Source organism: Elephas maximus, chromosome 6 (genome assembly GCF_024166365.1).
Source record: "Elephas maximus indicus isolate mEleMax1 chromosome 6, mEleMax1 primary haplotype, whole genome shotgun sequence".
NCBI lineage: Eukaryota > Metazoa > Chordata > Mammalia > Proboscidea > Elephantidae > Elephas > Elephas maximus.
Genome location: NC_064824.1, coordinates 143,418,682 through 143,700,502, shown reverse-complemented (window position 1 = coordinate 143,700,502; position 281,821 = coordinate 143,418,682). Strand labels below are relative to the sequence as shown.

At 52.0% G+C, this 281,821-nt stretch overlaps 11 protein-coding genes and 1 long non-coding RNA gene across 28 annotated transcripts in view; 4 read left to right on the top strand and 8 right to left on the bottom strand.

Annotated features, from left to right (window-relative positions):
* FAM240C (family with sequence similarity 240 member C) overlaps positions 1-526 on the top strand; it is a 2,671-nt gene extending 2,145 nt beyond the window's left edge. The window contains exon 2 of the mRNA XM_049888878.1: positions 397-526. Within this exon, the coding sequence (XP_049744835.1) occupies positions 397-526 (130 nt within the window). The remainder of the gene's footprint in view (positions 1-396) is intronic.
* Positions 527-18,435: 17,909 nt separating this feature from the next.
* RTP5 (receptor transporter protein 5 (putative)) lies at positions 18,436-23,423 on the bottom strand. Its single transcript, XM_049888877.1, has 2 exons — positions 23,260-23,423; positions 18,436-20,682 (listed from the first exon to the last, which is right to left on the bottom strand). The coding sequence occupies exons 1-2, from the start codon at positions 23,415-23,417 to the stop codon at positions 18,690-18,692; spliced, it is 2,151 nt and encodes a 716-aa protein (XP_049744834.1). The 5' UTR covers positions 23,418-23,423; the 3' UTR covers positions 18,436-18,689.
* An 11,675-nt stretch (positions 23,424-35,098) lies between these two features.
* Positions 35,099-45,856, top strand: PDCD1 (programmed cell death 1). Of its 3 annotated transcripts, none has more exons than XM_049888752.1 (5): positions 35,099-35,265; positions 41,173-41,532; positions 41,751-41,912; positions 43,620-43,654; positions 44,823-45,856. In XM_049888752.1, exons 1-5 carry the CDS (start codon positions 35,190-35,192, stop codon positions 45,054-45,056), a joined length of 867 nt encoding a protein of 288 aa, XP_049744709.1. In that variant the 5' UTR covers positions 35,099-35,189; the 3' UTR covers positions 45,057-45,856. The 3 variants fall into 3 exon arrangements, with proteins under 3 accessions (XP_049744709.1, XP_049744708.1, XP_049744710.1); XM_049888751.1 differs by having other exon boundaries at positions 43,608-43,654; XM_049888753.1 differs by lacking the exon at positions 43,620-43,654.
* A 16,190-nt stretch (positions 45,857-62,046) lies between these two features.
* Positions 62,047-65,101, bottom strand: NEU4 (neuraminidase 4). The gene is made up of 3 exons (XM_049888876.1): positions 64,901-65,101; positions 63,941-64,196; positions 62,047-62,969 (listed from the first exon to the last, which is right to left on the bottom strand). Exons 1-3 carry the CDS (start codon positions 65,099-65,101, stop codon positions 62,047-62,049), a joined length of 1,380 nt encoding a protein of 459 aa, XP_049744833.1.
* Positions 65,102-73,509: 8,408 nt separating this feature from the next.
* Positions 73,510-89,270, bottom strand: GAL3ST2 (galactose-3-O-sulfotransferase 2). Its single transcript, XM_049888875.1, has 4 exons — positions 89,180-89,270; positions 76,056-76,142; positions 74,493-74,760; positions 73,510-74,328 (listed from the first exon to the last, which is right to left on the bottom strand). The coding sequence occupies exons 1-4, from the start codon at positions 89,203-89,205 to the stop codon at positions 73,510-73,512; spliced, it is 1,200 nt and encodes a 399-aa protein (XP_049744832.1). The 5' UTR covers positions 89,206-89,270.
* A 12,719-nt stretch (positions 89,271-101,989) lies between these two features.
* On the bottom strand, positions 101,990-155,735 carry D2HGDH (D-2-hydroxyglutarate dehydrogenase). Of its 10 annotated transcripts, none has more exons than XM_049888731.1 (11): positions 155,655-155,735; positions 154,749-155,199; positions 153,470-153,851; positions 150,778-150,835; positions 147,400-147,539; positions 146,395-146,588; positions 144,317-144,485; positions 122,200-122,343; positions 119,100-119,242; positions 111,945-112,110; positions 101,990-103,841 (listed from the first exon to the last, which is right to left on the bottom strand). In XM_049888731.1, the coding sequence occupies exons 3-11, from the start codon at positions 153,840-153,842 to the stop codon at positions 103,582-103,584; spliced, it is 1,647 nt and encodes a 548-aa protein (XP_049744688.1). In that variant the 5' UTR covers positions 153,843-153,851; positions 154,749-155,199; positions 155,655-155,735; the 3' UTR covers positions 101,990-103,581. The 10 variants fall into 10 exon arrangements, with proteins under 10 accessions (XP_049744688.1, XP_049744695.1, XP_049744691.1 ...); XM_049888738.1 differs by having other exon boundaries at positions 155,101-155,199; XM_049888734.1 differs by having other exon boundaries at positions 155,651-155,727.
* LOC126078391 (basic proline-rich protein-like) lies at positions 153,876-156,150 on the bottom strand. The gene is made up of 2 exons (XM_049888874.1): positions 155,095-156,150; positions 153,876-154,904 (listed from the first exon to the last, which is right to left on the bottom strand). The coding sequence occupies exons 1-2, from the start codon at positions 156,148-156,150 to the stop codon at positions 153,876-153,878; spliced, it is 2,085 nt and encodes a 694-aa protein (XP_049744831.1).
* Positions 156,151-160,694: 4,544 nt separating this feature from the next.
* ING5 (inhibitor of growth family member 5) lies at positions 160,695-181,180 on the bottom strand. 2 transcript variants are annotated; one of them, XM_049888745.1, is made up of 8 exons: positions 181,112-181,180; positions 177,769-177,840; positions 170,416-170,582; positions 167,660-167,771; positions 167,400-167,493; positions 165,572-165,707; positions 165,373-165,434; positions 160,695-164,654 (listed from the first exon to the last, which is right to left on the bottom strand). In XM_049888745.1, exons 1-8 carry the CDS (start codon positions 181,146-181,148, stop codon positions 164,612-164,614), a joined length of 723 nt encoding a protein of 240 aa, XP_049744702.1. In that variant the 5' UTR covers positions 181,149-181,180; the 3' UTR covers positions 160,695-164,611. The 2 variants fall into 2 exon arrangements, with proteins under 2 accessions (XP_049744702.1, XP_049744703.1); XM_049888746.1 differs by lacking the exons at positions 177,769-177,840; positions 181,112-181,180 and adding an exon at positions 175,240-175,697.
* A 9,772-nt stretch (positions 181,181-190,952) lies between these two features.
* On the top strand, positions 190,953-195,909 carry DTYMK (deoxythymidylate kinase). Its single transcript, XM_049888747.1, has 5 exons — positions 190,953-191,135; positions 192,014-192,122; positions 192,825-192,915; positions 194,293-194,490; positions 195,558-195,909. Exons 1-5 carry the CDS (start codon positions 191,006-191,008, stop codon positions 195,666-195,668), a joined length of 639 nt encoding a protein of 212 aa, XP_049744704.1. The 5' UTR covers positions 190,953-191,005; the 3' UTR covers positions 195,669-195,909.
* A 1,386-nt stretch (positions 195,910-197,295) lies between these two features.
* On the bottom strand, positions 197,296-227,279 carry ATG4B (autophagy related 4B cysteine peptidase). 4 transcript variants are annotated; one of them, XR_007518020.1, is made up of 14 exons: positions 227,171-227,279; positions 213,334-213,435; positions 212,763-212,834; positions 212,147-212,245; positions 211,697-211,798; positions 210,969-211,041; positions 209,700-209,779; positions 203,141-203,334; positions 202,306-202,384; positions 201,833-201,978; positions 201,057-201,113; positions 200,608-200,701; positions 199,394-199,896; positions 197,296-198,090 (listed from the first exon to the last, which is right to left on the bottom strand). XR_007518020.1 is itself a non-coding variant. In XM_049888742.1 (13 exons), the coding sequence occupies exons 1-13, from the start codon at positions 227,178-227,180 to the stop codon at positions 199,823-199,825; spliced, it is 1,182 nt and encodes a 393-aa protein (XP_049744699.1). In that variant the 5' UTR covers positions 227,181-227,279; the 3' UTR covers positions 198,259-199,822. The 4 variants fall into 4 exon arrangements, 3 of the variants coding, with proteins under 3 accessions (XP_049744699.1, XP_049744701.1, XP_049744698.1); XM_049888742.1 differs by lacking the exon at positions 197,296-198,090 and having other exon boundaries at positions 198,259-199,896; XM_049888744.1 differs by lacking the exons at positions 197,296-198,090; positions 199,394-199,896; positions 200,608-200,701; positions 201,057-201,113 and adding an exon at positions 201,120-201,440.
* Positions 227,280-227,383: 104 nt separating this feature from the next.
* Positions 227,384-281,422, top strand: THAP4 (THAP domain containing 4). Of its 2 annotated transcripts, XM_049888739.1 has the most exons (6): positions 227,384-228,010; positions 230,474-231,630; positions 256,861-257,020; positions 262,311-262,420; positions 263,370-263,473; positions 281,068-281,422. In XM_049888739.1, the coding sequence occupies exons 1-6, from the start codon at positions 227,934-227,936 to the stop codon at positions 281,185-281,187; spliced, it is 1,728 nt and encodes a 575-aa protein (XP_049744696.1). In that variant the 5' UTR covers positions 227,384-227,933; the 3' UTR covers positions 281,188-281,422. The 2 variants fall into 2 exon arrangements, with proteins under 2 accessions (XP_049744696.1, XP_049744697.1); XM_049888740.1 differs by lacking the exons at positions 227,384-228,010; positions 230,474-231,630 and adding an exon at positions 249,161-249,628 and having other exon boundaries at positions 281,068-281,419.
* On the bottom strand, positions 252,445-256,457 carry LOC126078303 (uncharacterized). The gene is made up of 3 exons (XR_007518021.1): positions 256,406-256,457; positions 253,333-253,483; positions 252,445-252,575 (listed from the first exon to the last, which is right to left on the bottom strand). It is a non-coding gene; the product is annotated as an uncharacterized LOC126078303 (long non-coding RNA).
* Positions 281,423-281,821: the final 399 nt, after the last annotated feature.

The following is a 281,821-nucleotide window of genomic DNA, read 5'->3' as shown; positions in this document are numbered from 1 at the left end:
CAGTGCTCCCCACCCAAGGTTGTCCACAAGGTGGGCGGGCAGGAGGCTGTGTTCTTCCTGTGAGCCAATGTGAAGGTGGCTTCTGCTCCATCTCCCCAGGCGGGGCTTGGCAGGGGCTTGGAAGTTTCCAGAAACACGGCCAGGCTGCTTCCTGGGGCGATGTGCCGTCTCCTCTCCACCGAGGAGTGAGACTAGAGTGGCCTGGCCACCTCCAGGGCCCAGGATTTTTAGGACCGGACAAGATCCCAGGGCTAGGCAGGGACACAGAGCCACCAATGAAGGTCAGCATGTGGGAGGGGGCTGACCCCGCCATGTGCCGAGGTGCTGAGAGATGCAGCTGGGCTGCCACCCAGGCCCAAGGAGCTGACACATAGTGCCGAATTGCTGCCCTCCCAGGCTCCGCGACGAATGGGCCCGGAAGCTGGAGGGCAGAAACAAGATGCTGCAGGGCCCCCCAGGGGTGCCCAAGACGAGCTCCCTGCTGCCCATCGAGTCCTTTCACCCAGAAGACAAGACGGCCGCCTGAGGCACCCAAAGGTGCTGAGGCACAGCTTCCAGTGGGCCCGCAAGAAAGAAAAACATCTGTGTGTCTGACGACATCTCCACAGGGTGCTGAACACCCATGGCATGCAGGACCACAGGCCGGTGGCGACCACAGCCCACGGACACCATGCCGTGGTGTCCCATATGGTATTGCTTTTCCAGCACGCAGCAGTGCCAATAAAATCTAAGTAAACACGAGGGACTGCTTTGTGCTGCCTTTTCTTCTCATCTGTCCAATTTGCACATTGTTGTTGGTGGTGGTATACTTAGCTGCCATCAAGTTGGCTCTGACTCATGGCGACCTTACGTACAACAGAGCAAAACATTGCCCAATCACTATATTGGACAGTGTTCTACTATGACCCATAGGGTTTTCCCTGGCTGATTTTTAGAAGTAGATGGTCAGACCTTTCTTCCTAGTCTGTCTTAGTCTAAAAGCTCCATTGAAAGCCATCCACTGTGGGTGACCCTGCTGGTATTTGAAATACCAGTGGCATAACTTCTAGCATCACAGCAACACGCCAGCCACCACAGTGCTACACACTGACAGACAGGCCCATAGAGCAAGGATCAGAAGCTTCGTGCTCAGTGATGTCCCTCCCAGGGCCTCACGGTGGACTGTGAGTGCCCTGAGGGGTGGGGAGGGTAAGCCAAGGGCCTACCCCCACAGACTGCCTGTCTCAGGTACAGATGAGGAAACAGAGCCGGGGTCCATGGGCACCTGAGCTCCTGCCCAAGGGAGACCTGACTGACACTGATGTGAACTCCAGCTGATGCCTGTGCGCTACCATCTGCCAATATCTGTGCCAGAATCTACCATCTTGTGTCATCACTAATGTATGCCCTTCCCATGGCCACTGGGCTCCATCCCAGTGACCCCGCCTGTCGGTTAAGGTTGTGTGTCTACTCAGCTGGGCCACGATTCTTGGTGGCATGAGCAGTGTCTTAGTCATCTAGTGCTGCTATAACAGAAATACCACAAGGGGATGGCTTTAACAAAGAGAAATTTATTTCCTCACAGTCTAGAAGGCTAGAAGTCCAAATTCAGGGGGTCAGCTCCAGAAGAGGGCTTTCTCTCTCTGTCAGCTCTGGAGGAAGGACCTTCTCATCAATCTTCCCCTGGACTAGGAGCTTCCCTGAGCAGGAAACCTGGGTCCAAAGGACATGCTCTGCTCCTGGTGCTTCTTTCTTGGTGGTATTAGGTCCCTAACTCTCTGCTTGCCTCCCTTTCCTTTTATCTCTTGTAAGATAAAAGGTGGTGCAGGCCACACCCTAGGGAAACTCCTTTTACCTTGGATCAGGGATGTGACCTGGGTAAGGGTGTTACAACCCCACCCTAGTCCTCTTTAACATAAAAATTACAATCACAAAATGGAGGACAACCACACGAAACTGGGAATCGTGGCCTAACCAAGTTGACACATATTTTTGGGGGGCACAATTCCATCCATGACAAGCAGCCAATCCGTTAAAAGGGAGTTTCCTTGGGGATGTGGCCTGCCTCCAGTATAGAAAGACGCCCCAGCAAGGCTCTCACTTGTCATCATCTGACCTCTGGTTCTGAGGACTTGAGCCAGAAGCTTACCTGCCAATCTTGGGATTCATCAGCCTTCACAGTCCATGAGCCAGCAGCCTGCCATCTGATCTGCTGATCTTAGGTTTGCCAGCCTCCACAGCTATAAATCAGGAGAAGCCTCCAGCCTGACACCTGACCCACAGGCTTGGGACTCGCCGGCCTTTACAGCCACGTGAGCCATTTCCTTGACATAAATCTCTGGTTTTGCTCCTCTAGAGAACCTAGCCTAAGACACCCCAAAACTCCTGGTCTACTGGGGCTGGGGGCTGGGGGATCATCCTGGTTGGTGTCACTGTCACCTCTTCCACCATAACTGCTGGTTAATTTTTTGTTCTGTTTCGCTTTGAGGCTCCGATCCAACCCGGCAAAGGGAAGGAAAGAAGACACCACTGCTCCAGTCCCTGGTAACCCACCCAAGACTTAAGTCATGAAAAATATGGAAGCCAATAGCCAATAGTGTCATATATGGAGAGTCCACGTAAGAGCAAGGCTGCTGTGTCCCGCATTTCCAGAGCTGAACCCAATGTACTCGATAGAATCTGGACTTTCTGTTCTGGGTGCCCTGGGTGGTGCAAATGGGTGCTCAGCTGCTAACCGAAAGGTTGGAGGTTCAAGTCCACCCACAGGTGTCTCGGAAGAAAGGCCTGATGGCCTACTTCTGAAAGATCAACCATTGAAAACCCTGTGGAGCACAGCTCTGCCCTGACACACGAGAGGTCGCCACAAGTCAGAGTTGACTCGTCAGTAGCTGGTTCTACTAGTTCTTTCTGTAAGAGCCCTAAAAATAATGCAGGAATAGAAGTCACTCGCTAACACTGCAAGAGCACCCCCCCCAGCCAAAAGGTAATTCTGTCTGACAGCATGCTCGGAACTCAATTATAGCCACACTGTCACAGACTGGGAGGCAGGCTGCGCTTCGGGGGTAGCGGGGTGTAGCGCTCCTTGTTATAATTAGGCTGCGCAGAACACCTAATTCCAAACACCCTTCTTGCTGTCTGTCACGATCACTTGAACCTTCCGGGACCCAATCACTTTTGGGGGGGCAGGACCTGGGGGTAGGTTCTCAGGGGGCAGCACCTCAGGGGCAGGAGCTGGGGGACAGGAACTTGGGGTGCAGGAGCTGGGGGACAGGACCTGGGGGGCAGGACCTAGGGGACAGGACCTGGGGGTGCGGGGGTTGGCAGGCTCAAGCAAGAGTACAGTGTGGAAAGACAGCCCCCATGGGGGGTGGTCTGAGCAGGGGCCGCCTTTGGAGAGGGTGCAGGACTGGCATGGTGGGAGGAGCTGCTGGGTCCCTGAGTGACCAAGTGGAGCCGAGCCCCCCAAGTCCCGCATCGCTCCTGGACGAGAGTCTTTACCTACCAACACATCTGCCAGGTGCCCGGGTGCAGACGGCACCTAGAGAGACCAAGGAGCCACAGATTGGGGCTGTGATGTGAACAGAGCATTGCTTCTGAAAAGTCAGTGGTGGACGCATGGAGGATGGCTCCCTGGGGGACCGTCTGTGGCGCGGAGGAGAACAGAAAGAATGTTGTAACTGTCCAGGCCATTCTAAGTGCCAAGACCCACCCACAGCACTGCTGGGGATGCTGAGGGCACACCTATCCTTGGAAGATGCTCTGCACCAGTGCCTGGCTCCATGAGACCCGTCTGTGACACACAAGCTGCCCTAGCTCATAATTCAGGGGCAATAGACCAAGCAGCACATTTCAGAAAATCCACAGACAGAAGAAGGGAGGGGCACATCCGAGTCCTTCACACCTCTCGGCAGAAGCCTCCAAGAGCCAAGCCCAGCCTCTGTACTCACCTCTCAGGTTAAGCCCAACTCCTGGGCAGGTTACCCAATAGGTAAGGTAAGCACGGTGCCTACCTTGCTTACCGGATCATCTGTAGTGAACAATTTCACATTTTTTCACCACATCAAAGACTCTGCTTCTGGGGATGGCTGGCATCTGTCTCTCTCCCAACCCCACAGCACCTTCCTACAAAATCAAAGCCTCTTTTTAAATTTACAGTCCATGACAGGGATGGATGACCCTGTCAGCAAGGTAAGCACAGGTTTACTTGTGCTTACTTATAACCAATAATGAACAATTTCATACCCATGTGAACGTGTTCACTACAGATTAGTAAGTAAGCACCACTAAGCTCATGCTTACCTTGCTTTTCGGATAATCTGTCCCTGCCCAACTCCCTCCATCAACACGATCACTGCAAAATTCTGTTTTTTCCTTACAAACATAACCCAATTTTCCTTTTTCGACCTGAAAAGAAAGCCCCCAGCTGAGTTTGCTCTGAGCTCCCTAGATTCCCTCATCGCCCCCTCCGTGTTGGCCCTTCCTCTCCTTTCTCAAGTGCTGCTGGCCCCAGACCGGCCATCTCCACCCCAGCTCCACCCCTCCCCCCCCCATCAAAGCCTGGCTCTGGAGAGATCAGGCACGTGGACGACACAAGGATGTGGAAGCAGGTTAAGCTGAAGCTCACACTTGGTCAGCACGCACAGCCGGCAGCAAAGGGAAGAGTTTACAATGAGGGCTTCAGGGTCCAGAGAGATAGACATGGAGAAACCTCTGTGAGACACAGGGCACCTTCCTGGATGAGAACCACAGAGCAGAGCTCTGCCTCACCTCCAGGCTCTTTCTCAGGTTACCTCAGATTCAGCGGGGGATCTGACTTCCAGCTCACAGGGCTGTCGTGAGGGTCACATGAGAACAAATAAAGGCATCACAGGCATTAGCACCCTCCCCTCACCGCAACCAGGCTTGTAAAAGGAGAAATTGGAGCGTGCTATGTGGCTGGCATGGCGGTGCCCAGACGTCTGAAGCCAGGACCCTCCTGGAACATCTGGGGTGGTGTCACTGTGCTGAGAGCTGCCGTTTGTGATGCAACCGTGAAGCGTGGTTCCTGCCATCTGCCTCACGCACAGGTTTACCTCACTTCTCTGTGGTCTGTTCCTTAGAGATCTGCCTGCTGTAAACACTGAAGCTTCTTTCATCCCATCAGCAGATCCCCCTCCAGTCCTGGGACAGCGGCCTCGGTTGCCAAGCTCCCGATGCAGCCTGAGCACCTGAAATCTCCTGAGCTTCATCTGCAGGGTGATCTGCTGGATGCCAAGCTGTGCCGCTCACCAACGACGGCAACTTTGACTGACCCGCTCAAAATTATCGCCACAGAGCGCAGTGCACTGAATAACACCCGCCACCTGAGGAGCAGCCCAGCCCAGCGGTGGCTCCCACCCTCCCCTGGGGAGCCTTCTAAATAGCTCGAAGCTCCCAAGCTGAGAAGTCTGCCCACACCAGGGAAGAGCTGGTTGGTTGACTTATTCCTAGGCCTCCAGCCAGGTTCCAAGGAGCTTCTGGCTGACCTGTGGCTGGTGCAGCCTCTCTCTGTGGGGTCCACCTACTGTCCCCTCAAAGGAGCTGGCGCCCCCCACACACACCTGCTGGGCTCCTGGGCCTCCCTCCACTCCAGCCCAGGGCCCAGACCATCAGAAGCTGCCAGAGGCGCAGTCTCTGCTCTGCGGAGAACCTGGGGGACCGCTGGCTGGCCAAGTGCACAGCGTTGCCGGCGGTGGCTCTGGCTCGTTACTAAACAGCTGTGCTTCACAAGCAGCTGAGAAAGGAAAATAAAAACTGCTGCTCTTGGTGAGCTACTGTCAAGTCTTGTCTGGCCCAGGCTGCCTCCAAAACTAAGTAAAAATTAGCAGAAATGACAGTCACACCTCTAGAGCCGGCCTCTGCGGGCTTCCTGGTTGGCGAGGGGGCGGGGGTGGGGAAAGAGACGGATGGTGCAAGTCAAAGTCAAGGGCGCTGTGGGGAGCCGACCCGAGCTCTGACCTGCAGCCCCCAGTCGCAGACCAGTGCCCCCCATGGTCATCAGATCCTAAGGTACGCCCAGAGGGGGCCGGAGCCGTCGGGGCATCCTAGACCCTCACCCTGCGTCCGTCCTGGGTGCGAGGGGCTTCCTGGGCCCAGAAGGGACCAAGGCTCACGTGACTAAGGGGTGAAATCCATTTCTCTGAGGTCAGGTAGCCTGGGAGAGGACAGCAGGGACCAGCATCTCCTTCCTGCCCCGGAGGGACTGGGTCAGCTGGGTAAGTGAGGGAGCGAGAGGAGAGGGGAGGAGCTGGAAGGGAAGGGAAGGGAAGAGGCTGGGCGGGGAGTCATTCCAGGCTGAAGAAGTCCCCTGGGACGCGATGGGGTTTCCTGCCCAGACCCCTATGAAGCTGGACCGGTCCTCAGGTTACTCGGCGAACAGCGCCACCTAGAGCCCCGTGAGCCCACCCTGCGCAGCCCGGCCTTCCATCGAATCCGTGGGACGCAGGACACCGCGGGGACTCACATCCGTCTCTCTGACCCTTTGGACCAACTCCGCCAAATCTGCCCCCTGGGAGCTCACACCCACTTTGTGAGTGGTCGCAGCAGTCCTGCACTGGGGGGCGGGATGGGATGCGGGGGTGGGTGCGTCACCCACGTCGCCAGTCCACTAGAGCCCACACGTCCCAAGGTCGTCCCAACAGTGTGGGCCACCGGGACAGGAGCCAGGACAGCCCCGAAGTTCACAGGGACATCACTTAGCAGGATTCGGGCATCTCAGAGAGCCCAGGGATGGGACAGCCTGGGCCCGGGAGGGAGCTGAGACCAGGGGCCCTGCTTCCCGTTTCGCCTCTCTCCTCCCCCTCCCCCTCCTCCTCCTCTTTCTCCCCTCTTCCCCCTCCTCCTCCCCTCCTCCTCCCCCTCTCCCTCCTCCTCCCCCTCCTCCTCCCCTCTCCTTCCTTCTCCCCTTTTTCCCCTCCTCCTCCCCTCTCTCCTTCCTTCTCCCCTTTTTCCCCTCCTCCCCCTCCCCTCCCCTCTCTCCCCCTCCCTCCTCCTCCCCTCTCTCCTTCCTTCTCCCCTTTCTTCCCCTCCTCCACCTCCCCTCCCCTCTCTCCCCACTCCACCTCCCCTCTCTCCCCACTCCACCTCCCCCTCCCCTCCCCTCCCCTTCCCCCTTCCCCCTCCTTCTCCCTCTCTGTCTTCCCGTTTCCTCCTCGCTCCTCCCCCTGCTTCCCGTTTCCTCCTCGCTCCTCCCCCTCCCCCTCCTCTTTCTCCCCTCTTCCCCCTCCTCTTTCTCCCCTCTTCCCCCTCCTCTTTCTCCCCTCCCCCTCCCCTTCCCCTCCCCCTCCCCCTCCCCCTCCCCCTCCCCTCCCCTCTGTCCCCACTCCACCTCTCCCTCCCCTCCCCTCCCCTTCCCCCTTCCCCCTCCTTCTCCCTCTTGGTCTTCCTCTGTCCCTGTCTCTCTCATCCCAGGGGCAGGAGCATCTCAGGGACAGGAGCACCCCAGGGGCAGAAGCATCCCAGCGGGAGGAGTTTCCTAGAGGGATCCCTGCCCTGTCTGCTGTACCCTAGCCACTGGGCATCAGTCTGCCCTGCCCCCCCCCCGTTGCCCCTGCCCTGAATCCTGTCTCTGCCTCAGTTTTCTCGTCTGTAAAACAGGGATGACGGATACAGCACTCAGGATAGCTAAGACCCTGTGCGTGAATATGTGCGCTTATTGTGGTAGCTTTTTGGTAACGACATTTAATCATCAGTGGAACCTAGTGTTAGGATGCTCTTGACGGGCGGCAGTTTGCTAGGTGTTAATGAAATCTGATTAAACAGAAGCGGTTCCTTGGCGGCGGTCACTAGGGGGACGGACCCAGCGACCTCCTGAGCCGGGGCTGCGGTGGTTGCGCGTCCCACCTGCGGCCACAAGGGGGCGCCGCCGGGCAGCGCGGAGCTGCCCAAGGGGCTTCGACGTGGGGGGGCTCGTAGGAGGAGCCCGGGGAGGGGCCCGAGGAGGGGCGGGGGGAACGAGGAGGCCGGGGGCCGGGGATGGGGGGGACGGGCCGGGGGCCCGGGATGTGAGGGGGACTGGCCGGGGGCCCAGGACGGGGGCGGTATGGGCTGGGGGCCCGGGACAGGGGGGCCCGGGACAGGGGGGCCCGGGATGTGGGGGGGACGGGGCGGGGGTCCGGGATGGGGGGGGACGGGCCGGGGGCCCGGGACGGGGGGGGGGACGGGCCGGGGGCCAGAGGGCCGAGGACGCGCGGGGCCTGAGCCTCCTGGGCTCACTGCGGCCGCGGGAGCCGGGGGACCCCCACCTTCCCCCACCTGGACCCCAGAGCTTCCCAGTAAGGGGCGGAGGTCAGAGGTGCCGAGGCGGGACCTTGGGGGACTGACTGGCTTGGGTCCCGGCCAATCAGAACAGACGCCAGGCTGGCGTGTCCCCTTCCCGCTCCTCCAGGTATTAACTCTTGGAAGGTCGGGTGTGGGGCCTAGAGGGGCGCAGGATGCCCGGAGAGCGGCTGTTCTAGAATATCGGGGATCCAGATTGGCCGCGCGCAGGTGTCACCCCGCGTCCCCGGGACCCCACCGAGAGGAGGACGGGTCCCACTGGGGGCCTTGAACCGGCGCCAGCGTCCCTCTCTGGATCAGGATTGCGGCCCTGCGCGCCCCCTGGGATGGAAGGGAGCCTCCCACCGCCTCCCACTACGGAGGGGCCCACGGAGGACTCTGACCAGCCTGGAAGGAGCGCTCCCCGTCCCTGAACGGCCTTTCAGGGCGCGCCGGGACCCACCGGGATTGAGACTGGACCGGCGGTCCGGTGCCCTGTGGTCCTATCGTGGGACCTGCACAGCCTGGCCAGAGTGGGACTTCTGGGCCTAGGGCCCGGATACACTTGGCAAAGTTCAGCGGAGGTGCTGGAGGTGGACATGGGACAGGCAGGGGACAGGTGTGCCACAGGGAGGCAGCAGCGCCCAGTTTAGCACTGTCGTTATTTTTGGGTGTCTTCGATTTTAACTCATAGCGACGCCATGTGGCAGAAAAGAACTGCCACATAGCGTTTTCCTGGCTGTAATCTTTACTGGAGCAGATCACTAGTGGTCGTTCTCCACTGGAGCCTCTGGATGGGTTCCAGCCGCGAAGCTTTAGGTTAACACCCAGTGCTTAACCTTCGCCACGAGGGCTCCTTCCTCTGGTATAATTGGGCAGACTTCCCTCTCCTCCCACTTCCTTACTTGAAGACCGCTGGTGGGGTGTGCATTAAAGGCTCTGGCTTCAGGTGGGTGTTGACCCAGTCATCCTCACCTGCCAGGATGGCCCTCCATGTGTCTCCAAAGGAGGACCATAGCTTTTCACTGGAACCAAGGGGCAGAGACTGGAAGGGCCACAAATGACTAATTTCTTTTATAAGGGTCATCACAATGTTGATTCCTATGAGGCAGGGATTAAAGGTGTCCCAACGTCCAACTTCCCAAGCTGCTGTCCTCCTCCATCATCTCTGATATCAGCTATGCCCCCTCCCCTCAGCACTCTCCCTCCCGTCTTTGGGTTCTGCAGTTCACTACATCTCGGAGCTCAAGAACCACACTTACAGTTAAGTGGTTTAATTGGAAGGTAACAGGGTACAACTTGGGATCAGGATCAACGTGGAAGTAACGGGAACAACAGCTCAGGAAGCTGTTCCTTGATCAGGACAGCTTTCTCTTACCCTCTGCCACTGAAACCTGGCTCCACCATCCTTGCAAACTGCAGCTTCTAACCGAGGTTTGTTCCGTGTGGTAGATCTTTGTGAATGTGAGAACCAAGATCTAGGCGCACGCGCAGACCAAGGGGCTTTCTCCTTACCTGACCCCAGACCTGAGCACCACCACAAGGGAAGCTATTCTCCAGCCCTCCGTCCCACGGAGCCCCTTTGGAAAGTGAGAAGTCCCTCACCTTGAACTTCTTATGCAGAATGACTCAGAATGACTCAGCATCTGTATCTCCAAATTGGGGCATGGGAGTGCTCAGGGTGTAGGGTTCAGACGCCAATCCTTGCCTCCTCTCTCTGATCCCCGCCCCCCCCACTCAGAGTCTGTGGTCTTTCGGCCACTAGGCCCCATGTTGCTCCTTGTCTGCACGGACAGTAAATTTGCCACTTTCTTTTTCCCTTGCAGTTGGAGTGTGTCTTATTTCAATCAGCTAATAGGACAGGACAAAAGCCCGAGAGACATTCGATTATACCACCAGGTTCTGCTGGGCCTTCTGCCACCAGGCCCTGTTGGGGGCCTTCTAGGGCAAGTGTTACACTTCTGCAAGAGTCTGCAAGCCCCACCGCAGCCACCTGTCTCCTCAGTCTCCTGATTCCTGCCGTCTCACACTGCCGTCCCTCACTGTCTTCGTTTTTACAGCTCCTCTCTCTCTCTCTCTCCCTCTCTCTCTCTCTCCCTCTCTCTCTCTCTCTCCCTCTCTCTCTCTCTCCCTCTCTCTCTCTCTCCCTCTCTCTCTCTCTCTCCCTCTCTCTCTCTCCCTCTCTCTCTTTCCATGTCTCCCTTTAAGCCTAGTGGGTTGGCAAAACTGACCAATACCCTCATTAGGATTCCATGCACCTTATTTACATTATTAGCAAGCTATCCAATCCCCAATCCCAGTCAGAACAAGGCTGGGGCAGACTGTAGAACGGACCATCAATTGCTCACACACAAGTTCAAGTTGAACTTGAAGAAAATCAGAGCAAGTCCACCAGAGCCAAAATATGACCTTGAGTATATCCCACCTGAATTTAGAGACCATCTCAAGAACAGATTTGACCCACTGAACACTAATGACCGAAGACTACATGAGCTGTGGAATGATATAAAGGACATTACACAGGAAGAAAGTGAAAGGTCATTAAAAAGACAGAAAAGAAAGAAAAGTCCAAAATGAATGTCAGAAGAGACTGAAACTTGTTCTTGAATGTAACAGCTAAAGTGAAAGAAAGAAATGATGAAGTAAAAGAGCCAAACAGAAGGTTTCAAAGGGCGGCTTGAGAAGATAAAGTAAGGTATTATAATGAAATGTGCAAAGACCTGGAATTAGAAAACCAAAAGGGAAGAACACGCTCAGTGTTTCTCAAACTGAAAGAACTGAAGACAAATTCAAGCCTCGAGCTGCAATAGTGAAGGATTTTACTGGGAAAATATTGCATGAAGCAGGAAACATCAAAAGAAGATGGCAGGAATATACAGAATCACTGTACCAAAAACAATTGGTTGACATTCGACCATTTCAGGAGGTAGCGTATGATCAGGAACCGATGGTACTGAAGGAAGAGGTCCAAGCTGCTCTGAAGGCGTTGGCGAACAACAAGGCTCCAGGAATTGATGGAATATCAACTGAGATGTTTCAGCAAACAGATGCAGCCCTGGAGGTGCTCACTCGTCTATGCCAAGATTTGGAAAATAGCTACCTGGCCAACTGACTGGAAGAGATCCATATCTGTGCCCATTCCAAAGAAAGAGGATCCAATAGAATGTGGAAATTATCAAACTATATCGTTAATATGGCACACAAGTAAAATTTTGCTGAAGATCATTCAAAAGCAGCTGCTGCAGTACATCGACAGGGAACCGCCAGAAACTCAGGCCAAATTCAGAAGATGACGTGGAACGAAGGGCATCATTGCTGATGTCAGATGGATCCTGGCTGAAAGCAGAGAATACCAGAAGGATGTTTACCTGTGTTTTATTGACTATGCAAAGGCATTGGGCTGGATCATAACAAATTATGAATAACATTCTGAAGAATGGGAATTCCACATCACTTCCCTGTGTTCATGAGGAACCTGTACATAGACCAAGAAGCAGTCATTCAAACAGAACAAGGGGATAAAGGGGATACTGTGTAGTTTAAAGTCAAGAAAAATGTGTGTCAGGGTTGTATCCTTTTACCATATTTATTCAATCAGTGTGCTGAACAATAATCTGAGAAGCTGGACTACATGAAGAACGGGGCATCAGGATTGGAGGAACATTCATTAACAACTTGCCTAATACAGATGACACAACTTTACTTGCTGAAAGTTAAGAGGACTTGAAGCACTTGCTGATGAAGATCAAAGACCACAGCCTTTAGTATGGATTGCATGCACTTCAACATAAAGAAAACAAAAATCCTCACAACTGGACAAATAACATCATTATAAATGGAGAAAAGATTGAAGTTGTTAGGGATTTCACCTCACTTGGCTGCACAATCAATGCCCATGGAAGCGGCAGTCAAGAAATTAGATGATGTATTTCTTTGAGCAAATCTGCAGCAAAAGATCTCTTTAAAGTGTTGAAAAGTAAAGATGTCACTTTGAGGACTAAAGTGTGCCTTACCCTATTTTCTAACACAGACTTTCTGGAGTCAACTTAGCAAATGATTTTCTACATATTTACCTATACTTTCTTCCTGGACAAGCATCCTCCTGGGGCCATTCTGACAAACATTTCTTCCCAGACTGTATTTTTGCCCCTTCCATTGTTTGTTAAGGGTGGTAAAAGTTTCACAAGAAACCACATGTTACAATTCCTATTCTTAAGAAGGCAGAAAGGAGGACTTAAGGTAGGGCTCAAGTTTAATCAAAAATGGATATTTAATTCAGATCTAGGCCAGTCATTTTAAATTATGCCAACGCACCTCAGTTTTAGAGGGCACTCACACAATTCCCACAGCTCTTTGGCAGAAATGAAAAAGCCAATCCCCAAATTCACATGGAAATGCTAGGGTCATCAAATAGCCAAAACAATCTTGAAAAGAAGAGCAAAGTAGGAGGACTCACATTCCAGATTTCAAAACATGCTATAAAGCTACAGTAATCAAAACAGTCTGGTACTGGTGTAAGGACAGACATATAGACCAATGGAACAGAATTGAGAGTCCCAAAATAAACCTATACATCTCTGGTCAATAGATTTTGATTTTCAACAAAGGTGCCAAATTCATTCAACATGGAAAGAATAGTCTCTTCAATAAATGGTGCTGGGACAACTGGATTTCCATGTGCAAAAGAATAAAGGTAGACCCATACCTTATATGAAAATTATTGAAAATGGATCAGCAGCCTAAATATATGAACCAAAACCTTAAAACTCCTAGAAGAAAACAAGAGTAAGCTTTGAGACTTAGTTCTGGACAATGGATTCTTAGATATGATACCAAAGCACGAGCAACAAAAGACAAAACAGATAAAATGGACTTCATCAAAATTAAAAATTTTCGTGCATCCAAGAACTTTACCAAAAACGTGAAGGACAACTCACAAAACAGGAGAAAATATTTAGCAATCATGGATCAGATAATGGTTTAATATCCAGAATACATATATCACTCTTACAACTCGATAACAAAGAGACAAACAACCCAATTTTAAAAACAGGCAAAGGGCTTGAATAGGCATTTGCCCAAAGAAGGTATACAAATAGTGATAAACACATTCAACACCATTAGTCATTAGGGAAATGCAGATCAAAACCACAACGAGATACCACTTCACACCTGCTAGGATGGCTATTATCAGAAAATAACAAGTGTTGGTAAAGATGTAAAAGAGCCCCGGTGGCACAATGGTTAAGCCCTCGGCTGTTAACCAAAAGGTCAATGGTTGGAAAACACCAGCCACTCAGCAGGAGAAAGATGTGGCAGTTTGCTTCCGTAAAGATTTATAGCCTTGGAAACGCTGTGGGGCAGTTTTACTCTGTCCTATAGGGTCACCATGAGTCAGAATCTGCTTGACAGCAGCGGAGTTGCATAAGGAAGTGAAGAAATTGGAACCCTCTTGTATTGCTGGTGGGTTTGTAAAATGGTACAGCTGCTGTGGAAAACAGTATGGTGGTTCCTCAAAAGGTTAAAAATAGAATTACCACCAAAAAAAACCCAGTGCCGTGAAGTTGATTCCGACTCATAGCGACCCTATAGGACAGAATAGAACTGTCTCATAGAGTTTCCAAGGAGCGCCTGGTGGATTCGAACTGCTGACCATTTGGTTAGCAGCCGTAGCATTTAACCACTGCGCCACCAGGGTTTCCAGAATTACCACATGACCCAGCAATTCCCCTCTCAGGTATACACCCAACAGATTTGAAAGGAGGGACTCCAACAGAGATTTGTCCATCAGTGTTCACTGCAGCATTGTTCACAATAGCCAAAAGGTGGAAACAACCCAGGTGCCCCTTCACAGATGGGGGGTAAGGTATGGTCTATCCACACAGTGGAGCATCATTCAGCCACAAAGAGAATGAAGTCCTGATGCATGCTACAACGTGGACGAGCCTTGACACTGTGCTGAGTGAGATAAGAGGATACTTACTGAAATGTCCAGATCAGGGAAATGCACAAACGCTTGTGCGTGGTCACCAGGAGCTGGGGCGGGGTGGGGAGGTATGGCTGAAGCAGTGCTGAGCATCGGGTTGGGATGATGAAAGCGTTTCGAGATGGATAGAGGTGATAGTTCCACAACACGGTGAGTGTAATTTCGCTGAATAGTAATGGCAGATGTTTCGTTATATATATTTTACCACAATGAATTTTTTTTTAAAAGAAGAAAGGGTGGTTTTGTCAGCTATCTGAGTCTCTCAAGTTTTCCAGGATGTTTTCTCTAGTCAGTTCTTGAAATGTCTACTAAAAACTGTGCAATCTCTTCCTTTTTTGTTCTTAAGCTCCTTGGGACCCAGCCAGTGGATCTCTTGGTGGCCCCACAGTTTGGACGGGGGTCACCATAGGGACTTGGGCACTGAGCAGTCCCCCCTCCTGCCCCATCCCACGAGCACAGGACCCTGCCTTCCTCACACCCCCTCTCCCTACCCCATTGAGAGAGTGGGTGTGGACTCCTCAACACCTCAGTGCTGGGCTGGGTCCTAGTTCCTGCTGTCCCTCAGGGGCCACTTACAGGCACTTGCTGTTTCCTGTAAGCCCCCCCACAAAAGCACCTGAGGCTCCTACCCCCCAAAGGCAGCCGCTCCGGCCTTTCCCTTCAGGCCTGGCAGAGAGAAACGGCACGGCCATTCTACAATGGAGCCACACACGCTGGTCACTCACTGGACTGCCATGGAGGCTTCAGAAGCATCTGCAGTGTGTCGCTCTCAGCACATAAATAAAGAGGAAAACACGAACAAAGCACGTGGTCGGGGGCTTCTAAGGCTTCTTTCCCTATCAGCGCCCGAGCTTCCTGCGGGTGCAGAAGAAACACCCTGCCTGGCTGGGAGCCTCATCGGCACCACATATTAACACTCTGGGTCCTCACCCGGGCCCCAGGAGGCAGATGCTGCGGGCGTCCTGGTTTACAGAAGGTAAACTGAGGCCAGAGAGGCGAGGGACAGACCCAGGTCACAGCCCTGCTCACAGATCCTGTCCGTTCTACACGGAGCCCCCTCACCGCAGGACCCCTCCCACGGCCACAGCTGGCTTCGTGTCTGTGCCCCTTCGCTTCTCCAGCGCTCACACACGTTGGGTACTTCCTGTCCTCCCTGAACCTCAGTTTCCTCTTTGGAATCTGGGCCCAAAGTGGGGGAGCAAGTGGGGGTACTTAGAGAAGATTTACTTGTGGCCTGTGCTGGGGGCGGCATATTTTCATGACAAACGTGAGCAGCTTCATAAAGGGTCAGGACAAACCCGGGGTTGCTGCGTGTCCTTTGTAGTCTGTTCTAGAGTCCTCTTGACACCGCAGCTGGGTGAACCAGCCACCTGCCCCCCACCCGCTGCTCAGCCCCCCGCCATCTGACTTGCACAGGCTTGGCTCCACAGACACTGCAGACGAGGGCCACCCCGACCTGCCCTCCCACCTCACCTGGTCCCTCCAGAACAGGAAACGTCCACCTGGCATGGCAGTGCCAGCCCCTCTGGTCTCTTCCAGGAGCCTTCCAGCCTCCTTCCCTGCCCTTCCACCCCTGCGGATTTGGGCTGAAGAAGAAAGTGTGAGAACTGTCAGTGTGAGTGTGTGAGAGAGTGTCTGAGAGTTGTGCTTTGTGAAATTGGTGTCTGTGAATGCTGGGTGAGTTGTGATGTGGGTGAATAAATGTGTGCTGGATGAGGGTGTCAGAGTGTGTGTGAGTGTCTGAAGGCTGGGTGTGTGTGAGTGTCTGAGGGCTGGGTGTGTGTGTGACTGAGGGCTGGGTGTGTGTGTGACTGAGGGCTGGGTGTGTGTGACTGAGGGCTGTGTGTGTGTGACTGAGGGCTGTGTGTGTGTGAGTGAGGGCTGCGTGTGTGTGAGTGACGGCTGGGTGTGTGTGAGTGAGGGGTGGGTGTGGGTGTGAATGTCTGAGGATTGGGTGTGTATGTGAGTGTCTAAGGGTTGGGTGTGTATGTGAGTGTCTGAAGGTTGGGTGTGTATGTGAGTGTCTGAGGGTTGGGTGTGTATGTGAGTGTATGAGGGTTGAGTGCGTGTGAGTGCCTAAGGGTTGGGTGTATGTGTGAGTGTCTGAGGGTTGGGTGTGTATGTGAGTGTATGAGGGTTGAGTGTGTGTGAGTGCCTAAGGGTTGGGTGTATGTGTGAGTGTCTGAGGGTTGGGTGTGTATGTGAGTGTATGAAGGTTGAGTGTGTGTGAGTGCCTAAGGGTTGGGTGTGTGTGTGAGTGTCTGAGGGTTGGGCGTGTGTGTGTCTGAGGGTTGTGTGTGCGTGTGAGTGTCTGAGGGTTGGGTGTGTATGTGAGTGTATGAGGGTTGGGTATGAAAATGGGTGTGTTAGTGGTGGGTGAGTATGCAAGGATGGGTGGGTGTGAGTGGGTGGCAGGGAGTGATAGTGTGTGTGGGGGTGTATGTGTAGGTGAGTAGATGTGTGTTGGGTGTGTGTGTGAGCATGGGGGTCAGTGTGTAAGGATTAAGTTGTGTGAGTGTGGTACATGTAAGTGGGTATCAGTGTGTGTAAGAGAGTGCATGTAAGTGTGGGAGTGAGTGGCGTGGGGTGTGAACGTGTGTGTGGATGAGTGTGAATGTGGGAGAGGACTGGGCCCTTTGGAGTGAGCCCAGGAGGAGGAAGGACATGCTGTGGCTCTCTGGGCTTTGCTGCTGGGTGGCAGCTGGTTCCTGAGGCCCCTGCCCCAGTGCTGAGAGGACCTTGGACAGTGGACAGAGAGACCCAGGGCCGGCAGCACTCCATGACAGAAACCTGGAAGGAAACCCAGGGATCAATATGGGGCAGGTCAGTCCTGCTTGAGAGAGAGGTGTCTTACCCAGTGTAGCCGGAACACTGAGGGTGGGAGGGCCCATTCTGCCTTGAGAGAGAGGTGTCTTACTCAGTGTAGATGAGACCCCGAGGGTGGGAAGGGCCAGTTCCTTGCTGGGATCCCACAGCCTGTGCCATTGGAGGCCTCCTCTCACTCTCACCTCAGGTCCAACCTGTGCTGTCCAGTGCATCTCAGCCCCATGGGTGGTCTGGAAACTCTCACCGAAGGTGCCCCATGAGCTGGGCCAGTGCTCGGATGTCAGTGTCCTGTGTTCTGAGCCTCTGTGTCTCCCCCACCACCCCCTCCATCCCTGCCCTGAACCTGCCTCCACCATTACCCCCACCCCCCACGCAGGGAGAGACCAGGTCAGGCCTGGACTACAGATCTTGGAGAGACAGGAACCTTGGGCCGAACTTCCCAAATGTTCGCCCTTTCCCACAGGGCCAGGCCCTCCACGCCCCTCTCAGCTCACCCTGAGATCACCAAATCCTAATCCCAGACATCTAGCCAATTACCAATCTCCACAGAGCCCACTGCCCACCATTCCCAGCCTGGAAGACGGGACAACATGGTGGTCCCACACTGCTGCAGCCACTGTCAGGCACCACCTCGCCAGGCAACCCCTGACATTCCCCAGCCAAACCCCCTGCCCTTACCACTGAAGGCCTTCCTCCCTCAGAATGGAAATCAGAGCACAGCTACAGGGTCATCAAACAGTCTCTGACTTCCAGAATTTGATGATATTCCTTAACCCAAACACTGTGCTGTTGGAAGAAAAAAAAGGGGCGGGGTGTCTGTGCACATATTCTGACAAATTGTGGGGTGTGTCTCCATCCCACCTCCCGGGCTCCCTCTCCCCTCTGGGTGAGCAGTGCCCCCTGTTCTGGCTACACAGAACTGCTTGGAGTGGCCTTGAGTGGACAGCATTCTGGCAAACAAAAGTCAGGCAGGAGGAGAGGCTTACAAAGCCCTCTCAAGCTGGGGGCTTTCATCTTTCCCCAAGCAGGGTGGGGAGCGTGGCAAGTTATTTTGTTCCAGAATACTCAGTCAGTCTACACTGGCATGCCATTGATTCATCTGACAGCAGTGTGCTGAAAAGGCTCAGGTTGGCCTGAGTTCTCTCGGTCAGGGAATACACACAGGCCAGGCTCTCAGTCCTTGATAGGAAGGAAGTGCTGTGCATGAGGGGTGGTCCCAGCAAGGGCCAGGGAAATGATGAACCAAGGGGAAAGGGGGAAGGAAACGCCCACCACCACCATGCCTCCTCCAGCTCCCAACCCTCTCTTGTGTGGTCCTTGCGGGCTCTTTGTTTTAGTTTGTGTTTTATTGGAGGATAACACACACACAGAAAAGCATCTGGAGCACACAGGTACAGATCAGTGGACACTCACACAATGAACACCCACAAAACCACTGCTCAGGTCAGTAGAGAAGGCACAGGGTCCCGCCGCGTGAGGAGAGGGCCTGGGGTGGCTTGGCACTCGCAAGGGCTGGGGGCACTGGGGGACTTGGATGGAGTGAGAGAATCACAGCAGGCTGGCTTTCACTTTTGCATGGACTGGCCCACTGGAGGGGGCAGTGGGGACACCGAGGGGACACGCGTCACACTTGCTGCTGGAAGAGGCCGGGGCTCAGCCTGCACACACACATCAGCCAGAGGACGCAGACGGTCATGGCGACCCAGATCCAGACGTCGTCGTGAGGCTCAGCACGAGGCCCATGACAGGGGCTAGAGGAGCCGAAGTCTTCGTCCCTCCGGGGCCCACAGCTGGATTTGCCAAACCGGAACCTCAGCCGCTTCTTCTTCTTGGAGTACCCATGGGGGAGGAAGCCATCATTCTGGGGGCCATTGGCACTAGCGCTGGGCCCCTTGCGTTTGATGATATTGAAGACTGAGAAGGGGATGGTGATGGAGCCCTCACTAAAGGTGACGGAGCCAGCAGCATTGGTCTTCAGAAGGAAGCCATGACCAGGGGTGGCAGGGTCGTTGCCTCCATTTTCCTTCTCTTTGCCTTCAGTGGAGTCAGTGGGAGAGTCCTTGTCTTGGACATTGTCAGTAGAGGAGGTGCTGGCACCCTCCTCATTGGTTATGAGACCACTGGCGTTGAACTCTGAAAGGGGGTTATGACCCATGGTGAGAGAGCTATTGCCGCCATTTTCTTCGCCTTCATTTTTGGTGGTGTCAGTAGAAGAGTCCTTGCCTTTGAAGTTGTCAGTAGGGGAGGCAATGGCACCCTCATTGTTGGTGATGGAAGCACCAGCTTTGGTCTCTGGAGGGTCATCACCAGTGCTGGCAGGACCATTGCTGCCATCTTCCTTCCCTTTGCCTTTGGTAATGGCAGTATGAGAGTCCTTGCCTTTGATGCCATCAGTAAAGATGAACGGGAAGGTGATGGCACCTTCATCATTGGTGGTAGAGCCACTGGCATTGGTCTCCAGAAGTGTATCACCATCTGTGATGGCAGAGCCATTACTGCAACCTTCCTTACCTTTGCCTTCAGTGATGTTGGTGAAGGAGTCCTTGCCTTTGATGATGTTGGTAAATGACAAAGGGAAGGTGATGGAACCCTCGCCGTTGGCCATGAGTCCAATGATATAAGACACTGGCACTGGGGTCTTTCCAGCAGCAGTGGCGCCATCGCTGTTGTAGACGAGGCCCTGGACTTTGGCAACGTCAATAGGGTCGGATATGGACCCTTTGCCTTTGAAGATGAAGCCCTTGAGCTCGAAGCCCTTGCTCTCAATGTTGCTGATCAGGAGACCCTTGCCATGGAAGATGGGATCTTTGATGTTCACCGGGATGCCCTTGCCTTTCGGTATGGCCATGGAATTTGAAGAGAGACAGAGGGAGCCCTTGCCAATGGTGACAGGCCCACCGGTGCCGGTGGCTGGAAGGGAGCCATCCTTGGTGGGGACACAGCTGCTGCTGTGGGCAATGGGACCCTTGTCTTTGCTGTCATCCGCGAGGGAGAAAGGGATGGTGATAATGCCTTCACCCTTGCTGAAGAAGTGGCTGCTATCTGTGAGCGGGTTCTTGATGAAGTCAGACACTGAGAGCGGGATGGTGAAGCAGCCCCTGTTCACGGCGCAGGGTTCACTGCCCCTGGGCCGTCTGACCGTGGGCCAGCTGCCAAGGGTCAGCAGCTGCGTGCTACGAGGGACTTTGCCCTCACCGCCAGAGACAGTGATGGTGAGACCCACACTGCTGTACATGATGTAGGTGCCCCGGATAGCATCGGGGTCAGGGGCAAGGCCCGGCCCCTTCTGGAGGAAGCAGACACCCAGGATGCAGGCCTCGCAAGGCCTTGGAGCATCGCCAGGGGCCTTGTAGTAAAGCCCGGGCCACTGGTCAGGGCCGGGGCTCTCGCCATAGCACTTGCGAAGGACATGCAGGGCTAGCTTGTTGAGGAAGGGGCGCACGCTCAAGGGGCTCACCTGGCAGTTGCCAGGAGTGCCCAGGGGGCACAGCCTGCACTGCTGGCCCCAGACACGCATCTTCACCAGCCCCTTGCGGCTCTCCTCATCCCACCACAGGTGGAACAGGACCTGCACGTGGGCCGAGCCCCAGCCCCAAGGGCAGTGGCCACACTGGAGCCTGCAGGGAGAAGAGGGCAAGTGAGTGGGCAGGTGGATGGCAGAGAGCAGAGAGGACCACAGATGAGGTGAGTGGGCTGGTAGACAATGGGGAGCAGAGAGAGGACAACAAGGAGAGAAGGCCACAGGTGAGCAGGCAGGTGGACAGCAGGGAGAAGAGGGCAGGTGAGTGGGCAGGTGGACAACAAGGAGGAGAGAAGGCCACAGGTGAGCAGGCAGGTGGATAGCAGGGAGAAGAGGGCAGCTGAGTGGCAGGTGAGTGAGAGGGCTAGACGGTGGGGAGCAGAGAGAGACACAGGAGAGTGGACTGGTGGGCAGTGGCATGGCTCCCACCATCCCCCAAGCCCAGGTCTACACAACCCAGCCAGATGGGCTCCCCTGCCACCGCCCACAAGTTCCTCTGCCTGTGCACCTATACGTTGGTCCCAGGGCCCCTTGGAGCCCCTCGTCTGAAAACAGGTAAAACTCAGGTGCACAGCTTTTTGTCCACAGCCTATAATCAGGAAAGCAGAAACACAAAGTTTGTTTCATAAATTTGGCTCCAAAGCCCACTTGGTGGCACCACCTGGCCTGCCATGCTGGGAGGATGGGCTGGGCCTTGGCTCCTCTGCTCGCTGCTGGGGTTGTCTCTCCTTTCTGTGGGTTTGTGACTTTGAGTAGGGCCCCTGGTGGCACAAACGGCTTGCACTCAGCTACTAACCTAAAGTTGGTGGTTCAAACTCGCCTAGTGGCACCACAGGGGAAAGGCCTGAAAATCTCCTTTCATAAAGGTTACAGCCAAGGAAACCCTACTGAGCAGTTCTACTCTGTGATACACGGGGTCACCACGAGCCGGAATTGACGCTACGGCAACAGATTTAGGGCTTTGGGTTTTTTTTTTTTTTTTTTTTTGGTGACTGAGGCATGTCAGCAATTGTTAGAGACGGCAGGTCAGAGTGAGACGGAGGAGAGCAGCACCTGTCGTCTCCCATGACTCGCCAGCGAGCTCACTGCAGAAAGTGCCCCCCTCCCCCACAAGGAGAGGGTAAATCAAGTCAGAGTCGGCTGGCAGTGTCAGACAGCTGTTGGAATGTGCTGGAGATGGAGAGAGCAGCGTAGTCAGGCTGGCCATGACCACAGTGACATCCAGAGGTGACGAGTGCACACATGGGACACCCCTGGATTTGGACAGGGTGCACTATCTGTGCACAATGGGGGAGGGACCAGCTAATGGCAGTGCCAGGTAGAGGAGCCTGTGGAGAGGCTGCCTCCTCCCCAGGCCACTCCTGGCTACCCTACCAGCAGCGTGTGACGGCCACATGGACAGATGGTGCTCTCTGGCCCTCAGGGAGCCAGACAAGTGGCCAGTAGCAGAGGCATGCACACATGCAGGATTTTACTGGGCCTGTTCTGGAAAGCCCTCCTGAGAAGTCCTCCAGAGCGTGCCATGTGATGGAGTCATCGTAGATGGGGTATTGAGTCGGCAGCCGCCAGGCCAGGAGGCCACGGGGCACAGGAAATGCAGCCTGAGACTGGGGACCAAGCTTCTAGTTTTACTCAAACTGGATTAGTTTACAGGAGCTTGTGTGAGACAGAGCCTCCCCACCAACACTGCGAGCAGTCCTTATCCACCCATTTAGCGTTCTTGGGTCTGACTGTGGAAATATCACTGCCTGTTACAGGTATGCCTCAGACCCACCAAGAGTTTTATTCTCCTCAAACCTGAGCATTCAGGACTACACCCACACCTGCCCCAGGGGTTTCGGGAGTAGGGCCAGGGGCTGTGGTGTCTGTGTCAAAGGGGAGGCCCTCTCTTGCCCCTCCGCATCCCTCAGTCACCCTGAGTGGGGTCCCCACACAATGGTCCACCAGTAAGCAGGCTGTAGGGCCTCCCACCTGCCCCTCTGGACAGCACCTACTCAGAAAATCCCTTCCTCCCACCCCAGCCCAGCCTCCTGCACTAACCCCACTGTGGCTGTGGAGACCACCAGCAAAGCACACATTAGTGACCTTGGCTGCCTCAGGCACCAGCCTGATCCCACAACCACCAACAGCCCAGTCTGCTAACAGCACCCCCTCTCCTTGGTGGAGTGCTCCCCTCCCCGATGTCCCGGGCTTTCATCCTTGGCCCCCTCAGCTGCCACCTATCAGCACCGACTGCTGTGCTGCCATGGAGACGCCATGGCAACCAGAGCCCAGTCAGGCACAGGGGGTCAGGCTGACCAGAGGAGACACACCACCTCCACAAGTGGGCCCTGCCACGTCACCGTCTGGGGGCTGGCTGACAGCTTCTCCCCTCTCTCAGCTCCAGGCCCGCCGCTGTTCCAGCAGGGCATGGAAGTTCCAAGCAGGGTTCTGAGCAGGAGCTGCTCCCCAAACACCCCCATGTTGTGGAAGGAAGGACCCCAGCCCCACCCCTCTGGGAGATTTAGGATTAGATGCTCCGAAGAGCCACATGCTGGGGCCACACGCACCTGCTCCTGGGCACATCCAGCCTGGCTACCAGGATCAGGCCAGTGGGACGGTAGACAAGAACCCTCTTCCTTCCCCCTCCCAGGTGTTCACTGAGAACCCCACAGGAGCACCCTCCCTGGCTCACCCTGCGAGCCCCTTCAGCCGGTACTGGAAGCAGCCGTGGTCCGGGCGGCCAGCCACCAGGCTGTCCTCGGGCAGCAGCACCCAGGTGTCCCGTGGCTTCCTCTCGGCCATCATCTGGTGGAAGGTGGCAGCCCACACGTTGGCTCCAGGTCGGTCCATGCTGGCGCTGGGCTCCGCAGTGCGGTCTGATGGCAGCACCAGCCTGGGGGCTACAAGAAGCCTCTCACATCACCAGCATCCCGGCACCGGCCAATGGGCTGCCTGGACCGCAGCAGCGTCTCCATGGCAACCAGGTTTGTCTCTGGGAAACGGGAACAGAAAGTCTTTCTTTTCTCCTTATAATTTCAAATATTTTTAATGACACGAGCAATTCATTTTCGTTGTTGAAAAAACAGAAACAGATAAATAACAAAAAATATTTATTTAGGATGAAATCACTCCTCATACCCCCACCCCCAGAAACCGTGGATCACCCAAAGCATTGGGATATGTGGACTTCCAGGCATTTTTCCATGTATTTATACACATAAATATTCATAATTGTTTTTCACAATAGAACACCACACGAAATACCTTGTCTGATAACCTGCTCTTTTCTCTCAGCAAAGTGTCAGGAACAGTGTTCCATGCTAAATACCATAATCATCCTTTTTAAATATCCGATCTTTTACAGTTGATAGTTACACTGTATTTTCGTTGTTGTTGTTGGTTCCTGTCAAGTCATCTCTGACTCATAATAGCCCCAGATGCAATGGAACGAAACACTGCCGGGTCCTGCGCCATCTTCATGATCATCGATGTTCTCAAGTCCATGGTTGTGACCACTGTGTATTTTGAGTGCCTTTTCCAACCTAGGGGGCTCATCTTCTGCACTCTACTAGACAACGTTCTGTTGGGATCCATGGGGTTTTCACTGGCTAATTTTTGGAAATAGAACACCTGGCCTTTCTTCCTAGTCCATCTTATGCTGGAGGCTCTGCCAAACCTGCCCACCATGGTGACCCTGCTGGGATATGAAATAGCTTCCATAGGTTCCAGCATCACAGCAACACGCAAGACACCACAGTAGGACACACTGACAGACAGGTGGGGGGCGATTTATTTACCCTGCCTCCATTGCTTAGTGGGGCCCCTGCGTGGTGCAAACGGCTTTCGCCCAACTGCTAATCTAAAAGCTGGTGGTTCGAACCCAGCCTGCAGCACTGTGGAAGACACACCTGGCAATCTGCCTCCACAAAGATTGCAGCCAAGAAACCCTACGGAGCAGTCCTACTCTTTAATTCCTAGGGTCGTCTTCAGTCAGAATGGACTCAACTACAAAGGGCTCAGTTTGATTTATTGCTGAACAGCAAGGTGTTAATTCTTCGCTGTTACAAAACAAAGCTATGAAGAGCTTTCTTGAACATGCACCATTGAAAACATTTCCGTGGTTTTTAGTAGTATTCAAAATTTTATTTGTGAGAAACATACTTACATACAAACGTCTAGGTCACAAATTGCAGCTTAACAAATGTTATAAAATAGTAGGCAACTACCACCTAGAAGAACTAGAACCTCACCAGGCCCCAAAGCTCTCCCCATGCCCCTCTTCGATGTCAACGTACTCCTGACCCCAACAGCAGTGCCACCCTCACTGATGGGCACTTCCACGCTTCTCTTCATAGCTTTTCTCCCTAAACACTGGTTTCTTCTTGCCAGTTTTTAGCTCTATGTAAATGAATTTTGCATTCTGCAGGTTGTGCGTGTACGTCTGGTTTCTTCCATTTTCTCAGTTTTGTGTTTGTGAGACTCAGCCAGTTGTAGGCAACAGGAGTTTGTCAGGGCACAATGAGAAACAACGAACTGAGAAGAGAATTGGCTGACGTTCAAGCAGGGTTCAAAGGGGCTTGAGAAAGGACATGCAGCCCAGGGTTTGCAGGGTCAGAAGGTACAGCCAATCCTCAACCTCAAATGGAAACACCAAAGAAGGCTGTGAGTGGCCATGCTGATTAAAGCCTTCTTGGAATGAGGCCCTGGAGGGTACAGCCATCACATTCATTAGACCTCTTCATTGCAGAAGGCGGGGCCCCATTCAGGGCAGGGGCGTGAGCAAGGTAAAGTGCAGGACCCAGCAGGTGAGAGGAAGCCGGTTCTCAGTCTGGCCGCTGATGTGCAGTGAACAGAATCAAGGCAACAAAACGACATCAGATCTCCGGAGAGAGCTGTACTCAGCTACAGAAGCTGGTTCAGGGGACAGCAAGGACACTTCAGCCAGCTGTGTCCTAATGGCTGAGGAGGGGGTGGGAAGGGACATCTTTCCCAAGGGCAATTTGGTGGGCTCTCTCCCAGGAGGGAAAAGCAGCAAACCAGTTGCCAGGTGGTACAGTGAACACAGATGGCTGCTAACTAAAAGGTTGAGGTTTGAGTCCACCCAGAGGCAACTCGGAAGAAAGTCCTGGCAGTCTGCACATAATTACATCAGATCACAAGATGGACGACAACCACACAACAGTGGGAATCATGCCCTAGCCAAGTGGACACAAACTTGGGGGGAGACAAAATTAAATCTGTGACATGCACGTACACACATATGCATGCATAAACTCATACATAAATTCATACACACATACATATGCATGTGTATATACGTACACAAAAAGATACATACACATACCCACATGTACACACATACCCACATACACCTAGATACACCTACACACATGTACATATGTACATGCGTGTACAAACATGCACACATACACCTCGTTATGGATTGAATTGTGTCCCCCAAAATTGTGTCAACTTGGCCAGACCACGGTTCCCAGTATTGCGTGATTGTCCACGGTTTTCTTATCTGATGTGATTTTCCTATGTGTTGTAAATCCTACCTCTATGATGTTAATGAGGCAGGACTAGAGGCAGTTAACGTTAATAAGGCAGAACTCAATCTACAAGATTAGGTTGTATCTTGAGTCAATCTCTTTTGAGATAAAAAAGAGAGAAGTGAACAGAGATACGGGGGACCTTATCACCACAAAGCAAGAAGAGCCAGGAGCGTGCACTGTTTTAACCCAGGGTCCCTGTGTTGAGAAGCTCCTAGACCAGGGGAAGATCGATGACAAGGACCTTCCCCCAGAGCCAACAGAGAAAGCCTTTCCCTGGAGCCAGCACCCTGAATTTGGACATCTAGCCTTCTAAACTGTGAGAGAATAAATTTCTCTTTGTTAAAGCCAACCACTTGTGGTATTTCTTTTATAGCAGCACTAGATAACCAAGACAGAATTTGATACCAGGAATGGGATGCTGCTCTAACAGATACCCAAAATGTGGAAGCAGTTTTGAAACTGTGAGTGGGTAGAGGCTGAAAGAGTTTTAAGATTGCCTTGAAAAGACTGTTGGTGGACTTATAGACATCAAAGACAATTCTGGTGAGGACTCAGAAGACAGTGAGGGGAGCTATAACACTGGAGATGGTACAGACAGCCCAAAGCAGCAGGAGAGAAAAGACAGCAGCAGAACCAGCAGGCCTATGTGAGGCAGCGCTGGAGCCTACCCATGGATCGAGAGAGCTGAGTGCCTCTGGGCAGGAAGCTTCCTGGTGGAATAGGGTACCTCTGAGCACTTATCAGTGGAACTAGGCTTACCAACCCACAGAGCAAGAGAGCTGAGTGCCTTCTGGCCAAAATTTACTGACAGAGTAGGGTGCCTCCAGGCACTTATCAGTAGAGCTAAAGAGCTTTGGAACACTTGCCCGAGCAGGGCAGATATTGGTCAGCCCAAAGGCCAGAGGGGCCAAGAAGCCAAGGAACCAGGAAGCAGAAGCTGAAGAGACAAGGAACACAGGAAGCAAAATTGTCTCAGTCTCAAAGGGTAGTACCATTACCTCTGGGGTCTCAAAAGGTGGAACCATGGCTTCTGGGGCTTCAAAGGGTGAGGTCACAGCCTCCTGGGTTTCAAAGAGGCAAAACTTCACCAACTCGGTTCTGGAGTGTGGGGCTGCCATTCACAAGATGGGGCCAGATCCGCTGTCCAAAGCTGAGGGGGTGAAGCTGCTATGCCTAAGGGGTGGAAGAATGGGACCTGGCAGGGCCCAGGACGTTGGCCGCCACTGAGATGGACTAGGAGAATGGGGCCGCCCAAAGCCAAGGGCTGCCCAAAGCCAAGGGATCAGAGTTCCAGAGGCCCTGGAAGTTGGAGTTGAAGCCCAGGGCCAAGGGACTCAGAATCTGGAGAGTGTGGCCAACACCCAGAGTCTGGAGGGCAGGGCCATTGCCTAAATGGTCTCAGAGAACAGAGGATTATTTTCAAGTCTTGAGAGCTAATGTAAGATGTTCTGCTGACTTGCTTGGCACCTATTATCCCTTCTTTCCCTCCAATTTCTCCCATTTGTAATGGAAATGTCTAGCTTGTGCCTATTCCACCGCTGTACTTTATAAACCAATAACTTGTATTCTAGATTTCACAGATGAAGAGGAATTTTTGAATTTTGGACTTGGAGTTGAATTAAGACTTTTGCTATGATATGATGGGATGATTTTGTTTTACATGTGGCAAGGACATGAATTTGGAGGGGGGGCAAAGGGTGGAATGTTATGGATTGAATTGTGTCCCCCAAAAATATGTGTCAACTTGGCTAGACCATGACTTCCAGCGTTATGTGCTTGTCCACCATTTTCTTATCTGATGTGGTTTTCCTGTGTCTTGTATATATGTTACTGGGGCAGGATTAGAGGCAGTTACGTTAATGAGGCAGGACATAATCTACAGGATTAGTTTGTGTCTTAAGTCAATCTCTTTTGAGATAAAAAAGAGAAAAGCAAACGGAGAGACAGGGGGAACTCCTTACCCGAAAGCAAGAAGAGCCAGGGGCACGCATCCTTTGAAACCGGGGCCCCTGTGTTGAGAAGCTTCTAGATAGGGGAAGATTGATGATGAGGACCTTCTCTCAGAACCAACAGAGAGAAAGCCTTCCCCTGGAGCTGGCACCCTGAATTTGGGCTTCTAGCCTACTAAACAAAGAAAGAATAAATTTCTCTTTGTTAAAGCCATCAACTTGTGGCATTTTTGTTATAGTAGCACTAGTTAACTAAGACACTCCTATATACACATATGTGCATGTACACACATACATATACCTATATGTACATACACACATACACCTATATACCCATACAACAAAACACACACACATTTGTGAATATATATTCCCATTTAAACTACTAACAACCTTCTGGCAAGTTTAGATATGGTGGTAGAAGGTAGAAATCACCTATGACCCCACCACCCTAAGAAACAAACATAAAACTCAATTCTCTTTATTCTTGTTTATAATAAATTGTGGAGGTATTTCCCTTTTTTTTCTTTAATTTAGTTCTTAAATTGAACAAACAAACTAAGTGCTCTTTTTAACTTCTGGGAAGTGTTTCAAAAACAAGATATGAACAGAAAGTTTTTATTTGCAAACACTATTAACCATTTCCTGTTCCAACCTCAGAAATAGCTGTGAACAAGGCTCTCACTTCTCCCTGCTGCCTGGCCGGCATTATTCGAGACACAACGCTTCACCCTGAGCTCGAGTCTGACTTACTGGCACCCGCTCTCCCGCAGAAGGCATTCACATGACTCTATGCTTCCTGACCTCGGGACATGTCCGCTGAACTGAAACTCCCCTTCCTGGCTGCACCTGCAGCCCTGGGCGAGTACGGGGCACCCCCTCTCCCCCACTTTCCAGCTGCCTCCTGGCGTGTTCCGTTCCAGCTCCACCACAGCTCCACTGGCTGCTTCGTGCGTAGCTACCCCCAGGACAAGCACCCCAGCAAAGAGAGAACTCCTCCAGAGCCCTGCACTGGGAAGTCTGCGAGCCCCGGGACCTCAGCGAGCCTCAGGGTGCCCTGTCCTGGAAAGAAAATGTCTGGGCCCCCTCTGCCTCCTTCCCTCACAGATATAGTCCCACAGGAAGCAGATGCCTGCTCAGTGGGACTGCCAGTTGAGTAAATAAAATTGCAGGAGGTGCCAACCTGTGTGTGCCCAGCACTGCCCCAACTGGCTCATCTCAGAGAAACAAAGCTTAAAGTCACCCCAAATCCTGCACACGAGCACGCACGGCAGATTTATTCATGACCTGGAACCAGCCCTGATGCCCTCCAAGGCATCCACACTGCAATAAAAGGACCGGGATCATAGATACAGGATCAACCAGAGGACCTCTAGGGCCCAGTGCTGGGAGAGAAAGTCAGCCCCTAAAGGCTATGCCGCACGGGTCCATGTACAGGACATTTCTGAAACGACGAAGTTTTAGAATTGGGGGACAGATTCACGGTTGTCGGGGCTGGGAGCAGGGTGGAAGGGAGGGGGGTCTCCTAGGGACATCATGGCAGATCACCGGGAACTGAGGGACTTATAAGAACAGAAACGCACTGACTCACAGTCTGGAGGTTGAGAGTCTGAGATCAGGGTGTCGGCCGTGTTGGTTCCTTCTGGGGCTCTGAGGGAGAATCGGCTCCAGGCTCTTCCAGCTCCTGGTGATGGCGGCCATCCTTGGTGTTCTTTGGCTGACAGCTTTGCCTCCTACAATCTCTGACTACAGGATCACATGGCCATCTTTGCCCTCTGTGTCTCTAGTCTTCTTTCATGAGAACACCACTCATGTTAGCCTAACTGACAGCATCCTCAAAGACCCTATTTCCAAACAGAGTCACAGTCACAGGTACAGGAATTAGGACTTCACCATCTCTTTTGGAGGTCACAATTCCATTTGTAACAAAGGTGCCTCGAGGGATCCTTGTGGAGTTGGGGTGTGCCTATCTGACTGTGGTGGTGTACACATGAACACGCACGGGGTATAAACTGTGTTGAGCCTGGTACGCAAACACATAAAAGTGAGTGCAAGTAAACCAGCAAGTCTGAGTAAGATCAGAGCGCATCAATGTCTTGACTTTGATGTTACACTGTAGTTTTGCAAAATATTACCGTTGTGGGGACCTGGGCAAAGCAAAACCAGGACCTCACTATTATTCCTTACTACAGCATGGGACTCAATTAAAAAGCACATTAATCACAGCAGAGATTCAAACAGAGACTGTACACCGACGTTCACTGCAGCACTATTCACAGTAGCCAAAATGTGGAAACAACCCCAATGCCCATCAGCAGGTGAATGGATAAACAAAATGTGGTCCATACACACAATGGAATACTCCTCACCCAGTGGGAGAAATGAGTCTTGACACACGCTACAGTGTGCGTGGAGCTTGAAGACCTTATGCTGAGTGAAGTAAGCCTCACTTACCCAAAAAGACAAGAAAAAACAAATGAATGGAGACCAAAGTTTATTAGTGGTTACCGGGGTGGGAGGGAGGGGGAAAAGGGGGGTTAACGGTGATGGAAAAATCACGCTGATTAAGGTAGGGTTGCACATACGGTTGTCGTGACTGCTGTCAGTAAGTTGCACACCTGTAGAAAGCTGAACTAGCAAACGTTGTGCTGCTTATGTACAACCAGATACCTCATGGGATTTGGTTCCATAGTTTGGAGGTTTAGGGTCATAGTTACATGGGACATCCCAGTTAATTGGCCTAAGAACGTGTTTCGTGCTCCTGATTCTACCTTTTAGTTCTTTTCAGAGTGCCTAGGGCCTTAAAAGCTTGCAAGCAGCCATCCAAAACCCAGCAATTAGTCTCTAGTCACCTGGAGCAACAGAGGAAGAAAGAAAGTCAGGAATAAAAAGGAGGAGTATATAACATGTGGCTAATCGCCTCCATGAACAACTGGCCCCTCTGCCACGAGACCAGAAGAGCTGGATGTTGCCTGGCTATAACGACTGAACATTTTGATTAAATAGTCCATAGAAGAATCCTGATCAAAAGGGGGAAAATGCTAAACAGAATTTTAAATTGTCATCAATTCTAGACCTTCTGGAGCCATGGAAGTTGGATGAACCCCTGAAACCATTGCCCTAAGATAACCTTTAAACCTTAAACCAGAAATATTCTCTGAAGTCTTCTTAAAATGAAACAATGGTTTAGCTTGTAGTAAAAAAGTTCTGCATTCAGCATTGTGCTCTTTCAAGAACTATCTATATGAGATCAAATTGACAACAGCAGCTCGAAAGGTTAGATAGGAATCTCAGGGGGGATTAGTGACTTTATGTTAATGAGGGAGGAACAACTCAGAAAAGGAGGGTAGAAATGGTTTCACAACACAGAATGTAATCAATGTCACTGAATTGTACCTGTACAAACTGTCGGATTAGTGTTTGCATTGCTGAGTATATTCTCAACAACAGAATAAAGTTTAGAGAAAAAACACAATACTCAATTTAAAAATACAGTATTTGTTGTTCATCTGAAGTTCGAATTTAACAGGGCAGTCTGTATTTTATCCAACAACCCCACATTACAGGTTTAATGACCAGCCATTGCCGAGGTGGGGCCAGATGCAGGTAACAGAACAGACTTCCCTCAGCCTGAAGGTGTTCTGGAAGGAGCGCACACCCAGGGAGGGATCCAGGGGTACCCTGACCTCACCTCCATCCCGGGAGCCTGTCCTGTCCATGCAGCCCAGCACCGTTGCCCTCCTCCCAGTTGTGTTCCCCAGCCCTTCATCTCCTTGTCTGTGACTGGAGGGAGGATGTAGACACCCCCCCCCCGCCCCCGTGTCTGTGGTAGGGGTAGAGGTGCTGATAAGGGGTCAGGAGGGCTGCTGCTAGGCTGAAGCTCCAGGAGACTGCGTCCCTGGCCCCCAGACCCACCTGTCCCTTCCACCAGCCCCGGTCCCAGCCCCTTCCCAGACTCAGTCCCAGGAATCAGGTTTGTCCCACCCACCCTCGCGGGAGAGGCTTCTGTGTTCTGTCCCCCGACACCCGCCCTGCACCCGGCGTCGGCTCAGGGCGGGTCCCAGGACGCGCTTCCCCAGCCCCGCCTCTGGGCTCTCCGGGGGCCTCTGCCCACTGGCCCTGCCCCCGCGCCCTAACGGCGCGCCCCTTTTTCCAGCAGGCGGCGGGCCCTGGAGGCCTCACAGCGCCGGCCCCAGCCTCAGCAGAGCCCCTCCCGACTCGGTGCCCATCTCTCCCCCGAGCCCCGGTTTCTGATTAGGAGAAATGGGGAAGGGGGGAGGATGGAGGGAGGAAGAGAGGAGAGTGGGGGCGAGTAGACAGGAAAGAAGGAGCTGGGAGGGCAATCCGAATCCTGGAATTTTTCCCTGGGGCCCCCATGGCCACTCTTCCCTCCCAGCTGGCAGTGACACAGGGGGTCCCCGCGCCGGGGCCCCAGGCCCGCCAGGGAATGCCGGCAGTTGAGCGGGAGGACAGAGTAGACATTAACCACAGAGGAAGGAAATGATGTTCTAAAGCGCTGAGGGGTGTAAGGGCGGGGGCAGGTTCTGTCCAGACGGACCCCTTTCAGTGCCAGGCCTGAGGGCCTCTGAAGGGGTGGTCGAATGCCAGCCTGACCTCTGGACAGGGGTGGACCGTCCCCACCCTCACCCTGACTCATCCCCAGCCCAGGGGCCCCCTGACACCCCCAGAGCTCTGGCCCTATGAGGGGAGGGGACACCAGGGTGGGGGTGCCAGGAGACATGTGTCCACATGGGCTGTCCCCTTGGGTCTGCGTGTCCTCACCCTCCAGGCCAGCCCTGCTCACCCTAACCATCTGGCTAGGTGGCAACCTGCGGGTCCCTGGAGGCCTCAAGCCGGACAGAGCCTCCCCAGCCCCAGTGAGCCCTCTGGCCCGGGGCTCCCCCTCCACACCTCCCACATGGTCTGATCAGAGTGGCCCTTTGTTCATAAATTAACGATCCCCCGCTTCCTCCCAGGCGCCTGCTGTAGACTTGTCTTTGATGAACTTTTTCCACCGTTTCTGAGTGTGCTTTCATGCTTTTCCTGCTCAGCCGCGCCCGAGCGCCTTCGAGCCGTGAGGTCTGAGCCCAGAGACCCACGCAAGCACCTCGTCACTAATATCAGCAGTTTCATGCCTTCAGCTTTCCATTGCAGATGACAAAATATTCGAGCAAAATGCAGCGATATAATCAAATCAACTCACACATGGCAACCCAGCCGCTGGGCCCAGAGAGGGCCGGTGGTGTCACTGTGTGCCTCAGACAGCCAGGCGTGGGAGTCGGACTGTGCTGCAGGCCCAGCCCCCACCCCAAGTGCCCCGCACCCCTGCCTCTTCACGGATCCAAACACCCAGCACCTGGCCACCCACAGGCCCACCGTGGGGGAGGCTGTCAGGAGACCTCAGGGAATGGTCAGACCTGGAACAGTGGCTGCCCCAGGAGCCTGTGTGGGACCCAGTGAAAGCCCACCCTGGAGGCCCTGAGGCTGGAAGCGAAGCGTGCTATTATGGGTTAAATTGAGTCCTCCAGAAACGTGTCAGTTTGGCTAGGCCGTGACTCCCACTAATGTGTGGTTGTCCACCATTTTGTCATCTGATGTGATTTTCCTACGTGTTGTAAATCCTACCTCTTTGATGTTAATGAGGTGGGATTAGAGGCAGTTATGTTAATGAGCAGGACCCAATCGACAAGATTAAGTTGTATTTTGAATCCATCTCTTTTGAGATATAAAAGAGAGAAGCTAGCAGAGAGACGGGGGACCTCATACCACCAAGAAACAAGAGCCAGGAGAATAGCGCTTCCTTTGGTCCAAGCTCTGAGAAACTCCTCAACAGGGGAAGATCGATGACAAGGACCTTCCCCCAGAGCACCAGACAACTAAGACAGGTGCCCAGGCCCAGGAATGTTCAGCAGGAGCCAGGAGGGCTAGGGCAAATGCCTGATCTCTGGGACCACCAAACAGCTCAGATGTCCCCTGAGGGGGGTGGCCCAATGCTGTGGGCGGGTCAGCCCATGCCCCCGTACTGCCCTCTGCCTGCCCAGCTGGGGTCTCAGTGGCCAAGAGGGAGGAAAGAGCAGCCAGCGGAGTCAAATCCTGAGACCACAGGAGAGCCCAGAGGGGGTCAGGGCTCATCACCTGGACGATGCGGCCCAGGCACATGTGGGGCAGAGCAGGGGTGAAGGTGCACAGTGTTGGGAGCCACCTGCCTGCTGCCCCCCCTCCCACTGCCACTGCCCTGCTGCCCCCACTGGCCCCACTGCCCTCCCCCACTGCCCAGTCCCCACTGCCCTCCCCCCACTGCCCGCCCCCACTGCCCCTCCCCCCACTGCCCAGTCCCCACTGCCCCTCCCCCCACGGCCTTCCCCCACTGCCCTCCCCCACTGCCCCTCCCCCCACTGCCCAGTCCCCACTGCCCCTCCCCCCCACTGCCCTCCCCCACTGCCCCTCCCTGCCCTGCCCCTGCTCTGCCCCCCTCACTGCAGCCTTCCAGGAACCTGGGCCCAAAGAGGGTGACCCTCTTCCTCAGGCTTCAGGGGCTGGAGACCTGGGCACCCTGGGCCTGGAGCTTGGGGGGCAGAAGGTTCTGCACCCCCACCCGCCAGCCTCAGGTACTCTGAGGAGGCAGTGCAGGTGGGAAGTGGAAAGAGGTGACAACAAATAAGCAAAGAGACAAAAACTGCTCGTGGGGCCCAGATTCACCCGCCAAGGTGGAGAGCGGGGTGGTTGGGCGATCACCTCTGTCCTCCTTCTTGTCTCTCTGTCTCTCTCCCTCTTTTTCCCAGCCTTTTTTTTTTCCATCCTCACTTCCTTCTTCCCTCCCTCCCTCTCTCTCCCTGTTTCTCTCTCTTTCTGTCTCTCTCTCTCTGCATGTACGTATTCCTGTTTCTGTCTCTGTGTCTGTCTGTGTCTCTCTGCTCCCCACCCCACCCTGCCCCCCCAACCCTAACTCTGACCCCACCCACATGAAGGCGGAGGAAGAGGGGGCGGGGGCACAGGCAAGTTCCCTCCCAGCGACCTGACCTGGGACAGTTTCCTTTCCGCTGCCACCCGCCTGGGCCCCAGGCACCCTGAGCAGCCCTGGAGGAGCAGCGCCGGGGACGGCGTGGGGCCACTTGGGCATGCGGGTCGTGTGGACGCCCTGGCAGCTCATCTGGATGGTACTGCAGCTGGGCTGGCGGCTGGGACAGCTCCAAGGTACAGGGTCAGGGATGGGGGGGCAGCGGGCACAGGGAGAGGGTTGGGGTCGGGCACAGTGGACAGGTGCAGGGATGGCCTTGGTCCTGCAAAGCCTGTCCTTGCTGTGGGTGGCCAGGCTCACAGCCCAGCACTGCCCATCCCTGTGATGCATGGCTCCAGGCGGCCAAATGCCCTCTCTGGGCTCTGCCCCTCCTTACCTCCCACCTCACCTGTCCGCCTCACTTGGCAGCATCCTTCTCTTCATCCCAGCTTCCCTCAGTGTCCGTGGGTCAGGGCCGCCCATGCTGGTCTCCTACCCCTCCTCTCTGTGGGTGACAGGCCTGCTGGCCAGAGTCCTACCGGCCAGAGTCCCGCTGGCCGCTCTCTCAGCTGTGTTTCCCTGTGGTGTCCCCTCCTGGCGCAGGGCTGGCTTTGGCCACAGGAGTCACAGGTTGGACGGCCTGGTGATGTTGCTCTATCTCATTGAAAACGTGAGGTGCCGTCGGGGTGTACCGGTCCTGAGCATGGTTCAGAGCATCCTTGGAAGGGCTAGCCCTGGGGTACAGTGGCCATGGCCCCCAGGCCCCTGGTGCAGACCACCCACTGAGGGGTCCTAAGGCCCTGGGTCCCTGGAGAAGGGGCTCTTCCTCCTGGGCTCCCCTCACCCTCAGCCTTCAGGCTCTGAGCTGGCAGGCATTGTACAGACACAGGGACGGAGGCCAGAGGTCTAGAGGTGATTTTCCAGTCTCCAGGCCCTGGGCTGCTCTGGCCTTGCTGGGCATGGCGGTGTCACAGCCATGACATGGGGGACCGGGTGGCAGAGCCATGACACCCCATTTGGGGCTACTATCCCTGAATCCCTAAGCCCAAAGACCCCAGCCACCACCCAGACCCTCTCTGCTCCTGCAGAAGGGGCTGCCCGCCGTGGCCCCCACTTCCTCACTCTGGCCGCTCTGTCCCAGGAAGACCCAAGGCTGCTGGAGACCCATTAGAGGCGCACAGTCAGAGGAGGAACCCAAGGCCCCATGGCCAAAAGCCTGCCCACTGGGCCTTGTCGGGCTCTGGGGAGACGGCAGGGAGGGCAGCATCACAGGAGGAAGAATGGGACCCAACGGGGAGCCATGACTCGGGTCAGCCAACACCAGGGTGTGTCCCTGACCCCACTTAACACCAGGGCTTCCCCTAGGTGGGGTATCAGAGCACCATTCCTACTGCCCACTTCCAGTTCCCAATGCCACCCTCCCACTCGTGCGCCGGCCAGACTCTCACATGCAGTGTGCCTCCATTTCCCCGCTCGTCCCAGTGATCATGTTGTGAGGACCCCTTTGCTATCAGTGCCACTGTGCCAGCCACCTGCTATGCTCCTCCTCCAGCTCTGGCCCTTTTTTTCCCCGACACTTTTTTTTTTTTTAAGTTCATTCATTTGATTATTTCCATCTTGCAATTTCGAAAATTGTCAAACATACAGAAAAGTGACAGATACAGAACAGGAGCACCCTCACCCAGAGCCGCCTGCTGGGGAAGTTTGCTCACTTGCTGTCCCGCTCTACGCACAGGGCTGGGTCCCACTGAAGCGTGGGAGCAAGGGCAGCAGCTCCCAGGGGCACCTTACCCCCAAACACTCCGGTGTGCTTCTTCCAGGGACGAAGCTGTCTCTTGTGCACCTATAAGCTGTACCATTGTCAAATAGGCATCTGCATGTGGGCATCCCAAGAGCCCCATCAAGTCTTTGGGCACTGGGTTTTATTTTCCCTGCAAATGGTTACACTCTTGGCTGATAACAGAAAGGTTCGAGGTTCGAGTCCACCCAGAGGAGCCTCGGAAGTAAGGCCAGGCTCCCTGCTTCCAAAAAACCAGCCATTGAAAACCCTGTTGAGTGCAGCTCTGCTCTGACACACGTGAGGTTGCCATGAGTCGGGGTCTCCATGATGACACTGGTTTGGTAAACATACTATTGCTAACATTTTTAGGTGAAATTTCCTAGAATTTCCCAAGAATGGGTTTTTAACTTCTGGCAGTATTTATAAATATAAACGTCCCCTTTTACTGTGACCTTGAACTTTATACATTATGCATAACTGATCGCCTGAAGTGTGTTACTTCTACCCATTCAGCATGTTTTCCATTTGAAGGAGCATAATCAATCCGACACTTCAAATTAGTTCGCAATTTGTAACTTCTGATTTTAGTACATTTAGGAGTTTGGGTTTGGTTTTTAGGATTTAAATACAGTAACGGTGTTTCTTTTAGTTAGCATCATCTTCTATAACGCCTTTGGGGCTGGGTTTTATTTCTCCCGCAAACAGCTAAATGCTCAGCTGACAACCGAAAGGCTGGAGGTTCAGGTCCACACAGACGTGCCTCAGAAGAAAGGCCTGGCGATCTGCTTCTGGAAAATCAGCCCCTGAAAACCCTCCGGAGCGCAGTTCTGCTCTGACACACACGGGGTTGCCGTGACCAAAGCCAACTCAACGGCAACAGTTTGGCTGATTTATTCTCCCGTGGTCTGGAAGCAGGCCAGGGTCACTGCCCCAAGGAGACGTTCCATTTTCTTAGCCTCCTTTCCTCTCAGTCTTCCCATGTGGTTTCCTGAAGACTCAAGGCAGGGGGCGGGGGAGCACCCTCTGGGTTGATCTTGGGTTTCTTTGAGGGGAGTTTACATCAGAGACGAGCTGTGGGTCCTTCTCGGGGACCCAGCAGGGACCCATGGTGTGGCGTGTCAGTGGCGGGGCAAGGTGCAGCAGGTTGCAGCCAGAAAAAGGACATGAGGCCCACCTGTCCCTGTATCAATTTCTGTAGAAAAGTAGGCAATATTTAGAACTTCATTTCACAGATGATATGGTTAGTTTCACGAAGGTTCATGCCACAGGGATGAAGGAAATCCTCGCCCACAGTCCCAAAGTTCAGCCCTCCGTCAGCACCCTTGCCAGAAAACATTATCTGCTCGTCAGTTGCCATTGAGTCGATTCCAACTCATAGAAACCCTATATGACAGAGTAGAATTGCCCCATAAGTTTTCCAAGGCTGTAATCTTTATGGAGGAAACCCTGGTGGCGTAGCGGTTAAGTGCTCAGCTGTTAATCAAAAGGTCAGCAGTTCGAATCCGCCAGGCACTCCTTGGAAACTCTATGGGGCAGTTCTACTCTGTCCTATAGGGTCACTATGAGTTGAAATTGACTCGACAGCAGTGGGTTTGGTTTCTGGTTTTTTTTTTAATCTTTACGGAAGCCGACAGCCACATCTTTTTCCCGAGGAGCGGCGGGTGGGTTCGAACCACTGATCATTCCATTAGCAGCTGAGCACTTAACCACTGCATCACCATCTGCTACAGGCATTTGCAGCTCCTTCTGGTGTTTCACCCACGTGGTATCCTTGTGCTCAGACTCTCCTCTCCAGCAGCGGGGACCCCAGTATGGCCCCCATAGGCCCAGGGGGCACTGGCTGCTTTAGATGTTCGCAACGTGTGGCTGTCTGCGATGCTCTGTTTTGCCCAGCACTGGCCGAGAGCTGGCTGCTTCCTCTGCTCCCTCCAAGGCACCATCTGGCACCAATGTCACCACCCCCGGTGGGGCCCAGCACCGCCCTGCTCCACGGGTCATTAGGGCTCAGTTAGGGCTCAGACAGCTGGCCTGCCACCCCTCCCGGCCTAGGCTGTGGCCACTACAGACAGCCTGCCAGGCTCCGTGGACACCCCTTCCCCCACAGAACTGCCAGGGCAGGCCCACTAACCCCTCCACGGGGCCCCAGCCTGAAGATGGCCTCGAGGCCTGCCTCACAGGGTCATGACCACACTCAAGCCCAGTGTAATGCTCAGACGGGACCAGTAGATACAATAGGGCCGAACTGACCACCATGGTCTGGGCACTGTCCACTGTCAGAGGCCAGAGAAGCTGCAGGGTGGGAAAGTGGTGGGGGCCCAGGCTGGCTTCCTAGTTTGCAGGGGGTGACAGTGCTAGCCCTGCCTGCCCTGCGGAGGTGGGATAGTCCTGCATTTGTCCCTGAGCACTGCTGTGACAACGCAGGACCACAGAAGCACACTGGCCCAGCCACCTCAAGGCCAACGGGCCCTTTAAAATCTGTGATGTCTTAAGCAAATGGGGGTCATTCTGAATACCTCCTTCGGCCCCTCAGTGATGGGAGAGGTCATCCTGGTCACAGGAGCCCTGGAGTGGCTGTCCTTCCTTCTGAGCCCTCGCCGGGTGGGCTTCTGACTGCACCAGGAAAGGCACTGAGCACAGGCATGGTCCCCCCTCAGAGCCTGGCATCATGCCGCAAACAGGTCATTGTGACCCACCAGAGGCCAGCCTGTCCCTAGGAGCAGAGGAACCCGTAGCCATGGCAACCCAGGCTGTGCATCTGTGAGGACAAGGCGTCCACTGCAACAAGCACGTTCATTAAGGTCCCTCCAAGGCCTGTTTGTGTCACTGCTTGGAGGTGGGTGGGCACCTAGAAACTAGACACTCACCTGGGGTGGCAAAGACAGCTCAGGCAGAGCCAGAGGGACGTGGTTTGAGGGGCACTTGCCCTGGGACCCCCATCACTGAGTCTGTCTGGCACCAACGTGGGAGTCAGTGGGGTACATGTGGGGGTGGGGCGAGGGACCCACCTTCCAATAACCTTTGGGCTCTGAGCTATGTTCCCAAGGTTGTCGTGTCGTTTAACACTGGCCATCAAGATGACCTCAGCGCAGGGTGCCAGGAGCCTCCCACTGTGTGTTACATGGGTCTCGCCGGGGGGGTCGGGGGGCTCCCTCCACCAGCGCCAGCAAGCCTAATGTGTGTGTGCACGTGTGTGTGCACATGTGTGCATGTGGCTGTGAGTGTGTGTGTGTACACATGTGTGTGCTGTGCATGGACGTGGCTGTGTGTGTGTGCATGTGTGTGTGTGTGGCTGTGTGTGTGTGTGCATGTGGCTGTGTGTACCTATGTGTGCGTGTGGCTGTGTGTGTACATATATGTGCGTGTGCATGAATGTGGCTGTGTGAGTGTGTGTGAGTGCATGTGCATGTGTGTGCATCTGTGAGTGTGACTGTGCATGGGTGTGTGGGACTGTGAGTATGTGTGCATACACAGGTGTATATGAGCTGCGGGCCAGTGAGGAAGGTCCTTGGCAGGAAGAGGCCTGGAGCCCAGTGATGACCAAGAGCCCGTGGCCTCAGTGCGCCTGACAGGACCAGGGCTCTTGCAGTAAAATGGTCTGGCGAGTCCTTGTTGGGGGGCTGGCCAGATGTAACTTGGGGTGGATAGACACAGGATGGTCAGGCCTGTTTCCTGGTCCATATAGGGGAAGGTGGGCCATGGTCTCCAAGGCCTCCTTGCTCTCATTGTGAGCCTGGTCTTGACAGTGTATGTGGGTGGTGGAGCTGGCCAGTGATGCCTATACACGGTGACCCCAATAGGCCTTGGCTGGTCCCAGTTCTGACCCGTCAGAGACGGTAGCAAAGGCCAAACCCTTAGTCTGCTGAGGGCCAAGCTCAGCCCAAGGCTAGGGATCTCCATGGGAACCCAACCCCCGCCCAGCCCAACCTTAGAGCCCCCTGCTCCACTGAGGTGTTTCAAGGCTGGCTGGCCAGTGGACACGGAACCAGGACGCCCAGGAGTGGGCAGAGCTCTGGAGTCACAGGGGGCAGTGAAGGCCCTTATGATCTCCCTTGGGAGACAAATGGGGGACCCAGGGTCAGAGCCAGAGCAGTGGACAGAAGCCCCCAGTGTCAGATCTCAGTAAAGTCAAAGGGAAAAGTCCCATCACGAGAGCTGCCAAAGTGAGGGGCCACCTGGCAGGAGTGAGTGCCGCATCGCTGGGGCATGCAAGAAGAAGCTGAAAGGCCCCTTGACAGACATACTGCATGGGGTGGGTTGCAGAAGTCTCAGAGGGTCTCACAGACTGCCTGGGCCCCTCCCTCATGGCTGGCCCTTCTCTCCCCAGTCTGCCCCGAAAGGCCCGGGAGCCCCCTCACTTTCTTGCCAGCCCAGCTGACAGTGCCTGAGGGCGGGGAAGCCACCTTCTTCTGCAGCTACCCCAACATGACAGCGCCCACCATGCTGAACTGGTACCGGAGCAGCCCCAGCAACCAGTCGGTCAAGCTGGCCGCCTTCCCCAAGGACCACGGCGAGCCAGCCCGGGACCAGCGCTTCAGCATCACGCAGCTGGCGGGCAAGCAGGCCTTCCGTCTGCACATCAGCACCGTCCTGCGCAACGACAGCAACACCTACTACTGCGGGGCCATCAACCTGCCCCCTGAGACGCAGATCACTGAGAGCCCCTGTGCGGAGCTAACAGTGACAGGTGAGGCCTCAGGCCAGGCAGGGGGCAGAGGGGCACCCAGGGGCGTCGGGGGCAGCCGGGGCAGGGGGTCTATGCAGCCCCAGGCCAGACAGGTCACTCATCTGGGGGGGTCTGCGGGGAGGTGGGGCCTCTCCCAAAGGGGGCCTCTGCCCCAGCCCCCATCAGGCCTTGGTCAGCTTCGAGGCCTGAGGTCCCATCCATCTGTGTCTTCCCTCCAGACAGAGTCTCAGAATCACCCACCACACACCCCAGCCCTGCACCTGGGCCCAAGGGCCAGTTCCAGGCCCTGGTCATCAGCATCACGAGTGTCCTAGTGGGTGTCCTGGTGCTGCTGTTGCTGGCCTGGGTCCTGGCCACTGTCCTTCCCAGGGGCACTCAAGGTAATGCCCGCCTGCAGCCCCATGTGGCTTCCCTCCCCAAACACCTCCCTCCATGACCCCTCCCCACCCTCCCTCATCCCCCACCCACCTTCCACCCCTCCATCTTCCTCCCTCCCACACCCTCCTTCCTCTCTATACTTCCATCCATCCCTCCTCCCTCCTCACCCCTCTTGTATACCTCTCTTCCTTCCTCCATTCCTCTGCACCCCCACCCCTCCACCTCCCCTCGACCCCCACCCTGCTGCTTAAAGAGCTGGACCGGAGGGCCCCCCCACCTCATCGTGTCTCTCAAAGACCCTGGTCACTTCCTTCCAGGGCACTTTCTCTGGGGAGAGAGGTGAGGCCTTTCTCAAGGTCACACAGAAAGGCCACCTCCGAGACGCTCCCCACCTTCTGCCTGGGCAGCCCCTTTTCACGCCCCCCAACTCAGGCTGCACCTCATAGGCCTTGGGTCGGGGACTTTGTGAAAGTGCTTGTAAGCAGCAATGTGTGAGGCCTGTGGTCAGGGCTGCTCAGCCACAGAGCTGAGGGAGGTGTTTCCTGACGCCTCTGCCCCCTCACACCCTGACCACCCGTGAGGGGCCCTGCTGTGGATGCCTGCCCTCAACCCCCTCAAACACCCTGACCATGTGAGGGGTCCACTACGGACACCTCTGTCTCCCCCCGACACCACACACACCCCGACCATGTGAGGGGACCACTGCAGACACCTCTGTCCCCCCCCGACACCACACACACCCCGACCATGTGAGGGGACCACTACGGACACCTCTGTCTCCCCCCACACCACACATACCCTGACCATGTGAGGGGACCACTGCAGACACCCCTGTCTCCCCCCACACCACACACACCCCGACCATGTGAGGGGACCACTGCAGACACCCCTGTCTCCCCCCACACCACACACACCCTGACCACATGGGAGCGGGCTCTGTGGCCCCCCCCCACACACCTGACTGTGTGCTTCTTGACCTTGCCAGAGGACACTGAGGTGCAGACACGCAGGCGCCTGCCCTCAACCCCCTCAAACACCCTGACCATGTGAGGGGTCCACTACGGACACCTCTGTCTCCCCCCGACACCACACACACCCCGACCATGTGAGGGGACCACTGCAGACACCTCTGTCTCCCCCCACACCACACACACTCCGACCATGTGAGGGGACCACTGCAGACACCCCGTCTCCCCCCACACCACACACACCCCGACCATGTGAGGGGACCACTGCAGACACCCCTGTCTCCCCCCACACCACACACACCCCGACCATGTGAGGGGACCACTGCAGACACCCCTGTCTCCCCCCACACCACACACACCCTGACCACATGGGAGCGGGCTCTGTGGCCGCCCCACCCCCCACACACACACCTGACTGTGTGCTTCTTGACCTTGCCAGAGGACACTGAGGTGCAGACACGCAGGCCCCTTGCCCAGAAGCGTGAAACCAGGCCGTAGATGCAGTTGCACACCTGATAACTCATAGTCCAAACAGACACTCTGAGTGAATGCGGGTGGGAGGCTCCTATTCACTACACAGCTGCAGGGGGTGGGGGCAGGTTAACCAGACAGTCAGGAAGTGGGGCAGTGCTCGCCCACCTAGCACACAGAGCCCCCAGGAGAGGCGGGTGGAGCCCTCGGGGCGGCGGCCCTGAAGGACACCTTAGCACTTCTGCACCTGATGCCCAGGTCGCTCTGCAGGAGCCAGCGGAGCACGGAGCGACGGCCAGCCTGCGGTGAGCCCCCTTCCCCTCCTGCCACCGCTCCCTGTGTGCCTGGCTCTGCGGGGGGGCAGGTGGAGGGGCTGGCACAGGGTGGGCGACCCGAAGGGCTGCAGCCTGGGACCCAGACTCCAAGCAGCATTGCCTCCATCCCTCATCCTGACGTCCCCAGGGCACTCCCGTTGTTTCCCAGGACGGTGGACCCACACTGTCAGCAGAGAGTGCATGTGTGTACGTGTGTGCACGTAAAGGCTGTGTGTTGTGTGCACGTGTACATGCGCGTCTGCGGACAGCTGCTGGGCACCGTCATTGCTTTTCCTGTGCTGGGGGAGGGAAGAGATGCTGACCAGAGGAGATGAGCCGCTTCCCCCACCCCCTCAGACAAGCCCCCACCCCCCACCCCACCCCAACCCCGTCACCTAGCAGTGCTGGGCAGAGTTGGAACAGTCATTAGCCTCTGGGACCAGAAGTAAAAGGCCGTAGGCACAGCCCCAGCCCTGTCAGCTCAGAGGCCTTGCGTCACCACCCATGTCCCCGTGTTTGGGAGATGGGGATGCTGGACCCCAGGAAGGAGTGAGCCCTATCTGCAGTGGCAGAGGGAGTGAGGCCCCACTCACAGCCCCTCCATCCAGGATTTCCCCGGCCTGGGCCCCTGGGCAGGCCTCTGTGCCTCATTCCTGTTGCCCCCACAGAGCTCGATTCCTCCAGCTGTGGTGTTGACCCCGTGGCTCACCCAGCAGCGTGGTGCTGGGGGAAGGGACCTCACCCCAGCTTCCACCCAGGCCACCTACGGTAGCCGCCACCCTCCCCATGACCCACTGTGAGTGTGTATGTCAGCATGTGTGCACATGTGTGAGTGTGTGTGCGTAGGTGTGAGCACATTGTGTGAAAGTGTGGGCATGCATGTGTTGGCATGTGAGCATGCTTGCACGTGTGCATGTTGATTGAGCACCTGTGTGCACCCTTGTATGAGTGTGTGGTGAATACATGCACACACACGCGTGGACACGTGTGAATGTGTGTGTTCTGTGGCTCCACACCTAGGGACAGCCCCTCTATAAATAAGAACCCGCACACTCAGTCGCAGTCAGGAACCGGGTGGGTGTCTGGGTCCCCGCAGCAGCACAGCTGCATCGGTCACTCAGAGAAGCAGCTGACCTCCCCCTCTTTCTTCTCCTGGAAGAAGGAGGACCCTTCGGCCACACCTGTGTTCACTGTGGACTACGGCGAGCTGGACTTCCAGCGACGGGAGAAGACCCCAGAGCCCCCCGATGCCTGCTTACCCGAGCAGACAGAGTACGCCACCATTGTTTTCCCAGATGGCGTGTCCCACATGGGCCGCAGGGGCTCAGCCGATGGCCTGTGGGGACCCCGGCCTCTGAGACCGGAGGACACTCACTGCTCCTGGCCCCTCTGACCACTGGCCTCAGTCCCCCATGGCCTTGAGGCCCCCGCTGAGAGCTAAGGCCAGCTCCTTCACTCTGGAGAGCATGCAGGTCAGGGAACAGTGGGGCCACTTGAGGGGTGAGCCCTGTCCCCACAGGACTGCCCTGCTCCTGCCCTGCATGGTGGCTGAAGTCACACTGGACTCTCCAGTGCTCACAGCAAGCCTGGGCAGCAGGTAGTACCTCTGTCGCCCCAGGCTGAGGAAGACAGGACTCAGGAGGATGGGACAGCCCCAGCCACAGGCCTTGTGTGGGCAGAGCTGGCCCCTGTAATCACAGCTGCGGCACAGCTGGGCTCCTCGCACCTCCAACACCCACCCACCAGGGCCCGCCAGCTCCTCCCCACAGGCAAGGCCTGGGCTGTGGCAGAAGCTGCATGGAAGGGGCCCCGGGGGTGCCCCATAATGGAGGAGACAGGCACACCCAACAGGGTCAGGGCCGCCCTGAGGGGCTGCAGCCTCACTGCTCATCCCAGCGTTGTGTAACCATCTCTGCCGCCCACCTGTGGGGAGCAGAGGACAGAGCCCCTTCTGGGGGCAGGTGCCCTTCTGCTGGGTGCCAATGGCGAGACTGGCAGCTCGTCTTTCCGTCCGTGCACGGCTGTCTGCTGTCCATAGAGCAGGGTGGCTGGAGTCCCTGTGGCCAGTGGCCACCAGGTGGTTGGGGCCCAGGAGCAAGTGCCCCCATCCTAGGTACAGCACTCACAGGCTGGGCAACCCCTCCCTACTAGGGTTTATTATATTATATATTATAATTAAATAATAATGGAATCTCTGCAAAAGGGCCTGAGACTGTCCGTTAGGGTGGTTGAAGGGATGGGTGGGAGGGAGAAGAGAGCCAGCCTCCGCTGGTGAGCTGAGGCCCTGGGGGGGAAATGTGCCTGCCCGCTGAAACCCCAGCTGAGTCAGGCCCAGGGGTCTGGCCTGACTCCGTGGCCCCCACACCTTCACTGTCCCCAGAAACACACAGCCCCTCTGAGGACTCCTTGTTTGTGTTCACACAACCCCCACACCACACACCCAGAAGTATGAAATCTCTCAAACTTCCAGGCTTTGAGCCAGGGGGTCCCACGGCCCCTCACCAGACCAAGTCAGCCTCACAGGCGGGTGTCCCAAGAGTGCTCAGACCTGTGACTGCCCTGCTCCAACCCTGGTCCTGGGGTCCCTCCAGGGCAGGGCTGGGGCCAGGTAGGGGGCAGGACACAACCGTATGGGGAAACGAGGTCCCTGTCCTGAGTGCACGGGAGATGCTGCTCTCCTCCTCCAGACAGATGTGGCTGGGGGGTGGGGCATTGATGCTGGAGGGGCCTTGGCCTCCATCCTTAACAACAATGGCAGACACCCCTCCCCAGCCCATCCTTCACACACACCCGGTGTAGTGAGCCTGGCCAAGGCCCTCAGACACAGCCGTCATCACCTCTGGTGCCTGAGGCAAGAGGTGGAAGAAGGTGAAATGCTGCCATCTACATGTGGTCCTGGAGGAGCAAGCTGAGACAAGGTGAGAGGGACCCAGGGCCGGAGGAACCATGCGGAGGACGCTGCAGAAGCCTTGGTCCCATGAGCTGGAAAGCCCAGTGGACTCCACGGAAATACCACCACAAGCAATGAGAAAACCTAGTCAAGAAGAGAATGCAAAATTGGCATGCAGAATAGGTGTCTTTCATAATTCCAAGAACCACGAGAAGACAAAGTGGCAGGGAATATCCCATCCACAGCAGCATCAGGAAGGAGAAAGTGCTTGGGCATAAATTGAAGGAGACGGGTACAGAGCCGCTGCGAGGAGACCTTCGACCCCAAGACGAGATTTGATTAGTGGACACACAGCATTCTCAGTTAGGCTGAGTCAACATTCTAAAGCTGTCACTTCCTCCCAAGTTCATTTACAAATTTACCATGACACCAATAAAAATCCGCATTTCCAGAACTAGACAAGTTCATTATAAACTTCATATGGAAAAAGAAACAAATTACTAACAGTCAAGAACATCCTGAAACAGAAGGGAAAACAGACAGCCTTACCCGAGAGTAAAGCTTCCCGTGGTCAGGGCAGTGCGGTGTTAGCCCACGGAAAGACCAGAAGGGCAGCTGATGTCAGAGGCTTCCACTCAGTGGGGAAAAACTGGGCTTTTCCCTAGGTGGTGTTGGGACACTGACAGCTGTTTCAGAAAAGATTGGCTTGGACACACATCTTATGCCGTACGCTAGCACAAATCCCAAAGCAGCAGAGACACAAATGTAAAATAATGAAACCACGCCAGCAGTCAAAGAAAATGTGGGTGGATTCCTTTGTAGGACAGGGTCAGGGAAAGCCTCCCTAAGCATAACTCGTAATCAAAGGGCAAAACCAAAACAAAACAAAAAATCAAAGGGCAGGTAAAGAAAAAAAATACATTCAACTCTATAAATTGAAGAAAAGATGTTAGCATGATAAAATAACCATACTTAAATGGGGGGAAATACTTCCAATATATCACACAAAATGCTGATGTCCCTGTTATATGACGATCTCCTAAAATGCAGGAAGAGCAAAGCCAAAACACATTAGAGATGTGAGCAGAACTACCACCAGACAGTTCACAAATTTTTTTTAATTAAAAAATGCCTATTTATGTACACACATATACATATAGATACATACACACAGATGCATATATGTGTAATGGAATTAAAGGATGTTCAGTATTACTCACAGTAAGATAATACAAATTAAGGCCACACAGAGATACCGTTTCTCACCTGTCTGAGGCCCTGGGGGAAAGAGGCCTCGCCTGCGTCACTGGTAGACATGCTGACCAGGAAGAGAGCTGGGCACTTTTGAGTCACTTCAGGGAAGCTTTTCCCCTTTGACCGGTCAATCCCCCATAGAAATACTTCCCCAGGGTAATGGGCAAAAATGTGAAATGGCAGGTGGCCATGGGCTGGACTTGCAACAGCAAAAGACAGAAGGACCGAAAGCAATAAGTCAGGTATTTATCAGAGCCCCCGAATCCTCTGGGCTTGAACACAGACTGACTTTCAAGATGGGCAGCCCGGTGGAGAGAGTAAGGAGGGGAGGACTAGGGAACACACCGCAGTGTTTGCTTGTGATAAGAAACAACGGAAAGATAAACAGCTGCCCACCAGTCAGCTCTGACTCATGGCGGCCCCATGTGTTTCAGGAGGACTGTGCTCCACAGGTTTTCAATGGCTGCTTTGTTGGTGGTAGATGGCCAGGCCTTTCTTCCAAGGCACATCTGGGTGGACTCGAACCCCAGCCTTTCAGTTAGCAGCCAAGTGCAAAATGGTAACTTACAGGTGAGAGGAGACCAGGAAAGGGAGCGAGCCTTCTCTGAATGGTCCTAGTTCGGGCAATGTTACAGCGGAATAGAGGAAATGTTTTAACATGATTAAAGACATTATATCCAAAAGAAGAGCAACCCCTAAAACTTTTCAACAAACTGAAACAAACATGTATCAAGTTAACTGTGTATCCCCTTGGTGTCATCACCACCCCAAGAAAAAGTATCACTTCCAGCTGAACTTAGAACACAGGGTTGCAACTTCACACCACGGTTGCGGGACGCCCCTAAGCACTCAAAGGACAGCTTCACACTCTTGAATCCACGCAGCATTGCTGTTGGTAGAAATGTTGGCACTGATATTTCAGAACTATTGAATGTATTTTGTAAAATAAGCCAAGTAATTAATTTTTAGCGTAAGTATAAAACACGAAAATAAAAATTAAAAAAAAGCACAATTCTGTGATTTTCTGTTTATAATGGAAATAGGGTGAACTCATTCTTTTTCTCCTTTTTTAAAATTGTATTACCTAGCCCTGCCCCTGGGAAAGAGCTGGATGCGGGGACAACCCTATTAGCTTTGAAAAGGGACTAGGGCTGGTTGGATGGACAGCTCATTCTAAGTCATGGTGGGAAGTCCAGGGGGGTATCGAGAACAAACTGATGTTCCCAAAGGCAGGAAAGCTACAGTAGGCTCCTTAGAGTCAAGTCACGATGACACAGGGAGGGAAGCTATTGTACGTGATGCTGTAACGGCGGACACGTGACACACCTTTGTCAAAACCCGGAGGACTGTGCAGCACAAAGAGCAAAACCGATGTGAACCGTGGACTTCAGTTAATAGCAGTGTATCCATATCTGTCCTTCAACTGTAAAAAACGTAGCACACCAGTGCAAGAGGTCGGCAGCAGGAGAAACCGTGTGGCAGGCAGGGGGTAAGGGGAGCGCCCTGTGCTTTCTGCAGGGTTTCTCTGTAAAGCCAAAACTGTTCTAAAAAAAAGAAGTTACTAGTGTAAAAAATGACACCGGAGCAATTTGAGCATCAAAAAGCACTAAAATAAACATCAGAAAGCTAACTGATTAGTTCACTCTGAGTATACACAAAAGAGCACAAAGTTCATATTGATACTCAAAAAGAAGAAAGAAGCACCAGCTGGGCGGAGGAAGCGAGCCCCTGTCTGCTTTGAGCCCAGCTGTGACTCGCACCAGCGGCCACCTGCTCAGATAGAACAGAGAGCCACGCGGGCGGGTGGCGCCGGAGTCAGCACTTTGCATCTTGCCTTCCCGTAAAGCCACCTCCCGCCACAGCCTGCCACACTCACTGTTTCCGTTCTTCTTGCCGTGCCCCTGGTCCCATGTGTCACTAGCGAAGCTGGGGCGGCATGTCCCACCACCCACGCTCTGTGTCAACTCTCACCGTGGCCTCTGCGCATTTCTCTAGGTGGCAGTGGCGGCTTTGGGAGGTGCCTGGGCTCTGGCTGCTGCCCCCCCAGCCAGGCTCTTCCCAATAAGGCAGGTGAGCCCAGTGGCAGGAGTGACCACCCCACCGACTGACCCCCAGGCCTCCAGGGTCCTGTCCCACCACCTCCCTCTGTCCAGCCTCTCCACCACCAGTACTCCTATCTGCCCTGGTCCTCAGTGCCCTCTTCCTGACCACCTGCCCTCTCCCCATCACCTGTATGGACCCTCAGGGACAGCTCAGCCAGACATCTCCCACCTGGCACTGTGAGATGTCCATCTCCCTGTGTGGGTCCTGCTGACCACTGTCCCCATCCCGGCCAGCCTAGAGCCCTGGGGACCCAGCCTGGTCAGGCTTAGCTCTGAGAACTAGAAGGCCTATTCCAGACACTGCCAGGAAATGGTGCCCATGGGGATCAGGGCTGAGCCAGACCTTGCTGGCAGGTTGGCCGGGGTGGGGGAGGGGCAACACCAGCAGCTTCCTCCCTGCCTGTCTGGGAGACAGTCCATCCAGGACTAAGACCGAGGACTGTACCCTGCAGGTGGCTCCTGGGTTAGGGGCTCCAGGAGGCCACCCCTGGTCAGCTCAGCAGCAGGGCTGGGGGACACTCAGTGGGCCAAACAGGCAGGGTACACCCCATAGGTCAGGACACTCGAGAATGTTCCCCCATGTTGGACATGCTGACCTGGTGACAACCCAGTGCCCACCACAGTAGGCAATTATCCAGTAGGTGAGGAGTCCAGAACATGCAGTCTTACCTGGACAGGATGTGGCAGTCCCTTCTGCTGATTACCCAGGGGAGAAAGGAGGCTGGACAGATCTGCCCAGGGGTCACCAAGTCCTCCTCCCTGGGCGGGTCCTTCAGTCTTCCCAGCCAAGGGGGGTTCTGTCACTGCTTCCCTCCTGGAGCTGACCAGGGCGGCGATCTAAGTCTTCTCTGGCCCCACATGGAGAGCACTGCCTGCGTCCTGGCCCCTCCTCATCTCCACACTCCTTGGTTCTGCTCCCATTCCCATCAGGACAGGTCTGGCTAACTCCACAGTGACCTCTCAGGGGTGCTGGGACCCCAGCCTTGCTTTTCCCTCGTGCCAGGGTGGGGGCACTTAGCATCTGTTTCCTCCTCCCCACAGCACCCCAATTTTCATTCATATTTCTGGCCCCCATCCATCCATGTTCTTGGGGGGATGCTGCAGTCCTCAGCCCCAGGGGAGGGTGGGATGGGTATAGGGTCAGCCCTTCACTGACTAGGCCAGGCCCTGACTAAGCCACATAGTGCCCAGCTCCACAGGGCACAGGGGGGGTTCTGGAATTGTCCATGGCCCAGCCCAGGCTGATGAGGCATGCGGGTGCCGGCAGAGCTGTTCTCACTCGCAGGGAAAGCCGGGCAATCTTTTTCCCAATGCTCCTGGGCTCAGATCACAAGGCCTGTGTCTGTGCTCCCAGCCAGAAATCAAACCAGCTCATGGAGGAGAGAGACACAGAGAAGCAGAGTCGGAGCCCTGATCGAGCCATGCCTGAATGCCACCAGAACCTGTCTTCCCTCATCATTCAATCCAGAGCGTGCTGCCCGGGTCAGTCTCTGAGGTGTGCCTCCCACTGCTGCCTGTCCAGCCACTCCTTCCTCTCAGTCTCATCTGTGGGTCCTCTGGGGCCCCCGCCCTGAGGTCCTGCCCTATGGGACCCTCTCAGGGTGCTCTCATAGCCTAGTTCCCCACCTAGAGGCCTTGGTGCCAACAGCCCCATAGCCCTACATCCAGCCCTCCCTGACCTCAGGACCCCAAACCCAGCCCCTCCACAACTGAAATCGGAGAATTTTCCTACAAGCCAGGTCCGTTTCAGTGTTTTCTATTTTACGGAATGGAACTCCCACCACCATCCAGATGTTCCGACCAGAAACCAGGACACCATCCTCCTCTTCCCCCTTCTGGAAAAGACAAAGACTCCCCACTGCGGTGGAGCCGTGCAAAGACTCTCCAGCCCCCCACCACGGCTTCCTCCTCTTATGTCCTCTCAGCCCCCCTTCTACGCCGCTGCCTCCCCCAGCCCCCTCCAGGCCCATGGCTCCCCCACTGCCCACTTCAGCTTCCCACCTCCTCCCCTGTTGCCCTAGCCCCACACCCTCCCCTCCCCCTCCCCCTCTGTCCTTCCCCCTCCCCCCATCTTTAACTTCACCATCATGCATGTGTCCTCACTGATGCTGCTGATGTGCGGGTGGGTTTGTGAGTGCCTGAACTTGCTAGTGGGGGTCCTCCTTGCCCTGGGAGAGTCAGTGGAGTTGTCCCCTGCCCCAGACCTCTGGAGGCCCTACCCAAAACTCCTTACCCTCGTCTGCAGAGCTGGGACGGGGGTTGGACATCTTTAAAAGAGGAGTCCAAGGTCTTGTGGGGCTGAGGGGGCCAAGAGTCCAAACTCCACTGGGGACCCCAGTTCAGGGGTCAAGGCCTGCAGGATGGGGGAGGGGTGCAGGCCAAGGTCTCCAACAGGAAAAGCTTCAGGATGGCAACAGGGTGTCAAAAGGCCTCTAACCCTTGGGAGCAGGAGCCAGGGCTGCTGACCTGGCTCACCAGGGACTGGGAGGGGCAGAGGTGAGGCTGGAGGCTGGTGGGGCCTGCAGGAGCTTGGGCTGGGCCTGCGGAGTAAGGCCATTTAGGCAGTCAAGTGTCAGGGTGGCTTGGTGTGGACGGACAGACACCCCTTTGGGTCCAGGACAAGATCCTGAGGTTTGGGAACGCTGAAGGTGTAGAGAGTCCTAGGGGGAGCCCCGGAGGTGTGGCCAGCACTGTCTGCACCCCAACTGCTGAAGCAAGTCGACTGTTGCCCCATCACACCCACCCTCAGCTGGGTCTGGACATTCCCTGCCCTGGACTCTGTCCCCTGCATCGGCCAACCCTGGCCAGCTGGCCCAGTCCCAGGGAGCCCAGAGCTGGGCAGGGGTAAGGGCAGGGGTGTGGGTTCCCCACAGTGCTTGGCATGGGCAGATTGGGACTGTCCCAGGCTCACTAGGACATTGGAGGCACCCTATGAGAACCACTCTGAGTGGAAAGATGGCATCACCTCCCTACAGCCCTCGGTCCCTGCTGTCTCTGCTTATCTGATTGCCAGGAAGTGCCAGTTGCTGTCAGGGCCTGGGGGGAGAGGTGTTCAGTGAGGATGGACTCCCAGCCCCTGCCTCTCCCAGCCACTCCCTGATACCCCAGTACCTTCCCATGGTTCTGTACACCAGTGGTCAGTGGGGCCTGGTAGACACACACCCATCACTTCCGCTACTGGACAGAGCCCGGGGACTCCCCACAGCCAAATATGGAGGGCGGGTGGGGTTTGAAGGAGGCCCTGAAGGATTTCTAAGGGTTGGGGTTCACCCAGGCACTTCCCTCCCCAAGGGGCCGCAGGGCTGGGATGGGCCTCCAGGGGACAAAGAAGGCCTCAAGAGAGGTCCTGGGGCATGGTGTGGGGAGCCAGTTGGGGGCTCTGTCCTGCTGTGAAGTCCTTGTGTGGCCAGGAGGTAGACACTTGCCTACCTCAGGCCAAACTGGCTACCAAAGTGGCTGGGCTGTGTCCTGTGTTAACCTGCTCCCTGGCCACGTATTAGTGTCCTCTAGCTCATGACCCCAACCACTCTCCATCCTTGTCATCTCAGCCGTTCACGTGGGAGTGGACCGCTGCCTCCCTGTGGTTTCTATTTCCATCTTCCTGATTATTAAATAGGCCTATCACAGTTTGGTAAACTCACCCGCCATGTGGCGAGCTCAGATTACACAGATATTCCCACCCATGTTCTTCTTTCTCTTCTCATAACTTAGGGTTTTTACAGCTATTCTTTGTGAGCTGGATTTTCCATAGCGTACCCAATGTTCCTTGTGAGCCCCTGCCCTGCCGGGGGACACTCAGCATTGTGAAGGCCTCCCCTCCCTGTTGGGGGCACACAGTCCCTGTGGCACAGGAGGGAGCGGGGAGCCTGTGGGGACCCCTGGGGCAGCCCCTCAGAGTCTGTGGTGCCTCTCTTTTGCAAGATGTCTGCTTTTCCTTCCTTAAATGTTTGGCATAATTCACTAGGAACGCTGTGCAGACCTAGAGTTTTCTTAGTGCTTAGACTCCAAATTATGGGCTCAATTTCTTTAATAGGATTTTTCAGATTTTCTATTTCATCTTGTATCAGCTTGAATAAGTCATGTTTTCCTAACAATTGGCCATTTGCCTACTTTTTAATTCGTGTAAAGGTACTCATAAAATCTTCTTATGTCTTTAGGATCTCTCGTGGTTTTCTTTTTTGTTCTTGTCTTGGTTGTTTGTGTTTTATTCCCTTTTTTTTTTTTTTTTATCAGACTCACCAGGGTTTATCTATTTTTGAAAACCAACTTTCAGCTTGGTTTATGTCCTCTGTTGTATGAGTTTTCTCATTCCATTAGTTGTGCCCTCATCTTTATTATTCCCTTCTGTTATGGATTGGATTGTGTGTCCCTCCCCTAAAAAAAATGAGTGGGGGTCCTAATCTCAATGTAATCTCCTTCCATAATGCAATCTAATGCTATGTTAATGGTGTTATACCAGTGTAGGGTGTGTCGTAAACTGATTCAGTTCTGAGTTATGAAAAGAACCAAAAAGACACAGAGACAAGCACGTATGGGGAAGACAGGTGCCATGTGATGACTGCAAAGAACAAAGGAAGGCCCGGAGCTACCAACAAGGAAGGAATCAACATGGCCAAGACCCTGATTTGGATTTTCATCCTCCAGAACTGTGCGAAAATCAATGTCTGTTCTTTAAAGCCACCCACTTCTGGTATCTGTGTTACAGCGACTCTGGACAACTAAGACACCTGCCTTCTACTTTCTTCATGCTCAATTTTCTGTCCTATTTCTGTGTAACTTTTCTGTAAACCTAAAACCTCTTGAAATCAATGATTGTCAGCCTTCCTTCTTTTCTAATACATGCATTTTAAGGCTACACATTTTCCCCTAAGCCTGGCTTTAGCTGTATCCAAAAAGTTTAATGTAGTATTTGCATAATTAATTTCAAAATCTTTTCTAATTTTCACTACAGCTTCTTTTTTGAACCATGAGTTATTTTGAACTGTATTTAACTTCCAAGTATGTGAAGGTTTTTAATTATCTTTTGTTTTTATTTCTATCTCAACTGCACTATAAATTTTAATCTTTAGAGGCTTGTAAAAATTTGCTTTTATGGTCCAGTATAATGTCAGTTCCTATAAATGTCTGAATGTATATGAATAGAACGCATGCTCTGTGCATACTGTGTTTTATGCAGTGTTCTACGTATGTCAATTAGACCAAGTTTATTAATCAAATTGTTCAAATCTATACCCTTGCTTATATTTTTGTCTGCTTGCTCTATCAGTTACTAAGACACCTGTGTTTAAAACTTTCTACTCTAATTGTGAATTTGTCTATCTTTCTTTATAAACCAAAAATCCAAACCTGTTGCCGTCAAGTCAATTCCAACTCATAACAACCCTATAGAACAGAGTATAACTGCCCCATATGGTTTCCAAGGACAGGCTGATGGATTTGAGCTGCCGACGTTTTGGTTAGCAGCCAAGCTCTTAACCACTGAGCCACCAGGGGTCCATATTTTTCTTTATAGATTTGTCAATTTTTGCTTTATATTTTCAGGCATAATGTTAAGTACATACCAATTTAGAATTGTTATAACTTCCTGGTGAATTGAAACTTTTATCATATTGAAATGTACCCCTTTATCACTAGTAATATTTTGGTCTCAGCTCTTCTTTGCCTGATACAAGCAATAGCTACATCAGTTGTCTCATGTTTATATTTTCATGGTCTATCCCTTTGAATTATGGCACTGGCAAAGAATATTGAATGTACCGTGGACTGCCAGAAGAATGGACAAATCTGTCTTGGAGGAAGTACAGTCAGAATGCTTCTTAGATGCAAGGTTGGAGAGACTTTGTCTCATGTACTCCGGACATGTTATCAGGAGGGACCAGTCCCTGGAGAAGGACATCATGCTTGGTAAAGCAGAGGGTCAGTGAAAAAGAGGAAGATCCTGGTCAAGAGGTGGATTGATACAGTGGCTGCAACAATGGGTTCAAACATAACAATGATTGTGAGGGTGACACAGGACTGACTGGGCAGTGTTTCATTCTGTTGTACATAGGGTTGCTATGAGTCAGAACCAACTTGATGGCACCTAACAACAACAACAACAACAATGTTTTTCTCTTTCAAACTTTCTGCATTTTCGATAGTCAATAGAATACAGTTGGTTGTTTCTGGTTTGTTTTTGTTTTTTGTCAGCATGGCAATTTTTTTCTAGTCAATGTATGTTTAATATAATTTTGATTTTTTGAGTTTAAGTCAACTACTTAATATTTGATTTCTATCTATCTGGCTAGTTCTATGTATATTTTCTCTCGTTCCTTGCCTTTAGATTAATATTTTTATATTTGTCACCTCTACTAATTTGGTGGTTATACAATTTTGCTATTCTTTTAAAGTTTATACTAGAGATTACAATATGTACTGTTAGCTAATATAAACTGGTGCTTTTACCTTTTTTTGGACAATATAAGGACCTTAGAACACTTTCATTCCATTTATCCCCTTCCTAACTTAAATGCTATTTTTACTATGCATTTTAAGTCTATGTTACTTGAAATCCCACACGTTATTATTGTTGTTGTTATTTTATGCAGTTAATATTCATTTAGATTTACCCATTATCTATGTATATCATTGCTCACCATTTGACCTTCCATCTGGCATCATTTTTCTTCTACTTAAAGAATGCCCCTTCATATTTCCGTTGGGGGAATGTGCTGGTGACAAATTCAGTCAATTGTTGCTTATTTGAAAATGTCATTATTTTCATTCTTGAAGGATATTTTTGCCAGGTATAGAATTCTTGGCTGGTAGCTATTTTCTTTCAGCACTTTTCCATTATTTTCCAGCTTTCACTGTTTCCACTGAGAAGTCAACTGCCAATCTAAACGTTGCTCCTTTCAAGTTAATCCATTTCTCTGACTGATTTTAAGGTTTTTCTCTTATCTTTGGTTTCAGTGGTTTCACTACAATATGCTTAGGCGTGGTTTTCTTTTGGTTTATTCTGCTTGGAGTTCATAGGCAGCCACATATATCCCTGTGCCAAAACTCTCTGACCCCAGACGCTAGCCACCACACTTAGGTCTACCCAGAAAAGGTGTGGAGTCCCAGCACAGCCTTGCACCCCATCTATCTATGAAAACGTCTTGTACTTTGCCCTGGCCCACCAACCTAGATGGAGAAAAAGACTCTGAGGAGTAAATGGCAGCACAGCTTGACTTCTTCTAGAACTTCTAACTCCATATATTATGGTTGTTCTACTTTTTCATGGATACCTACTAAAGGTCACTGTTTAACCTGGACACCTTGCAGGAGGCCCCCAGTCAGAGTTCCCTGCTCAGGCTGGTAGTCCTCCCTTTCTTCCATCTCCCAACCATTCTTGATAATGGCTCAGAGCTTGAAGCTGAGTGAAGATAAAAACCTACCTTACTCCATACTTGTCTACCACTTTGTTCTTAGTACAGCCCTGAGCTGTTCACAACCCAGAACCCAGTTTTGTTTTCCTTTCCTTCACAGATTCCACCTGGTAAGGATGCCCTGTCCCTACCCAATATGGCAGCAGAGAGTCCACATGGCATGGAGCCTGGCAGAATGGTGTTTTCTGGCAAGGAGGAGGGAGGAAATTATCAGGCACAGACAGGAAAGTTCAGATCCCCCTGCTTGCCCGTGCAGCTGTCGGTCCTTTCTGAATCTACACCAGGACAATAAGCACAGGGCAAAGCTCACTGTCACCCAGTACATGCCCAGTACATGCCCTGACGGAAACTGGAAAAAGTAAGACGATAGACAACACGAAGGGCTGGCAAGGGTGCAAGAAAGCAAGCCCTCTCATATGCTACAGATAGGGTGTGAATTGCTAGTCTTTTTGAGAAAACAGTCTGTTATTATCTATTAAAATAAAAATTAAAGACCCTTTGCTCATTTGCCCTACATTCAGGAATCTACCTCACAGAAACCAAAGCTCCAGTTTGTGCAGCTGTACGTTCCAGGGTATTTAATGCAGCTTTGTTTCTTTTTTGTTTGTTTGTTTGTTTGTAACGGCAAAGCGAGTAAGAACAATCTGAACGTCCCTAAATAAGACAATGTCGAGCAAATTGTAGTACACTGATGCTACAGAATATATCATCACAACCCGTCTGTCAGTGCGTCATACTATGGTGATTTGCGTGCTGCTATGATTTTTTTTATGATGCTGGATAACATTGTGAAGAATGGGAATTCCACAGCACTTCATTGTGCTCCTGGGGAACCTGTGCATAGATTAAGAGGCAGTCGTTTGAACAGAACAAGGAGACACTGCATGGTTTAAAGTCAGGAAAGGTGTGTGTCAGGGTTGTATCCTTTCACCATACCTATTCAACGTGTATGCTGAGCAAATAATTCGAGAAACTGGACTATATGAAGAAGAACAGGGCATCAGGATTGGAGGAAGACTCATTAACAACCTGAAATATCCAGATGACATGACTTTGCTTGCTGAAATGAAGAGAACTTCAAGCACTTACTGATGAAGATCAAAGACCACAGCCTTCAGTATGGATTATACATCATCATAAAGAAAACAAAAATCCTCACAACTAGACCAATGAGCAATGTCATGATAAGATTGAAAAGACAGAAGTTGTAAAGGATTTCATTTTACTTGGGTCCACAATCAACACCCATGGAAGCAGCAGTAAAGGAAGCAAAAGACACATTGCATTGGGCAAATCTGCTGCAAAGGACCTCTTTAAAGTGTTGAAAAGCAAAGATGTCACCTTGAAGACTAAGGTGTGCTAGACTCAAGCCATGGTGTTTTCAATCGCATCATATGCATGTGAAAGCTGGACAACGAATAAGGAAGACCGAAGAAGAATTGACGCCTTTGAATTGTGGTGTTGGCAAAGAATATTGAATATACCATGGAGTGCCAAAAGAATGAACAAAACTGCTTTGGAAGAAGTATAACCAGAATACTCCTTAGAGGCAAGGATGGTGAGACTATGTCTCAAATACTTTGGACATGTTGTCAGTAGGTTTCAGTCTTTTGAGAAGGACATCATGCTTGGTAAAGTAGAGGGTCAGTAAAAAAGAGGAAGATCCTCAACAAGATGGATTGACATAGTGTCTGCGACAATGGGCTCAAGTATAACAACAGTTGTGAGGATGGCACAAGACAGGGCAGTGTTTTGTTCTGCTGTGCATATGGTCACTAGGAGTCAGAGCTGACTTGACTGGACCTAATAACATGATGCTAGAAGCTATGTCAGTGGTATTTCCCATACTTCAGGTTCACCCATGGTGGACAGGTTTCAGCAGAGCTTCCAGACTAAGACAGACTACGAAGAAAGGCCTGGTGATCTACTTCCAGAAATTAACAAATAAAAACTCTATGCATCACAACAGAACACTGTGCAGTATAGTGATGGAAAATGAGCCCCTAGGTTGGAAGGCGACCATGAATTCAAATGTCCCTCTCTCTCCACATCACTGCTACCACTTTGGTGCTTCTTTCTAACTTCTTTCTATTCTTATTCCCTGGAGAAAAATTAAGACAGAGCCTGTGGCCCCTCCAGAGTAGGTCAGGATGCCGGTGAATGGGTGTGTCCTAAGAGCAGCTCCTTCTTGCTCAGCCCGCTGGCTTCACGGAGCTGACTGCCAAACACCTGCTCCTTCAGCAGGAAATTCAGAGATGCGCAGACCTTGCCCATTTGCAAACCCAGACAGAGGTGGGGCAGCCAGAGAGGAGGTGCCTCAGACACTTAGAAAACCATGTTTGTGAGGCAAGCTTTCCCTCTCAACCCATCCTCCTTCTGGCCACCTTGGTGAGCGGAATCTGGCTGAGGGGGGCCAGGCCAGGGCTGAGTTTGGGTAGAAGGTCCCAGAAGCAGCTTTTTTTTTTTTTTTTGCTTTAAGTGAAAGTTTACAGTTCAAGTCAGTTTCTCATACAAAAACTTATACACACATTGTTATGTGACCCTTGTTGCTCTCACTATATTGTGACAGCACGCTCCTCCTCTCCACCCTGTATTCCCCATGTCCATCCAACCAGCTCCTGTCCCCCTCTGCCTTCTCATCTCCCCTCCATACAGGAGCTGCCCACGTAGTCTTATGTGTCTACTTGAGCCAAGAAGTACACTCCTCACCAGTATCATTTTACATCTTATAGTCCAGTCTAATCTTTGTCTGAAAAGTTGGCTTCAGGAATGGTTTTAGTTTTGGGCTAACAGAGAGTCCAAAGGCCATGTCCTCTGGGGTCCTTCCTTTTCTCTTCCTCCATCAGGGACTCTCTGTTGTGTTCCCTGTCAGGGCAGTCATCGGTGGTAGCTGGGCACCATCTAGCTCTTCTAGTCTCAGGCTGATGGAGTCTCTGATTTATGTGGCCCTTTCTGTCTCCTGGGATCATATTTCCGTTGTGTCTTTGGTACTCTTCATTCTCCTTTGCTCCAGGTGGGTTGGGACCAATTGATGCATCTTAGATGGCTGCTTGCTAGCTTTTAAGGCCCCAGAAGCCGCTCACCAAAGTGGGAATCAGAATGTTTTCTTAATATACTTTGTTATGCCAATTGACCTAGATGTCCCCTGAAACCATGGTCCTCAGACCCCTGCCCTGCTACTCTGTCCCTCGAAGTGTTTGGTTGTGTTCAGGAAACTTCTTAGCTTTTGGTTTAGTCCAGTTGTTCTGACTTCCCCTGTATTATGTGTTGTTCTTCCCTTCACCTAAAAAAGTTCTTACCTACTATCTAGTCAGTGAATACACTTCTCCCTCCCTCCCCACCCTTGTAACCATCAAAGAATGCTTTCTTCTGTGTTTAAACCTTTTCTTGAGTTCCTATAATAGTGGTCTCATACAATATTTGTCCTTTTGTGACTGACTAATTTCACTCAACATAATGCCTTCCAGATTCCTCCATGTTATGAAATATTTCACACCTTCATCGTTGTTCTTTATCATTGAGTAGTATTCCATTGTGTGAATATACCATAATTTGCTTACCCATTCATTCGTTGATGATCATTTTGGTAGTTTCCATCCTTTTGCTATTGTGAAGAATGCTGCAATGAACATGGGTGTGCATATATCTATTCATGTGAGGGCTCTTATTTCTCTAGGGTATATTCCAAGGAGTGGGATTGCTGGATCATATGGTAGTTCTATTTCTAGCTTTTTAAGGAAGCACCAAATCGATTTCCAAAGTGGTTGTACTATTTTACATTCCCACCAGCAGTGTATAAGTGTTCCAGTCTCTCCACAACCTCTCCAATATTTATTATTTGGTGTTTTTTTTTTTTTTTAATTAATAGTAGCCTTGTTGGGGTGAGATCGTATCTCATTGTAGTTTTGATTTACATTTCTTTAATGGCTAATGATCGTGAGCATCTCCTCATGTATCTGTCTGCTGCCTGAATGTCTTCTTTGGTGAAGTGCCTGTTCTTATTCTTTGCCCATTTTTTAATTGGGCTAATTTGTCTTTTTTGTTGTTGAGGTTTTGCAGTATTTTGTAGATTTTAGAGATTAGACACTGATCAGATTTATCATAGCCAAAATTTTTTCCCAGTCTGCAGGTAATCTTTTTACTCTTTCGGTGATGTCTTTGGGTGAGCATAAGTGTTTGATTTTTAGAAGCTCCCAGTTATCCAGTATCTCTTCTGGTGTTTGTGCATTGTTAGTGATGTTTTGTATAGTGTTTATGCCATGTATTATGGCCAAGAAGCAGCTCTGACATGAGAAGAAAAGACAGAGACGTAAACTTGGACATGAGGTCACAGTCCCTTTTATCTCTCATGCATGAACTGGGAAAGAACCAGCACAGCAAGGGTTAAGATGGGAAAGCTCCTGGGGCAGGAAGCACCTGATGGAATCCATAGTCCCACAGTCCAGCCCAGGGTGGGCAGGAGCCTTAGGCACATCCTTGCAGGACAGGGGGGACCGTGACAGTTCAGAGCCCACATCTGCCCCCCACCCAAGGCTGTGCCTCTTCCTGGAGACCCGCCAAGCTTGTATGAAAGTGAGAAAGCTCAGCCTTTTCTCTATATCCAGCAGGATCCTTGACAAAGACACTCTCAGCAGCTCCAGAAACAGGGGCAGAGACACTGGAGCCATACCCAGGCTGCTCCCCATAGGCACCCCAAGCAGCCGACCCATGCTCGGTCCCTGCTGACCGTCAGGAAGGCAGGCAGTGCGCATGCTGCTTCCGTGGGGGGATGTTGTCCAACACGTCACGCAGGGAGAATAGGCAGAAGGAAATCTCCTCATAAGAGACCCGCACCCCACTCTCGTAGAGGCAGGCAAAGGCCAGGCCCCCCATGTGCCGGCCTGGGAGAGCAGCCAGGTCAGAATAGCCGCTGGGCCCCTCATGAATCACCCAGGGCTCTGTCCAGCTGTGCAGGTCCAGGGGAGCCCTGCTTAGGCGGACACCCATGTGAAGGCGAGCCCGGCGCCCCGTTGGGTGGGAATAGAGCAGCCACGTGGGGCTCGGAGTAGGGGCCTCAGAGGCTGCACTATCCCCGCCAAGCCCAGGCCCTGGGCCAAGCTCCCCAGGGCCATCCCCACAGACCACTACTGCCCCACAGAGGTCTTCGTCACCCTCTTTCAGGGACCCTTGGACTCTGGGACCAGAGCTTGGAGGTTGGGGGTGGCTCTTGGCACCCACCAGCTGGGTGCCTGCCCAAAGCCAGCTGGGGAAGGGGGCTGGAAAGCCCACCACGCTGCCCTGGCAGCCACGGGAGGTCTCGGCTAGTGGGGGCACCAGCTGCCCAGGCAGGAAGGAAGTGCCCTCATCAGCGCTGAGCGCCTGCACACGGCTGCCCAGGGAACTCCGCGCATTGCAGTAAAGCACAGGGCCACCCGGGCCACCCTCCACAGCCGCTAGCTGGCACTCGCCTGAGCGAAGGTTGGGCACGAGGCCCCCATGGCGCCAGCTTTGGCCGAGGTCGTCACTGTAGAAGACGAAGGCATGGGGGGAGGTCCGGCAGATGCGGCCAAAGCATTCACGGCGGTCCACGTGGTAGGTATAGGCTGGCACCAGCAGGCGGCCCGAGCGCAGCTGTACCCCATGGCCAGGACCCACAGCGAACGTGGCCCAGTCTAGGGGGACAGAGAGGGCCAACTGAGGCTGGAGCCCTGGCCACGCCAGCCAGGACGGCGTGTGCGGGGCCTCAGCGAACAGCCGCCCACTGACCACTGCTTCCCTTGGCTCATCCGCTGCCCTGGGCCCTCACTGTTCTTTCCTCACAGGCTGGACACAGCACTCGAGGCCATTAAAAAGACATCTGCCAGAAGCCCCCATCTCAGCAGGATCCCAGGCAGCCCCCTTAGCCAGAGTTCTGGAAAAGCCGCCAGCCCCCAGAGCAAGTGGACAGATGGCCATGCGGGGGCACTGCCCAGTTGCTATGGCAGACAAGGCAGCAAGGGAGGGTGGTGGAAGTGAGGGGACCTTCGGGGTGGGATCTGGGGACAGCCCTCAGGTCAGCCCTCAGGACAGGGTCTGGAGACAGCCAGCACTGGCTGTGTCCCCTGGGAGGGTCCACACAAGTGGGCATTCACTTTTTGGGTTGGCTTTGGTGTGTCATGTCCACGCCCCTCGATGAGGCACCCAAGTCCAGGAAGGCAGTGGGTGGTCAGGCTGGGGGTCAGCAGGAATGGAAGGAAAGCCCGGCTTTGGGGTTGGCCACCTGCCCTGTGATTCGTGCCTGGGCCCTCAAAACAGGGACAAGGAGGGGGAGGAGGAAGAGGACATGGTGAGGAGGCAGGACAGAAGCTGTTATTTGGAAGCCAAGAGGGACCTCAGCATCTACCCTCTCCTGGGCAAAGAAATGAGCCCAGGAAGGGGAGAGATGGCGAGGGTCAGATGAAGAAGGTGGGGCTGAGACCTCAGGGATGTGGGCAGCTGGGCTCACGTCCTCAGGGAGGGGCAGGCCCGCTTTTTCCAGTGGAGGCTGCTGGCCTCTAGTTGCCAGTCCCCCACACCCATCCCCCCACCCCCGCCCTGCCTGTCCTGCCTTCTGCGCCCACCATCCTCCCCCCTTGCCCTCCCTGCTCCCAACCCACCAGCCTACCCTGCTCATCGCTGCCCACGGCCTCCTCGGTGAGGTCCCGGGCACCACCCCAGGTGAGGCCCGCGTCGCGGCTGGTCACGCAGCAGAGGCGGGCGGCATTGCGGCCAGTGGCAATCTGCACAGCCTCAGGCGTGTGGCCGAGCACCGCAATGAAGAAGAGGAAGACAGTCCCCGTGCGTGCCTCATGCACAGGGCAGGGGTTCATGGAACGGTGCTCTTCCAGCGCCGCCGTCCCCAGCACATGTAGGCTGCCCCACTGCAGAGGTGGCCACGGCCAGACTCAGACCTGGGTCTGCCCAGTGGACACTGCCACAGCCTCAGACCCTTTTGCGTCTTTCTCTAAGATGGGATACCACCTGCACTGAGCCTATAACCTCCCTCACCTACAAGGAGTCCCCCTAGCATCCTCCCTCAACTTCCTGGAGCCCCTCACGTGCAGAAACCCTCCTTACCTGCATGGAACCGCTCCTGATCTTCACAGATTCCCCCTCACCTGTACCAAGCCCTTCAGCACCCCTTCACCTGCACGGAGACCCCAGACCTCCCTCACCTGCACAGAGTCCCCCAGCATCTCCCTCACCTGCACAGAGCTCCCCAGGGTCCCCTCACCTGCACAGAGGTCCCCAGCATCCCCCCACCTGCACAGAGCCCCCCAGGCCCCCTCACCTGTGCAGAGCTCCCCAGCATCCCCCTCACCTGCATGAAGCCCCCAGCCCCCCTCACCTTCACGAAGCCCCCAGCATCTCCCTCCACTTGCACAGATCTCCCCAGCATCCCCATCCACCTGCACAGAGCCCCCCAGCCTTCCTCACCTGCACAGGACCCCCCGTCAGTGTCCCCCTCACCTGCACAGACCCCCTCACCCCCTTCACCTGCACAGAGCCTCCCAGCAACTCCCTCAGTGCTTCACAAAGCCCCCAGCATCTCCCTCCACCTGCACAGAGCCCCCAACCCCCTCACCTGGACAGATCCCCCAGCCAGTGTCCCCCTCCGAAGCACCAGGCGGTGGGCATGAGAGTCATCGGGGCTGAGTCGCTGCTCAGCAAAGGCCAGCAAGGTGGGCCCAGAGGGCACGGGGAGCAGCGCAGGCACACGGTACGTCAAGCCGGTCCTTTCCCGCTGGAAGAGCACCGAGCGTGCAGGAATATGTGGGGCTCCCATCTCTGCAGAATGGGCTCAGTCAGTGGGGAGGGGGGCCAGCCCTCCACCCTGTGCCTACCCAGCATCCTTCCTCCCTCCCTCACCCACAGCCACTGAGTCCCCGAGTGTCTGTGGGATTGGCTCTCTCCTCCTCTCAAGGCGGTGTTAGGGTCATCATAGAACCTGCCCAGCAGGAGATGGCCCAAGTGGACATGAGAGCCCAGAGCTCCAGACAAGGAGGGGCTCAGTGACCCCTCCTAAGGCCCCACCACCAGCATGGCAGCCGCAGTGGACAAACAGACCCACAAGACACCAGAGGCACCCACAGAAAGAGAGAAACACTCAGAACTGACACACAGAGGAACACACATGGCGCATGGAAAGAGATGCTTGACACACAGAGAGACACGGACACACATGCACACAGACACAGAGACACACACGTGTGCACATGCTGGCACAGAAATGAGCACACAGACACATGTGCACACAGGGACACACAGCTCTCACTAGAAGAAGGCACCTCCGGCCACAAGGAGGATCTGGAGGGTAGTCGGGGCCAGGGGGTGCTGTGATGTGTGGGGATGGAGACATGAGTGGGGAGGGGGGATGAACGGTATTCCCCACCACTCCTTGGCAAGGATCAAAGCTGCACACACCCCACATTGACAACGACACACAGGAGATCCACCACCCCGCACCCGAGGGAGCCCCACACCTGAGGTCCCCAAGCCAGACAAGACCTCCACCTCATTCCACTCTTAGTCTAGGACCTCCTGCCCCTGGAAGGCAGCTCACAGGTCCATCCCTGCTTCCCACCAAGCCCCAGCAGACCCCCCAGCATGACCCAGATTCACCCTGGCTGGAGACTCCTGCCCACCACCACCACCTCTGGGGCTCTGAGAGCAGTATCTTGTCTCCTGGAAGCCCTGGGCTCTGCAGTCAAAGGGCAATTGTGTCCAAGCTGGACACAGGTGCAGATGCCACACGTCGCCTGGGGCTGCCTGGGCACAAGTGGGACCTTCTCTGCATGCTTGGCTCCCTCCCCAGAGCTGGGCCACCTGCCTGCCTCGAGCCGGGTATCAGCGCAGCCTGCAGAAGCAGGCAGGGAGCCAGGCCACCACAGGCTCAGAGACAGACCAGCTGGTCAGCCTTTCACTGTACGGGGGGAAACTGAGGCCCACCATGAGAACAGGGCTGCAGGCACTCAGAGCATCCTTGCTGAGGCCACGGTTTTCCATGGAGCTCCGGAGGCCCAGGGGAACCTTCCCTGGCTCTGCCACCTCACTTTAAAAGAAGCAGAGTTCCAGGCTTTGCGTGACCAGAACTGTGACTCTTTGCAAAGTGACCCAGGCGTCTATGGCCAAATGCCCATTCACCTTCCCAGGCAGGCCCTCTGCAGGAATGGGGTGGCTTCCCTGGTATGGATGTTCTAGGAGAAAGGAAGAGACCCATGCTGTCCTGGCGCCCGACCCTTGGCTGGGCAGCTGGAGTCATTCTGCAGCTCCTTCCCCCCTCCCCGCCATCCTGCCTGGGCTCCTCTGGATACTCTGGGCCAGCCCCAGCCCCCAGACTCCGCGGCCAGCGCGTCTTGTATTGGATCTTCCAGGGCTTGGACGGCTCAGTTTACTGCAGGACCTCAGGTACAGGGGGGAGTAGGGAGGGGACTCAGCTGCCCTGGCCCCCAGGCTCAGGTGCAGGGGTGAGGAGGGGGGTACTCACCGGCCTCACTGCCCTGGCCCCCAGGCCTGATGCGGGGTGAGGAGAGGGGTACTCACCGGCCTCACTGCCCTGGCCCCCAGGCCCGATGCAGGGAGACCAGGGAAGGGCTTCCTGGCTGTGCAGCTGCTACAGAGCCAGAGGTGGTTTATCTGCGGGAAATATCTGCCTGGCCAGCCCCCCGGGCAGAGCGGACAAGGCCCCACTGTCTGGGTGTCGAGCCGGCAGCTGGCCACATCCAGGGCTGCGTCAAGGCCTTCCTGGTGGGTCTGCAGCTTCAGTATCGTAGAGGGGGCCAGGGGCAGGAGTCCAGAAGGGACAGGGGGGCGTGTCAGGAACAGGTGGCCCAGTGGCAGCCCAGGGATTTGGGGGGGCTCCCCAACAAGTGTTGTGCTGTGGGGAGGGCCACCGTTGACCTTGGCAGGAGCACCATGTCAGCTGTCCCAATTCCACCCAGAGACGCCCTCGCATGAGAGCCAGAGTGGACCACGTAGACTTTGCCTCCCATCCGTGCCTGCTGTGTGGACACCCCCGCCCCTACCCCTCTTCAGCCGAGAAGCCCCCACAGCCTGCCCATTTGTGCTCTGCTGGCCGCAAGTGGGAAGTCTTTCAAGGTCAGCTGATTGAGCACAGAGGTTCCTGTGAGAAGGAAAGGCGGTCTGTACCTTCATTTGGGGACTGAGCCACCTCCCCCACCAGACAGGTGGCAGGTTGGACGACCTCACCTGCAAGGAGCCAGGAGGCGCTTATGTAGAATGGACACGCAGACCCCAGACAGGTGGGGATGTTCCGCCCCGGGTGCCTCTGGGGGACCGGACAGCTGCCAGCCTCGATAGCCTCAGGGATGGCCTGTGGGGTGAAGGGCGACGGGCCATTCACCGTGACCTCGTGTAGGGGACACGCTAACAGCCAGGAAGGAGGTGAGTGACGGAAAGTCCTGCTGCCTGAGGAGTCAGTGCCGGAGGGCAGAGCTTCTGTTGGGGCAATGGCTGCACAACACAGCAAAAATAACTAATGCCACCGAATGTACACTTCGAATCTTTAAATGAAAACAAAACGCCCAAGTTCACGCAGAAACGACTAGAGCAAACGAAGCTTGTGAAGTCAGCCAGTGCCTTGTGTATGCTGAGACGTTCAGTTTGCTCTCTGCTGGGACAGAAATGTGGTCGACAGCCCACTCCATCAAGTAGGAAGGCGAAGCCACAGTGCTGGGTGTGACTCCTCGGGAGGCCCCGTCTGCACCTGTGGACACAGCAGATGCCCGCAGCCCCATCCCCCCGCCCTGCACGCCCAGCGCATGGGGAGGGTTCTTTCCCATGGCCCCTCCTGCCCAGGGCACCTGGATGGTGTCAGGACTGCTGTAGTAAAGCACCACACTCTGGGGCTTAAAGAGAACAGGGATGTACACTGTCACAGCTCTGAGGCCACAAGTCCAGATTCGGGTGTCAGCAGACCCTTCCTAGCCTCCAGCGTCTGGTGGTTCCTTGGCTTACAGATGCTTCACTCCAGTCTGGCCTCCCTCTTCACCTGACCCTCTTCCCTCTGTCTCTCTGCGTCTTCTCTTTTTAAGGGCACCAACTGGATGGGATTAGGATCAATCCTCCTCCAGTGTGGCCTTATGTTAACAGATGACACCCTCGAAGACCTTATTTCCAAACAAGGTCACATTCAAAGAGAGGTTTCAACTTCAGCTTATCTTTTGGGGGACACAAGTCAATCCATCATGGTGGCTGTAGCTTCTTTCCTGTGGTTGCGATTATTTGTGAACAAAGCAAGCCCCCACTTTCAGCCAGCGCTCAGAGCAAGGCCACGGTCCACCCACTGGGTCCATAAACTGCTCCTAGCAGGCGTGCCTGGTGAAGGCGGGGGTGCTGGCCCATCCATCATGTCCTGATCCCGAACGTGGTTTGGGAATCAAGACAACGGGATGGACCAAAACGCTCCTTCAAAGCAGAGTGTTGCAGGCAAATCATGACTTAAGAACTAATTTCCAACAATTCCTTAAAAATACATGAACCTCAAACCTGCTCCCAGAGTAACCGATCAGTTGGAAGGGGTAGGACCATAGGTGTGAGCCAGAGGATTTCTGTGCTGGGAGCGGGGCAGGGAGTGAATGCAATGAAATGAAGGGCATTCTCCTCCAGTCCTAAACACGGGGCTTCAAATGGAAAACAAGCTCTGGAACAGTAAGAAATCGTGTGATTTCACAGCAAATGTGGACACTGAGATGTAAATCCATTTGTCAGCTCAGGCCCTGGGAGACCTTGTGGGATTAGCTCACTGGGGTACTGAGGAGGGGCAGGTGGAGGGCTGACCTCCTCCCCACAGAGAGGAGTTGGCGGGGGTATTGGAAATGTAGGCTGTTCTAAGAAATTCTAAGAAAGTTCGGGCAGAGCCATGGAGTCCCCTGCACCTGGGAACAGCCTGCTGTGGTGTGTGGGCTTGGCGTGGCTGGGAGCTCCAGGGCCAAGGGGCCTCCAGTCCTGGTGGTGGATTCCACCTGGAGACCAAGGGTCAGCGCTGGCTTCGACACTCAAATATCCCAGAAGAGTGTTTCACGGCCGCCCCTCCTGCCTCCCCCAGTCAGACTAAAGAAAACGAAGGTGTCTGAAATTCATGCTTGAACATATTTTATTGGAAACCAGTGCCTCCTGGCCCCCAAGCTGAAAGGCCCCACAGGAGAGCTGGGGTGGGAGGTGGACTCCCTTTCTGGGAGCTTGCTGCAGAAGCTGCCCTGTGAGGGGCACCCGTGAGCCCCTGACTGCACCCCTGCCTTGAGGTGTCTCAGCCCTCTGTGCTCATTGAGGGGAGATGAAGTAGCCCGAGAAGAACCCTAAATCCCAGCGACGCCAGCGGGACAGGCACACTGCCACCCAGCAAAGAGCCCAGAAGGGGCGGCAGCTCAGGACCAGGCTCTGTGCAACCCATCCTTGTCTCTGGGCATCGTCTCGTCCGTCCTTCTCTCTGTGGCCACCCCGAGCCCCAGCCCAGGGAGGGGAGAGGGAAGAAGGATGGACCCACTTTCTAGGGAAGGACTTGGACAGTGATTACACCCACGGCCAGGGCCAGCCGGCCTCCTGGCGGGGGGGGTGGCAGTTTGTCCAGTAAAACCCCCAGGATCTCCTGTTAGAGGAGAGGGAGGGGACCCCAAGGACAGTTAGCACTCTCGGCCAACACAACCAGACTGAGGGAGGGGGCCCCCCTCCCTTTCCCTGTCCCCACAGGGAAGCGGGGCCTCCAAGACCCCCATCATCTGTGTGAAGTCCCCATGTCCACCCAAAGGTGAAGTCAGGTGCCCAGGCAGGGCGTCTCCCCAGGGCGGCTGACCTAGGAGGAGCCACAGATATGTCTTGTTCCCACTGCTCTGTGTCTTCACACATTTTCAATTAGTTGCCAGCTTTTTTTTTTTTTCTTTCTTTTTAATGGGGAGATTTCACATAAAAACCTCCATTTCCAGCTTCTCTGGAAACATCAGTTCGGTCGGTCTCCCAGGCTGCCCTCATCCCCATCATGTATCGCTACCTCAGACCAAGCACACACACGCTGTTATGAGTTCAGTTGTGCCCCCCCAAAAGATATGTGGAAGTCCTAACCCCTGTACCTGTTTGGAAATGGTGTTTTCTTTTGTTATGGTAACGAGGTCATGTCTGAGTACTGTGGGTCCTAACCCTAATCCTGGCTGAGTTATAAAAAGGGCAGAATAGACACAGAGGCACACACAGGGGGCTGCTCGGGCTTACTTGTGCTTACTCACCAACCTACAGTACACAATTTCACCTGTTTTTCACACATCAAAGCACTGTGCTAGCTGTAAGCTGGTATGTACCATGCTCACTGGGTAGTCCACCCTGCACAGGGGGAAGACGCCACATAAAGATGAACACACGATAGACCCATCACAGGCCCAGGGGTGCCAAGGACTACCAGCAGCTGAAATGCACAAAGAAAGGCCTCCTCCCAGAGCCACAGCCTGAACTTGGTCTTCCAGCCTCCTGAACCGTGGGAAAACAAATTCTTGTTCTGTAAAGGCACCCACTGTGGCATTTTTTTATGGCAGCCTCAGGAGACTCAGACACATACACCTGCCCCGTCGTCCCTGAAGCCCGGCTCCCCCAGATGTGTCACCTGCTGGGACATTTGAGGTTGAGTCTGATGGTCTACACGCCGTGAAGAAGGAACCATTTCCTGGGTGCTCCTTAATGAGGGGGCAGCTCCCCACCCACTGGTCCACGGCTGCCCCTGTCTCCCCGCCCCCTTGGATGGTCAGTAGACACGCAGCTCCAAACCGATGACACTGAGCCCCAACATCACAAATCAGGCTCGGAAATGCCACTCCTGAAGGGCGTTTCCACCAGAGTGGGCTCCGAGGTTGTGGACTGCATAGGATCTTGAAGTTTTAAACGTTCCTTTTTGATGAACAACCCAGATGGATCGTTTCCAACACTACAAACACCAACACATAATCTCACATTTTATTAAACATCCCTGGTTTCCCTCCAGAAAAGTGGTATCAGCTTACATTCCCACCAGCCTCAAATGCAAAAACAAAACTGATACCAACTTTACATTGCAATTGAATTTCCTTGATTCCTGTGCAGTTGAGAATATTATCCTTTTACTTTTTGAACTGTTCATGGCGCTGGCTTGTTCTGTCCCTGATAACGCCTCTGTATTCAGGAGCATCAAAGTTTTCTCTTTGTCCTCAGATTGACACAGTGCCCACTGCACTGGTTCCCTGTGGCGGCTGTAACAAAGCACCACGATGTGGGGGGCTCATAAGAACAGAAATTAACCTCCTCCCAGTTCTGGAGCCTGGACGTCTGAATTCGGGGTGTCAGCAGGGCCATGTTCTCTCTGTGTGTTAGCTCTAAGAAAGCCTCCCTTGGCTCGCCCAGTTTCCAGGGGCACCAGGCATTCTTTGGCTTGTGGTTGCTTCCATCCTCACATGGCCATCTCTCCTGTCTCTCCCTGTCTCCCTGTCTCTCATTTTATATGGACGCAATTCACGTGGGATTAGTACTCACCCTGGCTCTTTTTTCTGGCTCAGTGGTTAAGAGCTCAGCTGCTAACCAAAAGGTCCACTGTTCAAATCCATTAGCCCCTTCTTGGAAATCCTGTGGGGGAGGTCTACTTCTGTCCTACAAAGTCATTATGAGTCAGAATCGTCTCAATGGCAATGGGTTTTGTTTGTTTCATTTTGTTTCTATTCTGGTATGACTTCATACTAATTAATAACATATTCAAAGACCTCATGTCCAAACAAGATCACATTTATGGGTTCCAGAGATAAGGACTTCAACATAAATTCTAGTGGGGGGACTCAATTCAATCCATAACACCCACAGTAGCTAAGGTCCTGTTTTCTTTGAGAGTTGGCTGATCCTGCCTGACGCCCAGCAAGCTCACTGGGGCTGAAGAGCTGAAGTCTTTCTTCAATTCGGGACAATTTTTTGTTCTCTTTGTTTGACTAGTTTCTTATCCATCCCCCTTAGTTGGTTACCCCGGCTGTGCTTCCCTAATCTACTTCCTCTTGGGATTCCCCTGTGTGCTGTCCCTGGGCAGAAGACAGTTGCTCCTTGGGGTGGTCCCCTGGCTGAGCTCAGCTGTCAGCAGTCAGTGTCCATCTACTCTTTACTGTCTCTATTCCATTTTTTGGAAGCCATTTCTTCAATCTCCAAATACTTTTATTCTCAAATTGACTCAGTAATATCTCTGCTAAGCTCCTTGAAGCGCTCTTTCTAAAGTCCCCTCCGTTAAATCAGCATCCCAGGTAGCCACCTGTTCTGACCATCTGGGGTCCCCCCCTCTTTGCAATGCTAATTTCCCTAAAAAGCCCAGAGGGTTTCCCTCTGTCACCCTCCTGTGGGGACACTCCTAGACACAGAGCAACCTCAGCAGTTCACCAGCCCCCCTGCGGGGACCTCAGGGCTGAGGGGCCATACAGCCAGATGGAAGTAGGGAGCTTCCCCCCAGGCTGAGCCTCCAGGACAGCGTGTGGGGGCAGCTCCGTTCCTCAGTTGCTCCAGGCACCCTGCTTTTTCCCGAGCCTGGTGCTGGGTATGGCAGGGCCAGATTGCCCAATAAGCAAGGTATGCATGGGCCCAGTTGTGCTTTCCCACCAATCTGCAGCACACAATCAAAAATGTGGTGAAACCCGTATGAAATTGCTCACCCCAGATTAGCGAGTAAATACAACCAAGCCCGTTTGTAGCTTGTTTAATGCAAGCTGGTGCACACCTTGCTTACTGGATGGTCCTACTCTGCCTGTGAACCTCTGCACCAACAGCAAGGTCCCAGCTGCCAGGGGTCACATCCTCCCAGGACCTGAGCCCCAGGCGCCCACACCTCTCCAGGTTTCCTGGGTCCAAGTTCTTTCAATGGACAGTGTGTGAACATGTAACTCATTTTTGTTTTCTTGTGAGACCTGTAACAGATACTACACAAGGCAGCACATTCCCAGGCCAGCATGCATGCCGTCCTAGATGGAGGGTCTTCCCCAAGAGGTCGCCCACAGGGGGAGGACCCTGGGGAGTGTCTCTCATAGGTGCCTTCACCCTAAAGGGCAGCAGTTCGGCCAGGTCTGGGTCTTCCAATTGCCCAGAGCCCTGCTCTGAGCACCAGGCGGTGCCCCGGACTGGCGGGTGGGCGGTAGGGGGTAGAGGGGCACGGAGATAGGGGCGTTGTCCCAGGGGCTCTGCCCCGAGCCAGCCCTACCCCTTCAGAAATGTGATGGTCTTGGGGGGCTTTCCCGGGAACTGCAGGGCGTACAGGCGAGCCATGTATTGGAGCTCGGGCATGACCATTCTCTGGCACAGCTGCAGCGTCTCATTGTCCAGGCCCAGCCGCAGGTTGTAGCCCAGGATGTCAGCCTCCCCGGACTGGTAGGGCTTCAGCTGGAGGTCCTTGATCTGAGACTGCTTCTTGGGTGCCCCGTCCTGCACGCACAGGTCGGTGAGCCGGTGCCGCCGCTCCTGCAGCAGCGCCACCTGGTTGCGCAGCCGCCGTGGGCCCAGCTCTGTGTGAATCCTGGCCCAGAAGGTGCGGTTGAAGTACTGGTAGAGGTGCCAGTCGAGCGCGCACCACCGCTTGGCGCGCTCCTGGTCCTGGGGAGTCAGACTGGTGACGCTGCTCTGGCTGCGAGAGTTGAGCTTGAAGTAGGCCACGTCGTCCAGCGTCCAGTGCAGGACGTGGCTCAGCAGCACCATGGACTCGTCGAAGTACTCTGCAATGAGGACCAGCTGGAAGTGCCGCTCCACCTCCGCGATGCGCGCGCGCACGTAGCCGTCCTCCGGCCAGGCGTTGTTGTCGAAGCCGAAGTCGAACCACATGTTGTTCCTGGCGTAGGCGTTGTTCAGGCTTGCGCTCCTATTGTAGTAGGTCCACGGGGAGGCCAGGAAGGCGCTCAGGTTCCTCGCGGCCTGGAAGGCGGGCACGTAGCTTTTGTAGTAGATGAAAGACGACTCCAGCTGGGAGACCGGGTTCCGGAGGATGGAGAAGTAGAAGGTGTCCTCAGGCATGACCTTCTGCACCTGTTTGGGGACAGAGGAGAGGGTGCGTGACTCTCCTGGGCGGTGCTCCCGGTATTCACACCTGCCAGGGGCAGAGGGCACACCTGAGCCCAGCGCCGACCCCTGCCCTGGCCCCTAGGAGGCTCCGCCCCCCCAGCCAAGAGGCCCCTCCCCTGCAGCCGCACCTCTGGCGGGTTGAACCTCAGGTGGTTGCACATGATGTTGAAGCGTCTCTGCTGGCCGGGACCCCCCTGCTCGCTGCCCTCCACGTAGCGCGCCAGGAAGAGCCAGGGGTAGCCCAGGTGGAAGCGCGCACCTTCGGGCAGCGCCGCCGACAGGTTGTGCTTTTCCGCGAAGCGCAAGAGCACGTTGAACACGGTGCTGCTGGCTGTCTTGTGCGTTTTGAGGAACATGATGTTGGTGACAGGCGACTTTGCAGTCCCCCGGGCCAGGCTAGGGAAGGACAGCACCCTTTATCGAGGCAGTGCGTGCCCCCACCGGAGACCCCCAGACCTGTGCCCCAACTCAGCAGCCCCCAACCCAAGACCCCTAGCCTTGTGTCCCCAACCCTGTGCCCCAACCCAGCAACACCCAACCCTGCAGCCCCAAGGGACCCACTGGGCACAGGATGGGATTCCTTCCTCTGTCCTCTGCCTGGGGGTGTTGGGAGTGGGGGAGTCACTGCTTGAGGAGCTCTCACCCCCAAAGAAATGGAGACCAGCATGGTAGCTCAACCCCCCCACAATGTCCTCCTTGGCTCCTAGGACACCAGCCTGGCTCTCAGTTGCCCCCAGAGGCCTTTCTTGGCTGACCCTTCGTGCAGGATGGAGTGGACACTGGTGCCTACTCCTGTAGGCCATCACAGCATCACACGAATGTGCACATCTGGCCTGGAGCTGCAGGCTCCCCCAACCCACCCCTTGTGGTCCAGGGGCTCTGGGCTGAGGCCACTCTGGGTCCCCATGTCCAGCCCCTGAGCCCATCCTCCTGCCCCTGTGCAGTGCCACAGAGGGTGACTGGCTGCCCTTGGGGCCTCCCCCCACCCAGCCTGGCCCAAAGGGTGTTGGCGCCCCCTTCCTTCCGTGGAAATCCCACTGGAAGGGGACCTGGCTGGGGGCTGGGCCAAGAGACCCCAGCAGGTCGGACCTGGCAGCGTGGTTGGCTGTGGGGATGCATGGAGCTCCAGGACAGGCACTGACCTTGGTCCTCCAGACCTCACCCCTGGGCTGAGACAGCATGGGCCCCTCTGTTCTTGGAGCCTGGTAGAGCACCCAGAGGCTGGCCCTGCTCCCAGCATCTGATGCCCTCCGACAATCCCATGGACCAGACCCCACCTCCCAGAGGAGACCACAGGAGGCTGGCCCTGCCCCCAGTAGAGGCTCTGTGACCACCCATTGAATAATCAGAGACCTTAGGGTCCTTCTTTGGCAACCTCACCCAAGGGCCCATGCAGCACCTCTGGCACCCATAAAATGTGGGAAGGGGGCCAGGAGGGCAGGAGGGCAGTCCCCCAGGAGGATAATGGGTCCCAGCAGGGAAGGGCTCACACCTCCTCTGATAGAGGGGAAACTGAGGCACAGCAGGGAGGTGTAAGCTCCCAGGGTCACCCCACCAGAACAGGTAGGGGCCACTGAGGCAGGTGGGCCAGAAGTCCTGGCCCTGCTCCCAGGGTCTGCTCCCAGGGCTGTCAGGGCAGGGGACACCAGGGTGGTGGCCTCCCAGAGCCTGGGGGCCAGTGCAGGACTTACGGTGTGAACAAACCCAAGTCCAGGTGCAGAAAGCCGACCAGTAGGAACAGAGTCAGGACCAGCAGGATGAGAGTGCCCTGGAAGTACCTGTGGGCAGGGACAGTCCCAAGTCAGGGGCACAGGAGGGGCAGCTTCATGCCAGCCCCCACCTCCACAGGCCCCAACACCCACTGTGCACCCAGGCAGGGCCAGAAAAGGGACCAGGACGGGCATGAATCAGAACCTGACCCCCCTCAGCCACCCGACCCACTGCTCATAGCTCAGGAGCCAGAAGCCGAGCAGCTGGCCGAGCCCCCACACTAGGCGTGGGAGCGGGAGCTCCATGGGCTGACAGGAGTGGAGGGGAGAGTGGATTAAAGATGCTCGGCCCACACAGGACCCCCAGGAGACTGACGACCAAGTGATACCCAGAGCTCGGCACATCGGGGCTGAAGAGGAGGGGCCAGCAGATGGCAGCAGGGACAGAGGGCCTGGACGGCCAGGCCTGGGTGCCAGGAACTCAGCAGGTGTGCACAGGCAAAGGTCCCTGGCCCAGACGCCTAAAGAATTCACAGCAGCTCCCTGCTCACCTCTGTCCCCCTCCCTCAGCTCCAGCCACCTCCTCTTCCTCACTGTTCTGACCTCAGGGCCTTTTCAAGTGCTATGCCTTTGGCCAGGACCACCAGTTCTTCACACAGCTCACCCTCTTGGTCTGACCTCTGCTTGGTTCTCACCTTCCCTAGGGGCCCTCCCTGACCTCCTAAACATGAAATGCTGACCCTCCCTGCCTTGTGTTTCCCTCAGCCTCACGGCCACCTGATAGGTCTGCCCGCTAGCAGGCAAGCTCCAGGGGCATGCTGACATCCCCTGGGGAGAACAGCTACACGTGCTGGCTGCTCACTTGATAGCTGCTGAATGAATGAATAAACAAAAGCAAGTACACACACACCCCCACCCCCTCACAGGCCTCAGGTATGAGCAGGCGTGAGGTGGAGGGAAGGGTTTCCAACTGGAGAAGCCAATTGTTGAGATGGAACAGGCTACCGGGCGAGGACAGGCTGAGTGTGAAACATGCTGAGACGTCTCATGGGGACATCAAGCAGCCACTGAAAAAGGGGTTTGGAGCTCAGGGGAGATGCTGGTACTGGGACACCCATTTGCCACATCATCAGCATAAAAATGGCTTATCTCTGAGGACCTTGGCCACCCAGCTGAAAGAATCAGAAAACCCAGCGTGGGTTTTCCTCACAAATCTAGGATTCTGGAGAGAGGAGGCTGCAGGTACTGGCTCAAGGACCCAGTTCTCGAGGATTCAGCCCATTATGTTGAGGGTGTTGGTGTCTTGAGCACCATGCTTGCTTGCTCCTTCATAGTCACAAGATAGCTGCCGTGCTCCAGACATCACACCACCATTTGGGTCTGCAAGAAGAGGCAGAGTCGGGGCCAGCCACAACAAGGAGTCAAGCCCTTCCAGAAGCCCCTAGCAAGCCTCCACTTATATCTCGTTGGCCAGACTCAGCTTCATGGCCACCCCTAGCTGCACAGGGGTGAGAAAGCACCAACTCTGTTTTCAGAGTCTCTGTGGGGGCAAGGCAGAGGGCGTTCTGCCCTTTGTTATGTTCACATAAGCCCAAGGGAAGAGGGGGCTGGGCTGGAGGCAGATGTGTCTCTGAAGGTCTTACAGGTGCCACACTCACATGTGGGCCATGCGGCAGCGAGGCCCAGAGGACACACCTGCACCACTTGTGGCAGCAAGTGCCGCCATCGCTGGTCCCAATGCATTTGCCCTACAGCCAGTCCCAGTGCTCTGCCCAGTCCCAGGCCAGCAAGCAGCCCAAGGGAGCTGGAGGTGAGCCTGCCACCCCAGTGAGCAGGGCAGCCCCTCCAGTCCTTACGGCATGGGACCTTGTCCTCAGGAGTGCCGAGTGCCCAGGTTTCATCCCAGGCAGGGTCCCTGTACAACCATTGCTTCCCAAGCTCCCAGTGCCCATCTCCGCTGTCCTTATCTCACCAGCAACCCTGAAATCAGAACTCCGCATGCAACCATCTGCCCACATCCCACCTGGATATGCCTACTGGGGTGGCTCCCGGGCTGCGCGTCTGGGGGCTCCTCACAGCTGGTAGCCCCCGGGGGAGCTCGTGAGCTCCACCCACAGCTACTGGGTTCTGCATGTGGGATTTGTGAACCAGACCGTTCTGGGATGTGGAGCCTGAGCCGACACTCAGGGGTATAGGGATAAACACTGCCCTAGGGGCTCAGGCCACAGGGCATAGTGGCATTTAGTTATTGTCCCTCCATCTTCGATAAATGCCCACTATCTTGTAGTCTCATTACGGATCCCAGCCCCGCACACTAAGGTCACTCTTGCATGCGAAGTATTTTTGGCCCCAGATATTCCATTGAGCAGACCACATCCAATGCCCAGGAGGGCATGGCACAGTCACCAATGCATCTCACCTGGCCCCTTTGCCACCTGGACACAGGAACAAGTGCGGAGGTGGCTGCAAGGGCCTTTTGCCTTCCCCAGGTGGGTCAGAGGTCATCTGAGCACAGCCACCCCTTTCTCACCCCCACCTTCATCATGCGCACACTGCTTGTCACAGTGAAACCTCCCCTTCTTGGTGACCTTCAGTTGGTGAGCTCACCTGTCCCCAGACACATCTAGGAATGTTGCGCAATTGTCCTTTCAAAGGCAGTTCTGAGTTTCACAGCCTTTAGACCAAAGTATCTTCTCCAAAGTGAAACCTGAGGAGATTAGCTGGGCAGCTGGTAAACACCCTGGAAAGTGAGCTGCCTCCTGAGGCTGCTCCTTGGGAAAGATCTGAGATGGGCCAGGTAGGCTTCAGACCCCCTGTGTTTGAAGGAGAAAGAAAAGAGGGGTCTGGACCCCATCTGCTGTGGTATAAGTGTCCACAGCAGGGCCTCTGGCCCCTGCCTGGCAGGCACCCTGTGGCTCCAGTGACTGGGAGAGGGAGTTGGTACCCCAGGTGGCCCCTAAAGGGTGGAAATGGACCATGTGGCTGAGGGATGGGGTTAGACCCCTCAATGCAGGAAGTTGAGATGCAGGGCCAAGTAGACCAGGCACTGTACTTGGACTCAAAAAGCCTAGAATCTAGAGGAATTGCAGGAAAGAGTTTATGATGGCAATATGGCCAGGATAAATCTAGATATGTCCTCACTGTGCCAAAGGCTCTGTGCCTTTTACTCAAGATTCCAAAGTGCTTTGCAAAGGCTGTACCAGTCCACACACCAGCAAGAGTGAGGGCGACAGCATGGGGGCATATGTGCCTTGGCTTTGGACAGCTACAGGGTCTTCCACTCGGGGAACTCCTAAGCACTCTGAAAAGCCCTATGTAAAAGATCCAGGGTAAAATGTTGGCAAAGAATACTGAACATGGCATGGACTGCCGAAAGAACAAATGAATCTGTCTTGGAAGAAGTACAGCCAGGATGTTCCTTAGAAGCAATGATGGTGAGACTTTGTCTCTTGTACTTAGGACATGTTACCAGGAGGGACCAGTTCCTGGAAAAGGACATCATGCTTGGTAGAGGGTCAGTGAAAAAGAGGAAGACCCTCAAAGAGATGGATTGACACAGTGACTGCAACAGTGTGCTCAATCGTAACAATGATCATGAGAGTGGCACAGGACCGGGCAGTGTTTTGTCCTGTTGTACAGAGTCATGCAGTGCAATGAATCACTTAATGTGGCCCTTCTAGCCATAGTCTTTGTGACTCACACACAGTGATTGAGTGGGACTATACAAATATGTATGGAACCTGTGATGATTGGTGTTGTGCGTTGGCTTGACTAGGCCATGATTCCCAGTATTGTGTGGCTGACTTCCATTTTATGATCTGATGTAATTATCCTAATTATCCTCCATCTTATCTGTTGTACATTCTAACCTCTATACGTTCATGAGGTAGGATTAGTGTGGGCTGTATCTTGAGTCACAGCCTTGCAGGAGGAGGTGACTCAAGTCTCACCCTTACTCAATCACCCCATTCCCTGGGATGTGGCTTGCATCCAGTGTATACGTGCAGGTGCTCTTGGGGGCTCTCTCTTTCTCTGCATTGGGGTCCTGCATCTGGCTTGTCACTATCCAACCTCTGGTTCTTGGGACTTGAGCCAGCAGCTTGCCATTTGACCTGCTGATTTGGGTTTGTCAGCCCCTGTGGCCACATGAGTCAGGAGGAGCCTATGCCTGACCCATGGATCTGGGACTTGCCAGCCTCCACTACTGCCTGAGCCATTTCCTTGATAGGGTTCATGGTTTCTGTGAGACATTGCTCAAACTACAGAACCCAAAGACAGGAAGGAGAATACTGAGGTGTTATAGATTGAATTGTTTCCCCCAAAAAATATGTGTAAACTTGGCCAGGCCATAGTTCCCAGCATTGAGTGATTGTCCACCATTTTGTCATCTGATGTGATTTTCCTATGCATTATAAATCCTACCTTTATGACATAGGAGTGGCCAAGAAATCAAAAGACCCGTTGCATTGGGCAAATCTGCAAAAGATCTCTTAAAAGTGTTGAAAAGCAAAGATGTCACCTTGAGGACTAAGGTGCACCTGACCCAAGCCATGGTGTTTTCAATCACCTCATGTGCAAGGGAAAGCTGGACAATGAATAAGGAAGACCAAAGAAGAATTGACGCCTTTGAATTATGATGTTGGCGAAGAATATTGAATATAACGTGTATTGCCAAAAGAATGAAGAAGTAAAACCAGAATGTTCCTTAGAAGCAAGGATGGCAAGACTACATCTCACATACTTTGGACATGTTATCAGGAGGCATCAGTCCCTGGAGAAGGACATCATGCTTGGTAGAGCAGAGGGTCAGCAAAAAAGAGGAAGACCCTCAACCAGATGGATTGACACAGTGGCTGCAACAGTGGGCTCAAGCACAGCAACGATTTTGAGGGTGGCGCAGGACCGGGCAGTGTTTTGTTTTGTTGTGCACAGGGTCTCTGTGAGTCGGAACTGACTCAAGGGCCCCTAACAACAAAGACAACATGACGATAATGAGACAGGATTAGCGGCAGTTACTTTAATGAGGCAGGACTCAATCTACAAGATTAGGTTGCGTCTTGAGTCAATCTCTTTTGAGATATAAAAGGGAAGCGAGCTGAGAGACAGAGGGACCTCCCACCACCAAGAAAGAAGCACTGGGAGCATAGTGCATCCTCTTGACCTGGGGTCCCTGCACTGAGAAGCTCCTGGACCAGGAGAAGATTGATGACAAGGACCTTCCTCCAGAGCCGACAGAGACAGAAGGCCTTCCCCTGGAGCTGGCACCCTGAATTTCGACTTCTAGCCTCCTAAACTTTGAGAGAATAAATTTCTGTTTGTTAAAGGCGTCCACTTGTGGTATTTTTGTTACAGCAGCACTCAGATGACTGAGATGTGAGGGAGGAGAAGTAATTGACGTTACAGATGACGGAGAAGTACAGCAGTTCTCAACATTAACCTCCATCTCATAGGAGTCAGCTTTGTGCTGATCCTTATAAAACAAATTATTCATTCAGGTCACTACGAGTTGGAGCTGACTCAACAGCTCATAACAACAACGAAGTCCATTCAGGGATTTTACCAAATTGCTGTATCTGATCCAGAGTTATTTTTACTAGTCAGAGTTACGTCAGCAGCGAATGTGCAGCCTTTCCTCTTTCTGGCCACGTCCACTTTCCACAGCTCCCTGGTGGCCAGGACCTCCAAGGTGACTGGAAGTGGCATGGGAGGAAGGTATCCTAGGCAGCTTCCAATTTCAGTCTCGTGGATTTGGTGGTGTGTCTTTCTCACTCATGACACATTGCTGAGTCTTTGCTGAAGGTCTCTACTTTAAGTTCTGTCCATTCCCAGTGGCCTTGGCTTCATCAGGCACAAGCACCAGATCTCAAGGCCAAGCCCCACAGAGCCCTGACGGTTGCCGCTGAGGAGAAGCCCCGGGGTGGGAGCTACCGGCCCAGCCACGAGAGATACCCATGTCCTATGTCTGGTGAGCAGTGGCCTCCACTTCCTTGTGGTATGGGAAGGTTGGCACAGCCTGTCCAGTGCAGCCTGTGACAGACCTTTCACCTGCTCCAACAGTCTCTCCTCACTTGGGGGTGAAGGTGCAGCTCGAGCCTGGCCTGGCCTGGACAGTACTCCTCAAAGCCTCCTGGCTGAGAACCGGCCCTTGGGGCACCCTGGCCCAAGACAAGCGAGGACCCAGGAGTGGTGGGTGGGAGAGGAGGAAGGAGTGGGGATAGGGAGGGGGATCCACAGCCTTACCTCCTATAGGGGTAGACCTGGCTTTGCAAGACTGGCCAGAGCCTCACCCCACCCAGCCACTGGCTGACCCCAGCACATGGGAAGCCTGGTCATCCAACAGCCCAGCCCCAACTGGAGCCAATTCTTCCCAGTGACCACCTGCCCCTTGCTCTTGGCCCTTCACCACCAGCCAAGCTCTCTCTGGCTTCCGGTTTCACCTGCCTCCCTCATTCATTCCCTAGCCCCACTCAGACTGCCCCAGCTCTATGCCTCCCCCATCAGACAAGTCTTGAGCTGGCCCTCCTCCCTTAGAACATGGAAGTACAATAGGACACAGGGAAGTAGGTGGCTGAGGCCGTTATACCTTGTCCCTCTGACAGTGAAATCGCTTAACAGAGGAAAAGACAGCTCTGCCCCCGCAAAAGCCAACTTACACCTTCCATGATCTTCCAGGATCTCACGGAATGTGGCCATGACTCTGTTTCCTGTCATTGGACAACTTGTCAACCTAGAGTCCAGCTTGCAGAGGGCAGTGCCCTAGGGACTTTGGTGGGTTCCTAGCTACCTAAAAAAAAAAAAAATTAGTGCTAAGCTACCTAGCGTGACGGATATTCCTCCCCTAGGCCTGAAGCTACCTCTTCTCTAAGAGGCCCTGGTCATATTGGTAGGAATGGGCTCTAAAGACCATAACCAGCACCAGGGGAGCCCAAGGCTGCTGGGTAGGTAAGAGCTTCTGGCCTTTCACAGACAGAGCTGGGGACTGATACATAAAGATGGCACATGAGTGCACACAGATACTTCCAGTTCAAATCAAGACTACATCTTACCTTAGCCTCTTACAGTGCATTCAAGAGAGTTTGAGGCTGATCAAGGAAAAGGATATGACCAAAAGAGAGCAGCGTTGCACCACAAGCTATAAATTTAAAAAAAAAAAAAAGTTTTTTTTTAATTGGGACAATACACTGACAGCCACATTCAGGGGGCAATCTCCACAGCAGTAGGTCTTCCAGAAGCAGCAGAAGGGGAAGTGGGCGTGAAAACCCCAGGAAGAGAAGGGGGGGCTACATGTATCTAGACAACGTTCCTCTGAGGCCAGATGGGGAGTCTGAGTCAGAGAGCTCCCAAGGGCAGACATGGCCTGGGATTCTTACGGCTACAGGATTTATCTTACCTTTTTTTTAAACAGATAGCAAATAAAACAAACCCTGTAGTTAGGCATCATGTTTGGCTGGGTATGTAAAGCAGAGAGGCCATAAGTGGCTAAAAATCTACTTATTTGAGCTATTTTTAAAAAGAGTTGGATGTGTACAAGTTTGAGTTTGGAACCAGCGGGCTTTTCTGGGCTAACTGCATTAGCCTGTTATGGAGTTATGAAGGCGGTATGTCATTCCCGTGTACCTGAGACGGCTTATTTACAGCGGGGAATTAGACCTGAATCAATCCCTGACCCCATAAACCCAGAGTAGAACATTAACCAGGCCTGTCTCTCAATTAGGATTCCTATTGGGCATTCTTTGTTTACTACCTCTGGCTCACTTCTTCAAACACTTGGGACTTTTATGAGCTCCTTGATTAAAAAAAAAAAAAAAGGAGCTTAATAAAATGGCTACTGTTACAGATTGAATTATATCTCCCCAAAATAAGTATTGTAAATCCTAACCTCTATGACTGTGGTTATAATCCCATTTGCAAATGGTTTGTCTTTGTTATGTTAATGAGACAGGATTCAAGTAGGGTGTCTTAAGTCAATCTCTTTTGAGATAAGTTGTTGTTGTTGTTGTTAGATGCTGTTGAGTCAGTTCTGACTCATAGAGACCCTACGTACAACAGAACAAAACACTGCCTGGTCTTGCGCCATCCTCACAATCATTTCTATGTTTGAGCCCATTGCTGCTGCCACTGTGTCAATCCATCCCCTTGAGGGTCTTCTTCTTTACACTCACCCTCTCCTTCTCCAGGGACTGGCCCCTTGATAACATGTCCAAAGTAAGTGACATGAAGTCTTGCCATCCTTGCTTCTAAGGAGCATTCTGGCTGTACTTCTTCCAAGACAGATTTGTTTGTTCTTCTGGCAGCCCATGGTGTATTCAATATTCTTTGCCAACACCATGATTCAAAGGCATCAATTCTTCTTCAGTCCTCCTTATTCATTGTCCAGCTTTCACATGCATATGAGGCAATTGAAAATATCATGGCTTGGGTCAGGCGCACCTTAGTCCTCAAAATCACCTTTGCTTTTTAACACTTTAAAGGTGTCTTTTGCAACAGATCTGCCCAAAGCAATACATCGTTTGATTTTTTGACTGTTGCCATGGGTGTTGATTGTGGGTTCAAGTAAAATGAAATCCTTAACAACTTCAATATTTTCTCCATTTATCATGGTATTGCTTTATTGGTCCAATTGTGAGGTTTTTTGTTTTCTTATGTTGAGGTGTAATCCATACTCAAGGCTGTGGTCTTCTTTTGAGATATAAAAGAGGTTAAACAAGAAAGTAGAGATGGGGCAAGACTGATGCCAAGCCACATGGAGATCTCCAAGGAACCAGGAAACACATTGAAGAGGTAAGGACCTTCCTTCAGAGCCAACAGAAAGAGAAAGCCTTCCCCTAGAGCTGGCGCCCTGAATTCGGACTTCCAGCCTCCTAAAGTGTGAGAAAATAAATTTCTGCTTGTTAAAGCCACCCACTTGTGCTATTTCTGTTACAGCAACACTAGATGGCTAAGGCAGCTACACTGATGATCTGCTTGAAAACCTTACTCTGACTTTTGCAGTGAGCTCCCTTGGCCCTGAAGCCACGTGAATTAGTCCTCGCTGTTTGCAGCTGCTCAACTGGAATGACAGAGTCCTCAGTGAAAGCTCCCAGCAGCCACTTCCTCTGAGCCTCCCAGAACCTCAGACAGGGGGAGGGATCGGGCAGGGCCTTCAGTGTGAGAAACAGCCAAGGACGAAGCAGGGAAGCCGGGTCATCAGCCTGTGAGCAGTCAACCCTGCTGCAGGGGGTCCCTCCCAGACAGACTTGCAGGTGTCTGGGGAGCCCTTCCTGGCTGTGTCTGTCTCACAGACAGGAGCTGCCCATCAACACTCATTCTGTAAGATTCGATGGCTGCGCAATTCCAAGAACACAATGAAAACCACTGACCTGTACACTAAATGGGTGAGTTGTTTGGTATGCGCATTCTATCTCAACAAAGCTGTTTGCTTTTTGTAAGTTTTTTAATTAATTTTGAAGAGTTCAGCTGTTAAAAAAAAAGTGAAAGTCAATGACTATGGTAAAAATCATTAAATACAGATGAAAATTATAAACCGACATTCCTTCAGAGGGCTTTTAGCTAGAAGGAGGCTTCCTAATGGCCCTGAAGCCCTTTCTGCTTAAGCAAAAGGTCCTCTGTGGAGCTTAGAACTGGTGACGGCAAGGAGTGCCAGCCACTGGAGTCTGCCCACTAGGTAGACAAGCTATTGGGCTTGTCTCTATATAGAACCTCAGGGTGGGGCTGGACAAGGGAAGACAGATGCCACCTCACGGCAAGATCGCCAAGGAACGGCAAACTGGGGGTAGGGGGGTGATGGTTAATGCTATGTGCCAACTCGGCTAGGCCATGATTCTCAGCGGTTTGGCAGACACTGTGATCATCTTCCATTTTGTGATCTTCTATAAGCAGCCAATCAGTTGAAAGGAGCGTTTCCTTGCGGGTGTGGCCTGCCTCCAGGATATAAATGGATGTTCTGGCAAAGCTCCCTGTTTCAACCCTGCACTCCTCTGGTCACCTGACCTCCAGGTCTCGGGACACGGACCTGCAGAAATCTTTGGCCTGCCCCCTGAGCTGCAGATTTTGGGTTCATTAGCCCCTGCAACCACATGAGCCAGCAGAGATCTTCAGCCTGTAGCCTGACCCACAGATTTGGGACTTGCCAGCCCCCACAATTGTGTGAGCCATTTTCTTGAAGTCAGCCTCTCTATATATACATTTATACACGCTTCAGTGGTTTTAAGGAGCCCTGGTGGCATAGTGCTTAAGTGCTCGGCTGCTAAACAAAAGGTTGGCAGTTCCAACCCGCCAGCCCCTCTGTGGGAGAAAGACGTGGCGGTCTGCTTGTGTGAACATTCCAAAACCAACCCAAACCCAGTGCCGTAGAGTGGACTCTGACTCACGACAACCCTATAGGACAGAGCAGAACTGCCCCGTAGAACTTCCAAGGAGCGCCTGGTGGATTTGAACTGCCGACCCTTTGGTTAGCAGCCGTAACACTTAACCATTATGGCACCGAAATTAGTGCCATGGAAACCCCATGGGGCAGTTCTATGCCGTCTTATAGGGTCGCCATGGGTCAGAGTCGACTCAACAGCAGCAGGTTACTGGTTTTGCCCCTCTAGAGAGCCCAGACTAAGATGGGATATGGGGCAGCCACCATCCAGGGCCCCTGCCCTCGGCCCCTTGGCCCCTGTTTTGCAGACCCATACCTCTCTAGCTGGCCAGTGCCCTCAGGCCCCCACTGGCCCACGCTGGCCCAGGCGCATGGCCTGCTGGTGGCCTTAGCTTCAGACCCACAGACCCTGCTGTATCCACTCCACACACAGCCCTGGGTTTCCCAGGCAAGCGGCAGTGCATCAGGACCTGCCCTGGTGGGCGGCATGTCCCATTTAGTCCAGGCCCTTTCCCTTCCCCAGGGCCTCCTTGCCCCACAGAGGTGCCACTTCTCAGCACGCCAGTCACTCCTGCCCCTCAGCTGACCCAAACAAAGTCAGAGCCCACCACGCTCCCTAGGCCTCCCAGATGGGTACCATCACCTACTCAGGCCTCCAGCCTCCCAGGCAGTTCCAGGACCTCTATCAATCTCTGCCCCCAGAAGGAAGCCCACCCCAGGCCCTCGCAGTAACCTGGGCAAACACAGCCTTGTCCCTGCCCACCCCCCCACCAACCCTTCCCACCTCCAGGCTTACAGGGAGTGCTCAGCCTCCGAGTCTCCCACACAGGCCTGTCCTGCTCCTACATGCCAGAGCCTGCCAACTGGCCAAAGGGTGCCCCTACCATTACAGGCCCTCACATCAGAGGCACAATCCTGAGCCCACAGTCTGACGCCTCCCCCGACAAGTTCCCACCTTGTCTGCTGCCCCTCCGTAGCCCACTGTGGGGATGGCCCAGACTCCCATGGGTCCTGCTGCTAGATACGGCCCTGGGGCCGGCCCCAGTGTGGTGCCCAGGCTTCCCTCTACCTGCAGCTACATCCCCAACAGGTGTGTTCCTGAACCTGCCGTTTGGTCGACACGTGGCCACTGCAGTCCAGCCCAGCGGGGAGTGGGCAGGCACCCCCGTCCCCGGGCCTAGAGCCTAGGTCACCCCTACCTTGCTGGGGAACACCGGTGACACAGCAGCTCATCTGTTGCCTAGTGTGGCTCCACAGCTCACACTCCAGGGAACGTTTCTTCCCTGAAATGGGACCCTAGCCTCACCCAATGGGAAGTGCATGTTCCTGAGGCCCCAGCCACTGAGGCCAGGATGCAGAGTTCAGCCTTGGGGACACCTGGGTGCCTGTTCAACAGATGCAGACTGCATCACTTGGGCTGGATGGGGATGCCCCACGTCCAGCAGCCCTGAGCCATGTAGGCAGCAGAGGAGGGGCTGTAGGCAGGCTCATTCCCCACAGGACTCTGCCCTGTGGTGCCTCTGCCCCCAGGGTCCCTCTATCCCAGGGGTCCCTTATCTCCTCTGCATCTGTTCATCCTGCGGCCCACCACACTGGCCAGTGAGAGATGAGCCCCCAAGTGTTTGTGCAACTCAAGGAGAGTAAACAACACAGCAGGTGGCTGTGCGGGTGGCACCTGCTGGAGGTGGGTGACTCAGCACTGGAGAGGGTGTGGGCTTCACTGCCACCGGCTTTGAGCTGAGCACTTACCCTCTGCGGTCACAAGGGAACACAGACGCTGGAGCGGTCTTGGGTGGCACCGCCATCCTGCAGCTCTCCGCCAAAAGTCACCCACCCACCCAGGCTGTGCTGCGGATGGGTCATCCAGGGCACCAGCTGACCATCAGGGGCCTGGGGCAGCACAGCAACCTGACCCTCAGGAGCCCTGGGGCCACATCTTTAAAATGGGGTGACAGCATCCACGAGGGGGTGAACATCCTCACAGGAGGCTCCTACCGGGCACAGTTCCTGGGCTTCCCTGGCCTCCATGTTCCCACCAGGAAAAGCAGAGGCACAGGGGAGGGAGGGGCAGCCACACACATCAGAGTTGGCAGGACCTCCCAAAACCACCAACGAGCCAGGTCAGGGAAATGTAAGGCATTGGCAACCCACACCTTCCTCCCTCCCACCTCAGAGATGACCCTTGCTCACCCTTCAAGGAAAACAGCCAGTCCAGCTCGCAGGCACCCCTGCTTGCCTGGAGGCAGGGACCACTGGCCTCCAGGGGGGCTTGCTCTATAGCCACGGGGGTCCTCTCCCCTCTTGCCGTTGAGCATCCTAAAATACCCTGTAGGCATAGACTGGAAAGGCCAGGAGCATGGCCAGCTCACTGAGGGTCAGCACTGTGAGGAAGTGGCCAGATTGTTTCCACACAATCTACTGCCACAGGACAGTGGGCGCAGGGGCTGGCCAGACTGTCCCCACTACCCCTGCCGGCCCAGACCCTCATCCCACACCTAACCCACATAGCTGTCCCACTCAGAGGGGCACAGCCCCCCACACACAGAATGCCTCAGAAACACCGCCCGTGGTCTGAAACCAAGCCAGAGAAGGCTGGGTTCAGGGGAGGGCTGGTGGAAATGGCACCCGAACCCAAAACAACCTCATTTGAAAGACAAACACAGAACAGCTCATCTCTTCCTACTTCTCAGAATCTCTAAGAATTAAAATGCCTTTGTCCAAACCACCAGCCCCTCCGCCTTACCTCTGTGTGCCACCCGCCGACGGCATGCTGGTCCTTGGACCTGGTGAATTCAGCCAGCAGCCAGCAGTCAAGGTCCAGTGCCCAGCCACTGCCTGGCTGCTTCGAGTCCCCAAAGGGTCTAGGCTGGCCTAGGCACAGCACCAACCAGGGTATAGTCAGCAGTGCAGAGTATAAACTTGGATCCCTGAAGGAGCTCACCTGCCAGCTCAGGTGAGAGGCCCCTCCCTCCACCTAACCCCAAGTCAGAGGGTTTAACCATTCTCTTCTTGGAAGGAACTGGACCTCCTCCCAGCTCAGCACGGCAGCAGCGAGGAACCTGGGGCTTGTTCTGCAGGCCTCTCCCTGCCCATTTATCCAGGGCAGGGGGGGCGCCCAGTGGAGACCCTCGCAGGGGTGAGGTCAGCACCGTGGAAGGCCCACCTCGCAGCTCCCACCTGCTTGCTTCACCCCACCCCACTGACAGTCTCCCCTCAGGGGGCCTTGGAGGGAGCTGCCCCTTTGGGACCAGGCTCAGTGGGCCCAGAAATAAGGACAAGTCATGAGCAAATATTCTAGTCCGCATCTGAGTGTGAAATAAGGTGGAGAACCAGTCGGTAATTTTGAGGAGAAACACGGGAAGTATGGGACCAGATAACAGCTTTTTTTCCCCCTTCATTTTTTTAAAATCTTGGGCTGAAAAAGAGCTCTCCATAGAGGACATGGAGGAGAAAATAAACCGAGTACTGTAGATTTTATGGCATGAAAAGTAATTTCTTCAGGAAATAAGTCAGTATGACTCAAAGACAGCTAAACAGGGAAATGTTTCCAGCATGCTTTCAGGTGTTATCCACACAGAGGAGCGGTCTCTGCAGGACTACGAGGAAGGATCAGCACCCCCACCCTCACAACAGCCAGCTGCAGGGGCTGCTGAGCGTGGGCACCCTGCTCACTCTCTGCCAAGGTCCAGGTGTTGAACTCTGTCCTCCTGGCCTGCCTTTGGGTCCTGGTCTGGGTTCTCCCTTTTGCCTGTGTGTGGATCCTGCCCACCTTCCTCTGGGCCCGGCCAGTCTCCACGGACAGCACCTTCTCCCAAATCAGCTGAGCTCCAATCCCAGGAGCTGGCACGTGATCAGGTGGAGCCCACCCATTCCCCGCCCCTACCAGTGACAGGCATGGGGGTGGGTACGTGCCTGATGTGGCCAAAGAGATGGAAATAGAGGGATGGACTGAGGGTTGGAGGAAAGAGAGGGAGCCAGATGGCCCTTCCACTGGCCCCTCTTGCTCTGCAGGGACCCTGTGAGGACCCTCTGTTCCACCCTGTATCCGAACCCGTTGGTTGCAGTAAAAAATCTCCACAGACGGAGAGCTGAAAAGAACAGGAGCGTATTGTCTCCCAGTCTGCAGGCTGGGAGTCAGAGATCAGGGTGTCAGCCGTGTTGATTCCTCCTGAGGCTCCAAGGGAGAACCTGTTCTATTCCCTCTCCCAGCTTCTGGTACTCCCAGCCATCCTTTGTGTTCTTGGCTTGTGGCCGAATTTCTCCAGTCTCTGTCTCCGTCCCCACTTGGCCACCTTCCCTCTGTCCATCTGTCAGTCTGAGTCTCTCTCCTCTTCTTATATTAAGAACATCTGTCACTCGATTAGGGCCACCTAGCTCCAGTGTGGGGACAGTGGTGGTTCAGTGGTAGAATTCTCGCCTTCCACGCAGGAGACCTGGGTTCAGTTCCCAGCCAACACACCTCAGGCGCAGCTACCGCCTGTCCGTCCGTGGAGGCTCGCGTGTGCTACGCGGCTGCACCGGTTTCAGTGGAGCTTTCAGACTCAGATGGACCAGGAAGAAAGCCCTGAATACCTACTTCCAAAAATCAGCCAGTGAAAATCCTATGGGTCACAATGGTCCAGTCCCCTTGTGCCTGGGGTCACCATGAGTCAGAGGCTAACTTGATGGCCCTGACAACAACAGCATGTTCTCATCTAAACTCGACAGCATCTGAAAAGACCCCATTTCCACACTAGGTCACGTTCACAGATACTGGGATTAGGACTTCAACATAAAATTGCTTCCCTCAAAAAATGTGTGTCGACTTGGCTAGGCCATGATTCCCAGTATTGTGTGGTTGTCCTCCCTTTTGTCATCTGCTGTGTTTGTCCCATGTGTTGTAAATCCAATCTCTGTGATGTTAATGAGGCAGGATTAGAGGCAGTTGTGTTATTAAGGCAGGATTCAATCTACAAGATTAGGTTGTATTTTGAGTCAATCTCTTTTGAGATATAAAAGAGAGAAGCAAGCAGAGAGACAGAGGATCTCATACCAACAAGAAACAAAAGCCAGGAGAGGAGCACGTCCTTTGGACCTGGGATCCCTGTGCTGAGAAACTCCTGGACCAGAGGAAGATTGATGACAAGGACCTTCCCCCAGAACAGACAGATAAAGCCTTCCCCTAGAGCTGGCACACTGAACTTGCACTTCTAGCCTCCTAAACTGAGAGAGAATAAATTTGTTTGTTAAGGCTCCGCTTGTGATATTTTCGTTACAGCAGCATTAGACAGAATCTGTTACTGAGAGTGGGGTGCTGCTCTAACAGGCTCCTATAATGTAGAAGCAGTTTTGAAATTGTGAATGGATAGAGGCTGGAAGAATTTTAAAGTGCCTAATCTTAGGTTGCCTTGAAGAGACCATTGGTGGAATTACGAACGTCAAAGAAAATTCTGGTGAGGACTCAGAAAGAAGGGAGGAGGGCTGCTACACTGGAGACAGTGCAGACGATGTGCAGTAGCAGTAGGAAAATGGCAGTAACAGAACCAGACCAGAGTGAGACAGCACAGATTGACCCATGGAGTGAGAGAGCTGAGTGCCTTTGTCAGGCGGCTTCCTGGTAGAGTGGGGTGCCTCTGAGCACTTATTGGTGGAGCTAGGCTTGTCAACCCACAAAGCAAGACAGCTGAGTGCCTTCTGGCAGAAGTTTACTGGTGGAGTAGCATGCCTCCAGGCACTCATTTGTAGAGCTAAAGAGCTTTGGAACACTTGCCCCAGCAGAGCAGACGTGGATGATGAGCCTGGAAGGGCTGAGAAGCCAAGGAACCAGGAAGCAGAAGCGGAAGAAACAAAGAACAAAGGAAGCAGAACTGCCTCAGTCTCAAAGGATGGAGCTTCTGGGTTCTCAAAGGATGGAGTTGCCACTCAGATGGACTAGGAGAATGGGGCTACCCAAATTCGAGGGAGCAGAATTGTCACTCCAGTGGGCCTGGAAAGTGGAGCTGAAGCCCAGGGCCAAGGGGCTGCCACCCAAAATCCGGAGAGTGTGGCCAACACCCAGAGTCTGGAGGGCAGGGCCATTGCCTAAATGGTCTCAGAGAACAGAGGATTATTTTCAAGTCTTGAGAACTAATGTAAGATGTTCTGCTGACTTGCTTGGCGCCTATTATCCCTTCTTTCCCTCCAATTTCTCCCATTTGTAATGGAAATGTCTAGCTTGTGTCTGTTCCACCATTGTACTTTATAAACAGATAACTTGTATTCTAGATTTCTCAGATGAAGAGGAATTTTCAGATTTTGGACTTGGAGGTGAATTAAGGCTTTTCCTATCATATGATGGGGTGAATGTGTTTTACATGTGGCAAGGACATGAATTTTGGGGGGCCAAAGGATGGAATGTTATGGGTTAAATTGTGTCACCCAAAAATGTGTGTCAACTTCGCTAGGCCATGATTCCCAGTATTGTGCGGTTGTCTACCATTTTGTCATCTGATGTGATTTTCTTGTGTTGTAAATTCTAACTGTATGATGTTAATGAGGTAGGATTAGAGGTAGTTATGTTATTGAGGCAGGTTGTAATTTGAGTTAATCTCTTCTGAGATATAAAAGGGAGAAGCAAGCAGAGAGACAGGGGGCCTCCTTACCACCAAGAAAGCAGAGCCAGGAGCAGAGTGTGTCCTTTGGGCCTGGAGCCCCTGTGCTGAGAAGCTCCTTGACCAGAGGAAGATTGATGACAAGGATATTCCCCCAGAACAGAGAAAGCCTTCCCCTAGAGCTGGCACCCTGAATTTGGACTTCTAGCCTCCTAAACTGTGAGAGAATAAATCTGTTAAATTTGTTTAAAAAGAAAAGGCATTTTTGTTATAGCAGCACTTGATAACTGAGACAGGGGAGACAACTCGGCCCGTAGCACACAGACACATCCTTTCTGACCATTTCCAGATAGCCTGGCCGAGAACACTCTGGCCCAAATGTTCAGTCTCGCCCCCATCAGTGCGTCCTTCTCTCCAGGGCCCCTAGGGAGATCACTGGGCCAAGGAACCACAGCCAGAGGGCAGGGGGTGCACCCCCCAACAGCCCTCACCTAGCAGGGGAAGGAAAGAGGAGACAGGCCCCTGTGGACAGGGAGTGAGTCTTGGGGGCTGGGCAGGACTGCAGCCTTGATCCCCGTGCTGGCTCTTCTTCTGCCTACCTCCCCACCTCTCCCAATCCTGTCTCCGGACTGGCCACTGCCAGACCCTGCCTAACTCAACTGACCCCTGGGGGATCCCCATTCATGCTGGCCTCAGGCTGGGGGCACTGCAGGCCCTGTACCCACTCTGGGGCCCCCTACCTGACTCTATAAACTTGGGGGACCAGAATATTCTTTTCCCTCCGGGGGCCTAGCAGTGGGGTCTGGATCTGGCTGTGGTCCAGCTGACCTGGTGGGGGAAGGCCATGCCCTGGGGGCACCCCGCCCCACCTTCCTCCCCACACCCAGGTGAGGAAAGTGTAGCCAGAGACAGCGGAGGCAGCAGTAGCCCCAGGCGTGTGGGGACCAGGTGAACCCAGGCATGTTGGCAAGACACATCTTCTCACCAAGGCTGGGCTCAGAGCTCGGGGAAGTGGCCACCGAGGGGACAGGACAGTAGGAAGCCACCAGGCTGCCCAGTGCCTAGGCTGCGGCCTGTCCTTGCCCATGGACCACACTGCCTCCCTCAGTGACTGCCCAGAGCCTTTATGGGAACCACAGGGCTCCATGTCACAGCCACCAGTCTCTATCAAGCAGCCCTGTCTCTCACGAAGGCTCCGGCTGGGGGCCAGGGCAGCCCCAGAACACATGGTCTTCCCAAGTGCCCACCAGCATTCAAGCTTACTCCCTGCACGTCTGAGTCAGTCAGCAGTGCCTCTGCGGGTGCATACCTGCTGCGTGACCCCCACACAACCCTCCCCATAGCAGGAAGGCTGCAGGCACTGGTCTGTGTCCCGAGGAGGCCGGCAGAGAACGCTCCTCTCTCCTTTTCCTTCTGCCCCATGCCCCTCGGCCACGCCTTGCTAGGGGTGGTGACAGGCACAGCTCCCTGGCCAGATAAGAGCACCACTCCTTCGGTTTATTGTCAACCACGAGCTGACCCAGGTTCCTGTGTCCGAGACCCCGCCCCCTCTGTCACGCCAGGGTTCGGGGACCCCTCGGGCAGCATCCAGGGCCACGTTGTCCCCTTTCCTGTCCCCCACACATCCAAAGCCCATCTCGAAGCCCCTGTAAAGCCCATCTCCTCCCCTCCCATGTAGCTGCTGGAGGGTTCTGGGCCAGGCCCACTCTCAATGCCCCTCCGCCCCCTCTGTGGTGTGGGGTGGAGGGTCCAGGTCGGCCTGGCCTTTGCCCAGGTGGGGGCTTATCTCCCCCAGGCCTCTCACCCTGTGGCCAGAGTGACATTGCAGGCAGTACTAGGTGGGCACAGACCTAGGCAGAGGACATCCACAGCTGGGCAGGGACAGCCAGCTAGGAAGGAGCTTGGCCCTGGTGTCTGGTCAGCATAGACTCCATCCTGAGGACGGGCCTGGGCAGACAGAGGACACCCTGCCCCAAGAAGAAATGCCCCAGGTGTCAGAGCACCACAAGTAACATTCCATGGAGGCCCTGGATGGATGGCCAGCCACATGACCCTTCCCCATGGGGAAGCCCACAGCCCCTGCCGCCTGGTCACGGCCCTCTGTCCAGCTGCAGTGGGAGCTCTGGAGCCCCTGCTTACCTCCATCTGCAGCCCATGGTCATGGCGCATCCAGTCTCCCCAGCCCTCAGCTCTGCTCCCCACCGGTATCACCACCTGGATGGACCTCAAGGGCCCCAGGACTGGGTGCAGAGGGAGGACAGGGAGCAGTCCCGCCCCATGCTAACACAGCAGACACGGGTGTGGCGCACTGGCTGGCAGCAGCCTCCACCTGGCACTCCCTCGTGCGTTCCTCATCTGGGAATCAGGGGAGGTGGGGGCCACTTGGACCTTCTAAAGGGAACTTCCCCTTCTCCATTTGGCTCTTCACCACAGCCCAGAAACAAGGTGGGTGGCTGCACCATCTGCTGTGATCCCCAGGGCATCCTCAGTCCTCTGGCGGGTCCACTGATCACAGAGGAGCGGTCACCCAAGCAGAGTGACTTGCTCAGGGTGCCCAGCCACCAGGACCTAGCTCCACGTCAAGACCCCAACACCCCAGACCCTGCTGACTTTGGGGCCAGGGCACAGGGGGAGGAGTCCAGGCATGGATCTGGGCCCCATGCATCTGTCATGGGCCATCTGCTGTCACCTGTATGCCCTCCTGGCTCGGACGGGACGGGGGACCATGGGACGGGGGTTGTCCAAGGCCTGCCTCCCCAGGCTCCCGTGCAGCTGATGTCCCACCGGGCAGCTGATGTCCCACCGGGCCAGGGGGAGGCAGCCCTGTGTCTGGGGCCTGGGTCTGGAGCCCCTGATGAGACAGAGCTCTGAGCGCCTCTGGCTCTGCCTGTATTGCTTTCCCGAGGCCTCATAACAATTGCCACACGCTGGGGGCTGATAGGAGCAGGAATGTATCCCCTGACAGTTTTGGACGCTGGTGTCTGAATTCATGTTGTTGGCAGGGCTGTGCTCCCTCTAACGGCTCTAGGGGAAGATACTTCCTCGTCTCTCCTGATTCCGGTGTTCCCTGACCTGCGGTGTTCCTTGACCCTATTTCCAAACAAGGTCACACTGACAGATACCAGGGTCAAGACTCCAACTCACTGGCCTCATGGCCCCTCCTGCCCTCTACAGAGGGTCCCCATCCACCTCACTGGTCCCTGTACCCTATCGGACGTGTGGCCTGGGGTCCCGTGGGTGCGAGCTTGGGGGCGAGCGACCCAGGGAGCCACGTCTTCACGTGTCTCCCCTCCCTGTGGCCCAGCCAGCTGCCCACGACCACCCAGATATTGAAGCCAAGGAAGACAGGTCATTCCTGGCTTTGAGGGCCCAGACCCCAGGCCAGTCACTGGAAGGCCCTGTGAACCGGGTTCAGGAGACTTCGGAAGGACAGCCTCTGCCCCAAGCCAAGGGGGGTGGGCAGGGGGCTGTGGGCGGGCAGGAGGGGCCATGTTCACAGACCCCTTCTTCACCAACCCCGGGATCAGGGACCAGTGTGAGGACCTTGGCCAGCTGACCAGCCACACACATTCAGAGAGAGCCCCACTGGGCAGCAGCCACCACTGTCCTATGATTGCCCTCAGCTGCCCCTGAGCCCCACATCCCTGCACCCCACAAGCCTGCACCCCACACCCCTAACCCCACACCCTACACCTCTATGCCCCACACACCTATACCCCACACCCTTGTGCCTTAACACTGCTGCACCCCACATCCCAATGTCCCATACCCCTGCACCCCACAACCCTTTGCTTTGACACCCCTACTCCCCAATGCCTCTTCACCCCACTCTGCTGAACCCCACACCCCTGCACCCCACCTGCTCCCCAACATCTCTGCATCCCACACTACTGCACCTTACACCACTACACCCCTGCACCCCACACTCCTACAACCCACACACATCCACCTCAATATCCCTGCATCCCAGGACCCTGCACCCCACACCCCTGTGCCTTGACACCCCTGCACTGCAGACCCCTGTGCCCCACACCTCCACACCCACTTCAGTGCCCAACACTCCCATGCCTAACACCCCTGGGCCCCAAGCCTCTGGTCCGTGCACATGAAACCCCCAGAACTGAGTTGGGTAGCAGGCCAGGCCAGGGGTGAGGGCACAGCCACCAAGGATCCACTGCCCCCACTCCTGCTTCCAGGCACTGAGTGGTTCTCTCCCCCCCGTTCCCCCGGTCCCCTTGACCATCTCTGTCCCCGCCAGATGTCCCACCACCCTCCCCTATCCAAGGGCCCCATGGTCACTGCAGAACCCGGAAGGTGGTTCCCAGCCCTCAGTATGTTTCTAGAACCCCAGACAGCAGGGCGACGAGAGGGATCACCTTGCCCTCCCGCCCCACCTGGAACACCCATCTGCACACCTGACGGAAGGAAGGGCACCCATAAGTCAGCCATGGACCTGCCCTCAGGCACCAAGGCACACAGCCACCAAGTTCCTGGACAGTCCCCAGGTCCGGTCCAGCCATGGCTCCTCCCCAGTGCTCTCACCACACCTCTGGTACAGCTCAGGGACTTAACGCTGATCACCCTCCATACACACAGGGAGGCCCAAGTACAGAGAGGGACATCTCTCCCTCTCTCTCTCTGACACACACACACACACACACATACACACACACAGAGCTTGGCCAGAGAGAAGGAGCCTCAGCAAGCCATGGACAGCATCCTCCAACCCAAAACACCCATGTGGCAGCCAAGCGGGCAGTAGGGTAACCGCCTCCTGGAAACGGGGACCCAGCACTGGGCCCTGTCCCTCCTGCGGCCCAACCTCTGCACCTGTCCTGCACCCGCTGTCATGGTGGACTGAGCCCATGGCCCAGCAGGGACCCCTCCTCAGGCTGGAGGCTCCATCCCAGGCGCCCACCTCCTGCACAGCCGCCCCACTCTCCCAGAATCCATCGCGTGTAAGGGGCACTCCCAGGCACCCGCCTGAGGGTCTGTTCCCACGGCTGCCTCTTTGGGCACAGCAACAAGCACCCTGACCCCACTCAGGCCATCCCTGAGCCTCAGGCTGCATGCGTCTTCCTGGGGCTCCCACGGCTCAACCACAGAGGGGCCATGGAGCGGCCACCCCCAGGGCTGCAGGACACCAGGCCCACCCTCTCCCTTGGATGGTCCATCAGGGACAGCCTGATCACCCACACTCAGTGTGCTGTCCTTCCGTCAGGAACCCTGTGTGGCCGTCCCTGCCCACCATCAAGGGTCTCTGCCAGTGACCCGGGGAGGGTCCTCCCAACACTTCAGTCCCCTTTGACTGCAAAGGTGGGTGCTGGCCACTTGGGGAGGCCATTCAGGCGCAGCCAACATGTCATGAGTGCAACATGACGGCAGAGCCGTGGGCATTCTCAGGGAGGCTGGGGTTGGGGCTCTAGAAGGAGTCACCGTGGGTTGAGAAAGAACAGGTACACCCGCCACCCCAAAGCTCCGGCTGGGCTTGGCCTTGTGCTGACTCAGAGAAGCTGGAGGCCTCGCCTGGACCCTTCCAAGGGAACCACTCCCTTTCCAGGCCCACCTGTGGATCCTCCCACCCCAGCCAGGCTCTGCCCTGGGCTCAGCCCTCCAGCACCATCCACAGGCCCTGTAGCCCCTCAGAGCCTGGGCCAGGTGGTTCACGCTACCCCATGAAGGGGGCTGCAGGGCAGAGTCGGAGGCTCCGACCACCCCAGCCCAGGCACTTCCCAAGCCTATCCATAGGAAGGAGCTGGTGTCAGCCTTCTGAGTTCATAGAGAACACACCTGCACACACAACTGCACACATACATCAGGGGAACAAACAGACACACATGAACACAGACACACTCACACACACCCATGCACACCTTTACACACGTTCACAACCCAGAGATACACACACACACATGAACATGCACACACATACACAAATGCACACCTTTACACACACATACACATTCACACACCCAGAGGTACACACACAGGCACACATGAACACGGACACACTCACACACCCATGCTCACCTTTACACGCATATTCACACACCCAGAGGTACACACACAGACACACATGACCACAGACATATGCACACTTACACACACCCAGACACACACAGGCACATAAACAGACGCCCAGACACACACACACACACCCCCCCAGACACACGGACATGCTCACATACACACACAGTCCATAGACACCCATACACAGATGAACACAGACACGCTCACACACACACATGCACACACCCACAGACACACATACACACAAGAACATAGACACGCTCACACACACACACAACCCACAGGGACACAGACACACATACATACATGCTCACACAGATGCACGCACTCACACACACATCCTCGCATGCACGCAAGTACCTCCCAAGGACAGTGAACCTCCCCTCGCCCTTAGGGTTCCTCGACTGAGACTGGTTGGCATTTGGTGCGTGGCTGACAGAACAAGGGCCCCCAAAATGTCGGTGTCCTAACCCTGGAACCTGTGAATATGTCAGTTTCCATGAGAAAGGGGGGATGAAGGTGGCAGATGAAGTCAGCTAATCAAATAGGAAGGCCACCCTGGACTGTGGGGGTGGACCCAGTGCAATCACAGGGGCCTCGGATGTGTAGGGCCAGAGTGATGTGTGGACTTGACCAGCCGCTGCTGGCCTTGAAGGTGGGGGAGTGGCTGCGAGACCCAGAATGCTGTAGCCTCAGAATCTGGCAAGGCGGGAGACAGATTCGCCCAAGGCCTCCAGAAGGAAATAGCCCTGCGACGCCTCGATCTTAGCTGGGCATCTGTGAGACAGGCACTGTGTGTTGTCTGCAGCCACCCAGGCTGTGCAGGAAGGGAAGTACCACAGGGCCATGGTCTCCCCTGCGCTCGGGACCAGAACTGAGGACCTTGGCTTGGGACTCCGTTGCAAGGGAGGCACCAGGGTGGGACACAGGCCTGGTACCACCCCACGCCGCCCCAGGCCTCAGCACCTGTGCTCCATGCCCCCACACTGTCCCTGAAGCCCCTGTACACCCCACACGTGAGGCGCCTTGCCCCAGGGTCCACCCCCGGGGCACACCCCACAGGGGAGGAGCACGCCCCACAGGGGAGGAGCACGCCCCACACGTGAGGCACATTGCCCCAGGGTCCACCCCCAGAGCACACCCCACAGGGGAGGAGCACACCCCACATGGGAAGAGCACACCCCACACGTGAGGCACGTTGCCCCAGGGTCCACCCCCAGAGCACACCCCACAGGGGAGGAGCACACCCCACACGGGAAGAGCACATTCCACACGTGAGGCAAGTTGCCCCAGGGTCCACCTGTGGAGCACAGGGCAAGAACACTATGATATTGCTCCTGGATCCTCTACCCTTTGAACCCAACCTTCTTGTGAGCCTCCTGGGTCCTCAGCTATAACCAGACGGGGCAAGGGCACTCCTGATCCCCACCTCAACCCTGGGGTCTGGAGGGGTGACTGTTCCCCGCCCACCCTTTCTCTTGAAATAATCTGCTCCTTTGGGCTGAGACCTGAGCCCCATGCCATCCCTCACCCCCTCCAAATCCCCCCATTTATCCAAAACCCATTGCCCTCAAGTGGATTTCAACTCATAGTGACCCTACAGGACAGAGCAGAATGGCCACATAGGGTTTTCAAGGCTGTAAATCTTTATGGAAGCAGACTGTCACATCGTTCTCCCGAGGGCCAGTTTTTGGTTAGCAGCAAAGCGCTGGATCACTGTGCCACCAGGGCTCCTTCCCACTCTCCCAACCCCTCTTATGTAACTAACATCTTCTCACGTTCCAGGCTCAGCACCCTGAAGGTGAAATTCTGAGCTCCCCCTAATCCAGACACAAAGGCTGTCCCTCCCACCCCTCAAGGCTCCAGGAAGGTCCTGGCAGGGCCCCTCCCCTCTTGTCTGCAGGTGGACACCCTGATTGGTCGGGTTTTTCTCTTTATCCTGTTCAGCAGCAGGTGGGCTTGGCTGGAGAAAGTGGCCTGGGAGCCCACTTTCTGTACTGGCTGCACTGTTCTTTGAGGTGCCCTTGGCAGGTGACCCACAGCCAGGGGCAGGGCAGAGCCAGGGCAAACAGCTGGAAAAGGCTGGCTTCAGGGGCTGCAACTGACCAGGAAGGCTGTGGTGCCCAGGCCGGGGTGGACAGGGAAGACTGCTGCAGCAGGGTGGCGTCTCAGCCATGGGGTGCTCACAGGGACCCACAGAGCCACATGGCAGAAGGGGCCCTCGGAGCACGGGCAGCCCATGGGGGGCACAGCCCAGGCCCAGCCAGACCCCTGCCAGGACTGCTGAGGGCCTTTGCCCAGAGTGGGCTTGTTTTAAATCCCAGCAGAGAATGGGGGGCTGGCGAGACCAGTTCTGTAGACAGTGGTTCTGGGGCAGTGGGGACAGGCCACACAATCCAGGGGGGCGGGCGTCACAGGCATCCTGACCCACCCACCTTGCTGGGCCAGTACCGGTGTCCTTAAATCAAGCTGGGGCTAAGACCCTCCCACCCCCGCCAGGGTGGCCCACCCACAGCCAGCTGGGGCCCCAGGACTCTGGCCAGGAAAAGGGCCTCTGGGGGACAGTTGGGGGTGGGGGGAGGGGTTACAGGGTCCAGGTGCAGGGGTGTGTTTCCTCCTCTGGGCAGGCTTCGCCTGGGGTCTGCAACCATCCTGGGTGGCAGGAGGTGGACAGAGGCAATCACCTGACTCAGGAGCCAGCAAACATGGCCACTTCACAGGCCACCTCCTGTACCACCTGGGCCAGGTAAGTGTAGCTGTCCTGCCTGGCACAGCAGCAGCTTGCCTCCTACCGGGGTGCCTGAATCATCTTGTTACCTGGTTTGTTAATGTGTACTTGGCGAAAATAAAAATCCAAACCTTCCAAAAATGTAGAAATTAGTCTCCTTCCTACCCCAGCCCCCAGGCACCCTCCCCTCCCAGCCTGCATCTCTGCCGCACAGGGGCGTCCGTGTAGTGCCACGCACCCCCGCACCCTGCTCCTCCCACACCCTGCTCAGAGCACAGCCTCCCCTCCAATGGCTGTCCTGGAGGGTTCCAGCATGCTCTGCTGCAGACTGGCTGTCATGGGTGAGGGGACACACCTGTGTGGGTGGGCAGGTACATCCTGCAGGTCACCCAGAGCTGGGACCCCAGGGCCAGCCAGGCAAACACTGGACAATGTGACAAGATGGTGCCAGCTGGCACAGACGGCTGTGGAGAGGACACATCTGTGTGGGTGGGCAGGTACATTCTGCAGGTCACCCAGAGCTGGGACCCCAGGGCCAGCCAGGCGAACACTGGACAATGTGACAAGATGGTGCCAACTGGCCCAGACGGCTGTGGAGAGGACACATCTGTGTGGGTGGGCAGGTACATCCTGCAGGTCACCCAGAGCTGGGACCCCAGGGCCAGCCAGGTGAACACTGGACATGTGACAAGATGGTGCCAGCTGGCACAGACGGCTGTGGGGGAGAGGACACACTTGTGTGGGTGGGCAAGTACATCCTGCAGGTCACCCAGGGCTGGGACCCCAGGGCCAGACAGGCGAACACTGGACGTGTGACAAGATGGTGTCAACTGGCACAGACAGCCATGGGGGAGAGGACACACCTGTGTGGGTGGGCAGATACATTCTGCAGGTCACCCAGAGCTGGGACCCCAGGGCCAGCCAGGCGAACACTGGACGTGTGACAAGATGGTGCCAGCTGGCACAGACGGTCATGGGCGCTGCTGGCCTGAGAGGCAGGACTGGCACTGATTGGGATTCTGGCTAGAACTTCTTTGTTTTGTTTTTTTCTTTTCCTTTCTTTTTTTTAATTGTGCTTTAGGTAAAAGTTTACACGGTGCTGTCACAGGGTGGGGATTGCAACTAACGTCACATAACAGTGTGTGTGTAAGTGTTCATATGAGAAATTGACTTGAGCTGTAAACTGTAAACTTTCACCTAGGTCAAGTCAATTTCTCATATGAAAACTTGCACACACACTGTTATGTGACATCAGTTGCAATCCCCACCCTGTGACAGCACCCTGCAGGACCACCTCAAGCCTGTGCCCCCTCTGGAAGGTGGATGGTGGAGGGCCACAACGGTGACAGGTGCCCCCAGGGACAAGTGGGAGAAGCCCGGCTTGTTCCCTGTTCCTGAGTGGACCGCCTGCCCAGGATGTGTGCGGAGGAGGTCAGGCTCCCCGACCCTGTGAAGGGAGGGGATGTCCCCAAGCCTCCCTGCGTGGCCAACAGAGCGCTGCACTAGGGACCCCGAGGAAGCCCAGTGCCTGTGCTCCTTCTGGCCCCGCAGGCCAATACCGGCTCCAACAGGCAGAGGCTCCTGCCTGCCTGCTCCAGCCCTGCCACCCCACCCAAGTGGGCAAAGCACCTTGGGCCCCTCTTGATTCTTCCCAGGCCCAGCCAGCCTCCAGAGGACACAGAACAAGGAGCACAGAGAGGGCGACACCGCGCACACTCCCACCTGGAGACGGGAGTGCAGACCAGAGCAGGCGTCTGGGTGAAACAGTGGGCCCCGCCCCAGGTCCCCAGGCTGCCCCAGACCCCCAGCCTGGCACCCTCAGGCCTGGGAGGGCAGCGTCTTGTAGGGGTTCAGGATGCCCTTGGGGTCCATCAGAGCCTTGAGCCCCGACATGAGCTGCACGGCGGCCGGTGGCTTGCTGTAGCTGATGACGTCTCGCTTGCGGAAGCCCAGGCCGTGCTCGGCGCTAACGCTGCCCCGCTGCGCGGCCGTCCACTCATACACGTAGGGCTCCAGGGCGCCCAGGAGCTGTGGGCTGAAGGCCTCCCCCGTCACGTTCAGGTGCAGGTTACCATCCCCTGTAAGCACACAGTAGATGGTGCGGGGTGGCTGGGGCGGACTCCGAGACCCCACAGAGCCCCAGTCCTTCCTCTCCCAGGCCCCTCCCTGCCCCATAGCCTTCCCCGAGACCAGAGACATGGGCGGGGGGTTCACAGGGCACTTCCTCCCAAGCACAAGCCCAGTGGGGCACCAGACGAGGTGCGGAATGACATGCAGAGGGCCGCAAGTCTGAAAGGTCCTGACTGGGGGAGAGGCATTTCTGCTGCCCCACTGCGGCTATCAATGGCTATTCATCTTGAAATTGCGGGGGGAAGTGCAACTTAGAGATTGTCCCTGGGCCCTCACCACACCCCTGCCTGACCTCATCCACCCCCACCAGTAAGGGTCTGGGGCAGAGACAGGCGGGGGACCACGTTGGTGGGTGAACAACAGACTCACTCTCCTGCCTCAGGCTTCCCACTCGAGACCCCCACCGATGCCAGATTCATCTGCTCAGGTTTACCAGACTCACAAGCACCCCTCCCCCCATCAGGTGTCCCAAAGCCTGGACAGAAGCCCCTGACTGACCAGAGTGCCCCACACTAGAGGTCAGGGCTGGACCAGAAAACATTGGCTGAATCATTGGGGCTGGGGGTCAAGTGTGGGACCTGCAACACCTCCCACTGAAGTGTTCAGAGCTGTCAGGAAGAAGTGAGCCACCAAGGTGGACATCCAGGGGCAGATAGACGTGGGTGTGCTCAGCCCCAGGATAGGGTGAGTGTAGGTCACAGAGAAGGGGTGGATGGATGTGGGTGTGCACAGCCCCAGGACAGGGTGAGTGTAGGTCACAGAGAAGGGGTGGATGGATGTGGGTGTGCACAGCCCCAGGACAGGGTGAGTGTAGGTCACAGAGAAGGGGTGGATGGATGTGGGTGTGCACAGCCCCAGGACAGGGTGAGTGTAGGTCATAAAGAGAAGAGGCAGGGGCAGAGACCCAGAGAGGATTCACAGGCCAAGAAGCTGAAAGGGTCCATGTAGGAAGAAGGGGCAGGAGACTGAGAGTCTCAGAACCCAGTGAGGATGGTGCCCAGGGGCAGGGGCTGACCTCTGATGGCAGTAGCTGAGAAGGCTGGGAGAGCTGGTCAAATGCCGGACAGAATAAAAGAGAGGCTGTCTAGTGCACTGGTGAGGTCCACATTAACAAAGTGGGCTCAGTGGCCAAACTAACCCTGAGAGAAAGTAAACAGAACAGGCACATGGAGCCCTGACACACTTTCCCTGGAGGCCCTGACGGGGCTTTGAGCTTCTCATGCCGCCGATCTGTGGATACTGGGTACCAAAGACACAGGGTCTGCCAAAGGTGAGGAGCCTGACAGAGACCCCTCTAACACTAAAAGTAAAGCCCACCTGAAATACTGTCAGGGTACAGGTGAATTGGAAACAACCTTCATCAAGGGAAACCACCACAAAGGAACCTGACTATGGAAGGAGAAAACACAGCTCTGCCAGCAATTCACAACCATCAACCAGCTCCATGCAGCTTTACAGCCGGGATTCCCCCTGCCTCGGTGGTCAGAAAGACTCCAAGCTAAAAATATGAAGATTAAAGAGGGTCCAGCTAGAGGCCCCTGGCAGAGGCAACCAAATACTCTCTTGAAGAATCACTCCAGCCCAGGCCCCAAGTAAGTCCCACAGATAAAAGTGCAAGAAATATACCCATATCAAAAATTACATATGCACAAGAAGACAAGCCACCATGAGCAAAAGCCACCACAATCAGACCCATGAAGACTTCAGATATGGTAATTTCCAGAAACAGGACATAAAATATATTTAGTATGTCTGAAGAAACAAGACATAAAAAATCCGGTCACCACAAAAACTGACAAGGTTTTGAATACTCAAATGAATCCTCTAGAAATCAAATATCGCATCATTGAAATGTAAAACTCAATACAGGTTTCACAGCATATCACACACAGCAAAAACGGATTAATGAACTCAAAGATGCATAAATTGAACAAATCCATCCAATGCAACATAGAGAATCGGAGACACAGACAATGTGAGAGGGTTAAGAGGTGTGGCAGATAACATGAGTACTGAAGAGAAGTTCCACATAATAAAATCTATTAAGAATACATTCTGCATCCCACTTTGGAAGTGGCATCTGGGGTCTTAAATGCTAGCAAGCTGCCATCTAAGATCCATCGATTGGTCTCAACCCACCTGGACCAAAGGAGAATGAAGGACACCAAGGACACAAGGTAATTATGAGCCCAAGAGACAGAAAAGGCCACATAAACCAGAGACTACTTCAGCCTGAGACCAGAAGAACTAGATGGTGCCCGGCTACAACCGATGACTGCCCTGACAGGGAACACAACAGAGAACCCCAGAAGGAGCAGGAAAGCAGTGGGATGCAGACCCCAAATTCTCGAAAAAAGACCAGACTTAATGGTCTCACTGAGACTAGAAGGACCCCAGTGGTCTTGGCCCTCAGACCTTCTGTTAGCCCAGGACAGGAACCATTCCCAAAGCCAACTCTTCACACAGGGATTGGACCGGACAATGGGATAGAAAAAGATGCTGGTGAAGAATGAGCTTTTTGGATCAAGTAGACACTTCAGACTATGTTGGCATCTCCCATCTGGAGGGGAGATGAGAGGGCAGAGGGGGTTAGAAGCTGGTGGAAAGGACACGAAAAGAGAGTGGAGGGAAGGAGCGGTCTGTCTCATTAGGGGGAGAGCAATTAGGAGTATGTAGCAAGGTGTATATAAATTTCTGTATGAGAGACTGACTTGATTTGTAAATTTTCACTTAAAGCACAATAAAAATTAAAAAAAAAAAAAAGAGAGAGAGATAAGTTCCAGACAGAAAGAAGAGAGGGGATAGGTGAGAAGAACTATTTGAAGAGACAATGGCTGAGCATTTTCTAAAACTGAGGAAACCACAGCACAACACATCCCAAGCAGGACAGACAAGATAAACGCTCACCTAGACAATCACAGTGAAGCTGAAGAACCCCAAAGACAAAAAAAAAAAAAAAAAGTCTTAAAGGCAGCAAGTAAGAAAAAACAGATTCCTTTCACTGGAACAACAATTACACCAACAGCTGACTTCCCAGTGACAGAAATCAGAAGGCAGCAGAATGAGATCGCGATGATTATTTTATGTGTCAACTTGGCTGCATAAGCTGTGTTGTTAGTTGGTCAAACACGAGTCTAGGTGTTGCTGTGAAGGTATTTTGTTGGTGTGATTGACATCTACAATCTGCTGACTCTAAGTCAAGGAGATTATCCTTGACAAGGTGGGTGGGCCTCATCCAGGCATTAAAGACTTAAGAGCAAAAACTGAGGTTTCCCAGAGAAGAAGAATTCTGCCTCAAGACCTGTAGCATCATAAAAAGCCTCCTTGAGTGTCCAGTCCCATGCCCGGTCTACAGATTACATGCTCACCAGCCCCCATAACCCGTGACCCAAATCCTTAAAACAAATCTCCCTACACAGAGACAGAGAGAGAGACCTGTTGTTCCTGCTTCTCTGGAGAACTCTGACTAATCCAGATTTCTTCACTTTGCTAAGAGAAAGTAACTGTCCTCCTAGCATAGCGGAAATTCACTGGAATGAAAAAACATTTTAAGAACAAAATAAAAGCACTTCCAGACAAAAAAAAAAAATCTGAGTGATTCTGTCACCTATCTTCCTTCGGGAGGGTAAGTTCTAAAGGTTGGACTTCAGGCAGAGTGAGGGAAATGAGACAGAACGTCTGAGGTACAAGCAGTTACAACAAACGAAGGAAGGAACAGAGATGTGGGTAAACCTGGACAAGGGCTGAGTACATTAAATGTTAGTAATAATAATGTTATATGGGGCTAAAAAAAAAAGGGTAGAACTAAAATATACTTCAAAAATAGCATATAAACCAGCAGGAGGTGACAATCAAAGTTAACGGGTCCTGCTGTCATTAAGCTGCCACCGAGTTGGCGATCCCACGCACAATGGGATCAGACTGTTGTGCTCTATACAGTTTTCACTGACTGATTTTCAGAAGTCGATTGCCAGGTCCTTCTTCCTAGTCCATCTTAGTCCGCAAGCTCCGCTGAAACCTGTTCAGCATCACAGCAACACTCGAGCCTCCAACGACAGGTGGGTGGTGGCTGCACATGAAGTGCCCTGGCCAGGAATCAAACCCGTGTCTTCCAAGTGGAGGGTGAGAATCTACCACTGCACCACCACTCTCCCTCTAAAGGGTCCTTGTATCATTTGAGAGGAGGGTAACAACACTGATTAACTTCAAACCACGGTCAGTTAGGGATGCACGTGACAATTCCAGGGTTACCACGAAGTAACAGGTTTGTATTGCTGTCAGGTGCCGTCGACTCAGCTCCAACTCAAGGCAACCTCACGTGAAACAGAATGAAACGTTGCCCAGTCCTGTGTCATCTTCACAACCACACGTGTGTTTGAGCCCATTGTTGCAGCCACCATGTCAATCCACCTCATGGAGGGTTTCCTTCATTTTCGCAGACCCTCACTTTACCAAACATGTCCTTTTCTAGTGATTGGTTTTTTCTGATGATGTATCCAAAGTAAGCAAGCTGACTTCTTGCCATCCTCACTTCTAAGGACCATTCTGGCTGTACTTGCTCCAAGACGGATTTGTTTGTTCTGGCATTCCTGGTATAGTCAGTATTCTTTGTCAATACCACAATTCAAACGTGTCAGTTTGCCTTGGATCTTCGTTCACCGTCCAGCTTTCCTGTGCATATGAGGTGATTGAAAAGACCATGGCTTGGGTCAGTTACAACTTCCTGATTAAAATAGTAACTGCTAAAACTTAGATGAGAAAAAGCATGGGCCAAAAGAAGGTAATGAATTAAAGAAAAAGAAATAGAAAAGAAGTGAGAGACAAATAGAAGGACCAAAGTAGAATGAAATAAATAAATCCAAATAGCTAAGCAACTGCAGCGTGTGTCAATAAACACAACGCTCCAGTTAAAAGACAGTGACTTTCAAAATGAATGAAAAGAAAAACCTAGCTACATGCTGTTGAAAAGAGACACCTCTAAATCACAGGGATCGAGAGAGGCTGAAAGTCACAGGAGGAAAAACAATATGTCGGGCAAGTACTAAGCAAAAGGAAGTGAGTGTGGCTGTATAATAACAAGCAAAACAGGCTTTAGGCAAAAAAGCGATTCTAGAGATAAAAAGAGTCAGTTCATCATGATAAAAGATGCAGCTTACCAGAATGAAATGATAATTTTAATCTCCTATCCCCCTAACAGGAAACCCTCATGGTATAGTGGTTAAGAGATACAGCTACTAACCAAAAGGTCAGCAGTTTGAATCCACCAGGTGCTCCTTGGAAACCCTACGGGAAGTTCTACACTGTCCTATAGGGTAACTATGAGTCAGAATCAACTCGATGGCAGTGGTCAATGGTCAATGGTCATTCCCCTAAGAAAATACTGTCCAAACTGACAGAGCTACAAGGGGAAAAAGATCAGGGGACCGTCACGTGGGGGACTGTTGGCACGTCTCTGTAATTGGCAGCCCAAGCAGGATACAAAAGATTAAACAACACAGTGTACATATTTGATCTAAGGAACCTGTACAAAGCACTGACTGCCAACAGCAGACAGTACATTCCTCTCAAGGACTCATTAAACAGTTATGAAACCGACCACATACTAGGCGATTTATCAAGCTTAAACAAACTGATCTGACACAAACCAAGGTCTCTGGCTACAATACAACTACATAAAAATCAATAATTAAAAAAAAAAGTTTCTGTATAACTTGTGAGTCAAAGAAGAAATTATTATGGAAATTAAAAAAACATTTAGAACTGAGATAATAAAAATACATACTATGTAGAGAATGTCTGCCTTGAGCATTGAGCTCTTTTAAGATCTATCTATATGGGATCAAACTGACAACCACAACGTGGAACATTAGATAGGAAATTTAGAGGGCATGAGTTTATGTTAAAAGAGGAGGAACAACTCAGAAAAGGAGGGTGAGAATGGCCACACACTATCAATGTCACTGAATATACGTGTAGAAATTGTTGGACTGGTATATCTTCTGCTGTGTATCTTCACAAAAACAACAACAAAAATAAAATAAACTATTTTTAAAAAATACTGTTATGGATTGAATTGTGTCCCCCCAAAATGTGTGTCAACTTGGTTAGGCCACGATTCCTAGTATTGTGTGGTTGTCCACCATTTTGTGATCTGATGTGATTTTCTTATGTGGTTGTTAATCCTATCTCTGTGATGTTAGTGAGGCAGGATTAGAGGCAGTTATACTAATGAGGCAGGACTCAATCTACAAGATTAGGTTGTATCTAGAGTCAATCTCTTTTGAGATATAAAAGAAAGAAGTGAGCAAAGAGACAAGGGGACCTCATTCACCAAGAAAGAAGTGCCAGGAGCATAGCATGTCCTTTGTACCCGGGGTCCCCGTGCTGAGAAGCTCCTAGACCAGGAGAAGATTGATGACAAGGACCTTCCTCCAGAGCCAACAGAGAAAGAAAGCCTTCCCCTGGAGCTGGTGCCCTGAATTCAGACTTCTAGCTTCCTAAACTGTGAAAGAATAAAATTCTCTCTGTTAAAGCCATCCACTTGTGGTATTTCTGTTATAGCAGCACTAGGTAACTAAGACACTAACTACAAAAACTTGAGGGATCAGCTAAAGTGCTACTGAGAGATAAATTTAAAGATCTGGATACTTAGAAAAGAAAAGGCATAAAACCAGTGAGCCAAAGGCTCAATATATAAAGTTAGGAAAAGAACAGAACAAACTTTAAAAAAATGAAGAAGGAAAGAAAGAATAAAGATAAAAGCAGGCACTAATGAAGTAAAAAAACATACAACAGAAATGATCAACAGAGACAAGTGCTGATTCTTTGAAAGGATCATAGAATTGGAAGACCTGATCAAGAGAAAAAGAGATAAGAAAAAGAGAAGGACCCTCAATGAGATGGACTGACAGCGGCTGCAACAAGGGGCTCAAGCATAGCAACGATTGTGAGGATGACGCAGGACCAGGCAGTGTTTCATCTGTTGTAAACAGAGTCTCTGTGAGTTGGAACCGACTTAACAGCACCTAACAACAACAATAACCAAACATTCAAGGTAAAAGTAATTCCGAACTTACACTAATTCCTCCAGAGATACTGGAAGAGTGGCTATTCTGCAACTCATTTTATGATTTTGATACCAAAGTCCAACACCAAACCAAAACCAAACCCATAGCCATCGAGTCAATTTTGACTCATAGCGAACCTATAAAAAAAAAAAAAAAACCCAGTGCCGTCGAGTTGATTCCGACTCATAGCGACCCTATAGGAACCTATAGGAGAGAGTAAAACTGCCCCACTGGGTTTCCAAGGAGCGCCTGGTGGATTTGAACTGCCAACCTTTTGGTTAGCAGCTGTAGCTCTTAACCACTATGCTACTGGGGTTTCCAAGTCCAACATAGACAAAAAAAGATTATCACCAGATAATACCATCCATAAAGACACCTGCAAGAAATCTGAACAGAATATGCACAAAATGAATCAAACAAGGTATAAAAGGACGGTGACCAAACTGGGCTTATCCCGGGAATACAGGAATCATTTGGCTTTGGAAAGACCAATCGATATAATTTACCGTGTTAACAAAGCAGAAGAAAACAAACCCCTGGTTGCTTCGATAGGTGCAGAAGCAGCATTTAATGTATTCAACATTCAATCTTGATTTTTCAGCCATCCCTGGGTGGAGCAAATGGTTAAGTACTTGACTACTAACCAAAGGGTTAGTGGTTTAAACCCACCCAGAGGCACCTCAAAAGGCAGGCCTGGCGATCTACTTCTGAAAGGCCTTAAAAACCCTGTGGAGCTCGGTTCTACTCTGCACGCATGGGGTCTCCATGAGTTGGAGTCAACTCCATGGCAACTAACAACAACAACACTAACTGTACAACAACCGATCGCACAATCTTGATTGTAAAACAGCAGGTTCCCTGTTCCACCTCCGACCACGGCGGTTTGCCTCATCCGTGCGGTGGGCTTGGTGCCAGTGGCATCCGCTGCCCGACCGAGACAGGTCTGCCAACCCAGAGGGTCCCCTCCTGCCCCAGACTGCTCACCCAGATGGCCGTAGCCCACCACGGTCTTGGCACTGGCCCCGAGGCGGGCACGCAGGTCCGTTACCAGGTCATAGAGCCGCTCCACTGGCAGGGAGATGTCGTACTTGTACACGTAGCCGTCCCGGCTCAGTGCCTCCGTGATCCTCTCACGCAGGGCCCATAGTGTCTGTCGAGAAGGTGAGATGGAGTTAACATATCCCAGCCAGGGAACTCTGATGGCGACAGTAATCACAACTGCCATCACTTGGTGGGGGCGGTGACTGGGAAGAGGCACGAGGGAACTGCAGTGCCATGGAATGCTTTTGTGTGCCCTTTCTCTCCATGGTCTTGTAACTCCCACCCAAGTGGCTGGCTGGAACTCTGCAAATAGGGTAACTGTGGTCCACCAAGAGGACTGGTCAGTTTGCCATCCCTCTAGGCTTAAAATGTGCTATCCCAGAGGTGGGAAAAGGATCTCACCACCACCAAGGAAGAGAAGCCAAGAGCAGGGTGTGTCCTTTGGATCTGGGACCCTCGTGCTGAGAAGCTCCTGGAACCAGGAGCTCTAGAGAGAGCTGTAACACTGAAGACGGACGAAGCAGTAGAAGAGAAACGGTGGGGCAGGAGAAACTGGCAGGAGATAGCATGGTGGACTTCCCAGCCAACAGAGTGAGAACGCTGAGTGCCTTCGGGCAGGAGGCTTGTTGGCAGAGTAGGGTGTCTCCAGGCACTTGGTGGAGCTAGGTTTGCCAACCCATTGAGCTAGAGCCAAGTGCCTCCAGGCGGAGGCTTACTGGTGGGATGGGGTACCTGAGGGCATTTATCAGCAGAGCTAAAAGAGCTTTGTAACACTTCCCCAAGCAGGGCAGTGGCCAAAGGGCCAGAGAGAGGCATGCCTGCAGGCACAGCTGAGAAGAGGTTGCCCCAATGGAAGAACTGTATCCTGAGCGTTCCTGAACCTGAATTGTAACCTGTTACTTCCCTAATAAACCCCATAATCGTGAGTATTGTCTGTGAGTTCTGTGTGGCCACTGCAGTGAATTATCGAACCCAGCAGAGGAGAGGGTGACGTGGGAGGGACAGTTGGTGTCAGAGTTGGTAAAGATGGCAGAGAGAGGAGGCATGTCTGAACTCCGCCTCATAGAAATCAGCCTTGGACTGTTAATCTTGATTCTCCTTCCACCTTGTGAAGATGGAGAAGGTCACATGATGCCACCCTCACACCATTTTTATAGGAACTTTCTGGAGTGATGAAAATTTGGTGTCTTGACAAAGGTGTGAGCATTCATATTTGTCAGAACCGCCCAGCCGTACACCAAAATAGATGAGTTTTCTCCTTGTAAAGATGGTAGGTTGAAAACATGCCTTTAGCTCCACTCCCTCCAAAAACTCCATTAAAAGACAACAGTAAAGGAATGAAGAGGCCATAAATCCAAAAACAGGGAGCGGAGGAGCTGCAGAGGACACCAGGAGGCCAAACGAGTCTTTGGAAAACAGAGTTCAGAAGGAGAAGAGCGCCGACCCACAGAGCAGACACTGGGGTCTGCAGAGGGGGACATTAGAAGCAGGGAACCCTCCTGCTGCCCCCCCACAGCCCCCAGGCCTTGGGCTGACCTCAGAGGGCTGGTCAAAAACTTCCTCCAAAAGGCGGTGCAAGCAAAGACCCCCCTTGCCCACCACCACAGTTCACCAGTGGGGTTCTGGGAGCCCAAGGGGCTTAAAGAAAAGTGGTCCAAATGCAAACGCCAGCCCCCCTTCCCTTCCCTCCAAGCCAGGGCCATGGAGAAGTCTCCGGAAAAACAAGAAAGTTCAGTGGGAAACCTGCCTTCCACCACCCCAGGGTTCTTCCAGGCCCCAAGAGCTCCCACGAGCCTTGGATGCCTCCTCAGAAATCTGAGTGAATGGCCGTGGGCAGCAGACATTTGAGGACAGCCCCCAAAAGGAGACCCTGGGAGAGAAAAAAGGGGGAGGGGGAGACCTTGCACTCGGGAAGAGGAAGAAGCAGAGGGTGGTGACATTCCTCAATAAGACAATCACTAGAAAGGAAGAGGCAGGGGGTGGTGACATTCCTCAATAAGATGGTCCTTACATAGTTAAACTTTAAGCCAAGGAAATGATCTTTACAAGGGTCTTTGATCTGATAAAATCCTTAACTCGATAAAGCCCCTAATTTGATAAGATCTCCAACTTGGTAATTAAACCTTAAGCCAAGGAAATAGTCTTCACAGGGGGGTCTTGTCCTGGCTTTTAAATGTTAATAGAGACAGACAAAGAGAAAAAAGGGTATAAAACCCTAAGAAAACGTCTATGGGGCACTCAGATTCTTTCTCTACCTGAGTAGCCTGCTTGAGGCTTCCTAGTCAAGTGGACTTTTACAACTAACCCCCAGCTTGCTAATAAACCTCTGCTTGCTTGGCACCGTTTGTCGCAGTGTTTGAATTCTTTCCTACACCGAAGACAAGAACCGAGGCCATTCTCCGGTAACAGAGCGAGACCGTAATGAAGGGAGCAGACTTCAAGAAAGACAGACAGGATGGGCTACCACATCCGTAAAAGAAGAACAGGGTGCAAACAAGCAATCACCAAAGAGCTCGTCAAAATTAAACCCATCCGAGCTAAAACAACGTCGACCAATTCTTTTCGGTATAGTGACTCTGTATTTCTTCCATCTTCTTTTGAGGCTTCCTGCATCATTCAATATTTTCCCTATCCCAGTAAATCCAGTGCCATCGAGTCGATTCTTAGAAACCTTCAATATTGCAACTCTGGGCTTGAATTTTTTCTTCAGTTCTTTCAGCTTGAGAAATGCTGAGCCTGTTCCTCCCCCTTTTGGTTTTCTGACTCCAGGTCTTTGTACGTGTCATCATAATACTTTACTTTGTCTTCTTGAGCTGCCCTTTGGAATCTTCTGTTCAGCTCTTCTACTTCATCATTTCTTCCTTTTGCTTTAGCTACTCGACATTCAAGAGCAAGTTTCAGAGTCTCTCCTGACATCCATTTTGGTCTTTTCTTTCTTTCCTGTCTTTTTAATGACCTCTTGCTTTCTTCATGGATGACTTCCTTTATGTCATTTCATAACTCGTCTGGTGTTCGGTTATTAGTGTCCAGTGTGTCAAATCTATTCTTGAGATGGTCTCTAAATTCAGGTGGGATACACTCAAGGTCATATTTTGGCTCTTGTGGACTTGTTCTAATTTTCTTCAACTTGCACATGAGCAATTGACAGCTTATTCTGCAGTCAGCCCCTGGCCTTGTTCTCACTGATGATATTGAGCTTTTCCATCATCTCTTTCCACAGATGTAGTCAATTTGATTACTGTGTATTGCACATGGTGAGGTCCATGTGTATAGTCGCTGTTTATGTTGTTGAGAAAAGGTATTTGCAATGAAGAAGTTGTTGGTTTTACAAAATTCTATCATTTAATCTCAGGTGCCACTTCTATCACAAAGGTCGCATTTTCCAACTACCAATCCTTTGTTTCCAACTTTCACGTTCCAATCACCGGTTATTATCAGTACATCTTGATTGCATGTTTAAACAATTTCAGACTGCAGAAGTTGGTAAAAATCTTCAATTTCCTCACCTTTGGCATTAGTGATTGGTGCCAATAAATTTGAATAATAGTCTTGTTAACTGGTCATCCTTGTGGGCATATGGATACTACCCTATCACTGACACAGCCTTGTACTTCAGGATAGATCTTGAAATGTTCTTTTTGGCAATGAATGTGACGCCATTCCCTCTTTGTCATTCCTGGCATAGTAGACCATATGATTGTCCAGTTCAAAATGGCCAATACCAGTACATTTCAGCTCATTAATGCCTAGGAAATTGAGCCTTCTGCAGTCCATTTCATTTCTGACAACTTCCAATTTTCCTAGATTCATACTTCATACATTCCATGTTCCAATTATTAATGGATGTTAGCAGCTGTTTCTTCTCATTTTGAGTCATTCCACGTCAGGAAATGAAGATCCCAAAAGCTTGACTCCATTCACGTCATTAAAGTCGACTCTACTTCGAGGAGGCAGCTCTTCCCCAGTTGTATTTTGAGTGGCTTCCAACCTCAGGGGTTCATCTTCCAGACTATGTTCCACACTGCTATTCCTGGAGTCCAACCTCAGGGGTTCATCTTCCAGACTATGTTCCACACTGCTATTCATCAGGTTTTTACTGGCTAATTTTTTCAGAAGTAAGCCACCAGGTCCTTCTTCCTAGCATATTACCAAGAACCAATGGTACTGAGGGAGGAAGTCAAAGCTGCACTGAAGGGAATGGTGAAAAACAAAGCTGCAGGAATTGACAGAATACCAACTGAAATGTTTCAACAATGGATGTAGCACTGGAGGTACTCACTCATCTATGTCAAGAAATTTGGAAGACAGCTTCCTGGCCATTCCAAAGAAAGGTGATCCTACAGAATGCAGAAATTATGGAACAACACCATTAATATCACACACAAGTAAAATTTTGCTGAAGATCATTCAAAAGCAGTTGCAGCAGTATAGCGACAGGGAACTGCCAGAAATTCAACCTGGACTGAGAAGAGGACATGGAATGAGGGATACCATTGCTGATCTCAGATGAATCTTGGCTAAAAGCAGAGAATACCAGAAAGATGTTTACCTGCATTTTATTGACTATGCAAAAGCATTCGAATGTGTGGATCATGTCAAATTATGGATAACATTGTGAAGAATGGGAATTCCAACACTTAATTGTCCTCATGAGGAACTTGTACATAGACCAAGAGGCAGATGTTCAAACAGACCAAGAGGATACTGTGTGGTTTAAAGTAAAGAAAGGTGTGCATCAGGGTTGTATCCTTTCACCACAGTATGTTGAGCAAATAAGGTGAGAAGCTGGACTATATGAAAAAGAACAGGGCATCAGGATTGGAGAAAAACTCATTAACAACATGCGATATGCAGATGACCCCACCTTGCTTGCTGAAGGTGAAGACGACTTGAAACACTGATGAAGATTTCAAAGACTATAGCCTTCAGTATGGATTACACCTCAACATAAAGAAAGCAAAAATCCTCACAACTAGTCCAATATGCAACATCATGATAAACAGAGAAAAGATTGAAGTTGTCAAGGATTTCATTTTACTTGGATCCACAATCAACACCCATGGAAGCTGCAGTCAAGAAGTCAAATGATGCATTGCACTGGGCAAACCTGCTGTAGAAGACCTGTTTAAAGTGTTGAAAAGCAAAGATGTCACTTTGAAGACTAAGCGGTGCCTGACCCAAGCCATGGTGTTTTCAATCTCCTCATATGCATGCGAAAGCTGGACAATGAATAAGGAAGAATGATCAAAGAAGAATTGACACCTTTGAACTGTGGTGTTGGCAAAGAATATTGAATATACCGTGGACTGCCAGAAGAAGGAACAAATATGTCTTGGAGTAAGTACAGCAAGAATGCTCCTTAAAAGCAAGGATGGCAAAACTTCATCTCACATACTTTGAACATGTTGTCAGGAGGGATTAGTCCCTGGAGAAGGACATCATGCTTGGTAAGGTAGAGAGTCAGTGAAAGCGAGGAAGACCCTCAATGAGATGGATTGACACAGTGGCTGTAACAACGGGCTCAAGCATAACAACGATTGGCGCAGGACCGGGCAGTGTTTTGTTTTTTGTCCATAGGGTCACTATGAGTCAGAACCGACTCAACAGCACTTAACAACAAAATGATAAAACAAAATAACTTGGTAGAAGGATTGGGAGAAAAAAAAAGGAAGTCTTCTAGAAAGAAAACAAAATGAGTAAATAGGCAAGAGAAGAGAAAACATAAGACAAGTGGAGGTCGTCCAGAGGCCTAACACCCAAGTCTTGGAGTTCCAGATAGAAGAGTGTTTGTAGGGGGGTTGGGGGGCCTGCAATGGAAGGAGCCACAGGACCATGTTCTGGGACTCTGCTGGCCCCACAGACAGCACTCAGGTACTGAGGAGGGAAGGGGCTTGGCCAGGCGCAGAAGGGCCAGGCAGGAGATTCAGGGTGCCAAAGCGTCTAAACCCATGGAGGGGAGACTTGAGAGTGAGCGTGGAGCCCAACAGACATGAACCTAGAAAACCAAGGGGTGTGGGGGCCCTGCAGGTACTGAGGGAGTAGAGGCAGGGCAGAGGAGCCAGGAATGGAGGCTCCAGGTGACATGGACCAGCCCTGGGATTCTCGACAAGAGCAGACGCAGTGGGGGCTAGAGGTAAGAGGTGGGTGGGGTCAAGAGGTAGGGGTTGAAGTGAGAGGTGGGGGAGACATGGAGGAGGTAGGGGGAGGGGAGATGTGGGGGAATGTGGGGGTTGGGGGACATGGGGGTGAGGGGAGAGGTGGGGGAAACATGGGAGGTGGTGGGGGTGAGGGGAGAGGTGGGGGAATGTGGGGGAAGGAAAAGCCCATGACTGGGTGCTGGTGGGAGTGACCAGAAGTGTGGGACTGACTAAGGGGGCAGGGGGAGATGAGGATTTGAGCCACGGTGGAAGTCGAGGCTTGGCCCTCATCTTGGACGGGAAAAAAAAAAGCAAGTTAACTGTTAAAGTTTTTGTAATAAAGTAGGAAAAGAGAGTGAATGTTCAGAACCTTGAGAGTAGCCAGGGGCTCAAGCTTGGGACCTGACCTCACCTTCGACCTCCCACTCATCCTGAGACGGGCCAAAAATCCAGCACCTTCCATTTCAAATGCCCGCCCCACCATCAAGGGCCTCTCCCGCTGCACTCCGGCCACCTGCTGTCCACCCTTCCCACTGCAGCGTGGAGACTAGGTGGGGGACTGGATGATGGTCCCAGGTTCCCTTCCAGCCCAGGAGCCCTGGTAGCACAGTGGTTAAAGCACTCGGCTGCTAACCGAAAGGTTGGTGGTTTGAACCCACCAGCTGCTCTGCGGAGAAACACGTGGCAGTCAGCTTCCATAAAGATGACAGCCTTGGAAATCCTATGAGGCAGTGTACTCTGTTCTACAGGGCTGCTATGAGTCAGAATCAACTTAACGGTAGTGAGCTTGGTTTTCCCGTCCAGCCCAGACCCCATCAAAGCCGAGGATCCAGTCAGACTCAGCAGTGCCTGCACCGTCCATGCTGGACTGGCTGTACCTTCTAGGGGTCCCCAGATGAGGGTGAAGCAGGTGGAGAGGGAAGGAGGGACCCAGGGGCACGTAAAGCAGCCCTCAGAGCACCTTCATCTTCCTCTGGTCTGTAGCCACAGTCCCGTCAGTCACCATGCCAGAGCCCATGGCGTGCTCCAGAAAGCCGTCCAGCTTCTCGCCATCGTGCTCCCCACTGGAGCCTGAGGTCTCCACCAAGACGTAGAACGGACTTTCTGGAATGAACAAGAAAAGCCAGTGAGCCGAGGTCTGGGCATGGATCAGAGGTCAGAGGCCAGAGCAGCTCTTTAAAATCCACCCCTGTGTCCCTCATACCACCTCGCACACCCCCCAACCCCAGCATCTCTAGGCCTTAGCATCCATTACTCTCCCTTAATGCCAGCGGAAGTCTCTGGGGGCAGGAAGCCCTCGCTCTGGCTGAACGTCAGACAGTGGAAAAGGTAAGTCTTTCCAGGAAGGTCAAAGATCATCTCAGGAACTTCCTGGATGACTCATCAACTCTTCCATAGGAAGCATCAAACAGTTTACACCCCTGAATTGTTTCAGCCCCTTACCTCAAAATCCTCACCTTGGTATGTTCCCCAATTCACAACTATTACATCATGACCATACCCAACCCTAAAGCAGCCTCCACATGGGAAAGACACCTTACATACAACTCCATAGCCGCATAAATACCTGGCCGTGCACAGTTGCAGCCATGAGGGTAAACTCCACCTGGAGAGCGGGTGCTGGATGGAAGGGCTCTGGGTCACGATGACCACATGGGGCTGCTGTGCCCATCCAGGACACCTGCCTACAGGCCTCTTACTGTGTGGATCCAACAAACTTCTCACGTGAGCGGGGGGGAGTCCTCATCAGAAAAGGAACCCCCTGTAAATCCACACTCAACCCCAAAAGTGACATCATGAAGCCCCCCGCCTTCCGTCACCCCTCACAGTGGGTTCCTGGCCTAGGGAGCTTCCTTCCAACGGGCTGACTCCACCATGACCACATGGCAGTCACAGGGAGACGCTGGGAGAATGGGGTTAGAGGGTCTATGGCCCCCGAGGCTGGAATACCTCATGCAAAAGGTCATACTTTTTACCTCATTGTCTGTTTTTCTTAATTTAAAAAGTTATTTTTAAACTATTTTTATATTTAAACTACTTGGAAAGTTTAAAAATTGAAACATGCATTACTAAGTTATTTAGAAATGTTTTTAATATTTTTTAAAAATTAGAATATTTTACTTAAATATATATTTAACATATTAAACTCAGTGAATTTATTTTTTTCAAGGCTACTGTGAATGTTTTTAATATTTTAAACATTAGCATATTTATATAAATATATATTTAACGTATTAAACTTAGTAAGTTTTTTTTTTTTTCCAAGCCTCCCGTGAGTTTCTTTTCTACATGGATTGAAATCAACAGATGAGAGTGTACTGATGCACAGTCCTCTCCTGCAGCATTCTGTTGAGATTTCTCCCAGGAAAACGTGATACCCTCCTACAATGACCCCACGGTTCAGACGCTGCCATTTTTCCTCGCTGACACAGAAATTCTGCTCTTGAACATGTCACAGGTCCCACAGGACCCTAGGAGGTTTTGGTAAGTCACTGGCTCTTTTTCCCATTGTAGAAGTAAAATATGCATATAAAAAGAGATTTAGAAAACAAAAAAAAGTAAAATTGAAAAAGAAAAATCTCCCAGCTTGCCAAAAATGTTGTTGTTGTCCTCAGTTGTCATTCGAATGGGCCCGTGACTCACAATGACCCTGTGCACGGTGAACAGAAGGCTGCCCCGTCCTGCATCGTCCCCGTGACGGGTTGTGGTCTGGACCACTGAGACTCAGGGTTCTCACTGACCGATTTCAGAACTAGGTCGCAAGGCCTTTCTTCCTAGCTCATCTTCATCTAGAAGCTCTGCTGAAGCCTAGCCAGCAGCACAGCAACGCACAAGCCTGCACTGATAAACGGGGCACACGGGCTGAGAATCCGTCGGCTCTAGCTAGGATTTGCCAAAAACAGCCCCTGTTCATATTTCGACTTAGGTCCTTCCTGTCTTTCTTCTGTACAGGCAAGGAGATTTGCCAAACCACAAACCCAATGAAGGACAGAGCCGTGCCCTGGTCTTTCCCCAAAACGTGATGTTAAGAGAAGCTTTCCTAACATGATGCCCACTGGCCACATGGTGCCCCTCCGGCAGACCCTCACCCACCCGGCAGACTTCTCCTGCCCCTCAACAGACCCTCACCCACCTGGCTGACCCCCACCCACCCTTGCCCTGGCAGACCCTCACCCCCCCAGCAGACCCCCACCTGTCCCCCTGGCAGAACCCCGCCCACCCTCCTAGCAGACCCTTACCCACCCGGCAGACCCCCATCCGCCCACCCAGTGGACCCCTCCCCCACCCAGCAGACCCCCATCCACCCAGCAGCCCCCTCCCCCACCCAGCAGACCCACCATCTGTCCAATGGTTGTATCCTGGCTTATTTCTTTACCATTGGATATTTAGGTTGTTTTCTTTTTTATTACATTAAAAACAGCACCTCGTTCGAAATTTAGGATATAAGGATTGCTCCATATTTAGGATTAGTTCTTGAGGGCAGATTTCCAGAATAGTAATTGCCTAGACCTACAGGTGAACATTTTGAAGACTCTACATTCATAAAGCCAAACTGCTTTCCAAAGCGGTGGATTGGTCTACACTCCCCACTCAGGGGACAGGAGGGCTGGCTGTGCCGGGCTTTTATCTGCTCACGCAGAAAGCGACGCCAAGACCACAGCTTACGCACCTCCTGGACGATGCTACTAGGTGAGAAGACGGGCAGGCCTGTCCTTGGGGCAAACGTTTCTGATGGACACACTGCAGCTGTCCCAAAGTCCCAGAGCAATGGCACAACCGGCAGCACTCAGCTAAACTAATGCGGAGGGAGTGTTTTAAAATGAATGCAACCAAGAATTCCCTACTCATCTGATTACAGTGACTGCCAGCTCATAGAGGGTCTCAATGAGTCAGAATCGACTTGATGGCAGCTGGTAACGGTAACAATAACCAGGGTTATGGTGCTGCTACTGCCTCCTGACCTTGCAGATGGGACAAAGTCTCCGGACTCTGGGTGGTCTGGTGTGTGGCAGGCAGAAAGGGTGGCAGCAGCGGTGTCTCTGTGCCCTGCGGGTCAGTACCTTGGACAGGGCAGGCAAGGTGCAGGTGCTGCCCCACCAGCCGCATGCACTCGGCGTCCATGAACTCGAAGGCAGACAGGATCTCGCCCAGCATCTTCTTGCAGGACATGAAAGCCTGCAGAACTTCAGCGAAGCCAGGACAACCTGCAAAAGGTCGGACAACACCACGTTGGCATGCAGGACAAGGGGACACAAGGCCAGATGAGACGTGGTCAGCTGCCCCCAGACAGGTGCCTTGAGAGCAGGACAAGAGCCCAACCTGTGTGAACAGAGTCCTTGCCACGGGTGGGAGGGGTGCCACGTGGGGACACCCGCTGCCTGCTTGTGTCTCAGATTAAGAAAGTGGTCACCTGAAAATCATCCCAAAGTGCTTGGGAAGGTGAACAGTAGTCAGACAGAAAGGAAGGACCCAGGTGTGTGGAGCAGTCTTGTGGCAAGTCCTTAGAGACGGGTCAGAACGGAATTCTCTTAGCAGAGTCAGTGCTGAAGTTTTACTGGGCTCTTAATGCACTTGGAGTCTCTGGATGTTGCAAACAGTTAACACAGTCACCTGCTAACCTAAAGGTTGGAGGTTCAAGTCCACCAGAGGCACCTCAGAAGAAAGGCCTTCCAAAATATCAGCCACTGACAACTCTATGGAGCAGTTCAACTCTGACACCCATGAGGTCATCATGAGTTGGAATTGACTCCATTACAACTGGTTTGGTCTATTTTTTTATTAATGCATTCAACAAACATTTGCTGAGCTTCCACGAGGTAGCAATGCCCCAGGTGCTGGTGAGGCATCAGCAGAGCCCCCGCCCTGGGGAGCACCATGGAGAAGCAAGGCCGAAAGGAAATGAGGAAACAAGGGCACGTGTCAGCATGTGGCAGGGCTGGAATACCTTCAGGCCAGTGCCCGGCAGGCTTATGTGGGCCGGGGTGGTCCTTCACATGGCCTTTCAGAGTCAGATGGAAGGAAGTGAGAGAGTTACAGGACATGAGAAGAGTGCTCCAGAGAAGATCCAGCAAGTGCAGAGGCCAAGGCCAGCCAGGTGTGCAGGAACAACAGGGCAGTGGCAGGCAGTCAGAGAAGGGACCAGCTCTGAAGATGCAGTTAAGGATGGTTCAAACATGGGGTATGAAGGAAAGAAGGAGGCGAGAGCACAAGGAGGCAAAAGCAGCAGGAAGCACCGGCCACTGTTCACTGAGATGGGGGCTGGGAGAAACAGGTTTGGCAGGACTCTCAGGAGTCGATTTGGACTCTAAGTATTCAGTTTGAGAGTCTTTCAGACAGCTCCATGGTGCTGCCCAGGGGTGGCCAAACAGATGAGAATAGGTTCAGGGTGAGCTCTGGCAGGAAATGAAGCTGCAGATGGAATGTGAGCCATCAATCTGGATGACTTCCCCAGAAAGGCAGTCTGGAGAGAGGAATGTCAGGACTGAGCCGGGGATCCTTGCATGCCAGGTCAGGAAGGGGAGGGGAAGGAAAGGAACCTGGTGGCGGGGGGGGGGGGGGGAAGGCGGTGAGGAAAGGAGGCCTGAGGGGGTGGTGAGGAGGAAGAGGAGCACCAAAGAGACAGGGTCATGCCAGAGGCTGAATAAGCAGGAGCTGTGAGAACTGACCACCAGGCGGGCAATGGGGAGGGCTTTATGGGCCCTGGCAAGAGCAGGATTAATGGTTGTGGAGAAGTGGAGCCAAACCCTGAGTAAAGACAGGGGAAAAGGCTTCTGTCCTGTGAAGGGGAACTAGGCTATTTGGTCCCATGCCCACTGAAAACAGTGAGAATTGCTGAACAAAAAAATCAAAACTAAAAGCATTGAAGAATGCCAAGAGAGAAAAGAAATGAAGGCTCAATTTGGAGAAACTCAGTGCCATGGGGGGCAGGGCCAGCACCAAGACCAGAGCCACTCTTGCCCAGACGGCACGTGCCACACCAAGAAGAGTTAGCCTTGGGCTTCAACAACTTGCTCAAGGTGAGGAATCTAACAGGAGATCCTTCCCACAGGACTACATCCTCTGGGTAAGGGTGAACCGGAAATAAGCCTGATTCTCACCCATCCCAAAAGACTGCAGGGGAAGTTGTCTTAGTGCTGAACAGAACAAGAGAAAAAAAGAAAGGGAAAAAGAAAAACTTTCTACCGATAAATTGTGACCATGGATTGGCCCTTGTGCTGACTGCAGAGTAGGTTCTCGTTCCCTGTGTGGTTCATAGAAAGTCAAGGCCATGAACTTCCAGACTGGTAGGATCCACAGCCACCTAGCAGAAGCAAATGTGAATCCTCTCTGGGGGAAGGCACCTTCACCCTCAGCCTCTCAGAATCCCCACAAATAATTCTTCAATGGCAATGAGCCGCATACTACCAAAGATAACGAAGCACACAAGGAAATAGGCACCATGAGGAAGAACAAGCAGAGACAACAGACAGTTAAAACAGACCACAGATACTTGAAAAAAAGGGTTCATCATATTATAAAATAGTTACACTAATTATGTTTAAAGAAAGAAATCATGAGCTTAAAAGCATCTGAAAGGAGACATGGATTGGACTGGATAATGGGTTAGAGAGGGGCGTTGGTGAGGAGCGAGCTTCTTGGATCAGGTGGACACTTGAGACTATGTTGGCATCTCCTGCCTGGAGGGGAGATGAGAGGGTAGAGGGGGTTAGGAGCTGGTGAAATGGACACGAAAAGAGAGAGTGGAGGGAGGGAGCGGGCTGTCTCATTAGGGGGAGAGTAATTGGGAGTGTGTAGCAAGGTGTATATGGGTTTTTGTGTGAGAAACTGACTTGATTTGTAAACTTTCAAAGCACAATAAAAATTATTTTAAAAATATCTGAAAGGAATAGAAAACTATAAAAAATAATATTGAAAATTTGTAAAACAACCAAATAAAATGTCTAGAAATGAAAACTATAATTATATTAAGAACTCAAAAGACAGGAAAAAAAAACCCTCCATGGATGGGTTTGGCGGTATATTAAACACAGCAGAAGGGAACCTTCATGAACTAGAAGACAGATCAGAAGAAATGACCCAGAATGCAACACAAAGTAAAAGAAAAGATGGAAAATACAGAAGAGAGGTTATGAGAGAGGGCAGACTAAAAACTTCCAACATATGTTTAATTACAGCCCAAAAGGGGGTGGGGGGGAATGGGCCATATTCAAAGAGGTAATAGCTAAGAAGTTTCTGGAACTAATAAAAGGCATCCATCCAAGTATTTAAGAAATTCAACAAATTCCAAGGCAGAGATAAAAAGAAATGTATACTCATACACAACATAATGAAAACTGTAGTAAACCTAAGATAAAGAGGAAAATCTTTAAAGTGGCTCCCCCCTCCAAAAAAAAAAAAAAACAGAATACCTTTGAAGCAGTAGCAGTTAGGTGACAGCTGACTTCCCACCAACAACAGTGGAAGCCAGAAAACACTGGAATGTGTTTTCAATGGGATGAAAGAAAGTAAATGCCAATACAGAGCAGGATTCCACATGGAAGACCTGACGCTAGAAGGAATGAAGAGCAAAGAAAGTGGTCAGTAAAATAAAAATTACGATCAGACGAACTAAAAAAAAAAAAAAAACTAGATAGAATTAAAAACATGACAAGAATAACATGCAAGTTGGGAGGGGGTAAACAGAGTTAAAATATTCTAAGATTCTCAAAACTTCAGAAGACAAATGTATTGATTGGATTTAGATTTAGTAAGTCAATTATAGGAGTCACTGCGTGGTGCAGATGGCTAATGTGCTCAGCTGCTAAACAAAAGGTTGGAGGTTCCAGTCCATCCAGAAGTGCTGCAGAAGAGAGGCCTGGTGACCTATTTCTAGAAAACCAGCCAGTGAAAACCCAGTGGAGCACATTTCTACTCTGACACACTTGAAGACTCCATGAATCAGAGTCAACTTGGTGGCCACTGGTACTGGTACTGGTACTGGTACTGGTACTGGTACTGGTGCCAGTACTGGTGCTGTAGAAGACTAGTGCTTAAGGACAAGAGTCTCTATTTCTCAGCTCTGTACAAGCCTAAGCTGGAACCAAAGCTCTTTGGTGTGTCATCGGACGTTCTGTAGCTTCACATGTGTTTGCTGTCAGCTCCTGAGGTCTTTGGTCAAGAGCACCGGCTCACCTCAAACCCAGGGAAAGAGCAACAGAGCGGTGAGCAGATAAAGGGCCAAAACGAGCAATTTGTTAAAAAACACTCTGTCCCCAACGGAAAAATGGAACATCTCCAGGGAAGAACAAATTAGAGACTATAGAAAGAAGGTCCCAATGATGAAAACTCTACTCCGGGCTCTCAAGGAAGCACTGAAGGAAAAACAGTAAGATGACCAATAAAAGGTACAGCTAAGGATTTTCAGAATTTGCTCTTGAACATCGTGTAGCTAAAGCGAAAGGAAGAAATGATGAAGTAAAAGAGATGAACAGAAGAAGATTTCAAAGGATGGCTCAAGAAGACAAAATATTATAATGACATGTGCAAAGACCTGGAGATGGACCAAAAGGGAAGAACATGCTCTGTGTTTCTCAAGCTGAAAGAACTGAAGAAAAAATTCAAGCCTCGAGCTGCAATACTGCAGGATTCTATAGGGAAAATGGAAACCCTGGTGGGGTAGTGGTTAAGAGCTACAGGTGCTAACCAAAAGGTCAGCAGTTTGAATCCACCAGGCACTCCTTGGAAACCCTATGGGGCAGTTCTACTCTGTCCTATAGGGTTGCTGTGAGTCAGAGTCGACTTGACTGCAACAGGATTTTATAGGGAAAATATTAAACGACTCTGAAAGCACCAAAAGAAGATGGGAGGAATACACAGAGTCACTATACCAAAAAGAATTAGTTGACAATCAACCATTTCAGGAGGTACCATATGAGCAGGAACCAACAGTACTAAAGGAAGAAGTTCAAGCTGCACTGAAGGCATTGCTGAAAAACGAGGCTCCAGGAATTGATGGAGTACCAATTGAGATGTTTCAACAAACGGAAGCAGTCCTGGAAATACTCACTCGTCTATCCCAAGAAATCTGGAAGACGTCTACTGGGCCAACAAACTGGAAGAGATCTATATTTATGCTTATTCCCAAGAAAGGTGATCTCACCAAATGCAGAAATTATCAAAAGATATCATTAATATCACATACAAGTAAAAAGCGGCTGCAGCAGTGTGTCAACAGGGAACTGCCAGAAATTCAAGACAGATTCAGAAGAGGACGAGGAACCAGGGATATCATTGCTGATGTCAGATGGATTGTGGCTGAATGCAGACAATATCAAAAAAGATGTTTACCTGTGTTTCATTAACTATGCAAAGGCATTCGACTGTGTGGATCATAAAAAAATTATGGACAACACTGGGAAGAATGGGAAGTCCAGGACACTTAATTGTGCTCATAAGGAATCTGTACACAAATCATGAGGCAGGCGTTCAAACCGAACAAGGGGATACTGCGTGTTTTAAAGCCAGGAAAGGTGTGCATCAGGGTTGTATTCTTTCAGCACTCCTATTTAATCTGTATGCTGAGCAAATAACCCGAGAAGCTGGACTATATGAAGAACGAGGCATCAGGATTGGAGGAAGACTCATTAACAACCTGTATTATACAGATGACACAACCTTGCTTGCTGAAAGTGAAGAGGACTTGAAGCGCTTACTGATAAAGATCAAAGACCACAGCCTTCAGTATGGATTACATCTCAACATAATGAAAACAAAAATCCTCACAACTGGATCAATAAGCAACGTCATGGTAAATGGGGAAAAGATCGAAGTTGCCAAGGATTTCATTTTACTTGGATCCACAATCAACACCCATGGAAGCAGCAGTCATGAAATCAAAAGACACGTTGCATTAGGCAAATCTGCTGCAAGAGACCTCTCTTTAAAGTGTTGAAAAGCAAAGATGTCACCTTGAAGACTAAGGTGCACGTGACCCAAGCCATGGAATTTTCAATCACCTTCTGTGCACATGAAAGATGGACGATGAAAAAAGAAGACCAAAGAAGAATTGATGCCTTTGAATTGTGGTGTTGGAGAAGAATATTGAATATACCATGGACTGCCAAAAGAACGAACAAATTTGTCTTAGAAGAAGTACAACCAGAATGTTCCTTAGAAGCAAGGATGGTGAGACTATGTCTCACATACTTTTAACAGGTTGTCATCAGGAATCAGTTCCCAGAGAAGGACATCATGCTTGGTAAAGTAGAGGGTCAGCAAAAAAGAGGAAGACCCTCTATGAGATGGACTGCCATAGTGGCTGCAACAATGGGCTTAAGCATAACAAAGATTGTGAGGATAGCGCAGTGCCAGGCAGTGTTTCATTCTGTTGTACATGGGGTCACTATGAGTTGGAACTGACTCAATAGCACCTAACAACAACAAGGATTTTCAGAGCAGATCTCAGTTAAAAACAGCATACACGCCTGTGTCCGCACAAGTGAGAGCCCACAGGCCTGTCCCTCTGGTTGAAGACATGAGATCACTGTGGAGTCTCAAGAGCAGGAGGAGGTGCTGAGCCAGCATCTCTCAGGCTCACTGGCCTGGCATCGGCTGAACTTCACCAACAGATGACATGAGAGAAAGCAGAACCAACGGACTAGAAAAGCGGTCAAGAGAGCAGACTTCATGAATAATGGGAGGATCAGAAAGTAGAAGAGACCAGCACAGGTGAACAGGTACAGAAATTAATGGAGCTTCTTGGGTCAGAAACCTTACTCATCGACGTGGAGGGAGTGGCCATGTGTTCACCTGTGAGCATTGTCCTGGAGAAGGTGTTCCCGCTGCACATACATCTGGATTCAGGCTTCTGAGTGTGGGGATGCGCCAGGGGCTGACACCTCGGCAACACTGAAGGACATGGAGACTGAGTGCTCTCTCTCACATTTGAGAAGTAGAGGGGCTCGGGAGAGCGCTCCAGGGGCTCAGAAACACGAGGCTCCCCACAAGACCATGAGCACAGCAATCTCGCCCATCCAATCCCCGCCTTTGAAGGTGGAGTGTCATCTCAAGGCAAAAATGACCGAACACAATGCCAATAAAACCTCTCACCTATGGAGCTGTCTCTGAGAAGCAACAGGTGACTGCAATGGGGAATTTCATGTGCCCCCTTGGCTGGGCAGAGGTGCCCAGTCTAGGTTTGCTGTGAAGGCATTTTGCTGATGGGATTCATGTCTATAATCAATTGGCTGAGGTAAAGCAGATCACCCTCCATCTGTGTGTGGGCCTCGTCAATCAGTAGAAGGCCTTAAGAGCAAAAACTGAGGTCCCACTGAGAAGGAATTCTGCCTCAAGACTGTGACACAGAAACCCTGCCAGTTTCCAGCCCACTGCCTACCCCATGCGTCTGTCAGTTTGTCGTACTGTGGGGGCTTGTGTGTTGCTGTGAAGGTGGAAGATATGCCTCTGGTATTCAAATATCAGCAGGCTCATCCATGGAGAAGAGGTTTCAGCTGAGCCTCCAGACTAAGACAGACTAGGAAGAAGGGCCCATTGGTTTCATTCTGAAAAGAATTAACCAGTGAAAACCTTATGAATAGCAGCAGAACATTGTCTGTAGAGGGCCAGCGAAAAAGAAGAAGACCTCCAACGAGATGGATTGACCCAGTGGCTTCAACAATGCTCAAGCATTACGATTGTGAGGATGGCACAGGACCAGGCAGTGTTTCATTCTCTTGTACATCGGGGTCGCTATGGAACCGATGCAGCGGCACCTAACAACGACAGCAGCATGGCTATGGACTTTGGACTCAAGACCACTGGTGTTTCTAGCCTGCCTTCTGAACTGTGAATGCTGGACGTGCCAGGACCCACACTCATATGAGACAATTCCTTAAAATCAGTCTCTCTTCCTCTGTATATGCGCATACAGCCATATCATTTATATATATATAATTGTTGTTGTTGTTGGGTGACGTTGAGTGGATTCTAACTCCTAACACCCCCATGTGACAGAGTGGAACTGCCCCCCTGGGTTTTCTTGGTTGTAACCTTTACAGAAATAGATCTCCAGGTGTTCCTGCTGCAGAGTCGCTGGTGGGTTTGAACCACAACCTTTTGTTTAGCAGCCAAACACTTAACAACTGCATCGCCAGGACGCCTTATGCGTGTGTATATATATTGAGTACATATGTGTGTACACACACACTCATAATACATACATAATCTCTATTTCTATCTCTAGGTGTCCCTGGGTGGTGCAACCCGTGAAAATACTCGGCTGCTAACTGAAAGGTTGGAGGTTCACGGAGATTAAAGGGAGACGGCAATCAAATGCTGTGTGTGAACATCATTTGGGTCTTGGACCCAAAAAGTTACACATTTGTTTCTCGTTATTTGTGGCAGTTTTGTCCCATAAAGTCATGGCAAACACTGAATTAGCGAGTGCTGGTCCAGTGCTCCAGGGGAAATGCAGGTAGGTTCCCGCGAGTCTCTGGTCACAACATTCTCATCGGTCGCCCAACATGGAACCTCGTTTATGTGGATTTCTGTTTATGACACCTTATTTAATATATACTGTTGATTGGTTAACACTGGACTCACAGCCAACAGTGCCATAACTCAGGCCTGGAGGAGGGTTATCTAACACGGGTATTTTCTCCTTAAGGCACATCGCAGCCTTCCTGTGCTCAGGAACACTAGACAGCACCTCAGTGCTACGCTCAGGGTTTATTTAAGCAGCAAAACCACCACCAAAAAGCACAAAAATGTGAAAAACGCAGCACTAAATAGGTGGAGAACAGGATGCTTGTTTGCAGCACGAGAGCTGAAGCGAGAAGGCAGAGCGTCGCCTTGTTCCATCTCAGCCAGGTGTCTCAAGTTTTTTACTGCTCTGGCCTTGCACATGAATGACCCCAAAAGTGCGGCTAGTATGGATTTTGGGGTGACAAATTTTAGTGAGGAGGTGAATTTGCAAATGAAGGTCGACCTTAATTACCACTTACAGATTGAGTATGTTTGAATGTAGACTGTGTATCTGACATTTTTCAATCAATGTGAAATTGCTCATATATGACAGTGGTGCACCCAGAATGCTCCTTAGAAGCGAGGATGGCAAGACTTCGTCTCACATACTTTGGACATGTTATCAGAAGGGACCAATCCTTGGAGAAGGACATCATGCTTGATAAAGTGGAGGGTCAGCGAAAAAGAGGAAAACCCTGAATGAGATGGATTGACACAGTGGCTGTGACAATGGGCTCAAACACAGCAACAATTGTGAGGATGGCACAGGACGGGGCAGGGTTTCGTTCTGTTGTACACAGGGTCACTATGAGTCAGAACCGACTTGATGGCAACTACCAACAACAACGACAAATGATAGTGGTATTTTAGTTCTGTAGGAGAATACCCTTGCTTTTATAGGACACATGCTAAAATCATCAGGGGTGAAATGACATACGGTCTGGAACTTATTGTCTAATTGTTCAGAAAGTAAAATACAGGCAGTCCCCAGATTACAAATGAGTTCTGTTCCTAAGTCTGTCTTTAAGTCAAATTTGTACCTAAGTCAGAACAGTTAGGTATAGTCCGTATCTAACACCAGTCAGTCAAATGTTTGTCTTAGTATACAGAATATGCTGTACCTTTCTATGCACAAAAAAATTAAAGAAATAATTTCAGATACACTAAAACATAGTTAACATAATTATACAGTAATAGTAATAATGTTTTGATGGGCATCGCCAAGTAGTACCAGTTTATTATTAACCATTGTAAACCGCACACACAAAAAAACCAAACCTCTAGCCATCGAGTCGATTCTGACTCATATTGGCCCTGTAGGACAGAGTAGAACTGCCCCATAGGGTTTCTGAGGAGCCGCTGGTGGACAGGAACTATCGACCTTTTGGTTAGCAGCTGAGCTCTTAACCACTGCACCACCAGGGCTCCTGACTCATTCTATGTGTCTGTAATTTTTAATATACTAGGTTGTATGTTTTTTTTTTTTTATGGGGGTTGGTTCATAACCATGGGTTGTAGGTAAGCTGGATGCCCCCAACCCAGAGACTGCCTCTATACGTATACATATATGTAGAGGTTTAATGTTAACGGTAATGAAGTGGAATGCATAAACATCAATATACTATGCATTAGTGAGCTGAAATGGGCTGGTATTGACCATTTTGAATTGGACAATCATATGGTCTACTATGCCAGGAATGGCAAGTTGAAGAGGAATGGTGTTGCATTCATCGTCAAAAAGAACATTTCAAGATCTATCCTGAAGTACAATGCTGTCAGTGATAGGATAATACCCGTATACCTATAAGCAAGACCAGTTAATACGACTATTATTCAAATTTATGCACCAACTACCAAGGCCAAAGATGAAGAAATTGAAGATTTTTACCAACTTCTGCAGCCTGAAATTGATCGAACATGCAATCAGGATGCAACAGTAAATTACTGGTGACTGGAATGTGAAAGCTGCAAAGAAGAAGGATTGGTAGTTGGAAAATACAGCCTTGGTGATAGAAAGGATGTCGGAGATCGCATGACAGAATTTTGCAAGACCAATGACTTCTTCACTGCAAATACCTTTTTTCAATAACGTAAACGGCAACTATACACGTGGACCTTGCCAGACGGAATACACAGGAATCAAATCCACTACATCTGTGGGAAGAGAGAATGGAAAAGTTCAATACCACAGTCAGGACATGGCCAGGGGCCAACTGCAACATACCACCAATTGCTCATGACCAAGTTCAAGTTGAAACTTAACAAAATTAGAACAAGTCCATGAGAGCCAAAGTATGACCTTGAGTATATTCCACCTGAATTTAGAGACCATCTCAAGAATAAATTTGATGCATCAAACACTAATGACTGAAGACTAGATGAGTTGTAGAATGACATAAAGACATCATACATGAAGAACCAAGAGGTTATTAAAAAGACAGGAAAGAAAGAAAAGACCAAAATGGGTGTCAGGAGAGGCTCTGAAAGTTGCACTTGAATGTAGCGTAGCTAAAGCGAAAGGAAGAAATGATAAAGTAAAGGAACTGAACAAAAGACTTCAATGGGTGGCCCAAGAAGACAAAGTATTAAAATCAAATGCACAAAGACTGGGAGATAGAAAATCAAAAGGGAAGAACACGCTCAACATTTCTCAAGCTGAAAGAAATGGAGAAAAAATTCAAGCCTTGAGTTTCAATATTGAAGGATTGTACAGCGAAAATATTAAATGACACAAGAAGCATCAAAAGAAGATGAAAGGGATACACAGAGTCACTCTACCAAAAAGAATTGGTCGACATTCAACCATTTCAAGAGGTAGCATATGGTCAAGAACCAATGGTACTGAAGGAAGAAGTCCAAGGTGCACTGAAGGCATTGGGGAAAAATAAGTCTCCGGGAACTGAAGGAATACCAATTGAGATGTTTCAACGAACGGATGCAGAGCCGGAAGCACTCACTCACCTACGCTAAGGAATTTGGAAGACAGCTACCTGACCAACCAACTGGAAGAGATCCATATCTGTATCCATTCCAATGACAGGTGATCCAAAAGAATGTGGAAATTATCAAACTATATCATTGACATCACATACAAGCAAAATTTTGCTGAAGATCATTCAAAAGTGGTGGCAGCAGCACATCAACAGGGAACTGCCAGAAATTTAAGCCAGATTCAGAAAGGGACGTGGAACAAGGGATAGCATTGCTGACGTCAGACAGATCCTGGCTGAAAGCACAGAGCACCAGAAAGATGTTTGCCTGTGTTTCTTTGACTATGCAAAGGCATTCGACTGTATGGGTCATTACAAATTATGGGTAACATATGAAGAATGGGAATTCCAGAACACTTAATTGTGCTCATGAGGAACCTGTACTTAGACCAAGGAGCAGTCATTCAAATAGAACAAGGGGATAACTGCGTGGTTTAAAGTCAAGAAAGGTGTGCATCAGGGTTGTATCCTTTCACCATACTTATTCAATCTGTAGGGTCACTATGAGTCAAAACCGACTCGGTGGCAAGAGGTTTTTGGATTCAATCTGTATGCTAAACAAATAATCCAAGAAGCTGGACTGTATGAAGAAGAATGGGGAATCAGGATTGGAGGAAGACTCATTAACAACCTGCATTATGCAGATGACACAACCTTGCTTGCTGAAAGTGAAGAGGTCTTGAAGCATTTACTGATGAAGATCAAAGACTACAGTCTTCAGTATGGATTACATCTCAACATAAAGAAAACAAAAATCCTCACAACTAGACCAATAAGCAACATCATGATAAACAGAGAAAAGAGTGAAGTTGTCAGGGATTTCATTTCGCTTGGATCCACAATCAAAACCTATGGTAGCAGCTGTCAAGAAATCAAACAACATATTGCATTGGGCAAATCTGCTGCAAAAGACCTCTTTAATGTGTTCAAAAACCAAGGTGTCACTTTGAGGACTTAGGTGCACCTGACCCAAGCTATGGTGTTTTCGATCTCTTCATATGCATATGAAAGCTGGACAATGAACAAGGGAGACCAAAGAAGAAGGGACGCTTTTGATTTTGGTGTTGGTGAAGAATACTGAATACACCAGGACTGCCAGAAGTGCAAACAAACCTGTCTTGGAAGAAGTACAGCCAGAATGCTCCTTAGAAGCAAGGATGGTGAGACTTTGTCTCACACACTTTGGGCATATTAATCTGGAGGGACCAGTCCCTGGAGAAGGACACCATGCTTGGTAAAGTAGACGGTCAGTGAAAAAGAGGAAGACCCTCGATGGGATGGATTGACACAGTGGCTGCAACAATGGGCTGCAACGATTGTGGGGACGGCACAGGACTCGGCAGTGTTTCATTCTGTTGTACATAGCATCACTACGAGCTGGAACTGACTCGATGGCACCTAACAACAACAGCAACAAGCACCTTGGATGAAAGTCCTCAGGATCTACTTCTGAAAATTGAACCATTGAAAACTTTATGGAGACAAATTTGAAAACCTAGATGAAATGGACAAATTTCTAGAAACACACTACATGCCTAAACTAACACAAACCGAGGTAGAAAAACTAAACCCCTAACGAAAGAAGAGATTGAAGTGGTAATTAAAAAAACTTCCAACAAAAAAAAGCCCTGGCCTGGATGGCTTCACTGGAGAATTCTACCAAACTTTCAGAGAAGAGTTAACACCAGTACTACTAAAGGTATTTCAGAGCATAGGAAAGGAATATTCCTGAACTCATTCTACGAAGCCAGCATAATCTTGATACCAAAGCCAGGTAAAGACGCCAGAAAAAAAAGAAAATTGCAGACCAATATCCCTCATGAACACAGACGCAAAACATCCTCAACAAAATTGTAACCAATAGAATTCAGCAGCATATCAAAAAAATAACTCATCATGATCAAGGGGGATTCAAACCAGGTATGCAGGGAAGGATACCTGGTTTATTATGCAGGGATGGATAAACATTAGAAAATCAATCAATGTAATCCATCACATAAATAAAACAAAAATAAGAACCATACGATCTTATCAATTGATGCAGAAAAGGCATTTGGCAAAGTCCAGTACCCATTCCTGATTTTAAAAAAAACCTCAGCAAAATAGGAATAGAAGGGCAATTCCTCAACATAATAAAAGGTATTTATACAAAGCCAACAGCCAACATCATCCTAAATGGAAAGAGACTGAAAGCATTCCCTTTGAGGACAGGAACCAGACAAGGATGCCCTTTATCACCACCCTTATTCAACACTGTGCGGGGGGTCCTAGCCAGAGAAATAAGGCAAGAAAAAGTAAAAAAGGGCATCCAAATTGGTAAGGAAGAAAAAGTATTCCTATTTGCAGATGATATGATCTTATACACAGAAAACCCCAAAGGATCCACAAGAAAACTACTGGAACTAATACAAGATATCAGCAAAGTATCAGGATAAAGATAAACATAGAAAAATCAGTTGAATTTCTCTAGACTAACAAATAGAACTTTGAAAAGGAAATCACCAAATCAATATCATCTACAATAGCCCCCAAGAAGATCAAGTGCTTAGGAATAAATCTAACCAGAGACATAAGAGACCTATACAAAGAAAACTACAAGACACTACCGCAAAAAAAAAAGAAAAAGAAAGAAACCCACGTAAGTGGAAAACATACCATGTTCATGAACAGGAAGACTCAACATTGTGAAAATGTCAACTCTACCCAAAGTGATCTACAGATACAATGCAATCTTGATTCAAATTCAAACTACATTTTTCAAAGAGATGGAGAAACAAATCAGCAACTTCATATGGAAAAGAAAGAGGCCTCGAATAAGCATTACTTAAGAAGAACAAAGTGGGAGGCCTCACACTACCTGATTTTAGAACCTATTATACCGCCAGAGTAGTCAAAACAGCCTGGTACTGGTACAACAACAGATACATAGACCAATGGAACAGAATTGAGAACCCGTACTTAAATCCATCCACCTATGAGCAGATGGTATTTGACCAAGGGCCAATGTCCATTAAACGGAGAAAAGACAGTCTCTTTAACAAATGGTGCTGGTATAACTGAATATCCATCAGTAAAAGAATGAAACAAGACCCATCCCTCACACCATGCACAAAAACTAACTCAAAATGGATCAAAGACCTAAATATAAAATCTAAAATGGTAAAGATCATGGAAGAAAAAACAGGGCACCGGGAGCCCTAACACATGGCATAAATAGTATACGAACCATAACTAACAATGCACAAATACCAGAAGAGAAACTAGATAACTGAAAAACTCCTAAAAATCAAACACTTATGCTCATCGAAAGATTTCACCAAAAGAGTAAAAAGATGACCTACAAACTGGGAAAAAATTTTCAGCTACGACATATCTGATAAGTGCCTAATCTCTAAAATCTTACAAGATACTGCAACACCTCAACAACAAAAAGACAAATAATGCAATTAAAAAATAGGCAAAGGATATGAACAGACACGTTACCAAAGACGTTCAGGAAGCTGACAGACATACGAGGAAATGCTCATGATCACGAACCATTAGAGAAATGCAAATCAAAACTACCATGAGATACCATCTCATCCCAACAAGGCTGGCACTAATCTAAAAACACAAAATAATAAATGTTGGAGAGGTTGTACAGCGACTAGAACCTTATGCACTGCTGGTGGGAATGTAAAATGGTACAACCACTTTGGAAAACAATTTGGTGCTTCCTTAAAAAGCTAGAAAAGAAGTACCATATGATTCAGCAATCCCACTGCAGGAATATATTCTAGAGGAATAAGAGCTGTCACATGAATAAACAGATGCACACCTATGTTCGTTGCAGCATTATTCACAATAGCAAAAAGGTGGAAACAACCTAGGTGCTCACTAACAGACGAATGGATAAACAAATTACGGTACATACACAGAATGGAATACTACACAACGGTCATGAACAATGAAGAACTCTCGAAACTTTCCATAACACAGATGAATCTGGAGGGCGTTATGCTGAGTGAAATTACTCAATCACAAAAGGACAAATTTTGTATGAGACCACTATTTTAAGAACTCAAGAGGCGGGGCCAAGATGGCAGAAAAGACAAATGCTTCCAGTGAGCCCTCTTACAACAAAGACCAAAAAACACAAGTGAAATGAGTATATTTATGACAAGCTAGGAGCCCTGAACATCAAAGGCAAAGTTAGAAAACAAACTGAATAGCAGGGGAGGAAAAAACGGTTCAGAAGCGGAGAGGAGTTACCAGACCTGAATCACCAGGAGCCCTCAGGCACCATTCCCAGGAGCGGCTGCGGAGGGCTGGTACCAGCATTTGGCTGCGGTTTCCTCAGGCAGAAGCAGCCAGCTGCACAGCCTACTCACAACTCGCAGCGCTCTCTCTTGGCAAAAACTAAGTACTTGCATATATTTTACTGTGCCCCCACCACCCCACCCTCAACCAGGTGGCTGTTGATTTCCCTAGGCCAGAGGTAGGCCCAGAAACCCTGGTGGCAAAGTGGTTAAGTGCTACAGCTGCCAACCAAAGGTTCGGCAGTTCGAATCCACCAGGTGCTCCTTGGAAACTCTATGGGGCAATTCTACTCTGTCCTACACGGTCGCTATAAGTCAGAATCGACTCAACGGCACTGGGTTTGGTTTTTTTTTTTTTTTTTGGAGGTAGGCCCTGTTGAGCACCTAGAGCCATCCTCCCAGCCTTGGAGAAGGAATAAATTCACAATTGGGGGAAAAGATAATTTGCCAGCTCCACTAACCAGGGCAGCTCAGGACAGAAGCAGCTCCTGGCCAGGCATAAACAGTCTGAGGTCTTCTTTGAGTACCTTTTCCCTCTGCATGGACCTGTGTGGGCCTATTTCAGGAGAATAGGCCCTTGTTGGCAGACTACAACTGTTTCAGCTGTGTGTGGAGAGGTGGGTGTTTGATGTTTGACATTGCTTTGCCTTTTAAACGGGGTCCTCACCTACCCACATCAGGAGCCTAAGGACTGGTGGCTTCACTCAGGTCACCCAGCCACCCACGACAGGGGTCCAAGGATAACTGGTACCTCCCAATCCTTAGAACCAAAAACGCTGGGTGCCCTTGGTCGGTCCACAGAACCCACCCACCTGTATGCTCTGGGGAAGAAGGACACACTGTCCTCAGAGACACTTGGGGATGGTTCTCAGCCCACTGCCTTGTTCAAAGCATGACCCCCTGCTGCAACCAGATACTGATACCTACACCAATCACCCCTGCCCCTCTAAGACTGTAGGACAGAGCCTATACCACACACTTGATGATAAGCTATCTGGACACCTAAGCTGAATTCATACAAGAAAAGTGAATGGACTCCTAGACTGATATACCTGATAACAGCTCTAGCCAGCTGGGGGCAGGACATCAGAGCTCCAAAGGAAAAAATAATCAAGGTAGCTCACTCAGGTAACCCATCTGGGCATATCAAAACAAAACAAAGCAAGAAGCTATGATACAGTAAGCAAACATAAAACAAATTAATACAATAACATAGATGGCTCGGAGACAACAGTCGATATTAAGTCACATAAAGAAACAGACGATGATCGCCTCAACAAGCTCTCAAAATAAAGAATCAAGGGATCTTCTAGATGAAAGTGCCTTCCTGGAATTACCAGAGGTGGAATACAAAAGATTAATATACAGAACCCTTCAAGACATCAAGAAGGAAATGAGGCAATATGCAGAACAAGCCAAGGAACACACAGATAAAGCACTTGAAGAAATTAAAAAGGTTATTCAAGAACATAATGAAAAATTTAATAAGCTGGAAAAATCCATAGACAGACAGCAATCAGAAATTCAGAAGATTAACAAAAAAATTACATAAGTAGACAACTCAACAGAAAGTCAGAGGAGCAGAACTGAGCAAGTGGAAGGCAGAATTTCTGCACCTGAACATAAAGCACTTGGCACCAATATATTTGAAGAAAAATCAGATAAAAGAATTTAAAAAAATGAAGAAACCTTAAGAATCATGTAGGACTCTATCAAGAGAAATAACCTACAAGTGACTGGAGTACCACAACAGGGAGGGATAACAGAAAAGAGAGAGAATTGTTGAAGATATGTTGGCAGAAAACTTCCCTGATATCGTGAAAGATGAGAAGGTATCTATCCAAGATGCTCATCGAACTCCACATAAAGTAGATTTTAAAAGAAAGTCACCAAGACATATTATAATCAAACTTGCCAAAACCAAAGATAAAGAGATAATTTTAAGAGCAGCTAGGGATAAACGAAAAGTCACCTACAAAGGAGAATGAATAAGAATAAGCTTGGACTACTCGACAGAAACCATGCAGGCAAGAAGGCAATGGGATGACTTCTATAAAGCTTTGAAGGAAAAAAATTGCCAGCCAAGAATCATATATCCAGCAAAACTGTCTCTCAAATATGAAGGTGAAATTAGGACATTTCCAGATAAACAGAAGCTCAGGGAATTCGCAAAAACCAAACCAAAACTACAAGAAATACTAAAGGGAGTTCTTTGGTTAGAAAATCAATAATATCAGGTATCAGCCCAAGACTAGAACACTGGACAGAGCAATCAGATGTCAACCCAGACAGGGAAATCACAAAAATAAACCAAGATTAAAAAAACACTCAAAAAAGGGAAACAGCATTGTTATTATGTAAAAGAAGACAACATTAAAACAATAAAAAGGGACTAAGAAATGTAGTCATAGATCTCTCATATGGAGAAGAAGACAAGGTGATACAAAGAAATAAAAGTTAGGTTTAAATTTAGAAAAATAGGGGTAAGTATTAAGGTAACCACAAAGGAGACGAACTATCCTACACATCAAAATAAACTACAAGAAAAAAATAGAGACTCACCAGAAACAAAATCAATGATGAATATGAGGAAAAGACAATATTTAAAAATAAACTACTCAGCGCAAAAATTAAGTGGGAAAAAGAAACTCAACAACACACCAAAAAAAGACATCAAAATGATAGCACTAAATTCATATCTATCCATAACTACACCAAATGTAAATGGACTAAATGTACCAACAAAGAGACAGAGCGTGGCAGAATGGATTAAAAAACACGATCCATCTACATGCTGCCTACAAGAGACATGCCTTAGACTTAGAGACACAAACTAAAACTCAAAAGATGGGAAAAAATACATCAAGTAAACAACAATCAAAAAAGAGCAGGAGTGGCAATATTAATTTCTGACAAAATAGACTTTAAAGTTAAATCCATCATAAAGGATAAGGAAGGACACTATATAATGATAAAAGGGACAATACACCAAGAAGATACAACCATATTAAATATTTATGCACCCAACGACAGGGCTGCAAGATACATAAAACAAATTCAATCAGCATTGAAAAATGAGATAGACGGCTCCACAGTAATAGTAGGAGACTTCAACACACCACTTTCAGTGAAGGACAGGACATCCAGAAAGAAGCTCAATAAAGACATGTAAGATCTAAATGCCACAATCAACCAACTTGACCTCATAGACATATATAGAACACTCCACCCAACAGAAGTCAAGTATACTTTCTTTTGTAGTGCACATGGAACATTCTCTAGAATAGACCACATATTAGGTCAAGCCTTAGCAGAATCCAAAACATTAAAATATTATAGGAACTCAAGAAAAGGTTTAAACACAGAAGAAAGTATTCTTTGATGGTTATGAGAGTGGGGAAGGAGGATGAGGGAAATTTAGGAACTAGATAGGGGACAAGGATCAACTCTGGTGAAAGGAAAGACAACACACAATACAGGGGAACTTAGCACAACTGGACCAAAACAAAAGTTAAGAAGTTTCCTGGACACATCCAAACACTTTAAGGGACAGAGTAGCTGGGGCTGGGGCCTGGGGGCCATAGTTTCGGGGAACATCTAGATCAATTGGCATAACAGTGTCTATTAAGAAAATGTTCTGCACCCCGCTTTGGTGAGTAGTGTCTGGGGTCTTAAAAGCTTGCAAGCAGCCACCTAAATGCATCAATTGGTTCCATCCCACTTGGAGAGACAGAGAATGAAGAACACCAAAGACACACACTAGTCCAAGAGACTAAAGGATCACATAAACCAGAGACTCCACCAGCCTGAAACCAGAAGAACTAGATGGTGCCCAGCTACCACCAATGACCACCCTGACAGAGAACACAACAGAGAGTCCCGGATGGAGCGGGAGAAAAATATGGAGCAGAACTCAAATTGACTTTACAAGACCAGGCTTAACAATCTCACAGAGACTAGAGGAGGCCCCAAGCCATAGCACCCAGACGCTCTATTAACCCAGAACTGAAACCATTCCCAAAGCCCACTCTTCAAACAAAGGTTAGACAGGGCTATAAAATAAAAAATAATACACATGAGGACTGTCCTTGTTAGTTTAATCAGATACACAAGACCAAATGGGTAGCTCCTGTCCAGAGGCAGGATGAGAAAGCAGGAAGATACAGGAACTAGTTGAATGGACACAGGGAACCCAGGGTAGAAGAGGGGAGTGTGGGGATTGCAATTAATGTCACAAAACAATATGTATATAAATTTTTGTATGAGAAATTAACTTGAGCTGTAAACTTTCACCTAAAGCATAATAAAAATAAAATAGCACTGTTTACAATAGCAAAAAGATGGAAGCAACCAAGGTGCCCATCAACGGATGAATGGGTAAATAATGGTATATTCACACAATGGAATACTACACATCGATAAAGAGCAGTGAGGAATCTGTGAGACATTTCATAACATGGAGGAACCTGGAAGGCATTATGCTGAGTGAAATTAGTCAGTTGCAAAAGGACAAATATTATATAAGACCACTATTATAAGAACCTGAGAAATAGTTTAAACAGAGAAGAAAACATTCTTTTGTGGTTACGAGGGGGGAGGGAGGGTGGGAGAGGGATATTCACTAAATAGATAGTAGATAAGAACTACTTTAGGTAAAGGGAAAGACAACACACAATACAAGGGAGGTCAGCACAACTGGACTAAACCAAAAGCAAAGAAGTTTCCTGAATAAACTGAATGCTTCGAAGGCCAGCATAGCAGGGGCAGGGGTTTGGAGATCATGGTTTCAGGGGACATCTAAGTCAACTGGCATAATAAAATCTATTAAAGCATTCTGCATCCCACTTTGAAGAGTGGCGTCTGAGGTCTTAAATGCTAGGAAGCAGCCATCCAAGATGCATCGATTGGTCTCAACCCACCTGGATCAAAGGAGGATGAAGACCACCAAGGATACAAGGTAATTACCAGCCCAAGAGACAGAAAGGGCCACATGAACCAGAGACTACATCATCCCGAGACCAGAAGAACTAGAGGGTGCCTGGCTACAGCCGATGACTGCCCTGACAGGGACCACAACAGAGAACCCCTGAGGGAGCAGGAGAGCAGTGGGATGCAGACCCCAAATTCTCATAAAAAGGTCAGACTTAATGGTCTGACTGAGACTAGAAGGACCCCGGTGGTCATGGCCCCCAGACCTTCTGTTTGCCCAAGACAGGAACCATTCCCAAAGCCAACTCTGCAGGCATGGATTGGACTGGACAACGGGTTAGAGAGGGGCGCTGGTGAGAAGTGAGCTTCTTGGATCAGGTGGACACTTTAGACTATCTTGGCATCTCCTGCCTGGAGGGGAGATGAGAGGGTGGAGGGGGTTAGAAGCTGCTGAAATGGACATGAAAAGAGAGAGTGGAGGGAGAGAGTGGGCTGTCTCATTAGGGGGAGAGTAATTGGGAGTATGTAGCAAGGTGTATATAAGTTTTTGTGTGGGAGACTGACTTGATTTGTAAGCTTTCACTTAAAGCACAATAAAAATAATAAATATAAAAAAATACTAATGAAATAAAATAAAGAGGGTTTAATTTTTTTTTTTTTTTTTTTATGGAACACAGTTCTGCTCTGACATACATGGGGTCACCAAGAGCTGGAGTCAACTTGATGGCACCTGGGTTTTAAGTTAAGTCTGCTGTTGACATTCCCAAAAGAATGGTGGTTTGCACAACATCTGAACCTAATCGATCCAAACAAAGGCGAGAAAGGAGATGAAAACACTGTGGCAGGAGAAGAACTGAAGAGCCTGAGGAGAAGCTCCTCTTTAAAAATCAGCGGTAGAGGGAAGTGGAGGGATTGAAGGAAAGCTGCAGAGGGGTGTGAGATCGGGAGAGCCCCTTTTCAGACGAGCGATACTGCAGCAGGGCTGCTTGCCGAGATATCGACCCAGGAAAGGCAGACGTGGTGGATGTGTGGGTCCCATCGCCTTTGGAGGTGCCTGCTAATTACTCCCACAGAAGTCAACAGGTTGGTGCCCTTGGTCTTAGGCCAAATGATATCATTTCTCTCAGAGTCTTACCCTGCAAGCTACTTCAATAATAAAATGGATTGGAAGAGGTGACTGAAACCTCAGTTTTGTTCCAGAATAAAGTACGTTCTGAGCACAAACAGGCAAAGCATGTGACTCCAAGCCTCTCCTCTGCGAACACCAAAGCAAAGCAGGAAGCCAGGAGCAACGGGAGCAGATGTGTTCTCCTGCGACGATGCTCCCTCTGTCCCCGCCCTCACCAGGTCCACCTCTGACCCAGAGCAGCCAAGAGCACCGTGCTCCCAGCAGTCCCCATCAGAGAGCTGTCTGGCCCCCCACACCTGGCCATCTCCGGAGGTCAAGCAACCAAGCCTACCGAGGAAAGCCACGTTCACAGCCTTGGGCTTCGGTGGACACAGAATAGACACAGCAGTGATGACCCCCAGCGTGCCCTCTGACCCAATGAAGAGCTGCTTCAGGTCATAGCCTGTGTTGTCCTTCCTCAGGGAGGTCAAGCAGTTCAGGACGGTGCCATCTGCAAGCACCTGGCAAGGGAAGAGGAGAAGGTGTCTCAGGTCTGACGCTGGGTGTCCGCGGGCCATCTTCCTTCAGACACACCCCTGCTCCTCTGGCCCCAGCCCAGCCCCAGGGCACCCTGAGCCACTGACCCCCAGTGTTTGGTTCAGAAATGCAACAGGGCCAGGGTCACCGATCAGGCTGAAGGAAGGGTGCTTCATTCCTGACTAGAGCAAAGCTCCCCAGCCCCACCCCCCCTGCAGAAGGAAGCACCTGAAACAAGGCAGACACTGGAGGGGGAGGGGCAGAACAGAGGGAAGAGACCCACAGTGCCCCCCACCCTGAACTCCTCGTCCCTCAATCAGCAGGGTGCTTTCTTGGTCTGGAACCTGAATCTCACTTGCTATTCCTTTGTTGGACGACTTGCTGATACAGCTCGTAAGACGGAACAGACTCAAGTGAAAAGAAGTGGCAGCTGCCCAGAAAACGGGCTACTGGAACCCTGTGATGTGGCAGGAGGAGGAAGCAGGCAGCTCTGTCCAGGCCCAGCCACTCTGGCCAGCAGGCAAAAGCTCTGCACCCAAAACCCCAAAACACCTCTCATCACGCATCCTCCTGGGCAGCACCTGGTGTGTCAAGGTCCGGGATGGACACCATGCATCTGGGAGGGGGTTCAGGGGCATGGTCACCTATGGCTAACTGGACCCTGCGCCTCCTCTGTGAACAAGTGTGACCTTGGGCTGACCTTCGCGCTCTGGTCCCCTTAGATCTGGCAGTGTTGGGGGACCTGCCATGGTGATACACCCCAACTGGGTGGGCACCAAGGGTGGTGTCACAGTCTCGTGGGAGACAGCACTGTGACCGCCTGCCCTAGGTGGCTGGGAGCCCAGGCTTGGGGCTGTAACAATAGGGGCTGAGAACACTGTCATAGGTTGAATTATGTCCCCCCAAAAATGATGTATCAACTTGGTTAGGCCATGATTCCCAGTATTCTGTGGTTGTCCTCCATTTTGTGATTGTAATTTTATGTTGAGAGGATTAGGGTGGGATTGTAACACCACCCTTACTCAGGTCACCTCCCTAATCCAAGGTAAAGGGAGTTTCCCTGGGGTATGGCCTGCACCACCTTTTATCTCTTGAGAGATAGGGAAAGCAAACAGAGAGAAAGGGAAGCAAGAGATAGGGAAAGCAAACAGAGAGAAAGGGAAGCAAACAGAGAGTTGGGGACCTCATATCACCAAGAAAGCAGCGCCAGGAGCAGAGCACGTCCTTTGGACCCGGGGTCCCTCTGCCTGAGAAGCTTCTCAGCCATGGGAAGATTGAGGTCAAGGACCTTTCTCCAGAGCCGACAGAGAGAGAAAGCCCTCCCCTGGAGCTGACACCCTGAATTTGGACTTTCAGCCTACTTTACTGTGAGGAAATAAATTTCTCTTTGTTAAAGCCATTTCTGTTATGGCAGTACTAGATGACTAAGACAAACACCAAGTGGCAATACGGCCCCCAACTACAAGGGAGACCCCCAAGGTGACCTCCTGAGGTGAATTCAGGTCCTCTCGGCCACATGTCCCCCTGGAGCCTGGGAGCCACCCGTGGACTGCAGAGAGGACGCTCCCCATGTCTGTTCCCTCCCCAGTGCCCAGCCCCCCCACCGCATCCTTTGGCCTCAACTGGTGTTGTACCTAGGTCTGGCTGTACCTAGGGAGACCCTGGGGTAGGCACTGCACCGCCCAAGGGCAGACAATGTCCAGATGAGACCCACCGAAGGCTCGCAGCTGGTAGTCAAATCAGGACTCATCCCACCCGGGGCCTCTGATGGTCCACAGCCACCAGAAGAGGCTGGGAAGTCCAGAAAGCCCTTCACGTGGGACATGGGCCAGGGTGAGGGAGGAGCCAGCCAGCCCCATGCACAGCTGGCGCTGGCCTTGGCCCAGCACTCACCACCTCCAGGCCCAGGACCGTCCCGTGCAGTGAGCCATACCGCAGGACTCGCAGGCCACCCGCATTGGTGGCCACGTTCCCCCCGATGTGGCAGCTGCCCTTGGCGCCCAGGTCCAGAGGCATGACAAAGTCGCGATCCTCCAGATACTGGCTGAGGTCCTCCAGGATGCACCCAGCCTGGCACACCAGGATCCCTGCAACAGCACCAGGGCCACTGTGGGCACACACCTCGGGTGTAGACCCCAAGGACAGCGTTCACCTGAGGAACCCGGCAGGGGAGCAGGGGGTGCGTGCCACCCCTCGCCCAGATCAAAACCATCTGCACTTATCTTTAATGATTACAGGAATGAAAAAGAAAAGGATGGTAAAGTGACAATAGGGAAGAGAAAACCTTACACAGGTGCTTACAGAAGGGAGAAGAGAGACAGACACACTGCTACAGAGCAGAGGTCCTTCCTTACCCAGGGGCCATCCTGACCCCGGGACACTGGGCCACGTCTGGAGGCATTTTTGGTTTCACAACGGGGGGCACTACTGCCATCTAGTGGGTAGAGGCCTGGGTTGCTGCTTAACACCCTACAGCTCACGGGGCAGCCCCATAACAAAGAATTATCAGGCCCCAAATGTCAACAGTGCTGAGGCTGAGAAGTAGGTGAAAACGTGGTTATGTTGCTTGGACTGGAAGCCCCCCCTTCTGCAGTGGTTATTTGTTTATAGCTCGCACCCCTCCAGAAAGGACTGTGATAGATAGAAAATGCCTGAATTGGAAGGGACCTTGGCCACAAGCTGGCCCATCCCCCTCACACCAAGCCCAGAGTATAAATCACCCAAACAGCCAACTATGCAAAACACACACACACACACACACCCGCACACACACGCACGTACACACCGTCCAGAGCTGGGCACACGGCACGGCAGCTACCGGCTCCTTCCAGGTCCAGGCCCCCCACACCCAGCTGCTGCCCCACCACCGTCAGCATCTGCAGGCAGGAGCAGACTTACCAGACACGCTGTGGAAGCTGACCACCTGGTTCATGAGGGCGGTGGAGAGAACGACCTCATCAAAGACGGGGACGCTGCCCCCCACCATGCTCGTGTTCCCCCCCTGCGGGGTCACCGCCAGGTTCCTCTCATGGCAGTACCTGGGGAGCACAGGGACGTCAGGGCTCTCGGCCCCCTCGCATGGGATGTGCGTTCACGGGAGGGGCTGAAGCTGAGGGACCGGTGGACCCCTGGTGCTGAGGCGCCAGCCGCCCCGAGCAGCTGGCTCCCATCCCGCCCTGATTCCCCTGAGCCCAGTGTGTGAGGAGGTTCTCAGGAAGGCCAGGTGGTCGTCAGAGAGAGAGAGATGAAGCCGAAATTCTCCCCTAGGTCTCAGAGGAGGTCACCGATGCTACTGCTGAAGAGGCCCATGCTCTAAGTGGAGTCCCTGGGTTAAGCGCTCAGCTGCTAACCAAAAGGTTGGAGGTTCGAATCCACCCAGAGGTGCCTCGGAAGGCAGGCCTGGCAATCTACCTTGGAAAAATCAGCCATTGGAAAACCTATGGAGCACACGTATGCTCTGACACACAGTGGGGCCACTACAGGTCAGGGTCGACTTGAAAGCAGTTTTTATCTTTTAAGTGCACAATTTCTGAGACCAGCTACGGCCCTTTCTGTTGCTCTCAACGAGCATGGCAAGGCAAGCACAGGCCCTGCTGGGGCCAGGCACAAAGGTCCAAGTACACCCCTTCATCCCACTCCTCCCTTCCCCTCCTCCATCAATCCCCTCTCCCATCAGCCCCCTCCCCATCAGTCCCCTCCCCATCAGTCCCCTTACCCATCAGTCCCCTCACCCATCAGTCAGCTCACCCATCAGTCAGCTCACCCATCAGTCCCCTCCCCCACCAGCCCCCTCCCCCACTCCTCTCCCCACCAGCCCCCTCCCCCATCAGCCCCCCTCATCACTCCCCATCACTCCCCTCCCCATCACTCCCCTCCCCCATCACTCCCCTCCCCATCACTCCCCTCCCCATCACTCCCCTCCCCATCACTCCCCTCCCCATCACTTCCCTCCCCATCACTCCCCTCCCCCATCAGTCCCCTCCTCATCACTCCCCTCCCCATCACTCCCCTCCCCATCAGCCCCCTCCCCCTCACTCCTCTCCCCATCAGTCCCCTCCCCCACCAGCCCCCTCCCATCACTCCCCCCTCACTCCTCTCCCCCATCAGCCCCCTCCCCATCACTCCCCTCTCCCACTAGTCCCCTCCCCCCTCACTCCCCTCTCCCGTTAGTCCCTGGCTGGCTGGCTGGCTGAGTGTTCTTGTCCTTCACCTCCTCCCAGACCCTTGGATAGTGCATCACGTCATCCCATGGTGCCCGTCCCCACAACCAGGTTCTAACTTTGCAAAGACTGAAGGGGAGACAGCCCTGACCCAAGAGAATTCAGGGAGCCAGCCCTCTGAGGCCCTGGAGGGCAAGCCTCAGTGTGCATCAAATGAACCTCTGGGAACAGGCTCTGATATGGTAAGTGAGAGGGTGCCCCCACATTTACCCACCGAGGTGGTCATAAAGCATCATGTGCACCAGAAAGCCTTGGTGGACACGGCTGGGGGCCTAGGAGATTACAGTGCATTCCTGGGGTGGAGTAACTTATAAAAAAATTTTTTAGGTGCGTTAAAAATGCTGAAGAAGAGTACTTAACAGCAACAAAGGGACACGTGTACTGCTAAATGAGGAGCCCTGGTGGCCAGTGGTTAAGCATTCCTCTGCTAACCGAACTGTCCTGTCGGCAATTCCAATTCACCAGCTGCTCCTTGGAAACCCTATGGGGCAGTTCTACTCCCTTCTATAGGGTCGCTGTGAGTAGGAATTGACTCTACGGTATTTTTTTTTTTTTTTAATTTAAATGAAAAAGAAAGAAAAAAATCAAAACTATAGGAACTGTGAAAAGATCAGTGGTTGCCTGGGGTTCACGGGGAAGGAGAGGGTTGAACAGGGGGAGCATGGGGCATTTTCAGGGCAGTGAAACTATTCTGCATGATACTGTCACAGTGGGCACAGGACATTACACATTTGTCAAAACCCATAGAACTCTAGGACACCAAGAATGAGCCCTAATGTAAACCATGGACTCCAGTAACAATGATGTATCAGTACCTGTTCACCAGCTGTAACAAACGTACCACAGAAACGCAAGGCCTTAACAACAGGAGAGCAGTGTCCAGGGATGAGGGGGTATACGGGAACTCCATGTATTTTCTGTACAATTTTTCTGTAAACCTAAAACTGCTCTAAAAATAAGACCTATTAAAATTAATAAGGGAGCCCTGGTGGTATAGTGGTTAAGAACTCGGCTGCTAACCAAAAGGTCAGCAGTTCAAATACACCAGCAGCTCCTTGGAAAACGCTATGGGGCAGTTCTACTCTGTCCTATAGGGTCACTATGAGTCAGAACCGACTCAATGACACCTAACAACAACAAAATAAATAAAATAAAATAAAAATAAACCAAAAACCAAACCAGTTGCTGTAAAGTTGATTCTAACTCATAGCAACCCTATGGGACAGAGTAGAGCTGCCCCACAGGGTTTCCAAGGAGCGCCTGGTGGATTCGACGGCTGACCTTTTGATTAACAGCCGTAGCTCTTAACCACTACACCACCAGGATTTCCTAAAATAAAGATGAAGTCTATTAAAAAGAAAAAAAGACCACAGCATAGGACATACAGTGATGACATTTAAAAAACACCAATACTCAGAAAAAATACGGAGCTAACCAAAATCCAAATGCTCTCAGTGGTTCTCTTTGGTGTGAGACTACAGGTTACCCTGACATTTTTCTTTATAATTTTCTACGGTTTCGAAAGGAGCCCTGGTGGCTCAATAGCTAAGTACTTGGCTACTAACCTAAAGGTTGGTTTGAACCCACCCAGCAGCTTCGACAGAGAAAGCCTGGCGATCTGTTCCTGCAAAGATTACAGCCTAGGAAATCCTATGGGGCAGTTCTACCCTGTCACATGGGGTCGCTATGAGTCGGAATCAACTAGATGGCACCCAACAGCAACAATGTGGTTTCCAAATTTTCTACAACAATCAGGGAAAAATGACCTCTTAAAGAAAAGGTCTATTTTTCTTCACTGAAAAAAAGTCTGCTGGGAGTCACTTTCAGGTTGGGAGGGGTAGGACTGGAGCCACCCCTGGAGATGGTAGGCTGTCCAGTACGGCCTCAGGGAAGCAGCTGCTCTGGGGCACCCTTCCTGTCTTTTCGTGAAGCCAACCCTGCTGTCTGTGTCCACCCACATGGCTGTGACACAGGAAGCCTTGAAGCCAAGGCCACAGGACCAGCCTCAAGGGCGGGGTACAGTGGGGGGCTGGGAGTCCCCCCACACCCCAGTTACCTGAGTATCTGCGACACCTCCTCTGTTGTCTGGGGCTTCAGCAGTACCTTGCTGCAGCCTGTGACAGAAAGGCCAGTCAGTAAGGAGCCACAGGCACGCTGACGATACTGAGGGATAAACCCAGGACCTGGACTCCTCGCCTGCCTGCCCACCCTTGCCCAGACGGCAGGGCCCTCTCCAGAGGAAGGAAGGAGTGTGGTGGAAAGTGTGGCAAGCACCAACCCCACAAAGTGACACGGTACAAAGAAGGGCAAGTGTGCCCTGTGTGCCCAGGGAAAGCAGCGTCATGACAGGAAGCAGGGGGGATTGGTGGGCAGACCAAGCTGACTTTCCGGAAGAAGGCTAAGACTACAAAGAAGACTGTTTTGAGGCTCAAATGAGGTGAAACCAACTGCAGGTCTGAGAGAATGTTGACTATTAAGAGATTTTGAACTGACAAGGGCTGAGAAGAGAAAGGGCCAAGTGACCCAGTTCTAAACTTCATCTTTGGTTGTATTATGAAGACAATAAAATCTTGAGGTTATGTTAATAAGAAAAAAAAAAAGCCTTTCATCCCAGGACAAATCAATAAACAGAGATGAAGGGCTGGGCACTGTGCAGGAACATCTTCCAATCTGGCCACCAAGGCATCGTCCACCCACGTGCTCTGGTCACAATGCAACGCTGAAACTCTTCCCTTCTAGAGGCAGGGACTTTTGCCCCGATTTAACCAATGGAGGACCCCAGGCAGGGTGTTACAAAAACATAGCCACTACGCACTCTGGGAGAATCTCTCCTGCAGTCGTCAGCCGCCACACTGTGGGGAAGCTGACTGCCTCCAGGGGACGGGCAGCGGAGGGCAGGAGTCACGGACAGCCAGTCCCGACACAACTACAGCGTCCCCACTCCCAGAAGCCCCCTGCCTTGGGGCAACAGCTGGTTGGTTCTGGGTGTCAGCAGAATGGTGGGGAGGTGGGAGGACAGAATCCAAAACTTGAGCCCTGGTTTCCCAGGCTTTTACTGCGTTTAGCTCGCAATAGCATCCCTCAGTGACGGGGGCTGTGGTCCCCATTGTGGGGTGTGGGCACTGAGGTCCTTCTGCCTACAATCACGCAGCAGCAGCGGCCGAGCCAGGACTGAGACCCAGTGAGGCTGACCCTGGTGGACACCGGCCTTGTGCACACAACACTACAAAGCCCAGTGCGAGGGTGGCGGGCTCTCCACGGGGCTTCACTTAGGGGGCAGAGCGGGGAGGGACCGCCCCCTCACGGAAGGACGCCAGCATAATGAAGACCAACCGCGAGGGTCTCCTGCCTTCCGCAGGTGAAGAACCTGCCTCACCACCTCAGCGAGATCCAAATTCCATTTGTTCCAGATTTCTGCAGTTTTAACGTGCACTGTAGCGCTTCCAGGCTGTATTCTCTTTGGTTTGGAACTTCACTTAGAGCTGTCCACGGCCTCTGAAGGTCTTGTCACCAGCCTAACAGCCCTTGCGGGATCTGAGTCACCAAGAGGCCTCAACCCACTTGTCTCTTTTGCTGAGTGGTTACTGGGGGATTTAGGTCCAGTTCAAGGACCTGGGTGTCCAGCCATGCCCAGGAACTCCATGTTTAAATACATTACTTTGTCATAAACTGCTTGCTTTTTATCTCTCCTCTACGTTACAGCAAGAACACTGCACTGATTTTTGAAATTGTGTGAGCAGTACGTATTCCCTGTGAATACCGTCTGAGGAGAGGACACAGGGTGGGAAAGAGGGAGGAGGCAAGGGCGGATTAACCAGTTAGCAAGGTATGCACCAGCTTATTTGTGTTTACTTACTAATCTGTAGTGAATGATTTCACATCTGACACAGTGGTAAAGGATCTGGTGGTATAGTGGTTAAAGCGAGAAACTGCTAACTGAAAGGTCAACAGTGTGAAACCACCAGCAGCCCCAAGGGACAAAGATGTGGCAATCAGTTTTGATAGAGACTTCAAGTCTTAGAAGCCCTATAGGGTTGCTATGAGTCAGGATTGACTCAACGGCAGTGGGTGGCACAGTGGTTAAGTGCTCAGCTGCTAACCAGAAAGCTGGCAGTTCGAACTCACTAGCCGCTCCCAGGGAGAAAGATGTGGCAGTCTGCTTCCGTAAGGATTACAGTCTTGGAAACCCTATGGGGCAGTCCCACTCTGTCCTACAGGGTCACTATGAGTTGTAATTGACTTCGCAGCAATGGGTTGGTTGGTTGGGTTGGTTGGTTTTGGTTTTAGCCTCCAAAACTACAAGGGGATAGATTTGCTTAAACCACCCTGTCTGTGGTCACTTATTAGGGCGGCCTAAGAGAAGCTGAGAAGTATGTGTGGTAGCCAGCACACACACACACCACAGCACAGCCGGAAAAGTTGTCTTTCAACTTGCGGGTATGGTACACCACCAATAAACAACAGTCAGTTTTATTTTCCGAAGACTGAATAACCACCATACTGCCTTTCTTTTAACTTGCGGGTATGGTGCACCACCAATAAACAATGGTCAGTTTTATTTTCTGAACACTGTAAATCACCAGGACACTGCTTTTCTTCAAAGGTCTAAGAAAGGCCCAGGCAGAAAGAGCTCTTCAGCTAAACCAAAACAGCACCTTTACCTCCAACTCCTCCCCTCAAAGCTTACTTTTTCCTGGCCTCATCTTCCTCCGGCGACAACACAGGACAGGCCTGCAGTCCTGACCTACCTCGGACGGTTCTCAGCCAGTCCACGTTCACCGCTGCCAGCTCCTCGGGGCTGGTGACAACCCTGCCCGGAAGGATGCCCTCAAAGGTGGCCAGGTCCTCCTCAGACACCACGGCAAAGGGCAGCCGCCGCACGGGGTAGCGCTCCTGGGTCAGCATCACCTCGGATGGGTGCTTGGAAGCAGAGAAGCTCCTGCAGGCGAGGGGGCTGGCACTCCGAACCCACCTAGAGCCGCCTGGCCGCCTCCTCTGCTCCACTGTGCCCCCGGGCGTGCACGCGGTCCTCACCAGGGCGTGGGAGTAGCCCTTCCACCACCATCCTGGAGCGACCTTAAACAGCCAGGCCGACCACCTGGGCAAGAGACCGGGCCCCATGGATCCGTCCTAAAAACATGTGATCAGGAATTGTCACTCTGTAACGAGATACGGAGCCCGATCCACTGGTGAGCCAAACCCAAGGTGTGCGCCCCAGCAGACCTCACTTCTCGAGTTCGGAAGGAACCGAATGCGGAGCTGTGGCCGTGCGGGTGGGGCTGGAGGGGTGGCCAGGAGCTCCCGGGACTTAGGGTCCGGGAGGGGGCGGGATCCGTGGGGCGCGGGGTCTTGGCGGACGTGGGGTCCTGGGGTGCTCAGGACTGCGGGGGGCACGGGGGTCCTGGGGGGACGCTGGGTCCTGGGAAGCTCGCGGCCCTGGGGTATGTCGGGTCCTGGGGTGCTCAGGACTCCGGGGGGCGCGGGGGTCCTGGGGGGCTCGGGGTCCTGGAGGCGCGGGATCCTTGGGGGAAGCGGGGACCCGAGGTGCTCGGAATTCTGAAGGGAGCGGAATTCTGAAGGAAGCGGGGTCCTATGGGCGCAGGGTCCTGGGGAAGGTCGGAGCTCTGGGGAGGGAGCCGGGTCTTGGTGGGTGCGGGGTCCTGGGGGGGCGCGGGGTCCTGGGGAAGCTCGGGAACCTGGGGAACCTCGCGGCCCTGGGGTAGGCCAGGTCCTGGGGTGCTCGGGACTCCGGGGGGCGCGGGGGCCCTGGAGGCGCGGGATCCTCGGGGGACGCGGGGACCTGAGGTGCTCGGAATTCTGAGGAGCGCGGGGTCCTATGGGCACAGGGTCCTGGGGAAGGTCGGAGCTCTGGGGAGGGAGTGGGGTCTTGGTGGGCGCGGGGTCCTGGTGGGCGCGGGGTCCGGGGGGGAGCGGGGTCCGGGGAGGGCGCGGGGTCCTGGGGTGCTCAGGACTGCGGGGGGCACGGGGGTCCTGGGGGGACGCTGGGTCCTGGGGAAGCTCGGGAACCTGGGGAAGCTCGCGGCCCTGGGGTACGCCGGGTCCGGGGGTGCTCGGGACTCCGGGGGGCGTGGGTGTCCTGGGGAGGCTCAGGGTCCTGGAGGCGCTGGATCCTCGGGGGGCGCGGGGACCCGAGGTGCTCGGAATTCTGAGGAGCGCGGGGTCCTATGGGCGCAGGGTCCTGGGGGGGCGCGGGGTCCTGGGGGGGCGCGGGGTCCTGGGGGGCGCGGGGTCCTGGGGCCACCGGGTCCGGGGAGGATCTGCTCTTGGTTCGCGCGGTTGCGGTATCCACTTCAGAGAGCGCCCTGTACACCCGTGACCGGCGCGTTCTCTCGGGTTACATTTTAATGTTTACAAACACCTCCTCAATGATCTCCAAGATTGCGCAGGGCCGGCAATATTTCCTTCTGCTGTACACACGGTCGCCAACAGCCGGAACCGACCTAAGCACCACTTCTGCCTTCAGGACAAAGCTGGGATTTGAGGGCGCTGGGGAAAGGAAGCTCGCAGGGCGCCCACCGCGGGACCTGGCCGCCCCGACGCCCCGTGACCCCACTGGACCTTCCCGCCTCCAGCTCACAGCCGAGTCCGAAAAGGTGGGCAGCGGGGAGGCGCTCGAGCTGCCGCCCTGCTGGGGACTCCCACACCCACCGGGCCCTGGGTGCCTGTCGGGGAGCAGGGGCCACGCAGAGCCAGGGCGCGCCGCGCGGGGCACAGGGCGCGGGGACCCCAGGCTCGTGCCCCAGGCCGCGGGCGTGCGCACGTCCTGCGCGGTCACGTGGCGACGCGCCCGGCTGCTCGGGCCGCACTGGCTTCCCCGGGGGAGACACCGACGCCCCAGCCGCGATCGCGCCCTCCGCCCCTCGGCCCGCGGCCCCACGGCCCGCGCCCCAGGGCCCGCGCGCACGCACTCACGTCCGCGTCCCCGTGCCCGTCCTCCGCGGCGCCGCAGGCCTCGGGCGGCCGGGACCACAGCGAGCCTGCTGACGCGGGCCCCGCCCCTGGCCCGCCTCCCGCCACAGGCCCCGCCCCCTGGCCCGGGCCCCGCCCCTGGTCCGCCTCCCGCCACCGGCCCCGCCCCCTGAACCGGGCCCCGCCCCCGGCCTGCGTCTCGCCACAGGCCACGCCCCCGGCATGGGCCCCGCCCCTGACCCGCCTCCCGTCGCAGGCCCCGCCCCTGGCCCGGGCCCCGCCCAGTCTTCAACAGCGCCGCAGGCCTCGGGCGGCCGGGACCACAGAGAGCCTGGGAGCGGACTGAGCCGGGGCGCTGAGCCCCGCCCCCTGATTCGGGCCCCGCCCCCTGATTCGGGCCCCGCCGCCTGATCCGGGCCCCGCCCAGTCCGGCCAGGCTCGCATCCAGCGCCACCCACCCTCTGCCCGGCCTGCGCTGGGATTTGTCCCGTCGGAACATCGCGACCTTGACCCAGACCCCTCTTTCTGCTGACCCCGTGTGCACCTGACCGGGCTCGAGGAGCCTCCCCACCCCCGTCCTGTAGCCACCCAGTGCGGCCCCACGGGCTCTGGCCCCACGGGCGGACCAGCAGGCTGGTGGGCGCACCTGTGACCGCCCCCGCAGCGGCACGTCCTCCCGAGCAGGGACCGAGCTGGCACTCGGGGATTCACCTCCGGCCCAGGCCCCAGGGTCGCCTTGGACTGCCCTCCCGCCGACACCTTCGAACTCCCCTCCGTGGGCCGGGCAGTGCTCCTGCCTCTGTCCAGACTGGCCTGCGATGGGGGGCGACCACTGCTGCCTTCTGCCGCCCCTCCTGCTACTCCTGCTGGGTGCTCCTGCCGCCGAGGGGCTCCTGCACCCAGTACCAATGGTTCCCCCGCCCAGCCCAATCCACACCCCATAACCAGCACCATCACACCCCCTCAGGAGACAGCGCAGCCTGGAGACCTGGCCCCCAGCTCCGTCTGGAGCTCTGGTAGCGGCTGTCGTGGCCACAGTAGTGCCCTCTCCTCAGACCTCCGAGTCCCAGCCCCGTGGAGCGCCCCCTCCCCCGAGCCCCTGAGACATGGGTACCCAGGCACACACACCGCTCAGAGGTTCCAGGGACCCCTCACTGCTCTCCCTCCTCAGTGCTGTATCCCAGCTCATGGGCCCTCCTCCTCCAGCATCTTCCTTTTGTCCCCCAGCCTCACTCAGTGTGGTCTCCACTTCCTGCAGTCACTAAAAAAAAAACCTGGGTGTTATTTGCCTCTTCAGCCTTCCAGTACCCTAAATTGTTAAAATAACTAACATGGTTCCTGTTCTCCTCACTGACACAGTCACTGGTATGAGGTGGGGGTTTATCTCCCACCTGCTGAGTCCCATGGTCTTACCAGGGCATTTAAAGTGCTTGCCCCTCCTTGTCCAATTCAATTGTTAACACCAGTGATGTAGACAGGAGTGATATTCTGTGGGATGTTATGGGTTGAACTGTATCCCCAAAAAGATGTGCTGATGCTCTAACCCCTGATACCTGTAAATGTGACCTTGTTTGGAGTTCGGGTCTTTGAAGATGTTATCAGCTAACATGAGGTCCTCCTGGAGTACTAGGAGTCCTAATCTCATGAGTGGAAATAATACACAACAAAGCATATATATATACACACCAATTCAACAATTTCTACATGTATAATTCAGTCAAATTATTCCATCACCATTAACATAGACCCTTGCCCTCTTAAGCAAAAACTTCCCCTTCCTCCCTAAAAAAAAAAAAAACCATTGCCATGGAGTCGATTCCAACTCATAGCAACCCTATAGGACAGGTGTCATGGATTGAATTGTGTCCCCCAAAAACATGTGTCAACTTGGTTAGGCCATGATTCCCAGTATTGTGTGGTTGTCCTCCATTTTGTTAATTGTAATTTTATGTTGAGAGGATTAGGGTGGGATTATAACACCACCCTTACTCACCTCCCTGATTCAAGGGAGTTTCCCTGGGGTGTGGCCTGCACCACCTTTTATCTCTAAAGAGATAAAAGGAAAAGGGAAGCAAGCAGAGAGTTGGGGACCTCATACCACCAAGAAAGCAGCACCAGAAGTAGAGCACGTCCTTTGGACATGGGGTCCCCACGCCTGAGAAGCTCCTCAACCAAGGTAAGATTGAGGACAAGAAGCCTTCCTACAGAGCTGACAGAGAAAGGCTTCCCCTGGAACTGATCCCCTTAATTTGGACTTGTAACCTACTAGACTGTGAGAAAACAAATTTCTCTTTGTTAAAGCCATCCACATGTGGTATTTGTGTTATGGCAGGACTAGATGTCTAAGACAACAGGGTGGAACTGCCCCATTGGGTTCGCAAAGCTGTCATCTTTACGGAAGCAGACTGCCACAACTTTCTCCCTCAGAGCAGCCAGTGGGTTCGACCCTCTGACCTTTTGGTTAGCAGCCAAGCACTTTCACCACTGTGCCACCAGGGCTCCCAACCTTGATAACCACCAATAATCTTTGATTTCTATACATCTGCTCATTTCATGTGGTGGTTGTTGTTGTTGTTAAGTGCCATCGAGTCGGTTCCGACTCATAGTGACCCTATGCACAACAGAACAAAACACGACCTCGTCCTGCGCCATCCTTAAAATCGTTGTTTATGCTTGAGCCCATTGTTGCAGCCACTGTGTCAATCCACCTCTTTAAGGGTCTTCCTCTTTTCCGCTGACGCTGTATTTTGTGAAGCATGATGTCCTTCTCCAGGGACTGGTCCCTCCTGACAACATGTCCATAAGTATGTAAGACACAGTCTTGCCATCCTTGCTTCTAAGGAGCATTCTGGTTGTACTTCTTCCAAGACAGATTTATTCGTTCTTCTCACAGTCCATGGTATATTCAGTATTCTTCACCAACAACACAATTTAAAGGCATCAATTCTTCGGTCTTCCTTATTCATTGTCCAGCATCCAGCATCACAACAACACACAAGCCCCACAGTACGACAAACTGACAGACACGTGGGGGATTTCATGTTAGATCATATATTATTTGTCCCTTTGTGACTTTTTTCACTCACCACGATGTTTTCAAGATTCATTCATGTTGTGGCATGCAAGTGGTACGCTTTTAAAAGAGGAGACACAGAGACAGAGGAGGGACGCCATGTGACACTGCGCCTGCAAGACAAGGAACACCTGGAGCCACCAGCAGCTGGGAGAGAGGCAGGAATAGATGCCCCTTCAGAGCCTAGAACTGAGACAATAAATTTCTGTTCTATGAACCCAACTGCTTTGTGATATTTTGTCCTGGCAGCCCTAAGGAACTAACACAGATGTTAAGATAATGGAGATCTCTAAACTGGATTATGGCAAACAGCAGGAGAGTTACCATAACTCTGAGGCAAGGCTGTGAGGGTGTAGTGTTGGCTTTGCCAAGTAAAAGCAAACTGATTCTGTTGGCCCCTGCAAACTGGTATAGAAAAAAAAATTATCTTCCAGATGAGTAGCAGCATACTACATGCCAGACGTGTGCTGACTTGCTCTAGTAATGACACCATACCTGGAACAAGTGGGGTCATCACCTGACTACATTTTCAATAAGCCATGTCATCTAAGATCTACCCACCTTCTACACAGGGAAATTAAAGGGGGGTGAGGTAAGTAAATCACTCTCACAGCCTCCAAGTCAAGGATGGACTTTGCCTTTGGGTTGTCATCTCGGTAGGGAGCGAAGCTCCAGAGACTTCCACATGGCCCTTCCTACCAAGATGGTCCTTGCCCACAGGTCAGAGTCTTGTGGGAATTCTGCCAGTTGTAGTGTATATCCATTTCAGTTACATGTTATGGAGGTGGAAACATAGCCACGGTGGGCCTGTGAACCCACTGAGACACATGTCATTTATCACCTGACCTTCCTAAGCCCTCACCTGACTGTGGACTAGGGGCCATTTGCATCCCTGGAACGTAAACATCACACACACACATATAGTAGAGATGGGCTGTCTTAGTCTGGGGTCTCTACAGAAGGAAAACCAGTAAAACATATAAATATGTAGATTTATATCAAGGAAACTGCTCACGTGGTTGTAGGGGCTGGAACATCCCAAGTCTGTGGATCAGGATAGAGGCTTCTCCTGATGCACATAGCCACAGGGGCTGATGAACCCAAGGTCTGCAGGTCAGACAGCAGAGCTCTTCTTCACAGGCTGTGAAGATTGACGAATCTCAAAGATCACCAGGCAAGACCGCAAGTAAGCTGCTAGCTCAAGCCCCAAGAACCAGAGACCAGATGAACAGGAGCCAGCTGCAGGGTCCAGAACGAGCAAAAGCCCACAAGCCTTGCCAGAAGGGCCACTTTTATTCAATGCAGGCCACACACCCAAGAAAACTCCCTTTCAACTGACTGGCTCCTCATAGCAGATCCCATCATGGAGGTGATCACATAGTATCAAATCTCATCATGGAAGTCATCACATAGTATCAAATCTCATCATGGAAGTGATCACACCATCATACGACTATCAAATCACTGAGAATCATGGTCCAGCCAAGTTGACACACAAAACCTTCACCACCACATGGGCCCTTTCCTCCCCCTGCCCCACGACGCCCCACTGCAGGCACTCCAGCTGTGTGGTCCCTCAGAGCCAGGAGGAACATCTGTGTGTGCCTGGGGTGGCACCAGGGACTCCTCAGGAACCTCGCCCCCAAGGACCTGGGTCTGTGGACCAGTCACACACGGACAGTAGTCAGAGGCTGCAGCTCTCCACTGTGGCAACTCAAGTTGACTTTCTGGGCCCTAACAGTTAACACTTCTCAAGGCATGGTCTAAAGAACTATCTCACCTCCAAAGTGACTCTCGCACAGAGTGGCAACCCTCCTGAACCCTGCACATCTCGCACCCAGAGCGGCAACCCTCCTGCACCCTGCACATCCCCCTCAAACCTTGACATGGGACGCACCGCTGCTCATCTCTGGAGCAACATGGGCACTTAAAACAGCTTCCCAAATGACACGCTCCCAACGCTTGCTCCAAAAAATATTTTATTTATTACAATATATCCATGATCTATATAACATGATCCAAAAATACAGATATACATCTTTACATTATTTAATAAAAAGATTTACAATATTCTCTTTCATTTACAGAGGGAACATAGATAACAATTCCTTGAAAAGAAAATATGACATTCATGTTAAAGTTGCGCCATCTTTTTGGATGAAACGTGTAAAGCTGACACCACACGACACACATGTGAGGAAAGAGAACTCACTCAAGTGGGAACGCTTTCCTGGCCCCCACTTGCCACTCTAAAGCTCCTCTCAGCGCAGGTCATGAAGACCAATGCTGTTCACCAAACACAGGAGAACGTCCCCTCTTCAGTGCCCACACCACCCCCGCCACTGAGCAACAACTGTGGGCCTGACCCCCCAGACTTCCCCATCCTGTCACCCCCCACGCTGCAGGCTCCTGGCTCTGTGCCCACAGGGGTTGCTGTGCAGATGAGTTATTGCTGCAGAGGCCCTGACGAGGGCAGAGGTGGGTCAGAGGGCCAAACGCAGTGTGGACTTTTGGGGGGGAAGGGGTGTAAGGCTGTCATCATCCCCATCCACCCAGAAAGCCTCCCCTGTGACCAGGCCACAGGGCAGCTTCTCAGTCACTGCCAGTCCTCGACCCACCTGCCCATGAGGACCCCAGCCAGTGTGGGGCACAGTCAGACACAGGCCTGTCAGCGTCCACATCCAGACAGTGACACCACCAGAGACAGCGGAGACTGGGGCGCAGACCTGGGCACACACTTGGGCGCAGCGTGTCACTCTAAAATGCAGCATGTTTTCTCCTACAGGAGCAGGTCCCCTCAAACTGCTGGTTCTGACCCGCAGCACTGAGAGCAAGGAGCGTGGCTGTGTCCTGAACAGACATTCCTTCTTTACAGGTGACCCTGAAGACATGAGGCTCCAATACCTGTGGTTCAGGTGGCACTGCGCATCTCCCCGGGTCCAGCCCAGACGTCCCTCCGGCTCTGGCGAGCTCCCAGCTCAGGCACTGGGCAGGCACAAGGGGGCTCTGGCCTGAGCACCATCCTAAGCTGTCGAGACCCAAGGTGGCCAGGCTCCAGGCAGTCCCTGGAAGGTGCTGACCACGCAGCCACCTTGCGTCCCAGCAGGAGCCAGGCTCATTCTGCAGGCCACTCTCCCAGCCACGGCCTCTCCACAGCATCTTCCCACTTGCTCTCCTCTGACAGTGTTAACACTCAGAACGGCATGCAGTCCTGTTCGAGGAACATTCTAAGGAATTTTCCTACTTTGCTCAGGTTTTCTGTTTTCTCCAAAGCTAGATACGTATTGTTTTGGTGATATTACTTAAACTGGCAAAAGTAAACACTAGAAACAGATAACCACAGAACCATAAAAAAGTCAACACGCGACCCACTACACAGGAAAGCTGACGACGCCATCATATTTACACAAAACACTGAGACACGGCAGCCGTCGTCCACCTGTGCAACCTCAAGAATCACAATGACAACCAAGCATGACCATTCATCAGAAACACCACCACACAGTTTTTTCCAGTGATAACACTGGGTGTAATCTGCTCAAAGACAAAGCACAATTTTTAAGTTAGTTTCTAAAGAATCATGATACATCATCTCATTGAACACCTATTGTACTTACCAATCTCTCTCCACAAACTAGTACGAGGGTGAGGGAAACACATGTCCCCACAGTTTATCCCCGAGCCTTTGAACACCTCTGTTATCAGAAAGCCGGTTAGTAAGTCACAAGCGTCTCCAGTTCTGTGGATGTGGCCCGAACTGGAATGGGGGTGCTGGCCACATTCACTCCCTGAGCAGTCAGAAGTATGTCGGTTCTCAGGGAGCTCCTTCAGGCAGGGGTATGCACAGGACGAGCTGCGGCAGCTGCTGACCCCCACCCAGAACCACCCGGAACCTGCCAGCACCTGGAGCTGGCCCACACCTGCCAGTCACTTGAGCACAAACCCTGCTCTCTTCATTTCTCTCAGAGGACAGGCATCTAGAGAGGGATTTGGTCCACCACCTCCTAAGGACAGGGCTTCAGACCAGTTCTTCCCAGTTCAGACATAGCCAAGGAAGCAACACCAGAACAGACCCAAATTTTTAAAATTTGGGTGAACTGGAACAATAACCAGAATGGGAAAAATTGAGTTGAAGCCCTCCTAGAAACTTCATCTCCCTCCTAGAGAACAAGGGCAGCATCTGCGTTGCATAGCAACCAAACCTCTTGGCTCTCAGATTTTAAGCAGAGTCAGAAACAGTAGTGCCCCGCTCTGAATGTGTGCTGTTCTCCACTGTCCTACCAATAATCCAATCTCATGCATCAGGCCCCGAAAGGGCTTGCTACACCTGAGTCTCCCATCCCAGGGCTCTGACTGGTAATTTTTCCCGTTCCAGTTACCATTCCATATCACCTAAACTGTAAAAATTCAGGTCTGTTCCAGTTTTGCCTTGTTGCCGTAACTAGGCCAGTCTGAACCATGAGAAGCCCTGGATGAGGATCACAGACTAGGTGCCTTCTTACGTTGGTGCCAACATGATGGTTCCTTGGCACCTCATTTCCACTCACCAAACGCCAACTCGCCCTGAGCGCCACCCTAAACTGCCCAGACCCAAGGTGGTAACCCAGGCACAGCCCCTCAGAGGGTGCTCACTGGACACAGCCTGTCATCCCATGAAGATGCCCACTCAAAGTCCCTCACCAAGCGCCAGCTTGCCCTGAGGAGGGTGCTTACTGGACAGTCCCTCATCCCGCAGAGGTGCTCGCCTGGACACAACCCCATGAGCATCACCCTTACTTCCTCTCGTTGGCAAATCAGAACAAAAAGTCAACAAGCTCAGCCCTACTGCCCTTTTCACAGAAAATCATCAGTTCTTAGAGTGGGAATTTCATATCTTAATTCCACCACACGGGTCTCTTTTCTGGGGTGAGGATAGGAGCCCTCTCATTTCTCAAGATGCAAGCCGGAGGGTTCCCAGCAGTCCAGCATGCTCTTGCTACCGCCCTCTGCACTTGGTCTTCATGTTTCGTCGCACACACTTGCACAGGCCAGACAGACGTGGTTCTCCCCAGCCTTCCCCGAAGACATTCCGAGTCAGTTTGGTGCAAGTGGGTTCAGAAAGCTGCTCCAGAACTGCTGCCATGTCACAGACGACGTAATCACAGCCTCCTGTGTGGAAGCTTCTGCTCCACAAAGGAGCGTACAGATGGCTAACACCAGGCCATGGTGCCGGGCTCCAACACACACCAGGGCAACTGTCTTCATGCCAACACACTCACCTCCCTTCACAGTAAAAACACCAAGGTTCCCAGAGACACGGGGTCAGCAGACCTGGGACACAGCACCAGTGACCAACACTCCTCACTACAGATGGGGAGTGGGCGCTCACTTGAGTGGTTGTGCACGAGAACGCAGGGTTCCTCCTCTGGTAAGCACGTCTTTGTCAAGGGTCTGCGATCACTGCGTTGAGGGCCAAGCTGCAGATGCGCACCCACATACACCCCATGGGGGGTGGGGAGTGTGGGACCCTGTGCTGCACTTGACAGTTCTATCAGCCTCACACAGACCCCACAGAGGTTCACACCTGTGATTGCAGCATGCTGGCAGTGTACCAGGTGACGACCTCACCGCCCACGCTGCCGCGGTGACTGCATGCGTGCTCGGGCAGGGTGAGGGATGCATAAAACGTCACCAAAGTCACAGTGGCCTGTTCCCAGGAGAGCACTCCTCTGTGTAAACAAGTTTTGGGTGATTCCCTGTTTGCTTTGAACACCGAGAAGGACAACTGGCCACTCAGTTATTAAATATCAGTCAAAACAAGGTAGTTTTCAGATGAAGGTAAGATATCGTAACACGAATGGAGGAAAATATTAGCTTGCTCTTCTGACCCAAGGCACACGGCCTCTCCCTACTTCTTCTTCCTCTTTTCCTGAACACACCGTGGACAGAACCTGTGGAGAAAAGGCACAGAACTCAGCCTCTGCCCTGCTGCCAGCAGCGCTAGCCCATCCCGGGCCCCAAACCACCCCATGTCCCATGTCCCCCAGGACCGTCAACCTGCCCCGTGTCCCCCAGGATGGCCAGCCTGCCCTGCACCCCAACCCACCCCAGGACTACCAACCCACTCTGCGCTCCATCCCGCCCCACGCCCCAGAACCAGCAGCCTACCCTGCACCCCGTGGGCCCCGAGACCACTGACCACCCCATGTCCCGTGTCCCCCAGGACTGCTGACCTGCCCCATGCCCTGTGTCCTCCAGGACCGCCACCCTGCCCCACGTCCCACCCCACCCTGTGCCCCATGTTCCCCAGGACCACCAGTCCACCCCACGCCCCAACCCACCCTGGTGCCCCACGTCCCCCAGGACCACCAGCCCACCCTGTGACCCAACCCACCCCACATCCCCCAGGACCACCAGCCCACCCTGCGCCCCAAGTCCCCCAGGACCACTGAGTGCCAGGGGAGAGCGAGGAACAAAGGCACCAAGAGAGGCCACCTGGGAAGGTTTGCGGCACTGCCCACTGGACACAGCCAGCCCTGGACACCGAGGGCAACACCACTGCCACGCAGAGCACCAGCCACCACACCCAGTCTCTGCAGCAGTGGGTGCCAACTCAGTGTGGCACTCAGCGAGCAGAAGAAGGAAAGAGTGTTAAGCGCCCAAACTGACCATTTGCCTTTTGGCTTCGTGGTAAGGTCCACGCACGCGAAGTGAAACCACTCGATAGGGCACTGCGGGTCGAGGAGCAGAGAGGGCAGTTAGCTGTGCACTCCACGGGCGCCCGACAGCCCTGGGGCTGGGCGCTGTCAGCAGTCCTGTGCCCCGTGCCCTGGTGGGAAGACCCGCCCACCCAGGGACTGGCACTCACATCAGGGTTGTCACAGCCGATCATCTCCCCATAGGACACCTGATGGCACAGGCAGTAGGTGGGCTCATTGGGGTCCACAGGCATATCCAGCACGTCTGAGGGGTGCACCGACAGGATGGTGTCCGCAAACTCGGACCTGGAGGAGCACAGCAGCGGTGCACCATGGGCACCAAGGGCCAGCCAGTGCCCCTGCCCTCCAGGTGCCCCACGCTGACTGTGGAGACTGATCTCATCTCGTAAGGGAAAACCAACAGTGTGCTTAGTCATTAGTGATACACTCCCTCCCATCGTTCTCATCGTTCCTCGGAAACGTGCGATTCCACGGCCTGTCACTGGAGCCCTGCTCTCATCACAGGTGTCCCACGGGATTTTCAATCCAAACCACGACTCTGACCACAAAGTCTCTTTTCTAAGAACGCACAGAAGGAAACAAGGAGGACGGCAGCAAAGTATGGGACAGAGTGACGTCTCTGCAGTACCATTATCACAAAGCCCGAGGCAGCCGTGACCAAGGGAGATGGGGAGGACACCTCACCCCTCAGAGGGATGCCATCGGGTGCTTGCGAGGTGGAGGCATCGCAGCCCTGAGCCGGCCTTACTTGACACTTCCATCCTCACGCTATTTGATTTTACCCTTTTGTGTTTTTCAGTATTTTTTAAATAAACAATTATTTAAAAAAATTAATGTGCAAGCTGCAGGGTAATGCAGACAGTATATTCCCACTAACGTAACAAGTCTTCCCTGCCCCACCCTCGAGAGCAAATGAATACACATGCATATATATGCCTGCAAGAGCACAGAAATTTCTTGAATGGTGCAGGAGGCACTGTCCGCAGAGACCCTTGGGAATCAGGCTTCTGCTGGAGTCACTGCACGGCTGAGTGGCGGTCTCCATCCTCCCCCCACCCACGTGCCACATTCTGACTTGCTGTGTTTCCATCGTCAGATAAATGTGTCCTCAGGTGATGAATCCAGAAAGGCTGAGGGGAGATAAGAGCTCAACCACTGGGTCTAATAACCCTAAGTTCCCCCTCTTCCAAGAAGAGTTCACCCTCCAACGCTCCCCGTAATTGTCACAAGCACCTCCCCAGAGGCTGTTCGTAGGTCACCATTTTCTTTTCAGTCTAAAGATCACTTCTATGAAGCAAGGCTACAATACCTCAGGGGGGACGGTTTAAACGAAATACACACAAGTCCAAGTTAAACGACACATGTGTTTAGTATATATAGTCACGTAATTCAACAAACATCCAAAATTATGTCTACACGTATAAAAATGAACAGATACACAGAAGTTCAGCTACTAAAGAGTAACTTAGGTTCAATTGTCAATAAAAATCCTAGACAGCATCATATTTCGAGACAATACAACGCAGCAGCTATGAGGTGGGCTCTAGAGTCAGACCTGAAAAAAAAGACCCGCTGCCGTCGAGTCGATTCCAACTCATAGAGACCCTATAGGACAGAGATTAACTGCCCCATACGGTTTCCAAGGAGTGCCTGGTGGAATCAAACTGCCGACCTTTTGGTCAGCAGCCATAGGTCTTAAACACTACACCACCGGGGTTTCTAACCAGCTGGTAGAAACCACACCATGCCACACAGGAGCTACCAAGCCCTGGGCAAGCTGCCCTCCCTGTAGCTCACAGCAGCACTAACCCCCAGGCTGCGCTGAGGGCCAGCTGAGGTAACATACCTAAGGCACTGAGAACCATTCCTGAGGTCCGCTCAGGGTTAGCGCTCATTGGTGTTTCTGTCTCCTCAGTAAACATCAGTGGTGTCATTTTGGGGAGACGAGGAGACGGTAAGAAAAAAAAAGCTTCGTACCCTCCTTTGTGCTTCTTCTTCTTTGGAGTATCCTCTTCGGACGTTCTCCTGCCTCGACCCCGGGAGCCTCTTTTCTCTTTCTGGCCCCGACCTTCTGAAAAGCAGTAACGACCAAACAATTTTTGTGTTAGTCGCTAAAGCAGAGCGGGATTTACCCATGTAGGATATTTACCACAATGTCCCTAATACATTTACTAGGCAAATTTTTTCCAAAGTCCACAGTCAACAGTAATGACGTAAAGAAAGAACAACAGACTTGCTTTTTAACCCACGTCCTCCAGAACTCTCAAAGTCGCTGCCCTCCATCTTGTCCTTGAGGTCTGCCTCGAAGCGTGCCAGGTCTGCATCAAGCCTCCGGATGTGCTTGTCCACCTGCACAGGAGAATACAGACCTTACTATAAAAAACAGCAAAACGTTACTCAGCCCTAAAGAGAAACGAAACTCTGATACATGCTACAACACAGATGACCTAGAAAACACTACGCTGGGTGAAGTGAGTCAGCCACAAAAGAACAATACCGTATGGCCCCACTTACGTGAAATACCCAGAACAAGCAAATGCACAGAGACAGAAAGGGGAGAAGGCAGGTGGGGAGATACTGCTGAAGGGGAACAGAGTTTCTGTTTGGGAAGATGAGAAACTTTTGGGAAGAGATGATGGTGACGATTGCAAACATGATGAATGTAATTAATGCCAGTGAAACATATGCTTAAAAATGGTTAAACGGCAAGTTTTTTATCATACGTATTTTCCACACTAAAAACTCTGTAATAATAAAAACAACAGCAAAAAAAGACCAGTAAACACAGACGCAATAAAACTCCAACCAGGAAATATCCTCATCTTTTGATTGAATTTTCAACTGACGAAACTGCCAAAACAAGGCACCCTGCTGCCCCCACTTCACCCTACTTCCCCACCCTCCCCACTCCCCCCCACCATCTCCTAGGTCTGCATGGCCCCCCTCACCATCTCCTAGGTCTGCATGGCCCCCACCATCTCCTAGGTCTACATGGCCTCCCACCATCTCCTAGGTCTGCATGCCTCCCTAGCCTCTCCTAGGTCTGCATGGTCCCCCACCATCTCCCAGGTCTGCATGGCCCCCCACCATCTCCTAGGTCTGCATCCCCCCTCCAGTATCTCCTGGGTCTGCATGCCCCCCCACCACCTCCTAGGTCTGCATGCCCCCCAACCATCTCCTAGATCTGCATGGGCCCCCCCACCATCTCCTAGGTCTGCATGGCCCCCCAGCCTCTCCTAGGTCTGCATGGCCCCCACCATCTCCTAGGTCTGCATGCCCCCCCCAGCCACTCCTAGGTCTGCACGGCCCCCACACCATCTCCTAGGTCTGCATGGCCCCCACCATCTCCTAGGTCTGCATGCCCCCTCCACCATCTCCTAGGTCTGCATGGCCCCCCAGCCTATCCTAGGTCTGCATGGCCCCCACCATCTCCTATGTCTGCATGCCCCCCCAGCCACTCCTAGGTCTGCATGTCCCCGCCACCACCTCCTAGGTCTGCATGGTCCCCACCATCTCCTAGGTCTAAATGGCCTCCCACCATCTCCCAGGGCTGCATGGCCCCCCCACCATCTCCTAGGTCTGCACGGCCTCCACCATCTCCCAGGTCTACGTGCCCCCCCCATCTCCTAGGTTTCCATGTCCCCCTCAGCATCTCATAGGTCTGCATGCCCCCATCTCCAGTATCTCCTGGGTCTGCACGGCCCCCCACCATCGCCTAGGTCTGCATGCCCCCCCAACCACCTTCTAGGTCTGCATGGCCCCCTCACTATCTCCTAGGTCCACAAGGCCCCCCCAACCATCTCCTAGGTCTGCATGGCCCCCACCATCTCCTAGGTCTACATGGCTTCCCACCATCTCCTAGGTCTGCATGCCCCCCCGCCGAGCCTCTCCTAGGTTTGCATGGCCCCCCCCACCACCTCCTAGGTCTGCATGCCCCCCAGCCTCTCCTAGGTCTGCATGGCCCCCCGGCCTCTCCTAGGTCTGCATGGCCCCCACCATCTCCTAGGTCTGCATGCCCCCCGAGCCTCTCCTAGGTCTGCATGGCCCCCACTATCTCCTAGGTCTGCATGCCCCCGCCACCATCTCCTAGGTCTGCACGCCCCCCCACCCCCCCGCCTCTCCTAGGTCTGCATGGCCCCCACCATCTCCTAGGTCTGCATGACCCCCCAGCCTCTCCTAGGTCTGCATGGCCCCCACCATCTCCTAGGTCTGCATGTCCCCGCCACCATCTCCTAGGTCTGCATGGCCCCCTCCCTCTCCTAGGTCTGCATGGCCCTCACGATCTCCTAGGTCTGCATGGCCCTCACGATCTCTCTCCTAGGTCTGCATGGCCCCCACCATCCCCTAGGTCTGCATGGCCCCCGCCCCCCACCATCTCCTAGGTCTGCATGGCCCCCACCATCTCCTAGGTCTGCATGCCCCCCGAGCCTCTCCTAGGTCTGCATGGCCCCCACTATCTCCTAGGTCTGCATGCCCCCGCCACCATCTCCTAGGTCTGCACGCCCTCCCACCCCCCCGCCTCTCCTAGGTCTGCATGGCCCCCACCATCTCCTAGATCTGCATGACCCCCCAGCCTCTCCTAGGTCTGCATGGCCCCCACCATCTCCTAGGTCTGCATGTCCCCGCCACCATCTCCTAGGTCTGCATGGCCCCCTCCCTCTCCTAGGTCTGCATGGCCCTCACGATCTCCTAGGTCTGCATGGCCCCCACCATCTCCTAGGTCTGCATGGCCCTCACGATCTCTCTCCTAGGTCTGCATGGCCCCCACCATCCCCTAGGTCTGCATGGCCCCCGCCCCCCACCATCTCCTAGGTCTGCATGGCCCGCCCCACCATCTCCTAGGTCTCATGGGCCCCACGATCTCCTAGGTCCTCACGCCCCCCCAGCCTGTCCTAGTCTTCATGGCCGCCACCATCTCCTAGGTCTGCATGCCCCCTAGCCTCTCCTAGGCCTGCATGGCCCTCACGATCTCCTAGGTCTGCATGGCACTCACCATCTCGTAGGTCTGCATGGCCAGCTGCACCTTGTCATCACTGTACTCCTTGCACTTGCTGTAGGCGCTCTGGATCTTCTGCAGGTGCTCCACGCGCTGGTCTGGGGAGAGGGTCTTCACTGTGGAGATGTACTCAGCAGCAAGGATGTCGATCTCAGCCTTCTTATCTGAGAAAAGAGGAAACATGCCCCTCCATAAGGAGATCCCACTGCAGGCCCACAGAGGCAAAAACAAAGTCACCAATACCAAGCTATGGCAGAGACATGGACAACGCCAGTGGACATCAGCGGCCACAACCATTCTGCAGGGCAGCTTGGGATCATTCAGACGTGCACACTTGTCACTGGGGTCAACCTGCCCAGGAGAGTCCAGTCCGCCTGCCATGCAGCATCAGTATACTAGTGCCCCTCTGACTATTACGGGACCGTGTGGATAATAAACTATGTGCTCACCCTTCCTAAGACCTGGCCCACTACTTGAAGGTGTGCACCTAAAGATCTGAGTAGATACATGTCAGGAAACGTGCATTACAGCAAAAAATAAGGAACAACCAAATGTCCAACCCACAGTAAAACAGATCAATAAAACATGGTCCCCTCGCGTGTCTGTCAGTGAGTCATACTGTGGGGGCTTGCATGTTGCTGTGATGCTGGAAGCTTTGTGACCATATTCAAATAGCACCAGAGTCACCCATGGTGGACAGGATTCAGCTGAAAGCTTCCAAACTAAGACAGACTAGAAAGAAGAATCCAGCAGTCTACTTCTGAAAAGAATTAGGCAGTAAAAAACTTATGAACAGCAGCAGAACACTGTCTGATACAGTGCCAGAGTTGAGCCCCTCAGGCTGGAAAGTACCCAAAATATGACTGGAGAAGGGCTGCCTCCTCAAAGTAGAATCGACCTTAATGAGGTGGACGGAGTCAAGATTTCAAGACCTTCATTTGCTGATGTGGTATCACTCAAAATGAGAAGAAACAGCTGCAGACATCCATTAATGATAGAATCGTGAAATGTACAAAAATTGGAAATCGTCCAAAATGAAATAGAAAGCGTAAACACCGATAACCTAGGCATCAGTGACCTGAAATGGACTTGTACTAGCCATTTTGAATTGGACAATCATATGATCTACTACGCCAGGAATAACAAATTTAAGAGGAATGGCGTTGTATTCATTGTCAAAAAGAACATTTCGAGATCAATCCTGAAGTACGACACTCCCAGTAATAGGATAATATCCATATGCCTGTAACGAAAACCAAATAATACAACCATTATTCCACTTATACACCAACCACTAAAGCTAAAGATGAAGAATTTGAATTTCTACCAACTTCTGCAGTCTGGAATTGATCAAACATGCAATCAGGATGCACTGGTAATTACTGGTGATTGGAATGTGAATATTGGAAACAAAGAAAAAGGACTGGTAGTTGAAAAATGTGGCCTTGGTGACAGAAACGATATCAGAGATCATGTGACAGAAGTTTGCAAGGCCAAGGACTTGGCTTAAAGTCAGGAAAGCTGTGTGTCAGGGTTGTATCCTTTCACCATACCTACTCAATCTGTATGCTGAGCAAATAATCCGAGAAGCTGGACTATACGAAAAAGAACAGGGCATCAGAATTGGAGGAAGACTCATTAATAACCTGCATTATGCAGAGGACACAACCTCGCTTGCTGGAAGTGAAGAGGACTTGACGCACTTATTGATGAAGATCAAAGACTACAGCCTTCAGTATGGATTGCACCTCAACTTAAAGAAAACAAAAATCCTCATAACTGAGCCAATAAACAACATCGTGATAAAGAGAGAAAGGACTGAAGTTGTCAAGGATTTCATTTTACTTGGATCCCCCCCATAATCAACACCCATGGAAGCACCAGTCAACACCTTTCTTCAACAACATGAACAACGACTATACATGCGGACCTTGCAGATAGAACACACAGGAATCAAATCAACTGTATCTCTGGAAAGAGATGATGAAAAGACTCAATATTATCAGCCAGAACAAGGCCGGGGCCAACTGCAGATCGGACCATCAACTGCTCATGTGCAACTTCAAGGTGAAGCTGAAGTAAATGAGAACAAGTCCAGGAGATCCAAGGTGCATGACCTTGAATATATTCTACCTGAATATGGAAACCATCTCAAGAATAGATGTGACGCATCGAATGCTAATGACCAAAAACCAAAGGAGTTATGGAATGACATCAAGGACATACATGAAGAAAGCAAAAGGTCATTAAAAAGACAGGAAAGAAAGAAAAGACCAAAATGGATGTCAGATAAAACTCTAAAACTTGCTCTTGAACATCGCAAGTAGCTAAAGTGAAAAGAAAAAATGATGAAGTAAAAGAACTAAACAGAAAATTTCAAAAGGCGGCTTGAGAAAACAAACTAAAGTATTATAATGACATGTGCAAAGATCTAGAGTTAAAAAACCAAAAGGGAAGAACACACTCAGCATTTCTCAAGCTGAAAGAATTGAAGAAAAAATTCAAGCCTTAAGCTGCAATAGTGAAGGATTCCATGGGGAAAATATTAAACGACACAGGAAGCATCAAAAGAAGATGAATGGAATACACAGTCATTATATCAAAAAGAATTGGTCGACGCTTAACCATTTCAAGAGGTAGCATATGATCGGGAACTAACGGTACTGAAGGAAAAGGTCCAAGCTGCACTGAAGGCACTGGTGAAAAACAAGGCTCCAGGAATTGACAGAATACCATCTGAGATGTTTCAACAAATGGATGCAGCACTGGAGGCGCTCACTCGTCTATGTCAAGAAATGCGGAAGACAGCTACCTGGCCAACCAACTGGAAGAGACCCCGTATTTATGCCTATTCCCAAGAAACGTGATCCAACAGATTATGAAAATTATTGAACAATATCATTAATATCACACGCAAATAAAATTTTGCTCAAGGTCATTCAAAAGCAGTTGGAGCAGTACATCAACAGGGAACTGCCAGAAATTCAAGCTGGATTCAGAAGAGGACGTGGAACCAGGGATATCATTGCTGATGTCAGATGGATCCTGGCTGAAAGCAGAAAATACCAGAAGGATCTTTACCTGTGTTTTATTGACTCTGCAAAGGCATTCGACTGTGTGGATCATAACACACTACAGACAACAATGCGAAGAATAGGAATTCCAGAACACTTAATTGTGTTCATGAGGAACCTATATGTAGGCCAAAAAGCAGTCGTTCAGACAGAACAAGGTAATAGTACATGGCCTCAAGTCAGGAATGGTGTGTGTCAGGGTTGTATCCTTTCACCATACCTATTCAATCTGTATGCTGAGCAAATAATCCGAGAAGCTGGACTATATGAAGAAGAATGGGGCATCAGGATTGGAGGAAGACTCATTAACCTGCGTTATATAGAGGACACAACCTCGCTTGCTTAAAGTGAAGAGGACTTGAAGCACTTACTGATGAAGATCAAAGACTATGGCCTTCAGTATGGATTACACCTCAACATAAAGAAAACAAAAATCCTCACAACTGAGCCAATAAACAACATCGTAATAAAGAGAGAAAGGACTTAAGTTGTCAAAGATTTCATTTTACTTGGATCCACAATCAACGCCCATGGAAGCAACAGTCAAGAAATCAAACGACATGTTATATCAGGCAAATCTGCTGTAAAAGACCACTTCAACGTGTTGAAAAGCAAAGATGTCACCTTGAATACTAAGGTGCGCCTGATCCAAGCCATGGCGTTTTCAACCACTTCACATGCATGTGAAAGCTAGACAATGAATAATAAGGAAGGCTGAAGAAGAATTAAGGCCCTTGAATTGTGGTATTTGCAAAGAATACCGAATATACCATGGACTGCCAAAACAAATCTGTCTCCGAAGAAGTACAGCCAGAACGCTCCCTAGAGGAAAGGATGGTGAGACTTTATCTCACATACTTTGGACATGTTATCAGGAGGGATCAGTCCCTGGAGAAGGACATCATGCTTGGTAAAACAGAGAGTCAGTAAAAGACAGGAAGATCTTCAACAAGATGGATTAACACAGTGGCTGCAACAGTGGACTCAAATATAACAATGATTGTGAGGATGGCACGGGACCGGGCAGTGTTTCGTTCTGTTGTGCACAGGGTCGCTACGAGTTGGAACTGACTTCATGGCACCTAACAACAACAAGCCGTGGTCCACTTACATGGCAGCAGAAACAGCAAATACAGCCACATGTGACAGCATGGACTGAGCCTACAGAAAGGAACACAGAGAGAAAAAGCAAGACACAAGGAAACATGCTGTGGGGCTCATTAACCTCAAACACAGAAACAGGCACAACCTGACCTGTGGTCCACTGAGGTGACAGATTATTGCTGAAGGTGGACCAGGGTTGTCACCAAATGAGGAGGGTGGCTGGCAGGGCCTGTCATGGTTCAGAGGGTCGCACAGGCTTCCAGGTGCTCCCCTGGCAGTGGTAGCAAAACAGTTAACCTAACACCACCATTACGCTCTCTACAAACATCTTATGCTTGTTTCTGGACGTAGTGCTGTATTTCACAATAAAAGAAGTCTTTGTCTTCCACAGTCGAGACGTTATCCCAAAGTGAAAAACCACAGGTATTTCAATGTTGCAAAACATGTACCCAGCACAAGTGAAAAACCACCCACAGCAAAGCACATCGTCATGAAATCTGAAACCCCAGGGATAAAGAGAATGTCCCAAAAGCTCCTGAAGAAGAGCAGGAAAAAAAAGATAATATATACAAAAGATCAGAAATCCGAATGGCATCAAACTTCTCAAAAGCAACACAGAAGCTAGAAGACAATGCAGCCATACCTTCGACATCCTGGGGAACACGATCACCAGCCTGGAATTCCACCCGGACAAACCACCAGTCTAACATGTGGCTAGAATAAGCACATTTCCAGGCACACGCCTTTATGAGAAGTTCACCATCCCTCGTGCCCTTTTCTCAGCAAACTACCGAGGAAAGGCTCCAGAAAGACAAGGGATAAACCAGAAAGAGGACGCCTGAGACCCAGGAACAGAGTCCAACACTGACGGGAGGTGAAGGAGGACATCAGAAAAATCCCAGGGCAGCACCTAGAAACAACTGATCCAGGCTGGACAGGGGCTCCAGGAGATGGGTCTCCAAGGAAAAACCTACGTACCAGAGCTCTTGGGGTAGAGGTGGAGTTACAATGTGGACGAGGAAGCCAATGAGCAAACAAAGCAATTGGTTATGTCAAGAAAAACACAAAGCGATTTGAAAAAGGTCATGCAAACACACACACTGGTGTGGCTCGTTTGTACAGGTCTACACGGCTGCCCAGCTGAAGCCACTATAACTGGTTGTACCACCAATTCTAACGTGACACACCCATGAGGCAGGGAGGTGGGGAGGGGGAGAGTGGGTTCACAAGCTGGCGGGGGGCATGCCACTGGAGAGGTAAATCATCGCTTTCCACAGTGTAACTGTGCAATAAAGAATTGGAGGAAGACCATTAACAGCCTACGATATGCAGATGATACAACCTTGCTTTTCTGAAAGTGAAGAGGACTTGAAGCACTTATTGATGAAAATCAAAGACCACAGCCTTCAGTATGGATTATACCTCAACATAAAGAAAACAAAAATCCTCACAACTGCACCAATAAACAACGTCGTGATAAACAGGAAAAAGACTGAAGTTGTCAAGGATTTCATTTTACTTCAATCCACAATCAACACCCATGGAAGCAGCAGTCAAGAAATCAAACGACTTACTGCACTGGGCAAATCCGCTGTAAGAGACCTCTTTAAAGTACTGAAAAGTAAAGATATCACTTTAAGGACTAAGATGGGCCTGACCCAAGCCATGCTGTTTCCGACAGCCTCATATGCATGTGAAAGCTGGACAATGAAAAAGGAAGACTGAAGAAAAATTATTTAAATTATGGTGTTGGTGAAGAATACTCAGTATACCCTGAAATGCCAGAACAAACACATCTGTCCTGGAAGAAATACAGTGAGAATGCTCCTTGTAAGCGAGGATGGCGAGACTTCGTCTTACATACTTTGAACATGTTATCAGAGAGACCAGTCCCTAGAGAAGGATACCATGCTGGGTAAAGCAGATAGTCATCGAAAAAGAAGAAGGCCCTCAATGAGACGGATCGGCACAGTGGCTGCAACAATGGACTCAAACACAGCAACAGTTGTGTTGATGGCACAGGACTGGACGGGACTTCGTTCTGTTGTACATAGGGTCGCTATGAGTCGGAACCTAACAACAACAACAACCAAAAGAAAAAAAAAGGATCTATCCGGGCTTCGCCCCCGGCTCCTTGGAAGTAACTTCCTGAGTGACCTTCCCACCCATAACTGATCTTTTATGCTAACAGGTAACTCACAGCCACTCCAGGAAGATCAACCACGTGACTGGGGGTTAGGGCTGGGGTGGGGGATGGGGGGAACTGATCTAATCAATCATGCCTATGCACTGAAAACCCAATAAAAACTCTGGACTCCGAAGCTAAAGGGAGCTTCCCTGCTGGCAACAGCCAGAACCTGCTGTCACCCATCATGGCCAAGAAGACGTAGCTCATCCTGACTCCACAGGGAGAAGACGGCTGGGAGCTCCACACGGGGAGCCTCCAAACTCACCCTGCGGCTCTCTCCCTCTGGCCGGCTCTGATCTGTGTCACCTTGCTGTAAGAAAACCACCATCCTCAGTACAGTGTCTTCCTGAGTTCTGTGAGTCGTTCTGGCCAATTATCGAACCTGAAGGAGACCCCCAAATTGTGGAGACCCCCAAATTTGAAGCCAGCTGGCCAGGTGTGAGGGTGGCCCTGTGAGCCTCCAACCTGGAGGCTGGCGTCAGAAGGGCAGTCTCATGAGGATGTGCCCTCAGCCTGACAACCTGTCGCAGCACCGAACAGATAAAATCTAAAACTGAAGGGAAATCAAAAATAAAACTAGCAAGAAGAAGATTCTTCTTTAGTTAGGGAGTTCAACACCACGAGGCCCAAAGATACTACCTAAATTTCTAAGCTAGGGACGTAATTTAAAATGAGAACACTTTTTGAAAGGAAAGAAAAAAGTATCCAAGTATTTCGAAAAGAAAAGAGCAGATGATGGTTATGAAAATTTGTAGTAAAAACCCAAGAAGCGAAAGGTGATTGACAACGTATCAGCATGCTCTCTAAGCCCCTGTACGTGCCATCCCCACAGCCTAGGCCAGGCAGCAGCACCCTCCCCGAGCTCCACCCCCAAAGCCCTCTGCCATCCCCAGTCCCTCCCCACGCCTCTGTGCGCTGCCTTGGCGGCCTTGAGGCCCAGCTGTCAGAGTCCAGCTCCCAGCTGCACAGCAGGCCTGCACCCACCTTCCGTCCTCTGGTCCAGCTCACGCATCAGCTGGAAGTTCCTCTGAAGCTCACAGGGAAGGTTCTCGATACCTGAAACACCAAGACAGGAGGCTCCGTGTGAGTCTCAATAGCAGGACCAAGACCTGCCCACAAGGTTCTACAGCCATTCCCGTCTGTTTTGTTGGGGTTTCGGAAAGAGAAGGATGAAAATCTCTTTTTCAGGAACAGGCACCAAACACTGCTGGCAGAGGCTGACACTTGTCAGAAATAGAGAAGTTAGCAGTGACGCAGATACGAGTTGAAAGCAGGGCAAGGAAGACAGCCCATTGGCCAAACCCATCACAGCCCATGGACCTGCCATCACCCCTGGACCTGGCCGTCGCCCCCGGACCTGCCGTTGCCCCCCGACCTGCTGTCGCCCCCTGACCCGGCATGCTCCGTGATATGCCCTTCACTTTCCTGAGACCCTGGGCATAGGCAGGTGCAGACCACCACTGCCAAGAGAATTCCTACAAGGAGGGAATGCTCTCTCTGAACTGCCTGGCACAGCAGCTACTGAGCACTTAAAATGTGGCTAGTGCACTGGGGAAATGAAGCGTTAGGTTTACTTAATGATAATTAAGGTTAGATGGTTCTTGAGGCTGGGGGCTACAATACTAGACCACGCAGGTCAGAGGACCCCACTCTTCAGCTTTTGGGCCAGCGTGCCCACCAGCCTGTGTGCCCCCCGACGCATCCCCCTCTGCCCCAGCCTCTCTGCTCCCACTGTGCCCCCACAGGCCTATGCATTCCCATATACATCCCCCCACGTGTCCCCCGACGTGTCCCCCTCCACGCCCCGCTACACATCCCCCTCCACCCCAGCCTCTCTGCTCCCACAGTGCCCCCACAGACCTACATATCCCCCTCCACATCCTCCCTAAACATGCCCCTACATCCCACCCTCTGTTCCCACCACACCAGTCTGTCCAACGACCCAGGCTCCTGAGCTCCACACTGCAGGACGGGCCACCACACCATACTCTCCCACCTGCTGGTTCCCTGTAGCCTTGTAGGTTCTGCGAATTTTAAAGCCCCGTCCTACCCATGTGGGAGAAGTTCCAGGAGCACAAGGCCATGTCTGTTTTCAGGGCTTCCCGGCCCCCACCTGGCACAGCGCACCATGGTGCCCAGGAGGGGAACAGGGGCAACTGTCCCTGTACCCACGCAGGGGAGGCACACGTGTCCCCAAGCCCTCTGAGTACCTGCTGTACCCACTGGGCAGGACCGGGATACAGAGGAGGACACCATGCTCCCCTTCAGACGCCAGGCTGCTCCTGGGCCATGGCCGGCTCTGCTCACTGGCTCCACTGTCTTTAGTGATGACAGGGTAAAAGCATCCCGTCACCATGCTCCCCATTCTGTCTCTCCCACATGGGGACTCCCACTGCTCAGGGGGCAGAAGAAAAACCCATTGCTGTTGAGTCGTTTACGACTCATAGCTACCCTAAAGAACAGACAAGAAGGGCCCCATAGGGTTTTTTAAGGAGCAGCTGGTGGTTTTGAACTGGCAACCTTTTGGTTGGCAGCCGAGCTCTTAACCACTGCGCCACCAGGGAGCAGAATGAACAGTGTGGATTGGGCATTCCCACTGTTGCCAGTTAGGGGCACATGGCTCACTGACTCCTCTGAGCAAGCTCAGTAGGGCTCCCAAGTCCCCAGGCCAGCGAGGCTGTCAGAGTCCCCAGGGCAGCACTCCCAAAGGAGATGGTCTTACCAGACCACCTGAAAGACTGGCCAGCTCAGCCCCCACCCAGCCCCAAGGAAATCACCTGCCCCATAGTCACTAAATTCAAACATGGGTTCTGCCACTCAGCTTGCTGTGGGACCTTGTGCAAGTGACCACCCTCTCTGAGCCTCAGTTTCCTCAACTGCAAAATGGGGATACTTCCGCGAGAAGTCTGTTGCTTCGTGTAATGCAGACAAAAGGCAGCCAAGCATTGGGAGACTCGGCACGCATCGCACATTAGGACACCCGTCGTGATTCTTACCACTTTACCAAGCTCAGTAAGGCATGAGAGCATTCTGATCGTGGAACCACGTGCAACTTAATAAAGAAAGGGAACCGATACAACTCACCAAACCAGCGTCCCTATCCCCATTGTGCCGATGCAGAAACTGAGACTGGGCGCTGTCAAGGGGGCCGCAGGTCCCAGGACACATAGGGACACAACTCAGACCCGGGGCCCCGCAGGCCTGGTCTGCTCCACTGTACCACCGACCACCACTGGCCCTGGCCCTGCTCAGCCCTGCCCACGGAACAAGAACAGGACCCAGAAGCATCTGGCCCGGCTCCACCCACGAGACTCCACTGTGTCATAAGGCCGCGCCCATCCGGCAGAACCCACCTAGTCATCCAATTTTCGTCCAGTCCTCCAGAACCCAAAATGGACCCACTGTTCAGGCCCTGTTCACCTTACCTAGCCCCTCTATTCAGACCCCACACCACCCACCTTCCCCTTATCAGGCCCCGCCCATCTTGCCCTGCCCCTCCATCCAGACCCCGCCACGCCCACCTGGCCCCACTATTCATGCCCCGCCCCTCCATCCAGACCCCGCCACGCCCACCTGGCCCCACTATTCATGCCCCGCCCCTCCATCCAGACCCCGCCACGCCCACCTGGCCCCACTATTCATGCCCCGCCCCTCCATCCAGACCCCGCCACGCCCACCTGGCCCCACTATTCATGCCCCGCCTCTCCATCCAGACCCCACCACGCCCACCTGGCCCCACTATTCATGCCCCGCCCCTTCATCCAGCCCCCGCCACGCCCACCCTACCAGCTATTCAGGCCCCGCCCATCTCGCCCCGTCCCCCATCCAGACCCCGCCACGCCCACCTGGCCCCACTATTCATGCCCCGCCCCTTCATCCAGCCCCCGCCACGCCCACCCTACCAGCTATTCAGGCCCCGCCCATCTCGCCCCGTCCCCCATCCAGACCCCGCCACGCCCACCTGGCCCCACTACTCATCCCCCGCCCCGCCGCCCAGGCCCCGCCCGGCCCCGGGTATTCAGGCCCCGCCCCGTCATCCGAGCCCCCTCCTGCCCGCCCGGCCCCGGCATTGAGGCCCCGCCCCACGGTCCGGCCCCGCCCCTCACGCCGGCCCCGCCCCGCCCGCCGTGACGCACCTGGAATTCGCGCGGACCCGGCCGCCCGCCCTCCCCGCGCCCCGCCCCCGCGCGTGCCCGGCGCCCCCACCGCCCCGGCCGCCCTCACGGGAACCCCCGCCGCCCGCCGCGCAAGGCCCGCCGTGCGGGGGAACTGGGCGGCGACGGCGCCAGATGGCGGGGCGGGCCGGGGCGGCCGGCCGCGCGCTTACTGTCCAGGTAGTGCTCCAAGTACATGGCGGTCGCCATCTTCTCCGCGCCGCGCTCGGCTCTGCGCGGGCGGGCGGTGCCGGCGTGAGGGGGCGGGGCGCGCCGTGCTTCACTATTCATAAGGCCGCGCGCTGATTGGCGGGCGCCGGCGGAGGGGCGGGACGGACCCGGAGCCCGCCCCTCGGCTTCCGCCCAGCGGAGCGAGCGTGTGCTGATGTCTGCGGGGAGGCGCGGGGCGGGGGGACCTGGGTCGGGGGACGAGGGTGGGGGCCTGGGGTCAGGGGGACCCGGGGACAAGGGTGGGGGCCCTGGGGTCAGGGGGACGCGGGGACGAGGGTGGGGGCCCTGGGGTCAGGGGGACGCGGGGACGAGGGTGGGGGCCCTGGGGTCAGGGGGACGCGGGGACGAGGGTGGGGGCCCTGGGGTCAGGGGGACGCGGGGACGAGGGTGGGGGCCTGGGGTCAGGGGGACGAGGGTGGGGGGCCTGGGGTCAGGGGGACGCGGGGACGAGGGTGCGGGGCCTGGGGTCAGGGGGACGCGGGGACGAGGGTGGGGGCCCTGGGGTCAGGGGGACGCGGGGACGAGGGTGGGGGCCTGGGGTCAGGGGGACGAGGGTGGGGGGCCTGGGGTCAGGGGGACGCGGGGACGAGGGTGGGGGCCCTGGGGTCAGGGGGACGCGGGGACGAGGGTGCGGGGCCTGGGGTCAGGGGGACGCGGGGACGAGGGTGGGGGCCCTGGGGTCAGGGGGACGCGGGGACGAGGGTGGGGGCCCTGGGGTCAGGGGGACGCGGGGACGAGGGTGGGGGGCCTGGGGTCAGGGGGACGCGGGGACGAGGGTGGGGGGCCTGGGGTCAGGGGGACGCCGGACCACGGACAGGAAGGGCGCGGGGACAGGGGTGCGTTCGGAGCCACCTCGGAGGCTGCACGTGCGTCCTCGCTGTCCGCTCTCGGGACTCAGTGAGCCCGCGCTCCGTCCTCGCCGTCCGCGCTGGGGGTTCAGTGAGCCCGCGCTCCGTCCTCGCCGTCTGCGCTCGGGGCTCAGTGAGTCCGCGCTCCGTCCCCCTGTCCGCGCCGTTCGCCCTCGGGGTTCAGCCCGGCTCCGTCCCCCGTCCTTGGCGTCCGCGCTCGGGCTTCAGTGAGCCCGGCTCTGTCCTCGCCATCCGCGCTCGGGGCTCAGTGAGCCCGCGCTCGGTCCCTCCGTCCTCGCCTCACGGCTCCCATCACGGCTTGTCGTCAGAATCCATCAGAAGCCGCGGCGCTCACCGCAGCCCAGCCTGGGCTCTGCGTGGCCCCCAGCCGGCAGCGTGCAGGCGTCCAGCTTCGTATCCCTGGGAGGCCGACGGCGCATGTGTCCCCATTGGCTCCCCGCTGACCTTCACCCCCCACCACAACATTGCCTCGGCCAGGCCCTTCCTGACCCCTCCGCTGCCAATAGCGCCCACCCCAGGGCATCCAATCGGTGGATTCGCTTTCCCCTACCGCTGCCGGTCACTGGAGAGGAGCCCTGCGACCCGCGCTGCGCGCGCCTGGGGCACACCAGGCGCCATGTAACAATGGGATACAAGGTTAACCGGGTAGAACGCTGCACAGAAGTGAAGCGGAAGCACGTGTCAAGACCCTGAGAGACAATGAAAATGCCCTGAGAGGTTGGGTTCAGGGTGCTGCTTTTCTGTGTCTGCGCTTTGTGCTGTCATCCTGGTTGCTGCTCACCAGGTTCCACGTTTCTCCTCTTTCTGGCCGCACGCAGACCGCCTCAGTTGGGCTGCCCAACCGACTGGGGGCCAAACACCATGAGAGAAGCCCTGCATGGCCTGCCTGCTGGTGTAAGCTCTCCTCACTCAGATTGGCCAGAGGTAGAGAATGCCTGCAGGCTCCGGGGAAAGGTGACCACTGGATGGGAGAGCTGGCGGCAAGGCGGCATCCCCCAGCCCTCATCACTGTGGAGCCAAGATGACAGCACAGGGCTTCCAACTGGTTCCTTCTCTTTTCTAGGCAATGCGAATAACGCCGCTGGTTAGGGACCGATTCTGAGAACCACTGGTAGAGCAGTGGTTCTAAAAATTTATTATACATAAAAATCAGCTGGGGGTCTTATTAAAATGTAGATTCTGATTCAGTTTATGGGGGCGTGGAAATGCAAATTCTCAGCAGGAGCGTGAACCCAAACTAACTAGTGTAAAGCCCTGTCTTACAGTTGTTGGCTGTTCAAGTCACCACAACCTGACCAATGCAAATTCCATTACTTAAAGCATTTTTTTATTTATTTTTGGTACAATGGATGAGAGCTCAGGCTGCTAACCAAAAGGTTGGCAGTTCGAACCCACCAGCTGCTTCTTGGAAACACCATAGGGCAGTTGTACCCTGTCCTGTAAGATCGCTGTGAGTCAGAATCGACTCAACGACAACAGGTTTGGATTTTGGTTAAGTGAGTTTACATAGCAAATTGATTTCTCATTGAACAATTTATGCACAAATTGTTTTGTGACATTGGTTGCAGTCCCCACGAGGTGTTAACGCTCTCCCCTTCTCCACCCCAGGTGCCCCGTGTCCATTCCTCTCCTTTTCCTGTCCCTGCCTTCTTGCGCAGCATTTGGGCAGGTGTTGCCCATTTGGTCTCATTTACATGATTCAGCTAAGAAGCACATTCTCACGTGTGCTATTATTTTATTTTATACACCTGTATCTGAGTTAAAAGAGTGTCTGGGGGCCATAGTCTCAGGGTTCCTCCAGTCTCTGTCAGACCAGTAAGCCTGGTCTTTGTGTCTGTGTGTGTCTGTGTGTGTCTGTGTGTGTGAATTTGAATTTTGTTCTACATTTTTCTCCTACTCTGTCTGGGGCCCCCTACTGTGATCCCTGTCAGAGGGGTCAGTGGTGGTAACCGGGCATCATCTAGTTGTTCTGGGTTCAGGCTGGTGAAAGCTATGGTACTTGTGGTCCATTGGTCCTTTGGAGTAACATTTCCCACACATCTTTGGTTTTCTTCACTCTCCTTTGCTCCAGACGGGATGGATAAAGCATAATTTTAGAGCTACATTCCCCTTTGTTAACCATCCTCCAAGCCACGGGCAAATACTGAAAAATAGAAACATGTTGTTTTTGCCAATTTTACACTCTTATGAAAGTTCAAACCATATAAGAACTTATAAAAGTTTCCCCACTTGAGGGCACAGGACTGTGATTGTTTTGTTTGCCTTTTTTACTCCAGGTGTTAGCAGTTCAGAGTGAATCCTTTGTGGACCCATTTAATACTGGATGAGGAAGCACACACACACAGGTGTGCATTTTCAACAGAAACATGATTGTACACAGCTGCTTCTCTCCTACTTAAATTTATAACTTACTACTCTGACAGAAGACCTGGTGGTGTAGTGGTTAAGTGCTACGGCTCCGAACCAAAGGGTCAGCAGTTCGAATCTACCAGGCGCTCCTTGGAAACTCTATGGAGTGGTTCTACCCTGTCCTATAGGGTCGCTATCAGTCAGAACCAACTCGACGGCACTGGGCTTGGTTGGTTTACCACTCTGACATGAACAAGTGTCCCCAAGCCTTACTCAATTCTACCTCGTCCTGTTTGCTAGGTATATTCAATGCTGTTGGTGGACCATACTTTATTTTGCACACTCCTGATCAATGAACAATGTTGTGTTTCCAGTTTTTCATAAGCAGTGCCCCAGTGAACATTATGTACCACAGCTGTATGTATTTGTCGGCTCCAGTCACGTATTGCTTTATAACAGACTACCTGAAAACTTGGTGGTTGGAACCACCATTCTGTTTCAGTGTTATGAGGAGTTCCAGCGTGGCTCAGCAGGGTGATTCTTCTGTTCTCTGTGACATGACAGAGAAGGCTGGAAGGCTGGTCCAACTGGGACTGTGAACCAGAGCGCCTGCACACAGCCTCTCTGGCATAGCCAAGTCAGGCGATAGGACTTCTAACATGACCATTCAGGGTTTCCAGAGTTCCAAGAGACCCTCATAGAAGCTTCAAAACTCTTACGACCTTGCCTAGGAAGTCCCAAGACATTGCATCCTCTACATTCTATTATCAAACAAAGAATTGGACCAACGAGATCCCGGGGGAATTAGACCCCAACTCTCAATGGGAAGAAAACCAAGGATTTCCTGCCATCTTTAATTTATCACATTGTCTAATTAGTTCTTTAGAATAAATTCTTAGAAATGGTATTGCTAGCTCAAAGGGTACTGTTGTTGTTAGGTGCCATTGGTTGGTTCCAATTCATAGCGACCCCATGCACAACAGAACGAAACACTGCCCAGTCTTTCACCATCCTCACAATTGTTGCTAGGTTTAAGCCTGTCGTTGCAGCTACTGTGTCAGTCCATTTCCTTGAAGCCTTCTTCTTTTTCAATGACCCTGTACCAAGCATGATGTCCTCCAGGGACTATTCCCTTCTGATAACCTGTCCAAAGTAAGCGAGACAAAGTCTCACTATACTTGCTTCTAAGGAGCATTCTGGTTGTACTTCTTCCAAGACGTATTTGTTCCTTCTTCTAGTAGTCCCTGGTATATTCAAAACTCTTTGCTAACGCCATAATTCAAATACGTCAATTCTTCAGTCTTCCTTATTCATTGTCCAGTCTTCACATGCATATGAGATGATTGAAGGTACCATGCATTGGGTAAGACACACCTTAGTCCTCAAGGTGACATCTTTGCTTTTTAACACTTTAAAGAGGTCTTTTGCAGCAGATTTGCCCAATGCAATACATTATTTGATTTCTTGACTGCTGCTTCCATGGGCGTTGATTGTTGTTGTTGTTAGATGCCATCGAGTCAGTTCCGACTCATAGCAACCCTGTGTACCGCAGAACAAAACACTGCCTGGTCCTGTGCCATCCATACTATCATGGTTATGTTTGAGCCCATTGTTGTAGCCACTGTGTCAATCCATTTCCTTGGGGGTCTTCCTCTTTTCTGCTGACCCTGTACTTTACCAAGCATGATGTCCTTCTCCAGGGACTGATCCCTCCTGACAAAGTGTCCAAAGTATGTAAGACATAGTCTCGCCATCCGTGCTTCTAAGGAGCATTCTGGTTGTACTTTTTCCAAGAGAGATTTGTTCATTCTTTTGGCAGTCCATGGTATATTCGATATTCTCCAACACCACAACTCAAAGGCATCAATTCTTCTTCAATCTTCCTTATTCATTGTCCAGCTTTCACACGCGTATGATGCGATTGAAAATACCATGGCTTGGGTCAGGCGCACCTTAGTCTTCAAGGTGACATCTTTGCTTTTCAACACTTTAAAGGGGTCTTTTGCAGCAGATTTGCCCAATACCAGGTGTCTTTTGATTTCTTGACTGCTGCTTCCATGGCTGTTGCTTGTGGATCCAAGTAAAATGAAATCCTTGACAACTTCAGTCTTTTCTCTGTTTATCATGATGCAGTTTATTGGTCCAGTTGTGAAGATTTTTGTTTTATGTTGAGGTGCAATCCATACTGAAGGCTGTGGTCTTTGCTCTTCATTAGTAAGTGCTTCAAGTCCTTTTCACTTTCAGCAAGCAAGGTTGTGTCATCTGCATAATGCAAGTTGCTAAGGAGTCTTCTTCCAATCCTGATGCCCCGTTCTTCTGCATATAGTCCAGCTTCTCAGATTATTTGCTCAGCATGTACACTAAATAGGTATGGTGAAAGAACACAACCCTGACACACATCTTTCTTGACTTAAAACCACACAGTATCCCCTTGCTCTGTCTGAACAGCTGTCTCTTGATCTATGTAAAGGTTCCTCATGAGTACAATTAAGTGTTCTGGAATTCCTATTCTTCTCAATGTTATCCATAATTTGTTATGATCCCCACACTTGAATGCCTTTGCATAGTCAATAAAACACCGGTAAACACCCTTCTAGTATTCAATGCTTTCAGCCAGGATCCATCTGACATCAGCAATGATATCCCTGGTTCCATGTCCTCTTCTGAATCCGGCTTGAATTTCTGGCAGTTTCCTGTTGATACACTGCTGCCGCCGCTTTTGAATGACCTTCAGCATACAGATTGAATACGTATGGTGAAAGGAAACAACCTTGACTGCAGGGCAATGGATTTTTCTTTTTATATGGCCTTTCTGACCATGGCCTTGTAACTCCCATAAAATGATTGGATGGGACTATGCAAATAAGGTGTGTAAAACTCTTGCCAGGATTGGATGGGACTATGCAAATGAAGTGCCTGTGGCCTACCTAGGGGATTGGTTGGTTCGTGGTCTTGCTGGAGAGGGGAGCACACCTTCAATTCCATAAGGTGCTTGCTATATAACCAGCTTACCCTGACAGAGGTTTTCGGAGACATGGAGAAAGGAGGAGTTGTAATGCTGAAGACAGTGGGAGGCGGCGTGCCAGCAGTAAGAGCAATGGTGGAAACCAGGAGACTGGCAAGAGAGGCTGTGGTGGAGCTTGCTGACTCTTGTAATGAAAGAGTTGTAATACTTTCCTGAGCAGGGCAAAGGCCAGGCCCAAGCAGCAGCAGGAGGCTGAGAGCGAGGCCTGCCTGTGGGTATGGCCAAGAAATTCTCCTGATCGAAGAAGTGTATCCTGAGTTGCTCCTCTTTCAACCTGATTCTGATCCTGAATTGTAACCTGTTACTTCCCAATAAACCACTTAAGTACAGATCATGAGTTCTGTGAGACATTGCATTAAATTTCTGAACTTAAAGACAGGAGGAAGAGTACTAAGGGGAGGGGTAATAATTGGTGTTGGAAATGGAGTGGTACAGCAGTTTGGAGAAGTTGGAGATTTGAGACATCTTTACCTTCCGCCTCACAGGAGCCAGCTTTGTGCTGGTTCTTATTAGAGAAATTAATGCACCTGATGCACACCTTTTGATTTTAAACCACGCAGTTCAGACAATGCCTTCTGGTCTACGTACGGGTTCTGCGTAAGCACCATTAAACATTCCGGAAGATCTGATGCACATGAATCATGGAGTTGGCGAGGAATCCCGAGTACGCCGCGGACTGCTTGGCATGGAATCCTGAATACACCATGGACTGCTTGGCAAGGAATCCTGAATAAACCATGGACTGCCAGAAGAACAAACAAATCTGTCTTGGAAGTACAGCCAGAATGCTCCTTGGAAGCAAGGATGGTAAGAGTTTGTCCCCTCTACTTTGGACATGTTATTAAGAGGGACTAGTACCTGGAGAGAAGGACATTACAAACCTGACACAGCACGTGTGTCCCTCCCTGTCCACCTGGTAGTGAGCCCTCCCTGTGGACATGGAACAAGGCTGTCCTGGGGCCTGGCCCAAACCCAGGGGACTTCAAACCCTGGGGGAGTTCTCTTCCTTATTCTAATCCCTTCCTCCTTTTGAAGGCAATGAGATGGACATCTCAGAACAAGAGACAGCTGTCAAGAGGGTATTCCTTTTACTCTTTACCTAAGACAATTGTTATAGGTCCAATTGTGTCCCCCAAAATATGTTGAAGTATTAGCCCTTGGTACCCACGAAGGTGACGGTGTTTGGATGTGAGGGCCTCTGCAGGTGTTATTAGTTAGATTAGTGTGAAATCATATTGGAGGAGTATGAGCCCTACTCCAATGACCCATGTCCTGATAAAAGGGAGTGATGCAGTACAGTATGATGGATTGCCTTTCTTGCCATGGTCTTGTAACTCCCACTACATGATTGGGTAGGACTATGCAAATAAGATGCTTGTGGCCCACCAAGGGGATTGGACAGCCTGCTAATAATGGAAATAAGGTGCGTGGCACCCTTGTGGATGTTGCATCATGCAAATAAAGTGTATGGAACCCTAACGAGGGGATTGGTCAGTTTTTTGATCCCACTAGGCTGAAAATGAGCCATCTCATAGATAGCAAGACGGGACTTCACTACCATCAAGAAAAAAGAGCTGAGAGTGGAGCACAACTTTCGGAGTCTCTGTGCTGAGAACCTCTTAGACCAGGAGACAGAGAACTACAAGATAGGAGATGGCATGAAATGGCAAGCAGCAGCCAACAGAGAAATGGCAGAACCAGAAGGCCAGTGAACGGCAGCACAGAAGGCTTGCAGGCAGCTACAGTGGGCGTGTAGATCCAGAGCGGGAGAGTTGAGAACTTTCAGGCAGGAGGCTTCCGGGTGGAGTTAGGTGCTTCTGCGCACCTGTTGGTGGAGCTAAAGAGCTTTCTAACACTTGCCCAAGGAGGACAGAGGCCAGGCCTGAGCAGGGCCAAGGGCTGAGGGAGGTCTTTCCTGAGGGGCCCGAGAGGAGCCTGTCCTGGGATGGGGGGCAGGTTGGGGAGACAGAGGGGAGGCCTGCATAGCTGAGAGGAGCTGAGAGAGCTGTCCTACACTGAAGAAGGGAGATTTTGCCTACGTGCTTCCTCATCCCGGCTTGTAACCTCTTAAAAAAAAAAAAAAATTTTTTTTTTTTCCCTAATAAACCCCACTAATTGAATATTGTTTATGAGTTCTGTGTGGCCATTGCAACAAACTATTTAGCCCAGCAGAGAAGTAAAGAGTGCTGTGAGAGGGGCGGCTGGTGTCGGACTTAGTAAAATGGCTGGAGAGAGGAGCTATGTCTGAACTCATCATAAGAATTGGCCTTGGGCTGATGTTGATGATGGTGGTTCTCTCGACTCCCTTGTGAAGTTAGACGAGGTCAGAGGACGCCCCGGCACCATTTTTTGCACACAGACACGAAGACGGCCATGTGAAGATGAAGGCAGAGACTGGAGTGATGCAGCCACAAGCCAAGGAATGCCTGGAGCCACCAGAAGCTGGATGAGGCAAGAATGGATCTTCCCCACAGCCTTCAGAGGGAGTATGGCCCTGACGACACCTTGATTTTGGCCTCCAGAACCCTGACAGAAGAAGCTTCTGTTGTTTTAAGCCACCACTTTGTGGTACTTCATTACAACAGCCTGGGGATAGGGGGAAGGGAAGGATGGTTACCTTGTCCAAGCACAGCCTTTCCGTCTGAAACACTGGAGGCAGCCCTCTCTCCTAATGTTTTAATAGTAAAAGTATTAAATATCCCAGGTTTCCGTAGTAAAAACAAAGCAAGTATTGTTTTTGGACAGAGATTCCCAGGACTTTGTCCAATTACGCCTTCTCCTTCCTTGGGGTAACGTGTGTTCACCACTGTGCAGGGGAGCCTTCAGTCCTGCCTCCCGCCTGCAGGAGCAGCAGCCCCTCCCAACCCACGCGTTCCCAGGACGGCCACGCGGCCGCTCCCGACGCGCCCACCCGCCCGCCCTACCCCACCGGGCTCCCGGGCGGCGTCAGGCGCGGGCCCAGCTCCGCCGCGGAAAGGCGGCCCGGTGGAGCCCGGGGCCACGCTCGGCGGGTCGGACCGAGGCTTCTCAGTCTCGCTCCCGGCAGAGCCCGGCCCGAGGCCCGCCGCCCCCACGTCTGCGCGGCCCAGCGCCCGCCCGCGCCGCCCGCCCGCCACGAGCCTCCGGGGGGCCCCGGACCCGTCCCCTCCGCCGAGAGCTCACGGCCGAGGGCCGACACCGCCCCGCGTGGGCGCTCCCCGCGCGCCCCCGGGCACCCGCGCAGCTCGGAGCCCCGTCCTCCCGCCAAAAGCCGGCCGGCCGGCAGCGCGGCCCCGCCGCCTCGCGGACTCCCGCGTCTCCCTCCACGCCCCCCACCCGCGTCTCCCTCCCCGCGCGGCCGCGCCTCCCGCCGCCCGCGTCTCCCTCCCCCGCGGCCAACCCCCTCCGCTGCTTGACGACGGGGGCCAGCAAGGGCCACGACCTCCGACCCCGCCCATCCGGCCAACGCGAGCCAATCCCAGCCCTCGCCTGTGATGCGAGCCAATCCCAGCTCACGCCTCTCCCGCCGGCGTCCCTGATGTCGGCCAATGGGGCCTCCGCGCGGCGGAGACGTAAGAGAGGGGACGCGGGGTGCGCAGTGGCGGGAAGGCGCGATGGCGGGCCGGCGCGGGGCGCTGATCGTGCTGGAGGGCGTGGACCGCGCCGGCAAGAGCACGCAAAGCCGCAGACTGGTGGCCGCCCTGTGCGCCGCCGGGCACCGCGCCGAGCTGCTCCGCTTCCCGGGTGGGTGCAGTCTCGAACCCTCGTCCTCCCGCGAACGGCGTCGGGTGGGGCCAGGACAGCCCGCGGGGGCCGCGAGCACAGGGGCCCCGCGACCCTGGGGTTCTGCGTCGGGCGCTTGTGTTGTGGGGCTGCGTTCGCGAGGGGGTCGCTGCGGCCGAGGCTGCCGCCTGCGCTGGGGTGTCGTAGTCGTTGTCCTGATGGCGCAGCGCCCACCTTTCTTCGGTGCTTTTCTGCTTTGTTTTTGACTTCCGTGTGGCTTTACTGAGTTACGTTGATATACAGTAAACTGCACATTTTCTAAGAGTAGAGTTGATGAATTTGGACTTAAGTATACACCGTTTTTATCGTGGAGATGATGCCTGTCAAATCCCCAGGACTTTATTCCTGTCTTTATGTAATCCACGCTTCTTACTTTTTTGGATAAATCTTTAATCTCTCGGGGGTTTATGGCAAGTTTTTTATTTTAAGAGTAAAATATTGATCTCGGAAATGTATATGAAAGTAGAATTAGTATTCAGATAATTGGGTGTTACCGGAGGTTAGGGAAATAGAAACAATGCTTCCGTGAATGCTCATTGGTTCTGTCTCAAGCCAGCCAGTCCGCAAATCTTAGGAATTCTCCCTCTGTAAAGTCACTATTTAATTGGACTCCCGTTTTCTAAAGCACTTCCTGTCTGATGTCTCTGCATAAAGCTCACTGTCACCCAGAAAAACTCCTTTGGCCTCAGGGAAAGGTCCTAACTCGGCTAGAGCTGTAGTAAAGTAGATCTCAAAGCTGACTTGAATCCGGATGGGGGGTTAGCTCAAACAATCTTCTAATGTAGATGGGAAGTGTGGCCTCACTTTTATTTGTGTATGTTTTTCCCTTTTTTTTCTAGAAAGATCTACCGAAATTGGCAAACTGTTGAATTCCTACTTGGAGAAGAAAAACGAAGTGGAAGATCACTCTGTGCACCTGCTCTTCTCCGCAAATCGCTGGGAACAAGTGTAAACACTGCCCCCATGCCCCCATCCTTCATCCTCCCCAGTGCTCAGCAGATGTCCCTGGAATTTGTGGGTCCTTGGAAAAATTTCCACAGTAGGACTGGACTTTGCTTATTTTTGCTTAAGTATTGTTTCTCGCTAGTACCAAACTCCGCCATCTGCGTGTTTTCTAAGATTCTGGTGGCCTTGGGGATGGGTGTCAGACCAGTGTCATCTGGTTCCTCGGTGTCTGTCACTGCAGGCTTATGGGCCTCACTGCACTGTCTGCCGTTCTTGCTGCCCTCCACTGTGTCTTCACCCCTTCTGCCCTGGTTTCCTCATTGTCCATCAGCCTAGGCAAGGGCCTTATCGCACTGTCTCCCGGCACTCCCGCCCCCCGCCCCCCACTGCCCTTTGAGGGTCAGTGCAGGACCTCTGCCCCATCCCCAACAGCTGGAAGGTGTCCTGGGCCCCCCTCCCCGAGCTTCTTGGGTGCCCATTTTCATCAGCCAAGCTGTGAGTCTGTTCAGTGTGATCGTCTGTTTCACGTTGGGCTTTGCCGGGAGTGCCTGTGCAGTGTCTTCTAACAGTTGGCACCTTGCGGGAGTTTACAGAGGGCTGCACAGGCCTGCCTCAGAATTCTCTCCCTGTGTCCTGTCAGTTTGTTTAAGCATGCTGCTGGGGGTAGGGAGCCGTGACCACGACTGACGCATTGGTATTTTTCAGGCCTTTAATTAGAAACAAGTTGGACCAAGGTGTCACCCTCATTGTGGACCGGTACGCCTTTTCTGGTGTTGCCTTTACAGCAGCCAAAGAGGTGAGTGGAGCAGCTCCCTCCAAGTAGAGTTGAGAGAGCCAGCCTGTGGTTTCTTAGCCATGCATCCCCCTCTGGGGGACATGATACCCCTTCCACCTGGAGCACCTGGTCAGACACGAGTTCCCATTGCTGCCGTAGGAGTCTCGTGGCTCTGTGCTGTTTAGTTAGTTCTTATTTACTGGCAGGCAGTGCTCACACTCATAGAGCTACAGGTGCTCTTCACATGTGACTGCACTTGGCGATGGCCCTTATGTCCCGCTGCCCGAGGACTGTCCATTGGCAGCATTTTTGCCCAGCCTTCGCTTCCAGGCCTGAGGCTGGGCATTGGGACACTTGAGTCTTGCTTTCCTGACTGCTTGGCTTGGTATAGGAATAGTGGCAGGACCAGGCATGGCCCCTTTGTCCACTTTTATCAGAAAACGGGAAGCCTGTAGTGGAATCCAATAACAGCCTATACGTTTGAAGTGCACCTAACTCTCTTCTAACAAATATGTTCCTCGCTTTTTTTACCCTAGTATTTAAATTCTCTTGCGTCTCCTGCACCTTTGACGGGTATCGGGCTCTCTTGCGAGGAGGCACCTGATGCCAGCCGTCTCATTTGTGTCACCACATAGGTGGTGGCTGCTGGGCCCAGAAGTTCAGTAGGGCACAGCGATGCTCCCAGTTCCGTCCTTGCCTTGTCATGTAGCTGGAATCCTCCTTCGAGGGACACTCTGCACCAAGCATCCGGTTGCTCAGGTTCCATCTCTAACTAGGAGGGCAGGACACATGGCTGAGAAACCACAGGCTGGGTCACTCGTGTCCTGAGCGCTGTTGGCCACTGCCCGTTCGGCATAGTGGACAGACCCACGGCCCGTCAGAGAGGCCGGCACCTGAGGAGGCCACATGGGCGGAGGCCCGTCAGAAAGGCCGGCACCTGAGGAGGCCACATGGGCGGAGGCCCGTCAGAAAGGCCGGCACCTGAGGAGGCCACGTGGGTGGAGGCCCGTCAGAAAGGCCGGCACCTGAGGAGGCCACGTGGGCGGAGGGCCACTGCTGGGCCTCAGGGTCTGTGCCATGGATGGTGTCTGGGGCTGGTGGAGGGTCTGTGGCTGCCTCAGAATGTCCACCTGAGGGCCAGGGCTGTGGGGATGAGGGACTGGGCCATGGGTTTGTCTACTTTTTTTGTATGTCATTGGATGTATTCAAAAGTTAAAAGAAGTTGACATGGGAGAGAGCAAACATTTTAGATTTCCATTAAAATGACAAAACGCTCTTGCTGCGTTTGGATTCAACACTTTTGTACCCCGCCAAGTGCTAGCTCAGCCCCCTTTTGTGACTTTTAAATAAAAAAATCCACCCCGTCATTTCGGCTTTATCTGTCTTCTCCGTTCACAGAACTTCTCTGTAGACTGGTGCAAGCAGCCAGACGTGGGCCTCCCCAGGCCCGACTTGGTCCTGTTCCTGCAACTGCAGTTGGCAGATGCGGCCCGGCGTGGTGGGTTTGGCCAGGAGCGCTACGAGGACCGTGCCTTCCAGGAGCGGGCCCTGCATTGCTTCCAGCAGCTCATGCAGGATCCGAGCCTGGACTGCAAGGTGAGGCTCCTGTCTGGGCAGGCAGCGGCAGCATGGCTCATAGGGGGAGCGAGCACATGTCGCTGGGCCCCTCTCCAAGGTGGCTGTCCCTGCCCTGCCAGCGTCCGCCATCTGGATTGCCTCTGGCACCAAGGGGGACGCTCTCTGGGCATTCGTTTCTGCCTGTGGGTGTGTTCCACCACGGAACTGCTGGATTGGCAGGTGCACATCTGAAGTTTTGCCTGTTGGTGACCCCCTTTTCCTTGGGGTCGCTCGTGTTCGGCCCGTAAGCCAGCTGAGCACTGCCCCAGGTGAGCCGTCCGAGACCACTTTGGCTGGGTGGCTTGGGCAACACGGGTCATAAATCATCCTTTCTCCATAGTCATATTTCGTGAAATGGCCACCACCTTCTGAGTGCGCTAGGGCTCCCTGGGGAGCTTTCCCAGACCTCGCTGCCCCAGGGGCCTGGAAGGACATCAGGCCTTGCCTGAGCAAGGGCTCTGCCCACTGAGGCCACAGGCCTGCAGTGTGCGCTCACACCAGAGCTCGGCCACCCGCCGGTGCAGCATCTGTGGCTCGAGAGCTGAAGGTCCAGCCCCAGGGTTGCTTGGTTCCTCTAGGCAGTGTCGTGGGAGCCTCCACACCCTAGATTGTATTGGTCTTGAGGCACAGTGGGGGTGTGCAGTGTCAGGGTGTGGACCGGGCAGCCCGCCTGTTTATAAATGGGTCACCAAGCTCTAATGCAGCTTGTGGTGGGGGTCACACTGGGGCGTGTTGTGCCCTGGGGGTCTGATGGGGTCACACTGGGGTGCCTTGTGTACCTGGGGATATAATAGGGGTCACACAGGGGCACATTGTGCCCTGGGGGTCTGATGGGGTTACACTGGGGTGCCATGTGTACCTGGGGATCTAATGGGGGTCACACTGGGGTGCCTTGTGTACTTGGGGATCTAATGGGGGTCACACTGGAGCACATGGTTTCCGGGGGGTGTGATGGGGGTCACACTGGGGCACATTGTACCGTGGGGGTCTGGCGGGACCTCTGCTCTAACTGCTAACAGCCCTCTCCTGTATGCCTGTGGGCGCAGACGATCGATGCCTCCAGGAGCGTGGAAGACGTGCACAAGGAGGTACGCGCCCTGTCTGAGGACGCCATTCGGGCTGCCGCACAAACGCCACTGGGCCAGCTATGGACATAGGTGCCTGAGCCCCGCCATTCTGCCGTAACACCAGGTTTGCTCACGAGCGTGTGCACGCAGAGGGGACACGTGGGCAATGTATCGTGAGCTGGGCTGCGAGGCCAAGGGACATGGGGGACCTGCAGCAGGACGAAAGCATGGGTGTGGCTGGGGCACCTGTCCTTCAGTGTCCGCCCCTGTTTCCTCTGCCCCCTTTTTCTGAGAATATTAATAAACTTTTTATTGGTGTTCAGCAATAACTACCTGGAAGCGTTTCACCATGGTCACATGCAGCGGCGCTCAGCTGGCTCTGAGGGATCTGTCAGTCATGTTCCCTGGGCCAAGCGGGCAGCGAGGCAGGCTGCTTCCCGCCCATCTTTGTCCCGTGACTCTGCCCTGGGTTTGGTGCGTCCCAGCTGCGCCCTGGGCGCCATGTTGTAAATGGCAGTTATTCTCCTTACAGCCCTGACTGCTGGGAGCATCACTGCTCATGCCTTGTGAGGTTGCTGTCAGCTGGACAACACAGGCACTTCCAGGAGACCCTCCTACAGAGGCTTCTGGGCTAGGGAGAGTGTGGGTTGGAGGGAGGCGTGGGGACTTCGGTGCCCTGCTTTCTGTGGCCAGGATATGGGAATCCAGGCGGAACAATATGCTTGATGTTTGGGTAAACCTGAGCTGCAGCTGGCCACAGGCCTGTTGTGACTGTGGCTTTGGCGGGGCCTCAGTGTGGCCACTCTGTGCACAGGCAGAGGTGGGCCCTCAGCCCTCAGGCTGCACCCTGCTGAGAGGAAACCACCGGGGGCCACCTTGGGTGAGGACAGCCAAGGCTGCACGGTGGCCACCCTGCTCAAGTCCAAGGGAGGTGTGGGTACAAGGTGGCCTTGGCATCCACCTGTCTGCTTGTGCGGCCAGGTGACTGCCCAACACCCTACTGCTTGCACGGACTTGAGAGTTGCCCTCATGCAGGCCCTTTAATGAGCTGTTGAAGCTGACTCACCATCGCCCCTGTGGGTGGTGTGACACAGCGACGTCCCATCTACTTGTCTTGGAGTTTGTGTGTTTGGTTTGCAGAGCTTGTTTCTGTAACGTTCTTTGCTGCTGTGTCCTATTCCTGTTCACTGTCATTTCAACTGTAATCTTGCGCCTCCTGGTTGGGGAAGCTCTGGTCCCTGGGGACCCCATACAACCTCGAGGGCCATAGGCACTAGAGCACACTTGAGTCATCTTGCCAATGGACAAGATGACAGGTTCTGGACAGGACAACAGTGGTCTGGGGTGAGGCTGAGGCTTCTGGAAGGATCCTACAGGCTGAGGGGACCCAGGAGCCCTGCAGGGCACGGTGGGGAATATGGCCAGCAGAGAGTGCCAGGCTTCTGCTCAGAGGTGGAGAGCCTCGCTGGGAGCTGGTCCAGGAAAGGTCACCTGACTGCCTCAATCCCCAGCAAAGCCAGGGGAGCGGCTGCCCTGGGGTCAGGACTGAGGCCAGAAAGAAGGCTTAGGGAAGGATGAAGCCAAGGTGGGGAGGGCCACAGAGGGGAGGTGGCTGTGGAGTGGTGCCCTAGGCGGCAGGACCAGCGTAGCCCCTTCCCACACCAGGGGCGGTGGGGGTAGACAAAGGTTTGTTTGGCTTATCGGAAAATGAACTGGGTAAGAATTTTATTCAATAAATACAACCAAGGGGGCACAGGACAGCCTTGCTTGAGACCACACCCCCAGGCCGGCAGCAGAACACGCCCCAGAATACAGACCATTAGGAGGCCACGCCCCCAGGCATTAGGAGGCCACGTCCCACGCGGCACCCACTGGCCCCCCGCTCTGCCCCCTGATGTGGCATCTCCATGCCTGTCCTGTGAAATGCCCCTCCCATGGTAGAGCGACTCCGCAGTGTGGATTCTTGTAGATGGAGACCTGAGAGTAGGAGGGGGGGTGAGTATAGATGTAGGTGGGAGGAGGTGGGCTCTGGAGGCTGGAAAGGGGGTGACAACTCTCCCAGGAGCCCCAGACTCTGACTGCATCAGGTCCCAGACCCATGAAAACAAGGCACGTGGTGAGCCGCCCCGTCGGTGGTCACTTGTTCTGGCAGCCAGGGGGACGTTCACGGGCCTGCTCCAGAGGCTGCAACCGGCAGGGGCCCGGCCCCTCTTCCATTGTCTCAGGTCACTGTATGTCTACTTATATGGGGGAGGGGGGATGACACGGGCCCCCAGCAGGCTAGGCGTCCCTGCAACCCGGTCACTGTGTGAACAAGGCCTCCTTGTCTGTCTCGCCAGGGCTCCGTGGGGCTAGGCTGTCCTGCCACACTGCAGGGAGGGGAAAGGGGTGCCCCCTGGACCTCTGCAGGGACGTGGTGCTCTCACGTGGAGCATCCAGCGCTGTCGCACGGCCGGACGCCTGGAGAGGTTTGCTCTTGAAAGTCCAGCAGAGCGGACGCTGCGGGCTAGGCCTGCCTTGCAGGATGGGACCGGCAGGAGTGAACAAGGGCCCAGTCACAGGCTTGCAGAGATCAGGGCAAGGCAGCCTGCCCAGCTGGGAGACAGTTCTGCAGCTGTGCCCTTCCACGCACACGCCAGTCATACGTGTCCTACATGTCTGCACACACACACAGACACGTCACCCCCAGCTCCTGTCCTGAGAACCTTTTACAAGCCATCGTTAAGCTTATGAAATGTCTCATTTTTACTTAGAAATCACATCTAACTACATAGTACCAGAAAAAACACAAAGACACACAAACTGTTTTCTACTGAAACTGTTATTTGCCGTTAAGAATTGCAAACTATACTACTAAGAACGGACAACACCCTCCTCGGTAAGCCAGTTCATTAAAAAAAAAAAAAAATCCCCAGATGACTTGGCTCCCCTTGCTGTCAGGGGCCCCCCGCACCCGGCTCCCCTTGATGTCAGGGCCCCCAGCCCCCCTGCTGTGAGTCGTCAGTGGCCCTCTTGATACCGAACATGCGGAGCAGTGAAGGAATGGAAGTCATCCTTGCTGCCCCCCTTCCCCACCCAGCCTGTCAGTGACCAAGGGTGGGGAAGGGAGGGTGGACGTGGGGAGCAGGAGGCATCCCCCAACCCTCCAGCCCCTCAAGAGCAGCAGATGCAGCAGCAACAGACGTGGGGGAGCTGGCTCTGCAGGAAAAGGGCTATAAACAGAGCTCCTCTAGGGGGAGACCCACCCACCAGCCCAGCTGTCAGGAAGCACAGGCCCCACCCCTATTACACTCCCTGGGGGGACAGGACCAGGGTGGGGGTGGGGTGAAGGCTGCCTATGGAGTGAGTCAGCGCAGAGAGAGGCCTGAGTGGGGTGGATGCCTCCATCTGTCGGCCTGCACCCTAAAGCTGGAGTGATTTTAACCCTTGGCCCCAAACCACCTGAGCCTGCAGCAACCTGGGAGAGTGATGTGGAGGACAAGGTGGGGGGGATCTGCAGGTGGTGGCTGCCCATGGGGCCAGGGGTCTTGCTGGCCCCTCCCTGCCTGCTCCAGGCACCACCGTCCAGGAGCTCCTTGCCTGTGGCCCCGCCGCCTGGCCCACCAGCTGCCCTGCCCTCAGATGTCCTCTGTGCTTGGTCCCATATGTGAGACACAGGTTTACACGTTCAGGTTTGCCACCATGCCCTCCACTTGCTATTTTCTCCCCCAAACAAGGAGAAACCTTGCTGATGCCTTCACTTTGCTGAGGTAGCCCTTAGTGACCACACCAGGGCGGGTTCGAGCAGCTTTGATGGCTGAGCCACCCATGCCTACCTGCAGGTCCAGGACGCTGGCTTGGGACATGCCCAACACAAATCCGTGTCCTTGTGGACTAACTTCAAACGGGACTTTAATTCCAGAACGAGCCACAGAACGAATTGCCAGGAGGAAGCGGAAGAAAGCCGGTGCAAGAATGCAGGGCTGGCAGTGTCAGGAGAAGCTTCCAGAAGCGTGAAGACCTGCTCTGCCGCTGCTGGGCTGCAGGAGGCTGCACGGCAGCCTGGGGCTGGCCTGCGAAGGTTCTGGCTGAGCAGCTCTGACTCTGAGCTCCGAGGCCCTGGCCACACGGTCCTGGCCACGCAGCATGAGCATCTCTGGGGGGTGGCCCGGCTCACGCCCTCAGCAGGTGGGCAGGCTGGGATGGATGAAATGTGGCTGCCAGGTGTCTGAGGGCCAGCAGAGACCGTCCCCAACCCTGGGTCCTCAAAGGGACAAGATTTCAAAGTCTTCGTCTTCTGAGTCAAAGAACCTTTCCAGTCGCTCGACGTCAGAAGAATCTGGGAGAGACAGGAAACAGCTCAGCAGGCGGTTCTCCTGTGGGCTCAGCACGCAAGGCTGACAGCTGTCAGGAGTGGTCAGCTCTGCTGGTCTGATCTAAAACCCAGCACACGGAGAGGGCCTGGTCCCCCAGCTGCAACCTGGGCGGCCATGAGGATGGGCAGGAGGGGTGCTGGGTGGCGGATGGACAGGGAGACAAAGCAGAAGATCCATGGCCGTGTGACGAAAGATGAGACAACTGGACGTGGCGAGAGAGGAGGGGAGCATGCTGGGTGATGCCAGGCAGGGGGCCAGCACCCCTGCCTCCTTGGTGGTCTGTGCATCCATGAGCGGGAGCTCACATGAGGCTGAGCCAGCAGCCTGCCCACCATGACTGCGTGCACGGCCTTGCCCTACTCCTTCCGACGGGGAGGAAAGCCCAGAGCTCACACCATGCCTGCAGCGGGCCACGGAAGCCACTGTGCACACAGAGGACACCCACAGGACTGCCCGGCACCCCCAGCTCCACAGGGCCGGTGGGGACAGATGAATAGCAGGGCCGGGTTCTGACCTCACCAGAGCCCACCATGGGTGGCTCCTCCACGGCTCATGTAAACCATAAAGGAGAGAAGGGGAGCAGGACCCAGGAGAGGCGCTACTCCTCAGGACGTGGAAGACACAAAGAAGAAGACAGTGCGCGTGGAGACCCGGCCTGCTGCGCAGTCACTCACCTAGAGAGAGGTTCAGGACATCAGGGCAGGCCAGGTGCGAGGGCTGCTGCTCTACCAGCTCAAACATGGGCAGGGCGCCTGAGAGCAGTGACAGCTGTTGGAGAAAAGGCCGTCAGAGCAGCTCTGCTCCTACTACAGCCTCAGAACCCCTGGGGCCAAGCTGCCCAAGGGACAGAGAAAACGACTAGCATGGGGTGGCAGGCTCACACCAGGCCACCACGGTCAGCACCACCATCTCAGTGCCACCACGAGACAGACCAGAGCCCCTCGGTGCCACCATGGATGGGAAACAGAACCCCCCCCAGTGGCACAGTGGACAGGGACCAGACCCCCCCCACCCGTGGCACCGTCGACGGGGACCAGACCCCTCTCTGTGGCACCGTGGAAGGGGACCAGACTATACTGCCTTCTCCCCGCCTCCCCTGCCTGCACAAAGGACGGCCCCAAACCTTTTTGACTTGCTGGCACCAGTCGTTAAAATCTTCCTCGGTCTTGCAGAAAAACCCCTAAAGTGAGTGGGAACCAGCGTAAGCACAAACTAAGCTCACCCTGGGGGAACGTCTGTGAGCTGATACCGCCAAGTCCCCAGCAGTGCCCACAGGCCCAGAGACCTTGGCAGGTGTATCCGAGGTGGTTGCTGTGGCCAGCACACCTAGGACGCTCCCACTTCTCTGGCAGAGGGGCGAGCGCCTCCTCCCATCTCCCTGTCATTGCACCCCTGGGAGCCCTCAAAGCACAAGCAGAGGAGGCTCCCCTGTTGCCTGCAGCTCTCGAGGCTGTGGGGTCCCGAGGCTTGGGTCCCCCAAGTTAGTGGCAAAGTTGCCTAGATGGCCCTGCAGACAGTAGATCAGCCGTCCTGAAGAGTCAGCCTCACAAGAGACTCACTGGCATGGGGCAAGCCCTGCACTGCCAGGAATCCCTGGGGAACGGCTCATAGGGGTCCGTGGCTTCCTCAGCCACTCCCCAGTGCCACGGCATCGCAGCCTGACTGGCCTCCTCACCCATCAAGTGCATTGTGAGATGCAGGGCAGCCGAGAGCTAGGCGGGGCTGGGCTGGGACATGGTCAGGGCTGGTGCTGTGGGGGTGTGAGGGCTGGGCGGGGCTGGTGCTGTGGGGGTACAAAGGGGGAGTGGGCAGGGCTGGCGCCGTGGGGGTGCGAGGGCAGGTTGGGCAGGACTGGGGCTTTAGGGCGTGAGTCTGGGCTGGCATGGCCTGCTGGCCTACCACGGCGATGGACGGGTCCAGCTCGGCGATGTTCATGCGGCAGGGCGGGTGCTGGCAATGGAAGGTCTCGTCGGGGATGCTAAAGCCACCTGCGAGCTCCACTGCAGGCTGCGTCGTGTGTGGGTCCAGATAGATCAGTTCTTCGCCTGCAGAGAGTGGGGGTCAGGCCCACCTGTGAGAGCACCCCAGTGGGTGGGCTGGGGGGCAAGGGCCCAGTGGGGAAGGAGAGCACCTGCCAGGCCAGTGTGGCCGCCCTGGGAGGGGGCATTCCGGAGAGCAAGCTTCTTGTCCGTTTTGAAGCCCTGAGCAAAGCAGAACCCCATGGGTGAGGGGCTCCGTGGGGACCTCTGGGGACATCCCCCTCGGTCTTGGTCTGCTCTGGTGCCACGGTAAGCCTTGCATGCTGCCACCACTCATGCAGCAGCCACCACTCACCCACGCAGCCGCCGCTCACCCATGCGGCTGCCACTCACCGACGTAGCCAATGAAGTAGTGGGCGCTGTTGGGCTTCCCTCCAATCACGCCCAGAGACTGGGGCATCCGGAAGCAGTGCTGCGGGGACACGGAGAACCCTGCGCTCAGCCTGGTGGGACAGGCATGGCGGCGTGAGAGGGCCTGTCCACCCACTCCCAGGCATCCTGATCCCTGACTGGGGGATGTGGGAGGGGGACAGTGAGATGACAGGGTCACCAAGAGCTCAGGGTCAGGACGGGAGGACATGCGAGCCCAGGAACCTGAGAGTTGGGCTGGCTGCTGGGGTGGTCCAGTGGGGGTAGCAGGGGCAAGTGGGTGCCATGGAGCCGGGAATGTACAGGGAGGCCCAGGCAGGGCAATCGAGAAAGGCCGGCTGTGACGCCCAGGACTGAGGCTGGGAGACCAGTGGGAGCAGTCAGAGTGTGGGGGGACACAACGGTGACAATTAAAAGATCTTAGAAGAAAAACGCCACCTCTCAGTTACACGTGCTCATATGTGACACCTCGGTCTGAAACGTGTCAGATGACAGAGGTGGCCTCGGCTTCAGAGCCCTGCAGAGAGGCCTGCCCCTTGGTGGGAGCCATGGAGATGGGGACTGGGCACACGAGGCCATGGGAGGAATGTCTTCCCCTCAGCGGGACCAGGTGCAGGCCCAGCACCCCTTTACAGTGGGGGAGTGATGGCCACGCTCACTGTCAGTGTCCAGCAGCGAGGCCAAGTCACCACAAGAGAAGCCCACGAGGAGGGCGCACCCCTCCACCTGGCTGGCCTGAGCTCTCTGTTCTCTCTGGAGTCCCCCCTGCCCCACCCCCCGCAGTGTGGATGGCACTCACCTTGAGCGTCTCCACATAGGCTTCGTTGATGTCAGTGAGCCCGAGGCGCAGCGGGATGAGCAGCACCAGGGGCCTCCATGTCGACGGCCGGCCGGCAGCCTCAGCACCAGCAGGGAGCCCGTTGCAGTGCTGGCTGGGGTCGGCGGGGCAGGCCGCGGCTCCTGCGCATGGGGTGCTGCTCTTGCATAGCCTTCCTGGAGGGGAGACACGTCCACAGGCCAGAGGGGCTGACATCCTCTCAGAGAAAGCAGCACACTTTCTCTCGCGGTATGAGGGGGTGAGAGGTCAAGTGCTTAGAGTACAAGTCACACTGCGAGACACGGAACAGCATGTGGAATTTCCCATAATTCTAACACCCAGAGAGGAACGCGGACATCTACGCACGTTCAGCTTTACCTTTTTATTGTGATATGAAAGGCAAACACGGAACAGTGCAAGAAAACATGCCCTTTCGAGAAGAATGAGGAAACAAGGGCCCACCAGCCCAGCCAGAAACAGGCGCCCAGGCCCCGGGTCCCCATGGCCCATCCTCTGCAAGGAGCTTCAAAGAACACTTTGGCTTTTTCCTTTTCACTTTCAGACCACGTATGTCTCCGATCTGAACGCCTGGATGGTACTTCAGTGACTGCATCACGTGACAGGTAAGTGTGTCTTGGTCACTCGGTGAGTGACTGCATCATGTGACGGGGTAACTGTGCGTCTCGGTCGGTCGGTGACTGCATTATGTGACAAGTAACAGTGTGTCTCAGTCGGTCAGTCAGTGACTGCATCACGTGACAGGTAACTGCGTCTCGGTCGGTCAGTGACTGCATCACGTGACGGGTAACAGCGCGTCTCGGTCGGTCGGTGACTGCGTCACGTGACGGGTAACAGTGTGTCTCGGTCGGTTTGTGACTGCATTACGTGACGGGTAACAGTGTGTCTCGGTCGGTTGGTGACTGCATCACGTGACGGGTAACAGTGTGTCTCGGTCGGTTGGTGACTGCATCAAGTGACGGGTAACAGTGCGTCTCGGTCGGTCAGTAACTGCATCACGTGACGGGTAACAGTGTGTCTCGGTCGGTTGGTGACTGCATTACGTGACGGGTAACAGTGCGTCTCGGTCGGTCAGTGACTGCATCACGTGATGGTTAACAGTGTGTCTCGGTCAGTGGGGATGCCAGCAGATGGACCTCTGTATTCTGGCACCGGGCCTGACACATCTGCTGTGCCGGGGGCCTACCCATCCTCAAGTTTCCATCAAGATTAGGTCTTCGACTTTCCAAACATCCACCTTTCAAAACCTACAGCTCTCCCTGGTGTCCCTGCAGGGTCCCACGTGGTCGTGGACCAGGTACAACTTGCAGTATTTAGAGGTGGCCTCCCCAGTCACCCAGGTGTGCTGCAGCCCGTTTCTGGTGCAGCCTTTCCACCTGAGTTGTACCTGCTGCCTCGGGACACTCTGTCCCCTGCTGTCTGTGAGGATCTCTGTGACCCCTCCTCTCCCAAGAGCTCTCTCTCAAGACGCGTGTCTACTTCCAGCTCTGCGAGGTGATACTGACAACACGCTGCACACACACATGGTGCCCGGCTGGGCAGTCACATCCATGGAACCCCCGCGACACCATCAGATCAGCAAGTTATCTTTTCTCAGGAATCACTGTGAAAACTAGAGCGGAGCCCGGTTGCTCCTAACACGTGACTCAGCAGTGCTGGAAACCCCTCGGGCTGAGTACAGACAGAAACCGATGAAGCCAGCACTCCAGTGTCGGCACCACCTCGCAGACCCTACTGCAGAAGCGGCACTCTGGAGCGCATGGCTCTGACGGCACAACCTCGCAACATGTTCTGAAGACAAAGAGCAGGGAGGAGAAAAAGAGCAGTGCCTGGTAAGGGGCAGGAAGCTGTGGAGAGCCTCGAGAGGATGGAACCGACTACTCGTTCAATATGACGCCATGTACCTGCTTCCCCCGGTCCTATGTCGACAACGTAAGCCCCCCAGGATGTCCACAGGGACAAGAAAAAGGGACTCACGGGTCCCAGTTATCTGACAGGGACGCCCACATGTTGACACTTCACCCAACACGACAGGACAGCAGTCAGGTCCTCACACGTCAACCACGCAGCACACACCCTAGACTTCCATACGACTGAGCGGCGCATGCCCTAGCCTTCTGCGAGGTCACTTTAAACCGGACATTTGTGCAACACAAGACGACGGCTTTAAAGGGCTCTTTCTCAAGTGAAAGTGTATTTGAGGCCATGTTCACATGTAGGGCTCATGCAAAGCTGGAGATGAAGCAGACTGGGCCCGCCTCGGGTCAGGTGTGGCTGGTGGAAAACATGGTTCAGTAGAGCTTGTCGGTTTGGTAGCACAAAAGATGCTATTCCTAACTCAGAACCCACACCACAGAGGTCATCTGCTACTCACAGCCATTTTTCCCCTAGACTTCGGAGATTAGCTTGGGAAAACTCTGGCATGCCTGGACTCCAGGTTTCTAGTGGATCCTTCCAGAAAGATGGACAGAGCTATGCTCTTTTTTCATCCTGTGCTTCTCCTTGGGACAGTGCAGGTAATGAGCTGTCCTCGCGTTTCTGTGTGTCACTAAGGTCAAGGGATTGCCATGAGCTACAGCTGACTTGACGGCAACTAACAATAACAACATCCATAAAGGAATTTCACTGGAATACCTGTACAAATCCCCCACGTGTCTGTCGGTCTGTTGTACTCTTGGGGTTTGGGTGTTGCTGTGATGCTGGAAGCTATGCCACCGGTATTCAGATACCAGTGGGGTCACCCATGGAGGACAGGATTCAGCTGAGCTCCCAGACTAAGAGAGACTAGGAAGAAAGACCCGGCAGTCTACTTCTGAAAACAATTAGCCAGTGAAAACCTTACGAATAGCAGCAGAACACTGTCTGATACAGTGCTGGAAGATGAGCCCCCAGGTTCGAAGGCACTCAAAAGATGACTAGGAAAGAGCTGCCTCCTCAAAGTGGAGGCGACTGTAATAACATGGGTGGAGTAAAGCTTTCGGGACCTTCGTGCTGATGTGGCACAACTCAAAATGAGAAAAAACAGCTGTAAGCATCCATTAATAATCAGAGCCTATAACGTACGAAGTAAGAATCTAGGAAAATTGGAAATCATCAAAAATGAAATGGAATGCACAAACATCGATATCCTAGGCATTAGTGAGCTCAAATGGACAGGTATTGGCCATTTTGAAACGGACAAACACATAGTCAGTCTACTACGCCAGGAATGATGACTTGAAGAGGAATGGTGTTCCATTCATCATCAAAAAGAACATTTCAAGATCTATCCTGAAGTACAACGCTGTCAGTGATAGGATGATATCCATATGCCTACAAGGAAGGGAAACCCTGGTGGCTTAATGGCTAAGTGCTACAGCTCCTACCCAAAGGGTCGGCAGTTCGAATCCGCCACGTGCTTCTTGGAAACTCTATGGGGCAGTTCTCCCCTGTCCTATAGGGTCACTATGAGTCGGAATCGACTCGACGGCACTGGGTTTGGTTTTTCTGGTCTACAAGGACAACCGGTTAATACTACTATTATTCAAATTTATGTACCAACCACTAAGGCCAAAGATGAAGACATTGAAGATTTTTATCAGCTGCTGCAGTCTGAAATTGATCGAACATGCAATCAAGATGCATTGATAATTATTGGCGATTGGAATGCAAAAGTTGGAAACAAAGAAAAAGGATCAGTAGTTGGAAAACATGGCCTTGATAACAGAAACAATGCCAGAGATCGAATGATAGAACTTTGCAAGACCAACGACTTCTTCATCGCAAATGCCTTTTTCACCAACATAAATGGCGACTATACACATGGACCTTGCCAGGTGGAACACACAGAAATCAAATTGACTACATCTGTGGAAAGAGACGATGGAAAAGCTCAATATCAGTCAGAACAAGGCCAGGGGCTGACTGTGGAAGAGACCATCAATTGCTCATATCCAAGTTCAAGCTGAAACTGAAGAAAATCAGAGCAAGTCCACGAGAGCCAAAATATGACCATGAGTATATCCCACCTGAGCTCAGAGACCATCTCAAGAATAGATGTGACACACTGAACACTAGTGACCGCAGACCAGATGAGTTGTGGAATGAATTAAGAACATCATACATGTAGAAAGCGAGAGGTCACTGAAAAGACAAGAAAGAAAGAAAAGACCAAAATGGATATCAGAGGAGACTCTGAAACTAGCTCTCAAATGTCGAGCAGCTAAAGCAAAAGGAAGAAATGATGAAGTAAAAGAGCTGAACAGATGATTTCAAAGGGCAGCTCGAGAAGACAAAGTATTATAATGACATTTGCAAAGAGCTGGAGATGGAAAACCAAAAGGGAAGAACACGCTCAGCGTTTCTCAAGCTGAAAGAACTGAAGAAAAAATTCAAGCCTCAAGTTGCAATAGTGAAGGATTCTATGGGGAAAATATTAAACGACACAGGAAGCATTGAAAGAAGATGGAAGGAATACACGGAGTCATTATACCAAAAAGAGTTAGTCGATGTTCAACCATTTCAAGAGGTGGCATATGATCAGGAACCGATGGTACTGGAGGAAGAAGCCCAAGCTGCTCTGAAGGCGTTGGCGAAAAACAAGGTTCCAGGAATTGATGGAATATCAATCGAGATGTTTCAACAAATGGAAGTGCTCACTTGTCTATGCCAAGAAATGTGGAAGACAGCTACTTGGCCAACTGACTAGAAGAGATCTGTATTTATGCCTATTCCCAAGAAAGGTGATCCAACCGAATGTGGAAATTATCAAACAATAGTATTAATATCACATGCAAGCAAAATTTTGCTGAAGATCATTCAAAAGCAGCTGCAGCAGTACATCGACAGGGAACTGCCAGAAATTCAGGCCGGATTCAGAAGAGGACGTGGAACCAGGGATATCATTGCTGATGTCAGATGGATCCTGGCTGAAAGCAGAGAATACCAGAGGGATGTTTACCTGTGTTTTATTGACTATGCAAAGGCATTCGACTGTGTGGATCATAACAAACTATGGATAACACTGCAAAGAATGGGAATTCCGGAACACTTAATTGTGCTCATGAGGAACCTTTATATAGATCAAGAGGCAGCTGTTCGGACAGAACAAGGGGACACTGAGTGGTTTAAATTCAGGAAAGGTGTGCGTCAGGGGTGTATCCTTTCACCACACCTATTTAATCTGTATGCTGAACAAATAATATGAAAAGCTGGACTATATGAAGAAGAATAAGGCCTCAGGATTGGAGGAAGACTCATTAACAACCTGCATTATGCAGATGACACAACCTTGCTTGCTGAAAGTGAAAAAGACTTGAAGCACTTACTGATGAAGATCAAAGACCACAGCCTTCAACATAGACTACACCTTAACATAAAGAAAACAAAAATTCTCACAACTGGACCAATGAGCACCATCGTGATAAATGCAGAAAATTGAAGTTGTCGAGGATTTCATTTTACTTGGATCCACAACCATCACCCATGGAAGCATCAGTCAAGGTATCAAAAGACGCACTGCATTGGACAAATCTGCTGCAAAGGACCTCTTTAAAGTGTTGAAAAGCAATGATGTCACCTTGAAGACTAAGGTGTGCCTGACCCAAGCCATGGTGTTTTCAATCGCATCATATGTATGTGAAAGCTGGACAATGAATAAGGACGACTGAAGAGGAACTGATGCCTTTGAACTGTGGTGCTGGTGAAGAATACTGAGTATACCAGGGACTGCCAAAAGAATGAACAAATCTGTCTTGGAAGAAGTACAACCGGAATGCTCCTTAGAAGCAAGGATGGTGAGACTGTGTCTTACATACTTTGTACATGTTATCAGGTGGGATCGGTCCCTGGAGAAGGACATCATGCTTGGCAGAGTATAGGGTCAGCGGAAAAGAGGAAGACCCTCAGTGAGATGGATTGACACAGTGGCTGCAACAATGGGCTCAAGCACAGTAACGATTGTAAGGATGGTGCAGGACAGGGTAGTGTTTCGTTCCGGGATACAAAGGATTGCTATGAGTCAGAACCAACTGGATGGCACCTAACAACAACAGCAACGTGTACAAATGCAGCTAAACACTGTGTGCCTTTGTGAATTACTGGTAATAAAGACACGGAAGGCCTACTTCCTCCGTTCCCTCCAAGACCTGGGTTTCCTACAAGGTGAGAGAACAAGGGTTACCAGGTTCCTATGGCTCAGCTCCTGGCTGTGCAGAACGTGGCACAATGTCTGAAGGGCTCACAGGGTCCAGCCTCAGCCCCTGTGGCTCAGCTCCTGGCCATGCAGGGCATGGCAGTGCATCTGAGGAGCTCACGCGTCCAGCCCCAGCCCCTCTGGCTTGCCCCCCTGCCCATGCAGAACGTGGCATTGCATCTGAGAGGCCCACAGGGTCCAGCCCGGCCCCTTCCTCTTGGCCCCCAGTTGCGCAGAGCATGGCACTGCATCTGAGGGGCCCAGGCAGGGAAAACTTTAGCAGTTTTCTCCCTGAGTCGTGTGACTCACAGTTGCTACTTTCCTGTCAACTGGAACCTGTAAGTTACTTACTGATTTCCTCCATGACCACCGTGTTGTCCATTGCTATGTGAACGGCCAGGGAGCTCCATGTGTCAAACACGGCAAGTTTCCTGTGTGAAGCAAGACACACACTAATCAGCTTCCCACAGCCGACATACCCTGGGACAGGGCAGCAAAGTCAGCCAGCCTGTGGGACGAGGCGTCACCCATGTGGGCAGAAGAGAGCCAGGAGAGGCGCAGCCTGTCCTGTGGACACGTCCTTAGGCTGGGCCAGGACTCTGAAGGGCAGGCAGCAGTCAGGGGGCCCCACAGGGGTGCTGTGAGACAGCGGGCAGGCAGGTGTGGGGCTGTCTACAGGGCAATGAGAGAGAGAAGGGGGCGTCCAGGAGGGGCAGGTTGGGGGAAGGCAGTGCAGCGTCAGAACACTGAACGTAGGCATGGGGGACATCCCACGGGGAGACGAGGAACAGGCCCTGGACAAGGCGTGAAGGGGGGCTGAAGGCAGACTTGGCAACATCAACCCTCAGCTGTAAGGAAAGACAGGGGTATACGGGGCTGTGAGGGCCAAGAACATGGTGAGGGGAGGCCCTGAGGGGAGAGGCCAGGAAGCAGCCACAGAGATTGGCGAGAGACGGAGGAGCTCCTGTGACCCTCAGGAGAGCCATCTCAGGGGACTCGATGCAGTGCAGCTTGGGGCAGAAGTCCTGGCAGAGAGCTGACACCATTAGAGCCCACAGGAACGAGGAGTAGGGAAGGGGTACAGTGCAGAGGCACCGTCACCCAGGGAGGGTGGGTGAGCGAGCATGGGGGGACGGCTCAGTGGGTGGGACCGTGGCGGAGGGACCCATGGCAGACAGGACAGGCCCCGCTCTGTGGATGAGTACGGGGGATGGCTCAGGGGGTGGGACCATGGTGGAGGGACCCATGACAGACAGGACAGGCCCCACTCTGTGGGTGGGCATGGGGGGATGGCTCAGTGGAAGGCAGTGATGGGACCTGGGGTGTAGGGACCCATGGCAGACAGGACAGGCCCCACTCTGGCTGAGCATGGGGGGTCGGCTCGGGGTGGGACTGTGGTAGAGGGACCCATGGCAGACAGGACAGGCCCCACTGTGGGTGCAGCTCAATTTGGGCCCTGATTTTGGAGAAAATGCTCTCTTGCTGCCAGACCACAGGCACTGCCACATCTGAGGAGGGGCTCCAGGCTCTGGGCAGAGGCCACTACCCTCCAGCACTGGCCACCCTATGGAGGGCACAGCGGGTCACACCCTGCCCCCATGGGTGGGCAGCGGTACCTACTTGAGGACCTGGGCAACAGTGTTGGGGCCATACCACTGGCCGATAGACTTGCCCTCGCCGACTCCCATTTGTGCTGCGGAGACAGAGACAGGTCAGCACTGCCCACTGGCTCCCTGGTGCCACCCAGCCCCCCAGTGCTTCCCGCCAGCCCCCAACACCCTGCCTCCACCTCATGGAGACAGAGGTGGGTCAGTGCTGCCTGCCTGGCCTCCCAGCTCTTAGCAGGAGGGAATGGAGTGAATGAAGTGCCCTGGCGTGGGAGCCACTCCCGTGTGCCAACTCGGCAGGTCATACTTTTACTCCCCTCCTTAAATGAGAACAAAGACCTTACGAGTGAGGCCCACTGAAAAGAAGAGCAGTGGCTTCACTGGGCATTGCCTTGTGGTAAGGCTGCAAAGAATGGACTCTTGAGGCCATCGAGGGCACTGTATGCAGATGAGGGGGGATGGGGTGGGGGGTAAGCCAAGACGGCTGCACAGGCAGGGCAGACTGGATATGAGAGGGGCCGCAGAGAACAGACCCTCGAGGCCACCCAGGATGCTGTGTGCAGATGGGGAGGTGGGCCGAGATGGCTGCACGGGCAGGGAAGGCTGGGTATGAGTGGGATACCCACTCTACCCCACTCCACGGTGGCTACAGTCTGGGATGGTCCACTGCCCTCACCCCCTGCACCTCACATCAGGGAGGCTCTACCCCCAAACATCACAGGCATGTCCCCCACTGCCCACCTATCTGGTGGATGGAGTAGTGGCTGTCCTTCCTGTCAATGAAGGCGTGGAGGACGCTGAAGTAGCTGTCCGGCTGCCTCCTGCGCTGTGCCCACCTCCAGTCTGAAGGACACACACAGTCTTACCCCAGGTACAAGCAGAGTCTTCACGCTCATGAGACTCAGGTACAGGTGGTGCCCATCCTTTCTGAGCCTTTCTAAGTGAGAAGCCAAATGCTCCAGGATGCCAAGTACACACAGGCCAACCTCATCACAACAAATGCCCACAGACAGCAGGCAACAGGCTCAGTGGTTTAAGGACAATTTCTAAAAAGTAAGCATTTATCAGGATTCTTTAAGGTTGTGGTTTTTTTCATTCAGTGAAAACCAGCAGACTGTTGTTCTAGAAAGCCCAAATGGTTTGCTGTGAACTAGCCCTGCGGCGTGGTGCCCACCCCAGCCCGTGGCTCACCTCGGCCCAGGTGGCGGCACAGCAGGGCTTGGGCAAAGATCATCTGTCCACACCGCAGCATGCAGCCCCAGCCTGCGTCCGAGGTGGGGCCTGTCCCCCCTGTCATGGTGACGAGAGACACTCAAGGTCAGATGGCTTGTGGAGGCCAAAGTGCATGGCCAGCTGTCAGCCACCTACACCAGAGGCAACGCCACTGGCACCTACATGCCTGTGGCCTGGACCCACCCCAGGGGCACAGGAAGTGCCTCTAGCAGGGGCCAGTGACATGCCACCGTGAGGTTACAACAGAGCGGGCGACCTCTACCTGCAGCCAGCACGTCAAGGGACGTGGGGACATGACAGGACGACGGAGCAGAGGTTCTTGTCCCAGCTCCCCTCCCCCGGGTTCAGGCTCAGTAATGCAGTCAGAAAGCACCTCTGGGGCAGAGCCTGGAGCCTGGCTTAGATCCCGGCCCCACCGCTCCTTAGTGGAGACCCAGCCAGTTACTGAAACCAGGACTGCTGTGAGGGTCAAAGGAGTGCCACGTGTCTGGCATGCTGGAGTCACACCTGTGAACGTAAGCCTTTCTCCTTCTTGAAACGTTTGTTACCTGTTGTAACAAAAGAGCATCCTTACCGATGGCTGGGAAATTTTTCCTGTATGTAAACCAAAGCCTTGAGGCCACATCAGACAAGATCTCGTCCTTTTCTAGAGGTTTTTTGAAAAGAAGAAAACACACACACACACATATGGTTAAGCTTGTAAGTCCCACGTTACAGACAAATCATTGTCGCTAGCTGCCATTCAGCCGAGCTCCAACTCATGTCTGACCTCACGTATAATGGGATGGGACCACTGTGATCCACAGGGTTTTCAATGGCTGATTTTCAGAAGTAGATTGCCAAGCGTTTCTTCCTGGTCTGTCTACTCTGGAAGCTCGACTGAAATCTGTTCAGCATCGTGGCAACATGCAAGCCTCCACTGGTAGACAGTGGTGGCTGCACATGAGGTACCTCAGCCTGTCTCCCCCATGGAAGGTGGGGATTCTACCCCTGAACCACCGCTGCCACTGTTATTCCGTGGAGGCACGGAGTCTACCTGAACCACCATGGCCCAATTTACAGGAGAGTGACAGGTGATGAGTCTTACTGCAGACACTTGTTGTGGACTGAGCCACACAGGGCTGAGGTCCTAGCAGAGCTGATACCTGTGAAAACGCTGTATTTTCTACCCAGTATCCAAACCGGCTCCGAGGTCTCAGGGAAATCTTCAAACTCGGCAAATCTGAGAGTGTCATAGGTCAGAGTAGCTGTGGAAACCAAAGACACACATCCATTAAATTTGCACAATTTCCCGAGATATCAAAGCGACCCCTACATGAAGTTTTCACACTGAAGGAGACACATGGAGATTCTGTGACAACGGCTGTCCTCAACGGCTGTTACTCACTACGGATGGAGCAAACGGCAGCACAGGGCCTGGGGGGGCCTCTGACCCACCTCCCTGAGTGTTAGTGCCTGAGCCACCCAGAGGAAGGTAAGTAAAAACAGAACACCATCTAACTTAAGCACTCAGTTGTTTTAGACTTCAACTGTTCAATGTCTGAAGGACAAAAATAAACTGAAACTACATGCTGGGTCTTGCGTGCTGAGCACACTGAGGATAAGCAGAGCAGAGCATAAGCTTCTGTAGACCTTGCAGTTGTTAGGTTGTCTACACATGTGCCACGCCTCACACTCACAGCCCTGGCAGGCTGCAGGGGACCAGGCTCCACCCCGGTTGCAATTCAGGCAGATGGCAAGGGAACCAGGCTCCACCACAGCCATGATTCAGACACACAGTAAGGGGACCAAGCTCCACCCCAGCCACGATTCAGGCAGACGGTAAGGGGAGCAGGCTCCACCCTGGCCACGATTCAGGCAGACAGCAAGGGGACCAGGCTCTACCACAGCCATGATTCAGGCAGACGGTAAGGGAACCAGGCTCGACCCCAGCCACGATTCCGGCAGACAGCAAGGAGACCAGGCTCCACCACAGCCACGATTCCGGCAGACGGTAAGGGGACCAGGCTCCACCCCGGCCACGATTCCGGCAGACAGTAAGGGGACCAGGCTCCACCCCGGCCACGATTCAGACAGACGGTAAGGGGACCAGGCTCCACCCCGGCCACGATTCAGACAGACGGTAAGGGGACCAGGCTCCACCCTGGCCACGATTCAGGCAGATGGTAAGGGAACCAGGCTCGACCCCGGCCACGATTCCGGCAGACAGCAAGGAGACCAGGCTCCACCTCAGCCACGATTCCGGCAGACGGTAAGGGGACCAGGCTCCACCCCGGCCACGATTCCGGCAGACGGTAAGGGGACCAGGCTCCACCCCGGCCACGATTCAGACAGACGGCAAGGGGACCAGGCTCCACCCCGGCTGCAATTCAGGCAGATGGCAAGGAGACCAGGCTCCACCCCAGCCACGATTCCGGCAGACAGTAAGGGGACTAGGCTCTACCCCAGCCAGGATTCCGGCGGACAGCAAGGGAACCAGGCTCCACCCCAGCCACGATTCCGGCAGACGGCAAGGGGACCAGGCTCCACCCCAGCCACAATTCAGGCAGACGGTAAGGGGACCAGGCTCCACCCCAGACATGATTCTGGTGGACAACAAGGGGACCAGGCTCCACCCCGGCCACAGTTCTGTAGTTGAGAGCAGCAGCTGCAGAGGGGGGCAGTGCTACTCCTGGTGGGAAATCATACCACCGGAACGGAGACAGAGTCTCTGCAGTCATCACCCTGGAACCCGCTTCAGCACCGAGGGGTCGCCTCTTGCTGGGAAGAACCAAGTCCCCTCATATCCTGGTTTGCTTCAACTGACAAACGGGAGAGGCCCAGCACTCCTCCTGTCCAGGAAAACTCTTCCTCAGCCACACTTCTCCCAGAGAAGAGAGGCCACAGCTGGCGGCAGGGCCGAGGCCAAATGCCTACCAGGGAGTCCACGCAGCTGGTCACAGGCTATCACATCACGAGCAGAGGGCGCCTCTCTTCAGCTGCCCTGCAGAGAACCCTGAGCTCTCAGCTCTAACCTGCTGCCCCCAGCATCCATGGTGCCAACCGCCATACCCTTAACCTGCAACTTCAGATAAGCTGCCTGAAAAAATCAGAGTTTCACCCACACCTGGATTCGTTTGACACTAGCTCCACCTTTTGGTAAAAATGACCTGCTAATTACACGAACCCCCGCCCCGAGTCTGTCAGTTTGTGGTACTGTGGGAGCTTACATGTTGCCGTGATGCCAGAAGCTATGCCACCAGTATTCAAATACCACCAGGATCACCCATGGTGGACAAGTTTCAGCTGAGCTTCCAGACTAAGACAGACTAGGAAGAAGGACCCGGCAGTCTACTTCTGAGAAGCATTAGCCACTGAAAACCTTATGAATAGCAGCGGAACATTGTCTGATACAGTGCTAGAAGATGAGCCCCCCAGGTTGGAAGGCACTCAAAAGACGACTGGGGAAGATCTGACTCCTCAAAGTGGAGTCGACCTTGATGACGTGGATGGAGTAGAGCTTTCAGGACCTTCATTTGCTGATGTGGCACAACTCAAAATGAAAGAAACAGCTGCAAACATGCATTAATAATCAGAACCTGGAATGTACAATGTATGAATCTAGGAAAACTGGAAGTCATTAAAAACAAAATGGAACGCATAAACATTGGTATCCTAGGCATTAGTGAGCTGAAATGGACTGGTACTAGTCATTTTGAATCGGACAATCATATGGTCTACGATGCCAGGAATGACAACTTGAAGAGGAATGGTGTTGCATTCATCATCAAAAAAAACATTTCAAGATCTATCCTGAAGTACGATGCTGTCAGTGATAAGATAAAATCCATACACCTATTAGGAAAACCAGTTAATATTGCTATTATTCAAATTTACACACCAACCACTAAGGCCAAAGATGAAGAAACTGGAGATTTTTACTAACTTCTGCAGTCTGAAATTGATCAAACATGCAATCAGGATACACTGATAATTACTGGTGATTCGAATGCAAAAGTTGGAAACAAAGAAGGATCGGTAGTTGGAAAACAAGGCCTTGGTGACAGAAATGATGCCGGAGATCGCATGACTGAATTTAGCAAGACCAATGACTTCTTCGCTGCAAGTATCTTTTTTCACCAATGTAAATGGTAACTATAAACATGGACCTCACCAGGTGGATACACAGGAATCGAATCTGTGGAAAGAGATGATGGAAAAGCTCAGTATCATCAGTCAGTACAAGGCCAGGGACCAACTACAGATCAGACCATCAATTATTCATATAAAGTTGAAGATAAAACTGAAGAAAATTAGAACTCTGCGAGAGCCAAAGTACAACCTTGAGTATATCCCACCTGAGTTTAGAGACCATCTCAAGAATAGATTTGACGCGTTGAACACTAATGACCGAAGACCAGATGAGTTGTGGAATGACATCAAAGACATCATCCATGAAGAAACCCAGAGGTCATTAAAAAGACAGGAAAGAAAGAAAAGACCAAAATGGATGTCAGAAGAGACTGACTCTGAAACTTGCTCTTGAACATCGAGCAGCTAAAGAAAAAGGAAAAAATGAAGAGCCAAACAGAAAATTTCAATGGGACGCTTGAGAAGACAAAGTATTACGATTACATGCGCAAAGACCTGGAAAAAGAAAGCCAAAAGAAAAAAACACGCTCAGCATTTCTCAAGCTGAAAGAACTGAAGAAAAAATTCAAGCCTCGAGTTACTGAAGGATTCTATGGGGAAAACATAAAACAACACAAGAAGCATCAAGAGGAAGCATCAAAAGAAGATGGAAGAAATACACAGAGTCATTGTATCAGAAAGAATTGGTCGACGTTCAACCATTTCAAGAGGCAGCATATGATCAGGAACCAACAGTACTGAAGGAAGAAGTCCAAGCTGCACTGGAGGCATTGGTGAAAAACAAGGCTCCAGGAATTGATGGAATACCAGTTGAGATATTTCAACAAATGGATGTAGCACTGGAAGTGCTCACTCGTCTATGCCAAGAAATCTGGAAGACAGCTACTTGGCCAACTGACAGGAAGAGATCCATTTTTATGCCTACTCCCAGGAAAGGTGATTCAACCAAATGCGGAAATCACTGGACGATAGCATTAATGTCACATGCAAGCAAAATTTTGCTTAAGAGACTACATCATCCTGAGACCAGAAGAACTAGATGGTGCCCGGCTACAACCGATGACTGCCCTGACAGGGAGCACAACAGAGAACCCCTGAGGGAGCAGGAGAGCAGTGGGACGCAGACCTCAAATTCTCATAAAAAGACCAGACTTAATGGTCAGACTGAGACTGGAAGGACCCCGGTGGTCATGGCCCCCAGACCTTCTGTTGGCCCAGGACAGGAACCATTCCCGAAGCCAACTCTTCAGACATGGATTGGACCGGACAATGGGTTGGAGAGGGATGCTGGTGAGGAGTGAGCTTCTTGGATCAGGTGGACACTAGAGACTATATTGGCATCTCCTGCCTGGAGGGGAGATGAGAGGGTGGAAGGGGTTAGAAGCTGGCGAAAAGGACACAAAAAGAGACAGTGGAGGGAAAGAGCAGGCTGTCTCATTAGGGGGAGAGTAATTGGGAGTGTGTAGCAAGGTGTGGGTAGGGCTGCTCCGGCAGTCGGGCACACAGGCTGTTGGGTCTCAGGCCAGCTACCTAAGCCTAAGTGAGTCGGCTTCCTCATCCATAAAACGGGAGTAATAACAGGGTAGTCTTAGCGTGGCTGTGAAGTTTCAGTGAGACGCTTCCTCCAGGGCTCGGCACAGGGGCGGGCAGGCACCAGAGCTCAGAGCAAGCTGCTGTGACTGCTGACGCAGGGCTGAGGGTCAAGGGCACGCACGTGGTATCACCTGGTACCACCTCACAGGCCTGAGACGGAAAGTGTGTGACAGTGCTCCCCTCGCGTGCTCAGCACCACAGGCCACCCCAACATACAGACGTACAGACAGGCCCACCACGACACACAAACATATGACCTGGGTGTCTATCTTCTGCCCTGAAACACAGGAGGCCCACGGTGTTCAGACCCTGCTGCCCACTGTTATTGAGCGCCTCAGCATGACACAGGGGCAGTGAGAGGCTGGGCCGCATCCAGCAGGCTCCCACTGGGCCCTATCCAGGAGCTCAGTCCTTGCGGCATTTTACTAATCTATGCTTCCAGAGACCACATCAACGAGCTGCTTTGTGCCCGTGAGTATATCCAGTCCAGGTTCGTCTCTCCCTTTTCTCTGTAAGATCACCTGTTTCTGTGCAAGGTGGGAGGAAGTAAGGCACATGCCTATCTTTCCAAAGAAATGGAGGCAGTGATTCAGGTATACCGTGACGTTGACTTCGTTCCCCGGTCACCTCTGCATCCCGACACCTGCTACCTTCCCCGGTCACCTCTGCATCCTGGCACCTGCTACCTTCTCCAGTCACCTCTGCATCCCAACACCTGCTATCTTCCCTGGTCACCTCCACATCATGACACCTGTTACCTCCCCTGGTCACCTCCACATCATGACACCTGCTACCCTCCCTGGTCACCTCTACATCATGACACCTGCTACCCTCCCTGGTCACCTCTACATCATGACACCTGCTATCTTCCCTGGTCACCTCTACATCATGACACCTGCTACCTCCCCTGGTCACCTCTACATCATAACCCCTGCTACCCTCCCTGGTCACCTCTACATCACGACACCTGCTATCTTCCCTGGTCACCTCTACATCATGACACCTGCTACCTCCCCTGGTCACCTCTACATCATGACACCTGCTACCTCCCCTGGTCACCTCTACATCATGACACCTATCTTCCCCGGTCACGTCTATGTCATGACACCTGCTATCTTCCCCAGTCACATCTGTATCATGACACCTGGTACCTTCCCCGGTCACCTCTACATCATGACACCTGCTATCTCCCCTGGTCACCTCTACATCATGACACCTGCTATCTTCTCTGGTCACGTCCACATCATGACACCTGCTATCTTCCCCGGTCACCTCTACATCATGACACCTGCTATCTTCCCCGGTCACGTCCACATCATGACACCTGCTACCTTCCCTGGTCACCTCTTCATCATGACACCTGCTACCTTCCCCGGTCACCTCTACATCATGACACCTGTTACCTTCTCTGGTCATGTCCACATTGTGACACCTGTTACCTTCCCTGGTCACCTCTACATCACAACACCTGCTACCTTCCCTGGTCACCTCCACATCATCACACCTGCTACCTTCCCTGGTCGCTTCCGCGTCTTCATAAGTCACTGTCTTCCTTTGATCTCCATGCGTGGTTCAGTATGTAGACTCAGATTCAGGGAAAAAGAACGTAAGTGACACCAGCCTGATTTCAATTTGTGGCCCCGCAGGACAGTAATTACCCCAGTTTTTTGGAGTTGGCATGTCCTGTTACTGCTTGTGGCCTTTCCCAAGGCACCAACTCTGAACTAAAGATACACATGTCTTAAAATGCCAGAAGGCTGCTGGGCACTTCAGGCAAGTGTGTCTCCTGCAGAAAGACTCCCAGGGGCACATCACGCATCACAGGCAAGAGAGTCATAGCACTGCGGCAGTACCTGTGTGCAATGTCAGGATGCCCAGAGTCCCACGTTTAACAAACAGTAATGACAACAATAAAGGAGACAAGCAGGCAACGCGGAAAGGGAAGAGGGCGAATGGTGCAAGCAGGTTCACGGCCCAGCAAGCCTGGGGGTCGGGGAGTTGTCGCTGGGCAGCGTGGGGCAGGCAGGCGTGTCTCTCAGTTATCAGCATGCTTTACAGGCCAGGACGCCAGCTTCAGGAGGGAGCAGCCCTCTACGGGCAGCAAGAGGTGTCCGTGAGGGAAGTTCAAACACATCCCCAAGAAAATGATGGGCTGTTGTGGCCTCAGGTTCTTTACCACACAAGCCAAAAGCAGCAGGGAGGCAGAGAAGTCCTGAGGTGTGGAACGGCCTGGCAGCAGCCACAGCTCTCTCCCTAAGGAGAATCGGAGTGACAGTGAGCAGTCTCTGGAGTCCCTGAGGTAGGCTCCCACACCTTCCTGCCCCACTCGCACACCCCTGCAAGCCCTGAGGCCCCCAGCTCCCCAACTGGGCCCACACAGCCCTCCTGCAGAGCCCCAAGGCACAATGCTCTGTCCTCTCCCAGGCATGCACCCCACTCCCCTCTGCACCTCGCTGTGCACCAGTCCCTCCCATCTCCGGCCACATTAACCTCCGTGGTGGTCCTGGGTGGTCCCCGGCTCTGCACCTGCCCGGCCCAGCCCCTCACAGCCTGAATGAAGACAGAGTCTTCGAGGAGCCAGCACCAGAGATGTCCTGGCCATTCAAAGCAACTGAGGCACCCAGCAGGAACCCACACCCTTCTGCTGACCCCCACCCTTCTCCAGACCCCAACCTTCCAGATCTTATTATCCAATAAATAAGGGGAGACGTCTCCCAGTGACTCACTTCTAGCGTCCAACCTTGTAACTTCTGCTGAGGCTGGTCTCTGGAGACAGAGCGCCCGTTTCTCAGCTGTGTGACACGGGCCAGTTATTGGCTTTGTGAATCAGGGCAGTGCCGCCGGCTCTGCCAAACAAGGGGTGAGGCCAGAGGGACAGGCGCAGGCCTCCAGCAGTGAGCAGCTCAGCCCCCAATGGACGTGGTGGAGCCCCCTCCTCTTTTCCATATTATTTCAAACTCCAGCATCTACAGGGTGAAACCAAAGCCCCCTCTACCCCACACTAAACACCACTTCTGTTCTATCAATGATATCAATTTAACCAAAATATGTGTTAGTACCCATTCAGAAAATAATGGCACACGCTGTATTTCAACGAGAAACGTCTTAGGCTGGGTTCTCCAGAGAAGCACAACCTATGAGGCGTATGTATATGCTGCCGCTGGAAGGTCAGATGGCAGGCTGCAAGCGCAGGTCCCAAGGACCGGAGGCCAGATGATGACAAACCAGGTGCAGGAGCCAGAGCAAAAGTGGGCTTTCCCAGAGAGTGTCCATACATATTGGATGCTGGTCACAACCTCAAGGAAACTCCCCTTATATCAGACACTTGAGTAAGGCTGTGACCTGAGTAAGGCTGTGACTCGTGGCACACCTTTAGCAAGGACAGTGAGTCAAGATACCCCCACACTAATTCTGCCTCATGAACATACACAGGTTTAGAGTTTATTACACATAAGACGAAGAACAATTACATAATACCACAAAATGGAGGACAATTACATCAGGTCACAAAAACGGAGGTCCATGACACAATACTGGGAATCACGGCCTAGCAAAATTGACACGTAACATTAACCATCACAGGAAACCCGCGCTTCTTTCTTTAAAACCAAAGATTACACTTGCTCACACTTGCATGGCCTGGCCTACATGAGGGTCCTATCCTCTGAGGGGCCCGGACCTGTTCCCACCACAGTCGTGCTTGTGAGGCCATGGCCTCCAACCACACCCGTCAGTCACCACCCTCCTGTGGCTCTAGCGTCTTTACATGGGCCCCACATCCTTTCCAAATGGCTCTGAAGTAAAGAGTGTCACACGCAAAAAAAAAAAAAAAAAGGTGGCCATTCTAGGCTCCCAGGCACTGCTCTCAGTCTAGAGTTAAGATGATACAAGGGGACGCTGCACTGGGAGGTTGCGCCGTAAGCGAGGCACTCCTTCTCAGATGCACCCACCATCTGGCTGCCTTATCATCCACATCCCCTCACTCAGACGTCCATCATCGTTACCAGAGAGGCGGAAGGCCCTTCAGTGACAGGATAATCCCTCTGGGAAACACCATGGTGACTGAGTGTTACTAATCTGATAGGCAGAAAAGTCCAGGCCTGTGCTCAGCAATGGACCCACTGCCTCTCCAGTCAGTGCCTGTTACACTGCCAGCCAGAGGACCACGAGACATGCAGACCACAAGCTTCCCCGAGTGCTCACGTGGGGCAACCTGTCTCCCATCTTGGGGTACTTTCCTATAACGCTTACAAATAACTCCTGAAAGAGTGTACTTTATAGACAAATTCAGCCAGAAGATCTCGCTCTTCTTTAAAAAACTGTATGTTTAGGATGATGAGTTTGCATACGGTAACGTTTTAAAACCCCAAACAGTCTATACGAAAATGGTAGTGGTTCAGCTGAAGAAAAAACAATAAAGAAAATAAAGGGCCTGGGGCTGTAGCTACATTAGCAAGCATTAGTGAGCAAGCCCTGGACGGATACCTGCACCTCTCCCCGCTGCCCACGGGCTCCCTGCCATGTGGGAACACATAAGTGATGATTAATTTGGGTTCTGCTTTGATCACCAGCCACGTGCTGCACTGGAGCTGCTGTGAGCATAAGAAGCAGGCCCTGTCCTCCAGGAATGGGCAGCGCGGACACGCAGGCACCGGCGAGCATGCTTGCATGGCAACACTGAGGACAAACAGCACACCAAACCATGCTCGACCTGACTGCCAGACCTCTCCACACCTCAGCCTGGTCTCACTCTCTGGCTCCTTCTCATTCTATTCTCACTCAGACCCTGGTGACCTCATCTGACCGGCCCCGCACGCTTCTACCTCCGACCCAGACCGCTTCCTCAGCTCAGACCCACTGGACCCCACCATACCGCCATCTCACAGGCATCACGTCCCCAAAGCACACATAACACACTGCCGATAGCTCACCCACAAATCAGGGCCTCCCCAAGTCCGTCCCACCTTAGGTTTTTAGCTCAGGCAAACCCTGGTACCATCATTAACTCCTCCTCCTTCTGCCTCCCTCCAGGTCCAATGTGTAAGTAAATCCTGTCTCCACCCTCCTAACTTACCCAGCATCCACTCACTCCTCCCCATGCTGACCTGAGCCCCCCTCCTGTCCAGCTGGCTGGACCAGCCTCCCGACTGCTCTCCTGCTGCCCTTGCCCCTCTGCAGTGCACTCTCAACAGAGGAGCCGAGGGACTCTCAGACACGAGTCCGATCAGGTTACACCTCCTCTCTAAGTCTCCCAGAGGATCACCGTCACACTCAGAATCCATGAGAGCCCCGGTCCTCACTGTGCCCAGGCCTCTCTGCCCTCAGCTCCTGCTCTCTCACCCCAACTCGCTGCACACAGCCAGTGGTCTCCTGCGTCCTGGTTAACACTGACCTTCACAGTGAGACCTGCCCCCACCATCCTGGCCTTAATTTCCAGCCCCCTCTGCTGGGCACAATCACTCCTTCATGAGGACCCCTCTGCCTTGCTGCCAACTGTTGGTCTCGCGTCTAGAGCACCAGCAACACCAGTGCAGTGGCTTCCATCTATTCTGTCGCCCAGGTGCCTAGAAGAGCGCACCGCACACAGCTGACACTGATAAACGTACTTTATACAAAGAACAGCCATAAAAACAACCATGAATTGTATTACATTTGATCAAGGGAGACAGAATTGATAAGGACGCTAGGGATGAGAGAAAGGCTGGGCCATCAATCAACACTGAAAGCGTGGATAGCATCGCAGCAGAAGGAAAATACCTCTCACTCTAGAATCATCTACATTTTCACCAGTACCAACAGACACCTTCAAACGCAAACACTGTTCCTGCTTTCATCCCACGAGTAACAGCCCTGGCTGTCCTATCACAACTATCATCACGCAATCACACTGTTGTGTCCTGGCTTTCACGTTTACGTTAATATCACCGGCATCAAACTGTGTTTTCCACCTCAACCAAGTCTCCCCATAGACTTTGGTAACCAAACAGTAATAACAATAAAAAAAGAATAGGTAAATAAATAAGACCATCCTCCGCCCTCTCCACCCCCCAGCAAACAGCACAACAGTCTCTGATGCATCTGACCAACATGACCTTTGGGATTCAAGGCTCCTGTTTCCCTCCATCCGTGTAACACATTTAAGAGATAAGCTGCCACAAACCATTGAACACATCACTATTTCCAAGCTCACGTTAGTGAATTTATGCTGCAGCTGTCAGGAGAAGACAAACAGAGGAAAACCAACACCCTAGAGAATGACAAATGGAATTAACCCAAACAAAGGTTTTACTTTACAGACAGAAGACGACTTGAAGAAAAACAAAGCACTGACTATGAGGACTGAAAGTTGGAAATGCTCTGGAGTGAAAAAGGGGGCCCCACGCAGGACTACGGGGCAAAAAGGATGGGTTTAGTACTGACTTGTCTCCAAGACGTCTTGCCAGCCAAAATTAAGGATGTGTCTCCTCTCGAGCAGAACCATGAGAAGATAAACGGTAACGCCCCCATCCCTCTCCTCACCCACACACGCATTTTGTATTAGGACCCGAAGAACTTAAGATACGATGAATTCACTCTTTCTTTTACGGTCACAGAAAAAAAGCTCGGATAATCTAGCGGTTACTGAATTTAAAGTCAGATGTACATGCTGCGATTACTGGAATGTTTCTCGTCTCTAATTTACCAGCGTAGCTTTACAAAAGTTAAAGAGTTTCCATTTCTTCACTCTTTGCTGCAGGAAGACAAAAGCGTTTAATGCCCGTGGGCTTCAACAGGTGGGTAAGTTGCGGTTCTCCTGGGTGCTCACCTGCTCACCAAGCTCGGGTGGCGGCGCCTCCAGCCGCTCCTCCCATCCACGAACCCCGGCTGTCACTCCTCCCGTCCACAGGCCCCAACTGTCGCTCCTCCCGTCAAGCCCCGGCTGTCACTCCTCCCGTCCACAAGCCCCGGTTGTCACTCCTCACGTCCACAGGCCCTGGCTGTCACTCCTCCCATCCACAAGCCCTGGCTGTCACTCCTCCCATCAAACCCTGGCTGTCACTCCTCCCATCCACGAGCCCCGGCTATTGCTCCTCCCGTCAAGCCCGGGCTGTCACTCCTCCCGTCCACGAACCCCGGCTGTCGCTCCTCCCGTCCACAGGCCCCGGCTGTCACTCTTCCCATCCACCGGCCCTGACTGTCGCTCCTCCCGTCCATGGGCCCCGGCTGTCACTCCTCCCGTCCACGAGCCCCGGCTGCCACTCCTCCCGTCCACGAGCCCTGGCTGTGGTTCTTCCCGTCCACAGGTCCCGGCTGTCATTCCTCCCATCCACGAGCCCCGGCTGTCACTCCTTCCGTCTATGAGCCCCGGCTGTCACTCCTCCCGTCCACGAGCCCCAGCTGTCACTCCTCACGTCCACGGGCCCCGGCTGTCACTCTTCCCGTCCACGAGCCCGGCTGTCGCTCTTCCCGTCCACAGGCCCCGACTGTCACTCCTCCCGTCCACGAGCCCCGGCTGTCACTCCTCCCGTCCACGAGCCCCGGCTGCCACTCCTCCCGTCCATGAGCCCCGGTTGTGGTTCTTCCCATCCACAGGCCCCAGCTGTCACTCCTCCCGTCCACGAGCCCCGGCTGCCACTCCTCCCGTCCATGAGCCCCGGTTGTGGTTCTTCCCATCCACAGGCCCTGGCTGTCACTCCTCCCGTCCACGAGCCCCGCCTGTCACTCCTCCCGTCCAAAGGCCCCGCTGTCACTCCTCCCGTCCACGAGCTCCGGCTGACACTCCTGCCGTCCACAGGCCCCGGCTGTCACTCCTCCCGTTTACAGGCCCCGGCTGTCACTCCTCCCGTCCACGAGCTCCGCCTGTCACTCCTCCCGTGCACGAGCTCCGGCTGTCACTCCTCCCGTCCACAGGCCCCGGCTGTCACTCCTCCCGTCCACAGGCCCCGCTGTCGCTCCTCCCGTCCACAGGCCCCGCTGTCGCTCCTCCCGTCCACGAGCCCGTCTGTCGCTCCTCCCGTCCACGAGCCCCGCCTGTCACTCCTCCCGTCCACGAGCCCCGCCTGTCACTCCTCCCGTCCACAAGCCCGGCTGTCACTCCTCCCGTCCACAAGCCCGGCTGTCACTCCTCCCGTCCACAGGCCCCGGCTGTCACTCCTCCCGTCCACAGGCCCCGGCTGTCACTCCTCCCGTCCACAGGCCCCGGCTGTCACTCCTCCCGTCCACAAGCCCGGCTGTCACTCCTCCCGTCCACAGGACCCGGCTGTCACTCCTCCCGTCCACGAGCTCCGCCTGTCACTCCTCCCGTCCACAGGCCCCGCTGTCGCTCCTCCCGTCCACGAGCCCGTCTGTCGCTCCTCCCGTCCACGAGCCCCGCCTGTCACTCCTCCCGTCCACGAGCCCCGCCTGTCACTCCTCCCGTCCACGAGCCCCGCCTGTCACTCCTCCCGTCCACGAGCCCCAGCTGTCACTCCTCCCGTCCACAGGCCCCGCTGTCACTCCTCCCGTCCACGAGCTCCGCCTGTCACTCCTCCCGTCCACGAGCCCCGCCTGTCACTCCTCCCGTCCACGAGCCCCGCCTGTCACTCCTCCCGTCCACAGGCCCCGGCTGTCACTCCTCCCGTCCACAAGCCCGGCTGTCACTCCTCCCGTCCACAAGCCCGGCTGTCACTCCTCCCGTCCACAGGCCCCGGCTGTCACTCCTCCCGTCCACAGGCCCCGGCTGTCACTCCTCCCGTCCACAAGCCCGGCTGTCACTCCTCCCGTCCACAGGACCCGGCTGTCACTCCTCCCGTCCACGAGCTCCGCCTGTCACTCCTCCCGTCCACAGGCCCCGCTGTCGCTCTTCCCGTCCACAAGCCCCGGCTGTCGCTCCTTCCAGCTCTGGGATCCACCAGCCTGTAACCTGGCTAGCACTCCCGGCTCTAATCTCAACAGCAACTCCCAGCAAGACGAGAAGAGACGCAAGCAACCCCGGCATGAGGGCCCGTCCAGCCCACGGGGAGCGGCAGGCACCTCGTCCCGGGGACTCGGGAGGGAGCAGGCTCCACGAGAGTCGCCGAGCCCCGCGCCGCGGAGTCAGCAGGCAGCGCCCCCGCGCCGAGCGCTCCCCGCGGGCCGGAGCCCAGGCTGCACCGGGCGTGTCCCCAGAGGGAGGAGCGCGGCCAGGGCGGCGCCCGCGGAGCCACCGGCGCGGCGTCGGGTCCGCGGCCTCGGAGCGGAGGCCGACGGGCGAGGGGAGCGCCTGCCGCCACAGGGCCGCGGCGCTGGGCAACGCCTCACCTGCGTCCATCTTCCCTCTCCGGCCGCCGACTGACCCGCGGCGGCGTCGCTCCGACGGTCCCACAGGGCGACGCGGCGACGGGGCGCCGCCAGGGCCAATCAGGTCTCGGCGTCGCGGCGAACGCGAGATCCGGCGGGGAGCGGAAGGACGCGGCGGGTGCCGCCATCTTGGCGTACGGCACAGGCTGCACGGACGAGCCGTTCGATCCCGAGCGGGCTGCTTGGAGACGCATCGCGGGGCGACAGCAGTCTCAGAGTGACCTGAGGCGTCTCCCAACTATCTGACGGGCCGCTGCGTGCTACAGATTGTGCCTCCCTGATCCGCAGGACCCCAGTGAGAAGCCGGGGAGGCCGCAGAGCCGGCCCGAGCGCGTCCCTGCTCGCGTCGCGCAGCGCAAGGAGCCGGCCGGCCGGGGACCGCGAGTTCCGGCCTGTGCGGCCATCTTGCTGTACGGAGGGCTCCGGGGCCCATGTCGCCGTACGGCACCGGCCCGGCTAGGGGGCGGCTCCTCCGCCCGCCCGCCAGACTGCCCCACGCTCGGGCTGCTCGTCTCCTTCCCGGCGACTTCTCCGCGGGCGCCGTGGGGCCGCAGACGCGACGCGGCCGCGGGGCCAGGGCCGCGCGCCGCCATACTGCCGTACGGAAGACGCCGCCGCGCCGGCTCCACGTCCCGCGCCGCGTCCCTCCCTCAGGGCGGTCCGCGGGCGGCTCGGAGCCAGGGCCGGGGCCTCGCGGCGGCCGGCGGCGGCGTCCGGGCCCGAGATGGTGATCTGCTGTGCGGCCGTGAACTGCTCCAATCGCCAGGGCAAAGGGGAGAAGCGCGCCGTCTCCTTCCACAGGTAACTGCCCGCCCGCCCGGGCCCCGGCCACGCCCCCGCGGGGAAACTGAGGCTCCGGCCCGGGGCGCGCTCTGTCCGGGGCCTCGCGGCGGCGGCGTGAGTCAGCGGGCGGCGGCGCCGTGTGACCTTGGCCGGCCCGTCCCCGGCCTCGCGGACCCGGCGTCCACCCGGGACCTGCATCCGTCCACCCGCGACCCCGCGGCCGGTCCACCCGGGACCCCGCGGCCCGTCCACCCGGGACCCCGCGGCCCGTCCACCCGGGACCCCGCGGCCCGACCACCCGGGACCCCGCGGCCCGTCCACCCGGGACCCCGCGGCCCGACCACCCGGGACCCCGCGGCCCGTCCACCCGGGACCCCGCGGCCCGTCCACCCGCGACCCCGCGGCCCGTCCACCCGCGACCCCGCGGCCCGACCACCCGCGACCCCGCGGCCCGTCCACCCGTGACCTCGCGGCCTGTCCACCTACGACTCTGTCCACCCGCGACCCCGTGGCTCGTGCACCCCGGACCCGCATCCATCCACCCGCGACCCTGCAGTCTGTCCACCCGCGACCCCGCAGTGCGTCCACCCACAGCCCGCCCACCCGCAACCCGCATCCGTCCACTCACGGCCTGTCCACCCACGACGCGCATCCCTCCACCCGCGACCCCGTGGCCCGTCCCCCCACAACTCCATCCACCCGCAACCCCGCGGCCCGTGCACCCCAGCCTGCATCCATCCACCCGCGACCCCGCAGTCCGTCCACCCGTGGCCCGTCCACCCGCGGCCCGTCCACCCGCAACCCACATCCGTCCACTCACGGCCCGTCCACCCGCAGCCCATCCACCCACGACCCGACGGCCCATTCACCCGCGACCCCGCAGTTTGTCCACCCGCGACCGGCATCCGTCCACCCGCGACCCCGCGGCCCTCCACCCGCGACCTCCTACCCCTCCACCCGCAGCCCCACGCGCCTCCACGCGCACGCTCCCTGAAGGCCGACAGGCGCTGTTTCATGCAACCCGTGGGAGCTGGCTGCTGGCTTTGGCACTTACTGCGTGGACACGCCCCCGAGTCTCGTGGAGAGTCCTGGCGGCCTGAGACCACCAGGATCCACCCGGGGCACAGCATGGCCGGAGTCTGTGTGGTCGTGGACCAAGGTCCATGGACGCCTAGCTCTTGCAGGGGCTTGCTTTCAAGAGCCTCGCCAGGGCCCTCCTCCCCACGGGTTTACCTGGGTCTCCCATGGAAATGAGGTTGGGAAAGGGGTTAGCCGCCTTCCAGATCGTCTTCTCGGAGGCCTCTCCTAAGTGCCCTTTCAGTCCAGTTTACTCCGGCGACTCGAACCTGAGGCACCTCAACAGTGAGCGGGAGGGACTTTTTAAAAACCTCTCTGTAGGTGCTTTTGTTCTTATGCTGCACCGCTGCACTTAAAGTTTTTGAAACTTAATTTTGTGTGCTATTTGTAATTTTTGCTTTGGTGCTTATTGAAAGTGAACATTAATTTTTTCTCTGAAGTTGTAATAATTCGTCAGAACAGCTAGTAATATCAAATTATTTCAGAGATCGGCCCCCACGTTTTCCTGAACGTTTCTTTCAAAGTTTTGTTACTGTTTTTGGAAAAAAGGCACAGTCCTGAGAAGAAGGCTGCTTTTTGGCGTTGATAATGGTGTAAATGGTGCCAAGGCCAAACGTGGTATAAATGGTCAGAATTAGAGGATTCTAGGGAGACTGGCTCCCAAGCAGGGTATCTTCTTGGCGTTGAGGAAGGAATTTAGGACGTGTTCTTAGAACTTTCTGGTTTCGGTTAAGGTGGAGCGGATAACTGCTCCTGAGCGAATGGCTGCTAACCCTAACCTCCCTTCATCCGCTCTCAGGAGAGGTCATTATTAAGTGCCCAGCGTCTTTGGGGGCTGGTTGCTCTTGAAGTCGAGCTGTTTTACCCTTGATCTTGGGGAGGTAATAGGAACACAGCCACGTACAACTTCTGCCTCTTCTCTTTGAGGTGTTCCCGACTTTGGGGTACTCAGCTGCTGCAGCTACAGCTGGGACCGAGCAGCGCCCTGCATTTGGGTCGCGCTTGTGGCCTGTCGCGCCCATCTTTTGTCTCATCTCTTCTAAGGAAGGGGCCAGCACCCAGCTTGGCTGACCACCCTGGCTTTAGTGCTGAGAGTCTTGTATCCCAGGCATACTGGCAGGGTGACTTCCTGTCCTGCTGCTATCTTGCTTGTCTAGAGCTCTCTGCGTCCCCTAGGGCATTTATCCCACCACCCTGAGAAAAAAATACTTGACTTCTTTACTTATCCACGGGTTGTAAGCTCATTAAGGGGTAGACAGTGATTCTTTAATCTCCCTGTCCACAGTAAAACCTGGCCAGGAGGTAGTGCTTGCATGTTTATTGAAGTGTCTTTAAGATGGGTGAGCAGCAAACACAAGTTTAAGTGTCATTATTTTCTCCTGATGAGTGTCATTTCTCCCGCAGGTTCCCCCTGAAAGACTCGAAGCGTCTGCTGCAGTGGTTAAAAGCCGTTCAGAGGGACAACTGGACCCCAACCAAGTACTCTTTCCTATGCAGTGAGCATTTCACCAAAGACAGCTTCTCAAAAAGGCTGGAGGACCAGCACCGACTCCTCAAGCCCACTGCTGTACCCTCCATCTTCCACCTGGCTGAGAAGAAGAGGGGGGCCAGGGGCCATGGCAGCACCCGGAGGAAGGAGAGCAGCAAGGCCCCGGGGGCCATGAGAGGGCGCACAGGTGAGGTGGATGGTCAGGGAGCCGCAGGGTCCTCGTCATCCTTGCACCCAAACCCAGTGGCCAAGCTGGAGCCCAAGAAGCTGAAGCGGGCGGCCGGGCGGGATGCCACCACGTCCAGATCTGACCATGAGACCCTCAGTCCAGCCCAGGCACAGCCATCCTCAGAGAGAACTTCAGAAGACACCGTGGCCACCACCGAGGCAGGCAGCCAGGGAGAAGCAGAGACGTCAGCCGCAGATGCTGGTGATGAGAACTCGGGCCCCGCCGATAGCGCCGCGGATAGGAGCGGCATCTCCATGGACGACTTCACCCCCCCGGGGTCTGGGGCGTGCAGGTTTATAGGCTCACTCCACTCGTACAGCTTCTCCTCTAAGCACACTCGAGAGCGGCCCCCTGCCCCAAGGGAGCAGGTTGACCGGAAGAGGCTGAAGAGGGACGTCGAGCCAAGCTGCAGTGGCAGCAGCCTGGGGCCTGACAAGGGCTTGGCCCACAGCCTCCCAAGCTCGTCGCTCACGGCCACGCCCCAGAAGCCCTCCCAGAGCTCCTCAGCCTCACCAGCTGACGTCACCCCGCAGCCAGCCGCGGAAGCCGTGCAGAGCGAGCATGTGGACGCCAGCCCCATGTCCATCAACGAGGTCATCCTCTCGGCCTCCGGGGCCTGCAGGCTCATCGACTCACTGCATTCCTACTGCTTCTCTTCACGGCAGAGCAAGAGTCAGGTGTGCTGTTTGCGCGAGCAGGTGGAGAAGAAGAATGGGGAGCTCAAGAGCCTGCGGCAGAGGGTCAGCCGCTCTGACAGCCAGGTGCGGAAGCTGCGGGAGAAGCTGGACGAGCTGCAGCGGGCGAGTTCCCCCTACCTGAACGGCCTCCTGCCCCCCATCTGCGGTCAGTATCCCCGCACCCTGGGAGGTGGCATCTTGCGGCGTGGCTGCAGCCGGTACCCCAGTGCCCAGGGCCCTCCTTTCTCTGGGAGGCAGTGTCTTGTGGGGTGGCTGCAGTCAGTACCGCAGTGCCCTGGCCCCACTTTCTCTGGGAGGCAGTGTCTTGTGGGGTGGCTACAGTCAGTACCCGAGTGCCTGTGGCCCCACTTTTTCTGGGAGGCGGTGTCTTGCGGTGTGGCTGCAGTTAGTACCTGAGCGTCTGTGGCCCCACTTTCTCTGGGAGGTGGTGCCTTGCGGTGTGGCTGCGGTCAGTACCCCAGTGCCTAGGGCCCCACTTTCTTTGGGAGGTGGTGCCTTGCGGTGTGGCTGCAGTCAGTACCCCAGTGCCTAGGGCCCCACTTTCTCTGGGAGGTGGTGCCTTGCGGTGTGGCTGCAGTCAGTACCCCAGTGCCTAGGGCCCCACTTTCTCTGGGAGGTGGTGCCTTGCGGTGTGGCTGCAGTCAGTACCCCAGTGCCTAGGGCCCCACTTTATCTGGGAGGTGGTGCCTTGCGGTGTGGCTGCGGTCAGTACCCGAGTGCCTGTGGCCCCACTTTATCTGGGAGGTGGCATCTTGCGGTGTGGCTGGGCTTCTTGAGCACTTGCCACGTGCTAGACGTCCCCTGTCTGCTCATGGCATGCAGTCCTGGGAGTGAGCTCTGAGAACAGGTGCGCCCTGCTCAGGGTCACCTGGAGAAGGGTCTAGATAAGGATTTAGTGGGAGAATGAGGCAGCTCACGTTGGCAGGGAAGGGCAGCACCATTCGGTAATACTTGGACCATTTGTCTTCCCTTTGGGGGGGAAAGTTACTCACATTGCATGTTGTTGTTAGGTGTCATCCAGTTGGTTCTGACTCGTAGCGACCCCATGCACAACAGAACGAAGCACTGTCCAGTCCTGCGCCATCCTTACAATTGTCATGCTTGAGCCCATTGTGGTGGCGGCTGTGTCAGTCCGTCTCATCGAGGGTCTTCCTCTTTTTCGCTGATCCTCTACGTTATCAAGTACTTGCATTGGATACCTCCCACAAAAATAAATTCCAGACAGTTAAGGGTGTAGGTGTGAAATGAACAGTGAACTCTTAGAAAGTGATGTGAGAGACCCGTATCATCACGAGGAGGGTCTTTTCATTTTTTTTTTTTTAAGTGTGTTTTAGGTGAAAGTTGACAGCACAAATGTTTAAAGTGCAAATTAGTTTCTCATTCAACAATTTATACACAGGTCGTTTTGTGACATTGGTTGCCATCCCCACAATGTGTCAGCACTTGCCCCGTTTTCTCTTTCCACCCCAGATTCCCTGTGTCCATTCGTCCAGGTTTCCTGTCCCTTCCTGCCTTTTCACCTTTGCGTTTGGGCAGATGACGCCCGTTTGGTGCCGCAGACTCGATCGAACTAAGAAGTGCACTCCTCGTGTGTGTTACTGTGTGTTGCATAGGACTTTTCTCTAATCTTTGACTGATAGGTGGACTTTGGGAGTGGCTTCGTTTCTGAGTTGGCAGGTTGTCCTTGAGGCCATAGTCTCAGGGGTTCTTCCAGACTCTGTCAGACCAGTAAGCCTGGTCTTTTTTTGTGAATTTGAGTTTTGTTGTACGTTTTCCCCCCGCTCTGTCCAAAGTCTTCTATTATGATCCCTGTCAGAGCCGTTAGTGATGGTAGCCAGGCACCGTCTAGTTCTTCTGGGCTCAGGCTGGTGCAGGCTGTGGCTGCTGCGGTACATTCGTCCTTTGGACTCATATTCTGTGCATCTTTGGTTTTCTTCATTCTCCTTTGCTCCAGAGGCGATGGGACCAATAGATGTATTTTAAATGGCTTCGTTCGTGTTTTGGTAAGTATCCTCAAAGTTAAATCATTCTGAACATTCGTAATTATTTCTTTAAGACATCTGTACACGTAGAGTACGTTCTCTTTTGAAAAACTTGAAGTAGTATGGAAATACATGGCTGAGAAGTAAAATTCCCGTTTGTCCCGTTTGTTCCTTGCTGCTACTAAATACTTGGTATGTAATCTTTAGACTGTTCTCTGTGCTTTTATGTCCGTATCTTTGTGCCTGTACAAATACAAAGTTGGGCATATTTTTACATGTTTATTGGCCAAGTTGAAAAGGTCAGCAGTTCAAATCCACCAGCCGCTCCTTGGAAACCCTTTGGAGCAGTTCCTATAGGGTTGCTATGAGATGGAATCAACTTGAGGGCAATAGGTGTTGTTTTGTTTTTTGGATTATTGGCTAGGTTTCTGTGTTTTCCCGTATTTTAATGTTAAGTGCTTTCTTTGTTACTGTTTTTTAAGTAAAGGTTGATTTGCTTGGGGAAGTATAAACCAGTTGTCATTGAGTTGATTCTGACTCACGGACACCCCACGCGTGTCAGAGTAGAGCCGTGCTTCATGATTCTGACACACGGCTACCCCACGCGTCTCAGAGTAGAGCCGTGCTTCATGATTCTGACTCACGGCCACCCCACGCGTGTCAGAGTAGAGCCGTGCTTCATGATTCTGACTCACGGCCACCCCACGCGTGTCAGAGTAGAGCCGTGCTTCATGATTCTGACGCACGGCCACCCCACGCGTGTCAGAGTAGAGCCGTGCTTCATGATTCTGACGCACGGCTACCCCACGCGTGTCAGAGTAGAGCCGTGCTTCATGATTCTGACTCACGGCCACCCCACACGTGTCAGAGTAGAGCCGTGCTTCATGATTCTGACTCACGGCCACCCCACGTGTGTCAGAGTAGAGCTGTGCTTTATAGGGTTTTGAGTGGTGATTTTTTTTGGACTCCGACTGCCCAGCCTTTCTCCTGAGGTGCCTCTGGGTGGACTCGAACCTCCAACCTGTCAGTAGCTGAGCACATTAACTGTTTGCACTACCCAGAAACTCCTGTTAAGTATTTTTTAAATTATTTATTCCTAGATATTTCTTATGTATTGAAAATAATTATTTTTCGCTTGTTTTATATATATCTCAGGAGCTCTGGTGGTGCAGTGGTCAAGAGCTGCGGCTGCTAACCAAAAGGTCAGCAGTTTGAATCCACCAGCCACTCCTTAGAAACCCCATGGGGCAGTTCTACTCTGTCCTATAGGGTCACTATGAGTCGGAATTGACTCGACGGCAGCGGGTTAGTGTCCCTGGCCCCCAGTGCACAAACCGTTATCACCAAAAAAAAAAAATCCCACCTTTCCAAATACATCCACCGGAAGAACAGTCTCAGCCGAGCACCATGGGTCTGGATTTTCCAACGTGCTTGTCAGAGTTCTGCACTCTGCTCTTAGCATGTTTGAGCTGTGGGTGTAGTTTCTCTTACCTGATTTTTTCCCCCCATTCCTCTTGGTTCGATTTCCAAAAGTTTTTCAGGTTCACAGGTCTTTCCAAAGGACCAGCTTTTCACATTCTTGATTGAGTGTACTTTCTTGTTTCAGTCTCATTAATTGTCACTTTTCCCACTGTCTCTGGTTCTAAGTTGTCGTTGTTGTTCTCGTCCTGGCTCCTGGAGGTGGGTGCCTGGTTTCTGTGTTTACAGTCTGTTCCCTAACACATGCAACAAGGATGTCTGTCTCTGGCCACTCAGGGTCCTGCTTCACGCCGCTCCATTTGCTGTTCGTTGCTAAACAGGTCGCCTCAGCCCGATTCCTTCTTTAACCCAAGCCTGAGCGAGAGGGTGTTGACAAGTTTTCCAAGTAGATTGGGGCAGGGGAGCTAAATTTTAGAAATTATTTTATATTTTTATTGCATTAAGGCGCAATAATAGGGCCTCTTAAAGATTCTTGCTTTTTGAAGTCTTGGGATTTCGTTGTGGGCCTAACACACAGCTTCTGTGAATGTTTCATTGTTGTGGGGAGAGGATGTATCCTCTCCATTGGTTGGTTACCTTGTTCTCCCTCCATGTGTCTCAGTCAGCAGATCTGTTCCCTTCCTTATCTTCGTCCGTGTGTTTTGTAGAGTTCTGAGAACAGTAGGGTGGGTCCTTTGCAGTGATGCTGGATTTGTCCATTTCTTCATGTATGTCTCTCAAGTTTTGCATTATGTTTAAGACCGTGCTGTTAGATGCTTAAGTGTTCCTGGATGTTGTCAGCATGGAGTAATTCCTTTTATCCCATTTAAGTCTTATTTTCTTCATTTTTTTACTGTTTCAGGTCGATTTTTTTTCTTTATAGATTTTTTTTTTAATTGTACTTTAGATGAAGGTTTACAGAACAAACTAGCTTCTCATTAAACAAGACACATATTGTTTTGTGATATTGGTTGCCAGCCCCACAACATGTCAACATTCTCCTCTTCTCGACCTCGGGTTCCCTGTTACCAGCTTTCCTGTCCGCTCCCTCTCCTGCCTTCTAGTCCTTGCCCCTGGGCTGGTGTGCCCTTTTAGTCTCATTTTATGTCTAATGTTTAGCTGAAGGGTGGACCTCAGGAGTGACTTCATTACTGAGCTAAAAAGGTGTCTGGGGGCTACATGTCGTTTTATTTTATAGCTATGTCTTTAACTCAGTTTGAGAGCCTTTATCTTTTTTAGAGTAATTTAATCCATTTGCAGTTGTAATATTGATAAGTTGGAATTTATGCCTGCCATTTGATTTTAATGTTTCATTTCTTAGGCCTTCTCATTGTTTCTTTTTCTTCCGGTGGACACTCTTCAGTTACTGAAAAGGAACACTTAAGATACATTTCTGTAAATGTTCAGAGCAGACTGCACTCCCACCCAGCCTCTTCACCTGCTCCCACGTCAAGACCCTCTTGAGATTTTAGCTCCGTGTTGTTCTCACATTTTTTTCCCCATCCAGCAATCATGGCTATCTAGATTTAAGTGTAAGTTTTACTGGTTGCCTAGGTCACCACTATCTGTTGTATCCAAATTTTCCCTCCTGTTTGGGAATATTTAGTGCTTCTTTTTTTGGAATTCGTGCTCCAGTGAAACATGGAGAGGGGCTTGTGGTGGTTAATCTCCTGTGCCCTCGAGGGCCACGGTGTGCCTTCGCTTTGCCTCCATGTTGGAATGGCAGTTCTTTGAGAAAACACTTCCCAGTTTAAACCCTGTCCTGCTAGACATCTCAGGGCATCATCCTTACCACCGCGCTGCTCTGCTCTCTGAGGGCCCCGTCCTCACCCTCCATGCGGCTCTGCCGTCTGAGGGCATTGTCCTCACCTGCTGTGCAGCCGTGCAGCTCTGCCATCTGATGCCAGCTGGACTCCGATCCTTTTGGAGGACCGGCTCTTCTCTCCAGGTATGTAGGGTCTTGTGTCCCTTGTGTCTGGAGCATCCCCGGCCGTGTCGTGTGGTCTCTTCACTTTCATCCACTTGTGGGCCCTTTTGTCCTGAAGGCTTGTGGCTTTATAGGTCTGGGGGATTTTCTTGTCTTCTTGACTGTTTCTGCCTCAGGGTGTTGGGAACTGACTGAGTGTTTCCAGCAGGGCGTGGCATGATCTGGTTTGGGTTTCTTGAAGGATCCTCTGGCTGTCCAGTGGAGGATGGACTGCAGGGGGTATGGAAGCAGGGCAAGGAGCCTGCAGGCTGCTGTGGTGGTCCTGGCAGTGAAGGTGGAGAGGAATGAACATGCTTGATTCATGTCCTGGAGGTGGATGGAGTAGGACCAGCTGATGGAGCGGAAGGCATGGGGAGCTGTGAAGAAGACAACCAACCACAGCATACTCCTGGGTTTGGGCTGAGCACCTGGGTCGAGGTGGTGTGGCTCACAGGTGGGAGACACTTGGGAAGATGCAGGCTAGGGGCCGGGTGGAGTCAGGAATCGAGTTTGAGGTGCTCCTTAGATGCTAATGCTGGAGGATCTAGGCAGTCTGGCTCCAGCAGCCAAACTCTCCAAGTTGACGTCTTCGTTATCTAGTGCTGCTATAACAGAGAAACCACAAGTGGGTGGCTTTAACAGAGAGAAACGTCTTCTCTCACAGCCTGGCAGGCTAGACGTCTGAATTCAGGGTGCCAGCTCCAGGGGAAGGTCCTTGTCGTCAGTCTTCCCCTGGTCGAGGAGCTCGAGGAGCTTCTCCTTTCACCACACCTATTCACTCTGTATGCCGAACAAATAATCCAACAAGCTGGACTACATGAAGGAGAATGTGGTGCCAAGGTTGGAGGAAGACTCCTAAACAGCCTGCATTATGCAGATGACACAGCCTTGCTTGCTGAAAGTAAGGAGGTCTTGAAGCACTTAACTGAGGAAGATCAAAGACCACAGCCTTCAGTGTGGATTGCACCTCAACACAGAACAAAAATCCTCACCACTGGACCAGTAGGCAACATCATGATAAACGGAGGAAAGATTGATGTTGTCAAGGATTTCATTTTGCTTGGATCCACAATCAATGTCCATGGAAAAAGCAGTCAAGAAATCAGATGACACATTACATTGGGCAAATCTGCTGCAAGAGATCCCTTTAAACTGTTTAAAAACAAAGATGTCACTTTAAAGACTAAGGTGTGCCTGACCCAAGCCATGGTATTTTCTGTCGCTTCGTATGCAATGAATAAAAAAAGACCAAAAAAGAATTGATGCCTTCGAATTAGGGCATTGACAAAGAATATTGAATATACCATGGACTGCCAGAAGAACAAACAAATCTGTCTTGGAAGAAGTACAGCCAGAATGCTCCTTAGAAGCAAGGATGGCGAGACTTTGTCTCACGTACTTTAGACATGTTACCAGGAAGGACCAGTCCCTGGAGAAGGACATCATGCTTGGTAAATTAGAGGGTCGGTGGAAAAGAGGAAGACGCTCAATGAGATGGATTGATGTGGTGGCTGCAACGGTGGGCTCAAACATAGCAAGGATTGTAAGGGTGGTGCACGACTGGGCAGTGTTTCGTTCTGTTGTACGTAGGGTCACTCTGAGTCAGAACCACCTCAATGGCACCTAACAATAGCAATAAGGAGCTTCTCGGCGCAGGGACCCCGGGTCCAAAGGACGTGCTCGCCTCTTGTTTCTTCATTCTTGGTGGCATGAAGCCCCCCTCCTCTCTGCTCATTTCTCTGTTTAGTATTTCAAAAGAGGTTGACTCAAAATTCAGCCTGATCCTTTAGATTGAGACCTGCTTCTTTGAAGTAACTGCTTTTAATCCTACCTTGTTAACATCATAGAGGTTAGGATTGAAAATACATAGGATAAATACTGCCACATAGGGATTCCAAGGAGCTGCTGGTGGATTCAAACTGCCAGCCTTTTGGTTAGCAGCCGAGCTCTTAACCACTGCGCCACCAGGGCTAACTTGTAGGGTTGTTATGAGTCAGAATAAACAGCAACAGGTTTTTTTCAGGATAAATACATCAGGTCACAAAATAGAGGGCAACCACACAATACTGGGAATCATAGCCTAGCCAAGTTGACATGCATCTTTGGGGGATACAATTCAACCCTAACAGTTGGGTATATGAGTCAGGAGTTTAGGGGTGAGGCCAGAGGTGTTTAAAGCTGTGGGATTGAATGAGGTGGTCTGGAGAAACCGTGTAGCTGGAGAAGGGGGCTGGGACCCAGCTTGAGAGCATGGCGTGTGCATAGAGGCCTCACAGAGGAGGAGCTAGGAAAGGAGGCTGGAAGAGAGGAGCTTGGCAGCTGAGAGGGGGAAGCACTCCAGAGGGTAGGGTACTCAGTGGTGTGGAATACAGCTGTTGAGAATGGATGAAAAGACGGTTGGCTTTGGCCGCATGCAGTCACTGGCAACCTGGTCTCATTGGCGTGGTGAGGCCAAAGCTAAGCTAGGCGAGGAAAGGAGAATTGGACAGGGAGGAGGGGAACCAGGTTAGCTAGGGAGGGCAGTGGGGAAAGTGGGCAGTAGCTGTTTGCACCACCTGGGGACTCCCTGTCTTCGATGGGCCCCTCAAAACGTCTGTTCTCTCTTTTTTTTGGTAACTACTTGACGTTATTCTGTAACCATCAGCGTTTGTTTATTTCGTGGTTAGATGTGCATGTGTACACACGCACACATCTGCCAGTTCAGCGTTTTTACACATATTACCCAGTAACACCAACTGCATTAATTATGTGCTGCAACCGTCACCAGTATCTGTTGCCAAATTTTCAGTCACTGTGAACAGATACTCCGTGTTGGCTAAATAGTGACTCCCCTTACCGCCCCCACCCCCACCCGTGATCACTAATCTTTGGTCTCAGTGCGTTTGGCTGTTCTGGGTATTTCGTATAAGTAGGACCGTACAATGTTCGTCTTTATGTGTCTGACCTTCACTCAGATGATGTTTTCAAGGTTCATCCAGGCCGTAGCGTGTACCAGTGTCTGTTTTCTCTTTATGGCTGAGTAAGAGGCCACCTTTTGTTTGTCCATTCACCTGCTGACGGACATTTATGTTGCTTCCACCTTTGGCTGTTGTGAGTAGTGCTGCAAGAACGTGGGTGTACATGTGTCGGTTTGTGTCACTGCTTTCAAGTCTCCTAGGTATACATGTAGGAGAAGGATTGCTGGATCTGGTGGTAATTCCGTGTTTAACTTTTTGAGGAGGAGATGCCAAAATGTTTTCTGTAGCAACTATATCATTTTACATTCCCATCAGCAGTGGATGAGTGTTTCATTTTCACCACATCCTTACCAACACCTGTTATTTTTTTTGTTTGTTTTTTTAACGTGTGCTCTCTTGATGGCTGACTCTGTTATGGAATTATTCTTCACTGCACGCATCTTCTGATCGCTTTTATGGATTTTATGCCGTAGAGTGGACACTCATGTTTGCCCGGTCCATTAACCAATCCCTTTGTCATTGGACAAGTTCCCTCAGATTGGGCCAGTGAGTGTACAGGTTGAAGGCCTCTGGGGTCTGGTGCATATGGCTCTCCGGAGCTTTGGTGCTGCAAAATGGTGGTAGTGGTAGTAGTAGAACCTGTCTATCATTGGGGGGATAATGCAAGTCAAGCTCAGCCCAAGGCAGATTCCTGTGAGACGGAGGTCAAACATACCTCCATTCTCAACCTTTGTACCAGTTCTAACATTAGCCGTCCCTCCCATGGCACTCTGCTTCTCTTCTGTGTTTGATAATCCATTGCAGTGGCAACACAGAACTCCCAGGCCGTACTTACGGTTACGTGGTTTGTTAAGCAAGAAACAGTGTACAACTCGGGATCAGGATTAAATGGCTAAAACTTGGGATCAGGACCAGGAAGCATGTAGGCAAAGTCTCCCTTCTTCAGTGCAAGGCGGGTCTCTCATCTTCTCTTGGCCATGCAGGCCTCCTCTTGGCCCCCTTAGGACAAGTTCCTCTTGGCCCTGCCACTGGCTCTACCGCCGGGCCCCTTCGGGGCCTCTCACTATCTTCAGTGTTAGAGCCCTTGACCTTTGTTACAGCTCTTTTAGGAGGCTCCTGGCCTCTTCTCTCTGCCGCTTCTTTCTGCTGCTTCTCTCCCTGCTTTTTTCTGCCTGAAAACTCTCTGTGGGGCTGGCTGCTTATATACACAAACTCCTTGTTGATTTCAAGGTATGGTACTCCAACCAGGCCCATGAACTGACCAACACCTTCTCAGTAGGCCACAGATACTTCATTTACATAGTCTATTGACCAATCCCTGCATGGTCCATACCAGTCACAGGGCAGGCCGCAGCCCAGGACCAGATAAAAAGTATCAAACCACAAATTGTTTACAGCTTATCCAAGAAATGTCAGTCAACCTGGACAAAAGTAACAAACCCTCTGGTGTAGGAAACTAGGGGAAATGTAATTACTCAGTGCTTAGGGGAAAAGTCTCTCAAGTGGTTTTTCCAAGGAACCAAGGCAAAAGGCCACATAAAGGAGCTCATTTCACCCCGGGTGCTGACAGGCATCTCCCAGGGTAGGAGTGTGCTCACCCTGAGCCCTCTCCAACACTGGGCCTCAGAGCACTCTGAAGCCTGGGGCAGTTCTAAGGTCCATGAACAGTGAGGGTGACATGTTCACCAGCTACCTGTCTCCTTGCCTGGCGATGCCATTTCCTACCTGTCAGAAACTGCGTTTATTTTTTTTTTTTTGCTGAGTTATAAATGCTCATGATGTGTTAAGGCTATTAACTCTGTCGTATATAATTCAGACAATTCCCTCAGTTTCATAATTTTAATAATTGTTTTTAAAAATGTGTTTTCTTCCCATTCTTTTGGTTTCATTATCTATCTATAACTTTTACATTAATCCAGATTTTAAAAAACTTTTTATTGTAGAAAATTTTGAACAGGTGTAAACTAACAGACTAGTATAGTGAACTACTTACTGCCTGTCAACCAGCTTCAGCATGTATCAGTATTCTGACGTTATCATTTCATCTATACTTCCCATTCATCACTTCCTTTGATTGTTTTTAAGTAATAGACTTTATTTTTCAGAATAGTTCTAGATTTATAGAAAAATTGACCAGATAATACAAAAGAATTCTCATATACTTCTCTCTCCAGCACTCGGTTTTCCCCATTATTAACATCTTGTGGTACATTTGTTGCAGTTGACAAACCAACATTGACATGTTGTTATTAACCGAAGTGCATAGTTTACGTTAGGGTTCACTCTTTGTATAAATGGATTTTGACAAAAGCACAATGTCACGTGTGTACCAGTACCGTGCTGTACTGTGGTGCGGTGAATGACTTAATATGGCCCTTCTAGCCATAGTCTTTGTGACTCCCACACAGTGACTGAGTGGGGCTATGCAAATAGGATGCTTGTGGCCTGCCAAGGGGATTGGATAGCCTGCTAATAATGCAAATAAGGTGCATGGAATTCTGTGGGGGGCCTGGGACCATGCAGATAAGGTGTATGGAACCCTAATGAGGGGATTGGTCAGTTTTGCCATCCTGCCAGGCTTAAAATGAGAGCCAGTCCCAGAGCAGGTGGGTACTTCACTACCATCAAAAAAGAAGAGCCAGGAGTGGAGTGCATTCTTTGCACCTGGAAAACTTGTGCTAAGAACCTCCTAGATCCAGGAGAGAGTGACCTGTAACCCCGGACATAGTATGAGATGGTGAGAAGCAACAGCAGAGAAACAGCAGCAGCAGAACCAGGAGACTGATGTGAGATGGCACAGTGGGCTTCCCGGCCCACAGAGCAAGGTGGCTACAGTAGACCTGCTAAACCATGGAGCAAGAAAGCTGAGTGCCTTTGGGAGTGGGCTGCCTCTGGGCACTTGGCAGAGCTAGGCTCACTGACCCACGGAGCAAGGGAGCTGAGCACTTTCAGGCAGGAGGCTTCCTGGTGAAGTAGGATCCCTCTGGGCACTTATTGGCAGAGCTAAAGAGCTTTGTAACACTTGCCTGAGCAGGGCAGAGACCAGCCCAAGTAGGGCTAAGGGCCAAGAGAGGAGGCCTGTCCTTAGGGGGCTCAGAGGAGCTTGTCCTCAGGGGGCTGAGAAGAGGGCTGCACGGCCAAGAGGAGCTGAAAGAGTTGTCGTGCACTAAAGAAGGGAGACTTTGCCTACGTGCTTTCCGATCTTCATCCTGAGTTGTAACCTGTTACTTCCCTGTTGTTGTTAGGTGCCACCAAGTCGGTTCCAACTCATGGTGACCCTGTAGGACAGGGCCCATAGGCCCTAATAAACCCCGTAATTGTATTATCTGTGAGTTCTATGCGATCATTGCAACAAATTATCAAACCCAGCAGAAAAGTAGAAAGTGCCATGGTTGGGACAGCTGGTGTCAGAATTGGTAAAAAAAAAAAAAAAAAAAAAGGTTGAGGGTGCAGGTATGTTTGACCTCCACGTCATAGGAATCAGCCTTGGACTGATGTTGACCTTGATTCTCTCTCCCTCCTCCTTGTAAAATTAGACGAGGAGGTTGTCACACCATTTTTATACACACAGGAAGTTTCACTGCCCTAAAAATGCTCTTTGCTCCTCCTGTTTATCCCTCTCCCTTCTCTGAACCCATGGTGACCACTGACTTTTTCACCGTCTCTGTAGTTTTGTCTTCTCCAGAAGGTCATGTAGTTGGAATCATATAGTAGGTAGCTTTTTCAGACTGGCTTCTTTGACTTAACAGCGTACATTTAAGTTTCCTCCATGTCTTTTTGTAGTTCGTTAGTTTTGTTTTTTAATTGCTGAATAATACTCCATTGTATGGGTGTGCTGCAGTTTATCCATTCTCCTATTGAAGGACTTCTTGGTTGCTTCCAATTTTTGGCAATCATGTTAGAGCTGCTATAAATATTTGTATGCAGGTTTTTATGTGGACATACATTTTCATCTTGTTTGAGTAAAGAGCTAGGTGTGAGATTGCTGGATCATATTGTAAGATTGTGTTTAACTTTGTAAGAAGTACCAGACTTCTTCCACAGTGACTGCACCATTGTGCGTTCCCACCAGCCTGGATGAGAGTTTCAGTTGCTCCACATCCTCCCCAGCATTTGATGTCAGTGTTCCTCTTGCTCCATGTCCTCCCCAGCATTTGATGATGCCAGTGTTTTGGATTTTAGCCATTCTAGTAGGTTTTTTTTTTTTTAAGTAGGTAGAAATTTTTTTTTTTTTTTTTTAGTAGGTGTGCAGTGGTATCTCATTGTTGTTTTAATTTTCAATCCCCCACTGACATATGTTGAGCATTTTTTATGTGCTTATTTGTATAATCTGTATATCTTCTTTGATGAGGTTTCTGTTCAGATCTTTTGTCCATTTTGTAATTGGGTTGTTTGTTTTCTTCCTGTTGAGTTTTAGGAGTTCTTTCTATATTTTTGTAAAGGAGTCTTTTATCAGATGTGTTCTGCAAATATTTTCTTCCAGGCTATGACTTGTGTTTTCATTATGTTAATAGTGTCTTTCACAGAGCAGAAGTTTTTACTTTTAATAAAGTTAATTTTGAGTTTTGCATTTAGGTCTATGATCCATTTTGAGTTAATTTTTATGAAAGGTGTAAGGTCTATGTCTACATTTTTTTTTTTTTTGCATGTGGACATCCAACTGTTACTGCACCATTTATTGAATAGACTGTGCTTTTTTCATTGGATTGTGTAAGAATGGTGTGGCAGAGGCGTCTGACCTCCTCTAACTTCATGAGGGTTAGGGAGAATCAAGATTAACAACTGTAGACTGATTCCTATGAGGCAGAGATCAGACAGGCCTCCTGTCTTCACCATTTTTGCCAATTCTGACACCAGTCATCCCTCCCACAGCACTCTACTCTCTTCTGGGTTTGATAATTCATTGCAGTGGCCACATACAACTCACAGACAATGGTCACGATTATGGGGTTTATTAGGGAACTTACAGGCTACAATTCAGGCTCAGGAATACTCGGGATACAGGTTTTCCATCAGGACAGTCTCTTCTTAGTCGTACCTGCAGGCATGCCTCTTTCTGGCCCCCTTGGCCTCTACCCTTCTTGAGCAAGTGTTACAAAGTTCTTTTAGCTCTGCTGATAAGTGCCCAGAGGCACCCTATTTGGCCAGCAAGCCACCTGCCCCAAGGTACTCAGCATTCTCACTCCATGGGCCAGGAAGCCCACCACACTTTCTCCTGCCTGTGTCTCCTGCCACCACTTCTCTGCCACTGCTTCTTGCCATCTTCGGTGTTACAGCTCTCTCTCAGTCTCCTGGTTCCAGGAGCTTGTCAGTGTAGGGATCCTGGATCCAAGAGACACACTCTGCTCTTGGCTCTTCTTCCTTGGTGGTGGTGAGATCCTCTCCTTCCCGCCTCTGGGATGGCTCATTTTAAGCCTAGTGGGATGGCAAAACTGACCAGTCCCTTTGGTGGGCCACAATTACCTTATTTGCACCGTCCTGCCCAATCACTTGGGTGGGAGTTAAAAGACCATGGCGAGAAAGGCCACACAAAAGCAATCCATCGCACCACGGATTGCCTTTTCTTCTTTGCCAAAGATCAGAAGACTATTTGTGTGGGTCTATTTCTGGGCTCTTTCTCTTCTGTTTTCATTTAATTCAAGACATTTTAAATTTTTTCTTGGGACTTCTTTTTTGGCCTGTGTATTACTTAGAAATGTTTACTCTCCAGGCATTTTCCAGCTATTTTCTGTTACTCATTTCTAGTTTAATTTCATTGTGGCCTGAGAGCCTGCTTTGCGTGACTTCTGTTCTTTTAAATACTTTAAGGTGTGTGTTATGTGGTCTAACTCACATTTTATGTGAGCTTGAGAAGATTGTGTATTCTGATGTTAGATGGAGTGTTCTACATTGTCAATTAGATAAAGTTGATTGATTGGGCTGTTCAAGTCAAGTATATCCTTACTGGTTTTCTGCTTTCTTGATCTATCCCCTATCACAGAGGGGTGTTGAAGTCTCCAACTGTAATAGTGGTTGTGTCTGTTTATCCTTGTGGTGCTGTCAGTCTATACCTCCTGTATTTTGACTCCCTCTTGTTAGGTTTGTGCATGTTAAGCACTGTTATGTCTTCCAGAGGAATTGAGTTGAATTTGTCATTGTGCAATGACCCTCTTTACTCTAAGTAATTTTCCTTGTTTTGAAGTCTGCTTTGTCTGAAATTAATATAGCTTATCCATCTTTTTTCTTTGTTAGTGTTAGCCTGGAGTATCTTTTTCCATCCCTCTACTTTTAATGTATCCATGTCGTCTATATTTAAAATAGGATCCTTGTTGACAGTATATATTCAGGTTTTGTTATTTTATCCATATTGGCAATCTATCTGTTAACTGGTGTACCTATACCACTCACATTTGTAAAAGTGATGTAGGGGTGGTGTCTCACCTCCTCCAACTTCACGAGGCGGAAGGAGATTCAGGCTCAACAGCACAAGGCTCTTTCCTGTGAGGCAGGGGTCAGGCATGCCTCCTCTCTCTGCTGTCTTTACCAACTCTGACGCCAGCTGTCCTTCCGACTGTATTCTCTACTTCTCTGCTGGGTTTGATAATTCACTGCAGTGGCCACACAGAACTCACAGACAATACTCACGATTATGGGGTTTATTAGGGAAGTAACAGGTTACAGTTCAGGTTCAGGAACGCTCAGGATACAGTTCTTCCATCAGGACAGCCTCTTCCCAGCTGTGTTCACAGGCACGCCTCTCTCTGGCCCCTCGGCCTCTACCCTGCTTAGGCAAGTGTTACAGAGCTCTTCTAGCCCCTGCCAATAAGTGCCCGGAGGCACCCCACTCCATCAGTAAGCCTTGGCCCTGCAGCACTCAGCTTCTGTGCTCCATGGGCCAGGAAGCCCACTGCACCATCTCCTGCCAGCCTCTCCTGCTGCCCTGTCTGTGCCACCACTTTTCATTGTCTTGTGTTACAGCTCTGTCTCTCTCTCTGGGTCTCCTGGTTCCAGGAGTTTCTCCACGCAGGGATCCCAGTTCCAGAGGACATGCTCTGCTCTTGGCTCTCCTTCCTTGATGGTGGTGGTGGGATCCTCCCTTTCTCACTTCTGGGATGGCTCATTTCAACCCCAGTGAAATGGAAAAACTGACCAGTTCCATTGGTGGGCCACAGTTACCCTATTTGCACAGTCCCACTCAATCACTTGGGTGGGAGTTACAAGACTATGGTGAGAAAGGCCACTCAAAAGTGATCTATTAAACCTCGACCTTTAAAATGATTATTGATATAGTTAGATTAATATCTATCATGTTTTAACTCTTCTCCATTCTTTGCACTTGTTTTTTTGTTTGTTTCCGTCCCCTTTTTTTCCTACCATTTCTGGCATTTTACATGATTGCACCTCTCTCTTGTTGTTGTTAATCGCCACTGAGTCGGCTCCAACTTAAGGTAACCCCATGTATAACGGGAAACAGCGTTACCTGGTCCTGCCCCATCTCTGTGATCACCGGTTTGCTGGGGTCCATCGTTGTGCCTTTGGAGTGCCTTCCAGCCTAAGGGCCCCTCCTCTGACATTATCGGATGGGAGTCCGTTGTGATCTGTAGGGTTTGCGTTAGCTAATTCTAAAAAGCCCACCACCAGGCCTTTCTTCCTGGCCTGGAAGCTCCGCTGAAACCTGTCCACCGTGGGTGACCTTGCTGGTGTTCGAATTACCGGTGGCCTAGCTTCCAGCATCCCAGCAACAGGCAAGCCCCACAGTGCTGCACACTGTTTCCCATTAGAGCTCTTGACGTACTACCGTAAACCCATTGCCATGGAGTCGATTCCGACTCATAGTTACCCTATAGGACAGAGTAGAACTGCCCCCATAGGGTTTCCAAGGAGCGACTTGTGGATTCAAATTGCCGAACTTTTGGTTAGCAGCTGAGCCCTTAACCGCTGCACCACCAGAGCTCAAACGTACTATCATACCGAGCCAAAAAAACCAAACCCCCTGCCGTAGCCTCGACTCTAACTCCGTTAACGTAAATCCCCAAGTCTGCATTATATCTGAGTCTGAATCTGTGCTCTTTTCTTGTGATTCTGCTGCTATTTTACTGGAGCCCTGCTGGTGCTGTGGTAAGGTATGGAGGAGGGGAAGCGTTTTATGTTTTTATGATTAAATCTCAGTCTTTAGTGGGCCTTTGTCCCTGGTCAGTGACCTTCACAAGTGTTTCTTCCTTTCTTCTCCTTCCCTGGGTGAGACCAGAAGGCTAGAGGGGGCTGGGGCATGGGGCCAGGTGAGAAGAGGCTCTGACAGTCTTCTCCACGGAGAGGAAGACTTTGTTATGGAGAATGCTCCAGAAAGATTTGAAATTGTTAATTCTCCCTCCCTTTGCCTGAGACAAGGAGCCCTGGTTGCACAGTGGCTAAGTGCTCTGCCACTAACTGAAAGGTCAGCAGTTTGAACCCACCAGCTGCTTCACAGGAGAAAGATGTGGCAGTCGACTTCCATAAGATTTACAGCCTAGAAAACCCTACTCTGTCCTATAGGGTTGCTATGAGTCAGAATCGACTCGACTGCAACAGGTTTGGTTTTCTGCCTGAGACAGGAGGCAATTTTCTTTCTTGGCTTTTCACCCTGAAACCTGGAGGTAAAACCCATGAAGTATGGGGGCCCCTAAGACTGCAGCCCCCCACAGAGTCTCTCTCTCCTGCTAGTCCACCCTTGACCTCCAGCAGTTTGTCGACCTTAGATGGAGCCACTACAAGGGCCCCAAAAGAGCCATCAGGGTCCTCCCCCCAGCACCCTGCTTCCATCCACACTGAGTGGGTGTGCTGGTGCAGACCCTGTGAGCAGGCATCTGCCGGCCAGGGGAGGGAAGGACCTGCCAGCACCCTCCTGGGGTGGGGAGTAGGGAACATCAGTGCTCCTGTGGGGCTTTCTTTGCAGCATGTTCGTGTATTACACGCACTATAAACAAGCAAACCTCTGAGCCTCCCACCCCCACTGGGAACTTGTGAGAAGAAATGGAATAAGCCATTATCTGGTCAGGTATTTTCTAGATATATTCACTTCTGTTGTTTCTCCATTGTTTTCCCCCTTGGGCGTTTGCCCTTTTCTGTTCTGAGGTTGATGAAGGATTGTGGTTGATGAAGTAAGGGCCTTGCTGTTGCCTTCCAAGACTAGCTTCCTGCCGAGCACACCGTGCCAGGGCACTCCTCCCCACTCCCCAGGACAGCTGGCACACCACCAGGAGCTTGGACTATCTGACACCCTGCCATGTGTGCAGTTAGTATGTTCTTGTGTGTGCCGGTCCTTGACGGGAAACAGCTGCTGCTAACATTAAATGCCACCAAGGTGGGACACACAAGGGCCCTGTCTCCAGGTCACCGTGTCCCCAGGTTTGCTAGGAGATGGTCCTGGCCTCCAACATGAAGGCCTGGCCTCGGGGGTTTTCAGAGTGACTGTTCTGGGCCCTCCTCGTTCGTGCTCCCTCTGTTGTCATGGTGAGAGCTGCCAGCCTCTTGGCTTCTCGGCAAGGCACCTCCATCTTGGGCCTGCTCCCTGGGTACAGAACTCAGCCTGATTGTCTCCAAGGGTGCTTCCAGCTCTCACCTGCAATCTTGCCCTCTGCTGTCTTGCACTTTTGGGTGGAGTGGTCTTTTATGTGGAACTACAACTCCCAGAATGCCTCGCCGGGCTCCCATTCACTTCCTGCAGGGCCGCTTTGCAGCCAGGTGCAAATGTTTCCGTCAGAACAGAAACAACCTTGAAGAACCTTGGCGGTGTGTCCAGGAGTTTAGGAAGCTTAGGGATGGGTAAGCCTGCTTTCACTGTCTGGGGCCAAGAAAAGGAGAATTTAAATTTCTTGTAGAAAGTTTAAATTTTTGTTTTTGCAGTTGGTTGAGATTTTAATAAAAGAAAAATGAAACTATAAAAAATGCATAGAAAAGCCTGATTTATTTGAAGAGATTGAAAATGGCAAGTAGGTTAGGTCTGTTATCTGTTATACTTTTGTTTGGTTTTTAAATTCATTTTAATTTCCTTTTCATATTGGCATTTAAGCTAAATAGCGTGAAATACACAAATCTTAAGGGTACTCTCAATGAGGTTTCAGACGTGTACATTGGTATAACCTGATGTTTGAGTTTTGGAATTCTCTCTGGTCGTTTCCCGCCCGCCCCTCCAATTGTGGATGAAAATAAGGAGGGAGGCTAGAAGTCAGAACCAAGCACTTGATCCCTCTCCTGGTCACTGGTGTGGACGGGAAGTGGGGGTGGGCAGTGCACCGGGGATGGCCCTGCAGGAACTCACCGGCCATGGCCACAGCCCATGAGGGTCAGTGCAGCTGGGAGGAAGCTGGGGTAAACCCGCCCACCACCTTTTGTTTACCACCTGGCTGGTTTCCTTGTCCAAATTAAAATTTATTAAGATTGAGAGCAAAGAAAGCAGCAGCATCCAGGAGGACTAAAGCGCTTGGATCACTTGTCTAAGCGACAAGCAATTCCATTGCTGACCAGCATCGGTGATACTGGACCTGCTTCCTTCACATGGCCACTCTGCTGAGGGCAGCTGAAAGCCTCAAGCTGGATGTTCAATGGCATGCCTTCACTTCCGGTCACGTACTGCTTTTTCTGCTCTCTAAAAAGAAAGTTGTTTTAGAATTGTCTGGTCTCGTTACGGTGAATGAATATACTGCTCCTCCACTCTGCAGTGCAGTGTGGCCAGCACTTGCTGTCGGGTCCTCGGTGTACATCGGGGCATCCACACAAGCTGCCCCTCCCAGGACTGGCACGCCTTCATCCTTGAGGCTCAACATGATCCGTGTACACCTGGCCGTGCAGAGTCGGTTCAGAGCCCCATGTAATGGACTGAGACCTGCACAGCACTCATTCTGGGCATCAGTGAGTGGGCAGTCAGTGGGCCCCCCCAGCCACTTCGCCCAGGAGCTGTGTCAGGTGCAGCTTATTGCACTGAGCTCGCCCCGCTTCTGGTGTTTCTACCCAATTCTGGGGACAGTGGCCTGCCCTCAGCCCTCATGACCCCTGCACTTTCACCTGCCCTCATGCCAAGGTCACCCATCTCCTTTCAGGCTATGCCCTGGGCTGCCAGCAGCTGTGGGGTACTTCGCTCCACCTGCCCATCCTCTCCTGTCCATGCCCACACCCCGATCACGTCGCATTGCAGCCTCACTTCCCGGACTCTGGTTCTGCAATTCCATCCTCCTAGACCCCTGGCTCCTGACTCCTAGCCTCAGACCCCTTGGCTGCCTCCCTGGTCCCTGTCCCCAAGACAGTCCCTCCAGTCTGTGCACCTCCAATGCCTCTTCCCTGCACAGTTTCCCTCAGCACAGCCCCCGTTGGCAAGCCTCGCTCAGACCTGGGGCAAGGAGGCACTGCGTGGCCTGTGCTAGGGGAGAACCACTGTGTGTCCTCTGGAAATACCCCTTGCTGGCCCTCCATCCAGGCCCTTCCTCGGACTGTGAAGCCAGCATCTTCCAGGACAGGTCCCACTCTGCATGTACCAGGTGCAGGGCGACCTGCACACAGGCCCTGAGCAGCTGGATGAGGGCAGCCTGCCTTTCTGAGCATGTGCCTTCTCCGGTCAGCTGGGGGCATTATGCTGAGCCCCCGCAGACCCTCCTGGGCCTTTGCTGTGTGACTCCCCTGCGTGTCCTCTGCACCGAGCCCAACCGTTCTTCAGGAGACCCTCCCTGGACCCTTTCTGTCACCCAGAAGTGGCTTCTTCATCTCATGGGCACCTCTCGTTTTATCATCCTTGCCCCTCCTGTGCTGTCATTTCTGCATTTTGTTAAAATTTCTTGTCTTCTGTTGTTTGCTAGCAAGTGGGGGATGAGGGCAGAACCTGTCTGACTGCTCTGGGTCCCCACCTTCTAGATAGAGGAGCCCTGGCACCCACAGATCCACCTGGAGGCAGGAGGGGGCGTGTCCCGTTGAACTTGATGCATACTCTCAGTAAGCCCAGTCCTTCTTGTTGTTGGGTGCTGTCGAGACAATTCTGACTCATGGGCACCCCGTGTGACAGAGTAGAACTGCCCCATAGGATTTCCTAGGCTTTTATCTTAATGGGAGCAGATCGCCAGGTTTCCACTGCTGGTGGATTCAAACTACCAGCCTTTCGGTTTGCAGCTGAGTGCTTAACTGTTGCACCACCAGGGCTCCTTAAGCACAGCCCTCACTTAGCTGGGGAGACTGTGCTCTCTCTCCCCTGCTCACCCTCCTCAGCCACATGCCGCGTTCCTGGGCCTCAGGCACTCTGGCTCTGGTGGCCTGCAGTTTGGTACTCGCATCAGTGATCATTTATCTCCCGCCTCCCCTCCCACCAGGGCCAACTCACATACAGCTAGCACAGCGCCTTCTAGAACTTTCAGGTGCTCTGTGTGCCTCTGGAATCAGCTCCTGTACATCTCAGACAAAACTCGGAACCTGCTTTCTTAGAAGCACAGCTGAGCAGAGCTAAGATTTCTCTAGATGCTCCAGCATGGGTGCAGGACACAGGCTTTGCTGGGTGATACCAGCCTTTTCATAAAATTCCACAAGCGGTTAGCTTTAAAGAACAGAAGTTTTATCTTCTCACCATTCTGGAGGCTGGAAGCATAAAGCAGGGTCTCAGCCATGTCGATTCTTTCTGTGGGCCTGTCTCCCAGCATGCGGTGTCTGCCCGCGACCCCGGTGTCCGGGGATTGTAGCTGCGTCTGTGTCCTCTGTCTTCCTCTCCTGTGAGTGTCTCTGTCAGTTTTAGGGGCTGGAACCAGAACAAACCTGAGTTCTGGTTTGAACCCCTGCTGAGAATTTGCAGGCCATGCTAACGCTGCTGGTTAAGGACCAGCTCCGAGAGCCAGTAGTAGAGCAGTGGTTCCCAAAGTTTATCCTACATGAAAATCACCTGGGGATCTCCTTAAACTGCAGATTCTGGTTCAGTGTATCTGGGGTGGAAATGCAGATTCTCAGCAGGTTCTAACCAGTTCAAAGCCCTGGTCTGTTGTGCTCTTTTCATAGCTTAGAAGGGGTAAGGACTCACCCTACAGTGGTACGACTTCACTAACACAGTAACAAAAGAAAACCTTATTTCCAAACAGGGTCACCGATATAAGGGCCAGGACTCCGACACATATTTTAGGGGGCACAATTCATCATAGCAGAAGAGGCAGGGGTTTTGCTTTGTGATTCCATCTGAAAAGCTTTTTCTTTTGATATGTGAGTTCACCGTGTTCCTTTATTCGGTGACCAGTGGGTGTGGTCTTAGTTCTGTCTTATTGTTTTCTATTTGGCCTTCTGTGTTTTTAGTTTTAAAGTGGTCTTCCCCTGAGTGGTCTGTTTATTCATCCCTCAGCCACATTGACTATGGCTGTTTGATGAGACTCAGATCCATCACCTGCCGGGGAGCCTACTCCTTGCACAGTTTCTGCGCCGTCCCCGCACCCTGTCTGCACCTGTCCCCACGGTTGCTTTCCCATTGAGCACACTTGGGGACTGCCTGCCACCCCTCTGCCGTCGTTTACCCGTTTCTGGGTGACGTCTCTTCTGGTGACATCCTCCGAAGGGCTCGTGGGAGCGACATTCCCCACGCTCTTGGGAGGAAATGTCTACATCAGCGCTGTCCAGAAGACACAGAAGCGAGCCTCCTGTGTAAGTTCAAATTTTCTAGTGGCCCTATTAAAGAGAAGAAAAACAAACAGGTGACATCAACTGTAATAATGTATGTTATCTAATCCGTGCGTTGTCCAGAGCATTAGCATTTCAACATGTAGTCAATACTTAAACATTATTGAGGTTTTTGATTCTCTCTGTGTGGGTACTTTGACATGGTCCAGAACATTTTGATGCACACGTGGCTGCCGGCAAACGTGCTGGTGTCCCAGGTCTACACCGTGTGGGTCACAGGGCACGGTGGCCATGCTGGGCGGCCCAAGTCTATACCGTGTGGGTCACAGGGCGCTGTGGCTGTGCTGGGTGGTTCAGGTCTACACCGTGTGGGTCACAGGGCACTGTGGCCATGCTGGGTACCTCAGATCTACGCTGTGTGAGTCACAGGGTGCTTTGGCTGTGCTGAGCAGCCCAAGTTCATACCCGTGTGTGTCACAGGGTGCATTGGCCATGCTGGGTGGCTCAGGTCTACACCGTGTGGGTCACAGGGTGCTGTGGCCGTGCTGGGTGGCTCAGGTCTACACCGTGTGGGTCACAGGGTGCTGTGGCCGTGCTGGGTGGCCCAGGTCTACACCGTGTGGGTCACAGGGCACGGTGGCCATGCTGGGCGGCCCAAGTCTATACCGTGTGGGTCACAGGGCGCTGTGGCCGTGCTGGGTGGCCCAGGTCTACACCGTGTGGGTCACAGGGCACGGTGGCCATGCTGGGCGGCCCAAGTCTATACCTTTTGGGTCACAGGGCACTGTGGCTGTGCTGGGTGGTTCAGGTCTACACCGTGTGGGTCACAGGGTGCTGTGGCCGTGCTGGGTGGCCCAGGTCTACACCGTGTGGTTCACAGGGTGCTGTGGCCGTGCTGGGTGGCCCAGGTCTACACCGTGTGGGTCGCAGGGTGCTGTGGCCGTGCTGGGTGGCCCAGGTCTACACCGTGTGGGTCACAGGGTGCTGTGGCCGTGCTGGGTGGCCCAGGTCTACACCGTGTGGGTCACAGGGCGCTGTGGCCATGCTGGGTACCTCAGATCTACGCTGTGTGAGTCACAGGGTGCTTTGGCTGTGCTGAGCAGCCCAAGTTCATACCCGTGTGTGTCACAGGGTGCATTGGCCATGCTGGGTGGCTCAGGTCTACACCGTGTGGGTCACAGGGTGCTGTGGCCGTGCTGGGTGGCCCAGGTCTACACCGTGTGGGTCACAGGGCACTGTGGCCATGCTGGGTGGCCCAGGTCTACACCGTGTGGGTCACAGGGCACTGTGGCCATGCTGGGTGGCCCAGGTCTACACTCTGTGCATCACAGAGCACTGTGGCCAGATATATGAAGTCCTGGGCGCTCATTCTCTTTCCTTGTGTGTCTGTGTGGCTCTAGAATCTTCCGCCATTAGCATGTTGATGTGGAGAAATCAGAGGCTGCCTGAATGCCCTCCTTTATGTGATTGGTTCTAGGTGTCTGGATACCCAGAGGATCTGTTCCGTCTTCAAAATTCAGGAGTTGTACTGGAATAGGCCTTGGTGTGAACCATTCTGCACCATGTCTTCCTGGTGGACAGTGTGCTTTTTCATTTATGTAGATTCAAGTCTTCCCTTGTTTTCAGAAGCTTTCTTGAATAATATCTTTATCTTTTTACTCTTTTTCATGATTTGATTTTCTTCACTGGGGACTCCATTCACCCTTTGCCTGTCTTCTATTGTGTATTTTCTCTCTAATCTTTTTTTGGGGGGGACAAACTTTGTTGAAATGTAATTCTCATTCCATACAGTCCACCTATTGAGAGCACCGGTTCAGTGGTTTGTAGGCTATCACAGACTTAGCTCTTCCCTGGCCAGCTGGGCTCAGTCAGCAATCATCTGGCCCTGGCTGGGACACGGATCTGGGGAGGGCAGAGGGTGTCCCACTGTTGCATCCCTGGAGGGTGCTCCTTTTAATACAGCAGCAAGGGAAGGGAACACAGGGCCCCACGCGGGCTCCGGAAACCAGCACCTGTGCCCTGCGTGCCAGGTCCCTGGCTGGGACAAAGGTCACAGTGCTCCTTCCTGGTGGCTTGGCCTCCAGACACCCCCAGACCCCCAGATTCCTCTGCACTCCTCCTGCAGTGGTGCGAGGCGCCCCCAGGGGGCGGCCGTGGTCCATCGCAGAAGAACTCGGATGTGTGCGCCCCTGGTGGTCGTGAGAGCGAGGTGCGAGGTGAGGGAGCGGCCTTTGAGGCAGGGTGACCCCGGCCCCGACCCGTGGGCGTGGGGGCCCGCGCAGCCTGCCCGCCCCACTGCACCCCGTCACAGTGTCGCCTGGGGGTGTACGCCCAGCCCTTCCTAACGTCTCCTTAGGCCTCGGCCTGGGCGTGGAGCCCCTTTTAGTGCAGGCACCGCAGGGCTCAGGTGTTGGGGGGGGCTGCACATCACGACCGTGAAGCCTGGCGGTCACGTTTGCCCGCCAGCTCTGCGTGGGTCCAGGCCAGGTGCAGATAGAGCCCGGGCCCTCGGCCCAGGTGCTGGGCTGCCAGGCTCCTGCGCCCGCCGCCTGTGCGCCTTCCCCTACCCCGGTGAGCCCCCGCCCCTGGTGAGCCCCCTCTCCACCCCTGCCCCTGGGTGAGCCCCCCCTTCTCCACCCCTGGGGAGCTCCCGCCCCTGCTGAGCCCCCGCCCCTGCTGAGCCCCCTCCCCACCCCGCCCCTGGCGAGCCCCCGCCCCTTTTCCGCCCCTGGTGAGCCCCCCTCCACCCCCGCCCCTCTTGAGCCCCGCCCCTCCTCCACCCCTGGTGAGCCCCCGCCCCTGCTGAGCCCCCTCTCCACCCCCGCCCCTGGTAAGCCCCCCCTTCTCCACCCCTGGTGAGCCCCCTCCCCTTCTCCACCCCTGGTGAGCCCCTGCCCCTGGTGAGCCCCCGCCCCTGGTGAGCCCCCCTTCTCCACCCCTGGTGAGCCCCCTCTCCACTTCCCCCCTCACCCGGTCAGTAACTTGATCCCTCTGAGCCCTGGAACTGGCTAGTGAAGACTGCATCGCAGAGTGTGGGCCTTCTGCTGCCTGGGCGGATCTCTGCTGTCTGCGTGCTGCCTGGGCGGATCTATGCGGCTTCCCATCAGGAACTGGGCCTTGCTAGTGGCTGGCGACAGGTCTAGGTGGTCAGCACCCCTCCCTCTGCCTGTGCTAGGATCTGGGCACTGCCTTCCCCTGACTGTCAGACCCCTCTGGGCTCTCTTGGTCACACAGGAACTTTAGAGCTCCCAAGATGACACTTGCTGGTTGCTTGGCCTTCTCCCCGGCTGACAGGCACCCACAGGTGGCTGTGGTTAAGGAGGCATGCTCCCACATAGGATGTAGGTCTCCACACAAAGCTCAGCCAGGCCTGTTGGAAGGAAGCCAGTCAGCACTAGCCGTGACGGTCTGTCCTTTGTCCCCAGAGCCCCCCACAATGAACCCAGTGGTGGAGCCACTGTCCTGGATGCTGGGTACCTGGCTGTCAGACCCACCCGGAGCCGGCACCTTCCCAACGCTGCAGCCCTTCCAGTACCTGGAGGAGGTACACATCTCCCACGTGGGCCAGCCCATGCTGAACTTCTCGTAAGTCCACCCCACCCCCAGAGTAATTCCAGGTGATGCCAGACAGGTACACACAGCAGGTGGGAAGGAACCTGGCTGTGATTTTTCAAACAGGTGTCCTCTGAAGATGTTAGGCTTGCCACAGGATTACGGGTTGATAGTCCAGGCGTTAAAGTAAGTGGGTGTGCGTAATTAAATCCCTCACCTCACCTTCTAGTCCTGCGTGGAACTTAATCACCTGACATGACTACAGTTACGATACAGGTGGATTAGTAACTACACCCTAATTCACTACCTGTTGTTTCTTACTGTGTGGATTGATTTGACTTTGAAGCAAGCTAATAGCTCTGAGGGGAAAGCCCTGTATCAGATCCAGATAAACTCAAAAGGCGTAAAGCACACATCCATTGACGCTGGCTCCTGATGAGTAAAGTAAGAGTTTGCAGACCCTTCCTTTTTAAAGATTAGCCTTTCATTATTGCAAATCACACAGCAAACCAGTCCCATTGAGTTGATACTGACTCGTAACAGTCCTGTAGGACAGGAGAACTGCCCCATGGGGCCTCCAGGGAGCGGCAGGTGGATTCAAACTGCCAGCCTTCAGGTTAGCAGCCTGAGCTCTTAACCACTACAAACGAGCATGTACATTCTGGGGAATCAGCACACGCAGATGAGCAAAAGTAGAAACGCCGTGTTCTCACAGCTGTGAGACCAACCACAGTTAACACCTTGGTGCGCATTCTTCAGATCTTAAAAAATAAAATAAATATCTGTGTGCCCACATGTCCACGTGTATACAAACAGCTGTACGTGCACACATACACACACACATGCCTGCATACCTGTCCGTATGTCAACATACATAACACACATACATGCCTGCACATCCATGTCCATATACTAATGTGTGCACAGTTATATGTGTACGCTTACATGCACACCTGCGTACACACTTTTTTTAACTAAACTGAGAACATATTTATTGCTTCAAATCGTTTGTTTTTCAGTCAGAATTTTCCATTTTTCAGCAAACTCACCTCAGCTAATACCTACACCATTTTCATGTTTTCCCAATTAACCCCAAAATAACCTTTACACTGGGTTGTCCAACAATTGGAGTTTAGGACCGAGACCCCAGAGAAGAGGCACACACAAGTGTGCCTTTGTTCGGTGGCAGGTCTGAGGAGTGGAGCAGGGCGTTTGGCTGCCTTGTGGTGTTGGAGAGGCACATTTGGTATGGCAGTGCCTTCCAAGCGGGGGGAGCCCTTAATGGACTACACTTCAGGGTAACGGCAGGGTGGAGGGAGATCAGCCCCTAGGAAAATGGAGCTCGGTTCCTTCCCGTATTAGTATTCTCTGCTCCTGTCGCCTACCTGACAGAAGCAAAAGTGGTCATCTGGGGGAAGGTGATATCACCCAGAGCCTCTGTCCTTTGTTCATACACAGGGTTCAGCATTCGTCAGAGATAGCCAGTAGACCAGGAGCCAGGAGCAAAGGAAAAACCAGACATTAGAAGCAGACCCACAAGTTAGCTAGACTTTACAATAACTGCAATTGCCGTTTTTAAGAAAGCAGATGATAGGTTGCATAATTTTACTCAAGAACTAGAATGTATAAAAAAGAAACAATGGAAATCCAGAGCTGAAAAGCACAATGACTGAAATTAACTAAATAAGTGGGTTTAACCACAGATTAGACACAGCTGAGCAGATTAGTGAACTGGAAGTAAGATAAATGGAAGATATCAGACTAAAACCAAGAGAAACTTTTTTTAATGCTGTAAGTACAGTTATAAGTATATAATTTAATGCCATAAGTACAGGCTAATGCAGAAATTATCAAATAATGTCATTAATATCACATGTAAACAATATTCTGCTGAAGATCATTCAAAAGCGACTGTGGCAGTATGTCAACAGGGAACTGCCAGAAATTCAGGCTGGTTTCAGAAGAGGACGTGGAACCAGGGATATCATTGCTGATGTCGGATGGATCCTGGCTGAAAGCAGAGAATACCAGAAGGATGTTTACCTGTGTTTTATTGACTATGCTAAAGCATCCAGCTATGTGGATCATAAACAAATTATGGATAGCATTGCAACGAATGGGAATTCTGGAACACTTGATTGTACTCACGAGGAATCTGTACATGGATCAAGAGGCAATCGTGCAAAGAGAACAAAGGGGCACTGCATGGTTTAAAGTCAGGAAAAGGTGTGTGTCAGGGTTGTATTCTTCCACCATGTCTATTCAGTCTGTATGCTGAGCAAATAATCTGGGAAGCTGGACTACATGAAGAAGAACGGAGCATCAGGATTGGAGGAAGACTCATTAACAACCTGCGTTATGCAGATGACACAACCTTCCTTGCTGAAAGTGAAGAGGACTTGAACCTCTTATTGGCGAAGATCAAAGACTAAAGCCTTCAGTATGGATTACATCTCAACATAAAGAAAACAAAAATCCTCACAACTGGACCAATGAGCAACATCATGATAAATGCAGAAAAGATGGAGGTTGTTAAGGATTTCATTTTACTTGAATTCACAATCAACACCCATGGAAACAACAGTCAAGAAATCAAAAGACACATTGCGTTGGGCAAATCTGCTGCAAAGGACCTCTTTAAAGTGTTGAAAAGCAAAGATGTCACCTTGAGGAGTAAGGTGGGCCTGACCCAAGCCGTGGTGTTTTCAATCACCTCATTTTCATGTGGACCATGAATAAGGAAGACCGAAGAAGAATTGACGCCTTTGAATTGTGGTGTTGGCAAAGAATATTGAATATACCACGGACTGCCAAAAGAACGAACAAATCTGTCTTGGAAGAAGTAGAACCGGAATGCTCCTTAGAAGCAAGGATGACAAGACTATGTCTCACATACTTTGGACGTGCTATCAGGAGAGATCAGTCCCTGGAGGAGGACATCATGCTTGGTAAAGTAGAGGGTCAGCGAAGAAGAGGAAGACCCTCAACAAGATGGACTGACACAGTGGCTGCGATAATGGGCTCAAGTATAGCAACAATTGTGAGCATAGCCCAGGACCAGGGAGTGTTTTGTTCTGTTGTGCATGGGGTTGCTGTGAGCTGGAACCTACTCGATGGCACCTAACAACAACAACAGTTAGAAGACAAATAACTAACTGGGAAAACACTTTGTAGCTCATACTATAGAGAGCCAGGATACGTAAGTGTTGATCAGTACAAATAAATCCCAACAACCAAGTAGAAAAATGGACATTTATGAGTATTTCACTGAAAATGAAGTTCACATGACTCCCAAGTGTAACGTTCAACCTCACTTACTTAAACGTGAATTAAAATTATACCAAACTACCGTTTTTGACTTAATACAAAGAATAGAAGGTTTCTTAATAAAACAGCTTCAACAGCATAGGGAAACGCCTCCTTATGCCTCTGGCTGGAGCATGAATGGTCTGTTTCTGGGGAGAGTGATGTGTTAATGTCTATCAGAATCACAGTGGACAAGGGCTTGGATTCAGCTATCTCATTTATAAGAATTTATGCAATGGATACACTTGTCCTGTACATGAAATTGTGTACAAGGTTAGTAATTAGTTTGTCTGTAACAACACAAAAACTCAGAATATCTTAGATGGTTAAATAAATTATGGTCTATCTGTATAAAAAGGAATGAGGCGTTCCTGTACATACTAACAAGCACTGAGTTCAAGCTTCCCGTTGACCTGGGCCCAGTTTATGCTCCCAGCTTTAGGTGGCTGCAGCCTTCATCCCCCAGGTGCTACAGCTCTCTCTCTTGTCAGTAAGCCCCTGGGCTACCTCTCCCATGGCACTGGCTCTGTGCCCTCTGCACCTGCAGGTGCCCACCCCTGCCCTGGTGCCTAGCACTGCCACACCTTGGCGCCCAGCTCTCAGCACCCTCGGGCTTGTGTCTTCCCTGCATGGATCGCTGCATGAACACGCAGGCTGGCCACCACGGCCCTGAGACCCATGTGGAGCAGGGTCTTTGTCCCATGGTGAGGAAGACACAGGGCACAGTCCAGAAAACCCTCTAGCTAGGCCAGGTGCTCCACTGTGACCTGAGACTGGAACACAGATTTCCCAGGTCACAGACCAGAGTACTGAGGCAGGGCCCACCCAGAGGCAGAGTCCTTGTGGAGACAGGGCCCACCTGGAGGCAGGGTTCACCTAGAGGCCATATCCATGTGTAGGCAGGGTCCACCTGGAGGCAGTACCCACCTGGAGGACATATCCACATGGAGGCAGTACCCATCCAGAGGGTGTATCCACATGGAGGCAGGGCCCACCCAGAGGCTGTATCCACGTGGAGGCAGGGCCCACCCAGAGGCTGTATCCACGTGGAGGCAATACCCATCCAGAGGGTGTGTCCAAGTGGAGGCAGGGCCCACCCGGAGTCTGTATCCACGTGGAGGCAGGGCCCATGGGTGCACTTTGATGGAGAGGTGAAGAGACAAGAAGGAGCAGACGATGGATGCCTCCCTCTGGCTGCAGGAGACATCTGCTTTCCCACTGAGATGCGAAGGCTGTCTGGGCCTGTGGCCTCCAGGTGTCCCCCTCACTCTGCACTCCTGCTCTCCTGGGGCAGTCCCCCTCACTGAGGTGTGCGAGCCGCTGGCTAGTGTGCTGCCTTCCTTCAGAGAAGGGATATGGAGTCAGAGGTGGTTTGGTCTAAGAGCGTGACCGTGGACTTGCCCCAGGGCACCCAAGAGGCCTGCCCGTGCTTCCTCTCCTCTGAGCTACCCTTAACTGCTGGGGCTGAGGTCAGAGGGTGTGGCCCGTGAGGGGTCCCCTGAGCTTCCTGAGCCCAAGTCTCTGCTTCCAGCTCTGGGGTGGAGTCAGCAGCGGTTCCCTGGAACCGAAACACTGAGTCACCTGTCGGGAAGCCTTTGCTACATGAAGGACGGGAAAGGGGATGTGGTACTACTAAGTAGTCTCGCCACACTTTTAGGTGCAGCAAGCCTAGGAAGAAACCCCCCTCCCTTCTAGAAGGTGCCTGTGCCACCTTCTAGAAGGACTCCTAGCCACCTCGCTGCTCGCTGCCCAGCCGGTGTGTTGGGCGTGCAGTTATGCAACTCAGTATTTGCATACGTGCTCTCTAGGCCCCATGTGTGTTGGGGTGACTGTGGTAATCTGGGGCAGCTACTGGGTGCTTACCACTGTAGGACGGGGGTGTTGGGGCTTTGAGAGCGTGTTTCCCACGCGTACAAAGGGCACGTGTTAGCATTCATGTGTAGTGTGAGGAAAGGTACACAGGGTAGGGTGCTTGGAGGGTCTCTGCAGGAGCCCCACTCTCCTGCCTCCCGTCCAGGTTCAACGCCTTCCACCCGGACACCAGGAAGCCAATGCACCGAGAGTGTGGCTTCATCCGCCTGCAGCCTGACACCAACAAGGTGGCCTTCGTCAGCGCCCAGAACACAGGTACTGTCGCCCCCCGCCGGGCTGTCCTCCTGCACCAAGTGCATTTGGTGGAGGGACCTCCCTGGGGGTGCCTGTGTCACAGACACACGTTTGTCGGCTGGGTGAGAAATCCACATGGTCAGATGGGTGCCTTTTGGGATGGGTGGTGGGAGTGGGACTGCAGGTGGGCTGGGCCTTGAGCACCCAGTGGTGGCTGAGCGAGAAGCCTCTGGGAGCAGCTGGCTCTCTCCTGACTCTGCCAGCATTGCAGTAGTGGTGCCCTGCAGGCCTGCTCTGTCCATGGCCCAGGGCACAGCTGTTTCCTGTGGGTCTTGGAATCCGGGAGGGAAAATGGCACAAGGAACACCTGCTGTCACCGCCTGAAGTCCTCTGTCTTGCCACTTGGTTTACCCCAGTGTAATGTCATCCTAAAACACTTCATAACCAGGCTCACTGACCAGAAAATACTCTCCTCAGACGAGGTGGTTCCTGGAAGCGGGTGCTGAGGATGGGGCTGCCCAGGTGTGGCACAGAAGTCGGGCAGAAAGCCAGAGGGCATCTACTCGCTGCATGGTTCCCCCCTCCAAAAGGCCTTCTCAGAGCAGGGCACCTGCTGGAGGGGCTCTGGGAGGGCTCCCTGGCCTGTTTGATAGATGGGGGTGGGAGGGGTGGGTGGTGGCACATCCAGAGAGGGTGATGCTCCCTGGGACCCCTACCTATTTGGTGTAGGGGGATTTGTCCCCAACCCTCCAGGTACCTGGGAGGCCAATTGCAGACGGGGGGACATTGTCACCTCCATGGCTACAAAGCTCCCATCCCCATGGAGTCCTAGCTTGGAAAAAGACCCCCAGCAGGAGCTGCCTCAGCAGAGAATGCAGCGCGGGCATAGCAGTGGGGGTCTGCGGCTGGGTCTCCGTGGTGGGGCATTGTGTGGGCCCTAGGCATGCACTGACGAGGCCCCTTATTGCAGGCATCGTGGAAGTGGAGGAGGGCGAGGTGAATGGGCAGGAGCTGTCCATCGCCTCCCACTCCATCGCCAGGATCTCCTTCGCCAAGGAGCCCCACGTGGAGCAGGTGAGCACGCCTGTCACGGCCGTCCTCCGCTGGTCACTGCCAGTGTGGGCCCCATGGGCTCCCGGGGAGAAGCCTCTGGTCCGCGGCAGGGCCTCACAGCTGCTGGGGAGACGCCCAGCCCTGACAGTGTCGGCTTTGGAAGCACCCAGAGGAGACCCTCGCCTGCCCAGGGCCAGCTACACCCCAGCTGTCCGTCGTGTTCACGCACCACATCACGGGTGTCCTCTCCCCCTCTCTCTCACGAGTGCCGCAGCTCTCCCTTCACTGTGCTGCCAATAAGCCTCATTGCTGGTGGGTGGTTTTCACCGAATTACAAGACTCACTTGTGGCATCACGGACTTGTCAGGCGTGACTATTGAAACCTTTAATCATGCATTCAAACAGTTGATACTCTACGTGAAAATGGTTTCAAAACATACAAAGTGAATGGTGAATGCCGGATGTCCTAAAGAGGTTATTGTGTAGATCTGCAGTGATTCTGTGTGAGTGGTTTCTCCTGCACCACTGAGAGTGAGGGCTTTTGTTTGATTGCTGCAGGTTCTCAGGAAACGTTTTTTCCTCTGCACGGTCAGCAGGGCCACGGCCCCAACCTGAGAAATGCCCCTTGTTCCTGAGTGAAGTCAGAGCTGTGGACAGGCCCTTTTAAAGATGTCTGGGACAAAAGCCTCTGCTTGTTAGATAAATTCTCTTCTCAAATTTAGTCAAAATAAGCTCATTACCAACATGGTTAAGTAAATACCTGTACCTGCATATATACACGTACCTACATGCATGCATACATATGTGCACATGTTCACACACACCTGCACAGGTACACACACATGCACATGTACACACATGCATACACGTACCCACACACACCCACACGTGTGCACACCCACACGTGTGCACACGCCTGCACACGTACACGCCTGCACACGTACACATGCACATACCCACACGTGTGCACACTTGCACATGTACACACACCCACAGGTGCACACGTCTGCACACGTACACACCCACACACCTACATATACCCACACACACCTACACATACACCTGCACACGTACACCGACACGTACACATACACGCCCACACACGTGCACATATGCCTGCACATAGACGCCCACACACGCATACCCACACCTACACATGTATGCATACACGCTTGCACATGTACACATACGCATATCCACGTGCACTGCCCACACGTCTGCACATAGGCCTGCACACGTACACATACCCACAGGCACCAGCACATAACCACACATGTGCACACATACCTGCACATGTACACACACACCCCCACACATCTTCACACTTACATGCCCACCCACACACACACATACCCACACATGTACACATATTTGCATATGTACAAATAGGTGTCTTGAGCACTTTATTATGAGAATGTTAAGGTATGTAGCAAAGCTGAAAGACAGTGAGCACTCAGGTCCTCCGCTGACGTGTTGCTTGTGCTTCGTCACGTGCGCCCACTCACCCCCATCCACCCGGAAGTGCTAGGGCATCCCCTGTGACCACTGCCAAGGCCCTCACGGGTTCCCGGGTGCCACCCCAACATCACACCACATGGGCTGTCCTACTCCTTGTACCCTGAGCCTCGGTAGCCCTGTGCCTCACAGCACCCTGAGAAACAGCAGTTCCAGGGTCCCTCAACCCCACTCTAAGTGAGGATCAGAGTCCCCTGGCGCGTCAGGGCTGCCTCCCCACTTCTACTGTGCCTGATGCTGATGACCCTGAGATCTCATCTGCCAGCCTGGACCCCTCAGCACAATGAGGCCGGGCAGCTCTGCGTGGCCTCGCCGGCTTGTCCCCCTGGGCAGTGCCTGTTAAGGCGGTGGACCATCTTCTGTTGGGCAGTCCATTCTCACTGCCGTGTAGGAGTTCTCCACAGAATATAGACAAGCCCTTCTTCTCAGACCTTTCCAGGCCGAGAGCCTCTTTTCACTTTGTTGTTGTGTGTGGGACCAGGAGTTCTTAATTTCACAGCTCTCCTTCATGGCTTCTGTTTCTGGTGTGTGTTATTTCAGCAATTCTTTCTTATACCCAAGGGCAAAATATGTTCTTTTTTTTTTTTGTCCTGAGAGTTAACAGTTTGCCTTGAAACCTTTCTTTTAGGTTGTTAACCCAGCTGTACTTGATTTTGGGCCATGGGGTGGGGTCCACTCTCCTTTTCCAGTGCGTGAGCCAATGTCCCAGCCCACAATGAGGAGTGTGCCTCCTCACTCTCTGCCCCTGGCATGTGTCTCCATCCCCCATGGAAGGCTCTGTCTGTCTTGTACCAGTACCACACTGTGTTAATTGCTAGGGCTTGGTAGTCAGTGTTTTTTTTAATTAATGCTCTTGGTATAATGCTTGCATTTCGAGGATGCAGTTGGATACATTTTGACCAGTGTGTGTCCTCTTGGACTCACCTCCCCAATCCAGACCTGGAACAGCCTATCACCCCAGAAAGGGTCTTAGTTACCTTGGGCTGCTATAATAGAAAGACCACAAGTGGATGGCTTTAACAGAAATTTATTTTCTCACTGTTTAGGAGGCTAGAAGTCTGAATTCAGGGTGCCGGCTGTAGGAGAAGGCTTTCTCTCTCTGTCCTTGTCTCCTCTGAGCTGCTCCTGGGTGATCTTCACGGGGCTTGGCATGTCTGTTCCCCCATTTCTGGTCCTTTCTTTTGTTTCTTTTCATCTCTCAAAGGAGATTGACTTTAAGACGCACCCTACGTTAATGTTGTCTTATTAGCATAACAAAGACAACCCATTCTCAAATGGGAGTATAGCCACAAATATAGGGGTTAGAATTTACAACACCTATTTCTGGGTGACACGATTCAATCCATAACAGGGTCGTTGTGTTCCTTTGTGTGCCTTGCCTTACCCTCATGACTGGGGATTCCATGTCTGTCACTACAGATCCATGGCGAGCTCTAGGGCTCCTCACGGATGAGCGGTTTTTCTATTTTTGCTCCGTAAAGGTGCCCCACTTGAGTCTGTCCATTGTCTGTTGATGGACATTGGGGTTGTTTCCAGTTGTGTGCTGTTCTGAATAAAACTGCTGTAAGCATTTGTGGACAAGCCTTAACTGTAGACACACATTTTCCTTTCTCCTGGATAAATACCTAGGAACTGCTGAGTCATATGATAAGTGCCCAACTTACACGAAGCCGCTAGCCTGCGGGGCCTCTGCTGGTTTACTCTCCCTGCAGGGCCAGGGAGAGCTCCCAATTGTCCCGTGAACTTAGCTGTCTCGTGGCTGTGGTGTTGGGTTTCCCTGATGACTCAAGGCCTTGCTCATCTTCTCACTGGGCTTACTTGCTACTTTTCTTTCCCATTCTGTGGGATGAGCGTTCGGATCATCGCCCATTTTTACCTTGGGCTGGTTGTCTTCTTACTGAGGTGTAATAGTTCGTCTTGTAGTGTGGAGGCGGGTCCATGTGTTGAGGCCGTCCCATTCTGTGGCTTGCATTCTCAGTTCTCTATTGGTGCCTTTTGAAGAGCAAAGCTGGTTTCACTTTGGATAAAATGGTTTTTATCAGTTTTCTCTTTTCTGGTCAGTGCTTTCTGTGTCTTGTGTAGAATTTTTTGCTTAACCCAAAGTCCTTTTACTTCAAGGTTTGTGAAATTTGGTGGGAGGTAGGGGTCAGTCTAAGTTTTTGTGTTTATTTCTGTTGTTTGTTTATTAGCTTTTCCATGCAGATACCCAGTTGTTCTAGCGCCATTTGTTGAAAGAAAAAAAACTTATCTTTAATTACCTCATGGACTTATGTGGGTGCATTTGTTGAAAATCAACTCACTGTATATGTATGGACGTATTTCTGGACTCTGTCCTGTTCCATCAGCCTCTGTGTCTCTTTGTACCGGTACCACACCATCTTGATTGCTGTCACTTGATCCTGATCTGTGCATTATACTAATCCATGAAATCAAGTCATGTCAATCATTCTACTTTTTCTTTTTCCCCCAAAATTATTTTGACTGTATTGGGACTCTTTGCATTTCCATGTGAATTTTAGAATCAGCTTGTCAAAATGTTGATCGGAATTGCTCAAATTCCTGTATCAATTTGGAAAGAAATGCCCAATCTTAGCCAAACTGAGTCTTCATGATCTGAGTCTTGTGGTCTGTAACTGTGGTAGATCACTGCATCATTTAGGTCTCTCTCAGTGCTGTTACGTAATTTTTGGTGTGGTTTTGCACAGATTTTGTTAAATTTATCCCTAAGTGTTTCGTGTTTTTGGATGCTGTTATAAATGATGTTTAAAATATTCCAGCTATTTGTTGCTAGTTTATAGAATACAGTTGACTGTAGTATATTGATCTTGTATCAGTGTGACCCTATGAAATTCACTATTGATTCTAGTAGTTTTTTTATAGCTCCCTTAGAGTTTTCTACATAGTCATTTCATCTCAGAGACAGTATTACTTCTTCACAATTTTGATACCTTTTATTTCTTTCTCTGTCTTATTGCACTGGCTGGGACTAGCAGTATGATATCGAATAGAAGTGGTGAGAGTCAACATTCTTTCTTGTTTTCTGTCTTAGGGGGAATGCGTTCATTCAGGCTTTTCCCGTTGAGTAAGATGTTAACGGTAGTTTCTGTTTTTATCAGGTTATGTTTCTTTATACTTCTAGCTTGCCAGCTTTTTAAGAAATCATAAATGGGTGTTGAATTCTGACAAATGGTACTTCTGCAAATACTGAGGTGTTTGTCGTTTTTCTCCTTTATTCTGTTAATATGATCACTTACCATGATTAGTTTTCAAATGTTGAACTAACATTGCATTCGTGGAGTAAACCCCCCTTGATCATGATGGTCTTCCTTCCTTTTTCATACATTGCTGCATTTATGTGTTATTAAAATGTTAGGACGTTTATGTGTTATTAAAATGTTAGGACATCTCTGCATCATACAGGAGACACTAATGTGCAATTTTCTTGCAATGTTTTTGTCAGGTTTTGGTGTCAGAGTTAAAGTTCATAATAGTCCGTTATTACTGCTTTAATGTCTGTAGGGTCTCTGACATCCCCTCATTTATTTCTGATATTGGTCCACTGGTGACAAGTTTTCTTAGGTTTTTTTTTTTTTTTGAAAAAAAGTTTTACCTCCAGTTTTAAAGGATATTTTTGTCAGATAATAGAATTCTGCATTGATGGATATTTTCTTTAAGGAGTTTCCTGACATGGTTCCATTGTCTTCTGACGACCATTGTTTTTGGTGACAAGTCAGTGATCATGTTTACCTTTTTACCCCTGTATGTAAATGCCTTTTTTATCTCTGGTCACTTTTCTTTACTTTGGATTTCAGCTATTTCACTATGATGTTCCTGGGTGTGATTTTTGTATTTGTGCTGATTGGAGTCTCCTGAGATTCTTTAAATTGGGTTTTTTTTTTTTTTTTTTTGCCATTATTTGTTAACTATTTTTGTCCTATTTATTACTATCTTCCTCTTTTGAGACTCCTATTAAGCATATGTTGGACTATTTGATATTGTCCCACATATCCCTGAGACTTTGTTCATTTTTCTTTAATCTATTTCATTTATATTATTCATCTTGGATATTTTGTACTAACCTGTTTTCAAATACACTGAGTTTTTCTACTTTATCTCCGATATGCTTTTATCCCATTAAGTGAATTTTTCTCTGCATGCTTCTGTGTTTGTGTCTTTTCACAAGATGCCTCTTCTTCCTAGTTTGCTCCCTTTCTGTCCAGTTTCTACACCCACATTTTCTAATCCCATTTTAGCGGACCCAGCAACAGATAATCTGAGGGCTTGATGCTGGGACAAAAGGATGAACAGGGCTTGTTTCCACCATTGAGAAGCCCGTGGTGCCATCAGGGGGCCACCTCGACAGCCACTTCCTCCATGAAACCCTTCAGGTTCCCTACGATGGTTTTGTGGCCCTTTGAGCCTCCGCAGCATTGTGTTTGCTCCCTCATCATTTTCTGATCTGTAAAGAGTTGGCTCTGCAAACATCTTGTCTGTTCTCATAGAATGTAAGCTCCTTAGGGGAGGAACTGTGTCTCGTCTGGCTACAGCGCCTAATACTTGCAAGGTGTGGAGTCAGCAATGCCTGCACCGTCCCTTCCTTTAATGAAGATGCGGGTGAAAATGGTGCCTGTTAGAGGCATTAGCCCTTCCTGTGTGGGGCTGTTTAGGACACATTGGTTGCTGGTGGCCAGCCCCCTTAGGAAATGGGTGGCTCAATATTCCTTACATGAGGTTTGGATGGCTTGGATGGTTGTGGCTGCAGTTACCACCAAGGCTTCCTATGGGAGAGAGGTTTCGGGGGCTGGTGATTTATAAGAACACCTTCATTTTCAGGCATGGAAGGTGAGTGATAGGCTGTTCTGCTTTCATTTCTCATTTTTTTAATTTCATAAGCAATATGTTCTCATTTAAAAAAAAAAACTAAGAACTGAGTAAAAAGAAACACACACACACACACTTTACCACCAGAAAGAACCACTTTTGACATTTTTTCTTATGCATGTGTATTTATTTTTATAACAAAAATGATGCCATACTCCACGCACTTCTGTCTGTCTGCAGTTGCCATACAGTGCCCAGTGAGACGCTCTTTCAATGTGCTCGATCCAGGGGCGTGTAGTGCATTCACAGTGCTGCACGGCCATCTCCTCTCTCCAATTCTAGAATGTTTCATCACCCCAAAAAGAAACCCTATACTCTTAACCCCACCGCTGGCAACCACTTATCTGATCCTGTCTCTGGATTTGCCGACTGGTTATTTCGTATAAATGTTGTCATGCAGCTCGTGGCCTTTGAGTCTGGCTTCTTTCACTTAGCATCATATTTTCAAGGAGCGTCCACGTCATGCTCACAGACAGTTGTAACCTGTTTTCGCTGACGACATCCTGGACATCCCACCTTGTCCAGGACGCCCGCTGTCATCACCCAGGGGGACTGAACGGCAGCCCCACGATGCAGGCACTGTCATCAACACAAGCACCATGTTGTTGGGCCTTCTGGTTTTCTGATTCTTTGTGTGAATGGAGCTGCCGTGGATTGCCTTGCTCACTTCCTGACACTCAGCCTCACAGGGTCCCTCTGCCTGCCCTGTGCTCTGCGTCCTCCGCCCTGCCTCTCAGGACCTCACCAGGGGCCGTCCCTCCCTCACCTCCCACACCTGCTGCTGTGTCTTTAATCAGCATGCGCACGCATGTGTGTGTGTCTGCTTGTGTCATACGTGTGTGTCTCTTTGTGCCTCTTTCTCTCCCTCTCTGCAGTCTCTTTCCTCAGTCTCCTGTTTTTGAGCCCAGACAAGGCAGCGCACAGCCTACTCAGCTTAAACTCCTCCCGGTGACTTTCCTTGGAAGGGGAGGATAACAAGAAATTCCATCCACAGAAACACCAGTGTCCAGCAGGCTGCGAGGCCCAAGGCAACACGGACAGGAGATGCTTTCAGTGTGCTGGCCCCACCGTTGGCTGCCGAGGGGCTGGATGAGCCACTGTGACTTTCAGTGTGCTGGCCCCACCGTTGGCTGCCGAGGGGCTGGATGAGCCACTGTGACTGGTGCCAGCAACAGAGCCCTCTGAGGGTCTGCCAGCTGCTGCATGGCCGGGCACTGACGTCTGTCAGAAGGCAGCCTGCAGCGAGTGTGGAGTTCCCAGGATGTGTGCTTAATTCCTTCCCACTCCTCTTCAAGGATCAAAGCCTTGATTGTTCATTTTACAATGAGGCCCAGATTAAATATTTTTGCCTTAGAGATGCTAATGCCATGGCCGCCAGTGCAGGTTTTCTGTTGGTCCTCCTGGCTCTGCGAGCATCTTCTCTCCATCTTCCTCCTCCTCAGCTTCTTACACATCCTTTACCTGTTCCGGCCATCACCGTGGAGAGCACAGCACGCGCTCTGTTCGTTCACGTCTGGTATAAATGAGCACTTCGCTACTTCTGAACCGAGGACCTTTGGACAGCACCGCTCACGCTGTCACCTATGTGTGCCTGTCACCTGGGACCCCGCCCAGTAGGCATGTCAGGTGCTGCTGCTGCTGCTGCTGGCCCTCGGACCACTCTTCATATCACAAAGCCTTGGAAACTGCCTGCACTTGCCATTCTCTGCCTTTTCTGCTTTTCTGGGATCCTAACATTTATATGCATTAAACTCCAGACGATGTGGTGACCGTCAGGATGTCTGCTGGTAGAGAATTCTTTGTTTTTATCTGTCTAAAGATGCCTTTACTTTGCTTCATTTCTCAAGAGTCTTTTCCCGGCAGCTAGAATCCTAGGGTGAAAGAAGATTTGTTTTGGAACTTCAAAGATACTGTTCCATTGTTTTCTGGCTTCCAGCCTTTCTCTTGAGAAGTCACTTATAAATCTTATTGCCATTCTTTTGAAAGTAATGTCCCCACCCCTGACTGTTTCTCTGTGTTTTTGGTTTTCAGCCAAAGTTCTGCTATGATGTGATTTGAATATGGCGCTTGATTTTTTTTGTCAGTCTCAGAAAATTGCCCGTAATATCTTCAGATATTTTCTTGTGCCCATTCTCTTTTCTCTCTTCTTTTTTTAATTTATTTATTGTGCTTTAGTGAAAGTTTACAAATCAAGTCAGTCTCTCATACAAAAATTTATATACACCTTGCTATATACTCCTGGTTACTCTCCCCCTCATTAGACAGCACACTCCTTCCCTCTGCTCTCTGTTTTCGTGTCCATTCGGCTAGCTTCTGACCCCCTCTGCCCTCTCATCTCCCCTCCAGACCGGAGATGCCCACATAGTCTCATGTGTCTACTTGATCCAAGAAGCTCACTCCTCACCAGTATCATTTTCTATCCCATAGTCCAGTCCAATCCCTGTCTGAAGAGTTGGCTTTGTGGAGGGTTCCTGTCTTGGGCCAACAGAATGTCTGGGGAACCACTACCTCTGGGGCCCTTGCAGTCTCAGTCAGACCATTAAGTCTGGTCAGTTTGCGAGAATTTGGAGTCTGCATCCATTGCTCTCCTGGTGCCTTAGGGGTTCTCTGTTGTGTTCCCTGTCAGGGCGGTCATTGGTTGTAGCTGGGTACCATCTAGCTCTTCTGGTCTCAGGCTGATGTAGTCTATGGCTTATGTGGCCCTTTCTGTCTCTTGGGCTCATAATTACCTTGTGTCTTTGGTGTTCTTCATTCTCCCTTGCTGCAGGTGGGTTGAGATGAATTGATGCACCTTAGATGGCTGGTTGCTAGCGTTTAAGACTCCAGACACCACTTTCCAAAGTGGGATGCGGAGTGTTTTCTTTTATTTTTTTTTTAAATAATTTTTATTGTGGTTTAAGTGAAAGTTTACAAATCAAGTCAGTCTCTCACATATAAACTTATATACATCTTACTCCATACTCCCATTTACTCTCCCCCTAATAAGTCAGCCCGCTCCCTCCTTCCAGTGTTTCCTTTCATGACCGTTTTGCCAGTTTCTAAACCTCTCTACCCTCCCATCTCCCCTGTAGACAGGAGATCCCAACATAGTCTCAAGTGTCCACCTGATACAGGTAGCTCACTCCTCATCAGCATCTCTCTCCAACCCATTGTCCAGTCCCTTCCATGTCTGATGAGTTGTCTTCGGGAATGGTTCCTGTCCTGGGCCAACAGAAGGTTTGGGGACCATGACTGCCAGGATTTTTCCAGTCTCAATCAGACCATTAAGTCTGGTCTTTTTATGAGAATTTGGGGTCTGCATCCCACTGATCTTCTGCTCCCTCAGGGGTTCTCTGTTGTGCTCCCTGTCAGGGCAGTCATCGGTTGTGGTCGGGTAGCATCTAGTTCTTCTGGTCTCAGGATGATGTAAGTATCTAGTTCATATGGCCCTTTCTGTCTCTTGGGCTCCTAGTTATCGTATGACCTTGGTGTTCTTCATTCTCTTTTGATCCAGGTGGGTTGAGACCAATTGATACATCTGAGATGGCTGCTTGTTAGCATTTAAGACACCACAGTTGAAAGTCGGATGCAGAATGTTTTCTTAATAGAATTTATTTTGCCGATTGACTTAGATGTCCCCTGAAGCCATAGTCCCGAAACCCCTGCCCTTGCTCTGCTGACCTTCGAAGCATTCAGTTTATTCAGGAAACTTCTTTGCTTTTGGTCCAGCCCAGTTGAGCTGACCTTCCCTGTATTAAGTGTTGTCCTTCCCTTCACCTAAAGTAGTTTTATCTACTATCTAATCAGTAAATAACCCTCTCCTACCCTCCCTCCCCCATCTCATAACCACAAAAGAATGTGTTCTTCTTAGTTTAAACTATTTCTCAAGATCTTATAATAGTGGTCTTATACAATATTTGTCCTTCTGCCTCTGACTAATTTCGCTCAGCATAATGCCTTCCAGGTTCCTCCATGTTATGAAATGTTTCACAGATTCGTCACTGTTCTTTATCGATGCGTAGTAATCCATTGTGTGAATATACCATAATTTATTTACCCATTCATCTGTTGATGGACACCTTGGTTGCTTCCAGCTTTTTGCTATTGTAAACAGTGCTGCCATAAACGTGGGTGTGCATATATCTGTTCGTGTAAAGGCTCTTATTTCCCTGGAATATATTCCGAGGAGTGGGATTTCTGGGTTGTATGGTAGTTCTATTTCTAACTTTTTAAGGAAACGCCAGATAGATTTCCAAAGTGGTTGTACCATTTGACATTCCCACCAGCAGTGTAGAAGTGTTCCAGTCTTTCCACAGCCTCTCCAACATTTATTATTTTGTGTTTTTTGGATTAATGCTAGCCTTGTTGGAGTGAGATGAAATCTCATCGTGGTTTTAATTTGCATTTATATAATGGCTAATGATCAAGAGCGTTTTCTCAAGTATCTGTTAGCTGCCTGAATATCTTCTTTAGTGAAATGTGTGTTCATATCCTTTGCCCACTTCTTGATTGGGTTGTTTGTCTTTTTGTGGTTGAGGTTTAACAGAATCATATAGATTTTAGAGATCAGGTGCTGGTCGGAGATGTCATAGCTGAAAATTCTTTCCCAATCTATAGGTGGTCTTTTTACTCTTTTGGTGAAGTCTTTAGATGAGCATAGGTGTTTGATTTTTAGGAGCTCCCAGTTATCTGGTTTCTCTTCGTCATTTTTGGTAATGTTTTATATTCTGTTTATGCCTTCTATTAGGGCTCCTAACGTTGCCCCTATTTTTTTTTCCATGATGTTTATCACCTTAGTCTTTATGTTTCAGACTTTGATCCACATGGAGTTAGGTTTTGTGCATGGTGTGAGGTATGGGTCCTGTTTCATTTTTTTGCAAATGGATATCCAGTTATGCCAGCACCATTTGTTGAAAAGACTGTCTTTTCCCCAATTAACTGACACTGGGCCTTTGTCAAATATCAGCTGCTCATATGTGGATGGATTTATATCTGGGTTCTCAATTCTGTTCCATTGGTCTGTGTGCCTGTTGTTGTACCAGTACCAGGCTGTTTTGACTACTGTGGCTGTATAATATGTTCTAAAATCAAGTAGAGTGAGACCTCCCACTTTCTTCTTCTTTTTCAGTAATGCTTTACTTATCCAGGGCTTCTTTCCCTTCCATATGAAGTTCGTGATTTGTTTCTCCATCACATTAAAAGATGTCGTTGGAATTTGGATCGGAAGTGCATTGTATATATAGATGGCTTTTGGTAGAATAGACATTTTTATTATGTTAAGTCTTCCTATCCATGAGCAAGGTATGTTTTTCCACTTATGTAGGTCCCTTTTAGTTTCTTGCACTACTACTTTGTAGTTTTCTTTGTACAGGTCTTCTACATCTTTGGTAAGATTTATTCCTAAGTATTTTATCTTCTTGGGGGCTACTGTGAATGGTATTGATTTGGTGATTTCCTCTTCGATGTTCTTTTTGTTGGTGTAGAGGAATCCAACTGATTTTTGTTATGTTTATCTTGTAACCTGAAACTCTGTGCAACTCTTCTATTAGTTTCAGTAGTTTTCTGGAGGATTCCTTAGGGTTTTCTGTGTATAAGATCATGTTATCTGCAAATAGAGATAATTTTACTTCTTCCTTGCCAATCCAGATGCCCTTTATTTCTTTGTCTAGCCTAATTGCTCTGGCTAGGACCTCCAGCACAATGTTGAATAAGAGCGGTGATAAAGGGCATCCTTGTCTGGTTCCTGTTCTCAAGGGAAATACTTTCAGGCTCTCTCCATTTAGAATGATGTTGGCTGTTGGCTTTGTATATGCCCTTTATTATGTTGAGGAATTTTCCTTCAGTTCCTATTTTGCTGAGAGTTTTTATCATGAATGGGTGCTGGACTTTGTCAAATGTCTTTTCTCCATCAATTGATAAGATCATGTGGTTTTTGTCTTTCGTTTTATTTATATGGTGGATTACATTAATGGTTTTTCTAATATTGAACCAACCTTGCATACCTGGTATAAATCCCACTTGGTTGTGGTGGATTATTTTTTTGATATGTTGTTGAATTCGATTGGCTAGAATTTTGTTGAGGATTTTTGCATCTATGTTCATGAGGGATATAGGTCTGTAATTTTCTTTTTTTTGTGGTATCTTTACCTGGTTTTAGTATCAGGGATATGCTGGCTTCATGAGTTAGGTAGTATTCCATCATTTTCTGTGCTCTGAAAGACCTTTAGTAGCAGTGGTGTTAACTCTTCTCTGAAAGTTTGGTAGAACTGCAGTGAAGCCGTCTGGACCAGGGCTTTTTTTTGTTGGGAGTTTTTTGATTACCTTTTCAATCTCTTTTTTTGTTATGGGTCTATTTAGTTGTTCTACTTCTGATTGTGTTGGTTTAGGTAGGTCGTGTTTTTCTAGGAATTCATCCATTTCTTCTAGGTTTGCAAATTTGTTAGAGTACAATTTTTCATAATAATCTGATACGATTCTTTTAATTACAGTTCGGTCTGTTGTGATGTGGCCCTTCTCATTTCTTATTCGGGTTATTTGTTTCCTGCCTGTATTTCTTTAGTCAGTCTGGCCAATGGTTTATCAATTTTGTTAATTTTTTCAAAGAACCAGCTTTTGGCATTGTTAATTCTTTCAATTGTTTTTCTGTTCTCTAATTCATTTAATTTAGTTCTGCTCTAATTTTTATTGTTTTCTTCTGGTGCCTGATGGATTCTTTTGTTGCTCGCTTTCTATTTGTTCAAGTTGTAGGGACAGTTCTCTGCTTTTGGCTCTTTCTTCTTTATGTATGTGTGCTTTTATCGATATAAATTGACCTCTGAGCACTGCTTTTGTTGTGTCCCAGAGGTTTTGATAGGAAGTGTTTTCATTGTCATTGCATTCTATTGAATTTCTTTATTCCCTCCTTAATGTCTTCTATAACCCAGTCTTTTTTGAGCAGGGTATTGTTCAGTTTCCATGTATTTGATTTCTTTTCCCTGATTTTTCTGTTACTGATTTCTTTTATGGCCTTGTGGTCTGAGAAGATGCTTTGTAATATTTCAGTGTTTTGGATTCTGCAAAGGTTTGTTTTATGACCGAATATGTGATCTATTCTAGAGAACGTTCCATGTGCACTAGAAAAAAAAGTATACTTTGCAGCTGTTGGGTGGAGTGTTCTGTATAAGTCTATGAGGTCAGGTTGGTTGATTGTAGCAATTAGGTCTTACGTGTCTCTGTTGAGTTTCTTACGGGAAGTCCTGTCCTTCTCCAAAGTGGTGTGTTGAAGTCTCCTACTATAATTGTGGAGGTGTCTATCTCACTTTTCAGTTCTGTTAAAGTTTGTTTTATGTATCTTGCAGCCCTGTCATTGGGTGCATAAATATTTAATATGGTTATATCTTCCTGGTCAATTGTCCCTTTAATCATTATGTAGTGTCGTTCTTTATCCTTTGCGGTAGATTTAACTTCGAAGTCTATTTTTGTCAGAAATTAATATTGCTACCCCTGCTCTTTTTTGCTTATTGTTTGCTTGATATATTTTTTTCCATCCTTTGAGTTTTAGTTTGTTTGTGTCTCTAAGTCTACGGTGTGTCTCTTGTAGGCAGCATATAGACGGATCATGTTTCTTTATCCAGTCTGAGACTCTCTGTCTCTTTACTGGTGCATTTAGTCCATTTACATTCAGCGTAATTATAGATAAGTATGTGTTTTGTTTTGTTTTGTTTTGTTTTAAAAAAAGAAAAACACATACTTTTTTATGTGTTTAGTGCTGTCATTTTGATGCTTTTTTGTGTGTGTTGTTTACAATTTCATTTTTCCACTTACTTTTTTGTCCTGAGTTTTTCTTTGTAAATTGTGTGTTCCTCATTTTCATAGTAGTTGAATTTATGTTTGCTGAGTCGTTATGTTTTTCTTGGTTTTTATTTTGAATTATGGAATTGTTAGACCTCTTTGTGGTTACCTTAATATTTACCCCTATTTTTCTATGTAAAAACTTAACTTGTATTGTCCTATATCACCTTGTATCCCTCTCCATATGGCAGTTCTATGCCTCCTGTATTTAGTCCCTCTTTTTGATTTTTTTTTTTTTTTTGATTATTGTGATCTTTTACCTAATGACTTCAGTGATTCCCTGTTTTGAGCATTTTTTTCGTTTTAAAATTAATCTTAATTTGTTTTTGTGATTTCCCTATTTGAGTTGATATCAGGATGTTCTGTTCTGTGACCTTGTGTTGTACTGGTATATGATACTATTGATTTTGTTACCAAACAATCCTTTAGTATTTCTTGTAGCTTTGGTTTGGTTTTTGCAAATTCTCTAAGCTTGTGTCTATCTGTAAATGTTTTAATTTCACCTTCATATTTGAGAGAGAGTTTTGCTGGATATATGATCCTCGGCTGGCAGTTTTTCTCCTTCAGTGCTCTATATATGTCATCCCATTGCCTTCTGGACTGCATGGTTTCTGCTGAGTAGTCTGAACTTATTGATTCTCCTTTGTAGGTGACTTTTCGTTTATCCTTGGCTGCTTTTAAAATTTTCTCTTCATCTTTGGTTTTGGCAAGTTTAATGATAATATGCCTTGGTGGTTTTCTCTTTGGATCAGTTTTGTATGGGGTTCCATGAGCACCTTGGACAGATATCCTTTCATCTTTCACGATGCCAGGGAAGTTTTCCGCCAACAGATCTTCAACCATTCTCTCTGTATTTTCTGTCATCCCTCCCTGTTCTGGGACTCCAATCACACGCAAGTTATTCTCCTTGATGGAGTCCCGCGTGATTCTCAGGGCTTCTTCCTTTTTTTAATTCTTTGATCTGGTTTTTCTTCAGCTACATTGGCGTCAGTTGCCTTGTCCTCCAGCTCCTCCATGCAGAGTGTTTTCTTAGCAGATTTTATTATGTCAGTTGACCTAGATGTCCCATGAAACCATGGTCCCCAAGCCCTGCCCCTGCTACGCTGGCCTTCAAAGTGTTCAGTTTGTTCAGGAAACTGCTTTGCTTTTGGTTCAGTCCAGTTGTGCTCACCTCTCCCGTACTGTGTGTTGTCTGTCCCTTCACCCAAAATAGTTCTTGTCTACTGTCTAATTAGTGAATACCCCTCTCTCTCCACTCTTATAACCATCAAAGAATATTTTCTTCTCTGTTTAAACTATTTTTTGAGTTCTTATTATAGTGGTCTCATACAATGTTTGTTCTTTTGAAACTGACTACTTTCACTCATCATAATGCCTTCCAGATTCCTCCCTGTTATGAAATGTTTCACAGATTCATCACTGTTCTTTATCAATGAGCAGTGTTCCATCGTGTGAACATACCATAATTTATTCATTCATCTGTTGATGGGCACCTTGGTTGCTTCCATCTTTTTGCTACTGTAAACAGTGCTGCAATAAACATGGGTGTACATACATCTATTTGTGTAAAGGCTCTTAGTTCTCTAGGATGTATTCCAAGCAGTGGGATTGCTGGATCATATGGTAGTTCTACTTCTAGCTTTTTAAGGAGGCGCCAAATCGATTTCCAAAGTGGCTGTACCTCCTCTCTTCTTCTTGGACTCCAGTTACGCATACATTGAACTTTTTTACCGTTTCCAGCATCTCTCATGCTTTGATCGTATTTTGTAGTTTCTTCTCTCCAAGCTTCAGTCTGGATATTTTCTACTGACTGTTTTCCGGTTCATCAACCCTAATAACTTCACTTTTGGCCTCCTGGGTGTGTGTGTTTCCATTAGCTGCTTTTTCTTTTGAAAATCCGTCATTTGCTGTTATTCCCTGGTTTGCTCAAGATATGTTTTTTCCTTTTCTTCTTGAATTCTAGACATCATGTTTGAAAAATTATAGTCATAATCTGTGGCTTTGGTTGACATGAACTTTGACCAAAGAACAGTCCTTATGCCTCTGGTTGTTGATCGGGAAGGGCAGATCGTGTTAGCCTGGTATTGAGCTGCTTCGAAGCTGAACGTCTCTAGAAGGCTGGTCTGTTCCTGGTTAACCTGTACTCCTGGGATCTCGACTGAGCCTGGCATGTTCTCCAGCGTCTCTCCTAGACAGATCCTGAACCCAGATTTTGACTTCCTTTGCTTAGCTCCTCAGTCCCTTGGCCACCACTTCCTGTTTCATCTTGGCCTTCACCCTTGTCCCCTCAACCTCCAGGCACTGCTTGCAATCCACACTGGGCCCAAGTGAGTAACGGCTCAAACTGGCCCCCCTCTGCACCCCTTCTCCAGGGGACCCTGGTCCTAGCTGCGTTGGTGGTTCTCTGATGCCTTTCAGTAGTCTGGCTTTTCTGTTTTTTTCAGCACAAGACAGTTGGTCAGTTACAAAGTACAAAGTAGTTGAGCATGGCCAGAAGCAGAACTAATATTCCATGTACTTCTGGAAGCCCCACCACGCTCCTCAGTTCCAGAAAGGTGAAGATGGTCTGTGAGTTTTCTTTCAACACTTGTCATGGTTTCACACTTTTTACCAGCAAACACTGGCGGATTTTCTCTTACAAAGTGCTGGAAACTCCAGGCATTTAGTATTGCCTAATTTGGAGATTGCAACAGACATGTGTTCTTGTTGGAAATGGCTGCTGTTATTTATTCTGATGTATTAGTGGTTCCGAAGGTGTGTTACTGATTTTTCCAAGGACACATTTGACATCAGTTCAAGACAGGACTTCAGACCGGTTCGTTCTCGTTCAACCCCCTGCTGAGAATTTGCCTTTTCACCCCAGATATTACTGGAACAGAATCTGCATTTTAGTAAGGTCCCCAGGTGATTCTGACGTATACACACGTAGGTTAAAACGTAGATTCTGATTCAGTATATCTAGGTGGGAGATGCGAATTCTCACCAGGGGGTTGAACCAGTTCAAAGCCCTGGTTCAAGAATGTGGCGTAAAAGTGGAAAGTGACAAATAAGGAAAACATTTGAAAGTTCAGCTTTTGTCTGATCAGGTGTGTGATTTATAAAAACAGATTGGGTCTAAATGCTCCCTGTGTGGACAGCTCCTGCGTTCACCTGTTTGTTGTCGGGGGGCACCTGAGGGACAGTGGAGAGCCGTGGCCTGAAACCTCGGTCTGGCCACGCCTGTTGGCAGCTCTGGGCTGGGCGTCTGCCACCTGTGACAAGGACGCTTGTGGCTCACAGGCCTGTGACAAGTCAGGTAACACGTGGTGACATCTGCCAGAGTGCTTGGCCATGGCAGGTGCCAGAGCATAAGTCAAACCTTCCGAAGATGAAGCTAAGGTGTTTGTGTGTCTGTCTGTTCTCCTGCTTAGATTACCCGAAAATTCAGGCTGAATTCTGAAGGCAAACTTGAACAGACAGTCTCCATGGCAACCACTACTCAGCCGATGACTCAGCATCTTCACATCACCTACAGGAAGGTGACACCGTGAACCAGCGAGCCTCGTCCTTGTCCTCAAGGGCGGGGCCTCCAGGGACGTCCAGCGGCTTGTACGTCGACGGTGTGGCTTGGCCGCATCCCTGGAGCAGAGCGGCCTGGCCCGCGGGTGCGGCGGGCAGGAGAGTGTCGTTCAGATGTCCCCGTAATGGAGTAGAAAAACCAAATAAAAGGCCTTTATTTTTGTGGCTGAGGATTTTGCATATTATCGCTGTGTAGACTGTATGTTTTTCATCTGCTGATAATGGTTTTCCAGAGTCTTTACCCTAAGAATGAAGAAGGGATGGCTCTTTCCTTCTTTTTTTCCTGCAGTTTTGACAAGAGCTAAGATACTTACAAATTTTCAATAGTCAACAATAATTGAAGGTAAAGATGGGAAAATGAATTGCAGTATATTTTTGTTACTTTTACAAAGAGATAAAGGAGGCCAGGGACCCATCCACTGAGGCCAAAGGGCGCTTATTCCCAAAACGAGAGACTGGTTGTTAATTTAGTATCATTATATGAAGTTTATTTTATTATTCTGTAATATAATATTACTTGTTTTGTTTACCATGAAGTTTCCAAACACAGTAATCCCCGGCAACCCAGCTTCAATTGCTGAATTCATCTGTGTGTGTGTGTGCGCG

What these genes read in the sequence shown, in the direction of transcription:
- RTP5 (XM_049888877.1), bottom strand. Translation starts at nt 23,417, where the DNA reads ATGGACCGACCTGGAGCCAACGTGTGGGCTGCCACCTTCCACCAGATG. An exon ending in CGGCTGAAGGGGCTCGCAGG is followed by an intron (nt 20,683 to 23,259) that starts GTGAGCCAGGGA and finishes TTCTCCCTGCAG; the next exon opens with GCTCCAGTGTGGCCACTGCC.
- PDCD1 (XM_049888751.1), top strand. Translation starts at nt 35,190, where the DNA reads ATGCGGGTCGTGTGGACGCCCTGGCAGCTCATCTGGATGGTACTGCAG. An exon ending in CCTTCCCAGGGGCACTCAAG is followed by an intron (nt 41,913 to 43,607) that starts GTAATGCCCGCC and finishes CCTGATGCCCAG; the next exon opens with GTCGCTCTGCAGGAGCCAGC. An exon ending in GGAGCGACGGCCAGCCTGCG is followed by an intron (nt 43,655 to 44,822) that starts GTGAGCCCCCTT and finishes TTCTCCTGGAAG; the next exon opens with AAGGAGGACCCTTCGGCCAC.
- NEU4 (XM_049888876.1), bottom strand. Translation starts at nt 65,101, where the DNA reads ATGGGAGCCCCACATATTCCTGCACGCTCGGTGCTCTTCCAGCGGGAA. An exon ending in TGGCTGGGGGATCTGTCCAG is followed by an intron (nt 64,197 to 64,900) that starts GTGAGGGGGTTG and finishes CCACCTCTGCAG; the next exon opens with TGGGGCAGCCTACATGTGCT. An exon ending in CGTGGGCAGCGATGAGCAGG is followed by an intron (nt 62,970 to 63,940) that starts GTAGGCTGGTGG and finishes CTGTCCCCCTAG; the next exon opens with ACTGGGCCACGTTCGCTGTG.
- GAL3ST2 (XM_049888875.1), bottom strand. Translation starts at nt 89,205, where the DNA reads ATGCCGTCGGCGGGTGGCACACAGAG. An exon ending in TCGGCGGGTGGCACACAGAG is followed by an intron (nt 76,143 to 89,179) that starts GTAAGGCGGAGG and finishes CCCTGCCCACAG; the next exon opens with GTACTTCCAGGGCACTCTCA. An exon ending in GACTTGGGTTTGTTCACACC is followed by an intron (nt 74,761 to 76,055) that starts GTAAGTCCTGCA and finishes GTCCTTCCCTAG; the next exon opens with CCTGGCCCGGGGGACTGCAA.
- D2HGDH (XM_049888731.1), bottom strand. Translation starts at nt 153,842, where the DNA reads ATGGGGCCCGGTCTCTTGCCCAGGTGGTCGGCCTGGCTGTTTAAGGTC. An exon ending in CAGCTTCCACAGCGTGTCTG is followed by an intron (nt 146,589 to 147,399) that starts GTAAGTCTGCTC and finishes GTGCTGTTGCAG; the next exon opens with GGATCCTGGTGTGCCAGGCT. An exon ending in GGTGGGCTACGGCCATCTGG is followed by an intron (nt 103,842 to 111,944) that starts GTGAGCAGTCTG and finishes GTGTGCTTACAG; the next exon opens with GGGATGGTAACCTGCACCTG.
- LOC126078391 (XM_049888874.1), bottom strand. Translation starts at nt 156,150, where the DNA reads ATGTTCCGACGGGACAAATCCCAGCGCAGGCCGGGCAGAGGGTGGGTG. An exon ending in AGATCATTGAGGAGGTGTTT is followed by an intron (nt 154,905 to 155,094) that starts GTAAACATTAAA and finishes CTGCGCCCATAG; the next exon opens with GACCCCGCGCTCCTCAGAAT.
- ING5 (XM_049888745.1), bottom strand. Translation starts at nt 181,148, where the DNA reads ATGGCGACCGCCATGTACTTGGAGCACTACCTGGACA. An exon ending in CTTGGAGCACTACCTGGACA is followed by an intron (nt 177,841 to 181,111) that starts GTAAGCGCGCGG and finishes TTGGTGTTTCAG; the next exon opens with GTATCGAGAACCTTCCCTGT. An exon ending in GCTGGACCAGAGGACGGAAG is followed by an intron (nt 170,583 to 177,768) that starts GTGGGTGCAGGC and finishes CTCTTTTCTCAG; the next exon opens with ATAAGAAGGCTGAGATCGAC.
- DTYMK (XM_049888747.1), top strand. Translation starts at nt 191,006, where the DNA reads ATGGCGGGCCGGCGCGGGGCGCTGATCGTGCTGGAGGGCGTGGACCGC. An exon ending in CGAGCTGCTCCGCTTCCCGG is followed by an intron (nt 191,136 to 192,013) that starts GTGGGTGCAGTC and finishes TTTTTTTTCTAG; the next exon opens with AAAGATCTACCGAAATTGGC. An exon ending in ATCCGAGCCTGGACTGCAAG is followed by an intron (nt 194,491 to 195,557) that starts GTGAGGCTCCTG and finishes CTGTGGGCGCAG; the next exon opens with ACGATCGATGCCTCCAGGAG.
- ATG4B (XM_049888741.1), bottom strand. An exon ending in CCTATGTGGAGACGCTCAAG is followed by an intron (nt 202,385 to 203,140) that starts GTGAGTGCCATC and finishes GTGTCCCCGCAG; the next exon opens with CACTGCTTCCGGATGCCCCA. An exon ending in CTACTTCATTGGCTACGTCG is followed by an intron (nt 201,979 to 202,305) that starts GTGAGTGGCAGC and finishes CACTCTCTGCAG; the next exon opens with GCGAAGAACTGATCTATCTG.
- THAP4 (XM_049888739.1), top strand. Translation starts at nt 227,934, where the DNA reads ATGGTGATCTGCTGTGCGGCCGTGAACTGCTCCAATCGCCAGGGCAAA. An exon ending in CAGCCCATGCTGAACTTCTC is followed by an intron (nt 257,021 to 262,310) that starts GTAAGTCCACCC and finishes CCTCCCGTCCAG; the next exon opens with GTTCAACGCCTTCCACCCGG. An exon ending in AGGAGCCCCACGTGGAGCAG is followed by an intron (nt 263,474 to 281,067) that starts GTGAGCACGCCT and finishes TCTCCTGCTTAG; the next exon opens with ATTACCCGAAAATTCAGGCT.